Source organism: Anastrepha ludens, chromosome 2 (assembly GCF_028408465.1).
Source record: "Anastrepha ludens isolate Willacy chromosome 2, idAnaLude1.1, whole genome shotgun sequence".
Classification (NCBI taxonomy): domain Eukaryota; kingdom Metazoa; phylum Arthropoda; class Insecta; order Diptera; family Tephritidae; genus Anastrepha; species Anastrepha ludens.
Window position 1 is genome coordinate 80831507 of NC_071498.1, and position 288358 is coordinate 81119864.

The following is a 288358-nucleotide window of genomic DNA, read 5'->3' on the forward strand; positions in this document are numbered from 1 at the left end:
GCGTTGTCATCAACGGTTTCTTTAAAGGAGTAGCTAATCTCTGTGTCACATTCGGAGACAACAGTCTACAGCTCGTCGATGTAATTTTTCCACCTGTCTAGGATGTGGTTATTATCGGTGAAGGCTCGGCTGAAATTCGCTCGTTTCATCATCATCTTTTTCAAACAGAAAAGATACGCCTTGACCATCCAGTGATCACTATCTACTTCTACTCTACGGCAAGTATATACATCCTTGATAATTAATTAGAAACACACAAAAAAAAAAAAAGTTTAATGAAAATAAAAACAAAGACATGATTTCGACTCATCGCTTAGCTTCAGAAAATTTGTTTCCACCATGGGAATTTGAATCAATATATGATAGATATAAAGTGACACCCCACTCTAACTCTCTTGTGACATCGTACTTCTTAAATGTATTCACTCTGCAAATATTTTCCATTTGTTTTTGTGTTAAATTTATCCTCTTCTCTCGACGCTAAATGTAAATGAAATACGTGGCGCATAATTAATCATCAATTTTGTTTTTGAGTAGATACCTTTTTTTTTGTTGAATAACTTGAATGAAAAAGTAATTTTTGAGTGATTGAAATTTTTATTTTGACCTTTACGCGCTCAATTGCTTGTCTGGATGCTACAGCTGTCTAGTTCAAAAGTGTGAAATATGTTTGACTCATGACGACAAATTGCAAAAATAATAAATCTTCCTATAGGGTGCAGAAATATACGTATAGAAATGCATACACCAAGCAGACGCAAGCTACTAACTAGCGTCGTCACATCCACTCTGCTATACGCAGCTCCAGTATGGGCGAAATCCTTGAAAGTTAAAGCATATACTTTAGAAGACCGTACGATACCTTGTATGTTACAGACTTCGCATGCTGAGGGTGATAAGTGCCTACAAAAGAACCTCGGATGAAGCTGCAATGGTGATCGCATACATGACGTCGATCGATATATTGGAAGAAGAACGAGCGAGAGTGAAGTGCAAAAGGAGCAGTGTCACAATAACATATCAGCGATTGTCGAAAAAGAAAGATTGTTTTACTTAATGACAGAGGCGTTGAGAAAAAGAAGGTAGACCTATACGCTAATCCCAAACATTGAAAGATGGTTAAATCGCAGTTATGGTTAGCTTAATTTCCAGCTAACACAATTCCTAACGAATTATCGTTGCTACCAGAAGTATCTACATCGCGTGAGTCGCCTTAATGTCCAGTATGCCATGAAGAGGCATGCGTTTGGTATGTACACGATTTGGGGCTAACACACGGGATTTAGCTACACTTTCAGCAGGTCCGATAATACCAGAAAATATAGTCGACATCATGATGGCAAGCAGCAAAATGTAACATGAATTAAAGCACGCAGAATGGGAGTCTTAACACGACGTGTGCCAAGTATGACGGGAGGGGGTGGACAAGCCAAACTGGAGTGGTTTCCTTCGGAAATATACAAAACTGTGGGAGGATGAAAGTATGTAACTTTTGATGGCCTGCATGTAACTGCATGTAACTGGCATGGAGCCTACTGCTCAACCTCCTTCTGACGATTCCCTTAACGGTATTACCGGACGGATCCCAGTATATAGGCAGTAGAAGGTTTGGTTCGGGTTCAAGTCCAAACTGAGCGGGTAAAAGCTTTCAATGCTTCCTCCTCGAACAAAAAAAACCAGCAATAGATAAGCTGGAGTTGGCAGCGCAAAGAGAGGTGAGAACAAAAATGAGCGAAAAGTCGATCGTGCAGGCACTTTTAACTTTCCATGCTTATCCCTAAACAATGTCTCTTAGACCCAGTCAATGGTTGTGCTGCAAATATGTGTATGCCCTTGTACGTGGATGCATACGAGCGGAAGATTATACCGTTTAAAAATCTATTTGAGGAATCAGGGAGGCGTTATTTTATATTTTTTTACCCACGTTGAAAATGTGTAAAATTATATATATTTGTTTCTTAAATCAATTTTGCTTTCGAATAATTCTTTTACTAAATAAAAACATAAAAATTGGTTTTGAGTGATAGAAATATTTATTTTGACCTTTACGCGCTCCCTTCCTTGTCTGTTTGTGTACTATACTGTGGGCAAAAAGTAAGGTGAATTTATTTGTCAAGCTTCGTGGGATTACAATTTCGCTCTAGTTATTTTTTTCATAAGTTGGCACCACTGTTAATAACATCTGGGCGAACTTTCATGTGAATGTCATTATCAGTAATATATTTACGCTTGTGTTTACCAAACGACCAAGAGTGCATTTTTCGATTTTTACAATGTCTGATTTGATTGAGCAGAGAAGTGCCATCAAATTTTGTTTGCGGAATGAAATTTCGGCTGCGGAAACGTTTAGCATGTTGCAGAAGGCATTTGGTGATTCGACCATGTCGCAGAAAAATGTTTATAAGTGGTACAAAGACTTCAGAGAGGGTCGAGAACGTGTTGATGACTTGGAGCGCTCCGGACGACCATCGACGTCAACAGATGACCAACACGTCAATAAAGTGAAGGAGTTAGTGCTCAAAAATCGTCGGTTGACTGTTAAAGACCTTACTGATATGATCGGAATATCAGAAGGATCTGTGAAAACCATTTTGAAAGACCATTTGGGCCTACGAAAAGTCAAATCTCGTTTGGTACCGAAAACTCTCAATTTCTTGGAAAAAAGTCGTCGCGTTGATGTGTGTGAAACAATGCTTTCAGACTATCAGGACCAGCTCAAATGCGTCATTACGGGAGATGAGACTTGGATTTATGCTTACGATCCTGAAACAACCCACCAATCAAGCGAATATCGTGCCAGACCGAAAAGAGCACGACAAAGTCGTTCAAAAATAAAGACCATGATGACAGTTTTTTTCGATTTTCGTGGTGTGGTGCACTATGAATTCCTTCAACCTGGCCAAACTGTTAATAAGGAATATTATTTGAGCGTTATGCGTCGTTTACGTGAAGCAATTCGACTAAAAAGACCAGAATTATGGGCCAACAACTCTTGGTTTTTGCATCAAGATAATGCACCGTCTCATACTGCACTCGTTCTTCGTGACCATTTCGCCAAAGATTCCACGCATATCGTTCCGCAACCACCGTATTCGCCTGATTTGGCTCCGTGTGACTTCTGGCTATTCCCAAAACTCAAGAGACCACTCCGGGGAACGCGTTTCGAGTCGATTGAGGAGATAAAAGCTGAATCGAAGAAGGTGCTGATGACTATACCGGAAATGGAATATTTGGCATGTTTTGGGGATTGGAAAAATCGTTGGCATAAGTGTATTTCATTGAGAGGAGATTATTTTGAAGGGGATGAAATTGATTTATAAGAATAAATAAAGATTTTTCATTTTACAACCAAATTCACCTTACTTTTTGCCCACAAGTGTCAAATATGATATTTTATAAATAAATAAATAAATACCGTGTTCTCTTTTAAACCGACACCTACGGAGCTGAAAAAAGTGCCCGCTTATGGAAAGGTTGCCCGCTCAAGAAAAAAATGTTCTTAAGGATTTGTTGTATGGAGAAAAGTGTCCACTGGGAGGTCTCCGCTTAAAAGAGGTGCCCGTTAGGAGAGAGTACACTGTAAATTACAAACCTTCCGACAGAGCGATTATTCTGCTTATTTAAACCTTTTTGGCATTTCGCTCAACCTTTTTTTTTTAAATAGAGAATTGTTGTACAAAAACTGCAAAACTGCTTGGGAAGTTTCCTCTAGTCAAATGAAAGATCGTGCTTTAGTTTTTTAACATTTATTTCTTTTGAATATCCACAATAATATTCACATGTTGAATTTACTCCCTTTTAAGTATTTTGGTACTATTTTTTACTTAATAGATTTTTTGTTTTAATTTCTTGTACCTCTTGTACGCATGAATGCCAATCATACAATCATTTATATATATTTAACTTTTATTACTTCTCTTGATTTGCTTTTTAAAATTGTTACCGTTTTTTATCATATAATATTTATTTAATATTTAGTACTTTTATATCAATTACTGTTCCTGTTGATGTTTTAATATTACTTACGGTTGTCTGCAAAACAGTTATGCATGCACTTGTATGTATGTATATTTATTAGTAATTTTTGTATATTTGCTTTAAATATATAATATTTAATTTATGTGGTTTTTATTCAATATTTTTGTGTTACTTTTACAAAAGTTTAGTTCACATATTGTTTTTGCTTAAGTGATGTTTTTGCTTCCTTTTTGCATTTTGCTTTTTCCGTTTAACCAATTAATTTAATTTTTAATAGGATAATAATATGTTTTAATATGCTTTATTTAGTATTTTCCTCCACAAATAGTAGATTTTGTTGCTGTGTGTGATTCTGTTTTGTATTAGCTGCTTTATGATTTAGTACATCAATTATTTTTTTTTTTTACCTATACGAATTTTCGGTACATCTGTATCTTAACATGAAGCGCAATATGTGAGTATGAATGTGTGAGTGTATTAGTGTAATTACAACTTCCCAAAATAAATTTACCAGCCACTGTATTTAATGGAATTTAAGCTTTACGTTGGAAGAATTTTAATTCTCCTTACAAAAAGTAAACGGCGAATTGTTTGAGACGAAATTGTTTGAACGACGGATGACTGCTTTTGATCTGATAGCACTTAAAACTAAATTTGAGAAGCTTGTAAAAAATCAGGGGGAATATGTAATATATTTGATAAAAGAAAGTTATTTGTACGTTTTTGAAATTGGAAAATTACAAAGAATATAATTCTCACTAATACAAATTTTAATAAGATATTATTTTAGAGCATTTAAATTGCACTCAATAAGATTGAGAGTAAGTTTTTGAATATGCTCTGGAAGTAGATATATAAAAATAGTTAAGCAGAGCAAAATATAATAAAGGGGCTTTCAAAAGTAGATGTCAGTAGTCAATAATACCTAGACGGTACTTTTTCCATGTCATTTTTGGCCTTGCATGCCTTCAAATTCCAATTAACACACAAGAATTGAAGCCAATGCAGAAGTTTCGTGAATTGGTTCTTGGAACACGCAAAATCACTTTTAGTGATGAAGCTCAATTTCGCACTGGATGGATTTGTCAACAAACAAAGTTGCCGTATGTGGGGAGAAGAAAACCCCTCGCATAATTTCAGAAGAATTATTATATCTACCAACATGTACTGATAGGTGTGGTTTTTGGGCTGGTGGAATAATTGGCCCGCTTTTCTTCTATGACGTCAATCAAAGAGCTAATACATACAGTCAATGGACATCACTTTAGACAACTGATGGAAGATTTTTTTGTGGCCTGAGCTTGAAGGAAAAGGATAGTCAACAGTCATGGGAATATATTGTATTATTGCGATCTAAGTTTCCCGTGTGTGATCTAACTCCACGACACTTCTTTTTGTGGGTTGTTTTGAAAAGGGAAGTCCATGGGAATAAGCCAATAATGATTCCGGAGCTGAAACACAACAATCGGATCGAGATTGCTGAATTCAATGCGATAATGTGTGAGTGAGTCCTTGGAAATTTAAATTCTCGCACAGTCCGTAGACGTGCTCACGTTGAACATTTAAAATATGTCATTTCACTTAAAAAAAAAAAAACAATTTTTTGGCGCTTGAGCAGCAGAAGTGGATAATGCATTTTGCACAAAGGCACTGAGTTTGGAAAGTTTTGCAGTATTTGCACCATATTTTGCCTCCTTCTTGGACAACCATTTAGGAAAATGGCTCACACCATTAAAGCGAACATCGTCAACTGGCTTCTCCATCGCTTAATTCGGCTAATTTAAGACGTTTCACTCTCTCAGCCATTTTGCATCGATGAAAAATATAAAACAACCAGATAACCCAGTGTGAAACAGCGCCCGCAGAAAAGAACCTCCAGCAGCGCTTTAAGCTACTTTATGGGCTTATCGCTTTAAAAACTTCCACTTCTACCAATTTTATCGAAAACAGTTCATAAGTTTATTAAAAATATTTAAAGCCTGATGGAACTTTATCGCCATTTCCCAATCTATTTAGTATACAAAATGATTCCTTCTAAAGTATTTGTTGAAACAAAAATTGTCTAAGTAATTTTATAGCCCTTTGAGGGCTCATAAGGCCCTTTTTTAATGTTAAGTAATTTTTAAGGTATTGACTAGTTTTAGGCGGCTGGTGCTAAAACTTTTAAAGGTTATTGAAAAACTTGACCAGTTTGATCTCAGTTCATGTGTAGGAATGTGAGATAGAATATTATATTTTAAACGGTTTGCTTTCTGGTAATTGGTGAAACTAGCAAATGCATATCATCATTATCACGTTCCACGTCTGTCTCGCATCAGCGGCTGCCTACAAGTAGCTGTTCCCGCCTGCTTTGAGATGGCAATCCCATCGCGAGGATAGGAACCGCGGGCCAATAACCTACTGTCGAAATTGACTTATTACAGAAACCAAAGGTATTTACTATATTTCATACCTAGCAACATAAAGTACGCGTTGTTTTAAGTTATTTTTATTTTTTAATATTGAGAATTCACATGCAAATTTAGTAATGTAAATGCAATTTTAAATTGGCCATTCGATTCCCAATTAAAAATAACAGTCCAACCAAATTCCCACGGGTTAAAAACACAGTTGCTGTAAAATTCTTGAGGACGTACAATTGCACATACTTTAACTCGTACTTATAAATATTGTTTTCTACGCGTTTGGTTGTAAGATCTGACAACAATAAAGTATTTCAAGCATTTCATATATTTTTATTCATTTTGAATCTCTGAGGCACTAAAAATTGTGGCCGAATCCGGGGTGCTACAAAACGTGTTATTGAACTAGCGCATGTCTTTGTATTTGTATCATACAATGAATGGGTGCTTAAGCTTGAGATCCACGAAAAAGCCATCGAATAAGATCCGGTCTGGTATTTTATGTTCGTAAATATGTATCTGCTGTGCAGTTCTGTATTTCTCCTCTACTATAAATGTTCGCAAAATGCACCACACCCACTAGGCAACATGCATACACTAGGCAACAAGGACACACCAAAGTTCATATGGATGTGCTTACGTATTTTGTTCAACCCCAAATAGGAACAACAGCAACCGTAATAAAATCCATATACATATGTATATATATGCATGTATGTACACATACATATGTATGTATGCAAAAAAGACCATCATCATCGTTGACTTTCATTCTTATCAAAATGCAATGACTAGCAAGGACATGGATTTTATGGTAATTTATAATTCTCATTTCTTCGCATTCAACAAGCGTTTCACCGTCTAAGTCTTATTCTTCGAATTCACTTCCGCTCCATCTTGTATGTGTATGTAGGTATGCGTGTGTGTACTCGTGATATAAATGTATTCCGTTTTATCTTTTGATTGTAAATAAAATTTGCGTAACGCAACTCTGGTTTTCTGTGACATTTGTGTGACACTTGACATTTGTATGACATCTGCTATAGATATGTATGTATGTATGCGTGTATGGAAGTATATATTTACATGCATATATGAATATATCTTTTATTTATGCACGCGTGGATATGCTTAGGTTTCATATGGATATTTGCATTTTTGGTACAACATCGACATTGATGACAAAAATATATGCACATATACACACCGCACGGGCTCGAATTTTAATTACTCATCATCAGACATAACGCGTGACATACTACACCTCATACTCGCACTAACCAAATTGCCACGTAGCGGTCGCGGGCTCACCGGGCCTTATGAGATATTTCGTTTTCTTACTTTGCATTTACAAACAAATAAATAAGCGCATACGTGTGATACAAATATACTTTTTAAATTTTTGAACTTTAAATTTGTTGCATTCATGTATATGTACGTATGTTTGTACGTGCATACGAGCAAATGGATATGTGTAAATACATAAATATACATAAGTATGTACATGAAAATATTCTTGTATGGTATGTTAAAGGTGCGCTTACATACTTACATATATTGAGTTTTTGTATATTATGAGTTCATTTGGAGTTTTGTGAATCCACCACATTTGCATTAACACAGTAAATTACAACATTTATGATATGTTTTGCGTATTGCTATGACACTTATGCTCTTCTCATTAAACGCGTTAGACGTGTAAATGTTTATGATTTCGATTATGAGATTTCAGGCCATATATATTTGAATTATTCTTCTTCATTCCTTACAAAAATCAAATTCTGATATATGTATGTATGTATTTATATATATGTGTATAATAATAAAAGGCAACTGAGCGTTTTTTTCGTTCGGTGTAATAGTTCGGGAAACGAGCGATGAGAGAATGATTAATACCAAGTTTTAAAGTAAAAGAGAATTTTTGGCTACTATGGGTGCGCAAATCTTGGGAGAAACTTTAAAGATTTCTGAGGGCCCTCAACTTTGCAGAAAGCAGCTGAGGTGGTGAAAAACAAAGTCTGGCGTCAAATGCATTTGAGCAAACGGCCACCCAGGTTGGCTACATAAAATATTATTCATGGATTTGTGCTTTAGGACATATTTGTACATACTAGGTATTTGTGCATATGCCTTTAAGTTGAGCTTTAGAATTCAATCGATCTGCATGACATTTCTACTAAAGGATATTTCAAGAATCTCAGGAATCTCGCTCCTTTAACAAGCAGCTATAAGGAAAATCATTTATTTATCAAAATCAATTATTTCTTTTGAAATAATCCTTATTAGTGATTAGCTCCTGTTTTCTGCCACTGTTCTCGTATGATGTCTTGTTGTTTTTTCCATTTTTTGCAGTAAAATTTTGATCTCGATGCCTGAGTTTTCATTAATTTGCTGTAGGGAGAGTTTAACGAAAGAGCGAAGTCTTGCTCTAAGTAGAACTGATCATTCGCATAAATTGTGTAAAAATCTTTCTTTCACCCCCTCGGCCTGACAGCTTCTGCAGATGGGATCGAAAGGAAGGCTAAGGCTGGCTGCATGATCCCCCACCTTCCAGTGACTTGTAAGGGTTGCAGTGATACGTGAGATACTTGAGCGAGAGCGTACGATGGCCATGTTTTTCTTGTTGTTTCGGTGTCATAGTCGGCCATCAGTAGAAACATAAGACTTGATTTTCAACGGCAGGTGACTTTCATGAAGAAAATATAATACTTTACTGTATGATTTTCAATCGCAGGAAAAAGGCCATTTTAGTGATCGGTAATAAAAAATAAGCGTCACACTAAAGCTACACTTGTATTCATCAGGACCATCCAGGTATACGGGCTGCAGATGCAAGCGAAGTAAGAAGTTGAAAGCTCGGTAGTTATCAAGGAAAAGATATGAAGCTACGATTTTCCCAAATTCTTGCAAAAAGATAGTTTTTATGTTTTCTATTACATGTAGATATGTATGTATGCACATATCTAATGCACATCGTATCAACACATATATATACGTATATATATATATAATTGGCGCGTACACCCTGTTTGGGTGTTTGGCCGAGCTCCTCCTCCTATTTGTGGTGTGCGTCTTGCTGTTGTTCCACAAATGGAGGGACCTACAGTTTCAAGCCGACTCTGAACGGCAGATATTTTTTATGAGGAGCTTTTTCATGGCAGAAATACACTCGGAGGTTTGCCATTGTCTGCCGAGGGGCGACCGCTATTAGAAAAATGTTTTTATTAATTTTGCTTTCACCGAGACTCGAGCCAACGTTCTCTCTGTGAATTCCGAATGGTAATCACGCACCAACCCATTCGGCTACGGCGGCCGCACAGCACATACATATACATAATTGCTGAAATTGAGCCTCATTTGTAAATACTTTTTGCGCTTTCTTTACCTTTACACTTTCTAATACGAGTATCCAGTCCTTGCGCAAAGAGACTGAGATTTGTGAATGTCAGCGCACCCATAAAGCTGCCGCTGAACTCAATGAATGCATGCAAATTTCGTTTAGCAAATAACGGAATATAAAATAAGAAATATAATCTGCAATGTATATAGTGTAGGTATATGTTTGTATGCAAATTGATGTGAAAAACAAATGAACCAGTAAATTTGCCGGGTATTGAAATGGCTTTAGGAAAATGTACTCCGTTGCATTTTCATTTCGTAGTCTTGTTTCACTAAAACTTTGCATGTAACTATTGTACATATGTATGTATGTGAGTGCATGTTTATTTTAATTAATGGTAATTGTATGTATATTTTAGTTAAATAAAAAAATTATGTCATTATTGATAATTTTGTGTGACAAATACATTATACGTATGTATGGATGTCTGTATGTACGTACTTTTATTTACCATTTGTGTAATAATAAAAATTTAAATAACGCTGATATATATATATATATATATATATTATATATATACTTATATACACATATGTATATATATACTCATTTAATATCATAATACGCCTAAAATTATGTGTTTAAGTTTATCTCTGCACTACTACCATACAAGTAGTTTCAGTTGCTATGTATGTATGTATATTATTATTTATTCATTTTTTTTCTCATTTGTTATATCTAAATTGTAAATGTATAATTAATGCAAATAATCTCTATATCTTTTTGTTTTGGTTCATTTTTGTTTTTTGCTTTTGTTTTGTTTCTGTTGTTTAGTTAATAATAGACAGCGTAGCATAGGAAGACGTCAATACCTGCATAAGACATTTTAGCCATTTTTTTTCTTAGTTTTTTTTAACATATTCATATTTTTTCTATTTTTTTGTTTTCATATACATACATAAATTTTCGTAAAAACCCGACCTTGTTTTTTGTTCTTTATACTTTATACTTGTGTTTCATTTATTTTTGGTTTAAATTTTACGCTTTTTGAGTAAATTTTCCAGTTGGGCATTTGCGGATTTTTGAATAGGTATTTGAATTATGTTTCTTATGGTTGCGGTTGGCTCTTTTCTATTGAAAATAATTTTATTTTATTGTGTGAAACTCAAGTTATTTACGAGTATATTTGTGACATATATTTTCTATGTACCCACGTATGTTTGTATTTAAGTATTTTAGTGATTAAATTTCATTTTAGTACTTTGAATTATTGGGGACATTATTTAACAACCATTTTAGTGTTCACTTGTTTTGTATGGAAAAGAAATCAATACTTCAGTGTATTTGCAGTTCGCAGTTATGAGTTTATTTTAGTTACCTTAACGTTTTTGCTTTGGCTTTTATTTTAATTTTTAAATTTCTGTTTTTGTTATGGTTTCTATTTATTTATTTATTTTTTGTGTTTTGTTTTTTTGTTTTTTTTTTTTGAGTAGAAATTTCTTCGCAGGCTCACACAATTACTTACATGCACAAGAGTTTATGTTTTTATTTTTTAGAAAGAAACTTACCAATACGAAACACCTAAATATAGTCATCTGTTAGGAAATCCTTTAATTTTTTGCACGTACTCTCGGCATACGATATTTTTTGGTTAATTTTTAAATATCAATTTGCAATGGTTATTTTTTTATAGGTAGGTATAATTGCATTTATTTTCTAAATACTTTTTGTAGACACTTAAAGCGTTGAGACGATTTGGTTGCCCGCAATTTGATACGTACACGTGCATGTATGTATGTATGTATATGAGTTACTCTTACTAAATCTTTTACACTATAAATGTATATATGTATGTATATGGCTGTTTTGTGTGTGTGTGCATGTATACACATACACGTACATATGTATGTATGAAAATTGGGTTTTCATTTATGTATGTGGTATTTTGATCTCACTGACACTTGCCACACATAACAGCATTAATTTCTACATTGACTACACAAATTCTATCTTTTGCCAATACCTAACTATAAATAATAACAATAATAGACTGGCGCATATATCCTTGAGAGAGGATCGGGCAACATTACTCCGGCTCGTGGTGCACTTTCCACACAGTTTTTGCCGCTGCACAAGGAGGCCGCCACTTATCTAACTATACGAGCACAAATACTCAGCTATTGCATAATTTTCTACCCAAAACTAATTTAATAGGTTTCCTTTTTTGCTTTTTTATATAATTTTTTTTTTTTTTAAATACATGCACATTATTCAAATGAAGTAGTAAGCATCTAAAGTTAGAATGCAATGTCGCCATAAAAAAATATGTACTTTCAATAATAAATTTGCTCTCTAAACCAGACTTGATAAGACATACGAATATGTGCTAGCGTCCCTAATTAATTGGTAATAACATATACATATACAATAATAACACTCACACCTACATATATAATATAATATCCGCAGTTACTAAAATTGTAAATACAAATGTAGCTCGCAATTCTTATCAACATTTGTATATTTTAGTTTTTCGTATTTAGGTTTCAGTTTTTCGTAATTTTTGCTTTTGTAAATGGGGTCTTGAATTAATTTGGTCTTTATTTTGTTCTCAACATTGATTGTATTTTTAAGCTTCTTGGGTTTTGTTTTTTGGATTCTTTGTATTACATTAATTTTTATGTATTGTATTTTTCGGTTACTACACTAACGAAATTTTTGCATTGGACGCATCGAAAAACATATACATATATTTTTTATTTAGGTATTTTGTTGTTGCCTGCTTGTTTTTAGGGCTTTTACTCAAATGTGCTGCTGAGTTTGTAAATAGTTTTGTAGTAACACACACATCGAAAAATATGGAAATTGTACAATAAACCACTTCGTTTGCTGCGATCGACTAACGCATTGGGATATTTCCCCTAAATGCCTATTATGTATATTTGTATATATAAGTAATTTTTATACAATTTTGAAAATTCTTTTGACTTCTCTAATGAAATCCTATGCGTAGAACTCATCAATCAGCTTATACGCTGCGCTAATGACTTATTTTTCCAAAGCCTCAATTACTACATTTTTCGAACAGAGAGATTGCGGAATTTGCCTCTTCAATGGTTATTCCACAGATACTACGCATATTTTCCAATAATGCAAATATTTGAAGTCTGTCAATAAAGGAATTAACTATCTAAGTACTGATTGTAATTATCGGATGGGCTTTTAGAAAAATTAAAAACGGAGTTTTCGCAAATAGACATGTAAAAATGCATATTACTGGGTATCGAACGCAACTCACACATATAAACGGTTATATTGATATTGTTTTCTAACTGCGATTGTCTCTGAATGTTAGTTGCTGGATGATAATGGAAGAATTTCTCAATTGTGCATACATATTTCAAATTCAAGCTAAACTACACCACTCAATGCAAAATTGGCGATAAGGGCAGACGAGGGCGTTAGCTCTCGCTCACCAAGTGTTGGCGATGTACGAGCCATAAAAAGCCCGATAGCCCAGTCAATGACCGTCCTAAGCATTGACAGCCTCCACATATCACACAAGGGTCACGAATTCTCTATGAGAAAAGTGGCTTCGTCCAATTGCTGAGTGTCCAAGGAAGATAAAAAGGTCACTGCAGTGTAGAAGATGAAACCAACGGCTCATGGCCAAAAAAAATATTCAGCACGTAACGTCTACTGCAGCTCGTATGATAGCACGCAGATATGTAGTTGGTGTGCGATTCATACTTGGAAGGGAAGGAAACTGAGACATTATTTTCAGACTGACTCTGGTGAATAAATGAATAGGCGCAATAGGCAATAAATCCATATTAAACAAACGGGAAGTTCGGAAAGCTTTGAGTTGATTTAACTTACGTTTCATAGCAAGGCAGATCACTGCCTGGGTGCAGCTGCAGCAAGACACGTGCATTAGGCAGAGCCCAGAATTGGCTCAAAAGGTAGATCCCAGAATTGGCAAACTTAAAGGAAACTTGATTTTGATTGCTGCTGAAACAAACAACTGCTCACCATCCGCCGCACATACGCGCAGGATTTTATAGCAAATCGAAAACAGATCTTTACGCAAGCAATTTGAAAAACGGCTTGAAACATTCGCGCTTATCGCTTTAACATTCCTTTGTGTTTAAAACTTGTTGTGGTTTCTACAGCTTTAGATATACGCAATTTAATTTCTTTTAATTGCATTGTCTTTGCTCCAAATTCAAAAATGCAAGTATACGAAGCATGAAAGGAAGTTTTGTTTGGAACTCTTTTTTAAAACCTGTGAACAAAGGTACCCAAATATTTCAATATGCCGCAAATTTTCGCTACTTTCTTTCTCTTAAAATTTTGCAGCTGCTCAAAAAAATTTTTGCCGCTCTTTGCCAATCTACAAAATTATTTTCACCCAACTCTTCGTACAATAACTTTTGGCCTCATACTGAAGTAAATAATTTCAATCACCTCTAAATTATCTAAATATTTATTCTTTTTCAAAAGAAAATCAAATTAGAATTACCTTGAAAATCTTCACGAAGCGCTTTAGAAAATGAATTCTGCATTTTGACTGCTTACAGTGTGTGCGACATTTTGCAACTAGGAGCTGGAAACTTTTCAAAGCGAATTCTCTTTTTATACATGTGTATGTATGTATGTATATATATATTTTATATGCTCTTCTTCTATGTAAAAATTTGAAAATATTCTGCGGTGGAAATTTACCACCAGTTTTATATTTTTTAGAGCTGCTTCTTTTAAAAAATTATTATCCTTTGACTACCCTTTTTATAACTTTTTTACGACTTTAAAAATCTCCACATCCTTTCGTTTTCAAATGCATCTTTCAAGTACAGATCTCCAGATTTCGTATGGCAACCTGTTTTTTTATTTAAATTTTCCACTTAACTATTCTCCATGTTCATCAGTTTGTTTCGGTTAATTTTATTTCTGTTTTTGTAATATATATACATATATATGTATTTATAGAAAAGAAAAATTATTGTTTTATTTCGTCTTTTATTGCGAGCAAATAAGCAAAGCTTCTCAAAATTTTCCACATATAGGAATCTTTGTAGATGCTAACATCTACACGCACGCCTACAAGTACACCTATACACTTAAATGCAAACACAAACATTTACGCTTACACAGGAGAGTCGCTGGGCCCATTCCGCCAGTTGGGCGTTTCGTCTCATTTCTTTTGTGCAATTAAATTTAGTCTATTCGTCCTGTACTTGATGCGCTGGGCATATGTATGTATGTGTCTTGTTTCGCTTTTAAAGTTCACAAAGTTTTTCAGTTAAAATTCTCTGTTTGGTTTTTCTTTTTCTCCTTTCCCATGCATTTAGTTGTCTTTTGTTGATTTTCCCTTTTAGCTTCTGTTGTTTTTTTTTTTTTGATTTTTTTTTTTAATTTATATATTTTTATATTTATTAAATTTCTGCTGCTTCTTCTTCAGTTTTAATTTCTACTTTTTACATACAGTCATTTCTTCATTGTTTGCTTTCAGGCTATCCGGCACCGCCCTTGTGCCCTTTGTTTGACAACAACAAATGTGCAAGTACACGTAAATAAGTATTTTACCTTTCCTTACTAACTTTCTACAATTCGTCGTTTCAATTTTATATTTAGTTCCCTTTACATATTCCCTTTTTTTATTACTAAGTATGTACTTTGTGCCTTGTTTGTTTTTGTTTCTGTTTTATGTTATATATGAAGAAAGAGAGAGGGATATTTTTCTAAAGGTACATATCAGCTGGGTTTAACTGTAGTTTTTACTACAGCGAACCAAGATTTTTGTTTCTACTTTCGGTTGGTCGTTCGGTGGGCCGAGACGGGGTTGCATCGAAAACCGAAGCCGGTGGCACCTACCGTCAGGCAGCCGGTGCGTAGTGGTGAGCTTTCTATTTTATCATTCAGTAGCACAACATCTGCAACACAGCTACCTGCACTGCTAGTATGGCCCATGTGTATGTGGCTGCAATTGTGAGGCTAATGGTTGGTCTATCAGCTGCCGCCGCTTCGCCGGAATGTGAGGCGCCATTACCAAGCGCTGCCATTCCTATGCTTGGGGCTGTAGTTGTTGTTGATGAAGTTTCCACTCGTATGAGTTCAACTGTATCCAGCAACCGTTCGTGGATCCATTTGTGTGTAAGTGAAACGGTTTAAAGGCACCACAGGCAGAAGACGCAAGGAGAAACGCGGCACATGGAATAATAAGAAAAAGAAAAAATTAATTTAGAGTTAAATTTCTACAGCATAAAAAGTCAGCAATGGTAGCGCTGAAATGGGTTGCCAAAGTATTAGATTGACATTTAGAGTGAAGGCAAATTGATGAAATTAATTGAGCACAGCGAATAGCTAACAAGCATCAGGTCAAACGTGTACATATGTACGTACATACATACATACATACATGCATTTCTGCTGATGCTAGGCATTAAGAATAACGATTTAAAATGCGACCTACACGGCCATACTGTCATACGTTTCAGCGAAATGCTATTGAGCTGCATTATTGTTGTTATTTTAAGAATACCATTTACTCGTAAACCGACTGAAATAAGTAACTGAACTGCCGCAGTTAAAAAAAGGTCGAATAGCTTGTGGTCGAAAACCAATTAAATGTATTTTCAAGAGTAGCAGGATCTAACAAGCAAAGCAGAAAAAGTAGTGAATAGGACAAAATTAAAAAAAAAAGTATCTACTAATGAGTGCAAGCACGGCCGCCGTAGCAGAATTGTTTCGCGCCGGTTCGAAACCCACCATGGGCATGAAACATTAAAATGATAGAAAAGGTTGTTTACGACAGCGGTCGCCTTGGCATTCAATAACAAGCCTCCGAGCGTATTTCTGGTAAGATAAAAAAACCATCTGTCCTTCGCAGGCAGTATAAAACTGTAGGTCCCCCATTTGTAGGACAACATCAAGACGCGCACCATAAATTTTGGGAGGAGCTAGGCCAAATACCCCAAAAAAGATCGGCGCGCCAATTATAAATGAAGAGAGTTTGTAAGTTATCAAAAGATTCGATATTCTTGAAGAGAAACATTTTACTAAATTAAGTAATATACAATAATATTATGTAACACCATGTAGCCGTTGTGGTCTATTGCTGGGCTTAACAGTCGTTAGTATGAAGCTTATAAAACAAAGATATCAAAGGTTGAAAATTGTTAGATAATTTCTCCAAAACTTATGCATATCTCGGCAAGCATAGGATGTACAAGAAGCTACTGTGCTTAACCGGTAAAGTGGGGGGCGCCTGAATGCAAAATGCACTCTACAGTAGCCGAAAGGTTGCGACAGCATGCGAGTCTACACATACTACACTACCTCATATGAAATCGAGGGGAAAATCCGCTTTTACAGTAAGTATGGATATGTTTTGTTTTTGAACTTGATTTTTCATTTTATCAGAAATAATAATTACGTAAATTTTAAGAAATTAAAAAAAGAAGCAACCACAAAATACACTGTTTACATTTTCAGTTTTTTGCAACGATCTTTTTTCGACATATCTGAAGTTACTTTATCAAATATGTACACACTAAAGTATTATTAGTGTTTCATTTTGTTTTTGTTGGTAATGAAATAATTAACACTTGAAATTCAAAAATATATTTAAAACATATTTACTTATTATTTATTAAATAGTAGGAGGCTTCTCAAACAATATTGATGGAATGTTTTCGAGTTAAGTCATTGCAACATAATGAATATCTAAATCCCTTTACTAATTGCAGGATCCTGAAACTGCAAGAAAGAGATCCCGAAAATCGCGGAATCATAAAAATTAATAAAATTGCCAACCCGAATACATACGCCAGAACGTGCACGTCATAGTGTTAGAATGGGATATATGTATATATATATATAAATGGCGCGTACACCCTTTTTGAGTATTTGGCCGAGCTCCTCCTCCTATTGGTGGTGTGCGTCTTGATGTTGTTCCACAAATGGAGGGACCTACAGTTTCAAGCCGACTCCGAATGGCAGATATTTTTATGAGGAGCTTTTTCATGGCAGAAATACACTCGGAGGTTTGCCATTGCCTGCCGAGGGGCGACCCCTATTAGAAAAAAACTTTTTATTCATTTTGTTGTTTCACCGAGATTCGAACCTACGTTCTCTTCAAATTCATAATGGTAGTCACGCCTTCATCCGTCCTCATTGCCTTCTAAATTGCATAGTTTGACTTAGTCATTTTAAATTTTTTATTCACAAATAAATAACATTTCACAGACTAAATGCATTTCTTCAACAAAAATCAAGCGGAAAATTAAAGAAAAACAATGTTGCAAGTAAATAATATTTAAATATAATAACAAAATATCTTTTTAAGTTTTGTATCTCTTTTATTAGTTCCTTGCTGTCTTGGCGTCAACACAATTTAATATTATTTACGAAACAAGTGTATTGAAATCAACATTTACTCCGTTTCACCTTGCTTTTTGAAGACTTTATTTGAATGTAGAGTTTGGACGTGGGAAATGAATTGAGCCCATGCCAGAGAGAAAATGTTTCACCACAAAACCAACATTGTAAGCAAAATTGTTTTTTATCGCCGTCAGAAGCCTGAATAAATCCGAAAATTTCATCTGGAGTAATAAAATCACGTTTCACATTTCTTAATCATACAGACTTCATGCTATCTAAAGCGTACTCCAATCTTTATGAGAAGGAAAAGTTTGTCTTACCTACGGACAGAATTGAACGAGCACAAAATGTTTTTTAAAGTATGCCCTCTCTTCACTGAATTCATCGGACCCTGTTCGTTCATATAAATCCCGCCAACTTCTAATAAGTCTTAAATAACTAGAAAGCAGAAGAACGATTTTGTCGCTGTTTTTTTGGTTGTTCAACATTATCGAGGGTGAAATTGACTGTTGTGATGAAACAATGAGCAGCGCAGCGAATAAAGATCCAGCGACTGCGTTGGCTGAGTCATGCCATCCGAATGGATACAAACGCTCCGGCTTTGAAAGTATTCGATGCGGTACCAACTGGTGATTCCCACAAATGTGAGCTATGGATTGCAACGAAGTAACATACGGCACGTAATTCCCCAATTTGGTTTTTTTTTTGCAAGCTCGTCGCGTGAGATACAAAACAGCGCGACAGGTACACTTTGTGCTGCTGCACAAAACATACGGATTTCGCGGCATTGGTTTTTTAATTAATTTTTTGTACTATGCACAAAATATTTATTTTCCAATTTCCACAACTGAAAAGTAATTTCATTCGGCTTAAAACTAATGACACTTAGTGCAAACTTTCAAACAATACATTCAAACGAATTGTCAAATAAGCACGCATACGCTTTTTGTTTTGTCTATGATACTTTGCTCAGTGTATACACTGTGACTTCGTCTTTGATGTTCCGCCATGAGCTATAGCTATTGCGCTTCGGATATAAACGTCTTAAGGGTAAAATATTTTAGAAGCAAAAACTAAGAAGCTGGCTTAACAAAATTAAACAATTCACTTAGTCGCATAATCTTCGTTTCCAATTAAAGTCAGTAAAATAATTCAGTAGATTTAATAAATTCTATCACAGAAGGTGCTTATAATTATCATCGAATCGAATATATTAAATACTATAGACAAATCATATTTTATTCAAGTCCTCCAATAATATTGTCTATCGTTTTAAAAAGAATTTTATTTCCGCTTGCCCTCACTACCCAAATAACTGGATACACTACGCCTAAAAATAGGCTAATCAAAATTTTACTTAAATTTCATACTCAACCGCACCGGATATAAGCTAACGAATTTCCGTCTAGCTATCACTCATCATTTGATTGATGACATGGATTCAATTTTAAATAATTTAAAAAGTAATGGAAAAAAGTGTCTTGTTTCTGAATTCCTAACCCAAATCCACTCATACAACTCGTTCGGTTGGTGTGCATTTACTCGAAAATAATTTCATTCCGAATTTTGTTAGCTACGAGAAATTTCTGTGGACAGTCATTCAGCTCCTTTGCGCAAATGAATCCCAAAACAAATATGTCAACAAAACGAACAAGGATTAAGCGAAAACAAAGTCAACAGCTTTCCCATTTCATACTGGACGATGTGTCTGAAAAACCATTGGCAGTTGCCGGCTAAACCATGGCTTTGTGGCAAAGGCCAGTCGAGAGAAATATTTCAAAACCAATTCAATCAAATAACTGGCAAAAGATTTTCAATGTTTTGATTTATTTCTCACGTGCATACAAATTTGACGGATTAGAAACAAAAGTGAAACTTTTATCAAATAATCTGTGCTGGCAGCGATGATTGGGTGACGATGCAGGGCACAACACCTTTTGGTGTTTATAGCTGCGACAGTTCAGTAAAAGCTGAATGAACTTCAAACATCATTTTGCTTTTATGCCCCACATTGCACAATTAATTATTTATGAGTTGAGAAATTAAACTCTGTTCGACTTTTATTGCGTGAATGGAATCTTGAATGAAGCGCAAACTTTTACACATTTAAAGTGCCAAAACAAAAACAAAAACTAAACAAAAAACAAAAAAACATATAACAGTAATAAGAACAGAAAAACCAATAACAGTTTCCACTGAACTTTTGGGTTTTTGCTCTCTTGCTGACCTCTGTAGTTTACGCAAATTTGTTTTGCATACATTTTCTGTAAAGCTAAGGTGTGGAATTTTGGCTTGGCAGAAAACGCGTTAGCGCGTAGGTATGTTATAATAAATTGCTGGTATAATAATTTACTACAATACATAATAGTGTAAATACGCAAACACGAGGACGTTTCTGAAGCCGCCACTCATTTCTCTGTCCGCCCATCTCGTCAAACAATTACAAACGCACGAACATATTGGCGACTTAGCCAGCCCAGTTGTTGCTGATTATAAGTACAAATAGGTTAAACCACGTTGCGTCTGTACTATTTGGCAACGCACCTGTAGGATAACTGTTTAGCAATATCTCATGAGGCGGAGGTGTGCATTAGTCTTCCACAAGAAATACACAAATTTTTTCTCACAATTTACGACAGTTTGACGCCGCCCCAGTGCCGGTACTCCAACTCCCCAAATAACACTCATAAAAGGCGAACGTTTAAGTAGAACTTAATGACTTCCTTCGAAGGTTTGGAACCAACGCCAATGCATGCCTACACATATACAGTCGGTCTAATAGAAGCGTGACTGCCATAACCTAGAAACTATTTCAACAATTCGATTGCATTATATGGGCTCATAATATTTCTTATACGCAAGAGATTCAATCAAATGTATAGTCATCACCAATGGTTATAATGGTTGCACATATTCGAGTCATACTTTGCGTTAATTCCTGCGAAAGTTGAGGACGTAATCGGCTCCAAGCCAGCCGAATTTGCTTTGAAAACTGTCCATGTCATGACGATCATCAATTCATATTCGCTTTTCTTTGAGTTTTTGCTTAACTATTGTCCCAAAATGTTCAATAGAGTTGGCACCAGGCCAATCCAACATTTCAAACCCATTTACTGTTTCCACTCTACACACTTTCAGCTTCGTCCCAATGTTGGCTAGTTCTTCCAAATATCGTCGCAGTTGATAACAGTGATGGTTTTTAGTAAATTTTATTAATCAACCCAGCATTCAAATTGGTGGTAAACACAAATAAATGACCAAATCTTTTTCTCGGAGAAAACATGAATCTTTACTGGATGATTACCAGTTCATTGAGTTGTATGCAACTATTTGCCCAAGAGTAGGATTCATCGGTGAATATTAAGTTTGCCTAATTCCGTTGTGAATTTGTCTTAGCCCATGCAAGTATTTTTTCCAATGTGCAATAGTGAGAGCAGCGGTTTTTTCAAACTGCTCCGGAATTCGAGGTCTTCTGCACATCAATGTCCTCGAATCGTGTGTATGGATATATTAACACCACTTTTCCTTACACTGATTCAGCTTCACCCAACCATAAGTTTGGCTTTACGGCTGATCTTGCTTTCTAGAGGTATTTTTTTGGGCCTCGTCCGAAGAAGTTGTTAACGTTTTTGCTTCGGCATACCGTTGAACTCATTTATTTCTGAACGCTGCTTCAAATAGTTTTTCATGCGAGGAACTCATTTTGTACAAACAAAGTACGCTTTCTAAATTTCTCCAAAACCAACAAATTGTTCAACGCACATTATGAAAAGCATACACCTACTTAGCAGCAATTAAATTTTTTTTTTGCCGGACACGCTTCTATTAGACAGACTGTACTGGTTTGAAATATGCCTTAAACAACGCCAATATAGCAAGCCAAAGGTTATAAGTTTTCGGGAGAGCAACCAAAAAAAGAAGTACCAAGCAAGTCAAGAAAAAGACTTTCACATACATACATACATATGCACATTAGGATGATCCTCTTTTCGCGAGCACTTAGATTTATTCGACTTGCTTACTATTTTGCAGTGTAGCAAAAACCTTCACGTTTTGCCATACTTTTGTTAATGACAGCTCATACACCCGTAGCTACATTGACTGATTAAGAGTATAGTGAAGGGAAAAAATCTAAGATTTTTCTTTAGAAAATTATTGGTAATCAGGTTTTAAGTGAAAATACGATGAATTATTTTTTTTATTTGGTTTAAAATGAAAACAGGTGGTCAAATGTATTTATTTATTGAATTTTTGTTAAAGTATATGCATATACATTCTTTGGAATACGATCAATATTTTGGCAACCTTGACTACGCCGATAAAATCGCTCTATTATCACGGCCTAGCGGATCAAACTTAATGACTTAAGCTTTCAAGCTAAAAATCTAGTACTACGAACCACTGCACAGTGGTCCCGCCGCGTAGGAAGAGCGGTCATAAGAACTTTTGGCGTGATAAATGGCTTTTTAGTACGTTTTCAAGTTGAGAAATGTTTTTATTTGTTACAAAAACATTAAGACATATAAAAAGTAATGTATATATAATAAGAATATATATAAGATATAATAATAATATAATAATATATAATAAAGTAATATATAATTTTATAAAAAGTCAAAGGAAAATTAGGTACACATATTTTTTATATAAATTTTTTTTGTTTCGTTTAAAGTTTTGCATAAATCTTAAATTATAAACAATAATAGAAAAAAACATTAAATTCCGAAAGGATGAGCATAAAGTATACTTTGATGCCAGTTAACTTATTCTTATTTATGAAAACAATAAAATATTCACTTCCAAAAAAGTTAATGTACTTAGAAATACAAAACTTTTAACTCAATAAATCTAACACTTCTCTTGACATCATAGATTCCTTTTTACATGGTAATTTTCGTAGACTAGATATAAATGGATCGGAATTAAGAAGAAGCCTGTGCAAAAGATCCGTGTTAGTTACAGTTCTTGAGTGCTTTCTGGTATTGTCACGTCTGAATTGTTTCACTAATTTATTACATGATTCAGCTGCCTCCTCTGATAATTCTCCAATTGATAATAAACAATAATCGATCACCTCCGACCCATGAATGAGCACTTTATGAACTGATGCAGGTAAATTATACCATGAATATTTACTAACTAGAATTTTAGCAGTGTCTAGTGCGTATATTTTGAATTTATTCGAATTAATTTTAAAACCAGATGAAAGACATTGTAGGAGATAGCTACATCTGTCTATAACGTGTTTTCATATTCCTGTGATTTCGGATGTGATTTGAATGAAGGAAACATTTTCGTGCTGTATTTCCATCATTAGAGGTGCCACTTCCTCCACTTCGCTGTTTGTCAACTATCAAGCCTAATTGTTCTCTAAACTCCCTCTGAACAAATTCCTTTCTCTTAGCTAAAAGTGCTTTTTGCTCAGATGAACATGCTTGCCACCTTTTAAATTCGATTCTATAAGAAACATGAATAAAGTATTCAAAAAATCTAATCCAAGAATGCAGGGGTAATAAACCAAATTCAAATCTACTGGAGTTTACTTGTTTGTTTCCACACTTTTCTAAGTCATTCATTTCTTTAGGTGTCGCACCACAAATATAAGATTTACTCGTAGATGAGTCACATAGGTACAGATTAGACCCTATATCAAGCGCAATCGCAGGCCATCGCAGCTGGGAATTATTTTTCTTAAAGAGGACATACGTAAGAATATTTTAATGTATGTTTCATTTGTGCGGATTTGTGCGAACTTAGTTAAAACTTTACAAACTTCTTATAAAAAAAATAAACGGCAAATTTTAAAGTACGTATTTCGTACGGTCTGAAAACCTTTTAGATAATAATTAAAAAAGATAACAAAACGTTTAACATGTCGTACATACCTTCAACTTGAATTTCCATTGCACAACAGGTCATAAACACAGTAATGCTTAGAAAACTAACACTTCCCAGAACTGCGTAAGTACAGAGCGGAGACCACGCTAACTCTCACTTTTCAAATTCTCTTACTTTGGAGGCACAATTATAAGTGAATTGTTTGTGCAGTTGAAATTTCTTTTGTACTCTAAGTTACTATGACTAATGAACTAACATTTAGCTAAATATTGTTGCATAATTTTAACATTACTATTTTCATTCAATGTCCTATGACGGAACCACAGTGCACTGTCAAGAAACCCAAAACTATGGAAATCAGCATCATGGCCAGAACACGTTCACTCTTTTTGGAGATTCCATCGATAACGTCAAAAGCCGCACCTATCTCGGAAACCAAATCACACTGGACGGTGGAACAATAGATGATATTGATACCACAACAAAAAAAGCAAAAGCTCCATTCTGCTGTATGGCGAAACATGGTTATTGTCTATATCTGCGACTCAAAAGTTGCAAGCATTTGTAAACCGGTGTCCTAAAACCAGTTTTATAGGCTGAAATAGACACTGAAATGCGAGAATGCAAATGGAAGTGGATTGGCCATACACTGCGCAAATCAGCGACCGGCATACAGGTAAGTGCAATGGAACACACAAGGGTAACGCCGCAGGGGACGCTCTAAAGTATTTTGGCGATGTAGCCTTAATGAGGAGCACTCAGCTCCTCTCTCGACGTATCTCTTATGTGGACCCAAATTAAGGCAAAAGCGAGAAGCAGTCAACGGTTGTTTCGCCACTATGCGCGCAAAGCAGACGCTCTAGCAACTAACAATAATAATATGAATACACAAATACATATATGGTTGCTTTTAGCACATGTAAACGGCAGACTTTAATAAATATGCCTTAATTATGCCTAATTTTAGCTAATTTCCGGACAAAAAATAAATCTGAAGAGGCTTTATTTTGCATTGTAAGCCACTTTCTTCAGCTTTTTTTTAATATTTACCGTTAGTAGACTTGGTAGAGTAGGTATATAAAATGAAAAAAATTGTATCTTCGTGAATGGCGATTTTGGCTGTGAAGGTTAAGGGCTACTCATAAATAGGAATCAACTAATACGAGTATACACCTATTATCCAAGTATTTTTTAGATTACAGTCAATTGCTTTTAAGAGTGGGTCTATGTTGTAATTCCTTTATTTTTTAAATTATTATTAAGATCCTTGGGTGAAAAACTTAAATACCATCACTTTGAGCTAAAGAATCGGGCAATTGATGGACAATAACAATACAGTGAACCATCCTCGACATAACGAAGTGTAGTGCGTTGAGTGCGCCGTGCCAGTCATGTTTTAAATTATTGTCAACGTAAGGTATCCAGTGAAGCTTAAGTCGATTTACCTACGCTACAGAAATGCACTCAAAAAGCTTCAAAAATTGTTTGCGGCGAGGCATTCTACACCGCATTGTATATTTGGGAATTTGACATCTGTAAAACTTCTATTGATCGTTTTGCTCAAAATGGATAAAATAACATAATACTTTGCACAAATTGAAAACTTTTAACTTCTTTTGAAAACTGTTTTTTAACTGTTTAAAAACTCATCACATTCTTCTTTGTATCGAGTTTTTGATATGCTTTAAATACCACCTTAATCAAAAAGTTCCCGGAATAACCGCTATGTGACGCTCTAGGTCAACTGATCTGAGATCTCTTTTGTTTTTGTTTAGGCTGCCATATCTATGATTTACATTGCTACCAAAAATGTATCGCCATTGCTTCACATTTATTAAAGTTACACCGTCAGTTTTAAAAATGAATTTCAATTTGAAATAACGAGTTTGTAATAAATTTTGCGTTAAAAATAGATTCAATGGTGCAAAAACCTTAGTAATGTTGGAAAACTGTTTCGGCAATGACAGTATAAAGAAAGCCGACGTTTACGAGTGGCATGAACGCTTCTGAAGGTGTGGTGAGTTCATCGAGGTTGACGTCAGCATCGAAAACCCATGTTAAGATCAATAAAGTGAAAGAGAAATTGTTACATAAGCGCAAATTAACCATCAAAGAGCTAGCAAAGGACTTAAGCATTGTTTGTGGATCTTTTCAGGACATTGTAGTTAAAGATTTAGGTTTGCGTCGTGTTGCTGCAAGTTTAGTTCCCAAGAGCGCAAATATCACGCCAAATCCATGATTTTCAAGACTGAATCCAAACTTCAGTCCTCAAACGCATAATTACTGGAGACGAGACATGGGCTTATGAGTACGACATGCAATCCAAGCATCAGGCACTAGTCAAGTAACTGGAGAACTCCGAATGAACCAAAGCCAAAAAAAACAAAGTTATTTTCAGTAAAAAAAAAACGATGCTCACGGTTTTTATGGATTAAGGCGGTATTGTACACCACGATTTTTTGCCGAAAGGTCATACAGTTTATAAGGATTGTTATTTGGACATTATGAGACGTTTACTCGTATGAGAATCCGTTCGCCTAAAATGAAAGGATTTGTAGGAAAAAAATTCATCGATACAATCCAACCGCCATCGAATTCAACTGATAAAGGGTGTTTTTTTTAGAGGTTAGGTTTTCAAGTTGGCACTACTTTTTTCGTAGATGGTCTTTTTGACAGCTGTCACTTGATTTATGCTCAGTTTGGTTTGCCATTTCATAATGAATAGTCTTACACCTGAACATCGTTTGCAAATCGTGCAAATTTGGGCCCAAAACGAGATGGCCACCGATCCCGATTTTCACAAGAAAATTTTGTTCAGCGATGAAGCTCACTTTTGGTTGAATGGGTATATCAATAAGCAAAATTGTCGCATCTGGAGTGAACATAATCCACAAGCCATTGCTGAGACGCCGTTACATCCTCAAAAAGTCACTGTTTGGTGTGCTCTATGGGCAGAGGGAATCATTGGTTCATATTTCTTTAAAAATGAAGCCGGCCATAATGTTACAGTCAATGGAGAGCGCTATAGAGCCATGATTAATGACTTTTTCGTGCCTGAATTGGATGATGTTGATGTGGACGACCTTTGGTTCCAACAAGACGGCGCTACATGCCATACAGCCAACGCAACAATCGATTTATTGAAGGAAACTTTTGGTGAGCGCATTATCTCGTGCCGTGGACCTGTGGCGTGGCCTCCAAGATCGTGCGATATAACACCGCTGGACTATTTCTTGTGGGGCTATGTGAGACGATTGACGTCTTGGAAGAGAATATTCGGCGCGTTATTGCTGACATACGGCCCCAATTGCTGCAAAAAGTGGTCGAAAATTGGGCCTCTCGGCTGGAATTTATTCGAGCCAGCCGCGGCGGCCACTTGTCCGAAATCATTTTTAAAACATAATGGCAAACCCTTATCTTTACAATAAAGCTAAATTCTTGGCCATAACATTAAATTATATACGTTTTACAATATTTCATCTTGAAAACCTAACCTCTAAAAAAACACCCTTTATTACTCCCTGTGACTTCTTCTTGTTTGATTGAGTTACAAAATCACTATGGGAAATGCGTGCGAAGAAAGTAATGGAAAAATCGAATACGGTTCTGATGGCTGAACCGAAAATAGAGTTTGAGAAATTTTTCCAAAGCTGGATGAAACGCTGGCAGAAGTGCGTTGCAGTTGATGGATAATACTTTGAAGGCGATAATATCGCTTTTGAGGAATAAACTTGTACTTTTTGAATTTTTTGAATATATTCCTTGAACTAAAGGGTGATTTTTACCCATTATCTTTTTAAACAGTTGGTTTAAACAGCTGACGCACGTTTCGTGTTTTGTTTCAATGTCAAACATCTTCAGTTTGGTTTATAATTTAACCATGAATCGTCTTACAAACGAACAACGCTTGCAAATCATTGAATTTTATTATAAAAATGCGTGTTCTGTTAAGAAAGTTTAAAGTCGAAAAATTGTGTTCAGCGACGAAGCTCATTTTTGGATCAATGGGTATGTAAATAAGCAGAATTGTCGATATGGGAGTGAAGATCAGCCAGAAGAATTGCAAGAGCTACCAATGTGTCCAGAAAAGGTCACAGTTTAGTGCGGTTTATGGGCTGGAGGTATCATTGGACCGTACTTCTTCAAAGATGCTGAATGAATGGTGAGCGCTACCGTGAAATGATATCAAACTTTTTTTTACCCATTGCAAGAGCTTGACTTGCATGATATGTGGTTTCAGAAAGACGGTGCTACATGCCACACAGCACGCGTAACACTGGACTTGTTGAGAAGCGAGTTTGGTGAACAATTTATTTCACTTCGGGACCTGTCAATTGACCAGCCAGATCATGCGATATAACGCCTTTAGATTATTTTTTGTGGGGCTATGTTAAAGCTCATGTCTATTCAGACAAGCCTGCTTCAATTAACGCATTGGAAGGCAATATTAAAGCATTTATATGTGAGACACCGGCCGAAACATTGGGAAGAGTATGCCAAAATTGGACTAAGCGGATGGACCATTTGAAGCGCAGTCGCGGTCAACATTTGCATGAAATAATCTTCAAACATAAAATTATATGGACTGTACTATCGATTTAAATAAAAATTGCTTGCATTTTTCTGAATTTTACATGTGTTTTTTTGAAAAACTTTCCTATAGCTCTTAAAAAATCACCCGTTATTTGATCAAATTAGTGTAACAAACGTATAGATATGACGAATCATTTGTCCAGCCGCTTTAACTTCGTTATACCGAGGTTTCACTGTTTTTATATATGGGTGTTTTCAATGTGGAAACTTGCAAGTGACCGGTGTTAAATTCGCAGCCAATGTTAGCAATGCTCCTTTTTGTGAACAATTTGTTTGAGTTCCTTAGAGCTTAACTTAATTTGAATCACTTCATGGACAGCAAACCTCTTCAGCACATTAGGTAACCTAATGTGGCCTATATGACGTTTGGGGCATTACACACACATTCACAATTTTTAGAAAATTTAAATGAATAATGCAATCAGCTCAATGGAAACGCTGACCCTTAAGCCGTTGGGTTCGCCCTACTTTACGCCTACATAAATCACGTCAAATTCCAATGAAGCTCATTCAAAATCTAATAAGTATGCATGTATTTCATAATAAAGTTCGCATGCATAGATGTAGTTGTGTATATACATACACACGCCCATAAATGCAAATGTATGTGAGTGAAAGTGAGCTGCCCGATTACAGGCTCGAATAGCATTCACCACTACCCTACAGTATAGTTAAACAGAACCACAAATTTACATGGACTATGCATAAATATTTCAACGGTAAAATTGCCACTTTCGCTTTAACAGCTTACAGCACAAAAAAAATGGAAAATCACCAATCCCAGCGAATACGAGTACAGTAGGCATGCAAAGAGCCGGTCACATAATTGTTCACATGTAGGTATGTACTACAAATACATACATACATTGTTATATATTTTGTCCTTCTGACATCTCTGTGCATTACTTACGGTCGGACGGCAGTGAAGTGCGAGTTTGAGGCATCTGCCAGTAATGTAACAAAAAGCACGGCTAGGTTTTATTGGGACAACCTGTACTCACCTTTCACCGAGTAGGTCTTGTAATCAGCAAACATCTCCCCTTGACCTATTGCTGATGGTATTGTGGACAAGCACGTCAGTTCCATACGGCCATTGTTGTTGTGCGCCTCCTCCAAGTCAATATTAAGCTGGCTAAGTGAGAACATACCCCGCTCCTTTGTAGCCGCCGTTACAGCAGCTGCTGCTGCTGCAACACCAATGCCGCCGCCGGGATGTGATATTGGTCGTCCATAGCCGGCAGCCAGTTGACTCATCGGTCCGGCGTTTGGTGGTATGCCGAGCTCGTTATTTAGGTTAGGCGGCTGAGGCCCGAATCCGCCGCTGTTGAGGGTGCTGCGTATTATGCCGAGGGCATTCTCGTTGATGTGCCGGCGATATTTCTGCTTTGATGAGTTTCTGTGAAAGCAAATAATGCGAAATGAATGCAAAATCAGTTTGCTAGAGTACGAACTTGCAATAATAATGAAAATATGGGAAGTGTGGTGAGTTGGTTATATTATATTAAGTTTTTCATCATTTATTCTCAAATTCGATAAGTGCATCAAAATGAGATTTTAATTCATGTATTTTCTTAAACTAAGCTTTTAACTACAAAAACAATGAAATTTCATGTTGAATGGAATATTTTAATTTAATATTTTAATTGAATAATTAAAGGAATTAAACAAATAAAGTTTTAGTAAATTGGCTTAATCACGTCAATCACGAGCTTGAGTTGAAAATGGATTTGGGGGTTAAGATATCCAGAAATAGCAGACAAATCATCTAATCTTTTAATTTGGTTTGGAATTTTTGAAGTTATTAATGAAAGTAACTGTATGAACCTACAACAACAAAAAATCAGAGAATGCAGAAAACTCGATGTATAGGTACCACAAGAATTGACGCAAATGAACTATTTGAGCTCAAACGATCGCCAAGTCTGAATTGAACATCAGAAAGATTTGCTGTGTGTTTGGTAGGAATCGAAAGGAACCGTATACCTTGGGCCTGCCTCTATGGGGCAAACATTCAATTCGGATATTTATTGCCTACAGCTAAGAAGAATGAAGCAGGCTAGAATTGGCAAGTAGGGAGGGCGTTGAGTACCATCTAAAAACCGAAGGCTTTGCACCCCGACGCCAGTTACACCGTGAGTTTAGATGTAAGGGTCTGGGAAATCCAGATCAGGCGTTTATCACCTCTCCAAGCATTTACAAAATATCGTGGTACATAACTGACCTCAAGATAGGCTTGAGAAAAGGATCAGATCGAGCTTTTCACCGATAGAAGTGAGGTCTTCTTTCACCGTGGCATGCTGAAGTTGACTTCAAAATGGACTGAATGAATCTAATTCATAGGATATACAAATTTTGTTTATAAATGGTTGTATGTAACAACTTACAGAAATCAGGATTTACATTTAGCATTTATGTACCGAAATGCTCAAAATAATGGGAGCAGTTGATTCGATTTGTAGAACAACATCAAGACGCCCGCTACAAATCGAACCGAGGAGGCGCTAGGCAAAACAGCCAAAAAGGGTGTGAGCGTCAATTATATATGCATAATTGATTTCGATACGTCCGTCTGACCGTCAATGCGAATGATAACGAAAACATTTATTTTTTCAATGAAATTTGGTTCTCTTTGCCCGAGGCAGCTTATGGACTTTAATCGACTTTAATTGGACTAAATCGTTCAATAACCATTCCTTCCTCTCATATAACTTTGATTAAAAAAAAGGCAAAAATGTGATATCGAAGCAAAATTACTCAAATTGGTGCCAATTGATACCTTGTATATACGCAAAAAATAAATAGTATTAGTAGTAGTAGAAATATATTTATTTGTTCTATACATTAAATATATTTAGAAATGTTGGAAATTCTTATAAAAATAGAAATAAATAAAATCATAGACATTTAACATTTGATATTGTATGTCTGCAAAGCACTTCAATTTTAAACTGAGTGAATTCATTCAGAATCAATTCATTCAATTGCAAATGCATTTATAAAGACCAAATAATGATTTCCTCACTTATTTCTTATATTTAGCACCTGCGGTAGATCCAAAACTTTCTCACCAAAACACTTTACCAATTATTTGAATAAATAGGACACCCAGCGGTAAAATGGAACGTATCTTCATCAAACATTTAAATTGGAAACAGTACTCGTACAAATTGAAGAAGAACAGAACGAGAAGAAGGGCTCTCGCATTAAGTTTTAGTAAGTCGCCGCCTCTAGCTCCAAAAATCGAGCTCACAGTATACGCCGAGAGCTCAGTTTAACCAAGATATTTATATTCATTGACGACTTCAATGGGAACACTACCGTAAAACCAATGACAGCCAGCGGGAATTCTTGAACATTCTCTGAAAACCATAATCTCAGGTTTAATCAGGTTTACGTTTAGTAGTTGGTACAATAAGCGTAAAGATCAGGAGTCAATTTTTGAAAATCTATCGCAGAAGCTGCAAGCAAAGCGATGTCGTCAAAAATATCGTAAAACTAAATAGCACGCAAGTAAAATTTTGGAAAATGTACGGTGCCGCACCCATTTTTGGTTAAAAGCGTATATCTTGAAAAAGACTTAGTAATGTAATTAATTTTGAAATGCGATTTTCCTGTTCAGCTATGCGCGGACATGTGTACCATAAATGGCGCGTCCACACGATACACAGGGCTGAGGCTGTATTACAGCTCCATGCATATGCAGATATCTACACATGTATAGCGGTACTTGCGGTCATGTATTCCATTTTGGCGAGTACACATGCACCCACATACATATGCTCAAATGTTGTTTGTGAATGCAGTCGGTTTTCTTCAAACGACATCCACACATCAATCATAAAACACAAATATTTGCGATGTTATTATTTATTCGCTCGTTTTTATGGTTGTTGACACTAATGCAGCGTATTGCATTTGTTGGTGGGTGTGAATTTGCACCCAATCGAATTCGTGATTTCTAATACGATTCTAAAATGGAAAATCTTTCAAAATTATGGCGTTGCGAAATAAACTGTTAAGAGGGACATAAAAATGCCATAACATGTCAACGTTAGCACTCGGAGAACGACAAATATACTTATAATATAAGTATGTACTCATATGTATATAAACAAGTCGTCATTTGGTTTTTTATTGAGTTTTTCAGTAATACCGATCACAATAAGGCCTGTTAGGCAGCTTCTGATGCATGTCTTAGCATATCAGCATCGCCTGGCAAGTAAAGGTTTACGTACATATGCCCATGAGCGTGTATATGGTACATATGTATGCACTACACTTTTATATGCTGAAAAATGTGAATACATTACAAAATGCTTACTGAATGGTTACAAGGTGCTTGAATGATATTTATTGGATAAATGAGAGAGGCGTCCGAATTTGCGAATGTTGATGTAACAGGTGGCGCTAAAGTAATCCTCCTATCAGAAAATGCTATAAATTTTGCGATTGGCCCCTAATGTCAGTTCTGCTTTGACATTTGTGTAGTATACACATGCGAAATACACGTTAATAAACAATGTTACGCTACACTGCTCCACAGCGCGCAATATTGCTGACTATTTATTTGACCAATAATCGGTCGGTGACTTCGGTACAACGTGAATTTCGTCGCAGATTTCCTCGCCGTCCAACGCCTACTGGTGAAACACTGCGACGCTTAGCCGCTCGCTCGAAGAGACTGGCACAACACGAGATGCTGCCAGGCCTGGCAGACCCCGGAGTAGCCGTTCTTCAGAGAATATTGCTGCTGTAGCCGAGGACATCATGGAAGCGCCGTCGACATCGACCAGACGACGTGCCACGCAAATGGGTATCAGTCGACGGTCTTTACAGCGAATTTTGGTACAAGATTTCAAGATGTTTCCGTACAAAGTCCAGACGGTGCATCAGCTGTTAGCTGTTGACTGCCAATCGCGTCTAACATACGCTCAAGCCATCCTTAATCACCACCAAGAGGAAGATGATTTTTCATCAAAAATAATCATGAGTGATGAGGCCCATTTCCATCTTAGCGGGTACGCAAATAAGCAAAATTTACGCTTCTGGGGCACTGAAAATCCGCGTGTAACCCACGAAGAGCCATTACACCCGCTCAAAGTCACTGTATGGTGTGCTGTTTTCGCTGGAGGAGTCATCGGGGCAAACGGTTACTGTGAATGGTGAGCGCTACAGAGCAATGATCAACGAGTTCTTTTTGCCGCAACTTGATGAATTGGGATTGGAAAACATGTGGTTCCAACAGGACGGTGCAACGACACACACTGCACGTGCCACAACCGATATGCTGGAGGATGCATTTCCCGGGCGCCTAATCTCCCGTTTTGGCGATTTGCACTGGCCAGCAAGATCGCCTGAAGTGACCGCTCCAGACTTCTTTTTGTGGGACTTTTTGAAGTCACCGGTTTATGTCAACAAGCCTCAGACTCTTGCAGCTCTTAAAGACAATATCCGTCAAGAATGTGAGGACCTATCGCCGGAAGTTTTTGCCAAAGTAATGGAAAATGCCATAAAAAGGGCTCAAATGGCAATCAACTGTGGCGGCGGCCATTTACATGACATCATATTCTCGACTTGATGTAAAAAAAATTAAAAGACCAAATAAAAATAATCCACAAGAAGAATCAAAGATTTTAATTTGGTTTTTAAATTACAGCCAAAAAACATCGCAAGGTTACTTTTGCGCCACCTATGAAATATCAAGCGAAGAAGCAAAGTGCGAAAAGAGTGAGGTAGCAAACTGGGAGTGCTTATGCACGCACGGATTCATTCAAATACGGAATGTCTACCGAAAGCTACAATAGGGCGAACTGTGCGATAGCAAAGAGATCAACATCAATGCAGCGAGATAATGCGATGAGAGAGAATACATACATACTAGGCCGGGTCGATTTGTGGGGAGGCAAAAAAATCGCCCATTGCTCTGTGAAAATCATATTCTAGGGATCAAAATAAGAAACTTTGCCGAAGGAACCATACCTCTAAAACGAGTTCTGATGTCCCCCAATTTGGGTCGGACAGTTTTGTCCTTGTAAATTGCAAGTTTTGAAGCAATTTTTCTCGACATTTTGGTTTTTTGGATTATTACGCTCTTGAAATAAAAGAGCTTGCATTTATTTTTGCCGAAAATGCATACTTGCGCTGTTCCTTAATATCAGGTCAAGTGAGGAATGAACAGCTTTGCAACTCATTTTGCGAAAACTTCTAGAAAGGTGGGCCTTGTTTGGCATCGACTGGCATCTACTGAAACTAATCATATCATCAATCTATACGTCAAAACGCCACATCAAAAACTGTACCACCTGAAATTCTGAAAGTAATTTCGGCTGCCACATCACCTTGTATTCTACCCGCTCATTTCACATGTATTCTTACGCTCGTCGAATCAGTCGTTGTTTATACCGCAACAAAGTAACTTTAGTATGATGTTATATTATATCACCAACAAAATTTCAATTTTGTCATAAACAAATCGCCGTCACATCTGATGTGACGTCAGCAAATCAGCTGATTCCTTAAAATTCGCTGAGAACCGGTTAACGGTCCGATGCTGGTCACGCCTCTACATGTTGTGCAACGTGCTACCGCACCTTTTTTTGAAGTTCCCTTGATCCGATTTTACTCAAACTTATATGTATGTATGTATTTGTACATACATATATTGATCTAAAGCTATCCTCTTTTACTAATGTAGAAATATTAATCCCGATATATCGGAGGTGTATATATTGGCACAATGGCATGACACCCCTTACCAGATTACAATTTTTTCGTCGCTTTTCTCTGAAACCACTTCTGTTATGTTGCGGAAATTCTAAGCGAAAAAGATGGGAGGTATTGGTAGGTATCATTTCCTAATTGATTTTCTCTGTATTGTTTAACGTTGGAACGATTTTGTAAAATTTTGTTTAATAAGAAATAGAAATCGTTTAATTGTTTAAATATTGTAGAAATCGGTTAAGAGCGGACAATAAAATTTCTAAGAATCCTGCTATGCCACGGGTGTAAAAATGTATCCCAAATATGTGTCCTATGAAATAGTTTATAATCCGGTTGCGGTGAAGTTTTAAACGTCATACTACTTCTTGAGAAAGTAGGCTCGAATTGATTGCCTTAGTACCGTAACCATTTCTTTGTTAACTGTGCAAAGATTTCGCATTTGAAATGGGCAAGAAAATTCCCAGGGCGTTTAAAAAGGCTTTATGCAAATGTTCTTTTTGACTTCCCAAGTAATTTCTTAAATATTTACATACATTAAGGCACACAACCGAAAGCAAAACGAAAGCTTTTCACAAGAAGAAGTTCTCAAGAATTTGTACGTTTGCGCAGCACTTTGTTTTTGCATTTGCGTAAAATGTACTTATACGTTCATACAGATGCACTGGCTGACATTCTCGTACTAACTAATGTGTGCATACAAACAAATACTTTCCTGTGAATTCATCCGTGTACGCAAAAAACTACGCCTGCTTACAGCACTTCGAGTGTCATGAGTACTTTTACGCAAACATCGAACAATAGCAATAAAAAACATTATGCACTTAACGATCATCTTGGTTGTCAGTCAGGCAGTCATCAGCATCGTCATTTTAAGACAAAGCTGCAAGCAGTACAAAAACAAGAAAAAACAACACTTCAACAAAAACAACAAGGGTGAATTCGACTAGACCAACAATAGCGTTATAATCCAGATCAGTCTGCTTTCATGTTTTCCTTTCAGTCTGTTTTGCTTCTTTGCTCTGAGTTTTTGTTGTAATGTTTATGTACATAGATAAGTTGATTCTCTAACAATATGCAAACTGAACAAAAACAACTACTACATAAAATAGTTCGCAGTTGAACAACCCCTGTAGTCAACCGTACAAGTTCTGGTCACAGGTGAATTACTAGTTGCCCATCGTCTGTCTTTTCAATGTTAGAAACTAGTATTTTTAACAAAGCGATGTCCTATAAAATGCGCTTCAACACTAACTAATCGGCCTCTACGTCAGCATATAGCAGTTAACGAACCAGTAAACCATTGAAGCTGTCCTACACCACTTAATGAATTACATCATGCGTTAGTTCATAATGGATAAATAAATGTAGTGGAATTTGCAGTGAAAATAACCATTGATTGTAGCAACAAATAAAAATTGGCAAAACGAATTAAAAATTATTTTATTATGCATCAAAAGATTACAGGTCAGGTTGAAACCCATTATTGAATTAAAAGATCTAATACCTTCTCACCAATTTGGTTTCCGAAGTAAACACTCCACGTTGGAACAAGTCCATAGAATAATATCAGAAATCGAAAAAGCATTAGAGGAAAAGAAGGTATGTTCAGCAGTTTTCCTCGACGTCGCACAGGCGTTCGATAAAGTATGGCATGAAGGCTTGATTTACAAATTAAAGACTTGCCTCCCATACCAATATTGTAGTCTGCTGGAGTCATATATTACTTCAAGATATTTAAGAATTAAACAGGGAAAGGAATATTCTGAACTGGTTGAAATAAAAGCCGGCGTACCACAAGGTAGCATCCTGGGTCCAATCCTGTATATTCTTTATACCCGAGATTTACCACTAATGGCAAATTGTTTAACTGCCACCTTCGCTGACGACACTGCAATTTTATGTGTTGAAAAGACAGAAGAAAAAGCTGCAAGGAACCTTCAAACTGCAATCGACTCTATGGTATCATGGACGAGAAAATGGGGAATCAAACTCAATAACAGTAAATCCATTCACGTGAATTTTACAAATAAAATTACAAAATACCAACCAATAATGATTTCTAATGAAAAAGTCCCATTCGCTAATACTGCAAAATACCTAGGTATTACCCTAGATGCGAAGTTGCGATGGAAAGAGCATATAAAAATAAAACGAAATGAGCTTAACATCAGGCTAAACAAAATGAACTGGCTAATTGGATGGAAATCGCATTTATCCATATATAACAAATTATTGCTCTATAAACAAACATTAAAACCATTATGGGCCTATGGTGCACAGCTTTGGGATTGCGCCAGTGAAGAAAATATCAATGTAATACAACGCTTTCAAAACAAAGTGCTGAGAATCATCGTTAAAACACCCTGGTACGTCAGAAATGCTGATATTCATCGGGACCTTAAAGTTAACACTGTAACTGAAGAAATTAAGAAAATAGCAGAAGCGCACCAAATTCGACTTCAAGGGCATGTAAACGAAGAAGCTAGGAGCATCCTTAGTAACCCGTGCCCAGTTCGAAGATTAAAGAGGAAAAAACCACATGAACTTGCTGGCTATTAACAGAAAATAAGAAATATTGTTTGCAATTTCTTTTTATCAATTGTAATTTATTTTCGAATCAAACTGCTCGTTAGTTTCTGAACCAGTTGTAGTGTAATTAAACATTGTAATTTACTTATATTATGTTTGAAATAAACAAAAAAAAAAAAAAAAAAAAAAAAAAAAAAAAGATTACACACATTTTTTTTCTTGTCTCCAAATTTGTTGCTCGACTTAGTAATTTAATTTAAAAATTTTCTGTTCTGAAACTAAATGAAACCAAGTTATAAGTATAAATTCTGAAATATTGATATTGAAAAATATAACACAACAGGCAACAAACATAATAGCAGAATATTTGTTTTGCTAACATCTCTAATTGGTTATTTCTGCAACTGGTATACTTTTTAGTCACTCTTGAACTAGTACGACTTCTTCCCATTCATGAACTGTGTTCTCGGCTGCGTAGTTTGTCTTTTCACTGCAGGAGCTACACTAAGAACAGTGAGTAAAGGAACATTACTGCAAACACAAGGAATGCTCTGGGCTATTGAGCTACTCTTGTTGCAGCACGCACAAGGCCACCTTGGTTAGCATAACTATCAACCAAGAGCATGCAAACAGCTAAGAAGGGCAACGTTGCTGCTACTTCAGCCCAACTAAAAGAGAAACTCTTTAAGTTGAAAAATAATAAAGTTTTTGTTGCACTACCGGTTTGAGGAGAACACAGACGCTGCCATGCAAATCAGGCGGAAATGTTGCGACTTCCTTGTGGGAAGCGTTGTGAACGGAAGAGGTAAAAGCGTAGGGGGAACAACAACCACAGCTGCACTGCTGGCATTAGACTTCAAAAGGAAGCTGCAAAGTGCTGGAGGCTGCATTCATGTCCTCACACAAACACAAGCAATTCAAATTCCCATTTTGTGTGCACGAGTATGTATGTATGTGAAGCGAAGATGATTAGCCTAGCCTTGACAGCGGTAAAACTTTACATGCGCCAACTTAAACGCAACCAATCTTCGAAGAAACAACCAACAGCTGAAATGACAGCCTACATCCTGACAATTGATTTTTCCGATTGCCTCCGTTTAAAATAAAAAAATGAATATTTTTTAAATTGAATTGTGCGGCAGGAAACATGCTCAGGAACTGTATTAAGAAGGAAATTGCAATAGAAGTAAAAAAGATGGCGTGTTCAACATAAGACCAACGAAATTTTATTTAAGACTAAAAAGATAATAATATTCTGACATGCCTCTAGGCGTAAAAGATAATCAAGAGTAAGAATTTCTAACAGAGTCGAGGGGAGTAATACTTACCACAGACAAACAAAAGCAAACGACAAATAGTGTTTTGTTTTCTTGGAGAAAAATTACATCTAATTTTATGGCGACAATACGAAATTGTTGCCTATCATTTCCGCAATAATATAATACATAAGTAATATGAGCTGCTTTCGACTCACCAGCCTCCTGGCGAGTAAAACGAACAAAAAAATTGGCTTGAAACCCACGTTCATGATATGATTTGGCAGCACTGCATTATTTTTGTTCGCAAAGAAAAACATTTTTTTTTTCAAAATTTGATAGTTTAACTATTCAAAAATATCTCCCTAAAAGGATTTTTCAAAATTCGAATTATTTTCGAAGCTACAACTATTTTAGTGACGCGACAGCTTGACTGGTTTGAGCGGACGCCGAACTTCAAAAGTGTTTTTCTCGAAACTAGTTCGTTCGATACGGTCGGCACGATATCTCAAGTTCTAATCAACCGATTTGCTTGAAATTTGTCATGAATATTTCTTAAATATATCTCTATCGTATGAAGCTCGAAAAACTGGAAATTTCAATTTTTTAATATGTGTAAACAATTCGAGAAAGCTTAAAAATAAGAGAAAAATTGACCTCAATTTTTTGAGTAGCCGCCATTTTATGGAAAAAATTTTTTTTTCCGTTTTTTCTGGTTCATACGACAATGACATTCATATTAATTAAGAATTTGAATTTTTGTTTTTCAGATGACCACAAGGGTAGAAATCGTGACGACGGGGACACTGCCTTTTTTTCCCCCCTTCCACTTCAAGGACGCATAACTCCATGAAAATTCATTTTTTTTTTTTCAAATTCATTTTGTGTGCTTCTAATATATGAATAAATAAATGATAAAAAAATTTATCGTAAAAATATCAATAGCTTTTTTTTTATTCATCGTCAAAAAATGCTCGAAATTCGGGCCTCTAGACTAGAATACCCCCTTAAAGAAATTTGTTGTGATCAAAGAAATGCAAAGGTGACGAAATACATCTAAATTTAAGGTGTTTTTAAGGAGCTTGAGATCTTAAAATGATCATACAAAACAGAAATTTTGTTGGAATGAATTTTTTATTGTAATTTGGTAGATAGTTTCATGGCATTTATTTTTTGAAAATTATATTCGGCCTATCTCTATCGTGGCCCCAAGTTAAATGGTCCATTCGATTAGTCCAATTTTTGACCTCGTTTCACAATAAATCTGAATAATAAATTTAGATAACTCTAATTAGCTAATATGCAACGCAAACGATAGTCATTTGGCTTTAATTCTTGCATGAACTGTATTTCATAGGTGCGTAAGTCAAGATCTTTCCAATTAATTTCGATTAAAGTTGGCAAATAACACAACAATAAACAATTTTTTTACCTTTCACTTGGAGTGTTTTAGAAAAAGAATTTGCAGAAGATTTTAGGCCTCTGCTAGCTACGGCGAGTATCGGAGGCTATAAAACAATGAGCTGTAAAAGCTTTACGGTAACATACATATAGCGGAGCGAATTAAGATCCAGCGGCTCCGCTGGCTGGGTCATGTCTTCCGAATGGATACAAACACTCCGGCTCTGAAAGTTGTTCGATGTGGTACCAGCTGGTGGTTGCATAGGAAGAGGATGGCCTCTTTTGGGCTAGAAAGATGTGTTCAACCAGCGTCGATTAGCACGCTTCATTAAACTCGGCCAAAATATGTTATAGGATTGGGGGCATTTTGTGTATATTCAGTCGTGAAAATTCCTATACAAAATGTGGAAAAGAGCCGTTGATTTTTTTTGAGGATTCTGATATTGATATATTCCAATAGAAAAAAGCAATCTATAATACAGTTAGCCACGTTAAAAGCAAAAGAGAAAGATCCCACAGGTTTTCTAGGTTGCAGTTACTTGAGATTAACTAAAAGTATATATACGATTATGATTACTGTATGGCGGCATAGGCTCCGAAAATTTTAAGGCACGTAGTTTTAAGCTCAGTGATGACTTTTTGAATACTTTTATGAGTATTAAAAGATGAATTCGAAGAGAAAATAACACTGAAATTTTGTTCCCATCAACATTTTAAATTAGATACTGAATTAGAAATATTTTAGTTCTTCAGTAAGGCGTTGTGTACTTTCGCATAAGTTGCTTTAGAACACTTTTAAAGATTTAATGAAAAATTAAATTTAATGCACGAAAGATTTAACTAGTTGGTTAATTTCATCTTGAAGTCTAGCCACGTCACTAGTCTGCTGTATAACCGAAAACATTTTGAAGTTTGTAAAAGAAAAGGAAGTACTAAATCAAACGCAAAGCAGAGGGCCTAAAGTACTCCCTTAAGGGACCGCAGAAGAGGGGTAAATTTTTTCATTGTATAAGTATATTAAATAAAACTAGCAAATATCGTAAAAAAAAAATAAATTGAAATAAAATTTCGAAACCATAGAATATCGAAAGGCACTCTTAACACTAAACCTACCGATATTTTATGTATTCCTATTCCTACCAAAGTGGGTAAAACGACCCGTCTTAAAAATATTATATACATTATTAAGATCACATATGTATATTTCTCGGGAAAACAATTAGCAAGAGAAGAGTAAATCTTGAAAATACGTTCGATGTAATTATTTTTTAATAAAAGTCGTGAAGGTAAACGACGATTTAATAATGTTATTTCTAAGAACATCTGACAAAAAGTTTAAAATGGGTCATTTGACCCGTCCATGGTAGGTTTAGTGGTAACAAACAATTTCTCATAAATCAAACTACTCTGTGCAGAGTATTTTTGCGTCCACCACCACTCATTGTTGAAGGTCTTCGAACGCTCTTATTTTATTGCAAAATATTTTGTTTTACTTCAATTTTGACTTCTTGAAAGTTTTCGACCCTCTTTTCGGTCTCTAACTTTCTTCGAGATATCACAAGTTTTTCCTAATCTTTATAGAGATTTGACTTTAAAGCTAGTGCTCCAAAATTTATTGCCGCAGCAACAAACATTGACAACAAATATTTTTATTAACATCGTACCAATATTTCAATTTCCAATAGGTTATTTTCAAAGTCACTGTCTGATTCTGTAAATTTTTTTTGCGGCGTACTTCATGTAAAATTTCGTATTGCATGATGACTCTACGTGCGTCGGCATTGACTCTACCTAAACATTTGATTTTGGGTCCCTGTCTGTCTCTAAAATAGATGCCATAAATGGAAGTCACTACTGTTCTAAGGATCTTAATGAAAAGTGATAATAACGGTTTTCGATCCTATTTTCTTAAACAATGTAAATTGTATTGGTTCACTTGAATAGAGGCACTAACCAAATAAGAAATAATAGTAACAAATATAGGATTTTTTTTCATTTATTATTTAAACTGAATAGTTTATGCTGTCACCTTCTTTATAATTACTTCATAAATACGTTAATGAATGGATTTTAACAAATTCTCCAGAAAACCTATCGGAATTTAAAACCAGACCGTTTTAATTACGCATTCCCATAAGTCTTATGAGCGAACCATACCCACAGATTTTCAATAATGTTGATATTTGGGGAATAAGGGGGCCATGCTAAAGTTTCAACGTTTTGGGATGCAATCCAAGTTTTGCCCACACTTAAGGGGGAGCCTGGTTCATAAGGTCAAACAAATGAATTTTTTTTTCGTTTTAAGCGATTCCTATTATATATTGGAGGTTGAATTAGTTTTAAAGGTGGCACACAGATGGCGCTATTTATCACTTTATCGCGTTGGCAATACTGAATATATATTCATGACAAAGCCTCATCCCTAGGCTTTGTTTATCAGTATCTGTCATTTCGCTGAAGTATAAACAACGCAGTGTTTTCGTGCTCCGAGTATGTCAACTTTCGTGCCGTCGAAACGCAATTTGCGGGAAGCTTTGCTTTTCTGCTTCAATTTGAAAAAAATACAGCCCAAGCCCGTGAATTGCTGCAGGAGGCCTACCCAGACCATACTCCGTCGATTTCAACATGTGAGTACTGGTTTCGACGATTCAAAAGTGGTGATTTTCACACCGAAGACAAGGAGCGTCTTGGCCAGCCCAAAAAGTTCGAGGACGCGGAATTGGGGGAATTGGTAAACGAGGACTCGTGCCAAACCCAAGAAGAGCTTGCTGAATCATTGGGCGTTGATAAATCAACCGTTTGCAAGCGTCTAAAAGCGATGGGAATGATCCAAAAGCAAGGACATTGGGTCCCGTACGAGTTGAAGCTGCGCGACGTCGAACGGCGACTTTTTACGTGCGAATTGCTGATCGAGCAACAAAATCGGAAGGGTTTTTTGCATCGGGTGGTGACTGGCGACGAAAAATGGATCCACTACGATAACCCAAAACGCAAAAAATCATGGGGTTTGCCCGGCCAAGCATCAACGTCGACGGCCAAGCAGAATATTCACGGCAAGAAAATCATGCTCTGCATTTGGTGGGATCAGGTCGGCGTCGTATATTTTGAGCTGCTCCAACCGGGCGAAACAATCACGGGGGATCGTTACCGACTGCAATTGATGCGTTTAAGCCGGGCATTGAAAGAAAAACGGCCGGAAACGGTAAAAAGGCACGACAAGGTTATTTTGCAACATGACAACGCTCGGCCGCATGTTGCTCAACCTGTCAAAAAATACCTTGGAACGCTTGGCTGGGAAGTGTTACCCCACCCGCCGTATAGTCCAGACATAGCTCCCTCCGATTATCATTTGTTCCGGCATATGAGTCTCGATTTGGCGGACCAGCGGTTCTCCTCGTACGAGGCTACCAAAATATGGGTTGAGTCATGGATAGCCAAGCAGCGGCCAGAATTTTGGAGAAACGGCATCCGGAAATTGCCCGAAAGATGGGCGAAAGTTGTAGCTAGCGATGGCCAATACTTCGAATAAAATATTTTGTACCGTTTTTTCACAATAAAGCCCCAAATCTTCGAAAAAAACCTTTAAAACTAATTCAACCTCCATAATATTTCAGAATATTCACACAAAGTTACAGAGCCTAATTCTCAATATCTCCGTAGATACAAAGCCAAAGATAGGCGAGCGTTAGGTAGTTACGCTGTGACCGGACAGCTATAGTACAAACTTTATCTTCTTTTCTCGACTTTTCATTTTTATGATTTCTTTGAATTGGCGTACATGAATGAAAAAAAAACTATTGAGCCTTTTGAAATGAATCATAGCTTGTTCCCTTCAGTATTAAATTCTCATCTATTTGAGCTAACAAAATAGATACAAAAATTTTTTTCAAGATTTTTATACCAAGTTGAAGTGAATTTTTTTTTTATAGAAATGCATTTTTCCTTTAAAACCTCCAAAAAGTTGAAATTTTGTTGATTGTTTGCGAAATTTGTTCAAAAGTGTTTTGTTTGTAATTTTTCTGCTTTTTGGAATGCCCTTCGCACAGTGGATTTGTTGACTGCAACATTTCCCATTTCTTTCGCTGTTGGAGGGGCGTAATTTAATGCAATCCTAAGGATTTTATGGGTTTCCTTCGGCATTAAAGCCATCGCAGTTCTGCCCTTGTAGTTCTTACCATGGAAGGCACTTTGTTTCTAAAGAACCCAAACGCTTGATCATTGACCAATCTTTTTGGCAATTTGATTGATTTCGGTTTGTCCTTTTTCGCGATATAGTAGGAATGTCTACTTTACCATTTTATTAGAATTAAGAAGCTTTCGACCAAACACAATGAATTCTTTAAAAAAAACGATCCATTTTCACAGCTTTAATGCGCAAATAATGTAGGCAAACTGTGTGTCTCTATTCAAGTGAACGAATAAATCAATCACAATATTACAAATGCTGAAGTTTGACTGCTCTCAAATACCGTTAAATGGAATAATATTTCGATGCATGTTTATTTTCGAGCAAAGTACAATCATCTCTTTAATCATCAGAAAATTTTAAGAAAAATTTTAGTTATTTACAACATAGATGTGACGAACATTTAATAGGTTGGCGATTGGATTTGCTGCAGGTTGCCGCAGCGGGGCATTGGGTATGGGCAATTAGGTACTATATTCCTTGCGACTTACTGAGAAAGACGTAGACTCCACCTCATGCTTCCTAAAGGTAATAGTGGCGTATCCCAAACAACAGTTGTTAAGATACATATATACAATACATATCCAAGTATACATGTATAGGTACATAAACAAATTTCTGAACATTAAGCGTTTCTGCTAAGTTTGCTTAAGGGGCATCGAGTAGCATACATACGAGGGGTGCGTTTTATATTTCGGGATTAGAGAACAAAAACAAATTTTAATCATCGAAAATCACTTTATTGTTTTTCGAAATATTCTCCATGAAGATCTATACACTTTTGCATGTGTTTGAACCAATTGTCGAAGCACTTTTGCCACTCTGAATGAGGTACCTCCAAAACATGCATTCTGAATACCGCAACCGCTTCTTCAGGTGTCGAAAAACGTTGACCTCTCAGTTTGTTTTTTACGTACGGGAATAAATACAAGTCATTTGGTGCCAAGTCAGGACTATACGGTGGAAGGCCCATTAATTCGATGTTTTGGGTGCTCAAAAATGCAGTTGTTTGAGCCGATGTGTGAGAGCTCGCATTGTCCTGGTGAAGAGTGATCCGTCTTTGGCGATTGGTTTTCCTAATTTCTTGGAAAACAACTGGCAAACAAATGGTTGTGTACCACTCAGAATTTACTGTTCTGCGTTGTTCTAGTGGTACGGTTGCGACATGTCCAGTTTTGACGAAAAAACAGACGACCATTTGCTTGGAAGTGCTTCGTGCGCGAACAACTTTTGTTGGATTTGGCTCATCTTGAAACACCCATACAGTCGACTGCTGTTTACTTTCGGGCTCATACGCGTAAATCCGCGATCGTATTTTTTGAGCATTTCCTTCGACCAATCGACACGAGCCTTTTTTTGAGCGATTGACAAATTGTGTGGGATCCAACGCGAACAAATTTTTTTGACAGTCAAATGTTTATGCAATATTGAATGTATGCTGGTCCCACTAATGCCTAAGATTGTCTCAATCTCACGATAGGTCACATGACGATCTTGCTATATCAGTTCGCGCACCGCATCAATGGTTTTGGAATAACAACTGATTTTTTACGACCGTCACGAAATTCGTCTTGGAGTGAACTACGACCACGATTGAATTCACCATACCATCGATAACTCCTGGTCCTTGATGGAGCTTCATCACCAAAAAATGAATTAAGTTAATCCATGCAATGTTGCTGAGTTAATCCTCGTCGAAAGTTGTAAAAAATAATCGCACGAAAATGTTCACGATTTAATTCCATTTTTGGACCGAGATGAATCTTTTAAGTTACTGTAAACAACACAAATAGCGCTGGTATTTCAAAACGTTCTGAGTACGTAAAAGCCAAAAAATGTCAAACTTTGCGATACAGCTGTCAGTTGCCAGATTGCAACACCAGGGTTTCGTAATCCCGAAATATAAAAGGCACCCCTCGTATAAATATGTATGTACATGTATACCTGTTTACCTAAAAACATAAACAAATCATTTTTCAAGTGTTGGGCCAAGCTTTCCCTTCAGTTCATAGCGTGTTTTTTGATGTTCTACAAATAGAGGGTACAAAAATATGATGCCATCTCCGAGCTGAAGATGGATTTTGTGAGTAATTGTTTCATGTTAGGAATCCACTAGGGGGTTTATCATTGTGCGCTATTAAGAAGAACTTATTTAGTCATTTAACTTCTCGTGCCCAGAGGGAGACTCAATTCGCGCACTTACTCGGCCACGGCACCTGCGTATACTTGTGTATACATATGTATGTATGTATGTATCTATGTATGCGTTGTTGGACACGAGCAAGTACATTATTTGCACTGACCTTCCTATATACTTAATTGCTTATTTACCATTTAGAGTACATATTTACACATTATTATGTACCCACCGATAGTTTTTCACTGTCTGATTTGTTTCCTTTAACTGCCATTCGCTTTCATGAACACTTTCTGTGGAACATTTTTTAATTCACTCTCCCAGTCATCCTAATGAACCAATTAAGATAATTTTTTTCTGTCTCATAAGCGCTAAACAAAAGGTAAACAATTCATTACACTAAACAAACACGGTACACGTATCACTTTGTGGTTCCGTCGTGCCGAGTCTCTTGTTTATAAATGTTGCTGTGCAAAAAAAGACTCAGGCGTTAGTTGGCGGTGCAGGCCTGCAACAAGGACCATATACACCACAAGTACAAACATACATACCTATGTATGTATTTGAAGAAAGGCGAATATTGGTATATCATTGGGCTGGTATGTTGAAACAAATATGTACCTACATACATAAACACATGCAAACATACACACATACATACATATGAACCCATACCTGCTTGATTCTTGAAGCTTTCAATGTTGTTATTGCCATTAATTTTCCTCGACATATTATGGCGCACCTTAAATGAGAAAATACCCACCTACTTACACAAATACAAACAAAAGCCACCATTCATTAGGAACGGACGCATTGCGCCATGAAACGCACCCGTTGCCAACTGGCGCCATCGCACGATACATTGCACACCGGCTAGACTACAAGTAGTTTGAAAACGAGGCAAACACAGGTGTAGATAATTTTGAATTTCACATTGCTAGGTTATTTCAGTGCTACAACTCTCCTCGCTGGCCAGTCGCCAATGCTTAAAGGCTACCGACATAGTTTTAACCAGCTGACAAATGTAAGGTCAAAGTGCATATCTATACATGTACATATGTATGTGTAATAAGTAAATTTGTATACCGTATGGTTTAGTGGTATTGATATCAGCACCGAAGCGTAAAAGCACCAGTTGCAGGCAGTCAACTCCGACGACTTGCAAAAGTGCCGAGACCTTGAACGCACAAGGTGACGAAGTGACGAAATGTCTGCCATCGGAATGGAAAACTGCGCCGTTTGCATTTTAAGGTCGAACTTGCTTCTGCCCATATCAGGTTGCATGCTAGTGCGTCATTTGCTTGGATACATTTCCGGTAGCATAAAATTAAGTGTTTATGAAACGACTTTTCGTGGTTTCAAGCTAGAACTCAAAACCAAACTTGCACAGCTTTTTACTCAGCTATACGAGTTGTGAGTCCAAACTACGCGTAGGAAGTAAGATAGGGAGACTCAGCTATAAGTTTACAATTTACTTGTGAAATAAATTTGATTGGAGGGTAGATAAAGAATAATTCTTTCAAATTATTTTAAAAAATATTTTCTTAATTGGTCTTGCATACCGACTTATTTATAATATTTATGTAACTGCAAAATATACATACATGTGTGATTGTGTTAATATTTACATGTGTACGTGCCTTGCAAAATATTGTGCGACTAATCCCTAAAATGAGTATTCAGGGATTAGTCAACACGGGGTACCATTGGGTATTAATTCCGCGATTTCGAGCCACTTTTACGCAGTTTGAAAGAAAACATAAATAACTACTTCACTTGCCCATGACTACAATCGCGAAAAGTGAAATTTTCAAGTCAAATATGTATAATGCTACCTGTATATTTGAATTTATTTGAATTAAATAAACTTAAGTATTCGAATTTAAAAAGCATTAGAAGGGAAAAAATTGCGTACAATTTCCATCACCGGCCTTAACAACCGCGCTGTTATTTTCCAAACTAGACAAAGAAGCAAAGCGAATGGGCCTGGTGGTGAACGAGGACAAAACGAAATACCTCCTGTTGTCAAGCAAACAGTCGGCGTACCCGCATATCGGCACCCACGTCATTGTTGACAGTTATGATTCCGGGGTTGTAAGAGACTTCGTTTATCTAGGAACCACCACTAACAGCGATGAAATTACCAGCCTCGAACCCCAACTGAGGATCTCTCTTGCCAACAAGTGTCACTTTGGGTTAAGTAGTCAAATGACTAGTAAAGTCCTCTCTCGACTAGCAAACAAAACTAACACCCTATAAGGCTCTTATCATGCTCGCCTTAACGTATGGCGCAGAAGTTTGGACGATGACAATATCTGATGAGACGTCACTTGGAGTGTTTAAGAAAAGGATTCTGCGGAAGATTTTTTAACTTTTGATGAACAATGAGCTGTATGAGCTTTACGACGACATAGACATAGCGCAGCGAATAAAGATCCAGCGGCTACGCTGGCTGGGTCATGTCGTCCGAATGGATACAAAAACTCCGGCTCTAAAAGCCTTCGTTAGAGTACCAGCTTGTAGTAGCAGAGGAAAAGGAAGGCCTCCTCTGCGCTAGAAAGATCAGGTGGAGAAGTACTTGGATTCACTTGGTGTGTTCAACTCACACCGATTAGCACGAGCTCGGTTTAATTCGGCAAAAATCACGTAAACGGTTATCGCACCAAACAAGAAAAAAGGAAGGGAAAAATTAATAACTAAAATTTGTTTGCATGAGCCAAGACTTAAACTCCAGATCTCAAGTGTACATCAACCCTATAACCTATAGGCTATTGCGCTGCCTACAAATGTAAAATTTAATTTTCGAGACCGGTTAGTCTCACTTTGTGCCCGTTCGGACACAAAAGGGTTCAGTTCATTCTTTATAAAGAGATTAAAAGTGACTATAATCGCATTTTCCTTTACGATTGGTAACGAACTCGTCCGTCGTAGCTGAATGAGTTGGTGCGTGAGTATCATTCGGTAGAGCCCAAGAAGCACCGGAATGATAGAAACGGTTTTTTTCTAATAGCGGTCGCCCTCTGCAAGCAATGGCTAACCTCTTAGTGTGTTTCTGTCATGAAAACGCTGAGTGTGGCATTAAATGGTAAGTCCCCCCATTTTTGGAAAAACAGACGCACATCACAAATAGGAGGAAAAAATCCTCTATTTCTAAATTATCCGGGAGAAGATTTAAAAAAAAATTTTAACTTCGGAACAGCTGAATTATGCATTTTTGACAGTTACAGGTTGTATGAATTGGGTAAAAGTTTAAATTATTCTATATAAAGTTGACAAAAAAATGAGATAAAATAAATAAAATTATTAAACATTGCATAATATAGATTTCCGAAAAGTAGCAGACGAAGAAACTGCTGAGTTGGAGCATTAGACATAGGCACCAGAAGCTTCAAGGCATATAAAACCATCTTGAATTGTCGCAACCATCGAAGTACGAAAAACTATTATAGTTTCCATGAATTTTCCCACTTTAGAGGTTTGAGAAGTACTATAGACTTAATAAAACTATTTCGATATTTGCTCGAGCAGCCAAATAAAAAGCAATTGCACGTTTCGCTCATTATAAAACTTAGAGAAACGTGCGCTTTTTTGCGCTCCGCTCAGTACGGAGATCGGAAAAGATGGGGACATTTATTTGAACTTTTATTGACGATAGAAGGAAAGAGAATAGAGTAAAACATTTTGGGGAGTTTCTATTCAGAATCGAGCTTGCCAAGCTGTTTTTTTTTCTTTATAAAAAGTTGATGAACGAAATAAACTGTGATTCTTGTTTTGCCGTTTATGGCATTTTCTAAAGCAAGCTTAGGCAGTCAGCTTAAAGCCTCGTCTCTAAAATTGACTTCTGAGTGCTAATTTAAAGCGCAATATAAAACTGCTCTGCATGTTTTTTTTAATAATAAAAAATATCCACTACAGCACCACAGAAAATATCCTTTACATGCAAATGGTTTTCTTGTAAATTGTTCGTTGCTCTGCTGGCAAATTTTTTAATACTATAAATTAGCCCCGGCATAAAAATATGCATCCGGATATCTTCAAAATGCATTTCAATATTTTGTTTATTGAATGTGGAACGTTAAAATATACTAAAAAAGTAAAAATATTCTTTTTTTTACACGTCTCCTACCTGCATTTTTGATGTAGTCGAGGGTTTCTTAGAAAATAGCGAGCCAAAAAGATGAAACCATTGTAGACCAAATGCTTGTAAACTACGAAAGCATCGGAGCCACAATGTCTTTGAAAATTAAAAAACTAAAATGTTACCATATTTTCAAACTCTAACAAACGTTTTAGAACGCTTCGGTGACGAACATGGTGAGCGATTCCAACAAAATATTTCCAATGTGGAAAAGCGATTTGATGTACTTAGGTATCGATTTGAAATGCTCGGATAATTTTGCTGATCGTTACTGCGCGAATTAACATTTATAGGTTGTCAAAAAAGTCTTGCGGTATTTTTATTGAATTTTCAATTGTTCATAAAATTGGTTATAATAATGCGATTTAAGTCAAATATGCGCCGTTTTGTTCGATGACGAGTTCCCAACGAGATGCCAACTTCATAATGCCCCTCTTATAGAAGCTCGCTAACCCTATTGTCAAAAAACTCGGAGAGCCAATTTTCACAGGACTCTCTTGAGGACAACTTCCGACTACCAAGCTCGTTCGCCATGGACAGAAATAGGTGGTAATCACTTGGTGCGAGATCCGGACTATACGGTGGATGCAAAAGAACCTCCCATCCGAGCTCCCGGAGCTTCTGGCGCGACACTCCAGGCTTGGCCACCGTCTGGGCAGCTTCACCGCTTTTCGACCACGACCGTTTGCGCTTCACGTTGTCGTAAGTGACCTACTTTTCATCGCCAGTCACCATCCGCTTCAAAAACGGGTCGATTTTGTTGCGATTCAGAAGCGATTCGCATGCATCCACACGGGCAAAAATGTTTTTTTGCGTCAAGTCGTGTGGCACCCATACATCGAGCTTCTTTTTGAATCCAAGCTTCTTCAAATGGTTTATAATGGTTTGATGACTCATGCCCAGCTCTTGGCCGATGCTACGGCTGCTACTATGCCGGTCTCTTTCGATCAATTCAGCGATTTTATCGCAATTTTTGACGACAGGCCTTCCGGACCGTGGCGCATCTTCGATCACCTCTGCATCAGAACGAAAACGTAGAAACCATCGTTGTGCGGTGGAAATGGAAACTGTATCGGGTCCATAAACTGCACAAATTTCAATGGCAGCCTGAGATGCATTTTTGCCTTTATCGTAGTAGTACTGTAAAATATGCCGTATTTTCTCTTTATTTTGCTCCATGTTTGCGGCGCTATAACTCACGAACGACTAAAAGCAAACAACAATTAATCAAACACATGTTAGCACGTGAAAAGAGCTTTCCAAAAAGCTCTAGCGTGAACCGATGCGACGAATACAACTAGAACTACGCGCTTGCAAAGACAAGCTCGCGGAAATACCGCAAGACTTTTTTGACAACCTTTATTTATAGAAGAGATGGACTGAATTAGCGTTTTTAATTTTGTGTTTGTTATTCGTTGGATGGTTTTGAAATAAATATGCATGTTTCTTTAAGTTACGCTTTTTGTAAATTTTGGTGTTCATATTTTTTAGTCTTTGTACCAACAAAATTGTCGCAAGCCATCTTTTTTTAACTAGCGAAACTGAAAACTAGGTTATTTTCGCAATTCCATATTAAACCAAAGAAGAATAGGTCTCTCAGTGCAGTAAATGAAAGTGATTCAAGGAAAACAGTAAATATGAGAATTTTTTTTATTAAATCGATGCCAGCAGCAAATGCAACTAGCCATGGAAATTTCAAATGTATCAAAAAGGGGTTAAACATATTCTATATAAAGCAAATGTAAGATATCTTTAGTTATTTTTGTTTGTTTGTAAAGATCTTCGAATTTAATAAAAAATGTACTCTTTTATCCATATCATTCATCGCGTAGGACAACTTTTTAAGAATGAATTTTATATGGTGAGACTCACATTTTAGATATAAGTTTTAAAATAAATAAATAGTTCTTATTTAGGTTGCAAAGTTTTTGAATTTCAGTGATGAAACCTCAGTAATGCTCTCAAAACAAAAAAAGGCCAGAAAATGGTTCCCAAAAGAAAAAAAATAATCTGACCAACTTTGGAAAAACAATATGATTTTTACCACATAAAGGTAATAGCTTAATAAACAGTCCATGTCATTTTTAGTGTGTAAAAATCGAGAACTCCAGTGTCATTGCTACGTAAATAACTGGAACCCAATTAACAGAAGGAAACGGATAGACATCGGAGGGTTATTGTAATAAACTACAGCGCGTTGAATAACTATAGCGCTAGGACTTATTTAAAGGTTTTGAGAATTTATTTGTTTTTTATTCAATTTTCATAATTTCCATATTTTTTATAGAGACGTTATAATATTGCAACTAGTATGTAAACAATAAAACTAACAAGCAATTTGAACTTAATTTTTTTACATTGTAAAACGAAGCATATATACGAAAGACATATGACTAAAAACCAAATTTATGTCACTCGTTTTGCATGAGGTTTGCAACTGTTATGCGCTTTAGTCGTCTCTGCGTAGTACTCAGCTGAAGTAAGACGGATGCAGCCACATTGGCATGGTTTTGTAGCGTTGGCAAATTGTTTCGTCACCCCAGTGACAGTTAACATGCCAAGATCGCGGTGAAAATCATTGTTTCGTATGTAATATGGCGCATTTACTATGTTTCGTAGAACCCTTTGCAGGCCAAGAACAGAAGTAATGTACTTTTTGATTGCACATCCCCAGAATTAGATGCCATAGGTTCAGACAGGCTTTTAAATTTGTTGAAGGTTGATAATTTAGAGCACCGTAAATTCAATTAGGTAATGCAGCTTTTTGAGTTTCAAATCTGTTTTAGAAATTCTGAATAAAAAATGTGAAATTTATATTTTTTTGCAAAGCTTCAAACTTGTTTTTATATGGTTTTTGCAACAGAATGAACTATTTTCATATTTTTTTATTAAGATTAAATAAAATACAAATAAATTGCCAAATTTTTCCTAGTGCTATAGTTATTTAATGCACTGTATATTTGATAAAAAAGTGCTTATTTGTTAACAACTCTACTTCAATTTATTAATACCTAGCCTACGAGTTTTTTCCAAGATTAACCTTTACCTTCTTCATTAGCTCGAGCGTTCGAAACTTCGTAGAAAAACAAAACTGCTGGGCGTTTTCCACTCATTTTTTCGTTACTCAATACTCGATTGTTGCCCTGCTATAATGTCAGCCCTTCATTAGTTCCATAGTCTGTGATTAACCGCTGTAAGTTTTTGACCAAAATGGTTAATAGTCAACTGGAAACGAATTCTAGCATTAATTGCTCGTGGCGAACTATTTGAATACCGATTGAGGTTAAAGGAGGGGTGAAAGTTTAGGTATAATTTTTCTTTTTATGAAACGATTATACATATATACACCAAGCTGTTGAGCGTTAAACAGATGTGCATTTTTACCTACCCAACACACATTCACTAATAGATGTGATTCAAAAGTTTCACATACAAAGCTTCTGATTAGCCCCAAAATGAACTCACTCCGATAGGAGTTAGCTTGACATTATCCTTTGCCACAATCCGCGGCTTTCACAGTTTCCATAGGTTTCTTGTGTTAAGTTTAGTGCGTGCTTTTGTGGTACTGGCTGCCGTTTAATTACAAGCGCCTGCTTTGTGGCCGCCATCCAGTTGATAGCTAACTACCCAAAGCAACTCACAAAGCGATTGCAGGCAAACCAAGTATAATCAAAATGTACGCGCACAAAAGCGTGTATGCATGCCTGCATGTTCGTACATAACTTTGCCTAAGCATGTGGGAAGACTGGCAATATCATATGAATACTAAACAGCTTTTTAGGGAACGGAGGGACATTTTTAAAAGAGTAATAATTGGGTGTCGTAAATGAATACAAAGCGAAATTTCTTCCATTTGCGAGAGTGTACCGGCGAACACGTTCAACATGTGCGCCATACTATTTGCGTGTACATACATACAGTCCGCGACAAAAATATAGAATATTCAGGCTTTTTGTTGCAAGGCAACTAGGATAAAAACTACCATAAATTATATAAAATAAATGGATGTTCTAGTCGTGCGTGGATATGTTCTGCTTATAAAAAACCTCTGCCATATGTCGAGATTTAAATGAATACTTTATTATACTGCCTATGAATCTGTTTAAACTTTTCTAGTACATTTCATTTCAACAATTAATACTGCGCCATAGTAAATCACACGAATGCCGACATTCTTTTTATATGGAAAATACGCGAAATACCGTCAGGGGGAAAAAAATTATCAAAACTAGTCAAAATAACGATGAGCTGTATGAGCTTTACGACGGCATAGACATAGCGCAGCGAATAAAGATCCAGCGGCTTCGTTGGCTGGGTCATGTCGTCCGAATGGATACAAACGCTCCGGCTTTGAAAGTATTCGATGCGGTACCAGCTGGTGGTAGCAGAGGAAGAGGAAGGCCTCCTCTGCGTTGGAAAGATCAGGTGGAGAAGTACTTGGCTTCACTTGGTGGGTCCAATTGGCGCCGGTTAGCACGAGAAAGAAACGACTGGCGCGCTTTGTTAATCTCGGCCAAAATCGCGTAAGCGGTTATCGCGCCAATTAAGAAGAAGAAGTCACAATATCAGATTGTTTTTTAAGTGTACGCAGCGGCGGCCGCCTTAGCTGAATCGGTTGGTGCGTGACTATCATCCGGATGAGCGCAGGTTTGAATCTCCGTGCATGAAATACCAAATGGTAGAAAAAGTTTTTTTGTAATAGCGGCCGCCCTTCGGCAGTAAATGCCAAACTTCCGAGTGCATTTCGGCCTTAAAAAAGCTTCTCATAAAAAATTCATCTGCTATTCGGAGTCGGCTTAAAACTGTAGGCCCCTCCTTTTGTGGGACAACATGAAGACGCACGCCACAAATCGGAGGAGGTGCTCGGCCGAACAAACAAAAAGGGTGTAAGCGCCAATTATATACGTATATATAATTAGCTGCATGCAACAGAACATATCTACATACGCACAATAGACTGATTCGAGAAAAAGTTGTTGTTCCGTTCTTGTATTTAAAGCTTATGTTGAGAGGACTTCAACATTTAAAAACCGTCGAAATAATGTTTTCACTTGCTTACGTCATATTCTATTTTCAAAAATATTACATCATTATTCCAGTCTTGAGGAGTTATGTATTTGTTCCTATGTCCTTTCGAGCTCCGAAGTCATTTTCACATAGTTGAGTCAGTTACCCAGAGTTGTACCCACCTAAGATATCCTTTTTGTTTCATCAGCTTTAAATTCATTAAAAGTTTGCTTTTAAGCTGTTTTGCCAAATTCATAAAAAAAAGTTGTAATCCTTAAACTTTTACAATATTAAATATTATCATTTAAGCAGCATTTAATAACATGCAGTTTTCCATACATGCTCAATTTTTTTTATGTTCGGAAATTAAAAAACTATGTGGAAAAATATTACGTTGGTGATTTTATACTATAAGCACTTGCTCTTCTTTTAAAAAATTTCTTACCAGTCTCAAATACATGCAAGGTGACACAAAATTAGTCATCTAATTTGGTTTTTGAATAATTTCTTTACTAAACAAAAAAAATAGCGTTTTAGTGAAGGAAATCTTTATTTGGACTTTTACGCGCTCCATTGCTTGTCTGCCTGGTTCACAAGTGTTAAATATGATTGATGTCCGACGGCATTTGCAAATATTATAAATCTTCCGATGCATCGCGAATGTGTGATTAATTTTTTCATGTGCTTATTTAAACATAGCAAGAGAATGTTTTTCGTTAAAAGTGACAAAATCGCGGCGTAATCAACTTAATTACTGATTCTTCCGTTAGCCTGACTGTGCGGAGTAAATATAAAATTACCGAATCTCCTTCTGTGCAGAGAGTGAACTTGGAGAGTATCAATTTTCAGAAAACGAAATTATAAATATTTCAGGTAAACATCCCGAAGTGGAAAATTAGGTTGTTTATTACAGCTACATATGTAATTTTTGCTGACTTTCTTTGACGTTCTCAAACCACTGATTTGTATGTGTTGTGAGTGAGTCTACCCGTGCTGTCGGTATTGATAAAAAGCGCCTGGGTCACATTTTTGGGAAAGTTAGAAAGACGCGAGCATTTTAATTACCATTACTCGTACTCGCGCCAATATTTAAGTTAGTCATTTCTCACTGCTTAACCCGCGCGTTGTTGAATGAATTCTAGAAGTAGGCAACACTTATCTTTACTTATGTTGTAGTTCTCACGAAGTTAAATGATATTATATTAATAATATATTAATAAGTGGGTAAGTGTTAACCTCAATTGTTGAAAGTTGTGATAAAACAACCTGTAAGTTCGTAAAAAAATATTTACGTTATTGTAAACCATTTCCAATTGAATCAATCATTACTTTCGAAGATAAACTAACTTTTGAGGTCTTTTCGCCAAAATGATACTCCAGAAAAGTTCAAATGACTTTTCCATTATTATTAAGAATAATAGGCCGAATAGGTTCTTAAACCTTTTCCACATGAACTAATAAAACGTAGGTGGAAATAGATTTACTTAATTATCATTACGAATACACATATTAAAGGAGAAATAATGAAATAGTAATATATTTTGGTTTTTTTTTACGAAACCATTTATAAAAAGTAGATGCAAAATATATAAAATAGTTGAAAAGCGGAAAAAATGTTATCCCTCGAGAAAAATGAGTATTTCGACTCAATGAAAATATTTTTCGAAATGTCATAGAATTATAGACAATTTTTGATAGTTTTATTATTGCTAAATATATTGATTAAAATAGTGTCAATTATTTTATTTTATAAAAAAATACTGTTTTAGCAAAATTGGAAATAGAAAAACAGTTTGAACGCATTTTTGAATGAAAATCAAGAACTTGAGACTGATATTACAAAACGGATATCTTATGGGACTACAATTCTGGGTAACTGACACAACTATGTGAAATGACTTCGGAGCTCAAAAGGACAGGATCTAGAACTCTCCAACATTAGAATAATGGTATAATATTTTTGAAAATAGAAAACCAATAAATAACCAAGCTATAATAAAAACCATTTCGGCGGTTTTAAAAGAACCAAAAAGATTTTTTTAAATGCCGAAATCCTCTCAATATAAACTTTAATTACAGGAGTGAAGTTTTGCAAAGTTTATTTGTTTTGTACGGCGACCCACCAGGTCTAATATTCGCATTTCAACTTTTAGAGTAAAATTTATAGTTTTTTATTACCAGAGGTATGCTCTCATAAAAAATTTAACTTCCATAGTCACATAGTCCACATTATATAAAATTTTCAGTTTTTTGCTTTATAAGTAAAATTTTGCTTTATAAGTAAAAATAAAAATCAGGTGCCAATCATTACTCTTAAGAGAAAAAATATACAATAAATCACATGATAGCCATTATTCCTGAGCGAAAAACATATAATTAAAATAATCATTTTGCTGCACGAGAAAACTAAAAACCAAATCAGAATCCGTCCCTCGATCAAAAATATATTATAAAAAAGACTAAATCGTTATCCAAGAAAAATAAAAATCAAATATAATAAATAATTTTAATAAAAGAAATAGTCAGTAAATATAGTAGTTGTACTTAAAAAATAAAAATCAGATAATGATAATTCAATGCTTTAAGGTATAATGATTACAATCCCTAATACCTATTTATATATGAAACAGGTTATCGGAAGATTTCATATAATCAGTTTTTGCATTAATTAATTCGTAGCAGCAATCTCTACGAAACATTGCTCTGCTCTATTGCTCTGAACTTGATCAGATGAGTAGTGGAGCAGGTAGCTCAGAGCAATAGTCACTCAAATTTTAAGTGCTCTCTGTAGCTGGAGTACTAGATTACGAGATAAAGATCTTGGAATCGACCGGAGCGCTGCTTGAGAAATTATTCATGTGTACTCTAACTACCGATACTCCTTTCGCTTCTGTTGCTGTGCTACTATTCCCATGGGGGGCGTCCATAAATTACGTGAGGTGTTTTTTTTCATTTTCTGAACCTCCCTCCCCCCCTGGTGAGATGTCGTGAGATTTTATTCAACCCCCTCCCCCATCCCCCAATCTCACGTGAGATTTTTCAAAATGTGGGTTTCTTATGTAAACGCGTTGGATTGTTATTGTAAAAAGAAAAAAAAATTGCTTCGTGCTTTTATTTACGACTAGTTAAGACTAGTAATCAATATTGCTGAGAGTTATAAGTGTAATAAAAATTTAACAATAGAAGACTTAAATCGTAACTACTGCGATTAAGAAAAGAATATCTACTCTAATTCAGTCCATGGAGAATCATGCGCGGTTTCAAGAGAGACTATTGGGACCAACATGTCCATATGATTTTCAGTAAAATCATGTGCTCCTTCAACTTCGTTCTAATCTAGCCACTCTAAGCCGTTGACGCTTGCGCACAGTAACTCATTAGCTCGTCTTGTGACAATCCGTGAGGGTCGCACTTTGCGGAACATACGCGCTTGCTTAGCTGGTGCAATGTGAGCTGCTCGCCTGTGCTCTGCAGCTCTTGTGATAGATGCGAAGTAAATACCGCATGTACTGCAGCATATTTTCTCTAAATCATCACGTATACTTGGGCAATAGAGATCAATAGGCGTGCTGATGAAGGCATTCAGCGGTTCAATCGGTACGCGTATTAGAAATGGAGCAAATGATTTTCCGTCATGTTCTTTAAAGTCCGGAATTGTCAAACGTCAACCTGAGTGATAGGGCGTTCGGCTCATAGTGGCGCGAAAACAACCGACGGGCTACACTGTACCGCAAATTCAGATTAAATTGAGCTATTTGGTATAAAACAAATATGGTGGTTTGACAGTAGTAATGTATAACGTCGAAGTATGAATGAAATTATTTTCTTTTGAACGAATTAGTGAATGATCTTAATCATACTACGATTACGCTTGAGATTAAATCTTAAGAATGTACAATTTTTTTGTTTCAATCAGAAAAAAATTGCGTGATATTTGCCGAGACCCCCCTCTCTCCAACGTAAGATTAGATGAGATTTGAGAATGTCGTCCATGTCATCCTCTTCAATTTTTGGAAACAACTCGTTGAGCACGTCACGGTAACGCTCGCCATTTGCTGTAACCGCGGAAGAAGAAGAAGACTCACCACTTTGGAAATAGGTTTTCAATATTTCCCAATTTTGTTTTAAGCGTATAGCGTCCCATTTCGTAAATGTCAAACCTTTAAGTAAATTATGAACACATTTGACATGTAATTCTCATTCTCAAAAAAAATAGGTGGTTCTAAAAGCAAACGCTATATGGCCCACCCTGTATTTGAGCACTGTTCGTTTTTGCTTTTTAGATGCATTTTTATGCGTTTTTGCGGTGCCATATTGAAAATATTTCGAACAAATTATGTTGTGCGGGTTTGGAAGTGTGGATGAATACAACTTAAAATTATGTTTCTTATAGTTCCTGAACCCTCCAAAGTTTCATGTTAAAAAAAATAAAAATGCCATACTAACCTATTGATATCTGGACTATTTTTTATGGATCTATTTTTTTTATATGCGTCTATAATTCTGAATACAGATAAACAAAGAACTATTCCTTCTTCACAGTTTTATGGAAATCTTTTCTATTCCAATTTTGAGTATGGTTTAATGCCAGAATCTATGTATTAAATATTGAGCAGAAACAGTGTTTAGATGCTGAATATTTCAAGGAATATATAAAGTAATTAATATACTACATATATACTTCAAACAAAGGCTCTCTTTTAAAATATGAAACTACAGACAGACAACAGGAATCTAAATGTTTACTTTTACGGTTTACCTCGCCGATCATTCAGTGGTATTGAAACCTTTTCAATTTTTATGTACATATTTGGGGCATATAAAATCTAAGCATTTCTTTAGGGTTTTCAAGTGAGTCACTAGCTAGCCTAAATTTTCAAGAGTTTCAAAATTTTTTTGTCGTCGCATTATTATATATACTCGGAGGTTTGCTGCCGTGGGGCGACCGCTATTAGGAAAAACTTTTTGGTCTTTCACCGAAATTCGAACCTACGTTCTCTCTGAATTCCGAATGGTAGTCACGCACCAGCCCATTCGGCTACGGCGGCCGCTTATTACGCGCATTAAATTACAAATGCCGATGAGAAGGATGATCAAATTGGAGGAATTTTTTCCAACAGGGTAAATACATAATTTTCTTGAGTATTCATTGACATTTCATCATGGAAGGACTTATGCCTCAACATCGTTTACAAATCGTACAGTTGTATTACAAAAATCGACACTCTGTGAAAAGTGATCATTGCGCGCTTAGGTCAACTTATGGTGTATAGCGATGAGGCCAATTTTTGACTTAATGGCTACTTCAATAAGCAAAATACCTGTGTTTGGGCTGAAGAGCAATCCCAAGCCATTCAAGAACAGGCGTTACATCCATTGAAAACAACAACAACATTTAAAACGAATTATCTTTAAGAAATAAATATTGCCCAATCAATTTGATTTTTTTTTTTTTTGCAGGGGATGAGACTTAAAATGCCTCACGCATCATCCTACGAAATTAGTTAGCAAATGATAAGGGTTCAAGAGGCAGGATCCTTGGCAATAAAATTGTATATCATTTCCGTGGACCCTTGAAAGGTGCTATGTCTGTGTCTACGAACATCAAATCTTCGTTTATAATATTTGCGAGTATTTATGCCTTCGTAATAAAAAGTACTAAACGCAACTGATGGTAATTTTTTGGAGACAATTGGAATAGCATAGACTAAATAGCACCAGAATCATACCTTGGATTACCTACAAATCGCATGGTGCAAGTATACGGAATTAGGGGCATTCTCTACCACAGATTACTATGCAATAGGGTGCCGCAGACTTCAGAATAACTGCGTATAGATAACAATTACTTAAAGTTCGTCCGCAAGCTTCGACCCATCTATCGAACGATTGCGGGATAACCAAACATGTAAAGCTTTTTGAATTTTTCTGTTTCAGATAACTTTTACGTGATGAATGGTGCTAACCATTTGACATGCAAAGACCAACAGAAATGTCTGTTAAATGAGTGAAAATAAACGCATTGAAATCAAGAAACCGTACCCTAAAAATCTAATCATTCATTCTCTTACAAAACCCATATAAACAAAACAAAAAAATTCAATAATTTTTTTTTTATTTCAAACTTCTTAATCAGAATCTTCAGGAAATTCCGATTTTGCGATTGTATATCCCATTAATTGATGGATTTGGATGTTTCCTTCCGAATAAAAAATTCAGTTTTTATTATATGGAGAAAATGCTTTAGTTACTTAACGCAAACAACAACTTAAAGACTCAGCATGCGTTAAGCCAACAGTAATTATAATATTTTATAAATTTGTATGTATTTCTTACTTATTTTCTCAATCTGTGAACCCAACCAAATGCCCCTTAAAATTCTAAAAATGTTTTAAGAAACTTATACAAGGAAAAGTGAAATTTACACGGACGTTGCTAAATTTTTGAAATCACGGCGCTTTTATTCATTTAACCTAACTTTTTAACAAAATTCCTACCTCACCATTATTTTTGCCAACAATTTGTGTGAATACGTCTACTGTGAGTCGATGCATTCATAATGTTTGTATGCAAATATGTATGTTCTGGTACTTTCCTTCCTATTAGCTTTATTTGCTGTAAATAAATACTTCACGAGAATTTCGGGTAAAAGTGTCAACTTGAATGTGTGCTGTTGTGTTCATATACGAACCGAGGTTGATACTGTATGGAAAGAAGGGTTTTAAAGTGTGTGTAGCTGTAGCTGTTAAATAGTTTGTTTTAATACATACATATGTATGTGTGTATGTAAGTGAAGAAAAATTATAGGGATATCTATCCCCGCAAGAAAATCAGCTTGATCTGAACTGACCCCTTTTATTTATATGTATAAAAATAAAACGAGATGAACAGAAATAAAGTTTTCAATTTATTGAGAACTAATGCAAAACAACAAAAATCCATAGGAGTATTATTTATGGTACACGTTTTCATTCTTGTGGCTGTCCAGTTTGGTCTCGTAGTACCCCAACCAGCCAAACTAATTTTGGAAAACCTTGTTGACAGTTTCTGGTTCTGCCTTAAGACTGTCTATAATTTTCTTTTTCTTAACTCTGGATTTCTGCATAACATCGAACTTTCAGGAAACTTCACAAAAATTCATCACTAATGATTAACTCAACGCTATTCATAAGTTGGGCAATTATTTTGCTTCCACGGAAGTATGACCGTTAAGATTTCGAATTCGTTAAAAAAATATTTTTCTAAATCATCCTGCCCAAGAGAATCATGAACTAATGAAAAACCTTTTTTTTGGTAGTTTCGAATAAATGGATTTTCCTGCTGGGGAATGAGTCACTGCACTAAATTCTGTGTGCGTGAACTCGAGTGGCTGATATTGAGACGCAATGGCGCGTATGAAAGTGTAATGTGCGGATTAATTGTACATTTGCTGCCTTTCATTAAAGTTTATTTTTATATCTGACTTATGTTTTTATTTTGCGCTTCATAGCTTTGCCGTAATTAAGCTAATGTTCTATTTTACAATTTGCTTTAAGATTTTATAAAATTTAGCTCTTCTCATAACATAAAATGTTTTTATGTGTATGCGTGCACCCCAAAACTATACTTAATTAAAAGCAAACGTTAATGTGTGGCTAAATAGGGGTAGTAGCACATTCGTTGGTGTTACATACATACACACACATTTGTTCAGTCAGCATAGTAGATAGATAGAAAATTAAAATGTACAACAAAACGTGCTTTTTTGATTAATGCATCGATCCACGTACATACATACATATAAGTACTCATATGCCTATGTATGTACAGACGCGCAACTAGGATTTTTTCAGGCGGATTAGGTCGTGGTTTTGTGAAATAACATAAAACAAGTAAATACTTAGAAGTTTCATGCAAACTTTGTTTATAAAAAGTGGGAAAATTAATAATAAAAAGAAAAAATAATAATAATAATATACAAAAAAAAATATATATTTTTCAATAAAAATAAATTAAATCCAAATTACATTGAAACAAATAGAGATATTTAGTGGCATGAAAGTAAAAAAATATAAAATTTGATTTCGACTATTTACATTTTTCTAAAATTCTTTCCACCGTGATAATTTGAGCCTCTACAGATATAAATAAGTGTTACCCCACTCAACCGGTCTTCCGAGGTCATACTTTCAGCCTCTCACTTGATAAGAGCTAAATATGTATATTTTGTCTGTTTTTGTGTCAAATTCCTTTTCAGCCTTTCTTCGGACTTCATATTGCAAAATATCATCAATAAGTTATCACTACAAAAAAATTATCAAATTTTTATTTTAAGCATTATCGTCAAGCCTCGAAGTATTATAGGGAAAATCTGTATGAAAACCCATGATTCAATAATAAAAGGTTTGCTCAGTAAGCAGCTTTCTCATTCCCTCTTGACAAATCGGCTCCCTTAGCAAGACACTGGGTTGCTAGCTCTAGAAATGTTGACTATAATTGGAGGAAAAGTAAAATTTGTAGAAAAAACATTTCATTTTCAAAATGGACTGCTTACGAGCAACAACTCGCTCAAGTGTTTTCATCGGTGTATTCAGGACTATGGTAGTATGACATGGAATACATATCGCTTAAGTCAGGACATGATAGAGTATTTGACGCAATCCGAGATCGAGATGGAGAATTTACAAAGCTTTATTTCTTATGATGTGATGATTGAAACGGAACTCATGTTTTGCAAAGAGCTGACGTTTGCTAAAGAGTTACAGCAGGGAGAATTATTGGATAGTCCCGACGCCATCGATTGCATTGCAGACCTCATTATAAAACAGTTGGCAGAACTTGTTTCCAATGAGCCCACCTTTCTATGGATGGATGAAGTGTTCAGAGGAGGCTTAGAAAAGCACAGTACCAGTATGAAAGAGCTTCTAATAAAAAACCATCTACCGGAATCGGTTTAAAACTGTAGGGCCTTCCAATTCTGGAACGCGTGCTACAAATAGGAGGAGGATCACGGCGAAACACCTAACAGAATTGTACGTGCCAATTATTTATTTATTTTTAACAAAATAGTTTCATATTGGCGAAACTTCGCGATTGGTTTTAAATTTAAAAATTAATTCACAAAATAAAATCTTGAGTTATGTGAAATAATTTATTGTTTTAATATTAGACTTGGCAATTTCCGCTAATCACTTCTAGTTATACCATTATTTACATTCAAATATTAGTTTTAAAGGTTTTTTCGAAGATTTGGGGCTTTATTGTGAAAAAACGGTACAAAATATTTTATTTGAAGCATTGGCCATCGCTAGCTACAACTTTCGCCCATTTTTCGGGCAATTTCCGGATGCCGTTTCTCCAAAATTCTGGCCGCTGCTTGGCTATCCATGACTCAACCCATATTTTGGTAGCCTCGTACGAGGAGAACTGCTGGTCCGCCAAATCGAGACTCATATGCCGGAACAAATGATAATCGGAGGGAGCTATGTCTGGACTATACGGCGGGTGGGGTAACACTTCCCAGCCAAGCGTTCCAAGGTATTTTTTGACAGGTTGAGCAACATGCGGCCGAGCGTTGTCATGTTGCAAAATAACCTTGTCGTGCCTTTTTCCCGTTTCCGGCCGTTTTTCTTTCAATGCCCGGCTTAAACGCATCAATTGCAGTCGGTAACGATCCCCCGTGATTGTTTCGCCCGGTTGGAGCAGCTCAAAATATACGACGCCGACCTGATCCCACCAAATGCAGAGCATGATTTTCTTGCCGTGAATATTCTGCTTGGCCGTCGACGTTGATGCGTGGCCGGGCAAACCCCATGATTTTTTGCGTTTTGGGTTATCGTAGTGGATCCATTTTTCGTCGCCAGTCACCACCCGATGCAAAAAACCCTTCCGATTTTGTCGCTCGATCAGCAATTCGCACGTAAAAAATCGCCGTTCGACGACGCGCAGCTTCAACTCGTACGGGACCCAATGTCCTTGCTTTTGGATCATTCCCATCGCTTTTAGACGCTTGCAAACGGTTGATTTATCAACGCCTAATGATTCAGCAAGCTCTTCTTGGGTTTGGCACGAGTCCTCGTTTACCAATTCCCCCAATTTCGCGTCCTCGAACTTTTTGGGCTGGCCAAGACGCTCCTTGTCTTCGGTGTGAAAATCACCACTTTTGAATCGTCGAAACCAGTACTCACATGTTGAAATCGACGGAGTATGGTCTGGGTAGGCCTCCTGCAGCAATTCACGGGCTTGGGCTGTATTTTTTTTCAAATTGAAGCAGAAAAGCAAAGCTTCCCGCAAATTGCGTTTCGACGGCACGAAAGTTGACATACTCGGAGCACGAAAACACTGCGTTGTTTATACTTCAGCGAAATGACAGATACTGATAAACAAAGCCTAGAGATGAGGCTTTGTCATGAATATATATTCAGTATTGCCAACGCGATAAAGTGATAAATAGCGCCATCTGTGTGTCACCTTTAAAACTAATTCAACCTTCAATAATTTCTCTTGTCCAATTGATTTTAGATGAATATCCAAGGACTTGTGATGATCACCGCGAGGGACTTCTAGAGAAACGGGCTCCCCACAAACAGCGATAACTTTTACAATTATTAATTTTTTTTGAAATTTTGCTAAAGTCAAGTCGAAACATGATGTATTAATGCTAAGTTTTTATTTTTGTAAAATAAAGCAATTGACTAGCAAAAAAAAAAAAAATGATTGAAAATCACCATTTTTTCGAGCCTCTTACTACCTCTAACCTCTTAATAATAATAGGCATCTTCTATTCGCTACTTAAGGACACTGGCTAACGCTTGGCGAAAAGCAGAGGCCCATATTTAACACATTGACTGCCACGTCGGCCATATATGTGTGACACTGTACTATGCGGTTTACGCCACGTCGGACACATATGTCCGACACGACTATTATTCTCTCTCGCCATGTCACACAGCAACGATTCACGATAAATATGAGTTTATTGCAATAATAAAATATATGGCTTCCCATGAAATTTCTGTTATAGTGGTTTCGGCGCAGCTCAAAAAACAATTGGAAAAATTGGTTTTGAAAAAAAAAATTTAATTCATTTTATTGCAGTAGCAAAAAAATTTTTACATATTATTTCTACAAAGTAGTTATACAAATGAACCCATTAAACTTGTTTGTGGTGATTCCCAAAACATTCTAAACACATGAATGGCTCTTGGGGACAATCCGGGCAATACGTGTATACTCTTTTAGCCTTCTTTCTGGCGATCTCCCTTCCTTCCATTTGTTTTATTCTGGAATAACATAAAGTACATGTTCGACGTAATTTTGTATTACTTGCACTTAGTTTTATATTTAAAATATGAATATTGCCTGATTTTGGCTTCATATGTTTTGCTGGCTTCTGCAAATTCAGAAGTGATGAAGTAATTTGTTCTCTAAACCATCGTATTTGTGCATTATTTTTTTTTCGTAGCTTTCTTGTACACTACAAAAGCATTTACTACTGATAGTCAACGGATTCAAACATCAAAATACATTGTCGTCATATAACGTTGTTTGGTGTTTGTTTGCAAAAACAACATACTCCCAATTCTTTTGTTTTTGCAAAACGAAGTAGAGCTTGTATGACGACGATGTATTTTGATGTTTAGCCAATGTTTTTGTCGTGCGTATATGTCCGCGATGGCCCTGAGTAAAAAAAGTCGGTAGGCGCCACGTCGAACATATGTGTGTGATATACTAATTAGTTAAAAACTGCCTGTTTCTAAGCAGAAAATATTACCAGCACTACGCTAAATTCCAATTTTGACGTCTCTGATGAGATTTAAAAAAAAATGCTGTGGCCCCAGAGCATCTTATTTGCTGAAAGTGCCTTGGCAGTCAATATGTTAATAGATACTAATCATGTATTTAAACCAAATTTGGACGAAATTAATACAGCTGAAAGAAAATAAAATAGCCGTTTAGTTTTTTTTTATGGATTGGTTGCAACTTTAAAGTTTAACTATTGTAGTTTTCGGGATAACGCATTTGGTGTAAATTTCTTCCCTTTTTTCCTTCTAGTTGTTACCAAATTTGGTTATATTTTCTGTAATTATTATAATAATTTGTCTTCTAAATACTTTATAATCAACGTTGTTTGCTCTTTCATTGCCGATTGAAAATGGATTAGTTCAGTTGCCAAATAAATATGCAGCAACAAGCGTGTTACTATTTCATTCGCAAGTCTAAAGCTAGAACTCCAGACCAAAGCTCATAGCGATTCTTATAGCTGAATAAAGCGCTGAGAACTACAGCGCCCGCAACGGTTGTTATGGAGTTTTAGCTTATAACACGTTCACAAATAAGTAGATGATCTACTTTTTCGAGGTTAACTCAGAATCTGTAATCAGAAAGCGCGATGTCCCATACAAAATTTCTCTCCCAAAATCTGAGATTATAAAATAATCCCTGATAATAACGATACTTATTGACATACAACCCTGTGTTTTCTGTGTTATCGATAATTACGAATGTAAGGAGAAACATCAAAATAAAAACTAAATAAAATGGATGCCGGCAAAGCAAATAGAGCTGTAAACATAATTCTAAAAAAATTTTTGTTAAATATTATATTATTAATTAGGGAGTCATTTTACAGAAAAAAGCGTGTGTCCATAAACGTTTTATCCTCTCATACGGATTTCCTCCAATTGTTTATTATTAGCAGCCAATCGCGCAATTAAATTAGCTATTCCTTCTACTTGTATTTTCTTAATATCATTAATAATAATTAAAGAAACCAAAAACACCGAAATATTCAGACAAAATAATTTCTATGAAGAAAAACCTCTCAAGCAGTATTGACAGCTGATTGTAGATTTTGCAGGTAATCTGCCATATGTGAACGGGTAGATTAATTTGGTGGATTTATAGGTGATATGTGCGTATGCGAACGTATTATTAGGGGCTTGGCATATTATCTATGCATGTATGCATGTATGTATGTTTGTAAGTGTATATGAATTTAGTATATATGTAGCTCTCGACACAAAGTTAACGTTTTTTATAATTTAAGTCCCGTACATATTTTCTGCACGTGCGTACGATCAAAGAAAACAACAATACTTGTACTTCAACGAATGTAGCCAGCAATCAAGGCGATAATCACTAAATATGACAGCCGAATTTAAATCTATACAAAATCTAATCAGCCCAATATTTATTGAGTATTTACTATTATTAAACTTAATCTTACGGAAAATGCATGGAAGTACGATAGTCACGTATAAGTTGTGAGTCGACTTCTCTCAGTGATCAGTTGAACATGAAGGGGCTATTAGTGCTCTGCGGCTTTTTAGGTAAGTATAAGTGGTACATTTGAAGTTATTAGAAAACTTCCCGGATTCTCAATGAAAGATTAATCCATTTCTAAACGTTTGAAAAAACTATTACCGATTTTAGTCGAGGACGTTGAAACTCCTAAACTTTCAGTCAGTTAAAAAAAGTGATGTGAAAAAAGTGTAGCTGTTTCTGTGAAAGAGACAACTTTACGAGTTTATGGAACCTTCAAAGGTAGGAAGTGACTGTGCACCAGCGATAAACGGTTCCCTAGACCGAGCTAGTTTACTGAGGCGGCAGTCCTTGGTCGGAAAAAAACCGAGTTATTCCTGTAACGTATAACCGGCGGCCATGGGAACTACTGTGCACCAGTAGTCGCATCTGCTCAATAATGGTCTCATTCGATCACTCAATCGTTGTGGTTGCAATTAATGGTATCTGGTTTCCTGTGATGGTAATCACCAGATACGAGTTTCTTCCTTATCTCTCTTGCAAGTTTAACTCGCTGATTGAACTATTTTATGAATTCGTATGCAGTATATGTAGAGTGATGTGCGATCAAATAGAGACCCCCTCAACCAAAGTTTTCAAATCAACAGGTTTTCCAAAATAAGAGTGATGATACACTTTGTTTATTTATTTTTATGCAGTGCTAACATGTTGAAATAATTTAGCGAAACCAATGCAGTGGTTCATGTCAAAGAAATAATATAAAAACTTAATTTCTAAATAATATAAAAACTAAAATTACTAAAATAGAACCGAACGTCAGAAACGATAAAGTCCTGAGTTCTTAACAATAATGGGTCCATTCCATTATTCAAAGCAAAGGCTCGTTAGACCCCAAAACGACGGCCGACTACTTTTTGAGGAAGATATTCAAACCGGAGATTTCGTAAATCTCTAATCCCGTCAACAAGCACACCACAAACTGGAGCAGAATCTCGTCCTAAACTCCTGACAAGGATATGTTGTGTACAACACAGGTAGATTGCAAGTGGAATTTTGGCAGTTCGCTCCTTAATTTGTTTTGAGAGTTGAGTTGCGGTCTTTTATTATAACATAATTTTATTTATTTTTTCTTTTTTAGTAGTATTTTTTTCCTTTTTTTTGTAGTTTTTAATAGTATGTTTTAAATTCTTCTTGAAAAAAGTTCATAATGCGAAGAATATTTCTTTATACGTGCGTAGGTGTATGCATGGTACACATTTTTTAATACCAATTGATTTTCTATTTCAAAGCTACAACATGCGCGCTTCCTTTACGTCAAAACGCTCTGGATACAGTCGATGCTGAAGTCACAGATAATGTTCGTTTCTACCTTTACACTGCTTCAAATCCGGAAGAACCGCAAGAGCTACGCATTGACGATAAGGACTCGGTACAAAAATCACTATTCGACAAAGGCCGTCATACAAAGTAAGCATTCCGTTGCTTTTATAAAATAGCTGATATTGTCATAAAGCATATCCATCTTTCAGAATCTTGATTCATGGCTGGGGTGGCTCACATACGACTTCACCAAATGGCGTGCTGCATCGAGCATATTTCACGCAACAGGATTACAATATAATTTCAGTTGATTGGTATCCCTATGCCAAATTGAATTACATATCTGCCCGTGCGAAGGCGCCCATTGTAGGCGAAAATATTGCCGAGTTATTGGATTTCCTACATGAACAATTCAACTTAAACTATGACAAAGTGGTGGTGATCGGCCACAGTTTGGGTGCACACATTGGAGGCCTTTGCGGCAAGAGCGTAAAGCGTGGGAAGATTGCTGGGATTGTAGGCTTGGACCCGGCTTCTCCGCTTTACAGCTATAATAATCCTGAAAGTCGTCTCTCCAGTGATGATGCCAAGTTTGTGATAAGCATACATACAAACAGCAATTTTAAAGGATTCTCAGAACCCATTGGCGCAGCGGCATTCTATCCGAATTGGGGTCGCCTACAACCAGGTTGTGGTTTAGATTTAGATGGCGTGTGCTCGCATGCACGCTGCATATCTTTGTATGCGGAAGCTTTACGCGGATACGGATTTGTGCCAATGTACCAATGTGCCGATTATGATGATATTTCATCGAAAAGTGGTTGCACCCAAATTGTAACTCAAGTGAAACTGGGTGATCCACTGCAGATTGATCAAAGAGCTGGTATATTTTATTTCACAACAAACTCAGAATCGCCATTCGGAGTATTGGGTGATAGAAGCGGTAATAATGAAAGTATTGAATATGTTGTTAACGTTCCTGAAGTATAATCTAATAAATGTTTTACTGGTAAAGTCTCTCTTAAGTATGTTTTAGTTAAAATAATTTCATATTTGCCGTCAACTAATGCGGAAGCATAAATGTTTACCTTTTATCGCCTAGGCAGGCGGTGGCGTTAATCTGACTTAATTTAGAATTATCTCAGGCAACTGAGACAACTATCTTAGTGCAACTGATGCGGATTGACAACTAGACTTATGATGCTCACACCCACCAACGGAAACGTACGCCCGTATCAGCTGACACTATGAAAACAATGCCCGTGTACATCAATTCTCACCAACGTCCCGTTCCGTAGTTTCGTAGATCGTTGTTTCATCGTGTCAGTTGATACGGGCGTACGTTTACGTTGGTAAGTGTGAGCACCCTTAGCGGATAGCGGAATTTCAGCATTGCCGAGAAATAACAGTTAAATCTATTTTGAATGAAAAATCATTAAACTTTCAAAGAGATCAAGAAACTGGCATTACATCCAGGTTTGCACTAACACTTTCGAAATTACATCAATTGTTTTGATATTTCAGAGCAGTTTGAAAATTAGATTTCGGTGATGCCGGTTTTCGGAATATCCATATATGCATATAGATACTCATGGCGTAAAGACAGCGATAGTTTAGCATATAAGAGATGCATGGGACGAAGGAAAATTACACCCATATTAAATATTATGCTTCGTTTTACACAGATTTTCTACCGTTTATCCACTGGAAATAGGCACTTCAGCTGTCTTATATTTTTTTTTTAATTTAATTTTTTTTAATGTACCACGATTAAGGCAGCTGCCTGATTCATTTTATGTTATTTTATAGAAAATCGGTTTAACTTCGTACCATATTTTCGGTCTAGATGACACGAATGATATTTAGAATAATTTAAAGCTTCTCAAAACATATGTATTTATATGTATATTACGAAAACAAGTGATTGAAGATTTTCTAATGCAAATCATAAAAGAAATAGTCATAAGTATGTCTGAATACTTATTTTATTTTAATAGTGCCCTTAATAGTAAGCTGTACTCGCACATTGTGATGAACTTATTCTAGCATAAAAATTTTAATTGAAATTATACCAAAACATATACAAACACATACATGTGTACATATGTACATACAGAGATATTCTAGCGAATCCTCAATAAATCTAATTAGTGACAGAATCCATTGTTGAGCCGGTCCCACTCAGCACACCAGTAACACCCAATAGTGTCTCTCCAATAGAGTTAACTGGATTGACATCTGTCCCAAGACCTACCCCAATAGCACCTGCAAGACCCATGCTGGTACTAGTGCCAACACCATCTGTAACTACAGGTGCAGGAATTGCGCTGCTAGTGTCCACAATACTCGGACTCAATGCTGCAACGTGGGTCCGCATATGCGCATTCAAGCCTCCCGATTGTGCAAACGTTTTGCCGCACACTTTACATTCGTGTTTACGATCTTTAGAATGTAATTTTTTATGCACGCGAAGATACTTCTTTCTTTGAAACGTTGAACCGCACATGTCGCATGCAAATGGCCGATCAGTGCTATGTGTTACCGCATGCACATTTAGATTTAGAAAATAATGGAAATTAAATGCAACGTTGGATTCAAGGGGAATTTTTTGTTTTATTCACTACAGCCTAGGTGGTTGGTGAATCGAAAGCAGCTATTGTTTGGAGCATAATTTTTTTATGAGAAGTGTTATCCTTTTGGGGGTTCGAACCCAAGCACCCCTTTTTGATTGTATATATGCTTATGTATATAAGTACGCAAATAAAGTTCTTTCCCGAAACTATGCATTGATTTGTAAGTATACGTTAATTAAGTATGATAGGTATGTAGATCTTCCCGGACTTTTTGTGTTCAGGGGGTAACACCGGACTATTCGTTTGTCTGCTACACGAATCAAGTGTTTAAATTATTTCTACATTTATCTGGTAGATCGGATGTTTTTCTGCTTACCCTTTCTTTGCCTTTCCTATTTTTGACATATTTGTTGCTCTGAGGAAACAGATCCCAAATTTCTTCAGCTCAATAAAAGTTGAAGGAGATTGTATCAAAAGTATCGAAGGTACTCAAAACAGAAAGTACGTACTTTTCTCAGACATTATGTTCGATTAATGGCAGAATAGTTGACATATTGGTATGCATATTTTCTGTTGGTTACTTTATGGTTATGGTCAGTTAAACGAATTATTTGTCTTCTAACAGGTACCAAGTCTACATATACGCACATAAAACACAGGAAACGACTCCTAAGTGAGTATAAGGTGAAAAACAAAAGTAAGTCCTTTGAATTTCCAGAAAAATGCCAGTTGAACTGAATTTTCAGAATTAGAGCTTTGATTGATCAAGTGAATGAATCAATCCCGTACGAAAGTTTCCAAATTATAGCTTTTGTAAGGACACATTGAAGCACCGTTAATGATTTTAGATTAAGATTTTACATAAAAAAATAAACATGACTTGTGCAAAAAGCATCTCATAAAAATCATCCGCCGTTCGTAGGCAGCATAAAACTGTAGGCCCCTCTATTTGTAGAAAAACATCAATATGCAAAAGAATAAATAGGGTGTACATATGTATGTATATGAAAACAATAACATTAACAATGAAAACAATAACATTAACCACAACAAAAACAAACAATCAAGAAGAAGCTAAGGAGCGAAGAGCTAAGGCAAACCCCTACAATCAAAAGGTGTTTAAAAACTCATACCTCTCCCCAAGGGTGAATTGAGAATGCTCACGGGCATTCCCATGGGCCACTGCAGACTCCAATGTATCTTCGCTAAAGCGCGGAAATGGTTGAGACATCTCGTCCAACTGCAGCCAGAGATACGCTCAATCCAACACAGTTATCCTGAGTTTAATAAGGGAATTGGGTCTGGATGAGGTACTGTGATAAGGTGGAAGCGCAAGCTTCGAAGTAATCTAATACGAAAAGAACCTTTTGCTTTGGCGCCGCCGCATCATATATGTAAATTGTATTGTATTTTTTTCTTCTTTACAAAACGTTAAAATTTTTCCCGAGATTTATACTTTCTGGGTTGTACCACATTCATAATTATTTTGTGTACCACTACTGCGATCGTTATTTGAATTAATGTAATTCTTTTGCTTTGTTTTATATTTTCTTGATGCAGTGGATAGAAGAAGAAATGCTATAGTTCGCATGTTAAACACAAAATGTTGTGGAAATTAAACTTAATATATTAAATTTATGCATTAGTAACAAATGATATTTAGTTTCTTGTTTTTTCTTTTTTGTATTTAAATGGTTACCCTACTCATGCCCAATAAACAGGAGAAGCGTAAGCCGCATAATGTGCAGGTCCTTTTGATAAGACAGGACTTTGTTAAACAACGTAATCTTAAAATCTTCAGTACCGGTATCGTTTTTGCTATGGTAAAAAGAAAGTCCCTTGTACATATCAACAAGGCCTTATTCGCAAGTCGTCGTAAAAGACAGTTCCGCCAGACTGGCGACAAGATATCATTAAGAGGTAATGTATTTTCAACAGTTACGCTATGTATATAAACACATACAACATCTAAATTTCAGAACATGAGCCATTCCTTTTTTTTGAAAAAAAAAAAAAAAAATAAATAAATAAGGGTCCGCCATATAACTTTACTGAATTAAAAATGCTATAAAAAAGAAACTACTCAATATTTTTCCAAACTGTTTTTTTTTTTACAATCCTTCCGGTTAATGATGGAACACAACTTCATTCATGTGGCTGCCTCGGCTAGCCATGCACCATCCCATACGATCGGTCCAATTTTTCAACACATTTTCGATTGTATGCGGCTGTATTTCAGCTATGACATCGCAAATGTTGGTCTTCAGTGAACTTCAGTGACGGTGTACTGATGTTCCTGGTGATTCACAAACACTTTCGGCCACAGCAGCAATATTTTTGGGTGTACGCACGGTTTTTGGTCGGTCTCGCGTTGGTTTGTCAATAAGCAACCCAGTTTCTCTTACTTTTTTCGCAAAGTAACGTACATACGCTTCATTCGGTGCTTTTCTTCTTCCCATTGCCGTACGTAATTTTTGTACACATTCTGCAACATTACCATGATTTTCAAAGTAATGTCGCAATATTTCCCAGCATTCTTTGAGCGTATACACAACCATTTTCGTTCAGCGGAAGAATAAAACTAATTTTCTGTAAAATCACATGACAGCTAAGTGTTACCATTCTTCAAATAATACCTAGTTCAAATCCGTGACGATAGATGGCGGGCCCTGTATATGGGTCACTACTTATATATAGATCACTAAGGGAGAAATAACTTCGAAAAGCTTAACTTGCTCCAACTAATCGGTACACCCATCAGAGAAATGTGCCGATTGCAAAAGGTCAAAAGGGATGGAGTGAGAAATAAAATTTCGGCAAACGTATCGAATTGGTTAATTCAATTCATATTTCCTTTACATGGCTTTAAAAAAGTGTTTGTACTCGAGAGGGAATATTAAGTTTAACTTTTGTCAAAAGCAATTCACTATAAGCCAGCAGCTTAATCAAAAATTTTATGCCCAGCATTTTTCTGCGACAAGCTAGCGTGGGAGGATTGGTTAGCTCTAAGCGACTAGTAGAAAGGAGATCATAAAGCGAATCCGGCACGTTGCAAAGCTTTCTAAACTTATTCGTGCTAAAGAGTAGTCAAGGTAAAGTAGTAAAAGGTATTTCTGTCATCACGTAGGCTCTATATTTGCCTACTAACTTTCTTATTATGCCAACATTTTAAGTTTCCATTGAATAACTTCCTTGAAAACCAAATTTAATAAAGAAAGTAAATTAAATTATTGATGCCTAGGGTTTCTAAAATTTAACAGCAGGTAAATGTATTAGTTTGTAGACCAAATTTGTATTTTGTATTTTTTAAAGTGAATGCAAATATATTTACATATATGTATGTATGTATGCATATGGTAATTGCTCACACAGGTGATAACCACAGTACAGCGTAAACCATAGCAAATTAATTTCAAATTTGCATAACAAAAATAAATGAGAAAAGGCTTATTGACATTACTGACTCTATTTCAGATTAAAATCTATACTAATTTAAGCAAACAAACCGCAAAGCAGCGAAATATTTGTGTTTGTTATTTATTGTACGCATATTCACTACAAAAAATATACGGCAGTTAATTGAAAAAATAATGCAAATCAGCGTTTTTGTTAATGGAACACATAAAATGAATAAAAGTCAAAATAACAAAGGCGTGGTCATTTAAATATCTATCAAAATGACGAACGGTATTAGAAAAAACACATTTGACGTTTTTATTAATTCATGTTTCTTGCTAAAATTTATAAATACATACATTATTTAAACACATCGCGAAAAATAAATGACAGCAAATTCTTCGCTTTCGAAATTCGTTGAAAAGCAGTTTGTATTGATCTACAAAGCAATTCTGGCCTTACTGCCATATTCAATATTCAACAATCTTTTATAAGTGTACGTAGCTTCAGAATCAATCTTAACCCCGCGTTCGTCGCTACTGGGTAAAAAATACCACAGAGGTAATAAAACCACTTCTAACTTCTTTTCTACAAAATATCGTGACCTGCCGCTTCAAGTAACTTTCTGCATAGAAGCAAAGGACGAGCTCCCTACGTAAAATAAATATTTAATTAATATTATGTGGTAATTTTTACCCGGTTGAGACCGTTTGTGTTTGTATTTGCCTAGCGACAAGCCCCGGGTTAAAGCTTGAATTAAAATATTTAATTCTATTTGTCCTCGTTGACTTCCAAAACTACCTATTTTATTAAACAATATAATTGGGAAAAAGCAGAACTAAGTCAGCAATCGCACATATTTATAAAAATGGAGCATGCCTCAAGGATGCGCCTGTCAGAAAGCCGTGAAGTTAGTTTAGAAAATAAACAAATTAAAAGAAATGGAAGAACAAGCGGAAGTAAGTGGAAAGCCAAGATATGTAGATAGAAAACTGATTTATAGAGGAAGTGTACAAATTTGTCAACAATTCGAAGAACAAAGTCGTGGTTTTCTGAAGATGCCATTTACTGTATTCCCTACATCGTGGCTTGGCACCAGATTTTGCGAAAATATTAAGTCAAGACATCGCTGCTGATTTTACAGGTCTAAAGAAACACTGACAAGAGCCCCTGCAAAATTTTGATACCACTTTCCATCATACTTAGCCCGCAAAAAAAAAACTAAAAAGTACAGTCATGGGTCAACAAATAGCTGTCCAAACAATAGCTGCATTCTTTTTAATACGAGTTGCAAAAAAACTCCCGAAATCAGTTATATTTTTTATTCACTTGCAGTTTTTGTCTCGTTTTATTTGTTCCTAGCAGTTGGACGTTGCGTTTTATCCATTCTATGTAAGGTGATAGCAGTTGTGCAAAACCCAAATTTCTATGTTTTGTTTCACATATTTTCCATTTGCGAATTGGTTGGTTTGAGTGTCAAGATGTAAACAAATAAGTGAAACAACAACAAAAGGCAGTTAACTCTACGTAAAAATATCAAATCGCAAGAAAAAAACTAATATCAGCCATTCTATTGCAATCACCTAGTATGGATGTGTTTCAGTTTTATGTGCACCTTAACGCTAAACGTAGCATTAAGTTAGCGTTCACTGAAAATGGCTATTAAAATTCATACAAATTACATTGCCGTGAAATATGCGTGAAATTTCATATGCATCTCACGGCAAAGTACAATAGTATTCAGTTTACGCCGTGAAAATACCGCGCAACATGACAGCAAGATTTTTTCACACCTATTTAAAACGCAAAATTGAAAAACAGATAGTTCGTTTGCGAGTGAAGTGCCTAAGACCGAATACTCAAAATAGGGAAATGCGAACACCCCACATGCATATACGGCGATGCTGCCAAAGACGACGCTGAACACACTTTCTTCCAATGCATCAAAAAATTTGCCGGTTGTAAAAGCGGGACTTGGACGCAGGCACACAAGCACATAGGTGAGTGAGATGAAACGGCACACTAAAGTAATGCGAAAACGGCGCCAAAGTGAGTGACGGTTCCAAACGAGGGGGTGTGTTTTAGTCTGCGGACATACCATTCCTGCGACGGCAGCTTTGATGATGCCTTAAGCATTTTAAACCTCCTCATTTTCATTACTTCGTAGACTCAAAACCAGAGCCTTGAAATGTAAATCCCTTAGTTAAGTTATAAATAAATTTTACGACCACGCACTTTTATATTTAGTCAAAGAAGAAAAAAGAATCTCTTTCAAAACGCCAAGTATAGAATTTTATTAGGTTAATCATTATATGTTCGCCTTTGCTGTTTACAGCCCCTTCGCAACTCTCGACCAATTTGTTGATTCCGTTCCGCCAAAAATCGACTGGTCTGGTGTCAAAGAAGTTATTGAGTCAGTTTTTAAGGACCTCTTTGTTATCGAAAGTAACCCCCTTCATATGGTTTGACAGGGAGCGGAAAAGATGATAATCGGTCGATGGAAGGTCCGGAGAATACGGCGGATACTGAAGGACCTACCATTCGAGCTCTTGGAGTGTGGCTTTGACAACTTGTGCAACATGAGGCGTGGCGTTGTCGGGAAGGAGTATGGTTTGACCATCTTGATGAGGTCTTTTCAGTCGAGTAGCCTCATCCTGATTATGCCACCGTGTTTCAGACAGAACTTTTAGCGATCAGAGAAGCATGCAAAGTCTTTTCCACTATTTATGTGAATGTCCGGGACTAGCCAGGGCACGACTCCGATCCTTCGGTAAGCCTTTCCTACAGCAAATTAAGAAGATCTCAGACATCGAGATAAAGGATTTGCTGCTATACTTGGACCTCACTAAATGGATCTGACTTGGAAACAAAAAAACAACGTAAAACGGCGCTGGTCACTAATTAGGAGCATTTCAGTTCAGAAATGTTCAACCACCTCAACAACAACGACAAAAACAGCCTCATTCACTTGGTGGAGCTGGGCAATGTAGAACTCCTTGTTGACCGTGACATTCTTTTCGAATATTTCCCAGTGCACCATGCCCTCCCAGATCCATCATACACATATCATGATCTTCTTTGGATGAAGATCCGGCCTGATTCTCGGCTTTGTCGTATCTTTTGGAGCCACTCACTCGTTTGAAGGTGGCTTTCTTTTTTTTTTGTTAGTGACGTGAGGCACCCAGGCCCCCAATTTTTCGGTAAGTCCCATTGAATGAAAGTGATTGAGAATCGTTTTATGATCGCAGTTCATTTTTTTCGCCCATTCACGACTGGTTTGGCGACCGTTCTCCTTTAAAAGTGATTTGAGACGTTCTTCATTGTATTCAGAAGGTCTTCTGCTGTGGAACGTATCGTCGACATTGGAACTTTACAAACCATTTCCCTGCTGTAGACTCACCTATGACACCTTTTTATATGCGTCGTAAATGTCCCGGCCTGCTTGGCATCTTTTTGACCTCGATGAAAAGCAAAGAAGATCAGGTGTCGAAATTGGTGATTTTTGCCTCCTGGGTATTCCATTTCTAAAACTCAAAACTTAAAAAAATTAAATAACTAAAAACTAGAATTAACAGAGTTTTGTAGAGCAGAGAGAGAGTTCTATCGAATGAATACTTACCCTTTGCCAAAAAGCAAACAAATCGTTGTAAAATAAAAGGAAATATAAAAACATTATGCACTTATTCCGCAATTAATTGGCATGCAAAAAGGTGTTAAAATATCGAAACTCTCAGTGAATATAATGATTGATTTGCTTAAAAGTAGCTCGTAAAATGTACGAGGTTTAACTTTCTAGGGTTAAGAAGTACGAGGCCAAAAGAGCAGTTGAATGGGGCAGTCTATACGTTATTCATATATAAAGAGATGGAAAGAACTTTAGATGAATTTGCTGAAAATAAGAGACGATCTTTTTTTTCATTCCACTAAATGTTTAATTGTTTCAATGTGATTTGGTTTTAATTTAATTTCATTAAACACATTTTATTTTCGTTTTATTATAATTTTTTTAGAACATTGAAATAATTCACATGGGATCAAAAAGTGGATTCATAAGAATCGTTTGAAATTCGTTTCGCCACTCACTGTAGGAATGGTTGGCAGTTTTCATTTCAACACAGAAAGAAACCAATTGCCATGTATGGCGCCAATCCTTTTCGGTTTTATGGCTAATTCTAATCAAATTAAGTACTTTAGTAAATAGATTATAATATATAAGTAATTACCGCTACCATTGATTGTTCAATTTTACTTGAGAGGGTAAGCTTTAATGTTCCTCAAAGAAAGCATTGAAATGTTTGCTCGTTCTATGGGGAAAGCTTCAAAACTGAATTTGTAAGTAACGCACTTCGCGAATTTAACGCATTGCCAAATTCACATCAGCTGGATTTTTCTTTATTTAAACCGGATTTTAGTAATTCAACTTTAAATAAAATTGTTTCTACACCTACTATGTTTTTTAGTCTGTAAGGTACATCGTACTGCAGGTTTAATATAAATAAATACATAAATAATAAATCAACTTTGACGAACCAGATGGTCTTAATAAGGCGCAGCCTCGGTTGCCCATATACCGAAATTGTTTATTCGCATCAAGTGCCAAAAAATGTACAAGCTAATAAAGCGAAAATATTGATTTTGTGTGATTTTCCCCATTATTTGAAAAAAAAAAAGTTGTAAACCTTTTTAAGCAGCCCGTCATTACCCCCTTGAATATTTCGAATTTTGTTTTAACACCCCGTATATATCTCTTGAATTTTAATGGACCTCAAAACCGATATTCGGACTTTTCTTGCTCTTTAAACTAAATTTATAGTATATGCACTTTGCCGGCATTTACCACATTTTGCCAATCTCAATTTAAAGTGGATTTATTTGCCCATATGGCACGTAGATACAGAGAAATTATACAAATTATGTTTTCTTTATTTTACACTCCAGGGTAAATTTTTGTTGCATATTATGCATAGATTAGATTAATTCACATTGCACAGCTGCGAGACATATTGACCTTATAGCTTGCGTTCACTGACAATCGAAAAGCCGCATGCATTAATTTTTAATCATCTAACTAATTCGCAAAATTTAATGAATTCATAATTACGCCCGGCACATCGTTTCGCCTTATCTATGTGGATACATCGCAAAATTATCTGCACTAAGTGAATATGCAAATACCATCGTCCCGATTGCGCGATTTGAACTTGAATATTGTATGAGTTTGATTGCTTTTAGATATTTATTCGGTAGCTGGGTTAAACTGTTGAATTTCAATTTTGATGCGAGTATAAAAATACCTGTGAGATTTGTATCTGGCATCACAAACCATATACTCCTCTCGAGTTGAGCATCTAAGACTTGGAATAGCAAAATACGAAAATGCGTACTTTTATTGTGAGTAACATCTGACTTTCCCTAAAATTTTTGCAGCAAACTTTTTTTTACAAATATTAACATTTTTATAGGTGTTAGCTTTGTTTGCTGTGGTGCGTGCTGATGTTGGTGGCTACAACTATGGACCCGCCGTAGGCTCTTTCCCGAGCGCAGGTGGCTCACTTGGTGGACACGGTGGTTCCGTTGGTGGTGATGCCAACTTGGGGGGACCGATTGGTGGCGGTAATATTGGCAGTTTGGGAGGTCCCCTCAGTGGTGGTGGTATTGGTGACTTTGGCAGTCCGGTCAGCGGACCAGCTGTTGTAGGTCATGGCGCACACGCTCCTGCTCAACCTGTACTACAGAAGGAATTCTTTACATACACCGCTCCCGAAGCCGACTTCGATGATGGCAAATCTCTTGGTAACTTGGCTTCCGGTTTGAAGAAGAATTTGCGCGTCATCTTCATCAAGGGACCCGAAAACAATGGTCTCTCTGATGCAGCCCTCCAATTAGCTAAGAATTTCGGGGAAGAAAGAACCGCCATCTACGTTTTGCAGAAGCAGAACGATGTCTCTGGCTTGGCTCAACAATTGCAAAACCTCAACAGACAGAACGCCAACAAACCCGAGGTGCACTTCGTGAAGTACCGTACTCCCGAAGACGCTGCCCATGCACAACATGCCATCCAACAACAATACAACGATCTGGGTGGCAACTCCGTGTCCCATGACGGTGGTGTGGCACCAGTCTTGAACTACGCTTCCCAAGCACCAGCTGCTCCTGCCGCGCCTTCGAACCAGTACATCCCACCTGCTGAACCTTCCAAGACCTACATTCCTCCCGCCAGTCAACCACAAACACCAAACGCTGCTTACTTGCCAATCCTCAAGTTGTAAAGTGAAAACTGGATAAGGTAGCAACAAAATGGAGCTGCAAAGACTATTCGATTTAAGTTAGACAAATTTCATCTTCCCTCATTGTATAATATTAATGATTGAACTACAACTAGTTTGATTTTGCATAGAATACATGCATATGTATGTTTATAGCTAAATAGTTAATAAAAAAATTAATGAAATTTTTACGACATTCGCTTTTTTGTTTCGTTGTCGTGTTGTCGTGACTATTCAAGCAGTCGCAACCCTGACCTTCGTTATCTGACGTTAATAGAGCGCAGAAGACAAATTGTTTAACCGCGAATGGCTGTCCGAGTTTCTCACCATGTCATGCTTTTCGTTATTTTTATTCGTTCCAAGACTAATTTGCATACAGAAAGTCATTCAAGAGCATACGGGAAGAAACAACAACGAAAGGTGAACGTCGTAAAATTAATATTTACTTTGGTAACTAAAAAGGCGGAGAAGGCATGGCTCGGCAAAGAAGAGGATGTAAAGTAGAATGCAAAAGTAAGTTGACATTATTTGACCTCATTTACCAGGATAGTTTGAGAATGATGCAGCCTGAAAAGGGTTGAAGTACCTGACTATTGTATGTAAATAATGCAGCCATTAATTGGTGGCACACGAATATTCTATTTTCAAATACCCTACATACCTCTAAAAGAGCATAAGTCCATCAAATCCACCATGCCCCTATTGGATATCGATAAACAGCGTTTTAACAGACGAACCTATTTTGATTGAGCTGAAATATGTACGAGTATATGGTTTCTGCGTTCAGAATGGCCGAGAGTTACCATGTCTGTAGCCACTACGGGTATGTACGATATGAGTGTCTTATTGTGCAATGAAAATTGGTATACAAAGTTTTAAATTATAAATATTTGTGAAAAGCTTTGCTACTTAGCTTTAGTAGTACCAAATACACACGGAAGCACACCTGCGTGCACAATAAATGCAGCGCGGCATAATGTAAAGTCTTAACCATTGGCTTATTTCTTATTTAATTTTCTTATATTTCTATAAAGATATAGTTTATACTAGTAGTACAACAAAACCAGGATCATTAAAGCTTATACGGGAAATATCAACATAACTAAGAGGGCCAATAGGGGAACTCCACAGGGAGGTTGGTTATGTGTGAGAAGTAAAATCTTGATTTAACTTAATAGAGGTGGGGTAAAAGTGGTGGCGTCCACCGTAGCCGAATGGTTCGGTGCATGACTACCATTCGGAGCACGTTGGTTCGAATCTCAGTGAAACACCAAAATGTAGAAAAAGTTTTTTTTCGCCCCTCGGCGAGAATGGCACTACTATGAAAAAGCTCCTCATAAAAAATCTCTGCTGTTCTACGTCGGCTTTAAACTGTAAGTTTCTCCATTTATGTAAAAATGTCAAGACGCACACCATAAGTTGAAGAAGAAGCTCGGTCAAACAAACAAAAAGGGGGTAAGCGCCAATTATATATGTGATGGCGTATGCTGATGATATCGTGGTAATGGCATCAGGACTGTGTCCTAACACGATCATTTGGATCATTCAGAGGGCACTAGGTCAGCTCAACTGATAGACCACAGGCTGTGGCTCAAGTTTAAACCCACGTAAAACAGAGTTCATGTTTTTTGCCACTAGATACAAGGTACTCAATTTTACCCTAGTACTTATACCTAGATTGACAAACTCTCTCAAATTCACCCAGCGCGAAACTGAACGTTAAAGAACGGCCAACAACAAAACCCAAAACAAAACTTAAGGTTGTAAAATTTCACTACCTTTTTCACAATTTTTAGAAAAACCGCTCTGCTTTTATATATTTTTTTACGATCTTGGTATTTTGTGCAGCTTATTAAATCTTAATATTACAATGTGCAAGTTTAAAGTTGCTGAAAAATCCCGTTTACTTTTATAATTTTTTTCCTTGAGGCATTTGCGCATTTTTTTACTGGTGGTATTATTCATTTTCCTCATACAAAAAATATGCAGCATCCGTTATATGGAAGCAAAGGCATAACAACGTCAACAAAAACAAATTATCAAAAAACAACTCGAATTGCGTAGTGGAATTCACTAACTCTAACACTCTTAATGATATTCGCATTGCTATCTTTCCTTAACCACAATTTTACCATTTTGCTATTAGGTTGCCCATTTCATAGCAAAATCGGTAAGACAAAATCAGCTGTTTTGATTAACAAGTCGATTAACGTACATAAATTAGACGGCTACAACTTTCGGGCAATTAACTCAAAGAAGAAAATTAAAATTAATGGTTTTAATTAAAACGATGAAATTACGTTTATTAAACAGTCACAGGGCGGATATGGCTTTTGAATATTTGGTTTATTTTGGCTCGACTGCAGGGGAGCTTAAGAAACTATTTGGACTAACTCCAAAATTGGCTGAAAACCTAATTTCTTGGCAGTCAACTTAGAGGTTCTAGAATAAAAGCGATTTCGACTGAAAGTTCTAAATTCGGCCTTTATATTACTAGGTTCTGGCTGAATTGGAATTTTTTGCTACTGGATTTTATCAACGACCTGTAAATTAGTGATGGGGAATTTCCTTGAGTCGTTCGTTAGCCGTAGCATACATTGTGTTACCGATGTAATCAACCTATCTATGTTTTGCGCAAATTTGAGTTTTCCTATGGCCCTAGTGGAGCGGCATGTGGCAAAAGAAATTTTGGCTTAAGCAGGTTAACCGTTTATGGGAGGCACCATTGGGGCTATCACTTTTACACATATGGCGATTTTCAACCACCGTGGTTACCATTCACTGAATGTATTCCACTTTGCCGAAATATAATTGAAGAACACATTCAAGGTTGAATTGAACTGCTTGACTAATATGCATATTTAAGTCGAGAGAGATGTCACTCTCTGTTAATTTGAATAAATGCAAGAGGACAGCTGCTCAGTCTTAGTTAGCATAAGTTTGTGAATGGTACAATTGTTAGTGCAAACGGTAAATATTGTAGAGAGAAATACAAGTTGTCGAATCGATTTAAATTAGTGGCTTGCACTGCGCTCCCTTAAACTGGCTAATATTAGACGAAAACTGAATGGGGTACAAAACTGCATACCCAATAATTTTCTAAAAATTCTGCTTAATTAGTCTAAATTTTGATAGACATTTACTGATATTTTTAAATTTTGTACAAAGCTTGAAACTTTGAGTTATATGGAATTTCTTGTAGTTCAAATATATTAAAAATAAATAAATAAATAAAAAATAAACAGGTAGTCATTATACATAGTGAACTCTTATGTTCGTACATTAAGTGGCGACGATGTTCCAAGGTTGAATAAAGCAATGATCACAAATTAATTTTGTCTCGCACAGTCGTTTAAGTGGAAAATGCACTTAACTGGAATAGGTTTGTTCTTATAGTTATTTTTAGGTGGACACCGAGTAACTGAAAAGATCAGATAACGGAAAATCAAAATATGTATTTAATTAATTTCAATTCTGTCCAACAAAAGCAATCCGTTACGTTGTTTGATAACCATTGTGACACTGAGGAAAACTGCACGATCGCAGAACTAGCGAGACTTGACTCCTATTTGGCTGATGAGACATAGACAATAATATAATATTCTTACAGAGTTGTAAGCTACTTATTTTTGAGGAAGTTGTAAGAGCAGCGAATTATAGATGGCGTAAGAAACCCACTTGAAAAATCGCCCGACAATTGTGGTCGCCTCTCAATGCTAAATGCATAGAATCTCTGCTAAGCCAAAATAAACACAGTCTTAACACACTAATTTCCATTATAACGGGGCATTGCCTAATAGGCAGACACGCTCAGGGGATGGGCGTGACTGATATGACTGACATTACTTCTGCAGAAGCTGTCTAGATGAAAAAGAGGGATGGAAGATCTAGAACCTCCTGTGCCGTTGCCCTGCTCTATCCAGACGTAGATTTTCCATTTTAGGTAGACAATTTTTTAATGAATTAGAATTAGTACTGTTAAACCAAGGTTCTTCTAAAAATATTGAAAAGTTCACACCGATAGGATAAGTTCCTTACGTGGCATCACAATGGGCTAAAAGTCTGAGTGTCTCCGATAATAGCCAACCGCTTCATCCTAACCTAATAGAAACAATGTAAGTTGACATTAACCTTTTTAAATTCTAATACTCGTAACCCAAAACAGTTGCATTAAATTTGTAGTATGCGACCCGCGAAAAAATTATAGCGCATCACAAATGTTGACTGTTCATTATTTTTTTATTGTCTATCAAAATTAAGCTGTAACTAACTAGCATTCAAAAAATAAAGAATAAAAATAGTCAAGACCGGTAAAAATGTTGATGCGCTCACACTAATTAGTATTATGCCGAAGCACACTTTTTCGCTTTAACAACATCTACGAAGTTTTTGGCTTCATACAACAATCTCATCTAACCCTTCAGGGAAAATCACTAGCACAGTAGTGGTGCGCTTTTGTGAATTAGAACAAAGACTATTTTGCATTTAATTGCACCCGCCATCCCTTTTCCGATTGTTCTGAACTAACTATTTAGTTTTAAATTCGCAATATGATACCTCCTACGATCTGTGGATTACATATCGTTCATTTGCTGCAAAAGTATAACAATCTGACAAACCAAAATATCGAGAAAAGCGGCTTCAGGGTTTCCAATTCACTATGCCTCCCTAAAGGGGGGAGCCTGGTTTATGAGGTCTAAAAATTGCATCTCTTTGGGATTTTTTTTTTTAGGAAAAAATTAATTTAGCACTGCAAAGTATTTCTATCTATTAATGAACATTTAAAAGGTATAAAAAATTTTTGTACTGGTTAAAATAATTTGAAAAAATGTTTAACATAGAAATTAGTAGAGCGCTGCAACGCTGGGGTTTCCAACTGGCGTACAAGATACAGCTCGTAATTATTATCTTAAGCAAAAAATTCAAATGGATTTCTAATTATCATGATTTTTTATTCTAGATGAACTAAGAAAACTGAGAGAAATTCCAAAATTTCAACTTTTTGGAGGTTTTAAAGAAAAAAATGCCTTTCTATAAAAAAAAAATTCACTGCAACTTGTTATAAAAATCTTGAAAAAAATTGTTGTATCTATTTTGTTAGTTCAAATAGATGAGAATTTAATACTGAAGGGAACAAGCTATGATTCATTTCAAATAGTTCATTAGTTGTTTTTTTTTCATTCATGTACGCCAATTCAAAGAAATCATAAAAATGAAAAGTCGAGCAAATAAGATAAAGGTTGACTATAGCTGTCCGGTCACAGCGTAACTACCTAACGCTCGCCTACTTTTGGCATGGTATCTACGGAAATATTGAGAATTAGGCTCTGTAACTTTGTGTGAATATTCTGCAATATAGGAATCGCTTAAAATGAAAAAAAAAACTTGAATTTTTTGACCTTATAAACCGGGCTCCCCCTAAACAAAAGTAAAGACACATTTTCATTTAATGAGTCATGCATTTATTCCGCAGCTTAATTTGACATCAAATGTGACGTAACAATTTACCTTTTTTAATTTGTAAAAACCGCAATCCTGCATAAGAGGTCGAATGTTTGCATATACATACGTACGTACATATATGTTAGTATGTATACATAATGCCAAATAGCTGTATGGGACACTGAACAAAAAATTTTGTTTTTGTAATAAAATAATAAGAGGTTAAATAGTTTTACCTTCCGGCATTTCGGCATAAGAAAAGAGAACAAAAACTTAAAGGATTTATTTCGGTCTTTTATTGTAAAAATTGAATAATTTTCAAGGACATAAAAGGAAACAGATATATGGGACAAAGCTAATATTAAATTAAATCTTAAGAAAACAATAAAAAACAATATTTAATAGCTTGTTCTCGGCTACTAGTCGTCGTGGAATCGAATTTAGGAGTGACTGTAAGACACTTGGCCGCCGTAGCCGAATGGGTTGGTGCGTGATTACCATTCGGAATTCACAGAGAGGTCGTTGGTTCGAATCTCGGTGAAAGCAAAATTAATAAAAACATTTTTCTAATAGCGGTCGCCCCTCGTCAGGCAATGGCAAACCTCCGAGTGTATTTCTGCCATGAAAAGGCTCCTCATAAAAATATCTGCCGTTCGGAGTCGGCTTGAAATTGTAGGTCCCTCCATTTGTGGAAAAACATCAAGACGCACACCACAAATAGGAGGAGGAGCTCGGCCAAACACACAAAAAGGGTGTACGCGCCAATTATATATGTATATATATATATATGTAAGACACTAAGGTCGAATTTTGCTCATTCCTATTGAATAGTTGTTTGCGGCAAGTGTTAAACTTGCGTCTGCCTTTATAAACTTGCTCGCAAGGAATGTTCCAGAGGTTCTCCATTGGATTTAGGTCTGCACTAGTCTGCGAAAACCCCATTTGTACGCTTAGCGCTGTGATTGGGCCATTGTCCTGATGATACGTTCAAAACACACTGTGAAATTCTTCGACAAAATTCAATAAAGCATTATCCAAGACATCTACTTCATTTTTGGCGTTCATCGTGTGAGAAATAAAACAAATTGGTGTCTTCCCACGGTAGCTAAAAGCGCTTCAGAAGATTCGGGGGTACAAAGGTGACGTGTTTATCGTAGCTCTTTAATAGCTCTCCAATACTTCTGATACCCATCAGGCGCATCGAAACTACATTTTTTTCATCGCTAAAAATGATGACCTGCTATTCATCATCCCAAAACTTATGATCCTAAGCGAATTCGAGTCTAGCTGATTTTTGGTGTGGTGTAAACGTCGGCTTAGCCAGTTTATTATGATATTTTAAATTCGAATCTTCACTCAAAATTTACTGTATTTTTCTCTTAATCGCATTAAGAGCAAATTCACATTTTATTTGGTTAGAGATGATGTTTTTATTGGCAGCCTGTCTCTCTTACACCTGCCGTCAATCTTAGACTTCGAACAAGTTCTTTTAATTTTTCCATATTAATAAATTTGAGATGGTATTTTTAATTCGATTTAAATTTTTTTTTTTTTTTAATTCGATTTCGAAATAGTAGATGAGATAGCAAAAAGTGCTGTGAGACTACCATTTGAACAAGAGAACGACATACCAAAACCGCTAAACACAATATACAACGAAATGGACGACCACATGAAAAGGCAAGGGGAAGCTAAGTGGACAAATCTGACCACATGCAAAACAGCAAAAGTTATGTGTAGAACTAACGACAATAAACTGACTCAATTCGAACTTATGTTCTCGCGAAAGGACTGCAGAACTATCATAGGTATGCTAACAGGTCATAATATATTGGCTGCACATGCGTACAAGATAGGGTTTGCTAACACGGACAAATGCAGGAAATACAGAGAGGATGCTGAGGGAACTTTTAGGACACCTTCTGTGCTTTTGTCCGGCATTATTAAAAACGTGACTAAGATGCTTGGGAGCCCCACTGTTTGAGGGACTGGAGGACGTCTCAAAAGCGGAGCTCCCGGCTCTACTTAGATTCGCCAAAAGCGCTGATATCCTACATGATGTCTACTTTAGGCATTCATAGAGGTGGGTCTCCAGCTGGTATCGCTAGGGACCAAAAGGTCTATGCGTGGCTTATTGCCAACCAAGCTAACCTAACCTAACCTTTAATTCGATTTTCTTTAAACGCAATTTTGAGAACTTAGACTCCCAATTCACTATAGTAAGCTAGAATACTAGATAGCTGCGTTCATCTTGGCATAGTGTAATAAAAAGTTATTTTCCTCGCGTGAAAATTATTTATTTGCTTTTGGAAACTACTCAACTTACCTTGAGGTACAATTGCCACAATAAGAAATAAAATCTTAACGGAAGCACTTGTCCCTTATAACAATTTGCTTCAAACAAGTGCCAAAATAATATAAAACTATTGCTGGTTCTTGCACACATTTAAATACATTATAAAGTAACTCAAGAAAATATTACAGATTTATTTTAGAAGAAAAATTATGAAGTTGGTTTATTCCATATCGCTATTTCGTTTAGTGTACTTACTGGCTAGTATGGATAACTATTGAGAGTTGTGATTGCTGGCAACATTTGTACGTACGTAAATAGCGAAGTTTATCGCAAATGAGGAAATCGTAGTATTTCTACCCAGATTTTTTTTGTGTTTTTTAATATAAAGGGTTTCCTCGCAGAATATGCGCTCACATGTGTACATACATACCTATTTATACACCAAATAGACGTACAAACAAATATTCATTGGATTAAAAAGTTATACTGCCAAAGATAGGTGCGCAGGATTAATACATATGCCAGTTTGTTGTCGTTCGTCAACTGATAACTTTTTGGGGTGTTTATTTATAAACAACATTACTATTCACAACTAATCCACTTATGCCTGCAGTTGTTATTGTCACATAACACACGGGACGATTTAAGGTGGGTGTGTGAAAAGCTATTAATTTATAAAAGTGTCAATTAATGGCAGTAGTTTCGAACTGCAAATCGAGGTGTGTGTGATCTAGACACGGCGAAAATTTGTGAATTTACGAGCGGCTATAAATTAGCATTTTGATGTGTGTACGATTTCCAAACGCAAATACATACAAACATGTATGTAAATTTATATTCATATGCAAATGTATATTAGGGATGTCAATACTAGCGGTAATTTGTTGATTCCAGGATTTCGGAATATATTGAAAGTAATGTAATTTAGTTACTTAAATTATGTAAAAATTTATTAATCTTTTGAAATATTGTAAACTTTGCAGACAATATCAGCTAAATGTATTTCGATCGTATTTAAATATACATACATACATATTTGTATCTTCAATGCATAAAAGCAAAGGTAATTTTGAAGGAATTATTTATACTAATATAAATTAAATGTAAATGCGTAATGTAAGTATCTAACATCTACATATACCGATTTTTGGAAAATTCTGTTTGTTTTCGTGCAAATTGTAAAAAATTTATTTGGGTTGGCGCACTAAGAAATTAGTAAGAATTGCAAGATTCTTCAATTTTGTGTTCGCAAACTATTTTTGATAATTTTATGTTTAAGGTCGCCCTGGTGTTTGTTTTCCGGACATTTGGGTTTCGATAACTATTACTGAAAAAGTACGTAATCACAACTATTCACAGCATAACTCTCTATTTAGTAGTCACATTGTGTCTTTATATGTTGATATCGAGAGTCCAATTTATGTAAGCGGCGAATGCCCTACAAATAATAGGACTATGAATAAGTTCGTGCGGTTTTTTTCGAAATTTGAAACTTTATTGACGTAAAATGGTTACAAATTTAATATTCAAAATATTGTCCATCGCTTACTACTACTTTTTCCCATCTTTCTGGCAATTCACGGATTCCCTTTGTGAAAAATTCGGTCGGTTTTGCCGCAATCCACGAATCGATCCATTTTTTGACTTCATCGTAATTACGGAAGTGCTGGTCAGCCAGGCCATGTTGCATCGATCGGAAGAGATAGTAATCGGATGGCGCAAGGTCTGGACTATACGGCGGGTGGGGTAGGACATCCCATTTGAGCGTTTCTAAGTATGTTTTGACCACTTGTGCAACATGTGGCCGAGCATTGTCATGTTGCAAAATAACTTTGTCGTGTCTATCGGCGTATTGCGGCCGTTTTTCTCGCAGTGCTCGGCTCAAACGCATCAATTGTCGTCGGTAGACATCCCCCGTAATCGTTTCATTCGGTTTCAGTAGCTCATAATACACAACACCCAGCTGGTCCCACCAGATACACAGCATAACCTTCAGGCCATGAATATTCTGCGCCGACGTCGATGTTGAAGCATGGCCAGGGTATCCATACGTTGCCCGACGTTTTGGATTGTCGTAATGGACCCATTTTTCATCGCCAGTCACAATTCGATGCAAAAAACCCTTTCTTTTGTGCCGTTGAAGCAGTTGTTCGCATGCCATAAAACGGCGTTCAACGTCTCTTGGCTTCAATTCATACGGCACCCAATGGCCTACCTTTCGGATCATTCCCATGGCTTTTAAACGTTTGGAAATGGTTGATTGATCAACTCCCAAAGTTTTTGCAACCTCTTCTTGCGTTTGAGCCGGATCTTGATCGAGCAATTCCTCCAATTCGGTATCCATGAACTTTGGCGGCGCACCCTCGCGTTCTTCGTCTTCCAAGCCAAAATCACCACTTTTAAAGCGTGCAAACCACTTCTGGCACGTTCGCTCAGATAGAGCATGCTCACCATAAACTTCCACCAAGATACGATGACTTTCGGCTGCTTTTTTCTTCATATTAAAATAATGAAGAAGAATTCCCCGCAAAAACACATTATTTGGCACGAAATTCGACATTTTCAAGTGTGGTAAAAATATTGTTGTTTACGCTTCAAATAAAAAACTTATACTGACGTTTGTGCCTTACGACAGTAGCTCTCCAATGAATGTTTGGAAATGTGGATCGATGGAATAATAATCAAGTTACGCCATCTGTTGTAAAACCGCACGAACTTATAAATAGACCTATTATATATTTAGAAATATAAAAAAATTCTCTATTTTACTTTTTTTATTTGTTCTACTCCTCTCGAACACTTTAGTTTGGAAACAAATTAATAAGCCAGCAAACAGACATCCAGGAATCCCGAGATTCACCATATTTGCATATATTCGGGACTTATATAATATATACGTATATATAAATACACTTAAGTACTTATGTATACTTGTACTGTAGTGCATCAAAATTTGTTTGCTTATAAACGCAGGATACCAGAAAAGTCCTCCTAGATACTTAAAGGCAGTATCATTGAAGCTATTTCTGATTAATTTGGATAAAATTTAAACGCTTTCGAGATATTCGTTTTTAAAGATTATATTTCAAAATATTTTTTTTTTTTTGCTTGAACGCTCATTTTTTTGAATGTTAGTTTAACGATACGAGTTTTTGTTTTTAGTTAAAAGGTATGTTCATTAATATTTTTTTATTGTAATACTATCTAATATTTAATTAATAAAACTCATCAATAAAACTTTAATCAAGCCCTCACAGTTACCAATGGCTGTCTGATGAAATTTTGAATTTTCGAATTTTTACTAAGTGTTTTCTATTACTGAAAAATAAATATGGCGGCAATTCCTTGTGCGTTCGAATGTGGGCCTAACTTTTAGTCGCTAACAACACAACCCAGTATATGTTATTATGAGTTGAATAATAATAATTCTAAATAAAAAAAAAGAAATAATAAAAATTTAAAAAATTTTTTCTCTGTATATTAATAGTTTATTACAAAGGGCAAGTTTTCCTATTATTTTTGGAACACGATTTCATTCATGTCGCGGGTTCAGCTGGGTGCGCAGTACAATATCCTGTTAACAAAGTTTTCCCATCTTGGTGATGATTCCTAGCTCTGTGTTTGCTTCAAGGCTTGAATCGTTAACGTTTCGGAACCCCACAAAAAAAGTATAGGAGCTCCGAGGTAGTAGATGCTTTATAATATGACTACCGAACTTGCCACGCAAAAGATGGGAACCAAGACATCAAAGGTCGCCCTAGCTCATGTCTTAAATTTCTCGCTGCCCAAATTTTAGCATGCTTCTGTAGCGCTCACCCTTGACCCACCGAAATACCGTTTCCAGCAGTACTTTTTAAAAAAGATGGGCCAATTATACCATCGCTTCAAAATCTGCACCAAATGGTCACTCTCTGTGTCTACATTGGCTTCTCGACGGATTTTTTAATCCCCAAATGCGGCAAACTTGCTTGTTAACGTAGCTGCCGAGATGAAAATGCGCTTCGTCAGAAAATATGATTTTTCGAGCAATCCTTTTCCATTTCGAGCTACTCTAAGTCCCAAACTGCGGAGCAGTAATAAAGCAGACAATCATGTGCCTCAACTGCACAAACTTTCGTATAGCGGGTGCGGTGTGGGTCTAATTTCGGTCAAAGCTTCTTTGGCCACTGTTTGGTCTACACAAGATTGACTTTGTAGACAAGTTTGCAATATTTCTCAATGTTGTTCAAGCGTAAGGCGATCCATTTCGTTTCGCGGAAATATGGTACTGACTTTCTGTTAAGATTTCCAGCGGGAAAGTATAATTTAATGCAAACCGCTGTATATACAACCCTTATATATAGACATATGTATGTATGTAATTAGCGCTTACATTCTTTGTTGGATGTTGGTCGAGTGTCTTGATATCGCTCCACAAATGGAGTGACCTAACTACAGTTTTATGTCGCCTCCGAATGGTAGATGATTTTTTGATGTGAAACTTTTTAGTGGCAGAAACACGCTCGGAGCTGACCGCTATTACAAAACCCTTTTTTATGATTTTGATTTTCATACACACAGTGGGTTCTTATTACGTAATAAACACACAATTTTGTATACCCATATGCAGTAGATATTTATCTGTAAGTATATTTATGCGTATTACAGATAAGCCTTAAATAAATAAACCTCTAAAATATCCAGACTAATACACATTCGCACATACTCGTACATGCACATTTAGAACATTTTGTAAAGACAAAGCAACAGAGGCAGCAGCTTGAACGTGTCGGCCCCATTCACCACGTGTAACCAACCGTGATAAAAAGTGGAAGCTGCGTGCACCGAAAGTCAATACACAAAGGAAAGTGCAGCTCAACTGCTTGTTTTTCCTTTGTTTTTATTTTAAAGCGGTCAAAAAGTACTTTACACGTTGCTGCACAATTTATGATTGTGCTACATGTAAGCGCTTCCTGTTGCAATTTTATCGTACACGTTTCGTGCGGTGTAGATGCGAGAGGGCTGGTAATTCTTGCTCGATGGCTTGTTTTTGATTTTCGGTTTGCTATTTTAGTCCTTAACAAGTAGTAAGTGCTAAGAGGCAACATAAAGGTCATAAAGGCGGTCACGTATATACATTTGTATGTATGCATTCAAATGACTGATAACCCAATACACACTTCAATGAACCTAAGAAGGCTGCAGGCATTTGAAACATTAGAGGTATTCTCGTTACGTTGCATGGATAGCATACATACATACATACACTACGTTAAATAACTGTAGGCAGGGGAGTTATTGACAAGTTTTGAAAACTTATTTGTTTCTCATTTTGTTTTAATAATTTTATATGAAAATATAGCTAATTCTCTTACAAAAGTCATATAAATGCAAGTTTCAATGTATGCGGAAAATGGAAAAAAATTTAACAAATTTTCATCTTAATTTTTTTATCACAATTTTCCGAGTATGCAGTTTTATAGCTCGTTGGAGTTACTCCTATAAACTGCAATTTGAAGTCAATCACAAATCGCGTTGATTATTGATAATTTTATTGCTGGCGGTCAAACGCATTTTCTCCTTATAACAAACTCTCGAAATGCGGCTCCTAAACGCAGTTAACTTCTCGATGAATACATTACTAAATATTAGCGTAACTTTTCAAGGAAAGAGGGGCAAATATTTCTTAAAGCACCAAATATATTTTTTAATGTCAATTACGGCTCTACTGCTTAACCCGCGCCTATACCATTTCAGAGCTTTCATCCTTGAGGTATGCACCTGATACATTTGTGGATACCGAACTCATATTTTCTATCGGCCGCAGTAACTGAATACTACCATTCGGAAGCTCCTCATAATATATCTGCCGTTAGGAATCGGTTTAAAACTGTAGGATCCTTCATTTGTGAAACAATATCAAGACACACGCCACAAACAGGAGGAGGAGCTCGGCCAAACATCCGAAAATGGTGTAAGCGCAAGTTATATATATAATTTTTTCTTTTGTCAACATTTTCTTCTTCTTCTTCTGTTTATTAGCTACTATTTTATTTGCACATACGGATATGTATGCGTGCATGTACGCATATTAAAATTATATTAAATGTTTTATGTTTTTATTTAATTAAATAAAAAATTTTCCTTTTATATTGAAAAACAAAATGTTTTTTAAATAATTATTTTATTGGCATTTTTTGTAGCATATTAAAAACACATTTTAAGTTTTAAAATTCTGTTAAATTAATTACAATTTTTAGTGCATATTTTGCCTTGTCCTTTTTGTTAGTGGGCCTATGCTCCAACTAAGAACTCTAAGAATTGTTGTTGATGATGATTTGCTAGAAATACAGTTCTCGCTTATGTGCAAATTTTAGTTTTAAAGGGTTGCTATTCATGCCTGCTTGCATTCAGGCCTAGATGGAGAATACCCCTAATGTCTCCGTTGTGGCACTCTTGAGGGCGAAGGTAATATTAATTCAGCAGTTAATATATGTAGTCGGTATGTATTGGTAGAACACACACATTACATAATTACATTACAAATGCTCAATTGGTTGGTAAAGGTTATTTCTCTGTATTAATAAAGTGTTTTTCAGTAAGAGCGCTTCAACTTTTTTTTTGAACAAAACACAAACGGTTTGACTTCTTTAACTATTTTTTTTTATTATCGAGTTTGAATATATACATTTAAGTATGAAATTCGATTTCTTTTGCATGACCACCGCGTGCACGTTTTACGAAGTCCAATCGTTGAACCCAATTTTCGACCACTCTTTTGCATAAATCGGCCGAAATTCCAGCAATTTCGCGTTCAATATTGGCTCTGAGCTCACAAATCGTCGCCGGCTTGTTACTGTAGACCAATGACTTCACATAACCCCAAAGAAAATAGTCTAGAGGCGTCATATCACACGAGCGCGGCGGCCATTCGACCGGTCCATTTCACGAAATAATGCGCTCATCGAACTTACTTTTCACCAAATCAATTGTAGCGTGTGCTGTGTGGCTTGTGGCCCCGTCCTGTTGAAACCACATGTCGTCTAAGTCCATACCATTCAATTGCGGCCAAAAATAATCGTTTATCATGTCGCGGTATCGATTTCCATTCACAGTAACGTGGCGATCGTTCTCGTCAACGAAAAAATATGGGCCAATTACGCCGCCGGCATGTAAACCGCACCAAACAGTGATTTTTTCGGGATGCAACGGTGCCTCATGAATCACAATCACGTGTGGATTGCTTTCTGCCCAGTAACGCATATTTTGCTTGTTGACAAAGCCATTGAGCGAAAAATGAGCTTCATCACTAAAGATGATTTTTCGACTTTAAACTTTCTTAACAGAACACGCATTTTTATAATAAAATTCAATGATTTGCAAGCGTTGCTCAAGTGTGTAGCATTCCATAATGAAATGTATACTAATGAAGTTTACAAATGACAAGCGAAAAATAAAAAATATTACGTCGTTCGCCCTTCCTATCGGAAAAAAGTTGAAGCGCACCTATTGAAAAACCCCTTATAAAAAAAACTTGAGATGACTGGAACTATCTAATCTCATCCGACCCATTGCAGGATGTTTTTAGTTTTTTTGGACTTTTTTTGGTAGTAGTTGTCTAAAAGAGAGATTTTTTTTTGGTGTGGTTGAATAGTTTTGTGCGTGACTTCCATTCATTGGGTCGCCAGTTCGCTGCTCACTGTAGTCATATGCACATACATAGGTTATCAAATGCAGAAAATATTGTCGCTTCAAGTGGTGTCCTTTCTGCGGTAACAAAAAAAAGGTTTTTGACAAACACCAGATGCCATTCGGAGGCAGATCAAAACCTAAAAAATCAATGGTTTTTAATTTTTGCCGCTTTTAATTTCTTATTTACTTTCGATAGTTGAGCAAATCGACTTAATCGAAATAGACATTTTCAGAGGATATGGACGCTATCCTCGAGAAATTCCAACTACAGTTTCAAAACGCTCTAATGGCTTTGGGTAAAAACACGAATCAAAATGAGAAGTGATTAAAAAATACTGTGCACAAGTAATTCTACTTACAAGGTCTCACCGAATGCAAAAAAAAAATCTTTGAAAAATCAGTGCAATTAAATACAGTCGATAACTGATTTAGACAAACACAATACGTGAGCTCAGTGCCAATAATGTTGGATTAGGTTAGACAAGTTGCTTGGCGAAGACAAGAAACTTGGTGGCCCTGGGGCCCTGCATTTGATTTCCATGCCGTAACTAAGTTGCTGAAACGACTTAGATCTTTTTTAGAAGATAACTAGTCCCTACAGTGAGACATTTTGCAAATTTCCCAGGTCTTCAAAGAAATAATCGCCAAGTGCAGAATATTCACATAGGAGGTATTGTACTCAATTCCTTCGTCAGCCTACAATGTTAAAATAAATTTAAATTAGTCAATATAAGAGTCAAGCGCTTACTTGAAGACTGTACGCGAATATATTCTGCACTTCAAAAATTACTTTTTCACATTTATGGGAATGTCTACTTCAGGGCTGTGGCATAATAGTTTCTCGAAAAAGTTGATAGTGCCAGAAATTATTATACGAAATCCTTAAAAGATCACTTTCAACAAAAGGTAAAAATTAAAAATAAAACTCGCATACTCTAGAATGCTGGGTAAATCGCACGCAGCTGGACAACACAAGCTTTGGAAAAAACGTACACCTTCATCCGTTCATGTTTTCCTGCAAATTTCACAGCGTGTCTTAGTATTTTTAATTGTTCATGCACAAATAAATAACATTTCACGGATTTCACAAGTAAGTAATTAGTATCTTGAAGGCAATGCCTCAATTGCCTCCTAACTTCATGTACATGCCTCCAATGCAGCAACACATAAAGCATTCAACGAATATAGGCAATATTGTGAAATATAAGCCAGCCGAATGCCAGAAAATGAACAGATAATGCTGCCTCATTACTTCACCTTTGCTTTGTCGCCCTGGCTTGATTCCATATTTACACATTTAACAAGGACATAATAATATATCTTTGAACTTTTGACAAGTGTGAACTTATAAGACTTTAAGCGGCTTTGCTTTGAGTTCAAAAAATTGTGATTTATCATAGAAAAATTTAGTGTATTAGTGATTTTTCATTGAGATGCTTACTTAAGCTCCAGCTATAAACGATAAATTGATTGAATATTTCGAGGAAAGCAGTCATAATAGTGCCCGCCAGAAAATCAGTGCTGAATATACTTAAGTGACTTATCAAAAGTATGTTTTATGTTAAATATAGCTGTAAAATCATTGATTCCTGTCCTGATTCTGAAAGGTAATAACGATCGATAGTTTAGATAACGAGGCAAGAAATTTTCGAAATGGATTATAAAAATGTGAGCTCATTTGAAATGCTTCTATAGACTAGTATTATTAACACCGATTTTCTATTGCTCTAAAGAACCTTCGTACATTCCTTCGACCTCTTCTGGAGTGCTGCTATAACCAGCTAAGAAATTTTAGCCGAGTTAATCTTACCAGAAGTACTGCTGGATGCAATATAACTGGATTATGTTTGTGAGCGCCTCACAGTTTCTCTAACAATTTAATAATTTGCAAAGGTACATAAATCCTAGGCACAAATTTACTCGCGCCCACTCACTCCAAGAGAGTTAAAGGGACTCTTCTATACGCTTTTGTTGCTACTGCAATAAGTTGTTATACAATCATGAATTGAAAAGTAAAACTCAACTGTTATATTCAATTCAAATTGTATACTTTTCACAAAGAATAAAAGTCTGACAATGTTTGACTCATGGGGTTAAGCAACCAATAATAAAACAGAAACAACAAAACGAAAAAATACCAAGCACTTCCTACCAGAGAGACTTGTTCAACAATTGAGCTGCAGTTTTTGTAACTACGACTTTTTTGCAAGGCAACTTTCAAGAATGGCCGACAAGCGCTTAAACAAAAACAATCACACGTAAGGTGAACCGACCTCACCTTTTCATTCAATGTTGCCTAACCGTCTGAGCCTTAGCACATTGCCCAAGGAAACAGAATTTACGACCAACAACAAGAACGGTTGTAGGGTAGCAATTGTATTCAGTACTCTTTTTGGTTGGCTTTACACCTAGGTGGTCAGCTATTCACGCCTTTGTAGCAAGGGTGGTGCGCAACAGGAAGCTCACAACTGTTCAAGTTCATGCTTGGCCAAGGCGGCAACGATTTGTAAGTAATTGTTGCCGAACATTTTTCTTTTGCTGAATTATAAGAAAACTAAATTTTTCACTTTAATCAACAAGTAGAGGTGCGAAATTGCTACCTTTTTCTTAATTTACCTTTAATACAGAAAAATTTAAGTAGAATTTTTATCGGCACCACCAAATCATTTATAAACTCTCTCTGCACTAAATAAGGGACATCATTTCAAGACACCCTAAGATTATACTTTTTAATGGAATAATTTCCAAAAATGGTCAGTAGGTGGTGTTGCTGTCACTTTAGATGAGGTAACATAGTATAAATAGACATTCAAGTCAGATTTTGAAATTTTCCCATCGGAAGAGTGTTCGAAAGGGTAATCGCATTTTTTGTTGATTTATCGTATGTTTTTACCTCGGACATCAAAAACCAAGTGAGAGAAAAAGCTTTTTCCAACAGCGACCGAACTTCGGCAAGCAATGGCAAAACTCGGAATGTATTACTGAGTGTAAATATCATATCTTTTTACACCAATTCACGTTGAACAATTTCTACCACAACGTAGATTGTTGGACACAAGTGGCATTGAAATAATATTTTTGTTTGTCAATTAGGGTATGTGTATTAACTGGTCATTGCTTAATAGGCAGCCACGCTAGAAGGTTAGGACTCCCGTACTTCGATTTCTGTAGAAGCTGTCTTAATACAGAAGAAGAGGAAACAGTCAGACACCTTTTATGTGAGTGTGAAAGCCTAGCTATGAGAAGGCTGCGCACTCTTGATACAGCATTTCTAACCGATGTAGCGGACATAGCCCATCTAAAACTAACGAAGCTCTGCTCGTTTATTAAAGCTACCGAATGGTTTGAAAAGGAACACGTAGAGTAAGGATAAGCTCCAGTGGTATCACAATGGACCTGCGAAAGGTCTAAGTGTGTCTTTATGACAAACACCCCACCTGCCTAGGATATGTGTCAATTAGGGTATGAGAGCAGTCATTTTTCTGGGGCTTGAAGAAGCTATAAACGTCAATAGTTAAGGAATTGAGCGATTATGACTACGACAAAGCCTTTTGCTGAGGTGACCGGCAAAGAGGATGATGATTTGCAGCTATCAAAGGATATCCCTGGAAGGATAACCGTTTTCGTAAATATTCGAATACTAATGAAATTAATAGGATCTGAATGGGAAGAAGGCTTTGAGGAACTCTTACGTACGAGAAATAGATATTTAACACTCACATCCGTAATCCGAAAATGGTGTACAATTCTTCTTCCCACTTGTCCAAAAATTCATGTTTTTCACATCAAAAAAAAATGTATGTAGTGTCGATCAACTAGAAAATATTTTTCCCATAGAGATTATCGGAAATTGTTAGTTAAACTACGTTAAATAACTGAAGCACAAATTTCTTATGACGAGTATTGATCATTTACTTATTCGTTGTTTTATTTGAATAATTTTTCTATGGAAATATTGTTAATTTTCTTACAAAAAACCATCCAAATCCAATTTTAAAACTGTATGCAAATTTAAAAGAAATTCAACAAATGTTCATCAAAATATTACACTTCCTCATCAGAATTTCGAGTATGCAGTTTAATAACCCATTAAATTTTCTTACAAAAAGTGCAAGTTCACAGTTGTAAGCAACCGGAGAAAAATAAAACAATCTTCCATTTCTTCTGTGCAAACCGCTGTTCGAGAGTATGGAACAACTGTCTGGCTTAGGTGTTAACAACCTAATAAGGTTCTTAAACCGCACAGACTGGATATAGTCATGCCGTAAATAACTGGTAACGAGGATGGGGCAACAAAATGGTGCGGAAGCTCTAGTAGGATCCTGGATAAATCACTACTTCAACCAACCAACCATTCACAGAGAGAACGTCGGTTCGAGTCTCGGTGAAACACCAAAATAAGAAAAAGATTTTTCTAATAGCGGTCGCCCCTCGGCAGGCAATGACAAACCTCCGAGTGTATTTCTGCCATGAAAAAGCTGCCGTTCGCAGTCGGCTTGAAACTGTAGGTCTCTCCATTTGTGGAACAACATCAAAACGCACACCACAAATAGGAGGAAGAGCTCGGCCAAACGCCCAAAAAGGATGTACGCGGCAATTATATATATACATATATAGGCGAGAATGTATTCTGGGGGGTTTTTGTCTTATCTGCATATAGTAAGCTGCCACAATGAAGGTCCTGAAATAAATATGGTGGCTAAGCGCATATTGAAAAAACCACTTCCAGGTGATTATAGCTTTAGAACTATATACTTCAAACGATAAGATGTTCCAAATCAGACCCCTAAGTGGCATGTTAATTAAAAATGTTTGCCCGTAGTGTATTTCGTCATAATATTTCAATGAAGGAGTCAATAATAAAGTATTGTGGTTACCATACAGGTAAGCAGATTATCAAAGGTAAGTCTCTTAATCGCAGCAGGTGCAAGTCCAATCAATAACGAGCATGAACTATATACATAGTTAAGCTACTCAAGCAATTAAGCTATGCGCTGTGATATACTCCAAACTAAAAAACTGTATGTTTTACCAAATACGGTTTTCAAATTTATCAATCAATTTACTAAAAGGAAGTACACCTTCAAAAGTTAACTTTTAAGAATTTTTCATTCCATTCTACTTTCATCGTATCGTTGTAACGCACTTGAGGCCTCCACAAATAAAGTTGGGTTTGAAAAAAGCAACAGCGGAGTTTATTTGGACTTAAATCGGTTAAACTTATGCGCAAAAATTATGTGCATATTTACTTTGTAGTCATATAATACAAACCTACTGCAAGTATTTTGGTTTCGACACGCAATAACCGTAGAAACGAAAACTTCTCACTAACAAAATTACTTATATTATAATCACTTCATTTAGTTCAATATTGCGCTTTAAGATAACCCATTCCAGAACTTTTATTTATTATTTATAAGTGTGCATTTTGTTGTGTGTGTATTTGTTATTGCTACCAAATTAATTAACCGGAATTGCGTGCCGATGGCAAACCTATTAATTTTACAACAAAAGAACAGCAATTGCTTGATAAGCATAACGTACATATGTCGAACCGGAATCCAAACTACACGTGGATGTCCTCTGGCCGAGGGTCACTTTATTTGGTGCCCGGTTAATCGCATAGCTTTTAATTGCTCCATTTCATTACGCTTTTCTGCTTCGGTTGTAACTAAGTTAAAGCGTTTCATTGGCGTTACTTCATCAGATTGGCAAATCGACGTTATGGAAACGATTCGAAATGCGAAGGTCGAGTCCATTCCTAATGCATGTGTTCATCGATTTATGTATGTGCGTCTAGAAGTACATTTATGTGGGCAGCAGTGTTAACTATGTAAGTAAGTCACGTACTATTTGCGTGCCAAAATGTATATGTGCGAATTACTATATATGAATTTGCCTACTTTTGAGGGTCACCAATAGTAGCCACAGGTCTCACCAACAATTCACTTCATTTTGAGTTCTCGGTTGTGGAACAACAAACAGACAATAAACTGCTTGACTAGAGTTACCAAATGCCTTTTGCCAAAAATCAGGCGGTTGGAATTGTGCGAGGTGGTAGATAGAAAATTTGTGTGTGCTCTCCGCTGCATTGAAATATCATCACCTTTGACCTTCATGCTTCACCATACTATTGATTTATAAAAATTTCTATCTAATATATGTTTTTGTAAAAGGGGACTCTAACGAAACCTGTTCGAACTATTACAGCTTAAAGTGTTTGACTACAGAATTGAATAACAAAATATTAAGAGCACAAATAATTTCTTTTAAATAACAATAAAATTGTTAAATAAACAAGAAGGAACGCAGTGTTAGCAACGGAGAATTTCAGCTGCACAAAAATTTATTGAAGATTAAGGGAGAAATTTAAGATGTGATCACAATTGACATTTTCTTAAAAATAAGATTCAATGGTTAACTATATTAAGAGGCGCGTGCAGCTCTTCAAGTGGGTAAGTATCTACTTCGTGGTACAAATGGAAAATTTGGTTAATAAAAATGTCGAAGGAACGGCAATCGATGCGGATATGTTCCAGTATAAATAATCGGAAGGAGCAAAGTGATTAATTTAACCATTAAGGTTATAAAAAATAACACTTTTATAGTATTGCTTTTTTATCACTAAATATACGAAATTAAATACACCGAGGACTCAAACTTCATTTTTTCTTTACAGATTGTGTTATATTTGAACCGTATTTGAAGAAAAACTCGCAAAATATAGTATGATTTTTTAAGCGCTATAGGAAAGTTTTTCAAAAAAACACAAGTAAAATTGAGAAAAATGCATGAAATTTTTATTTAAATCGATAGTACAGTCCATATAATTGAATGTTTAAAGATTATTTCATGCAAATGTTGACCGCGACTGCGCTTCAAATGGTCCATCCGCTTGGCCCAATTTTGGCATACTCTTTCCAATTTTTTGGCCGGTATCTCACATATAAATGCTTTACTGTTGTCTTCCAATGCGTTAATTGAAGCAGACTTGTCTGAATAGACATGAGCTTTAACATAGCCCTAGAAAAAATAATCTTAAGGCGTTATATCGCACGATCTGGGTGGCCAATTGAAAGGTCCCGAACGTGAAATAAAATGTTCACCGGATTCGCCTCTCAACAAGTCCATTGTTACGCGTGCTGTGTGGCATGTGGCACCGCCTTTCTGAAACCACATGTCACGCAAGTCAAGCTCTTGCATTTTGGGCAAAAAAACAAAAAAAAAGTTGGATATCATTTCACGGTAGCGCTCTCCATTCACAGTTACGTTACGATTCGCAGCATCTTTGAAGAAGTACGGTCCAATGATACCTCCAGCCCATAAACCGCACCAAACTGTGATCTTTTCTGGATACATCCCGATTTGGAAACAGAGTCCAAAGCCTCTGTTAAGTATTTGAATGGATAAGACTCTGAGACTGCCCCTACACATAAAAAGGTAGAGGAGCTAGCGGGAGCTCAGCTCTTTTGCAGATGTTTTTTGTTTTTATCATCATATCAGGCCGTGGCCGACGGGATTGGTGCGTAACTACCATTTGGTATAGCCCGGATTTGAAACTCCACACATGAAACACGAAATCATAGAAAACATTTTTTCTAATAGCGATCGCCCCTCAATGTATGGGGCGCAACGTAAGCCTCCTAGTGTATGCCTGTCATATAAATGTTGCCCATAAAAAACCATCTGATGTTTTTATATATGTATGTATGGGTATAGCCAAAACTGTGTATGATATGAATGCTCCATTCAGGGGGGTGCTATCTCAATTCAACGCTGATTCTTATGTCTTAGAATTTGATTTATCTCCATTTAAACTAATTATTGCATTTAAGAATCTACTAGTAAGACCCTTGTTGTAATATTAATGTAAGAATACTTTTTGAAGAGAGTTGCCACCTATTAATAAAGATAAATTAAATTATATTAATGAGCTCGGTGAAATATTAGAATACAAGTGTCAAATGAAAAAGGGCTTAAGGGAGTTTGATTTCTAAAATATTTTTGAAGAGGATTGCCACCTGTTTGAAAAATTATGTTCAAGTCAAAATAATAAAATAAATGAAACGTAACAGTATGGATGTCAGCGGAAGGAAGTCTTGATTCCGACTATATTTTTGAATAGGGTGGACAATTGTTTAAAAATTAAATTTAATAAATTATAATAAATAATTAGAATAATTCAGTGTGGGTGTGAAATGAAAGAAATTTAATAAAGCCTATTTTAGAAAATGATTTTGGAGGTATTTGCCACCTGTTTGAAAATGTTGAAAATGTTGGTAATTTAATTTAATGAATAAGCTAACTGAAATATTACTATAGGTGTCCAGCAAAAGAAGAACAAAATGTCTTTATTCTCAATACATTTTGAATAGGGTTGTCACCTATTAAAAACCAAATTCAATAAAATGAACGTCCAAATAATGAATAGTATTTGAACGTCCCCGAAATTACTGAAAGCTGGGTTTTTTATGTGTTTTTCGTTGATGTTTTATTTATTACACTAGTCGGTGTTTTGATTTTAAAAAAATTTTTAATATACTGAGAAAAAGAAAATCTAATTAGTGGAAAAAAGCGGAAAGAGTGGGACATTTGAAGATAGTTAGAAGTAAAGGTTTTTGGTGATTGACCTTAACTTGCAGTAACCAATACCTAGGATATTTTAGCATGTCGCCTTAATTTAATAGATTTCACTTTAGAAAACAAACTCAATGCAGAAAGCAAATTCCTTTATTAAGCAGATAAGAAGAGAATTACGCATGTACGAGTAAAACATACTCATTTATTTTAAACCCTTTGGAGAGGAGAAAATGTGCTGGCCTTGCGTATTCCAATTATACCTCCCAAATGAGAAGGCTAAAAATGTGGTATATCTGCTGGGTATAAAAAATTCAAAACCTCCCAATTATTCCATTCTTTTGTGCCGCTTGATTGTAATTATTATTTTATTGTATTTTTCTGGCGTGAAATGCAAGCGCTCTCGTAACCCTGCATCGCCATTTGTTGGCATTCAGTTTGTACCACTTTTTTGAGTGGGACCAGTGTAAAGTAAAATCATGTAATTTAAAATTGAATCAGCTGTTGGGCCACCCTATAACTCTTTGACCCTATAACCCTATAACTTTGGCCGCATTTTACACGGAATAAAAAAAATGTGAAACAAAAAGTTCCAGTTGATTGGCCAAGAACCTCAGTGCAAGTTCGTTAAAATATCACCACTGTAAGCTAAGCATTGAAGAAAATCGAAATTGCGCGCAACGGGAACAGATTGAGTTATCGAGATATCGTCACCTTGTGTCAGAAGCATGAATGTGCTCATTTCTCAATTTTGTGTTAATGGCTAGACTTGATTTGGGTGTCGTATGTTATACAAAAACCTAAAATACCATATATATATTAATTTCCTATGGTTCCTACTGTTTAATTTTGACACATTCCTGCCTCTTGCATAAATGGGAAGATATTTTAACAACTTTTATTTATTTCTTTGGTATACTACTGATAGCACGAATAATAATGAAATGAGGTTTTAATAAGGCCGTGTAGGCCAATTTAACTTGCAAAGATAACATTAGGTACTTAATCGGGGAGAAATACCACCAATGTTACTATAGGAATATCATCGAATACTTTATCAAGGAAATCGGCATATGGACGTACATATGTGCATTTGGAAATTTTCTTTATTAAATATGGCCCGCAATTCCAATTAAAAATATGTATTTAATGACACACAGACTTAATTGCCTTACTAATTAGGAAAGTGTGTAGTATCTTTTACAAGTATATTAGGGATGCCAATCCCGTGATCCACATGATATTTTCTCCAGCAATATCGAGATTTTCGGGATTTGTGATTAGTTGCGAAGCAAATGAAATGGAGGCTGAAACATTCCCTTTTATAGCAAAAAAGCAACATTGAAAAGCGCTTGGCGCTTACAATGCTTTTGTGTTAGAAATCAGCTGGGTTTCAGTGGTAATTGTTCACCTCTTCAAATAACTAAAAAATTGATATTCATGTTGTCCCAAATAATTTTGTATTAATGCTAGAAAGATAACCCACTTCGCGGAAGTGGGTGCGCCCGATGAACATGTTGCTGTCAATTTTTCATAACGGTTCCTGTGACGTATGGAAAACACAAAACTTTATAAAGCGATTGTGATTTATTAAAACTATTCCAAAGCTATGAAGTTACTAAACTATTTGCATACGTACAAGGTGGCGCCAAATTGATAATTGGATTTTGTTTTTGAATAACTTTTTTACTAAATAAAAAAAAGTTTTGGGAGATGGAAATCTTTGTCCTTTACGTGCTCCATTGTTTGTATGTTTGTATACTGCAGCTGTCTGGTTCATCGTCATCAACATTAGCTTCACGTCCTTTGGCAGACTACAGCTTCCGCAGCTACATTCCTCCATTTAACTCAAAGCTGTCTAGTTCACAAGTGTCAAATATGATTGATTTAAGACGCTATTTGCAAGAATTATAAATCTTCCTATAGGGTGATTGATTTGCGCAGCTTGTATTTAATATTAATTTATAATAGATGAGTTAGAAAGTCCAGAGATTCTAAAGCGTTTGGTTAGATTTCTAGATTTAAAATAATACGAGTGTACGCACATCTACTTCAGGTATGTACGAGGGGTGCCTTTTATATGTCGGGATTAGAGAACAAAAACAAATTTTAATCATCGAAAATCACTTTATTGTTTTTCAAAATATTCTCCATGAAGATCTATACACTTTTGCATGTGTTTGAACCAATTGTCGAAGCACTTTTGCCACTCTGAATGAGGTACCTCCAAAACATGCATTCTGAATGCCACAACCGCTTCTTCAGGTGTCGAAAAACGTTGACCTCTCAGTTTGTTTTTTACGTACGGGAATAAAAAGAAGTCATTCGGTGCCAAGTCAGGACTATACCACCAAACGCGTAATGTTGCAAAGTTTTGGTGGGCTTATGTTTCACTCTTTCACTAAGGCAGCACAATCCGAGCGTTTTTCCGGAAAACTTCAATGCACCAAAATAGTCGCAAACAACGTTCATTTGCCCAATGCAAACGCTAGTATGCAAGCAGTAATCAGTGTTGCAATCATATCGAAACGCTGCTCGATTTAAATGAGCACTTGATAATTCTCTTCTTGTGCGTCGAAAATGATCTACTTGTTGATTCTGTTATTCGCTCGACGATTTCGCATTGCCAGCCGAGCCGTTTTACGGGCTGCCTCGCTTTGCTCTTGTGATTGAGAAACACGAAGTCGGCGCTCTTCACGGGCAATTCCTTGTGCTTCTTCAGTCGTTTCATTCGCAATATTTCGTATCCTTCTTGCATTATGGCTTTGTCGGGAAAGATTCGATCGTCTTGGTCGTGGTATTGGTAATGATAATTCAAAAAGAATACAAATTACTGTGATTATATATTTCTGATAAATTTTATATTATCAAATTATCTACTTAACCATAGACAAAATTACGTTTAACTGTCATTTGCGTTTTGTTATTCCATATCAGATTCGTTTTTGTTATACCACATTTTATAGTGACTTCACGGAAACGCGTTCAAATGGGAAAAGTATCCTATGTCCGTCTCCTGGTTCTAAGCTACCTCTCCACCAATTTTCAGCCAAATCGGTTCAGCCGTTCTCGAGTTATAAATAGTGTAACTAATATGACTTTCTTTTATATATATAGATATGCAGGATATTCAATCAAATGTATAGTCACCACCATTGGTTATAATGGCTTCATATCTTTGAGTCATACTTGGTTTTAATTTTAGCGCACATTGTGGAAGTAATCGGCTCCAAATCAGCAGAATTCGCCTTGATAAGTATTTCACCGTCCATATTTGTTTTTTTTTTTTGAGTTTCTGCTTAACTATTGCCCAAACATTTTCAAAGGCAAGTTAAAGGCAAATCCAACATATCAATACCAGTTTGCTATTTCCACTCCATACACCTTCAGCTTGGATGGGTGTATACCATTACCCATTTATTTATGAACGTCTTCGACTTTTTCAAATATTTTGCTCCAGATACACGTAACGTTTTTGGACCTATAGGGTGTCTATATAAGAAATCAAGTCGTCTTTCACGTGAGGAACTCAGTTTCTAAAAACAAGGTTAGAAGCGTACCTCACTCAAACTTACAAATTGAACCAACGCTTATTGGGAAAAGGACACTCTTACCGTATTGAGGAGCATTTCAAGTTTTTTTATAACGGAATGTTAAGTTTTAATTTTACCGTTTTTGTTAAACAGACTGTATGTATATAATAAAATAATGCATTTAAGTTCAGACCATATTACATAAGTTTTGTACAGCACAAAACGGAGTAAGAAGACTCCTCCTCCATTTTTAAGCTTTTTTTGCATCAAAATGTGTTACTTTATCAGATACGTACCCCTTTAAGTATTATTAAATGCTTAATAATTTTACTTTTGCCTTTTGTTTTGTTGCAAATGAAATAGTTTCCATTTAAAAAAAGTCTTATATATTTAAAGCCATATATTTATTATTTATTATGTGGTAATAAATCCCGGGACTAGTCCCGGAATATTGGGATTGTAATAGTGACAATTTCGGAAAATAACGGTATCATAAAAATCGAAAAAATGTACGTCCCGAATACTTAAGGGTACCCGGTGGTCTAGAGCACGAAAATTTCACCAATTTTCATGATTTTTGCCATTAAAAATTTAAAACACGATGTTCAACTTTTCGTTTCCAACGTACTAATACGTTTATTGAGCGTACAAAAAAAATTTTTTTTTGCTTTTGAAACAATATTTATTATTATAAAAATGCCGCTGAAGATGACCCTCTCGAAAAATCGAACCCGGACGGCGTAGATGATTTCGAGACTTCTACTCATCTGAAACACAAAATTCAAGAAGATTCTTAATCAAAAAGAGTGCAGTTATGGTCGAAACTAGCACAAATCGAAAAAATTAAAAATTGACAAAATGGCGCACTTTTGAAAGAAAGTTCGTAAAATCGGGTTTTTTTCACTAGTTTTTTAGTTTAAAAAATAGGAAATTATTTAAATAAAATTATGACTCTAGTTCCGACGATAGCGATACATGTTGTGAACAACATATCCAAATTTCAAGTGATTCGGTTGAATATTTTTTTTAGTTTTCATCCCACCCGTGCCGAAAAAAAAGTCGTTTCGAAATAAATGAGTTTAAAGTTTGAGGTACAGGAGCGCGCGGACCGCTCTTTACCTAGTTAATGAGCTGTAGAAGTTATAATATTGGGAATTTCCACATCAAAGTTTCATAGTATATTCTTAAGATACTATACTTTCGAAATATCGAAAAAACAAAAAATCGATTTTTTGAAAATTCTAGACCACCGGGTACCCTTAAGCCATATAATGCCGCCCTTCTACATTTTTTTTAAATTCACAGTTGCGATATGATTATATTTAGTTAAAAGTGTATACCACTGTGAAAACCAAAGCACTTATCGAAATCAAGAAATTAGTTAGCAAGCTCCTCGTGAGCATGTTCACCATTTTGAAGAAGTCCTCAGCCAAAGCGAACCTGATTCCCATACGGGAAGTAAACAAATGTGCGCAACTGTATACATGTGCAGATGTTTGTACTCGTAAGTACACTTGGATGAAAGTACAGCTGTATACTATATGCTTGTGTACCATCGAATAGGTGCTAAGAGCTGTAGAGGAGTGGTGGAGGACGAAGATAAGTTAGTCGATGCGCATACTTCTAGATATTGGAAAAGTTTCTCGTGGATTTTTAATATCACAGGTAGGTATAAATAATTTATGGCATTAATTTACGTCTCCCCATCCAAGCGTGCGAAGAAACGATGGCCGAAGCCCGATAACCAAAATAACCTACATACATATGTAGATATGTATGTAGTGGTTGCGTGAAATTGAGGGTAGTAGAAAAAAGGTGTTTTTGTTGGTACAGTGGTTAATGAATAATAATACTACTATAGAAGCATACCGTCATTCAATAAATGTGAATAAAATAATTTCCATCTATTGGACACGCGAAGGCTAAAGACAAGCACGGCACAAAATAACCTGTCACTTCTGAATAAGAAAGAACGTTTTTGACACACTTAGACAAACCAGTACAAAGTCTTAGGATAAATGTAATTTAAATATTTTGGTGACATGTTATTGGCAAATGTAGATAGGCAAAAACAGCCGCTAATTCAAAATGGTAAAATTAAAATTGCATGCCTCTATACTTTCCATAGTCTTCTTCTGTGTAAGAGACTAATTCAATTTAACTTTATAGTAGATAAATTTATGGCGTGCACCTTTATTAACAGAAGAAATTGGCATACCAATACAAAGGCTTGCAATTTAGCTGTATAATTGTGCCCGTTCATTCGTTCATAAGGTCCGCCGTGAATTGGAATCATCAGGCAGCGCAATAAACTGGTACTGTCCGACGTGCAGAATTTATTCAACAAGTGCAAGCGATAATTGAGAAGGTCCTTTAAAAATTTGAAGGTCTTATCTATCAAGTTGTCCTTGAAGATCTCCGGTATAAATCTTACGTTATGCGCAGAAGACAGTTCGAAGCAAGCGCGAGGACAGAGAGTTATCTGAAAAACGTCTTCTAAACAAAGTAAATTCCCTGCTGTGGCTTAGAAGTTTAGGGTTTTTTTTTCAGAGGGGAAACAATTTTGACCAAAATCAAAGGACCAATCGCAGAAATGGCATATGTCTATGTTCCAATTCTGCAGAGATTCCACTTGCTATGCACTAGAAGTGGTTATGGTTTTAGGTGTTGTGAGCAACAAAGGGCATGTCATGTCATCACACTTTTTACTCTAGGATTTCCAGTAATCTCTGGTATACACATAACACCGAACTTATGGCCGCCTAGCTCTCCAGACCTTAATCCCCTGAACTACTACGTATGAGTCGTAGTTGATCGCGAAACCAATAAGCATCCTCATAACACCACATCTTCTCTGAAGGCTGTAATTATAAGTTATACCGTTATGGTCAATAAGAATAAGGAGCAGTTCAGGCATGCAATCGTTTCCGGGCCCTGATCGAGGAGGTTATTGCAACTAATGGAGAGTTTATTGTAAGATGTTATAGATTTTATAGTAACTTATTGAACAACCTGGAGTAATAAATTAATAATTTGTAACAAATTCGTGAAACTGCATTAAATTTTGTTCAAAATAAAAGCTGATTAGTTTTACTCTGAAGTTGTACTCAAAATAAATTCAAATAAATTTTTTCAAATTGTTTCACAAGGAACAGAATCTTAATCACTATACAAATGAATATGGCATACGGCCTTGGCATTTCTTTCAATTAGGAGCAGTTTGCAGCTCTAATCTGGTAGGCGACACAGACTGGTATCGCTCTCGTAGGAAGGCGACCTTAGAAGGTTTGTGAGCAATGAATTGTGTCGGAAATATATAATTCCTTTTAGCGAAATCGGGCAGAAAACTTAATTTCTATTACTTTTGGTTCGTGTGAACCCAAGATCATATAAGCTGTGCATGCGAAAATAAAATAATTTGCAGTGCATAATAACCCGAATACCTCTTTCGGTAGCTCCATCCTTAACTTTCGTGGTAATTTTCGAAACCTAGGAATGAAAAAATCCGAATTATAATGACAAGAGAGTCATTTGTCCTACATAAACACTCCAGCAAATGAGCTCCTCCAACTCTAACCAAAAATAAAGATATTTTATCGATAGACCAATTAAAAAAGGAGCAGAACCATCTGCATTACCCAGACGTAGCTAAACGTAGCTGGAATATTTTGATGTGAAACTAGAGATCTTTGAAAACGTTTTGGTACTAATATCATGATAATTTATTTCAAATATAATTAAAAGCTTTGATAAATCAGAAAAACCCGTTTTTTATATTAGTGCCGTTTATGAAATTTTAGTTCTAAACTAATTTTATGATATTAAAAAAAAAATCGAACACTTGGAAAATACATACATACATACCTTCAGTTTTCAGCCCCATATTAAACACTTCTGACGGGCAGTTATTTGCTAAAAATCTTCTGCATATTTCACTTAAAGTAATGCACACTTGTACCAATAATATGAATATATCTGAAGTGCTCACTTGCGATAGACGGAACGAAACTTTACTGTTTCCTTTTAATTACTTTTTTTGCTTGTCCCCCATTTAGAATGGCTGATAATGAGACGAGATATGTTGTAAAAATTAGGAATAAATATTTTGCACGAATGGCCTACGACGCTGTGGGTTAATAATATTTACCCACGTTGTGCTGAGGTAAGAAACTGTTTCATTCCCAAAAAAGGAAGAGCCACGTACCCAAACCGAAGCATTTCAGACACACTAAGTTGTACGTAATAAGAAATCCCTATTTTTCAAAAAATACACTCTGGCTGTTTTGCTCGATTCGAATTGTTAACCTGAGGTTTATCAATCTAGTGGGAAGCAATCTTCATACTAACATTTTTTACATATCTGGATAGAAAGCCAAACTGGGTGTCCACTGTCGCAGAAAAAGTGCACAAAGCAAGGGCAACGGTCAGCTGGAAAAATTTGAGTTTGTGTTACTAAACTTTCTTTTACTAGAAATGCATTCAGCAAGCGGTATTTTCGGCGGTGCACATTCCAAATATTATATATAGTAGTTATATAGTCTTCCCAACTATTGCAGCGTCTGTAGGCGTAAATGACGGCAGAGTGATGTAATACCAGGGGATAAAGTATACATTTCCTCTGAGAACTAGACAGCATAACGAGGTCTGGAGTCATTTCGGAAAAGACTTTATGGTTTTCAAAACATTCCGACATGCTGAACCTATATGATTGTAATATTAGCATCATACTATGTGTTATCCCACCCGACTAGAAATTTTGGTAAGGCGGTGATTAGGCGCAAATAAGGCAGACCGCATTCCAAATTTGCGCCTCATAAGGCAGCTAAACTAGGCCCAAGTCCCGAAAGGTATCGCCACACATCTGCCTCATTAGGCGCAGGTTCGAAAAACCGAACTTCGGTAATACTCCGGATGCCCTTCTACAAATCAGTTAGGGATTGCAATTTATGCCTAAGTGAGACGCTGCCACAGATTTTCGTGACCACAACCAAATTTGGTATTGTTCTGGCATGCCAATCTTTGCCTTGCCTAACGTGGGCCTGGTAAGGTAATATTGAGGCGTGCCTCAGTAAGGCCTGCTTAATTCGGGCTTAACTGATTCTTCGGCATGCCTCACTGTAATTCTAGTCGGGCAGGCCACTGTCTGATAGACTGGCAAGTAAATATTTGGCAGGCATCACAATAAGAGAACCAATAGCTCGTAACCGATAAGAACCGATAAGAAACTAAGTTCAACTAAAGTTAATAAAAAAGAAAAACAAATAAATTACGTTTTATTTTTGATTATTTCTGATTACAATGACTTGTTATTGCTGCAGTGTGTACATACATCATGTTTGCGGCAAAAAAAGCATAATATTGCGCATGTGTTCATACTCGTATATATGTAAGTACATATGTACGCTCTTATGAGCGCATTTGTTCCAGGTGAAAACTTATGAAAGTTCCCTCAATATTGCAAAGTTGTAGCTGAACACATTAAAATTGATGTGTAAGCGAAGTGTTCATACATACACGCACATACTTTTCGTTCATAAATTTACAAATACAGACAGTCAAAGGGTAAGGTGGAAGACATAGGGCGCCATGGAGTCACATAACAAGATTGTGTGTGAAACAGGAAAGTCCTTAATTTTCCACATCAGTAGCGAAACCTCTCTGAAAGGAATTTTGACTTCGCGCTTTAGAAGTTACGTCTTTAATTTCCGCGCTCATAAAAAAAATCGATACGTAAATTTGCTGCAACCGTGCAATTTCGACTGCCGTTGCGAACAAATTTGAATTGAAGCTAATTAATTTGTACAAATGCGTGGGTTGTGGGTTGGTTTGCCTTTCACGCAGCAACAAAGCGACGGCGCAATCGGAAAGAGATTAGTTTGTAATATTATTCTATATATGTACTGATTAATGGATTCAGGGGGAGAGATTATATATATTCTTTAATAAACACTTCATGATAATATGTACGTCCAATCAAGAAACATACATGTATAGAACTGTATTATATACATTCTATAATTAAACGGCGGCCGCCATATTCGAATGAGTTGGTGCGTGACCACTATTCGGAGGACGTAGGTTCGAATCTTCGTGAAACACCAAAGTTAAGTTTTTTCTAATAGCGGTCGCCCCTAGGCAGGCAATGGCTAGCCTCCGAGTGTATTTCTGTCATGAAAAATCTTCTCATAAATCAAAATAAAAAATATCTGCCATTCGGAGTCGGCTTTAAACTATAGGTCCCTCCACTTGTGGAACAACATAAAGACGCATGCCACGAACAGGAGTAGGAGCTCGGCCAACACCCAAAAAGTGTGTACGCGCCCATTATATGTATATGTATATATCTGTATGTATATAATAATTATTATTATTAAGTGAGAAATAAAAACACAGCAATTATTTTACACTATTTTGAAGAAAGCACTAGCTACAAAAGCTTTCGATTTTACCAGCACATTTTCGAACAGCTTGGGCAAATGAGCAACGATACCACCACACCTGTGCGATGCTCATTACAAGAAAACTTTTGAACGTGAGCTTGAGTATATCGAGCTTTTTCGAGTAATTCGAGCGACACTTTTGATTATTTTGACTTTTTTGTCGGCATTTTTTTTTAGTTTTATAAACTTTTTAAAAAACTTTTTTTTTTAGTTTTATAAAATTGGAAAAACTAAAAACCAAATAAAATTGAGAAGTACTATTTAGCTACTTAAATTCTTCAACAGCTCGATAATTTTGAACAAAAAACTAAGCAATAAACGAGTTTCGAGGTATTCGCATTACTCTATACTCGGGTATCTGGAGCTCTACTAGCTACTTAGTCCTTTAGCTTGTAATAAATAGTATTTGTATATCGACATTTCTGTTCAGTAAGGTTTGTCAAGTTTTCGTGAGTCGCTTAACGTTAGAACAACGCTTCCGAAATGCGGAAATTTACTTTGAAAAAAATAAATCTGTTCACTAAGTTCATAGAGCGTAGTGTTAAAGAAGACGCCTACCATGCGAGCATATGCCGGATATCATATTCAAAAACGAAATACCATAAAATTATCTACCTGATTATAATAAAAAAATGTATTCTAAAAATATTTATGTTTTACATTACCATTTTAAGGTATCAAGCTCTTAAAAAACAACCGTTGTTATGAAAATACGGAGGCGCCCGTAGCCAAATTGATTTGTGCGTAACTACCGTGCAGTAAAGCTCGGATTCGAAGCCCCCAACGTAAAAACCAACTGATACAAAAAGTGTTTTCTAATAGAGGTTTTCTCTCAGGAGACAATGGCAAGCTTTCGCGTGTATTTCTGCTGTGAAAAATCTCCTCATAAAAACCATTTTGCCGTTCGGAATCAACATAAAACTACAGGTCCCTACATATGTAGAAAACGGCAAGACGTACACCACAATACCATACACCATATTTAAACCTTATTTATGCAATAATTACTTGAGACTTAAGTCCTATGTATATAGCCAGTATATAATTTTACACAACATTTGTTTTGATTTTTTGTTAATTTAATTATAGTACGGATTTTCTACTCCAACAAATTTGCGAAAAAGTTAAATTCAGATAGAGTTCTATTTATCGGAACATTATGGAAGAGTAACATTTTTTCGCTGAAGAAGAAAAAAGTAACCCATCTTGTCAAAAACCAGACTATTAATGAACGAAACTGGCCTGAGAACTCTCTTATCTGTTAACTATAATAAACTTGTTGCTTGGAAGAATGATTCGTGGGATGTGATCGGGTCAGAAAAGTTAAGACAACGCAGAGCAAAACGGGGAAAGATCTTCTGGGCTCTTTCCTATCAGTTAATGTATGTGCATCAAAAAATTAAAATGAGAAGAGGGGTGTCTAACAAACGAGTTGGTAATAATAATAGTAGTGAAACTAAGTCTATTATCAAAATACTAGTTTTTAACTTATTTAACCTCAGTAAGACCTGAATTGAAAATCTTTCAATATGTTGTCTTATTACAATGTTTACTGTTAAGAGATAGTTGATTCCTAACACACCAATTATAAAACATTGTAAGCTCTAATTGGAACATCGATAAGTTATAGAAACATCTTATTCCAGAATCTATTTTAAGGTCATATGAATTTATATGCATACTTTTATATTCCTCATATAACGGAATAAAAATATTCTTCTTTAGTTCGGCGAAACTATCAGTTACTAAAAAGTTTCTTTTAATTACAATCTGCAGAGATAGAGTATACGTAACCCCTTTGTAGAAAAGTAAGTTCTTGGTGTATTTTTCAAATTCGTAATGAAGAATTTAGTTGATCAAAGAGTCTATGTGAAATTTTTTGTTTCTAACAAAATACAGAGCTATGGCAGCCTTTTTCATCCTTGTGCTCATCCATCCGTCACTATGACAAATGAAAGCATCAGAACAAATAAAAAACTGTACTCAACTGTACTTCTCGTGCCTTGTTGGGAGGAGTGAGGTACGTTATGTACATTTTCTGGAGGATGTGATAAGGTGCAAAAGCTGTAACGCATTCGAAATAGTGTAAATCAAAAATCATAGTTTTATAAATCATAGATTTTATAGATTTATTCTTTGATTGCCGTAGAATGGCACAATTCGAATATCTTCCGGCTGAAAGCCTTGGAATTATGAAGAAAAATCTCATGGTTTCTTCACCGTAGCAATATACCAGCTCCCTCTTATAATTTTTCACACAACTCAAGACCACATCACGGAATGAGCATAGAGACGATTGGGGCGATAAAGGAGAGTTCGCAGAAGGAGCTGAAGGCGATTCTTAAATAGGTATGTTCAAAGGCTATAGAAAATTGGTTATTCCTTTAATAATAGCAACTAGTTCTGTAAATTTATTTATAACTCAGCCGGTGTTGATTTTGAATAAAATACAAGTTTTTGAAGAAATTATTGTCATTTCTCTTTATTATGATAATATTGGTGTGGCTCAATTACGTAGGGAACACAATATCGGCACACCTCCATCCGATGGTCCAAATTTTCGATGACGCTGAGGCTTAATTGAGGTTATATGCCATTAATGTGCCGAATTATCTCATCCTTTAGCTTTTGAATTGTTGCTGGCTTATTGACGTACACCTTTTCTTTCAAGTAACCCCAAAGAAAGAAGTCCAATGGTGTCATTGACGTTTAGGTGTGGTTCACATTCAACATCGGCCCTTGAAATTTAACCACCCTTTATATTCATAGTCATTCATCTGAGAGGACGAAGTTTGAAGTTTGGTTTTTGCCTTATGCTTGTTTTTCTAAATAATTTTTTTGGAAATGAGTGACTTACTATTCTTACTGAAGCATGTTGCGGCTCAATTATTAGGGAAATCCGGCGCTTTCAGAGCGACGCCAGAGATTGAATGAGTCGGGTAAAGAATTGAGATGGCACCTGGTTATTTGAGCATAAGCCCGAAACCGGTAAACAAAGTCAGCAGTATGCAAAAAAGGGTATCATTCATCGTGAATATGTTTCTGCCAATTTCGATGTTGCCATCCTAGAGTGGCTGTGTGCACTCATTTTCCGTGCTTGGCCAAAACTCGTCATTGAAATCTTGTAATATGTATGTATACGCGGTGACTCATTCCTCGTTCATTGGACAAGAGTTCTAGCGAAAACGAGCAAGTTTGAAGAGACTCAAAAATCATCTTGATTTTTGGAAATTTTTTTGTTTTTGTGTTGGTCTTGTGCACTTTCCCCATATAAAAAATTGGAGCATTCGTTATATGGAAGAAGATGCATAACACCGTCGACAAAAAAATTATCAAATTATCAGCTACTTTAAAATGGCAGAATATCACACCAAAATTGAATGGGCTACCAAACGACATACCCAGCATTTTTCTAAAAGTATTGATTTTGAATTGTTATTGATTGCTTTTTTTTTAATTTTGTTATAAGTTTGAAACTTTGATTTCGTTGGTTTTTGTTAAAGAATAAACTCTTTTCTTATAAAAAAATGAAGAATATTAAATAAAAATAAATAAATTCTCAAAACTTTGCAATACATTCCGTTTCGATCATAGTGATATTAGACTTCATCTCTCGTTTAAAAATCTGCTTATAAGTTGTCGATGCGCTGTTGCACAGGTTGGTTCGTTTAGTGTTTTTTGTAAATCATCTGTTCTTTGACAGTGACAGCTCCTTTCCGAAAGTCAGTATCGTATGTCCGCGAAACGAAACATTGTGATAAGAAACATTGCAAACTTAATTCCAATTACAATGTTCTCTAGCCCAAATAGTGTGTTTATTGAAAATAAGTCAAAATCAGCTTTTGGAGCTACCGTTAAATACCGAAAAAAATAAATTGCTGTTCATTTTTTTTAATTTTTATAAATAAACCACCCTGTATACTAGTTTATGCATGTATGTCTTTCAATCAAGTGTAAATCGAAATTCAATAATGATGTTATTTACTTATTTTTTACATGAAATATAAATATAAATGATTACATCACGCAATTATGGCAACCAACAGTAGAGGCTATTAGCCTCTAATTAATTAATAATTGATAAAAATAAGTAAATGTGGTGTGTAATGCGATAATTATATAAAATGAATAGCTCTATCATTTCAGTACTCTAATTACAGCTTCAGCGACATTGGCATAAAGTAATTGATAAAATTTCCACTACTAGCCATTAACAAGTAGAAATATGAATGTTTCACTCAATGATTATTCATCCGAAAGTTTATTTGGCCATACAAAGAGGTTACACGAGTGTTCAGGCAATGAATGACAGGCTACGTTCATACTGGCTAATGAATTGGCCAGTCATGCACACTTTATGGCTACTCACTCACCTGCGCTTCTTCATTTCCATATGCTTCTTTATTTCTCTTTGCTTATTATTGTAATTTCGCTGATGTATCTCATGGCTATCATAAACTTCATGCATATTGGCCAAGGAGCTGAAGGGATTATTGTAGATGTTCGCAGAATGGTGATGGCCGTCATGGTGATATGCGCTATGCGAAGTGAAATCATCTGAAGTTCAGGAAAGGAGAAAATAATTATAAGAGAAAAAAACTAGAAAACTAGCGTAATTAAATATGAGCTCATGCTCAGTTAATATAATATAATTAATAAAGTTTCTTATGTATATTAAGCGATGTATGAATGCAATTTGATGTTTCATTTTCACACTGGTCTTCGAACTCGTGCCTAACAAATGGGAGTCACGTACGAATATAAACGGATACTGTGCTCCGTATACATTTATCAAAAGAAATTACCCAATCTAGCGCACTTAAGTGACAGTTATGTGTTGGTCGCAGTTTCGTTGCCCAGCGTGAGTTTGAAATCGAATGTTAAGCCTTTAGGTGTATTTTTGTCACAAAACAAACTTCCTATAAAAACCAACTCTGTAAAAACTTCAGCGCTCGCTCTTTTAAGGATATAACCAAGGTAACTTACACAATTTAGAGGAGAAAATCGACCGAAACACTTAATTAAAGATACTCGTATACAGCTATGGTCAAACGTTTAGCGCACTTAAAAAGAGCTTAATATAATGCTCGATTAAATGATATGAAACCAAATTAAATATTATAAGACAAAATAACTTAAAGTAGACAGTTTTCCCTTGTAAAAATATGATAAAATAGAAGTAATTCTTATTTGGTCATAGTGGGATTTGGACAAAGACTTAGCGCAGTTTCGATTTCTGTAAAAAATATGAAATATTTGTAAGAATTGAGAAAAGATTGTTGACTATTATTATTTACCATATCAATATTTGGGAGAATAGCCGTTATTCTGTATAACTGCTTCACAACTGCGTGGTAAACTCTCTATTAACTTTTGGCACCTGTCCAAAGGAATAGAGTTCCATGCTTCCTGTACACCTTCCCAAAGTTCATCGATATTTTTAAGTTTGTTTTGTCCAACCATCGTCTTCACATCATTCCACAAGTTTTCGATTGGATTTAAATCCGGACTTTGTGCTGGCCAATCGAGCTGGGTAATATTTTCCTGCGAAAGCCAGTTTTTGACCACTCCCGCAGTATGTTTGGGATCGTTGTCGTGCATAAATATCCAATTTACTGGCATAAACTCGAAAGAATATGGCTCCATATTATTTCTAAGTATATTCAGATACATATGCTTATCCATATTTCCTTCTACCAGCGGCCAACCCCGCGCCACGAAAATGACCCCCAAACTTTTAAATTCCCACCGCCATGCTTCACCGTCTTTTTTGTGTACCGTGGATTGGTTTCCTGATTTTTTTCACGATGTACATACGTTTTTCCATCAGGACCGATGCGGTTTATTTAGTTTCATCCGTAAAAAGTACTCGTTTCCAAAACTCCTTTCGAAGAGGTGCCTACGCGCGAATGATAAACGCGCTTTAATATTCTTTTTTGATAGGAGCAGTTTTTTTCTGCTTATGCGACCAAATATTTTATTTTCATTCAGACGCCTTCGCACGAGCTTACTGGACAGAACTAAGCCTAATTTCAGCCGCTATCGTTCGTGAAGACATAAAAGGATCCGATCGACTTTTCCTTACAATTATTTGATCCTCACGGGGGGGACTTTTACGTGGCGGAGCTTTACGAATTTTTTTTGTTTTAATAAATTAGCATCCGACTTGACATCTCTGATGGCATTGTATACCATTTTTCTTGAATAATGCACTATTCTGGAAATCTTCACTTGATTGGTCCCCATTTGGTAAAGGCTCCATATTATTTTTCTTTGTTCAACTGAACAATACTTTCCTCTAGCCATTTTAGCAAAAATTTAAATAAAAAGTTATTTGCCGAACCGATCGCATGTTAGAGGAAACCACGTGTAAGTGCGCTAAATAGTTGTCCAACGTAATTGAGACAGAACTCAAGAAAAAATAAGCAATAACAAATAACGGTTATTTTTCGGGCATTTGAAGAGACCCATAAAAAACTCTTATCATGCTGAAAACAAAATTAGGCAAATTTGCACTCTCTTAGAAGTAACTGCATTATTTATCAGTATAATATAAAGTGCGCTAAATGTCTGACCATAGCTGTGTGTCCATATGCGTCGACTGCATGCTTGCGTGTAGTGCATATGTATTGTGCATTAGGATGGGTCAATGTGCATGGAACTTATTTTTCGACATTACCCCCAGCTGATTCAAATTTTATTTAAAATTACACGGTGCTACAGTATATCAGAACTTTTGAAGTGATATGATGAGCACTGTATGTAGATCTAGCCGAGAACGATGCGGAACCGTATTCAAAAAATTTTTAACACCCTCAAATTTTTTATTTATCGTTAAAAACCGATTTTGGGTGTTTTCCGATACTTAAAAATTTGTAAAACCAAAAAATCAGTAAACTGAAATTTTTGTTCACTATTTTCATATTTGCAAATTTAATGCGGTTCTCCGTTATTATTCGCAAAATACGTGTATAATTAAGCATATTTACTCATACCTGTGTCCATTCCGAATCTAGCAAGCATTATTTCATCAAAATTGATAAGAAATTTTCCAAGTGAAGAACGTTTTTGTAGAAATAAAATAAAAACAGAACATTCTCGAGTTGAACAGAGACCGTAGAAGAATATTATAACGACAAACAAAAAAAAAAAAAATAACGCAAAAAGTAACGCAATTTTCTGACTTACCCGGAAGTTGTATTACCTAACTAAACCTCACCTAACCTAACGTTATCGAAATCAATGCAACCGTACACAATGTGAGATAATCGAACCCATTGTGCTGCTTTTCTGCATTGCAAAAGGAAGTCATTTTGATTAGTTTGCAATGCCAACCTATCCAAACTCCGCGTAACCTTGAATAACTTATCCTAATCTCACTTAACTAAATATAACCCTACGTGACACAATTGGACCGATTGCATTGCACTTCTATGTGTACTCGATTAAAAACATTTACAAATAAACGTAACGTATCTTTCCCTAGTACAAGACAAAATAACATTACCTTACAGGATAGTCACGATAGTCTTCATTTGGTACTATTGTAAATGACTTTCACTTAAAGTTGTTCCAATTGGAATATAAGGTCTATCTACACTATCTGCATTTGAATTTCCGTCACTGGATTCAGATAAATCTTCTGTCTTCTTTGTTGAAATTTGCTCGTCTTGGATTTTTCGTAAGACTGGCTTGGAGATAGTTATAACATCCGCATACTTTGTTGTTAGTCTAACAAAATGTTAGTTAACAAAAGTAGCAACCTTTTCGCTTGTGGATCTTCTGATAATGCCAAACCATCGGAATCGTTATCGGTAAAAGACGCGTGCCGCGTTTTTCATATTTCCATCTTTTAATTGTAGTAGTGCACATTGAACAAACATATTCAGGTTCAAACCACTGACTTTCAATGTATGTGCGTTCAAAAAGAAGGTTATATCCTTCAACCACGGTCTTACTTTTTGCGAACTCCAAACGATGCTTTTTGATGATTACGCTTATCACACATTCTGATTTATGTTTACTTAATACACTTAGGTAAGGTAAGGTTAGGTTAGGTTAGATGCACTTATGCTAAGTTTTAAGAGGTCTTGATCATTCAAGAGTGATGATTTTTCACACTCATTAAATTGTACATGCTTTCCAGCAAATTGCAAACGGTTCTGCTGTGTCACGCAAGCTTCGGTTGGTCAGTTTGGATTAGGTATGCTTGGATTATAATGACTTTTGATATCGCACCCTAAATACAAAAGGGTCACAACTCAAAATGTACTTCTGCTCAAATATGAACGAGACGTTATCAATAAAACGGTCCGCGGATGACATATGGCAAAAATAAATTTTTTGTTTTTTGGTAGAACTGTTATAAGCTTACATGGCAAATTTCAGCGTGATATGTCACATAGTTTGTTTTCTGTGCTACTGTAAACAAGTCAAGCTCGAGTGTGGAAAATTTTGAGTTGTGCCCCTTTTGTATTTAGGGTGCGATATGTTAAGACTTTGATATGTAAACTTATTGCTGTCTTTCAAAATTAGCCACAATGAACAGTAAAGTATTATATTATCGGTCATGCGGTATTCTCTCGCAGTCTCGGTTCAGCTGGCTTTTTAAAAATGTGGAAAAAAACTTAAAAAAAAAAAAATCGTAACTTTTACAGTTTTCAATGTATGAAGCTGAAAAATAGCTTATTTCGAGCAAATTTTATTGGAGTTTAAAAATATGTATATATTTGTGGTGCCCGTTGAAGAATAGTGGCCAAAAAATTGCACCACATTGAAAAAAATGTGGAAAAATTACAGAAATCAGAGCTTTTTATTGAAAATTTCTTTTGAACGTCAATCGTTCAATCTAAGAATTATGTATCATACATTCATAATGCACATACACTTCTCTTCCCAAGACCATATTGAAATAAAAGATCGGTTGAAAAATGGGTTAGTTATGTATTTTTGCTTCATCAAAAACACCATAAATCGGTTTTTTAACAATAAATAAAAAATTTGAGGGTGTTTTGAATTTTCTAAACACAGTTTTGTGTTGTACTGGTCTTGACCTAAAACGTGCACTATATCACTTTAAGAGTTCTTTCGATTTCTATTATTATCTATTAGAGCTAAGCTCTAAAGTCGATTTCCAGCCTCCCAAATTTTAAGAGAAGCGACACTTGCGCTTCCATAATTAAGTCACTTCATTTTTTTTTGTAAATATTCGCAATATTTTTCATGCTAGACTTCTTTCGCTATTTGTTTTTTTTTTTAAGACAAAAAGTTCATAAATGGAAGTCCCAAACTTTGTAAAAAATTTAACAAATTTTAAAAACTTAACGGAAAATATTTACAATTTTTAATGACATTTGTTGCAAAACTTCTGGATATGCAATTTAATAGACCCTTTAACTGTTTTTGTCCCTTTATGATTTTTGACAATTTTTTACATACGATGCTGAAAATTTTCTTCCATATAAATCACATGTCGGAAGACTTTTACTAGAAGAAAATGCTCAACATAGTTTACAAAAAAATGTATTTGTATTTGTTTAATGCTTGATATGGCTTTTTGGTTTAAAGGATCGCAAGATGGCTTCACAAAGTAAATTATTTGTAGTTTTTTAACATTGTAATTGAAAGATGGATGGAAATAATAGACTGGATTTCATTTTTTTTATTGTAAATCGAACTCAAAATGGAGAAAACCAAAACAAAAAAAATATCTTTAACATTTAGCTAATATACATTTTGCGTTTATTTAAAATAAAAATAGATATAAAAATAAATTATTGGTAACGAAAATACCGAAATTATAAGTTTGTATTAAAAAACTAACATTCATAATACTTAAATAAAAATTTATCTCCATATAAACTTCGCCTTAATAAAAGATACATTTTTTTGAAATTTAAATGAAATGACTTTAGAGCTGTGCTGTAGTGGACTTTTTTGCTTATAATTTTACGTAAAATTCGAATCTGCTTGGAACAATATTAAAAAAAAGTTGATCCGCACTAATGTATATGTATATATGTATTAAGCCGGGTCGATTTGTGGGGAGGCAAAAAAATCGCCCATTGCTCTGTGAAAATCATATTCTAGGGATCAAAATAAGAAACTTTGCCGAAGGAACCATACCTCTAAAACGAATTCTGATGACCCCCAGTTTGGGTCGAACTTTTTAGTTTCTTTTCTATAACTCACTTAAATTAATTTTTTCATTTACATATGTTCTGACTAAATAAATTTCTTAAAAGAAAAAATAGATATTATTATAAATAAATAAAAATAAAGAAAAAGCATAGCCATTTAGCTGATTTTTTCATGTAAAGGCCAAAAATGGTGATATTTTGAAATTGGGGAACATCAGAATTCGTTTTAGAGGTATGGTTCCTTCGGCAAAGTTTCTTATTTTGATCCCTAGAATACGATTTTCACAGAGCAATGAGCGATTTTTAAATCGACCCGCCCTATTATGTATCTATATTTTTTATTATATATATAAGATATACGTGTACTCCCATAAGACTGAAATACGGGTTGTTACTGCATTAATATCATTGCTTCTGCAATGAATATATTTGCTGTTTCTTCCCAAGCCTCTTTTACCGATTATACCATGACGTGTCAAGCATTCTAAGGATGTAGTAAATTCGGTCACTCTCAGTAGAACAACAAGAAACTGAATCACTATCACGATGAAATATTTTCTTTGCACGGCATTTCATGTTCTGTAAATTGTGCAAAAGCAAGTTTTTTTGTTTCCGTAATAATATAACTAATAATGCAATGTTCTTGACAATTATTGCGCAAGTGGAATATTTTCCAAGCGCCAAATACAGGCACACCATCTTTCGAATTTTTCATCTACATGTGTGGTGGTGGCATATTTCATTCCGCCGGTGTCGGATATCGTAGCAAGGGTGACGTTTACAGAAGAGGCAGCATTAAAAGTAGGCCGGCTACCCGCATCTGCAGTTGTGCACCTCCTATGGCGAAGATGAATTATTCTCCTATCTCGTATTTACCATAGAATAATAAAAATTGTTCCTTTTATCATATTTCACTAAATGGTTGCTTGAAATGCACCAAATTTGCGCATGATACATTAGATTTGAAATTAATGCGGATAAAAAGGAACGTAAAATTCATAGAAGGACAAAGTTTACAGCAATTTAAGAATGCTCACAAAGTGAATGGGGTTTTTTCTTATTGGCTAGACGAATACTTAAAAATGCAGAGTCCCTCCTGATTATCGATAAACAAACGCATTCGCAGAGAATAACAGTTTGGCCTTTCTCTAAGTAATTGAAAAACTTTATTATCACAGCACGAAAATTTTAATATACAATTTTACAAATGTTCGCACTATTTATAAGGCACCCAAGGTGTAACCAATTAAAAAGGTCATAAATTTAGTTCGGAAAATTACTTTTATTCAATTCAAAGTAAAAACTGTGAAAAAATAATACAAAATTAAGAATCAATTTACTTTTGCTCGATATGACCACCTTTTGCCTTGACTATGGCCGAATCGCAAGCGGCCTGAATGTGACTTGCAGGTATTTTGGCCCACCCGCGGACAATGGCTTTTTTCAGCGCCTCGAGACTGGTGAATCTTTTAGTTCGAACTGTGCTCTCCAAAATGGCCCAAAGAGAATAATCCATCGGATTCACGTCTTGGGAATTTGACAGCCAGTGTGTCGACGTTATGAAGTTCGGAACGCTTTTTTAGCCATTCTTGGTTCACTCGAGCTTTGTGAGACGGTGCCGAGTCCTGTTGACACGTCCATGGTGTGCTATCGAAATGTTTGTCTGCCCACGGCTTCAAAGCAACCTCCAAAATACTTTCCCGATAATATTTTGCATTTACCTTGATGCCAGACTCGATGAAAATGATTGTAGAGCGCTCATCTGCCGTTACAGCGCCCCAAACTATTACCTGTTCTCGTATGAACGATCCGTCAAATAAACCCTTTCGCTTTGGAAGTTTACGAATTGCTCAATTTTAAAAATTTTCTTATCAGAAAACACAATGTTCGGAAATTGACCACTTTCGGCCAAGCGAAGCAACTCCTTTGCTCTCTCAAGTCTGACTTGTTGCTGCTTTGGTGTGATATCATGCTCCTTTTGGATCTTGTAAGGCTTAGAGATCATTTTTCAGTATGCGCGGGATGCTACGGTCAGATATTTTCAGTTTTTTCGCCATTTGATTGGCACTTTGTCGGGGATTTCCCTCAAGTCGCTTCTTCACTTTTTGAATCATTTCACGTGCCGTTGCAGTCTTTTGATGACCACCTCCAGACGTTTCGCGATGCTACCAGTATCATTATAAGGAGTAAAGGTGCGATAAACAAAAACTGTATTCACTTTAAGGTGCCCGAGCTCACGAACAATCGGTGGTTGTGATTTTCCAGCCAAATAAAATGCAATCACACTATTACACTCTTTTCGCAGACGTTTCGCTTAAAAACGCTATATTTTCGGAGTATTCGAACTCAAGAACTTACCTCGCAAACGAACTGCAAGTTTTCGCTAAATTTTAAATGGCAGGTACATTTTAAATAGGAGTAAAAAATTTTGCTGGCATTATACATACGAAATTTCACTTTGCACTGAAATGAAATTTGTATGGATTTTGACAGCCATTTCATGTCAAAAGCGAACTTAGTGGAGGGCTTCAGGTTTGGAATGAAGCCGAATCTTATCACCGAGATTGTAATTTCAAAACGGCATGTCGCGAGACAGTGAAATAATGTACGCATAGAGCCGTTTTTCGGCGCCGTGATAACGAAGTTGGAAAAAACCATTAGTCTACTTTTCTCATTTTTCTTTCAACTAAAATTTCTCACACAAAGGCCCTTGTTTTATTGAGTATGAGCCTATGTGAGTGTTTAAACTTAGTATAGCTAGAAAGCAAATTCAAATTTCAGGCGAATATTTCAGTGCAGCATCTTTTGCGCTTTCCAGTTAATTTAAGTTATGTTAAACTTAGTTTCAAAACTCACTACTATTTGAAAAATAGCCGCAATTCCCTAATTTAATGACTAGATTTGACACTATGGTATACTGCAAGGGAATTCGTACAATGGCCTGTCCGTTCGCGTAATCCTACATGACTAAGCCTGAATGTTTCTTGATACTCCTTGTTGTTCGTTACAAAGAAAGCTAGGCATGATACAACTGAATTGCTTCGACAAGTACGCGGAGAGTTAAAAGGCCTTGACATTTTTTTTTTATTATTTATACTGATGGATAACGCTCTACAGTATTTTGTCGTACTCATCAAAAGTTAATGGAAGGTAACCGCAATACTTATGAATATTAAACAAGAAAACATCTCAACCTTTAATCTTTATGACTTCCTTGACACCTTATTCGCAAGCAAGCAGTGATATCCTTGCAACGAACTTTTTTGAGTTTTTCCACTTAGCTGTAAAACAGCTTAATTGTGGATTTTTTGTTTCAAATAAACTGCCATAACTTACTCATGTCCTTCTTAAATGGTACGAGACAGAAAAATTATATGAATAGGAAGTATTGTTTGCATTCATTTTTTTTTTCTTGGACCATATCTTAATTAGGAACGGAGTTCTTGGACTCTCAAGTGATATAGTTTTAAATAAAAAAATATACAATATATTAAAATGCAAATATAATGCGCGTATGTGTCACATTTGTTTACGTTCTTCAAGCGTAGTTTTCAAAACTACAAAAAACATAAACAAACTTCAACGCATTCGTACAAAGAAAATACAAACATAAAAACTTAGCAAATTACATGATAAAAAAGAATTCGAGCATTTATAATTTAGGCAAACAATATTTAAGAAAAAACAATATAATCAATACTTAGTCGACAAGCCTATATTTTTTCTCACAGCATTCAGTCTTCTTGGCATGGATTCGACCAGCTTCTTGCTTGTTAAATGATCTTATTTCTTCCACTTTTCTTTAATGGCATCTTCTAGGTCTTTCTTGTTTCCAATAACATGCTTTTTCAGTTGGTTTGCCAAATGAGCCCACAGACGCTCAATTACATTGATGTCTGGAGATTGTGGAAGTGTTTCAAGTACTTTAGGGCAGTTGAATGATACATAAGCCCTAATCGGGCATCGAGTGCCTATGCTAGGGATCGTTGTCTTTATAGTACAGAATATTGCCCTTAATTCCCAACGGTTCAGCACTTCGGACCAAATTTGTTTTCATAATTGTTAGGTATTGTTTGTGGTCCATATTGCCGTTAATGAAGCACAAATTTCCAGTATCAGCAACGGGCATACAACCCCACCTCCATGTTTAACTGTCGGACGTAAGTGTTTAACCGCCGTTAGCCATTGTTTGACCTTTGTTGTTGCCTCGCTGCAGATGCTCTGAATCTGAGGGATTGTTTTGGCGACTATGGTCAACACAATGTCGTCTTTGCACTTCCTCGGCATTGGGAGTTGCAGTATCCCTTCATATAGTACATTCCATAAGATCGGGCCCAGTACAGACCCCTGCAATACTCCGCCCGTCACTGCATATCTCTTAGGACCCTCATCTGTATTGCACAGAAGTACTCTTTCCAACAGATAACTGTTCATAACCCGTACTAAGTATGCTGGCGTTTTTTTTTCTACAAGAGCCTTTATAATATGGGGCCAGTATGCCGAGTTGAAGGCGTTCTTGACATCCAGAGTGACAACTTCACAGTATTCTTTATCACCATGCATCCACCTGTCACCCTCAATAGCCTTGCTTGCAATGTTTGTCACCCTCCTGGCGGCATCGATGGTTGAACGACCTTTTCGGAAACCAAACTGACGTTCGGATAGTTCAGCCGACACTTTCTCCAGATGCTGTTCCAGGCGCGTGCAGATTAGTTTCTCCAAGATTTTACCCATAGTATCTATCATGCAGAGTGGCCGATAAGAATTTGGGTCACCCGTTGGCTTATTTGGTTTCTGGACTAGGACTAGTTTTTGCTTTTTCCATACTTTCGGAAACAAACCTTCATTTATACACTTGGTGAAGTGTTCTGCAAAAGGCTTGTCATGTATGTATGTATGTATGTAAGTACATTCGTGCGCAATGTTGATATATATGTACATCCATGTGTGGATATGTTTCTTAGAGTGCATCACTCTGCGTACAAAAAAAATCGGTTCTGCTTTTCCATCGGAATCGTACAATTTATTATAATTTAATACTTCCACCATAGTGTTTCGGAAAAATGTAAATATTTACGTGAGCTCAACTTCTTTGAGAGTATCACCAAAGAATTTTGCTATTTACACAATTGACTTCACGCACTGCAACCAAACTAAAATCTGACGCTACAAACCTGAATTATTTCGTTCTAGAGATCGTGATTGTAAAAAACATCGATACTATCGATATTCGATTGTTTTCTAGCTCTAATGCCGACTGATGTCATAAATTGAGTGTGACCAGAAAGACACAATGGAAATGTAGGCCTATGCCTTCAGACCTAGTTAAAATCAGTAATTTTTCAAACCCACCTGGTCGTCCACCGCTCCAACGCAAACTCTTGTCGTATCGATCGATCAAATGTGGTACTTGATATTGGGGTTGATACTGATTGTGAAGTTGTTGTTGATAGTACTGCTGCTGCAGTAATTGCTGCTGTATTTGATGCTGTTGTTGCGCTCGGCGATGGCTTTTATTGGTCATCGAGTAGGCGTGATGTGTACGCACATATTTATCATCAACCTGAAATTTGTATTATTATTTTTATTTATATTTTTACAACGTTAAACTTAAGTAGCAATTGGAACTTCAATTATTAAATATAAAGTAAAATGAGGTACACTGGGGAAAAAGGTCGTTCAGTACGTTCAGCAATATTGTGCAAAGTAATGAACCAAAACAGAAGGTTTGAAGACCCGGGTGTTTTCCTGTAAAAACAAAGGTACCGATCTGGTGACTGACATCCAGAGCGAGCTTAAATTATGAAGGGACAACTTCTCGCACTTGACAGCTGCGCATGAGACAGATAATATGATACCCCACTCGTTGACGACGGAACTGTCATTCCGCTACCCGACCATAGCGAGGTGAGAATAGTGATAACACGGCTAAAGAGCCGCGAGAACCGAACTACCGGCTGAGCTAGTCAAACATCTATATTTTGAACTTTTTTGATGCGTGCAGCTTGCAGAGAAATTCTAAAATCTGTGCCAATTACTGCGGGATTAGTCTTTTAAATATCGAATATAAGGTTTTAGACAATATTTTATAAGAGTGTACAATTATTGGCGTATGTCGATGCTATTTATATCGCTCACACTATGATACCCATAATAATAGACCAGACTAGACTGACCACCTCGCGCTTGTATGACGTAAAAACCACAACTATCCAATAACAGTATGTAACTGGAAAAAAATGTGTCTTTATATATATATGTAAATATATAATTGGCGCGTACACCTTTTTGGAGCGAACACCGAACGGCAGATATTTTTATGAGGAGCTTTTCCACGTCAAAAATACACTCGGAGGTTTGCTATGGCCTGCCGAGCAGCGACCGGTTTAGAAAAAAAACTTTTTCTTCATTTTGGTGTTTCGCCGAGATTTGAACCTGCGTTCTCTCTCAATTCCAAATGGTAGTCACGCACCAATCCACCGCCGTAGCTGTGTCTTTACTTTTATTTACTAATAAATTTCCACCAAAGACACATCCAGGATTTGCAGGTTTTGGGTTTGAGAGAATTATGAGCTGTTGGCACTGTGTGCTTGATGAAAATTGTGTTCAAACTGTAATATGTTTGTTTCATTCTTCTGTATGTATTTACTCGTATATCTAATTTTAGACGCCGGCAGCTAATTAAGTTGTCTCGATATTTACAAGTTGCAAAACATTGCCATCGATAAGAATACAATAACAAAAGAGAAAAAATCATGTAAATGAATACTTTGGGCACCATTTAATATTAAAATGCATGCAAACCCAACACAAACACACTGTGAAATATGGGTTGGGGTTTTAATATTTGTATGGGAGTTGACAAGTGTTTTGGCAGATGATTGCGCTTAAACAGTCCAGCGGTAGAAAACCCAAAAATAAGTGGCGGTGGAAACGTTTTAGTAGAGAAGGAAAAGCATATTGAGAGAAAATGCGCAGGACCGTTAAAAAAACAAGTTATAATAATCATCTCAAATTTTTATTAATAAAGTGAAGTTTATATGAAACCAATGCAATTATTTAGCTCCCTTAAACTTGCTCCAAAACTCAAGAGCGAATAAAAATGCATACTCGAAATTTGCTTAAATGGTCAGATCAAGGAGCTCAATGAAAGTTTGTTAAATCTTTCTAAATTTTGAATACAATATAATTTATACTTTTTTCACGAAAAATGAAGAATATTAAAAACAAAGCTACTACTAGCCGCATGCCAGACATTATTTAAAAAATAAAAACTAAAGGCCCAATAACAGCTCTAAAGCAGCATATAGGGCTGCGAATAAAGTTTTGTAGGTTAAGCCTTACGAATGGATGCAAGCGCTCCAACCCTGACCCTGGGGAACCAGCAAGTGGTAGCAGAAAAAGAGCATGTTCCATTGTGCTTTTGGAGGGACCAAGAGTAAAATTATTATCTGTGTGCTGGAGGGAGAGATGACTGGCGCGCTTTGCTGAGCTCGGCAGCTACTGTGCCAATTAAGGGACTGACAACTAAACGCCATTCTGCATATTTCATGCATATTTTTGTGTTTTAACTGAAAAGTATTTTGCTTTAGACATAATACCAGTAAGCAGATACAATAAATTATTGATAAAATGAATTATAGACCATTCCAAACTACTTTTATTATGCACTTCCTTAATTTCCCATATCATGGATTACTTTATTGAGAATCTCTTAACATCCAATATAAAACTGCCAACTTACCTTCTTGCCATTTATGAGCCACGTGATGTGCGGTGCGGGGAAAGCACGGGTCGTATTGCACAAAGCAAATAATTTTTCGCCGATGATAAATGGCATTCGCTTCCGGAATTTTATTATGGGCGGTCCAGTTTGCGGCACTAAAATTTTGACATTGGACCGCAATTATTATGAATCAAGCTCGTTAATATTTGTATTTGTGTATGTGTGCATGCATGTGTGTTTGTGTTTTTACAATATCTCAACTTACAAAATACTGACAACAATTCATCTACAGACGCCTTGGTGTAAATGGGTGCGTCCGTTGAAACCTCGCAGAAGAATTGTCCCGACAAATCAAAGTCAACATTTTTCAATGTCACCTGCGTCTCGTTGGAATTCTCCCACTGTTAAATATTCAAATGAAATGATTTCAATTAATGTAAGCTCCGAAGAGTTTAAATAAGTGTGTATGTTTGTATGTCACTATCTCGTTAATTTTAATAATATAGTAGTGTAATTTACTTTTAATAATGTGGTGGAAGAATAAAAAATTAACACTGGGGAATACGTAAGCAAATTTGTATTTTGAGGTCAATTAACATATGTAATATTTAATAAAAACACTACTTCTTTCTTTTCGATGGGGAAGAGTGCTCAGAACACAAGCAATCGTTGATTATTTGAATCAAAATATCATTTCCGAAGCTAAAATATGGTGTCAGAACCGATCTACCTGATTGATATAAAAATGTAGACAAAACAAACTCTAAATCTGAACAATCCAATCGGGCTGAGGAGCGACCCAACTTTTGTCTTCTCTTTCCATATTTAGTATTTTATTTTATTCAAATTTAAGTTATGAGGTAAAACTTTTACCATATTTTCTTCCTTCTAATTAATTACACGTTTTTGTATTATAATGGTCGAATATTTAAATAAAAGAGTATTTGGAATAAAAGTAACACGAAAAATAGTATACCAATTTTTGGTTTTGCTGAAAATGGGGTTATATAGAGAAGAAATAAAAGTGCAGAAAAAATAGAGAGTGTAAAATTTACTGCGACTTCCATGCAGGAGTTAAAGAGTCAAACATATATTTAAATATATATTTAAGTCAAAGGTGAATTAAGATGAAGTCCATCAAAAAGTATGATAATACAAAATCAACAATTTAAATGGTATATAAAGGGTTTTTCAATAAGGGCGGGTAGATGTAGAAATGGAATAAAATGGCGTTTGCTGTGTGGCACGTAGCGCCGTTCTGCTGGAACCACATGTCGTCTAGGTCCATATGGTTCAATATGGGCCATAAGAAATTGGAAGGGCCACCACGTCTACCGAAAAATGGGCGCAATGTGCGCAACGTTTGCGTTAATGAACACTCATTTTGATAATAAAGTTTTATCATTTGAACGCGCTGTTCAATCGTGTAACTTGCCATGATGATTTGGCATAAACAACTGAATAATAAACAAAAGATTTGACAGATGTCACCAAAACAAAATGGCTGCAACAGGGCGCCAAAATCGATCCGCGCCAATTGAAAAACCCTTTATTAGAATTTTCAATCAATAATAATTCAAGTGCTAAAAAATATAACTTTTATGAGAAGCTTTTTTAAGAAAAGCATTCGTAGATGTATCCATGCCTGCCATGAGCACTCTTTTCTATCAATTGGTGTTTTAAGCCTGGAGTTTTGAGCCTGAGCACTACTGAATGGTAGTCACACACAAACCTATTCGACTGCGGCAGCCGCGAAAGGAACCTTAATCTGGAATTTATTTTTACCAGAAACGGTCAGTTGGGTGCGCTTAATAAAAATACAATAAAATTATCCAATTCATTTTCCTCGCGCATATATATGTATAATACATATATATATATATATATATATAATTGGCGCGCACACCCGTTTTAGGGTGTTTGGCCGAGCTCCTCCTCCTATTTGTGGTGTGCGTCTTGATGTTGTTCCACAAATGAAGGGACCTACAGTTTCAAGCCGACTCCGAACGGCAGATATTTTTATGAAGAGCTTTTTCATGGAAGAAATACACTCGGAGATTTGCCATTGCCTGACGAGGGGCGACCGCTATTCGAAAAATGGTTTTATTAATTTTGGTTTCACCGAGATTCGAACCAACGTTCTATCTGTGAATTCCGAATGGTAATCACGTACCAACCCATTCAGCTATGGTTGCCGCCGTATATTAAATCTTATTTTATGATTTTCTTAGCCCCAAAGTCCAAAAATAGGAAATTTTCCATTCAGCGCACTCTAGCAGTTTTTGGCGAAACAAATTTCTGGTTAAAATTCCTCGATTCCGAAAATCGCCAAAATTACGTTTTGGTGGTGAAAATATTTGCAGCAACTTCAAACTGAAAAAAATTCATTCATCCATTCTTCAAAATAAAAAAACTGATTATGTTCTCCAGTAGGTGAATGTCTTGTGAAGAAAGAGCATTCAAATATACGGACAAAAATCAATCATCAGTGATAGTTTTTATTTCATAGACCACATCACCCTATAATTTCGTCCATGTACTTCACTTTTTATTTAACACGTTCCTTGTCCCAATACAAAAATGCAAAATTGACCGACAAGTCCAATATTTCACAACGTAAACATGTCATATAATCGGTTCTCGTCAATATTACGTTGCTGGCACTTTGTTGATAATGAAGCTCCGAGGGATCAAAACGAACGTCTATACAAAATAAAACCACTTTTGGACCTTGTTATCAATAACTGGAAGAGCTTACTAACACCTGGTGAATGTATCGTCATCGACGAGTCGATGATGCCGTTTAGAGGCAGGATATCATTCCGTCAATACAACCCATCAAAAGTTCATAAATACGGCTTGAAAATCTATAAGCTGTGCACAAAAGAGGGTTTTGTCTGGAATTATGATATTTACATAGGGCTTGACCCCGAGATTGCTGATTTGGATAAGCCTGGGAGTGTCGTAATAAGAAATAATTAAAAATAATTTGTGATTTTTTTTTTCGTACCAGCACGTCCAGTGCAGAAACTGTACAGTTCCGTTACGTCCAGTCGAATAATTTGCTTTAGAAGTTTCATATACCCCCTGACGCACATATGTCTCAGGAACATATCAGTGCTTATCAGGCGCACGTTTCCTGAACCATATGTGGCTCAGCGGACAGGGAACGTGTTAAGATATGAAATTTGCACTTTTGCCCAAGGGGGCTCTTGCGTAGGCAACCATATAACCTAACCTAACCCAGGACCAGTTTTTTCGGTGCTAAAGGTGCCGTATAATGATTTTAATTCATCGATGCATTCTTGTCTTGTTAATCCACATTCACGATTTCGTTCTAAGAGCGTATATGGTAGAATATGTCAAAGTTTTCAATAGTTTCCAACTCAAGGCGAGAAATGTAAATAGCAGCCCTCGTATAATATCGTTCGCGTATCGCTCATGCAAGTTCGTGTCAGTAGCAGTCAGTGCTTTCCAGCTTAGTATAATTCCTGGCCACCAAATGTGGCATTACAGGTACAATTACCGAACGACTATATTCAAATTTGTAAATACTACTATGGTCAATAGCCGCACTATACGCTGCCGTTTCATTGACCGTTGCGACTTCATAGTTTTAATTAAGCTAATCAAATATTTAATATCCGCGTTTATAAGTTCATAGACGTATACATGCCTCATGATACTCGTATACGAGTATGAATCAAATATTGCGCTTGAGTTTCATGTGCTTGCCCTATTCTCTACAACTCCCAGCAGACTTGTCCAAAGAAAAGCTTATAAACCGTCCCATATGGTCCTCTGAACGCAATAAATAAATACAAGCACAAGAACAAAGTTTAATACACATACGCGTACACACCTCCCACTTCTCACAGCAACATGCCCGATTCGCACTTTTCTATTGAGTGATTATCAAACTTTAATACAACTTTGTATCACTTCCTCTGTACACTTTACGGAATTGCTTTCGGTTCCCCATAGCCATTTTCTCCATTTCATACTATCTTAACTGATGTATTTGTACATACATATATAAATGTAATTAATACAAATACAAGGTTGCGCAAAATTAATCATAATTTGTTTTGCTAAATAACTGTTTTACTAAATACCAAAAAAAAATATATATATATTTTGGGCGATGGGAGTTTTTAGTTGTACCATAATGAGCACCATTGCTCGTCTGTTTGTATACAGCAGCTGTCTAGTTTACAAGTATCAAATATGATTGACGTACGACACCATTTGCAAAAATTGTACATTTTCCGACAGGATGGCTAATTTTGCGCCACCTTGCGTAGTATGAATATAATTTTGTATTCATAAGCATTTACGGAAAATATTTTTTTTTTCTATTTCAACCAGAAAATCAACCTTAAACACTTCGCAAAACAATTTTAACTATGCTCACATCTTTGTGATATTTGTAAAATTATAAGTAAATAAAAGTAATTATTAATATTTGAATAATTTCATGAATACTGATTCCTCTTGATTTTAATATTTTTCATTATGATTCCAGAATAATATGCACTTGCGAATGTCGACTGGCAGTAGAAATACGACTATTGGGCGGTTATCGATTATCTTTTGCTATTGGGAACGTCGATCGCTCGGAGATCAGCGACTGGGAACAGTTTTCATGCACAAAGGTTACTAGTAAAATAATGGGGAAAAAGTAAGATATTTGCATTTAAAATTATAGAAAATTAAAAAAAAAAAACCAGTCTAACGGTTAGACGCGATAGAAGTGAAATCTTCCGTAAAACAAACTGAGAGAGAATGAAACGAAAGCAGCATTAGGAGCGGGATAATTATAGATTCATTATAATATTGCTATAAAGTTCATATTTTATTTTCTTCATTTTATTATTATTCATCCTCAATGTTTTCAATTTCAACAAATGATACGAGTGGCTTATGATAGCTAAAATATGATACAAATGCTTTGGTTTCGATGTTGTCAACATATCTTTGAAATACCGCGTCAATTGTTGTGTTTGATCGTTTTGTCGATTTAATGCGATTGTTACACATTTTTAAATTGAATGTTGTATTGAGGAAGTCAATTGAAGGAGCCGCTGTGTCCAATGCAAAATTTACGTTAAAATCGCCACTTAAAATCATTGGAACTTTATCGTAATCTTTTCTAAGTATCCGCGATATTTCTGGTGTATACTTTATTTTTTCCTGGTGTATACTTTATTTTTTCTGTCGATATTCACGACACTTTTCTGCATTATTTTTCGGCATAATTGCGGTAAATATTTAAAAATGAAAATATTTACGAATATAAAAATACGGACGCAATACAGCACACGTGGTTGCTATTACAAGCGTCGTAACGCGTATATTACACAGACGTACTAACATACACTCAAACATTCGTAGGACGCATGGTCTAAGGAAGTATTAGGTAGTGTAGTATAGGTATACATAATGCCTTCTCGCTCACCGTGGCTCCGTAATACGCAGGCGCGCACACATACGTACGAGCATACATACAAACATACATACGTATGACGCTTGAACTAAACACCAAAGCAAGTAATAGGCAGTGTAGTATACATACTACAATACTCACTATACTAGCGTGGCTCAGCAGTACGCAGCTACACACATATACGTATATCAACATATAACGCTTCGTAGTGTCGCTTTTTCGTTTCATCGAGTCTCAAATCATTCCCAACGATTCTAAAGAAGTTTTCACTTCAAAAATTAAATTAAATGTGTACTACAGAACTAAAGAGGTGAGCAATAAAAAAAACTTCCGCGCCTGGTATTCCAATTTTCCAAATTTAATTTTTGCTTTTCTCTTCTCTCCTTCAGCCTATTTAAAGGTTGTCCTGTCTTAACAAACGTGCTCTTCTAAAACTTTAAACACCACAATTAACACCAAGGAAACGGTAGATGAGCCAAATGCGATATTGCTCTGGTTTTCTGCACCTATTTCGTATGATCCTTGAGCACAGAGTCTTAGAGCCACTGATAATTTTAGAGTTGTAGGAATTAATGTATTCCGTACACTTGCGTGCAATTTGCTATCCAAAATTGTATGGAAGTACGTAAACGCAGATTTTCGCAAACGAAATTTCTAAAGCAACTTTTGAAAATTACACACATCTGTTTCTCCAGGTCCAGAGAATGGGATGCATCTCTTAACTTCCTCCTGAATTGCACCAACTCTATCAACTACCACTTTCATCTTCACTCTCATCACCAAACCACAGCTCAATCTATAATATCTAATCTAATAAAAAGTAAATCAAAAATCAGTAAAATGAATAAAAATTAAAAAAATCGACTCAATCGACACTAGTCAATATTATTCTTCTGCCTGTTGGCCCAAGACTCGTCTGATTTTTTTTACTTTACTTTTGACTGCCACCTAATTTAAATTTTTCTCAACATAAACAGAAAGTCTTATATAATCTAGACTGTATGACCATTGAGTAACTGGCTCTGGTAACGAATATTTTGAAATTCTACCCTAAATGGCGGTGTTGTGCACTCAATTAGCAATGCGATATTGAGACCAGTTTTGAACTACTGCCTTCGGTTTTTTTTTTCTTCATTTAATTTTCATTCAACGTTTATAAAAATATACATAGCTCATTCTACAACAAATGTCATATAAATAAAATTTTGAAATTTTGTACAACATTCCTGAAAACCCGACAATGTTCCATCAAAAATTAAAAAAAAAGAACAAAAATCGGACGCGCAGTTTTATACTCCTTTAAAGTATGTTGCCTTTGAACAGGGGCGCCTTTGCAATTGCACTTAGTTCGGTACTTTTATCGAGAAGTTCAGTAGTTTTGAGCATAAACTTACATATGACGTTTTTACCCTCGGGTTTTATTTGTTCCCTTCTCTGCAAATTGAAAAATTCATCTCGCCCAAAAGATCACATTAACTTGTGAAAATTTTCATGCGCTGATTTATTATCGATTATCGGCGACAGGAGTGCATTATCAACTTACTTCTCAGCAGTACACTTAGCCCCTGTGGACCGATGGCATTACGAGTTTCAATGCTTCGGTCGATCCTTGCAGGATGAATTTCGTGAAGTCCTGAAAGAAAGTTGTTCCGCCTGAAACAATTGATGCTGAGCGTTAATTGATATGACAAGATCGTCATGTGGCACATCGCGGGATAGATACATCCTTGGACATTAGTGAGACCAGCGTACATTCAATATTGCATGAAGATTTGTTCTCTTGGATAGCGCATAGTATGACAATTGCCAAAAAAAGATCGCATGTGGATTGGTGCAAAGAAATGTTGAATAATTTTAGACGGGGCTGTTCAAATCAGGTATGTGTGCAATCTTCGTATAATAAAGTGCGGTCGATGAGTAAGTGATAAGATAGAGTTACAATCTCGAACAAATATTATTTTGTATAGGGGGTACTGGGAGGGTACACATCGTCCTCTCGAATAATAAAGGCGATCAAAGATGGTTTTGCTATAATATAAAGAGTAAACGGCGCAGAGTGCTCCGGATTTATATAAACAGTGGTCCAAAATGGGCAAATGGATAAATTTGGCTACAATTTGTTTGCAGTGGGCTGGACTACGCTCTCCTCTCTTTGATTTTTGATCACTATTATCCTTAACGGTATTTTCCATATAAAAAATTTCGTGCATGCGTTTTATGGAACGAACGTGCAGCTCGGTCGGTGAAAGCCAAACTATTTGCAGTTGTGTAAGCTGTTTCTTCAATGATCCTTGCTAAATTGAATGTGTCCAAAAAGCTGTATTGAGTACGCGCTACGTTCATTGAGCTTTGTAAACCAATTCTTACCTATCAATATTGATTGCTTTTGATTCATCTAAATTCTTTGTAAGAGGATCGATCACTCCTCTCGCTTTCATTTGTTTATAACATCATCAAAGGCTGTATTGACTACTCATTTCGTTTGGAAATAATTAATTGTAATATACCACAGTGTAATCTTCGTAGCTCTTTACCTTTCTAAGGTGATAAATATAAAACAAAATTTTCGCGTAATACTCCTCTTTAAATGAATATAATTCAACCTCGGATATTTTTAATTGTTTTATATTCTATATAATATTTTAGGTATTTAAATCTTGTCCGATAGTTATTTTACATATCGTTGGAATTAGTCTGTAAGAAGTTTGTGCTCACAGACTAAATAAATAAATAAACTAAATAATTGCCATTTTGACTGATCATTTTTTTTTTTTTTGGTAAAGCGATTATTCCATTAGTGCTTCTAGATATTCTCAGTTTCTTCTGGCTTTGCGGGTCTATTTTGAATTTAACTTCACACGATTAAAAGAGTTATGCAGATACAGAAAAAATTAATTAATATACTCGTATGTACTTAGGGGGCGAAACCAGAACTATTAGTAAAGGCATCAAATTTATCAAAGTTGTAAAATGTCTGCCGTTGCCAGGAAATATCACGACTACGCTACTGTTTCACAATTCTGAGCGATGTAATTGAATTGCTTAATTCAATCTCATAATGTGCTATTCGTCTACATTCCCACCAGACACACCTCATTTGCTTACTTCGGGTCAATGTCGACTTTGCTACCAGTTGGGTACTTCCGCATGCTTCGTCCACAATTTCTCTCCTACATTATTGTGGTATGTGAGACATTTGTTTACCACATTTTTTAGCGATTATTCGCTTTTAAAGATTCTCGGGATATTTGGCACTTTTGAAATATTGTGACTAATTCTACACCTATGTCCGCTTTCCACAATTCTTTCCATGATTTCATTGACTCTTTACATGACTGGTTGGAATTTGCGTAACAGAAGAAAATTAAATTGTTAGGAAAATATTATAAATCTTCACATCTTATGTTCAAACCCAACAAATTTTCATATAATTTTTTTCGAGAATGAAGCCATATATCGTGAATTTATTATGGAACTGATAGACTAGCAAATATACACCTGTGTTCACAATAATAGCAGCGCGGCATATTGCAAAGTTTGAACTATTTATTTATTTTACAACACAAACCAAATAACTTAAAGTTTAAAACTTTGTTCAAAATTAGAAAAAATCAACTAGCTTTTCAGATCATTTCAAATCTTTTTATCAAAATTGATAGAAAAGTTTCGGGTACGTAGTTTTGTAGCCCATTAAATTTTGTTGTAATAAAGAGTAAGTTTCAAAAGGCCCAAAGATCGCTTTCATTTCGGAAAACTTTTTTGGCTGGCGGTCTTGTGGATTTTGTTCATATAAAAAATGGCAAGTATTCATTATGTGAGTATTAAAGAAATGCATAACACCCTTATCATATACGTTACCAAAAATCAATACGAATTTAAGAAACTTGAAACTTTCGCACTAATATACCAAAATTCACGAGGTACAAAATTGCAAGCCCAGAATTTTACTAAATATTCTGAGTAAAAAGTTAGACTTTTAATAAAAATCTGTTGATTTGTTTTTTTAATAATAAATAAATACACATATAAGTATATGAATTAAAAAAAATAAAAGAAATTAAACTAAAAATAAATAAATAGCCAACATTTTGCGTCAAATTTGTCGCGTTACTATTTTTGTGCACTTAGGTGTATGTATTTTCTACAAATGATTGAAATTGGTGGCACTTTCTTTACATTTTTTGTTCTTTTAGAAATACTTTTACGAGTATAAAACTATTCAGGGGAAGAATAGGCTGTTCAAGAATATGGTAACCACAAATATTGAGGAAACGAATCCACTTCTCAGCAACAAAGTGAACCAAAATTAACTTAATTTACATACGAAATGTGAAACCACACAAAGTTAGTATTTTATATTCTTCTCATATTCAAATTGTTCGGTTTTGTATAGTGGCCGATGGAAACTTGAAAATTGGGTGCTAGGTAGCTGGAAAATCAGCATATTTCTTAACGGTATAAATATGAATATTATTTAATTTGTTTGATAATTGGAATTAAGAAGTTGTATTTTATTACTTAAGCCTTATACTTTTGGACACTGTACCAGACAGTTTCTTTGAATCTGGGGTCAGTAAAATTCTAATTTTGTAAACGTATGACAGTCCTTTGTAAGAGTATTCAGTTCATTAAGTGTTTAGTTCAAAGGTCTCCGGAATTCCAAGTTTCGTGATGTACGAGTAAGGCGTGTTGTTCAGTGTGATTGTCAACAAAAGAAAAGCAGCTGAAAGCAACTTCCGAGTTTCTTTACTTTGGTTCTTTCTTAGTTGCATGCACTTGTAGAAGCTTGCACAAGTGTGTCAGAAGTATTATTAACAGGGAGTCGAATTTTGAATCCTGTAACTTTCTGTATTTTTATTTATTTATTTAATAATTTTGCACACAGCTTTATGTTTTCTTCAACGCCTTTAACACTTTAACTTCAACTTCAAGAAATATATGAATTGTTGTACCTACATGGGAATTGTGCTGCCAATGATACTACATCTACAAACTTATTTCGGCTATAGCGCCTTCACTTCTGCTCGCTATTTTTGGGCTCTGTTCGCTTGACGAAAAATTTGCATATGAAAGCAACAAAAAAAGTTTTCGAGCAAGATTCGCCGCTAGCCAGGTTATGCCTCGTAAAACTGGTGTAACTCACTACTTTCTAAGCTGTCAAATCTTGATTGTGATATGAGATACCTTTCTTTAGGTCGCGTTCATACAGAGATTTAGTTGTTTCAACTTTGCGAATTCTCTCTTGGCGTTCCTCGTCATTTTCATATACCTTCCAATTGTAAGTTAAAGCTACAAATGTTTCCCCTGAACGCGTACGAACGCGGTTTTATAAATACACGTGAAGTGCTTCCACACACATATAAAAATTGGCCGCTCTTTTCCAGCGCTACCAATATACATATGTATATTTACTCGTATTTATATCAGTTGTTTCATCTATTAGCCACTTGCTAACGCTTGGCAAATCGAAGGCACCTTATGTTTCGCTATGTAATGGTATAATAACTTGCCCAAATGCTTTACCTGGTTGAACAATGTGCGATTTCCATGCACCTCGCTACAAACAGAACGGATGTTTAACGGGATAATTAAAACCTTGTCCCAACTATGTCAATCTAAATATAAAGATTTTGGAATGACGTTGTTTGTCAACTATTCGGCGGATATTCGAGCGGGTTTGTACATACAAATGTTTGGCGCCCCCACCCTTGTATGTACAATAATTCAAAGCGCGGACATAATGGTACAACATAACAAAGCAAATGCGTAGGGATTTGTTAGCAATTACCGAAACATCTTCAACTAATCCAGGGCTTTAATACTAGAAAGAGTAGGGTGCGTTTAATTGGGTAGCAGGTTGTTTCTGTAAATAAAGTAAGATGTACCTACTAAAAATGAAATGCGAGTGCATGTGTTGGTAGGTGGCTATAAAATTGTATGTATAAACTATTACGCAAATATATATGTATGTATATAAGTAAAAACTCGAGTGCCGAATAAACAGGAATTTAAAAGGAAATGTATACTCACATCGATTTCACCGCCTCCAATGGACGTATTCCGGAATGGCGGATTCCGTCCGTTTATGAATTCAAAGAATTTACCCTTGTCAACTTTGAGCCACGTCACCTGCAATTGATGGAAAAAATGTCAAAATTTAATACAAGTCAGCTCAAATCTTATAGCTGAGCAGTGACGCAAAGTTTTTTGTTTAGATACAATCACTAAAACGGGGAAAGAGTGAGCGATCTTTCTGCATACACATTAATTTGTGTGTACATACATACACATATAGACAACTTAAATATAGCATATCCTGTTTCATTTTCTTTGTTAAGTTTTTGATTGAAAGGAGATTGAGTAAAATGTCAAAGTTTCTATGCACAGCTTTACAATTTCGAATTGACGAGATTGATAAGTTCGACAGTGGCAATATGAGAATTGAATTAGCAAATAGCCAGCGGTGGTGATGGCATATATTATATGTACATACAATAAAATAGGTTAGACAATTGAATATAAAAATAAGTGAACCACTTTCGGAATTATCTCACGCCTGAACAATCCATTAATATAGGAACTAGAAGTACTTCTCAACATAAAAATGGAATGAAAATTATTGATTCGTTTTCTAAAAGAGCAAATAAATATGTGTATTATTCTTTTATTTCTTATTAATAACACTTCCCGTTGCTTTAATTACATAAATTTCATACAAAATACTCCGTGATTGCGAGTACAGCAGACTCAGCATATCTTCAATGCGATTTTTATAACATTTTTGCTGATGTAAAAGAAAAAGTTAAATTTTAATATAAGCGAATGGTTTTTGTGTTGCTTATTTTAAATCTCCATGCATAGAAGAAGCCTGCTGTGTATCAGATAGCTCTAGATTATCCTATCAAATTGAAATTATCGACCTTGGTAGGGTAATTGACTCTATATTCCCTTCACAAAGGCACCATTGCAAAGTAATATTCTGTACTTGCTTTTATTCGACGTTCCAGTCCAGCCTTTACAGATCTGTATATTCTAAGGACAGTATGTATATGGTATATCTCTCGAATGCGTTCTAAGCTAGAATATGCTGTTATTTCACTTTAGTAGATTTGAACGTGTCCAGAAAGATTTTGCCCGCTATGCTTCGAGTTCTTTGGGTTTTACTGATCTAATTTCATCCCATAAAATCGAGGATTATTTTCTCATTCACTTTTACTTTGATGAGTGGAGCAATTGAGTCTCTATCTTTACCAGAAAAACTTTGTTTCAATGTTGTTCAGTGAAGCTCAAGGAATTGTGATATTTTATGGTTGGGCTTTGCTTGATTTCTACAGGGTAGTGCATAATCAATCCCCCTATCGGAAGGTTTACAATTTTTGCAAATGGCGTCATATTTGATACGTGAAAACTAAAGAGCTGCAGTATACAAACGGACAAACAATGAAGCGCTCAAAGGCCTAAATCAAGATTTCCATTACTCAAAATAATTCTTTGTTTACTTGGTGAAAAAGTTATTCAAAAACCAAAATGATTATTAATTTTGGGCCTCCTTTTAGTAATATTAGAGAATTCAATTCGCTTTAAAATCTAATTCGCCTTAATTTTTATTCCAGAAGTATTTTTTTTAAAATGTTACTAAATGATTTATTGAACTAATTTCTATTTCTCTAATTTTCTTTCTTTGTAAGCTGTAAGCTACATCATTTAAATTAAAAAAAAGGAATAGAAACAATAAAAATTAAAAATAAGTTCGAAACAATATTCTCAAGTTATGCTCCTTTAGCTTAGCTGTGGCCCTATAGCCAACACTTGCAAAACTAATTGGGTTTGAGATAAAGCGTTTTTCAGTAAGAGCGCTTCAACTTTTTTTTTTGAATAAAACACAAACGGTTTGACTTTTTTAACTAATTTTTTTTTATTATACATTTAAGTATGAAATTCGATTTCTTTTGCATGACCACCGCGTGCACGTTTTACGAAGTCCAATCGTTGAACCCAATTTTCGACCACTCTTTTGCATAAATCGGCCGAAATTCCAGCAATTTCGCGTTCAATATTGGCTCTGAGCTCACAAATCGTCGCCGGCTTGTTGCTGTAGACCAATGACTTCACATAACCCCAAAGAAAATAGTCTAGAGGCGTCAAATCACACGAGCGCGGCGTCCATTCGACCGGTCTATTTCTGGAAATAATGCGCTCATCGAACTTACTCTTCAACAAATCAATTGTAGCGTGTGCTGTGTGGCTTGTGGCCCCGTCCTGTTGAAATCACATGTCGTCTAAGTCCATACCATTCAATTGCGGCCAAAAATAATCGTTTATCATGTCGCGGTATCGATTTCCATTCACAGTTCACAGTTCGTTCTCGTCAACGAAAAAATATGGGCCAATTACGCCGCCGGCATGTAAACCGCACCAAACAGTAATTTTTTCGGGATGCAACGGTGCCTCATGAATCACGTGTGGATTGCTTTCTGCCCAGTAACGCATATTTTGCTTGTTGACAAAGCCATTGAGCCAAAAGTGAGCTTCATCACTGAAGATGATTTTTCGACTTTAAACTTTCTTAACAGAACACGTTATAATAAAATTCAATGATTTGCAAGCGTTGCTCAAGTGTGTAGCGTTCCATGATGAAATGTATACTAATGAAGTTTACAAATGACAAGCGAAAAATAAAAAATATTGCGTCGTTCGCCCTCCCTTTCGGAAAGAAGTTGAAGCGCACCTATTGAAAAACGCCTTATTAGATTAGAGTAGAATAATACATTTTTAATAGATTTTCTCTTTTTACTCTATTACAATGTTAATACTATATACAGTTTTATCGTTCAAAGGACCGGTGACACTGATTAGAGTGGTCAAAACTTTCATTTACTTTGCTGCATAGATCCACTTGGGCCACTTTTTTCATTTTCATTTCGTTATTTAATCATGCTGCTGGCTGTAGATAAGAGTATAGTCTTTTAAGCTTATCGGATTTTATACAATAGTATGTATATTATACATTATATAGGGCGGGTCGATTTAAAAATCGCTCATTGCTCTGAGAAAATCGTATTCTAGGGATCAAGATAAGAAACTAAGGAATCATACCTCTAAAACGAATTCTGATGTCCCCCAATTTGGGGGATGCCCAATTTTTGGCCTTTACATGAAAAAATCAGCTAAATGGCTAAGTTTTTTCTTTATTTTTATTTATTTATAATAACATCTATTTTTTCTCTTAAAAAATTTAATTAGGTAGAACATATGTGAATGAAAAAATTAATTTAAGTGAGTTATAGAAAAGAAACTAAAAAGTTCGACCCAAATTGGGGGACATCAGAATTCGTTTTAGGGGTATGGTTCCTTCGGCAAAGTTTCTTATTTTGATCCCTAGAATATGATTTTAACAGAGCAATGGGCGATTTTTTTGCCTCCCCTCAAAAGACACTAAAAGTTCGACCCAAATTAGGGGACATCAGAATTCGTTTTAGAGGTATGGTTCCTTCGGTAAAGTTTCTAATTTTGATCCCTAGAATATGATTTTCACAGAGCAATGGGCGATTTTTTTGCCTCCCCACAAATCGTCCCGGCCTAATATATATATAATATATGTATAATGATTCACAATAATTAACATTTATAAAATTATAATTTATAAAAGGCAAGTGTTACTTAAGCATTACAAATAAATATACTCAGTACCTTGAAAAGCAAGAAGTAGAAAATTAGAACTAAAAGTTTAGATATTTAAGTATTTAAACACATCTAATTTAAAGAGACCTTCCTTCTGAATGGATTTAATAGAAATCGGCAAAGAATTCCATATTTTAGCAACTCTAACAAAGCACATTCCAGAGGTTACAAAATAAAATTGTGTTAACTGCGGTTTGATTTACAGGTTCTAACTGACTGCGCAAATTTAAATATTTTAAAAAAGTATTTCGAGTTTTTTTCATGAATCAATTTATGCAAAAATAAAAGGTTACGTCACTCTTAGAAGACAGACAGGCTGAAGTTTAGTATTTAACAGGTATATTGGGAAATATGATCAAATTTTCTATTGGAAAATAATGAAATTGTAAGTAGTTGGCAACCCGAATTCCTACTTAGTTCCTTTCTTACTTCATTTCTTTTTACTTGCATAGATTTAAGTTTAGTGTGTAATAAAACGTTGAAAGGAACATACCGTTTTTTCCTTCAATCTGGTTTTTTGTCCTACAAAGGTTATGGGCCCAGATGAGGCTCAAGTGCTTTTTTACACACAAGAAGAAATCGCAGCTTAGGTGCAGTGATACAAAAATCAGTGATTGAAACGAGATCCCAGGTATAGTGGTCTCAGGAACAACGGCTTCATTTTGACTGAAGTATACGGCAGTAAAAGGCAGTTAATCACCATGAGTGCGCCACAGCAAATTGAGAAATTGGATGATGGAAACTACGACTTTTGGTCCCTTCAAATGAAAAGTCTTCTCGTGAATGCAGATCTTTGGGAGATCGCCAGCGGAAGCCTTGTGAAAAGTGACGACAAGAAGTTTAACACTAAAGACGAAAAGGCATTGGCACTTATAATATTGAATGTTAAATCGTCACAGGTATGTCATATTAAACATGTAGAGACTTCAAAAGAAGCATGGGATAAATTGAAAAGTGTTCACCAGCCGCGTGGTCCGGCAAGAAAAGTTACTCTATATAAATCCCTAATCAACTTGAGTATGTCTGAGAGTGACACAGTGGCACACCACATAAGGAAATTTTGTGAAATTGTTGATAAACTCTCCGAAATTGGCGTAACAATAAACGATGATTTGCTTGTTCTAATTTTTCTAACAAGTTGGTAGAAGTGACAGAGCGTGTGCAACTTGCTGATGGCAACCACATGAATTCTTCTGGAAAAGGAGAAGTTTGCGTTACAACTCCAACATGTATGATCCGTCTTAAGAACGTACTGTTTGTGCCAAATCTAAAATGTCATTTTATATCGGTAAATAAAGCTGTAAGCGAAGGTATGACAGTTCGGTTCAACAGTGTATGTGCGAAAATAGAAGACCAAAACAGGAGGACAATTTTAATTGCACAGAAAATTGAAAATTTATTCGTTTTTAAAGAAAATTTAAAGCAGTTGTGTTTTGCTGCATCAGTGGACAAGGCCAGCATATGGCATCGCAGATTTGGTCACCTCAATTACGACGATCTGCACGAATTAGTCAATAAGAACTTGGTGCAAAATATTGACATCACCGATGTGCCAAGAAACGTAAGCTGCGAAGTGTGCGTAAAGAGCAAAATGTACGTCAAGCCATTTCCAAAATTGGCTCAATATCGGTCCCAAAATATACTAGAACTCATCCACACCGATGTATGTGGACCTTTCGCAAAATCCTCGTCAAGCCATTTCCAAAATTGGCTCAATAACGGTCCCAAAATATACTAGAACTCATCCACACCGATGTATGTGGACCTTTCGCAAAATCCTCGATTGGCGGCAGCAAATATTTTGTGACTTTTGTGGATGATTACTCCAGAAGATCTTTCGTGTACTTTATACGCACGAAGGATGAGGTCTTCGAGAAGTTTCGAGATTTTAAGAATATGGTTGAAAAACAAAGTGGATTAAGAATTAAAGCAGTGCGCAGCGACAACGGCCGTGAATACATAAACAATGATTTCGACAGATTTTTCAAGGAAAATGGCATCAAACGTGAACTTTCGGTTGTCTACACACCGCAACAAAACGGCGTGGCCGAACGCCTAAATCGAACTTTAACCGAGATGGCTAGGAGTATGCTTGTAGAGTCCGGTTTAAGTGAATATTTGTGGGCTGAAGCCATTTGTACAGCTTCTTATATACGCAACCGATGTCCCACAAAGGCGCTGAATGATACGACACCCTACGAGATGTGGACAAGGAAGAAGCCGATGGTGAAGCACCTCCGTGTTTTTGGTGCTTTCGCTATAGCGCTAAACAAAACGCAGTCAAATAAGTTGCAGCCGAAAGGCGAAGAGTGTTATATGGTGGGCTATTCGTTATGCTCGAAAGCCTATCGCCTCTACGATCCAAAACGTCATAAAATAATTGAAAGAAGAGATGTATACTTCGACGAAGGTAAGTCAAAATCAACGCGGGAACACGGCACAACGCAGGAAGATTTACAGTTGCTGGAAGATGAAACCATGAAAAATAGTGATGTTTCAAGAAGTTGCGACGAAATTCTTAACGATAAAGTACCAGTAAACAACGGCGAAGAAGACAACGATGAAGACCATGACCATAGAATCATCGATAGCGCTCAAAAGCGGCCAGGAAGGCCGAAAATCATTCGATCTGGGAACCCAGGGCGGCCCAGGAAACAACGTAATTTATTAAATGCGATGACCAGCGACCCCGAAATAAGAGTACCAGAAAAGTTCGACGACGTCCAAAATAATGAGTACGCACGAGAATGGCGTGCGGCAATGCAGAGGGAGTATGACTCTTTAATCAACAACAACACTTGGACGCTTGTGAACTTACCAGAGGGGCAGAAACCAATCAGAAGTAAATGGGTTTTTAGTTTAAAGACGAATAAAGATGGCAACATCGAAAGGTTCAAAGCAAGACTAGTAGCTAAAAGCTGTAGTCAGGAATATGGCGTGAATTATTTCGAAACATTTTCTCCAGTCGTCAGGTATGCCACGATCCGCATGCTACTGGCGTTAGCAGCGCAATATGGACTCTACTTACATCAACTCGACGTCACTACCGCTTACTTAAACAGTGAGCTGAAAGAAGAGTGCTACATGCGGCAACCCGATGGCTTTATAAGCAGCAATCACCCCGGAGGCGTTTTAAAATTGAACAAGGCAATCTATGGCCTTAAGCAGTCCGGCAAGGAGTGGAATTCTACCTTGGATTCCATTTTAAGGAAAATGGGTTTCGTTTCCTGCAAGAATGAACCATGCCTGTACCAAAGGCGAAACTCAGGCAAGTTGGCATTAATTGCTATTTACGTTGATGATCTCATTCTAGGATGCTCATCACAAAACGATCTGACTTCAATCAAACGTGAGCTAGCTAATGCGTTTGATATTGTCGACAAGGGGCCCATAAGTCATTTTCTGGGTATGGAGGTGGAACGTGATGGCGATACTGGCGTTATTACTGTTGGTCACAGGCAATACATCCTCAATCTGTTGAAGAAATGCGGAATGACAGACTGCAGGCCGGCATCAACTCCCCTCGATGCTGGGTACCAAATCAAACGTAGCGATGATACTGAGAAGCAGATCGATCCGACGTCCTATCAGTCTCTCATTGGCGCGTTAATGTACTTAGCTGTAACAACTCGGCCTGATATTTCACATTCGGTGAGCAAGTTGGCGCAATGTAACATCAATCCGAAAGCTGAACACGAAGTAGGAGCAAAGCATGTCCTACGTTACTTGGCCAAGACCATTGACTACAAGCTTCGGTACTATGCTGACAACTCTGAAGTCTGTGGATATGTGGACGCAGACTGGGGTGGCGACCTCAATGACCGAAAATCATACTCCGGTTATTTGTTTATGATGGCAGGCGCTACAATTTCATGGGAATCAAAGAAGCAAACGATTGTAGCTTTAAGTACTACGGAAGCAGAGCACGTCGCACTTTCAACGGCGGCGAAAGAAGCAATTTACTTAAAATATTTACTTATAGAATTAGGGTTTTATTCGAAAGATAAACCACTATTGTTACGAGGCGACAACATAAGCGCGCAACATCTAGCAAAGAATCATTTGTATCACGCCCGTACCAAACATATTGACATTAAATTTCATCATGTTAGAGAATCAATTGAAAGTGGTGATATTGTACTAAAATATATTTCAACTAACTCTAATCTAGCAGATGTATTAACTAAAAATTTGACTAAAGCAAAACATTCAGAACTTGTTAAACTTATGGGATTGTATTGAAAAACATTAATTTTAGAATTGAAAGAATTTAAGATTTTTTGCTTTATTGAACGAATGTATTGAACAAATGTAATAATTTTGAATTATATATTCGGGTTGAGAGGGAGTATTGGAAAATAATGAAATTGTAAGTAGTTGGCAACCCGAATTCCTACTTAGTTCCTTTCTTACTTCATTTCTTTTTACTTGTATAGATTTAAGTTTAGTGTGTAATAAAACGTTGAAAGGAACATACCATTTTTTCCTTCAATCTGGTTTTTTGTCCTACATTTTCAAACAATTATTTAGTGCCACTTGCAGGTTTTGCTCACATGGGCTGTATAGTTGGCCATAAACCATAAGAAAAATTAGTGGCACTATAAAATTTCTCACCAAACGTAGTGTTATGTGTTGAGTATAAAGTTCGCCATAATTAAATAAATTTTACCTAAGGTCGGATTTACATAATATGAGTTTATTTCATAACTGGTCCCAATTCGATCCATGTACTATTTTCTATTGTTAATGTTGCAATGCCTTCTTCGGTATTTAAATGGGGCGAGATTCATATACCCTTGGTTTTCGTTGCATTCAAATTCAATTTATTTAGCTTTGCCTGGACGATATAGAATGAGTATCTTCATTAACACTAGCCATTAAGTCTTCAGAAAGATCAATTGGGAGAGAGATATAATTTCGGGCATCATCCGCATAGAAATGGACGGACGCAATATAGAAAAATAATTAACGCAGTAAAAAGTTAAAGAGGAGGCTTTCCATTTCAATTCAACCGGGCTATTTGGGTCATGTTCTTCGATTTCGATGTAACTCAAATATGTTGCTCTCTGGTCAAAATAATGAGACACGTATTTTTTTGTTCGCCCGAAAAAATTTTTTTTCAAGATTTATCGGCAATTTTGTTTTTGGGCTCAAAATCGATTTTTTCTAATTATTTAAGAAACTTTTTTTTAAATGCTCATAACGTAGTCAAAAATGAACCGATTTTAATGATTCTGGGTTCAAAATGCTCGTCATTACTCGCACGAGCGGCTTCATGTAGAAACAATTGCAAAAACGTAGTTGAAAATTTTGAAATGATCAAAAGCCAAACACGGAGAAAGAAGGAATAAGGAGACTTGGATTGGAGGATGATGAACAAATGTTGACAATTGTTGAAATTCACCAGGTGAGTAATACTAGTATATCAGCAGGTGTAGCAAAAAAGTCAGAATCTAGATATTGGAATCTTAGCCCGATGCGAGCAAGGTAGTTGAGAAAAAGGGGCTAAAAAGATTCCACCTCATTCTGCAGACAGCTTCTGCAGAAAGGACTTGAGGTAATCCATTTGCGTACCTAACGGACAATGCCAATAAAGGCACCCACCAAATTTAAGAGCTGCGACTTTGTTAGCCTCAGAAGTTCCCTTGAGCGCCCTCGATCTGTCCGTGGCAGCAAGGATCTCGGGATTTGGCACGTTTGCGAATCTTTCTAGGAGCAGGCCACAGAACCCCAATCCAAGCACTTCTCGATGAAACCGTCTCGGAGGTCCCCTGGCTAGCCGGCTCATCAGCCCAGCAGTTTCCTGCTTTGCCACTGTGACCAGGGATTCTAGTGAGCCTGATATCGAAGTATTTGGATACAGTCGAGAGGGTTGTCAGGCAATTCCCGCATGCCATCCTAATTGCCGCCTGGCTGCTGGAGTAGATTACAGTAATAGCAGAGGTAAGCAACCACTGCTTCCTTAATTGCGTCAACCTCCGCTTGGAAAACACTACGGTGGGCCGATAGCCTAAATTTGAGCTTGATGAGAGAGCTCCTTAAAGAATATCATATCACCCCATGAGCTCTTAGGGAAAAGATAAAAAAACATCTTTCACCATAAAATACTACTACACAAGGTCTATCAAGCGAGAATTATTTTATTAAACAAATTTTTTTGACAGGGTTGAAAAATTAGTTATTGATGTAAACAGTTTAAATAGCAAAGTAATTAAATGCTTTTAAGACATTCAAATGATTGGTTGTTGTTGTTGTTGTTGTTGTTGTAGCAGCATAAACATTCCCCATACAAATATGGTAACGTAGAACCGACTGTCGTGGGAACGTCAAATGATTGGTTTTCGGGTTTGGCAAAAAATTTTAAAATTTTCGCATCAATTAAAAATAAATTAACAAAATCTCAGACTGCACCACCTTTAAAACCGTTGCTAGTAAATCGTTAGTAATTGCGGCTATTGAAATGAATTGCTTGTTATGGCTTTGAAAGTATCATCCTCCACTTGGGCAAGCACTTACACCCTGAGTGCCATTGGTGTAGCACTGACACTGACACTGACAATTGCAAAACAGCCAAGAGTTTCCTGAAAAGACCTAATAGTGTGGTAGGAAAATTCCTTATTAGATAGAGAAGAAGTGAAAGGCGAACCCCGGAAGAACTAATTGTGGCATGCAATGCATATGGATGTTACATTCTTAACATAACCATCATCGACTATCAACACTGCTACATCTGTAGTACAGAACATTTTCTCCAACGGTGAATTATATATTTTTGAATGGGATGTATTAGGAATGGATCAATTACAGTCTCGTTTCCATATCGAAGTAATAGGTTTCAAACAATATTACCTGAGTGCTTGAAAAATTCCGGCCATCCACAATAAACATAAATTCCTAGCAATTTCTAATTTGGGAAATTTTATAAATTATTTCTATCAATTTTTTTATTGAACAAAAAATTAAAAAATGAACAAACAAAATGCACTTATTACCTTAATTTATTGAAATCAGTCAGATGACTCAAGAATTGTGTGCATTTTTGGAAAACCATGCCGAAATTACCTTTATTTCCGACCCTAACATTAAAGTTAGTCACAAGGAAATTTATTTCCAAAACCTAATCCGAATCAAAATAGATAACAAAGTTTCATTTACATGTATTGTAAAATAAAATGATAGCTGCCTAGAACATTGAGTGCAGATCGATAATAGCAATTATCTGCAAGGCACTGTACTCGTATTATAAAAATTATAAAACTATCTTTTGCGAGGTCTCAACCCGCCTCTATTAATCCAATAAATATCAAAATAACAATTAACTTTTCATTTCCCTCTACCATAAATTTGATAACTTAACGCATACGTAGGTACAAATATGCGTATGTAGTCATGTGCACACATATGAGTACATTTACAAGCTGGCTAACATGTGTGGGTGCAAATGTGTTGAATCGGAGTCAATCGGAGCGTAAAATAGTAGTTAATTTTCCACACAATTGCGCTGCATTTAAAGCAATCAACAAATTCAAAGCTCTAAAATGCAATATGAGAGAGAAGAAGTAAAAAGTTATTAACTGGTGCATTAAAAAGTATGGCCACAACTGCGGCTAGGGTTGACAGGAATTCTGCCTGCCATGGGTACGAAGTTTCAGTTGTTGGTAAAATCATGAATGAGTAAATAATAAATTATGAATGGTTTAACATGAGCTTTTGCAGGAGCATCAATGTGAGTGCAACTCTGTAAGTATATGGAGGGATTTATGTACATATATGTATACGGTAGCGCTGAAGTGTTAAACTAAAGCTTTTTTTTCTATTTGGAAAAATTGCTCCAGCCAAAGCTAAAAAAGGAAAATAAAAACACGTGTGACGGTTTTTATGCAATCGGTCGTAAGCTTTATGGTTATTTCACGTTATATGGAGCGGTGATAGTTAAGTGGTGAGTTGACTTTTTATACGGGTAAGTGGATTTGTTTCACTTTTGATTTAAAAAATTTAATAAGATAACTGGTATAATCAGGAAAAGTAATTGAAATATATTTATATATGTATGTATATATGAATATTTCTTTATATTCCAACAGAGGAGGAGTTTAGTCAAGCAATATAAAAAATTCGAGTACCAAGCTGATTTATACAGGGTGGCTGATGAAAGCCGCTACCAAAAAAAAATTGAATAACTTTTTTTCTTTTTAAGTTATCTGTTCCATTTTTGTTTTAATTTGCAGATTGATCTTTAAAATTTATTAAAATGGATAACTGGGACACGCAACAAAGAATTTGGTTAGTCCGCCGCTATCACGCACTGGAGTCCGTAGTTTTGGTACAGAGAGAGTACAGGCGGATGTTTGGCGGCGATCCCCCGAGCAGATGGACCATAATGAGACTGGTGAATAATTTTGCTGAGCAAGGAACAGTCGCAAGAAGGCCTTATCATCGAAACCCACCAGTTCGGACGGAGGAAACGATCGCTGCTGTAGCTGCAGCTATACAAAGCAATCCAAGGGTTTCAACAAGAAGCTTACACAAGAAGCTTACAAGAAGCACAACTTGGTGTCAGCCGACAGTCTTTGCCAACAATAATGCACAAAGATTTAGACTTATTTCCCTACAAAATTCAAATGGTTAACAAACTGAATGCAGCAGACTTGCCGATTCGCTTGGAATTTTGCCAGAAGATCCTGCAAATGGTGGAAGAAGACCAAAACATGTTAAACTGCCTTTTCATGTCTGATGAGGCCCATTTCGATTTAAACGGCAATGTGAACAAACAAAATTGTCGAATATGGAGTACTTCTAACCCACAGATACTCCACGAGACGGAATTGCATCCTCTTCGCGTGACAGTGTGGTGTGCGGTTTCTTCACGCTGTATTGTCGGGCCTTATTTTTTTGAAGAAAATGGTCACACCGTTACGGTTACTGGAGACCGTTATTTGAAAATGCTGAACGAATTTTTCTATCCAGAACTACGCCGAAAGAGAATTCCTTTCAACTCTGTGTGGTTTCAACAAGATGGGGCAACGTCTCACATAGCCCAGACTGTTATGACAGAGTTGCGACGAAAATTTCCCAATAAACTGATTTCAAGAAACTCCGAATTTCGTTGGCCCCCAGGTTGCCTGACCTTACTGCACCTGACTTTTTCTTGTGGGGTTTATGTAAACAAGAAGTTTATAAAACAAAGCCAACAAATTTGGATGAACTAAAATAATCCATTCGGGCAACAATTGCGGCTATTCCTGTCGCAACTCTCAAAGCAGCAATGAACAACTTTTTACTAAGATGCCGCACTTGTGTCAACGAGCATGGGGGGCATTTAAATTCAATTATTTTTAAAACTAGTTAAGCTACATTTAATAAAATTTAATGACCTTCAACTTGAAAAAAAATAAATTAATTCCATACACTAAAACAAAGTTATTTGGGTTTCTTAATTCATCAGCCACCCTGTATATCCAAATATTTAATAATAATTGCAGTGGAATTTCTCATGACCAGAAAATCAGCGACGCAGTATTTTTGTTCGTTTAAGGGAGGGAGCAAAAACGTATGTCTAAATTGATCAGGAATTGCCCTTTATTTAATATGTTGTACACATTTATGAATATTTAATATGCAAATTACATATGCTGATATACATACCTACATATTATTATTGCTATTTGTACATATGTATACACGTAAATAAAATGCAATACTAATTTGGTTGAAAAAAAGTATACGAGTTGATTGCTCTAACATTGATTGCTTTAATTTTAAATGTTCATTTAAAAATGACTCTCGTTATTTTTCATGTGTTGAAAAGCTACAAAAACATATTGGCAAACTGGCAGCTTTAAAGTCACACCGGACGACATTTATTTATTTCTTCATTAGATTATTTTCCTAAATCACTTTGTATGCCCATAATATCGCTTCGTTTTTCAAATTAAACTTCTATTTTACACTTTACTGAAATTTGATTATTTTGGAGAAAACCCTCGTAATCATTCACCAAATTGAATCCTTTCTTAAAGCATAGATTGACAGTGGAATATTATTTTGGGGACTAAAATTGGGAACACACAATTCAGTTTTCGAAAATTCTGCTTCACGGAAGCAATTTTCAAGTGTTCTAATAGATTTTGACTGTTTTGAGGGTGAGTTTGAAGTATCAATTTTAAGTAGCAAAAAAAAATTTTTATTAGTGCATTTATTTTCAAACACACAACCTCAAAGTTATTTTACACTGAGCTTAAGAATGTTTGTCATTCCTGGAAATGTATCACGGATGAACTGACTAGAAGGGGAACTGATCTTAAATCAGTTAATTCTGCCCAATTTGTGCGCATCCCTTTATCCTCACGCAAGCTCTGGATCAGCTCGGTCTACTACGCGCCAGCCAATAGCAGAATCCTACTTGTGAGATAACGGGTAAATTTTAGCCTAAAAGGAATGAGCACAGAAGTAATCCTAATTAATTTAGACTGCCTTTCCATTAGTAGGATAGTTGGTAACACCATCGGGAATCACTAAACGATAACACACAGAAAACGTATGGGGTTTCCCTCAGGGACGGGGGTGGTGGAGAGCGCTATCCCGCTCTTACCAGAATGCAATATCGCTTTCTAAACTTTTACTTCTTGTGTGTCTAGCATACTGAATATCGGCGGCCATCCACAGTGTCTTATCGTTTGTCCAAGAAACGAAGTTGTTTCAACACATTGGAAATTAGAAGGAACGTGAGTCCAAAGAAATGTATCACAATGGGCCTCCTTAGTAAGCCTCCATGCCTAAATGGGTCTCTTCTACACCCTTATGGAGGATGGCAACCATCGTAATCTAGCCTAAAAGCAATTCGCCTCAAGTCAAAATAATGCAGCAATCACTTGTGGCAAAATTAAACTTAAATCTTGCACTTCTAATCACAGCGAAAATGATGCACACGCACGTACTTTTAGTTGCGACAAAGCGGTACCAAATTCTTAAACCAGCCACAAGTGATATTAGTGCCTAAGAATAAAACATATTTCCTGTCATATATATATTTAACGCTAAAAAGTCGTAGGCGGTGCAGTGCGATGGGCCCGTCAAATATCTGTTGAAGTAAGTGAAATGCAAGATGGCACAAAATTAATCATCCAATTTTGTGTTTTAATAACTTTCATAAGCTTTTCTGTTTGTATACTGCAGCTGTCTAGTTCACAAGTGTCAAAAATAATTGACGTACGACACCATTTGAAAAAATTATGATTGAAGTTTGTAAGAGGCCATACACATTACTTTGATTACATATAACTTCTGGAACACCATAATTTTTGCTGGCGATAGCAAGTTTAACCTTTTCAGATCAGACGGCGTTTTTGGAGAAAACCGAATGCAGAGCTGCAACTAAAAAATTTGGGCATGCCGCCCGGAGGAACCGGAACTTTAACTTTAAGGGGTTAGGTGGGTTTGAAAATTTCAAAAAATCGATTTTTTTTGTATCATTAAATAGTACAGTATGTTTAAAATACTCTCCTAAAGTTTTAAGTCGATACGAGTAAAATTCTAAGAGATAGACACTTCAGAAGCTCCGCCCATTAGGCCACGTCAGTTGAGCGCTTCGCAGGTATACGTATTTTTCTCAAAGCTCCATTTTTTAAGTCGGTGGACACGATATCTCGAAAATTTATAAAGCGTTTTAGTTCAAATTTTGTACAAATCTTTAAAATAACATTATCTAGTTATTGAACAAAGGATTTTTTTTTAATTCCAACTATTTTTTTGAGCCAATGTAAGTCGAAAATTTCACTAAAAAATGTGTTTTTTGGTTCAAAGCCTGTCAAAAATTCAAATTTAAATTTTTTTTGTTTCCTTCGTACAACAACGAGATTTATCCATGGACTTACAAAATCCATTTGGCCTTTTGATTTTATATGAACCAATAATGAGTTATGCTGTCCACGGCAAGAGGATTTATTTTTTTGAGACGTAAAGGAAGATGAGGTACCAACGGCTGAGTTTTCGACATTTTTAAATAAAAATTTCACAAAATACTGTTTATATATGTATCTTAGATATAGTGAATTGTTTAAATAAAATATATGATTTTATATACTAAAAAAAAATAGTCAACATCTTCTTTTCTTTTCAACCTCTGAAACCCACCTAACCCCTTAAAGTAGTATGGGTAGTCCGTTATTTACCAATTTGATTATTTTTCTCGCGACGCCCCCTAAACTTTTAGTTTTCCGTCTAAGAAAAATTATCAGATCAAATCAGCTCTTAATATTCAGAATAAACCTTGCCCCAAACACGATATATTTCCCCTTTACATAACATGGGATTTTGCTACTTTTTGGAATAAACTTTTTTTTTCTAGTATACTAATTTCCAGTTATGAAAAACACATATTCTGATGGCAATTTTAACTCTCTACAAAAAAGATCTCATATAATTTGTCGATAAATTGACTCCTTTAAAAGTTAGAAAGTTTGAAAGTTCGTGGAGACGGGTTCAAAGATACTCCTATCTGATATGGGACCCTGCAAAATCATTAGTAGTAGCAACTTCAATCTACTTTATTAATAAATACGTGGTAGTACTCGTATATACTTGTAACACTATAGAATTTTGTAGTACGACCTCATTTTGGCTGTGTGTTGTATTTTTAGTTTCTGTTGGGCTTTCGTACTAAATGAATATTAAAAATGATTTTTTTCTTTATATTTTAATAAAAACATGTTGTATTACCCACTGGCGCATCAGTTTTGCCAAATCAATTTTTTTTTTTATTTTCCGTTAATCTCATTATTGTATTTGAAACTTTGATTGCATCAATTTGGCTGTGAGCACTGTAGAATAAGTAGATAGTTAATGTAAAGAGTGTAGCAGAGTGACTTAGTGGGAAAGTAGAACATTAGAGATGTAGGGTGTTGACATTATGAAGGTATACACACCGGCAGAACAGAGAATCGGAATTAGCAATTACATAACAATTAATGGGTGAGCGGCTGCCCCTAAAGCGCAGCGTATTTCTGATTATTTTAATTTTTTATGGCAGGGTGTTGGGAAAACTGAATAGCAAGCCCGAAAAACTAACATCCGGTTACCAGGCAACTATAACTCATGATAAATAAGTGCGGGAATCGAGACGATTTAGTAAAATGAAGTCGCTCTATGAGGTTTTTGGACTCATGTGAACTATTTACTTTGTGAAGAAGTGTCGAGAATCTTAACCTGAATAGGCTATCAAATCTTATTCACAATGTTTTTCGGAAAAAAAGATAAGTGGCGTTTTTTAAAATAAACATAACTCGCAATATTATTGTGAAAGATATTAAGGGGTTATACGCAGTTATGAAGCAAATAAAAGACGGGTTGTCAAGGATTTATCCTGAAGAAACTTCAGAATATTTTCATTTGAAAATTTTTGGCGGTTATAAAAGCATCCTTCAAGAACGTAACAAAATTTTTTATTTATGAAAATGTTGATTATAGAGCGCGCTGCAGGCGACTTCTGGAACCTCCTGTAAAAAAAGACGATTTACGGTGTACATCGTAACTCAGGATTGGATTATCTGAAATCAAAAAACCAAACAAATTTTGTTAATATATTAGATTATCTAGTAATTAATCGTTCGGCTAATCAAAATAGTGAATTTTCACAAAATGGCAGCTTTTAAAAGAAATGATTTCGATTTTTACGTAAAAATTTGTCCGTAAATTTATTATAAAATGGAAAATAAGTATCAGATTTACAAAAGGAACGATTAATTACTAGAAAATGTATCTTTAAAGATTGAGTTAAAACGGTTGACCGATCAAACAAGCCGTTTTCGAGATATCGTGTACACCGACTTGAAAAATGCCGTTTTGAAAAAAACACGTTTAAAGTTTCAATACCTACCTTAAAACGTGCCGAGGCATCTCTACATATTTAGGTATAACTCCGAAAGTATTGCTTAGATCTACTTCAAATTTCGTGCGTATACTTTTGAATATATGTACATTACAAAAATGCAATAAAAAATCGATCGATTTTTTTGAAAGTCATAACTGCGTATAACCCCTTAAGTTTACTACGATACAGACTATCATAGTTGACATGCATGGCAGCCCTGTAAGCCGAATCTTATCGTCATTAAACTTTAGAGCAAGTCATGTCTTAATTTATTTTTAACGAAATCATAATCGAAAATTAAGCAGGCAAAATTTACCCCTAAAAGTTATTCTGAATAAATCTCCCTCCGGAAATCTTCTGTAAGCAAAATTCCTCTGTTTACATTGGGGGGAAGTCCCCTAAATTGGTAGCACTGGCTCTGCATGCTATCATCGAAATACTCCCCAATCAATGCAAAAAATTTGGCCACTGTTAGCTCTGGAATATGAACAGTTTACCTTTGCAATATCTCAACGTTATAAAAAAAAAAACAAAAAAGATTTAATTGTGTGCGTATTGACCACCTTTTTTTTATAGCATTACTAACGTACGAAATTGCAAGCATGAGATATTTCACAAAAAAATTTTGAAATGTTGGTTGTGGTCGAAATAAATATTAAACAGTTTTTAGTAGGCCACTAAATATGTACACTTACAAACATATGTACATATTCAATCAGTACGTTTGTAAGTCAGCTTTGTGCAAAAACAAATATTTTGTTATAATGTTTTTACGGCGGCTTGCATTCAGAAACAAGATTCCTTTCAATTTTTTTCTTGATTGACAAAAACACTATTACATATACCTGTGGACGCTCTAATAAAAAAATATTTGTGAAAAAATGCTGGAAAATGGTCGATGCAGAAATAACTATTGCGCTTGTAATGCAATTAATTCTTTAAACGCTGGTATTACACACATACTTATATTTACGTAACGCGCGAATTGCTCTCACTAATAACGATTTTTCAAAAACACAATTTTAAATGTTTCGAAATTAGGATAAGTTTGACGAAAATTTGCATGCGAAAGTAACAACAAAGTTATGGAGCAGGATTCGACGCTAGCGAGTCTAATATGTATAACTCACTATTTTCAATGCTGACAACTCTCTTCCAGGAGAATTTCGGTAGACCGCGTTGATACAAGGAGACTTTTGTTGCTTTAACTTTTCGAATTCTTTTCTGGCATTGCTCGTCGTATTCATATGTCTTGAAACTGTTAGTTCATTATAGACAACATTGAGAGGAACGAGAACACAAACGGTGTTGCCAAAGCACGAGCATCACAAGTGACGAGTTGAAGCAAGTTGCCTATATGAATGCGGTTTTACTAATATTCATTAAGTGCTGCCAAACAATTGTAATTTTCGGCAGCTTATTTCCAGTGGCGCCAACCATATACATAAATACTAATTTATGTCAGTTACTCCATCTATTCGCCACTCACTAAGGTTTGGCGATTCGAAAGCACCTAAGGCAAAGAGTGAGCGTCCACTAAATTTTGACTATTCTGTTTAGCGTAGCAAAATCCATAGAATGCTGAATACGAAGCTGATATCAAATATATTCTTATATATATATACCAGTTGGCGGCACTAGTACTAAATCAATATTTTTTTCGAAAGTTGGCAACCTTTTTAGGCTTACTGTCAAAATCATATGTTAATCCGACCATTTGTTTACAAGTTACAGTGCTTTAAGTGACGCTACTTTTGAGTTTTTAAAAAAAATGAATTAAAAGCAATTCCGTGTGCTGATTTATCATTGTTTTTTAATGAAAAAAAAAAATACTGTTCAATGCCAGGAATAGCTTGAAAAACATTATTCGGACTCTGCTCCATCAAAAAGAAGCATTTGTTATTGGTATGCCGAATTTCAACGTGGTCGAACAGACACCGATGACATTCCATCTACTGGAAGGCCAAATGACGCTGTTATTCCGGAAAACGTTGAAAAAACACTGAAAATCATTATGTCCGACCGTAAAGTGAAAGTGAGGGAGATTTCTGACATTCTAAAGATATCAGCAGGCAGTGTACACACCATAATACACGAACATTTGGGTATGAAAAAGGTGTTTTCCAAATGGGTGCCGCCGGAGCAAAAACAACAACGAATCGATGATTCAAAGAGCTGTTTGGACATGTTTACGCGCAATAAGTCGGAGTTTTTGCGTCGGTACATCACAATGGATGAAACACCACAAACATCACAATGGATCCACCATTTCACTCCAGAGTCAAAACGGCAGTCTGCTGAGTGGCATACAGCCGGCGAAAGCCGCCCAAAGCGAGACGCAGCAGTCGGCTGGCAAGATTATGGCGTCTGTTTGCCATTGCCTGCCGAGGGGCGACCGCTAATAGAAATATAAATCAAATTTTTTTCTTAATTTTGGTGTTTCACCGAGATTCGAACCAACGTTCTCTCTGTGAATTCCGAATGGTAATCACGCACCAACCCATTCGGCTACGGCGGCCGCTTTATACATGTCTGAAAGTCTCCAAATGTGATCAGATTGTCGGTAAATATTATTTTGACCAATTAAATATGAGAAACGTTTATTGTGTGCATTTGAAAACTGTTTGAACTTAATTTGTTTACATTAGGCGGATCGTAAATTCGTCGTACCAGAGACATTTCAAGTTAAAATGACTTGTTTAGTTTTGAAAACTTTAACCTTAGATTTTCTTTCGCCAGTTTGGGTGAAATGGCTAGCCAAATACTAGAAGAGTTTCATATCCGCCGCTTTGCTTTTGGGGTTCCACAAGAATAGTAATGCAACAGTTGCTACCAAAACTATTTGCGATATTTACCCAAGTGTCTTATAAATGCCGAAGGTGGCTTTCTCAGTTCAGATTCGGTAATATCGATTTGATCCACTCAAACAAGTGAAAACAGAGCTAACTGTTATATTATATATTATTTAATATATTATATATACAATACTTATATATTAGGGTGTAAATTTTGTGTGTTTGGCCGAGCTCCTCCTTCTACTTGTGGCGTGCGTCTTGAATATGTTCCACAAATGACTAGACCTACAGTTTTAAGCCGATTCCGAACGGCAAATGATATTTTATGGCAGAAATATTGAAACCTACGCACTTCTAAATGGCACTCAAGCACCAACCCACCATATAGACTACGTAATGCCGAATCGTTCCAAGTAATTTTTCACATTTATCATACCCTTACTCTTTCAAGTTGTCAAAAAATATAAGCGCATTGAGCGTAGACGGAAGGTATTAATTAACTTTACATTACGGCTACTTAACTTTTCAGAGCCATTACTCTTCATACAATTCTCGATATCAGCTTTAGATTTTTAACATCACTCACAGTAGAATACCTCTTTTGTCATGTTCTTCTGTCATATACAATTGAACATATTAAATTATGCTATAATTGCTCCCTTTGCGCAAACGTTGAGTTAACTCAATAAAGTCAATCTTATATAATGTCTCATTTACCGGAGCGGTATTGAAAAACTTAGTGATTAGTACAAACTCACAGACTCTCTTTGTAAGTGCATAGCTAGTAAGAATAAAATTGTAATTCATAATTAAAACAAAAAATTAAATACAGACCCCCCTTGAAAGAGATTGAAACTTTCTGCTATGACTTTCTATACATACATATCAACCGTTTGTAGTAAATGGTTTTCCAATAAGAGGTGTTAAGAACAATGGTTTCGTTGTTTGTGTGGCACGTAGCGCCTTCTTGTTGAAAGTAAACGTTGTCCAGATCAATATCATCCAATTCCGGCCATAAAAAAGAGTTAATCATCTCTCGATAGCGCAATCTATTCACACAGTCACACGTTAAGGATAGAGTGGCTTTTCAACAATAACTCTTGGATTTTCTGAGCCCCAGATAAGACAATTTTGCTTGTTGACAAAGCCACCGAGGTGAAAATGGGCCTTATGACTCAAGATAATTCTTCGAAGGAACTCCGAACTCAAAGACACGACGTTGTTGATGATCGGCCGGCTTGAGTTCTTGTGTTAACTCGACTTTATAAGCCTTAAGACCCAACTCTTTATGCACAATACGGTGTAATGACGTTTGTGGAATGCCTAATTCCAAAGAACGACGAGGAATGGACAAACCTGGGTTTTCTTCCACACTTTCGGCTACAACAGCAATATGTTCAGCTGTTCTTAAGGGGTTAGGCCACTCTAGGATTTGCAAAATCTCGAAATTTTTTTTTTTGCTTAAAAGATGCTTTAAACTCTTTAGAATATAAAACAAAAAGTCCTATGCGTGAAAAAAATGTTTATCTCTAATATTTCGCACTTTTGCGCGAGCGCCTCTGACGTCTCTGACACGACTATTCAAATTTAAACCGTGTTTATCTCAAAACGTGATTTTTCAAAACTGCACGCAGCATAACACAAACAATTTTTAATATTTTCACTTGTAATTGTACAAGGATCTTTAGAACATTATTCCGCACTGAAATACGTACGGATTTTTTTATTAATTAATTAGAAAAATTTTTATAAACAATTAACGGTTCCATTTTAGATGAAAAATTCTACTTTTGACTTCAAACATCTGCAAAATACACAAATTTCAATATTTCTAAAATCCCGTACGTATTTCTGCAGCTATACTCACGTCGATTGAGAAGAATTTTTTTAATTTGGTTTAGGTGGACATTTACGTCAGTTGTACTGCGTGCCGTGAAGTGCCTTTTTCGCAGGGCGCGTTCAGAGATTCACTCCAAAGGCGCCATTTTGTAATATTTTTCAATAAAAATATTTGTAATTACACTTAAATACATGCTTAATAATATACTTAAAAAGTTTTTTCCTAGCACCTTTCTTTCAATGTAAAAAAAAATCCTTAAAAAACTGCTTTTTTTACAGCAGCTAGAGTGGCGTAACCCTTTAAGCGACGTGCACGGGTTGTATTCTTCACATCACTAACTTGTCCCAACACCTCGAATTTTTTCACCAATTTCTGTATTGCCTTCCGACAAGGAGCTTCAGTATGACCCAAATTGTTCGAGTTTTACGAACCGTCTCTGCCAAATTTTCACCATTTTTATAGCGAATTTTAATAATTTCAATGAGTTGTTTAAGCGTGTGTCGTTCCATTTTTTAATGGCGGAGCTTCTACTGGTCAAATATCAAAAAATTACAGCTAGCGGGCTATTCAAAATAACACCTGTTATTGGAAAACCCTTTATTTATTTCGCTTTTGAGTACAATGTATTAATGGAAAAGCGAAAACAAGTTTTCCATTAAAGGCTTAAAGAAAGTCAATACAGATAACAGAGCATTCTTAAATTTAAGAATGAGTATTTTATTTATTTATTTATCATATATTATTAACTAGCAATATAACTATAAATAGTAATATTACAATTAAAAGGCACCACCGACAAGTGCTATCGGCCTAATATTTATTTATTTTATATTTCTCTCACAGTCTCAAACAAGCAGACAACGAAGAATTAGAACCTGCTTGAGAAGTGTCCAGTACTGTACCTTAATTAAAGCGTCTCAAAATAGGCAGCTTAATTTTGAGTCGACACGTACGAACATACATATACATACAAACATATGTATAGTTACAACGACGTCGCCTTTTGCACGTTATGAATTTCAATTAAACAGCACGTGCCGAAACAGACGGCTCACTTGACTATTCCTGTTGCATCGAAAAGCAAATTGCCATTCGCCTATAAAAGCTTCATGTGCCGAATATTGGGTGGTGCTGTAAGATGATTTTGGAGTGCATACGTCAACTGTGCGCAACTATTTTCACATCGCAGTGAATGCTAACTCAGAACTTCATGGCCCATTAATGTTTTATTAGAGAGTATTAAATATATGAAGTATAGTTTTAATAAGTTCATGTATACGAGTATGTATACGAATATTTTTATTACATAAGCCGCAAGGGATGGCCGTAGATGGTAATTCGGGCTTTATTATTTGTGGATGACAAATAAAGCCCTTAACGCATACAAACACACTAGCTATGGGGCGCATAAAGGTCAAAATAAAGATTTCCATCACTCAAAATAATGTTTTTATTTAGTACTGAAAGTCAAAATTGATGATTAATTTTGGGTCATTTTGTTTAAACTCATTAAAAGGCAAATGTAGCTGGGAACTTTGTTTAGAAAAGAATTCTTCAGACATGTGGTATAATTGGCGTCTAGATTCTTTGATGGTTATTTGGTTGACCTCCTCCTTCAATTTGTGTTGCGCGTCTTACGTTTTTCCACAATTGTGCAGACCTACAATTTTATGCCGCCTCCGAAGGGTTTTTAAGAGGAGCTTTTTCATAGCAGTAATATATTCAGAGGTTTGCCATTGTCGGTCAAGAGAAGACCGCTATTATACAAAAGTTTTTCTATTATCCATCATTCGTTGTTAAATCGCCGGGGTGTCGAGCCCGTGCACCACCGAATAATAGTCACTCGCCAACCCATTCGGCTACGGCGGTCGCCCATAAGCTTCATGTTAATATATTTTATAGCGTTGTTCATAGCATAAGATTTAAAAATGTCAACATTAAATTTCCTGGAAGTGTTAACGATCCGACAATACTTATGGTAGCTGTCGTTTTCACAACTACATACATATACTCGTATACCAAGTAATTCGACCACTCACGACAATAGTAAACTAAGATATGCAGCATATCCTTTGCCAGTGTTGCCAACGCCAATAAATCTGAGTCGCTAGGGCCAATATCAAAAGTCGCGGGGGCGGATCCTATATTTCATTCTGAGAGGTGCACAAGAGGCCAACTGCGGACTTAAAATTCTTAGATGAATAATAATTAAACCAGTAATACCAACTCTACTGAAATTTGCGATCAACGGAAGTTAGTTTCAATCTCCTGAAATACTGGTTTTTTTATTATGATTCGATAATTCTACTAAATTTTCTAACGCTTTGTTAATTTGTGTCTGAAAAACATTCGTATCTTTAAAATATCATTGGAAAGCATGAGTGATTCAAGCAATGTTGAAAAAGTTATTTACGAAATTGATCCAGTACTGGATTCAAATGGAAATTTGAAAATTTATAAAATTAATAATATTAACTATTACGCTTTTATAATAAAACCAGGCAAATCCTATAACAATTTACTATATTATTATTAATTAAAGTCTTGAAATGGATTTATAAAATATATTTAAGCATAGTAAAGAAAAAGTGGCATAAAAAAGCTACGCTTTAAGGGGGAACACCACTGTGACAGCCACAGAAATAAGTGATTTTTATTAGGGGGAAAATAAAGGAATTTGTGGATCGGATTTTTTTATTTTATTAAGTGTCCATTAAAGACTGTCATCCTAAATTTTTATGGAAAAATATTAATTTATAAAAAAGTTATAAACAATCTCGTCGAGTATTTCCTCCTCCATGGTCGTATCGATTACTCAAAAACGGATATTGTATAAATGTAGTTATCGTTTTACGTACGGAATTTCGAAAATTTTCATATGAAAAAAATGACGACGGATTGCGTTATTTTATCTATAGTCAGTAAATTGTTACTCTAGAGTATGGAAGGTAAAGGGCATTCAGTAATCAAGTTGACGGAAAAGTATCTATTGCCTAAAACGGTTTTGATTTGCTCTCCAAAAGTCGCCAGATAAGTCGCTAAATAATTTTTGTCGTCAAAGCTTTTTTTTCGTCGCCAAGACTCAAGCAAAAGTCGTCAATTCTAGCGACAAAGTCGCTAAATTGGCAACACTGTCCTTTGCTTCCGTAGCTACTAAAATCTGCCAGTAATATGGCAGGGTGCTTGATAAATCATTTAACTCTAAATTGTTTTTGCGTGGACGTACATTCAGACGCTGTATCTGAAAGCGGACGGATATTTTACTCGTATTTTGAAAATACCAATCATTTTATTAAACGATCTAATAAAATTTATAAAATGTGAAAAACGTCTGGAAAAATCATTTATTTTTGCTTGAAAATATAGTAAGGTCGCATTAGTATCATAGAAACTATGTAAGCACATACATACACCTGTGTTCCCAAGCAGCGCGACATATTGTTAAGTTTTAACTATTTATTTATTTTTTATTTCTTTATAAATGTAGAGTCTCAGAACAAAATTTAACTGCAAGTTTCAAACTTTGTATAAAATTTCAAAGAATTCAGAAAATTTCTTCAATATTTGAAACAGAATTTTTAGAAAAATTTCGAGTATGCAGTTTTACAGCCCATTGAATTTTGCTACAATAACGTGCAAGTTTCAAGTGGTTAAAAATCCCGTTCTTTTTTGACAATTTTTTTTTTTTTTGCTGACGGTGTTGAGAGCTTTCCTCCATATAATAAAACAAATGTCGAGCATTCGATATATGCAACAAATGCATTGTTGGAATACCCTTATTCTAATAATCACATTATGCAACACTATTTAAGTATCTCTTATATAAGCATATTTGGTCACACTGAAAATTGATCTCTCACTTCCTGTGTGATTCCTTATATTCGTAGACGTGGTATCGGTGTTGCTTAAAATAATCTATAAAATAAAAGACAATCATCAAAGTAAATATAAATAAAATACTAGTGATATTTATTTAATCGTAGAAGCTAGTTTTTCAGCATGCATAATTCTTCAAATCGCAAAATTGGAGCACAAAAATCGAAAAAATGTACAACTCTACTTTTTATTAAATGCTTACAGAAAAATTGAAAAAGTACAGAATGCTTTTACGAAATTTTCAAATCGTAAAACAAACTGCTCAAATCGGCTTCCTAATTATTTGAGTAGCCGGAAATTTCTGAGACAGTAAGAATTTAGGGGAAAGCAGGATTTATATTTCTACCATATACAAGTATGTCTAAAATATAATCAATTCGAAAATACGATAGATAGATAAATTATCTGATTTATTAGTTTTTATATACATAACCGGGAAGTAAGAGAAACTCGGTTATTTTCAGCAGCTTTACAGAAAATCAACTATGCTCTGTCTAAAAATATCACAGTCAACGAAGGCACGTTTTCTCCCTTCAGAAGCGTTGTCAGAGAATTCTTCATCATCATCATTCTTTCGACTCCGTTGCGGAGTATAGCGCCAAAGTAAAATTTTTCCATTTTGTGCGATTCCCGGTTATATTTTTCACTTGCTGCCAGGTCAACTTTTTGTTCACGGCTTTGTATTCCTCTTCAATGCAGCGTCGCCAAGAGCTCCTAGGTCTTCCTCTTCTGCGCTGTCCTTTGAGGTTCCAATCCAACGCTTGTCTGCTGATTTCAGTGCCGCCTTTCCGTAGGGTATAGCCAATCCCATTAATGTTTTATTAGAGAGTATTAAATATATGAAGTATAGTTTTAATAAGTTCATGTATACGAGTATGTATACGAGTATTTTTAATACATAAGCCGCAAGGGATGGCCGTAGATGGTAATTCGGGCTTTATTATTTGTGGATGACAAATAAAGCCCTTAACGCATACAAACACACTAGCTATGGGGCGCATAAAGGTCAAAATAAAGATTTCCATCACTCAAAATAATGTTTTTATTTAGTACTGAAAGTCAAAATTGATGATTAATTTTGGGTCATTTTGTTTAAACTCATTAAAAGGCAAATGTAGCTGGGAACTTTGTTTAGAAAAGAATTCTTCAGACATGTGGTATAATTGGCGTCTAGATTCTTTGATGGTTATTTGGTTGACCTCCTCCTTCAATTTGTGTTGCGCGTCTTACGTTTTTCCACAATTGTGCAGACCTACAATTTTATGCCGCCTCCGAAGGGTTTTTAAGAGGAGCTTTTTCATAGCAGTAATATATTCAGAGGTTTGCCATTGTCGGTCAAGAGAAGACCGCTATTATACAAAAGTTTTTCTATTATCCATCATTCGTTGATAAATCTCCGGGGTGTCGAACCCGTGCACCACCGAATAATAGTCACTCGCCAACCCATTCGGCTACGGCGGTCGCCCATAAGCTTCATGTTAATATATTTTATAGCGTTGTTCATAGCATAAGATTTAAAAATGTCAACATTAAATTTCCTGGAAGTGTTAACGATCCGACAATACTTAAGGTAGCTGTCGTTTTCACAACTACATACATATACTGGTATACCAAGTAATTCGACCACTCACGACAATAGTAAACTAAGATATGCAGCATATCCTTTGCCAGTGTTGCCAACGCCAATAAATCTGAGTCGCTAGGGCCAAAATCAAAAGTCGCTAACTCCATCAGGGGCGGATCCTATATTTCATTCTGAGAGGTGCACAAGAGGCCAACTGCGGACTTAAAATTCTTAGATGAATAATAATTAAACCAGTAATACCAACTCTACTGAAATTTGCGATCAACGGAAGTTAGTTTCAATCTCCTGAAATACTGGTTTTTTTATTATGATTCGATAATTCTACTAAATTTTTTAACGATTTGTTAATTTGTGTCTGAAAAACATTTGTGTCTTTAAAATATCATTGGAAAGCATGAATGATTCAAGCAATGTTGAAAAAGTTATTTACGAAATTGATCCAGTACTGGATTCAAATGGAAATTTGAAAATTTATAAAATTAATAATATTAACTATTACGCTTTTATAATAAAACCAGGAAAATCCTATAACAATTTACTATATTATTATTAATTAAAGTCTTGAAATGGATTTATAAAATATATTTAAGCATAGTAAAGAAAAAGTGGCATAAAAAAGCTACGCTTTAAGGGGGAACACCACTGTGCCAGCCACAGAAATAAGTGATTTTTATTAGGGGGAAAATAAAGGAATTTGTGGATCGGATTTTTTTATTTTATTAAGTGTCCATTAAAGACTGTCATCCTAAATTTTTATGGAAAAATATTAATTTATAAAAAAGTTATAAACAATCTCGTCGAGTATTTCCTCCTCCATGGTCGTATCGATTACTCAAAAACAGATATTGTATAAATGTAGTTATCGTTTTACGTACGGAATTTCGAAAATTTTCATATGAAAAAAATGGCGACGGATTGCGTTATTTTATCTATAGTCAGTAAATTGTTACTCTACGTTCGCTTATTTCAGTTGCAATTGGTTTTTGACGGCAGCGTCGATGCAATTCGGTGTTAGATATCCAGTGGTCTGGCCACCAGATACGTAGAATGCGTCTCAAGCAGCGGTTCACGAACACTTGAAGCTTCTGTAGAATTTCTGCAGACAGAGAATTGGTTGCCCTATAAATTATCTGACTACTTAAAAACTTCTATTCTTCTTTTTAATTGGCTCGATAACCGCTTACGCGATTTTGGGCGAGTTTAATAATGCGCGCCAGTCGTTTCTTTCTCATGTTAACCGGCCAGTTGGATACACCAAGTGAAGCCAAGTCCTTCTCCACCTGATATTTCCAACGCATAGGAGGCCTTCCTCTTCTTCTGTTACCACCAGCTGGTACCGCATCGAATACTTTCCATTCGGACGACATAACCCAGCCAACGTAACTGCTGGATATTTATTCGCTACGCTATGTCTATGTTAAACACTTTTTTTTTTTTGTTTTCATATAAATATATATATATATAATTGGCGCGTACACCCTCTCTGGGTGTTTGGCCGAGCTCCTCCTCCTATTTGTGGTGTGCGTCTTGAGGTTGTTCCCCAAATGGAGGGGCCTACAGTTTCAAGCTGACTCCGAACGGCAGATATTTTTATGAGGAGCTTTTTCATGGCAGAAATACACTCGGAGGTTCGCCATTGCCTGTCGAGGGGCGACCGTTATTAGAAAAAACTTTTTCTTAATTTTGGTGTTTCACCGAGATTTGAACCAACGTTCACTCTGTGAACTCCGAATGGTAGTCACGCACCAACCCTTAATATTAAGAAATGCGTGTACCAAACAAAGGTAGATAGATACATAGTCGCAGTATTTTGCGCTGTTTTCAAAGTAGGCAGAAAGCATGGCTTTTCACAGGGTCGAGCACAACTTTTAGCAGCTTGTACACCGTAGAAGGGCAACATTTTATCGTAGAACCAAAAACACCATATGATTTACTCTGTAGACGAATAGAATCAAATAAATAAATAAAGGGTCTTTCAAAAGTGGCGCCTAGATGTCAGTAGTGAATAATACTTAGACAGTACCTTTTTATGTCATATTTGACATTTGTCAAGTAGGCAAATTCACAATTTTACACGATAGAGCAACGCGCCAGAATTTTCGAAACTTATTATGAAAATGGTCGATCATTAAGAACAACATATCGTAATTCGTAATTTTTTTTGGTGGAAATAATCGTTTGAGTGAGTCTAGAATTTAAAGAAAATACAAAATAAATGAAAAAATTTTAACCAACAGGATCTGTTGAGGATAGCAAGCTCCGGTCGTTGGTTGAGAATGTTGCTACTGTAGAACAAAGTATTGCTGCACACCCGACAACATTAATATCTCGACGTTCTCAACAATTAGGCGTTCAGGAATCAACTCCACGCTTCTGGGGAGAATCAAACCCTCGCATAATTTCAGAGAAATCATTACATCCACTAAAATGCACTGTTTGATGTCGTTTTCGGGCTGGTGGAATAATTGGACCGTTTTTGTTCGAAGATGAAAACGAAAGATCTGTTACTGTTAACGAGCAGTGAGTGGCCTGAGCTTGAAGGAATAGATATAGATGATCTTAATTTTCAACAGCATAGTCTCACGACATGGGAAAACATTGCATTATTGCGAACTAAGTTTCCCGGTCGATCCATTTCACGTAATTACCACCTAGATCAAGCGATGGAACTTCATTAGACTAGTTTTTGTGGTGTTCTTTGAAAAGTAAAATGTATGTGAATAAGCCAATAATGATTCCAGAGCTGAAGCACGACATGTGGATCGAGATTGCTGAACTCAAAGCGATGATAAAGGGTGTTTTTTTTAGAGGTTAGGTTTTCAAGATGAAATAAAACGTATATAATTTAATGTTATGGCCAAGAATTTAGCTTTATTATAAAGATAAGGGTTTGCCATTATGTTTTAAAAATGATTTCGGGCAAGTGACCGCCGCGGCTGGCTCGAATAAATTCCAGCCGAGAGGCCCAATTTTCGACCACTTTTTGCAGCAATTGGGGCCGTATGTCAGCAATAACGCGCCGAATATTCTCTTCCAAGACGTCAAAAGACGTCAATCGTCTCGGGCTTATCTGCGTAGACAAGCGACTTCATATAGCCCCACAAGAAATAGTCCACGGTGTTATATCGCACGATCTTGGAGGCCACGCCACAGGTCCACGGCGCGAGATAATGCGCTCACCAAAAGTTTCCTTCAATGAATCGATTGTTGCGTTGGCTGTATGGCATGTAGCGCCGTCTTGTTGGAACCAAAGGTCGTCCACATCAACATCGTCCAATTCAGGCACGAAAAAGTCATTAATCATGGCTCTATAGCGCTCTCCATTGACTGTAACATTATGGACGGCTTTATTTTTAAAGAAATATGGACCAATGATTCCCTCTGCCCATAGAGCACAGCAAACAGTGACTTTTTGAGGATGTAACGGCGTCTCAGCAATGGCTTGTGGATTATGTTCACTCCAAATGCGACAATTTTGCTTACTATACCCATATACATACCCATTCAACCAAAAGTGAGCTTCATCGCTGAACAAAATTTTCTTGTGAAAATCGGGATCGGTGGCCATCTCGTTTTGGGCCCATTCACCGAACGTGCGACGCGCTTGATGGTCGTTCGGTTTCAATTCTTGCACGAGTTGGATTTTGTAAGCCCGCAAACCAAGATCCTTCCGCAAAATCTTCCATAAAGTAGATGGGCACATCTCCAATTGCTGCGCGCGATGGCGGATGGACTCATTCGGGTCTTCTTCGATACACTGCTCCACAGCAGCAATAGCGTCTTCGGTGCGCACTGTACGACGTCTCTGAGAATGCGTATTATTCACTAGAGGAAACGTGGTGCGAAACCGATCCATGGTTAATCGAATTAGTGACTCTGATGGACGATTATGACGACCGAATCTAAATTTTTACATGTTTTATTTTGAAACAACATCCGGATGCGTTCAGATTTAAAATGTCCACCATTTAAAATTGTATATGAATTATAACGGGAAGCTTTGTACTTTCCGTGGCTATTTGGTCACTGCCTCACTACAACATCGCCCTTTTTGTAATCATTTTCAATTCCACTTAAGGGTTTTCTAAAAAACAAAATTAATTTTTAGTTTACCGAACAACGCCGTTTCAAGAAAAGTGTGTACGAGGTGCCTTTTATATTTCGGAATTTGGCCACCCTGGTGTTGCAATCTGGCAACTGGCAGCTGTATCGCAAAGTTTGACATTTTTTGGCTTTTACGTACTCAGAATGTTTTGAAATACCAGCGCTATTTGTGTTGTTTACAGTAGCTTAAAAGATTCATCTCGGTCCAAAAATGGAATTAAATCGTAAACATTTTCGTGCGATTATTTTTTACAACTTTCGACGTGCATTAACTCAGCAACATTGCATGGATGAACTTAATTAATTTTTGGCGATAAAGCTCCATCAAGGACCAGTGTTTCTCGATGGTATGGTAAATTCAATCGTGGTAGTAGTTCACTCCAAGACGAATTTCGTGAAGGTCGTCCAAAATCAGTTGTGGTTCCGAAAACCATTGATGCTGTGCGCGAACTAATATTGCAAGATCATCATGTGACCTATCGTGAGATTGAGACAATCTTAGGCATTAGTGGGACCAGCATACATTCAATATTGCATAAACATTTGACTGTCAAAAAAATTTGTTCGCGTTGGATCCCACACAATTTGTCAATCGCTCAAAAACAGGCTCGTGTTGATTGGTCGAAGGAAATGCTCAAAAAATACGATCGCGGGGCTTCGAAACACGTCTATGACATCGTGACAGGTGATGAATCATAGATTTACGCGTATGAGCCTGAAAGTAAACAGCGGTCGACTGTATGTGTTTCAAGATGAGCCAAATCCAACAAAAGTTGTTCGCGCACGAAGCACTTCCAAGCAAATGGTCGCCTGTTTTTTCGGAAAAACTGGACATGTCGCAACCGTACCACTAGAACAACGCACAACAGTAAATTCTGAGTGGTACACAACCATTTGTTTGCCAGTTCTCTTCCAAGAAATTAGGAAAACCAATCGCCAAAGACGGATCACTCTTTACCAGGACAATGCGAGCTCTCACACGTCGGCTCAAACAACTGCATTTTTGAGCACCCAAAACATCGAATTAATGGGTCATCCGCCGTAAAGTCCTGACTTGGCACCAAATGACTTCGTTTTATTCCCGTGCGGTTGCGGCATTCAGAATGCATGTTGTGGAGATACCTCATTCAGAGTGGCAAAAGTGCTTCGACAATTGGTTGAAACGCATGCAAAAGTGTATAGATCTTCATGGAGCATATTTTGAAAAACAATAAAGTGATTTTCGATGATTAAAATTTGTTTTTGTTCTCTAATCCCGACATATAAAAGGCACCCCTAGTATCAAATGCGTAGGGGTTAAATATCCCGCCACTACTGAATTTGTGCGTTATCTTATTGTTGTAACTTGAATTTATGTTATGAAACTAGTTATGAAAAAAGGAACAGAAAATTAACTGTAGTATTAGCATATTAGAATGCAAATAAGTTGGGTTAGAATGAAAAAATTTACAATTTATATTCAAATTCAATAGACATATACACCCATATATACATGACATAATAAATAAGTGTGCGTACAACCACACGTACATATGTACATTATTTTATATTCGCATGATGACGCCCGCTCAGCCAGAGAAATTCCCCTCAGAGACAATAGTGGCGTATGCATACATACATACGAGTACATGCCCACATATAAAGCAATCCACAATTGTTTTTTTTTAACCACATGCGTATGGGGCTTCAAAATTCCGTTCAGGGAACAGATTTATGTTTGCCTCCAGCACAAATATTATATAAGACCAATACACACCTACCTACGAACTAATGTAGATATGGATTCAGTCAACTGCACTAATATAAAAGTTCATTTGCATGCAAACTGCAAAAAATAAAGAAATAAGTCCTTTGACGAAACACTGAGCATGACTGGAAATTTCATCAGTGTACGCATTTTTATTAAATTTTCCACTTTTATTTCTTTATTTTTAGTTTTCCAAATCTCTCGCTATTTGATGAACTCAGATTTGGTATTAGGAATCGGTGGTCCGCCATCACCATTTTCGGCATTCACGTGTGTATTGCGGTCCTGGTAGCAGTGAATGCGAGTATACTCGTATTCACACACGCGCCCACGGAAAGCACAAAGTCACGTTGCATATAATTCAATAAAAACTCGACATGTCCGTCCAGGAGTTAGAAAAGCTAATGCTTCAACACAAAATATGTTTTTATACGCGTGTGTCCGTATAACACACACACACATACCTATATACATATATGAAAATAAAAATCTCCATAGCCAGGAGGGCGGCGCGAAAAATTTATTTATTTCATTTGATGCTGCAAACTTCAACTGCCTACAGTGATTTATTCATCGATCTTTGGGAGGTGATGCTGTATGCACAAATTCGATCTGGCTTCATTGCATCACTCGTCCACTAAATTTTATTTATTTAAAAATAATTTATTCTGACTATGTTTTTCTTTTACATACCCACATACATACGTACATATTTATTTTAGCATATTTTCACTATTGGCACTATTTGCATTTTCACAATTTTTCCCTCTGACTGAATTGTTCGGCAAATTAAATTTGGTGAGATGCTCTAGGTTTTTTGTGTTTTTTTTTTTTTGCTATTTATACCGAATATCCTGGGAAATTTTGCGTTGCGGTTTAGATGTCGTTGCAGCTTCCGGGTGATGTGTTTTAACTTAACAACCAAAATTATCAGTTTAGTAGATTTCAACAAAGAATGGTAAAAACAATATTTCCTTTGTTAGAAAATAAAATTGTTTAAGGTGGTTCCCTTTTCTAGCATTAAAATGTGCGTAATGTATTTTAAACGCTGAATATCTTGAATTTTATCGCTTCACGATACGTGAGTTTCGATATGTTTTTCGAATCATGAAAAAGTCTCGGAAACTGTAATTTCGAGCTGAACAACTACTTTAGCAACTATTACAAGCTAATAGAGTAAACAAAAATACCGCTGAGTGAATTTCGTCGAACAGAACGTTACTATCAGATGTCATTCATCGAAACTATCTACCAAAAAAAAAAAAAAACAAACTGTTTAATCCCCAATTTTTTTCGAATAACCGCGCATTAGTCTGTGAGACCGGCTACCAAAATTCGTGTCTTTGATTTTTTTTTTTGTATACAGAAAAAGTCAGATCTGTAATGCAAATGTAAAAGGCTTAGTATTAATGTCGTTATATCTATGTGTCCTACCGACATGTACACGAAATTTAGAGTGAAAAAAAGTGTAAGTAAGATGATTTTTTCCAAAAAGAATTATTAGGCTGGGAAATAAGTGTATAGCGTTTTTATATTTTCTTTTATTTTACATCGATCTGACTCATTCGATAGAACTCTTTCTGAACTACAAACCCATGTTAATTGTTTTTTAGAGTTATTCAATTTTTTATTAGTTTTGAGACTTAGAAATGGACACCCTGAAAGCTGCCGAGGCATTCCGTGTCATTTACGACGGGTAAAGAGAAGGTGTCATGAACGAGTCTACAGCACAGAAATGGTTTACAAAGTTCAAAAATGGCGAACGCGTCCCGCAGCGGAAGGCCTTCTGAATTTGGTGAAGAACGTCTCAAATCACTTTTGAAGAACGGTCGTCAAACTAGTCCTGATTTGGCGTAAAAAATTAACTGCAATCATAAAACTATTCTCAATCACCTTCATTCAATGTGATTTACAGAAAAATTGGGACTCTGGGTGCCAATGAAAAAAAACAAAGAAAGTCAAAGTTGGTGGGGCTGGAAAGGCATGGTGAACTGGGAAATGATGGAAAAGAATGCCACGGTCGACAAGGAGTTCTACATTACAAAGCTACACCGCGTGAATGAGGCTATTCGACTGAAAATATGCTCAAACCATACTCCTTCCCGACAACGCCAGGCCCCATGTTGCACAAGTTGTCAATGCCGCACTCCAAGAGCTCGAATGGGAGGTCCTTCAGCATCCACCGTATTCTCCGGACCTTACATCCACCGATTACCATCTCTTCCGCTCCCTGTCAAACCGTATGAAGGGCGTTGCTTTCGATAGCAAAGAGGTCCTTAAAAACTGGCTCAACAACTTCTTTGACACCAGACCAGGCGCTTTTTGGCAGAAGGGCAACAACAAATTGATCGAGAGATGGGAAGAGGTTGTAAACAGTAAATGCGAATATATAATTTATTAAATTATTGATGTAATTATTATTTTTTGTTTAAATAAAAGTCTTCGGTAAAACGCTACGAACTCATTTTATTCCTCAACCTAATAAAATGAATTTATGAATAAATGAATGATAAAATCTCTCCAAGAAGTGGTTTCTTACTTACTTACTGCGAGGCCTAGTGCTGTCACTCCCCATTTATGGCTCGAACCAAATGCATCCAAAAACCAAAAAAATTTAAATTCGGTATTGTGATTTTTTTTAATAAAAACGTACACTATATCGTCCAAATTAAGAGTTACAAGTATCCTTTAACATTTTGTGCTATATGTATTTGTAAACACCTGCTTTGTCTACCTTTCTCTTCTACCAATAAAACTGCGGCAGAAATGGCATCCACTTTAATTTTAAATATCGTTTTTTTTTCAATTACCCCCCTTAAAATAATGCTTTCTATGTTAATAATTATCAACGACGTAAACAAAGATAATCTGGTCAGTAGCACTGAACTTAGCATTTGAACTTAGTGGTTGGCAACACTGACTACGAAAACTTCGGAATTACTAATTGCGGTTTCCCCGAATACGTTACGGAAGTTCCGTTCACAACGAGAGTTCGTTAGTAATGCAAATTAGGGTTGTGCCACAGCCAACATTAATTGGTATGTGAAACCGGTGCGGGTGTAGGTATATATTTTTATGTAAGCCATATTCTGAAGATTTCAAATAATGCTGTATTATTATTTATTGTTATTGAGTTAATACCTTAGCCGATAACTGGAAATCATTTGTAGGTTAGATTTTAATTTCTTGCGTTTCATATGCTTAGTTTCTGCGGATGACTTGGAAATTTACTAGTTAGTGAATTCTGCAGATCACATGTTGAATCTTCAAGCTGAGATTGAAAATCTTTATTCGTGGTGCGCTAGATCTCATCTTTGCTTAAATATTAAAAAATGGTTTCATGTCAGCTACTCAAAACCACGTTTTATTTTTGAAAGCTCCTATAGTATTGCTAGCCATTTCCTATTGATCAAAAGACCGCGGGGTTATTTTGCGATTCATGGTTTCATTCGGCGGAATAGCTCGTGTTCTCGGAGCCATACACATCAAAATTGCTTTACATCTCTTTCATACGTTCTCGCCTTGAGTATGCCACTATTATTTGGTGTCCTTATCATCTATTCCACCGCCGTAGCCGAAAGGGTTTGTGCGTGACTACCATTCGGAATTCACAAAGAGAACGTAGGTTCGAATCTCGGTGAAACACCAAAATTAAGAAAAACATTTTTCTAATAGCGGTCGCCCCTCGGCAGGCAATGGCAAACCTCCGAGTGTATTTCTGCCATGAAAAAGCTCCTCATAAAAATATCTGCCGTTCGGAGTCGGCTTGAAACTGTAGGTCCCTCCATTTGTGGAACAACATCAAGACGCACACCACAAATAGGAGGAGGAGCTCGGCCAAACACCTAACAGAAGTGTACGCGCCAATTATTTTTTTTTTTTTATGTATTTCGATCTCCTGAGCACGAAAATGAAGTCCATTTTCATTTTCCTCGCTTCGATTTTCCGCAAAATGCGGAAAACTAGCGTTACCATATGGTAATCGTGGGACCTCTAGAAAGACAAAATGGTTTTCGAATGTCGTTTTATTTTTAATTTTTCAAAAAATAACTGTTTTCAAACATTTTTATTTAAAAAATAAGTAAAATCAATGAATTCAATGAAAAAAAAAAACATTTTTGAACTGAAATTTATATGGGTTTTGTGTGGTACTGAGCAAAACATTGTACGCAAAGTTCGGAGTGAGGAATAATATCACACTACAAATAGGACGAGGAGCTCGGCCAAACACCCAAAACGGGTGTACGCGCCAATTATATGTATATATATATATCATCCATTCTCAATCAACAGGATTGAGAGAATTCAAACGATTTTTCTTAAGTATGCTCGGAGGTATTTACGATTTACTGATCCTCTTCCATGATATAATGTTCGTTTACTTCTTTTAGTTATCAAACCTCTAGAAAGTGGAAAATCTGTTCTCTTCTTAACTTTTGTCAATGGCATTATAAAGGGAGATATTGAATGTGCTGCCCTTCTGGAAAAAATAAACTTTAATGTTCTAAGAAAAGAACTTCAAAATTCCTACCCCTTTTATGGAAGTCATAAGAAAACAAATTATGCCTGAATCGCGCCAATTGATCGCGCTTTTAACGAATCCAAGCAGATCTTACGTATTTTTAATGTATTTGAGATGTCACAGATTGCTAATATTTCGTAAGTTATACTTATTTCCATTAATCGTATGTAAGATTTTTATCTGACAATATAAAATTTATGCGAAAATGTGCGAAGTAACATATCCATAAACACTTAATCAGACATTTATGCTTTCCAATCGTTGTTCAGACGGCAACGAAGTAGCATGAGAAATGAAGGGTGATTTTTTAGCTATTATCTTTTTAAACAGTTGGTTTAAACAGCTGACGCACGTTTCGTATTTTGCTTCACTGTCAAACACCTTCAGTTTGGTCTATAATTTAACCATGAATCGTCTTACAAACGAACAACGCTTGCAAATCATTAAATTTTATTATAAAAATGCGTTTTCTGTTAAGAAAGTTTATCGCGCGCTTCTTCCATTTTATGGTCAGTTTAATCGACCCACTGAAGCGGCTATTCGAGCTATTGTGACTAAACTTAGAACCAAATTTACATTATTGGACATCAAACCACCAACACGCTTACGTAGAGTGCGAACTGAAGAAAATATCGCAGCTATATCGGCCAGTGTTAGTGATGACCGTCGCCCTTCGCAGCAATTGGGCCTCTGTTACTCAACAACGTGGAAAATTTTGCGAAAGGATTTAGGTGCGAAGCCTTTCAAAATACAGCTGGTGCAAGAATTGAAGCCGAACGACCTACCGCAACGCTGAATTTTTGGTGAATGGGTTCTTGGAAAGTTGGCCGAAGATCCACTTTTTTATCGAAAAATTTTGTTCAGCGACGAAGCTCATTTTTGGACCAATGGGTACGTAAATAAGCAGAATTATCGATTTGGAGTGAAGATCAACCAGAAGAATTGCAAGAGCTACCAATGTATCCAGGAAAGGTCACAGTTTGGTGCGATTTATAGGCTGGAGGTATCATTCGACCGTACTCCTTCAAAGATGCTACGAATCGTAACGTAACTATGAATGGTGAGCGCTACCGTGAAATGATATCCAATCTTTTTTTGCCCAATGATGCAAGGGCAAGACGGTGCCACATGCCACCCAGCACGCGTAACAATGGGCTTGTTAAGAGGCGAGTGCGGTAAACATTTTATTTCACGTTCGGGACCTGTCAATTGGTCACCCAGATCGTGCGATATAACGCCTTTAGATTATTTTTTGTGGGGCTACGTTAAAGCTCATGTCCCTGTCAGACAAACCTGCTTCAATTAATGCGTTGCAAGACAACATTAAAACATATATATGTGAGATACCGACCGAAACATTGGAAAGAGTATGCCAAATGGACCATTTGAAGCGCAGTCGTGGTCAACATTTGCATGAAATAATCTTCAAACATTAAATTATATGGACTGTACTATCGATTTAAATAAAAATTGCATGCATTTTTCTGAATTTTACGTGTGTTTTTTTTTGAAAAACTTTCCTATAGCTCTTAAAAAGTCTCCCTTTAGTTGCGTTGATTTTTCTTATATCGCTAATACATCCTCAGTTGTGCCGTAAACAAACCACCGTCACATCCGCTGTTAGTCCGCTTTGAGTCTGCTTACCTACATTTTTGCATATTCATTTGTACCTTAATGCAATATATATTTGCATCCTAAGCAACATATTTAGTTCTGAAATACATTTATGAAATAATTTGCCATTAAAATCGATTATGCAAGCCCACAGTTTGTGTTAATTGCCGCTAATCCAGTTGACTACTACTACGTGGCATAATCTATCAATGCAGCAATGGTAAAAACATAAATTATAAATATTTAATTTACCATGCAACTGAAATTTCGAGTAAATTTGCACATTTACAAATTAATTTAGAATTAGCATCCACTTACTAATCACTTCAACGCAAACTGATAACTGAAAGTCATTTACGAGTGCATATTTATGCACGCACAACCTCAATTACCCAGGTATTCCATAATCGCTTTGTGGGACTAACGGGAATTTATTAAATTAAAATACATGCATACATACATATGTAAACGTTAAAAAATATGGTAGCTGTTCATATAATAGAAGGTAGATAAAATTATTTCATTCATGAATAATCCATTTTCAATGCTCTTGAATGGCTAAGGCCTAAGGTTTAGTAGAGGCAGATTTTATTTGAATGCATGATTGCATAGCATAAACGAATATGGAAAATCTACAACAATCCCTCCATTTGCGAACCACCGCGGGCATAAAGAAAGAGTCTAATAAACAAAAAAAATGTATAGATATGATTTCAAAAAATGGCAAGAATATCTTCTTTCTTGGTGCATACAAAATTCATGGCAATGTCTATCAAGAGTATCCCATTAGGTGAAAATATGTCTTCACTTTTACTTACTATAGGGAGGCATAGTAAATTAAAAATTTTGAAACCTTCTTTCTCATCATTCTGGTGTTATCACAACAAATGAGTGAAAAACGATAAGTTCAACTTTTTCATTTTTACTTCACATACATGCGTGCATACATTTCTACATACTACTATACACTTGTATTCACTTTAGGTTGTTGGTAAGTTTTGACATTATTTCAAAGCGTTTTCATTTCCTTCGAATGTATTTGGTGGCCAAATGGCTTTTGGTGACGAGCTTGCATTGTCGGTGATAAATTGTGTTGATTTATTTATTTATTATTTGTACTAAATATTATTATGAAAACTTTTTTACTATACTTACTTTCTACTTTAGCACTTTTACTTAAGTTTCAAAATCTCTAATAAATGAAGTTTATTAAAGGATATAAATAAGTGGCGCTTACAGCCTTTTCTAGTGTTTTGGCAGCGCTCCTCCTTGTCGTGTGCGAATTGATGCTTTCCCCACAAATGGAGGAGCCTTCAGTTTTATGCCGCCTACGATCGGTAGATGGTTTTTATCGCAGATGACAGAAATACACTCGGAGGATTGCCCTCTCCTGCCGAGGGGCGGCTGTTAAACGTTAAAGCGTTTAAAAAATTTATTTTGGAAATAAAAATCATGTCCTGTTCAAAATTCGTGGGGAATTTTTTTTGTCATATTTAAAAAACATTATTTTTAATAAACATTTTAATAAAATAATTTTGGGGAGAAAAATTATAATTTTTTGTTAAAAATTTTTGAGGGAAAGTTTTAGCTGAGTATAATTTAAAAAAAAAATATTCCCCTTTTTTTGAAGCTGAAGCTTGAAGCCCAAACTATTTGCTTGTAACTTTTCAAACAAGGAATCAAACAAGGACGCAACCATGTAATAGTTTTGCCTTTCTCACTGAATCAATTGATTTATTAAATTTTGTACAGTTTCCGTAGCCCTGTGGCAAAAATCAAAATTCAACATTTTTTTTGTCCTTAATATACTTATGAAGACGAATTTGGTAGTTTAGAAAACTTCATTTATCTGTTATCAAGAGACGGCCCTAATTTTTGTAAAAAAATAGTAATACGCAGGGAAAACGTCCTGCAATATTTTAGTCAAAGCATCGTCAGTTTTGGCCTTGTACGGAAAAAATTTACAAAATTACAACTTATGAATTATTAAGATATATTTTCCACTTTCCATTTACAATTTATTAGAACAACTTCAAAATATATTGACTTGTAAAACAAGTTTTAGTTCTGTAGCTTAGACTCGCTGTATTGCAAATACAAATTTATTTTGTTGAAAATAAAAATTATACTAAAGTTTAAGGGGTAACACCACTGTACACGCGTAAAATAAACACGATTTTTAAAGAATTTTTTTATATAGAAGAAAAAGGAAAACAATCACTCTTTTTGGGGAAGTTATTACTTATATACTAAAATACAAAACTACAGAGTTTGATCGAAAAATTTTACAAAATGGCGGCATTGGAGACATTTTTGTAATACGGTTTCTCTTGAAGGAGCTGAGGGTGCAGCACAGAGGGTGCAAATTTTAATCTGGAACAAAGAAATATTTTTTTTCTTAATCTAGATAAGAATAACTAGAGAAACACGTAGGGGATTTAAAAAATATTTATTTTTGTGGAATTAGCAAGCATTTGAAGGAAAAAACTCTATTTTGGACTAAAAAAACGGCACTTAAATAATTATAACAATCGTTTAAATTAATCTATCGAAAAACCCCTACGCTCTTCTCTTAAGAAGGTTATTATACAGACGTAGTGAAAACCCTGATTAAAAATATTTAAAATTGTTTGAGTTATACTGCGTGCCAATTTCAGAAAACGTGTTTTGAGAAAAACGCGCTTAAAGTTTGGAAATTTGGCGAAGTTGTTAGGTAGCAGTCACTAACGCTTGGTTGAAAGCTTAAAATATTTATGAAATAAACTTCGGTAACGTATAAAACTTTTTGTTCTGTATTTTAAAAGGTTCAAAGAATTTTTTAAGCTTATAAAAAAAAATCAATTTTTTCAAATTTCTACTGTGGTGTTACCCCTTAAGGGAGTGAATCTAAAAATCATGTAAAGTCATGGTTTTTTTTTTGTATTCCACAAATAAAAAGTAAGGTATTTGTGTGTTGCTCTGGACTTATCTACTGCGTAATATTGATTTTAAAAACTTCGCTTTGACGCTCAGACTGATTACTCGTTCGAGTGAGGTTAGAATATGAAGCCTGCTTTTCGAATTACTTAAAAGTTAGTACGACTATTGTGACCATAGATGTGTTCGCCGCAATAACTTTAGCAGTATTGTGACCCTATTACTTTTTTGATGGCCTGTTGCTTAGTAGCTGATAAGCTGCCGCATATTTCAGAAGTTATTTCGCGGCGAACGAGTTGTTTAAAAATATGAGCCAAATGACGTAGTTTCATCTAAATTTAATTTTGAGTCAAAAAGAAAATAACTATACTTCTAAGTATTATTTACTAAATAAAAATTACGTTTCTTTTCTATTTCATGAAAACTTTCATGTTGCGCTTGATTCGTTACTGACAGAACTTTGTGACAGAACGTGATGCCATCTTATAAAACTAACACTACCCCAATTATTACAGAAGTTGTATTCTCGTGGATTGATTTTTAACCAGGAAATATTCTCCAATTCTAAGCTCCCGAGGAGAACATTTTGCCACAAAATTGAGGGAGTGGGAAATTTGAATTTCGAAACATCTTAATTCTGCATTTTTGACAGTTCCCCAGTTTTGTGAGTTGGATAAAGTAAATAAAATTATTAAACAATGCATGTTATAGTTTCCGGAAAGTAACAGACAAACTACTGAGTTGGAGTGACAGACACAGGCACACAAAGCTTTAAGAAAACATATTCGCGATAAAGAAAATCCACTTTAATTGACGTAATCTTCAAGGAAACTAAAAATATGTTTTATTAAAGTTCCCCTACATTTTTCATTATTAAGGGCTGATAAGTACTATAGACTAAATAAAGATCTTTTCCAATATTTGTCAAAGGGGCTTCAAAAATATATGCAGCCAAATAAAAAAGCAATTGGGTGTTTCGCTATTGCGCTGGCTGGGACACGTCGAGCGTATGGATGCAGAAGCTCCTGCAAGGAAGGTGTTCGGATGGCAAGTTAGAGGACAACGACGTGGACTATGCCTCCGATGGAAGGATCAAGTTGAGGGAACCCTATTATCGCTTGGTGTTACAAATTGGAGAAGGCGCGCGCAAAGCAATGACGCCTGGCGGGACCTGTTACAGTCGGCCTTAATCCGGTAACGGGTTGTGATCCTTGATCAGGACATATAAGTAAGTAAGTAAGTAAGTGAAGTTTTGCGCTTATTTGCTGAAGGTGTGAGGCAAATGGAGATCGGAAAAATGGTAACATTAATTTGGGTCAATCCACTCTCAATAAAGCTAAACATCATTTGGTTGAGATTTTTAAAAACATTTTTGTCCAAAGTGCATGAATGTTGTATGCAAGATAAAAGCATTCATTTTAAAACATTATCAATCCTAAGCGATTAGTAGTGTCTGTCACCCTCTTTAGCGATAGCGTAGAAGAAATTCTTGGCCTCACTCCTATAGTTAACGACGACCCAAAGTAAAAGAAACTGAATAGAAAGTGCCCTATATAACTACAGGATGGGCCATAAAGCGTTTGCTTTTTGAATCACCTATTTTTTTGAGAATGGTAACACAAATGACATGTCAAATGTGTTCATAATTTACTTAAAGGTTTGACATTTACGAAATGAGACGCTATACGCTTGAACAAAATTGGGAAATATTGAAAACCTATTGTGAGTCTTCTTCTTCTTCTGCAGCTACAGTAAATGGCGAGCGTTACCGTGACATGCTCAACGAGTTTTTGTTTCCAAAAATTGAAGAGGATGACATGGACGACATTTGGTTTCAACAGGACGGTGCAACTTGTCACACTGCCAAAGTTACACTCGAACTTTTGGCTACCGTTTTTGAAAACCGAATAATCAGCCGAAATTCCGATATCAATTGGCCGTCTCGGAGCTGTGATTTAAGCCCGTTGGACTATTTTTTGTGGGGAGCCGTTAAGGACAAATGCTATGCGAACCATCCAGAGACGATTGATGCTTTAAAACACGAAATCGAAGTTGCCATTCATGAAATTGGAGCCCAAACTATCAAAAATGTGCTAAAAAATTGGGTTGAGCGAATGGCGTACTGTAAAGTCAGTCCTCGCAATCATTTGAGCGATATTATTTTTCATTTATAAATTACAATGTTCAATATTGAAAACAAAAAAAAGAAGTTTGAGAAAATATTGATTATTTTTTTTTTATAGCCAATTCAAAAAGCAAATTTTACATGGCCCACCCTATAGTTCCAAAAAAGGTATGCAACTAAAATTATTCGTTTTTATTATTGCCCTCTTTACTAAAATAAATAAAATTATTCCAGAATATAATAGTAAATATTATTATTAAAACACTCAAATCCCTATGCACAAAAATTAAGCATATTTTTGGTTGCTTAGTCTCCTGCTAACCTTCTCATTGCTGCCTTTAAAAAATTCTCTCGTGATTCCCGGATTTCCTCGTTTTATGTTTACAAGTAACTCTAGTTGGCTCTTCTTTGTGGTTTTTGACCTAAAAACATATTTTTTACATTTTTTTCCACTGAAAAGTTTAAACGCTTACATTTTTGTGTATTGCTTCCTCATACTTTGGTGGCGGAAAATTCATTTGAAAGTGCCACCACATTCTCCCTTTATTTCGTATTTGTGATATCTCCTTTTCTCCCAAAACACAATCTACCTTTCTCAAAGTGCATTTTGATAAGAGAAAAGGGAAAGTGGAAAAATTCCCCAGGAAATTGTATTCTTTATAAGGGGAAAGGAAATAGAGAAAAATCTCTAGGGGAGTTTTTAATCATAATTAGGCTGATTAATTAAAAAAAAATATTTTTGTCTGCAACCACCTAAATTATAGCACTTTTTCATAAATACAAGTATTATTTGATTAATACAACACGGGTTCGTAATTACTGAAAGAGGGATAGAGAGCATACTAACTCGCATTTAGTACCATTTCCGAACTATCAGAAATGGTTGCAGTAGGAGATAAATGGCTTACTATACATGTGCCTTTGATTTCCTTTCAGGGTATGAAAAGTAGTCGGTTTTTCTCGCATTTACATATGTATGTACCCCAAAATATACTAGTCCTGCGTTAATAACCACCCTGTTTTTTGTCTGCAAAGTACTTGAAGCGTAAAGTAGGTGCATTCGGTTGTGTGCGAATTTAATTGTTGGTTTTAAATGTTTTGGCTAGTTGGTTTGTTTGTTTTTTTCTATAGTATGGATGTTTGTGTTTTTACGTTTAATTTGCCCATTTTTGAATTTTGTATAAAACCACTGTTGTAATTTCTGCTTGCCTGTAACAGCCGCCATGGTTGAATGGATTGGTGTGTGACTACCGTTCGGAGGTGCACGAGGACGAAGCCCAGAGCATGAAACACCTCTTTACAGAAAAAATTTTTCCAATAGCGCATATGCAATAGGCAAAGGCAAGCTTCGATTGCATTTCTGCCATAAAAAACTGCTCATAAAAACCCGTTAAACTGTTCAGAGATGACGTTATACTACAGGGCTTACCATTTGCAGAGTAACACTAATATGTGCAGATATCATAAATTAGAGAAGAAATTCGGCCAAACACCCCGCTCAGAAGAAATGTAGGTATGACTCTCGTGTGGCAGCCAGTAAAAGTGCTCATGGTGGGCATTTAAATGATGTGATTTTTCACATATAATTTTTAAGAGTGCTATTTGAAATAAAAATAAAAAACAGTTAAGCCTGAAATAATCAAAATTTTAAATGCTTCATTTCAAAACATGATCTAGGCTCTTTTGAAAAACCCCTTATGCATATGTATGTATGAATATGTGTGTGCAAATGTGCCTATTGTAGATCCTAAGCAATTTAAATAGCGTTGTGTTTATATTATATAATAAACCAAATAAATGAATAGAATGAATTCAAAACGGAACCAACGGGCAAAACATTTGCTCCAAAACATTTACTTACACAACAGCGAATCACATTATGCCCAACCTTTCCAAACTGGCCGCACTGGTAATTATATGGGCTAGTGGTGGCGTGGTGTAATGTCATTTGTGCCTGTGTCCCGTAATTAGTTTACATACATATATATGTATATATATATAATTTATTTATGCACGGCATCGTGTTTGTATTTATCCATTCTTGTTTGTGTGTGCATTAAGGTGCGCCGTCTTTGAGGAGGTAAATCGTTTTTGTCTATGTTTAAAAATTAAACCTTAATTTAAAATTTATATAAATGTAACGCAGAAGTGGCCTAAAATTAAATCAGAATGTTTATCTAAGGGAACGCTCTTTCCAAATCATATACGAAATACTAGCCCACTTTGCTTGACTTCACAAATATTTTTGAGTCGAGTTTTCATCTAATTTGTTTATTTAATTAATTAGACTGCGTTTAAACAGACTAATTCGCTGAGACCATAAAGCTTTAAACTGCGTTGTTGAGTTTGGTGTTCACACACATACAATTCAGTTTACGTATTTAATTAGTATTTGATAGCGTACTGTTTGAGGATCAGAGTTCGAAAACCAATGACATGAAAAGTATGGTTTTGTTTCGTTTTACCCATTACGGGGAGGCAAACACCAAGAGACGCAAATGAAACCCACAGCAAAAAGTGCGCAGCTACCAATACCACATTGATCAAAAAGTTCCCGGAACAACCGCCAGGTGACGTTCTTAGTCAACTTATTTGAGTTCTGTTCTTTTTGTTGGGTTAACACTCATACTTGATACTTAGATACTCTAAAGAAAACAATCGTTTACGAGCGGCATGAAGGCTTCAGAAGAGATCGTGAGTTCACAAATTAACCATAAGAGAGCTAGCAGAGGACTTGAGCATATCTTATGGATCCTTTCAGGACATTGCAGTTAATGATTTTGCCTTGCGCCAAGTTGGTCCCAAAGAACCTGAATTTCCGAATGAAGCTTCGAATGAACTAAAACCCATAAAACCTAGTCATTTTCAGTCGCGAAAACCGTGCTCACGTTTTTTATGGATTCCACCAAATTTGTTTCAGAACGTCAGACATTTAAAAAGGCCTATTATTTGGACATTATGAAACGTTTCCTTGAAGCAATTCTCCAAAAAATACAGTATTTGTGGGAATACAACTCGTGGGTTTTGCACCATTTTTTCTTTTTTTTTTTGTTTAGTCACGCAGAACTTAAAACATAATTATTTAGCTTGACACGAACAATTCAAAATAGTCGTCAATATCATAGTTACCTGCCAGTAGATGCTAGGCCATTAGCCTGGAGAATTTTTTCAGAAGATAATATTCCTGCTACTTTTGTTTTTGAACACATTTTTTACTAAATAAGAAAAAATTATTTTGAGTGATGGAAATATTTATTTATTTATTTATTTATTAGAAATATAATTATAAATAACTATATTACATTACGAAAGGCACTAGTAGCTAGGACTATCGGCCTAAAATAATACTAATAGATTTTTTACTTATTTAAAAAAAAAAATATTAGAATAAAAATTATTATGTGTAGGGAATTAATAAACAAAATTATAAAAGATAAACTAGTCCAATTTGATATATTATATAAAATTATAAATATTAGACATATTTTCTTGAGAAATCTCTTTCAGTAAGTCGGAAGGTTTCCTGCCGTTAAAGATATTGTTTCTGCCATTGTTATACTTGGTGCAGTACTCAATTATAAGAATAATGGAAAGTGGACAGTTACATGCTGAGCAAATCGGGGCAGGCATTCCTTTTAGAAGGTGTTGGTGAGTAATATTTGTGTGTCCTAGCCGGAGTCGGGTAAAGATGTTTGTCTGCTGCGGTGTTGCTCCTGTTGGAATAATTGCTTTTAGTCGTTCTGGATTTATGGATTTGTAGCTGTGTTGGTATGTAAACCATTTCTCCCTTACGGTTGAGTGATAGATACTATCGATTATCCTGAGAATGTCGGATTTAACGAAGGTTTCGAAACAGAATGTAGGGATATTGCTGACATTTTTCGCTGCTTTATCAGCGTTTTCGTTGCCAAGAATTCCGCTGTGTCCAGGGCTACACATAACTTCTATTTTTTTCGAATATTGTCAATTAAAGGTTCTCTGCTGTTTGCGCTCGACAGAGCTGCGATGGCAGATTTACTGTCTGTACAGATTATATATTTTCCTTTAGTTGAGGAGGCGTAGACAATGGCGAAGTTTATAGCAATTGCCTCGGTAGTAAATATCGAGTTATGTGGGAATAGAAGACCAGTCCTAAGTATGCTTCCCTTATCAGATACCACAGCAAATGCAGTTGAGACGGTTTCTTTAGAGCCGTCAGTGTAAATAAATTTCCAGCCTTTTGCATCCCAATAGTTCTTGATTTGAAAGAATAGCATTTGATAAACAAGTTTAGAGGTGTTTTGTTTTGAATACATCAGTAGGCTGGTGATGAAAATGGATGGAGGAAGTTCCCAGGGTGGGAATCTCGATTGAAAAGTTAACATGGGATTTATGGAAACGTCGAATTTCGCAGTTTCTTCCACCGCTCTGTATATAGGTGATTCACGCTTCAATTTTGTGGTTCTTCTGATGACATTTTTCAAGTCATTGTTTACAATTGGGTTACTGGAACAATATATCCTTGGAATTAAACGAAGTGTATTATACCTTACTCTATCACTCATTTCGGGAAGCTCAGCTTCGGCTAAAATATTTTTGACGGGGAGGTTGGAAAAGCTCGAAGACTTTTACGAACGGCTGAATGGTAGATTGCTGATTTGTTCGCGAGGGTGCTTTTGAACACTGCCCATATATTGGTAGACCGTAATCAATGCAAGATATTATTAATGATTTTGTTAGATTTATTAGAGAATTTTGGGTAACATTACTATATTTTCAAGCAAAGTATTTAATGAGATTTAATCTATTATTAAGTTTAAATTTAAGGTATTTACAATGTTGCTTAAAGCTAAGATTTTTATCAAAAATTATGCCTAATATTTTCAGGTTAGTAACATATTCAGGAAATATTTATTTTGCCCTTTACGCGCTCCATTGTGTGTCTGTAGGTTTGAGGTGTTTGTACGATTGAGGAACGACGCCATTTACAAAAATTATAAATCTTCCGATAGATGGATGCGCTTTATGTGTGCTTTAAGAATCCGAAATTTTTTTAGTTTTTTTTTTCAAAACGAGCGAAACTGTTTTGGATTACAGGAAATACAATTTTTAATTAAAAGAAACTGTTCTCAATAAAATTTCTCTTTTGCGAATTTCATTAAATTTTGAATACTCTTTATTAAGACGAAATTTCATCAAAAGGCTCTATTTACATTCTAGAGGTATTAAAAACAAGGATCAAAATCACTAATTTTTTTATAACTTTCGCAATTGTTAATTGTTAATGAACTTTTTGAAATATTTTGGGAAGATTTTTTAGGTCAAAACGTACTTTAAAGTAGACCCTTATATATCACTTTATGTCGGGAAAAAAGAGATCCATTTAACGAACCCTTACAATCGAGTTTTGATTGGAGCCTGAATTTGTTCATAAAAACAGAAGGGGTTCTTGCTAATTCCTCATAGTTTAAGGAGCGACATCTATTGTTTTTTGCAATATTAGAATAAAAGGCAACTCAAAGGTCATTGTGGGGGCTGGAAAACAAAATTAAAATAAGTTTTGTTACAATCAATAACATTCGCTTTGTTATAGAAATGGTTTAAATTTACCCACCATTAATTTTGTCCCTCATCGTTGTTTTGTTTTTGCTCTATTTGATTCTAATGCCATTTAATTTTGATGATATTGCGATTTAACCATTGTACAGTAAATTGAGTGACAGTTAATGCTTAAAATGCCGAAATGTTCTTAATTGCCAATTAGGGGTCTGAACTACATAGATAAGTAAAAAACAAAAAATAAATAAATATTACTTCAATCAAGCACTATCATTGTGATATAAGTGGTATAGTGAGTAAAAATGCCTAAGTGGTTGTGATTGTTGTAAAGGAAAGTGGTGTGGTTATTCTGTTAACCCCAAAAACATTTACGCTGACCCACATGTCAAAGAGCGAAACGACCATTACAGAACTTCCGTCAACTAAGCGCGGTTGAGCTCCAACTTTAACTGGAGCAATAGAAAATTATTTAGTACGATATTTACTGAGAATGAAGTTAGCAGAACATGCTGCAGCACAGTATCTGGCAATTTTTCGTACGGCTTCTTTATAGGCTCCGCCGTATTTTTTTTAATACCCCCAAACTTTGTGGCATTTGTTGCAGATGAATAGATGTAAATCATATACATACTTCCAAAATGTTATCAACTGGGTTTGATTAAAACCAAGCGAAACTCAAATGGGCATACCACAATACAATCACTTATTTTAGAGCTCACCAGTCACTGTAATGACAGCTCCTTTCTTATTTCGAGAGACATAAGGACCGAACAGATTTTTTTTTAAAAAAAATTTCTGCAATTTGGAGGCATTGCTCTGGCGTTACACGATTCCTGATGACTTGACAAACCTCACTGAATACATAGGTAGTAATAAAACTCCGAAACATAGAATGGGAGCGCAAAGGCGAAGCAAAGCGAATACGTTCGATATAGAACACCCGTCGCCCAAAGAAAACATTTTAAAACAGATGTCCTGCAGAGGTGACTGTATGCACGAACAGACGACAAGCTCGAACGCGTGAGGTAAAGCCTCAAGATGAATCCAAACAGACGACAAGTCGATATCGAGTAACAATTTCGCAATTTTCCGATACCATTGGTCACAAAGCAATTGAGGCTATCGATAGCATATAACCTCAATTAAGAGAGGAACCTGGACGGAGGTACCTGGTGTGTCTAAAAGGCATAAACATGGCTTCATTTGGATCAAATATCCCAGGGAGGAATCAGCCGAGAGGGGAGGAATGTTATATTGTTAGTGGGACCATGCATCACATACCACTGGCGACGGCAACTTAGATGATGTTTCTGACATTTTCGATTTTAACCTCCTCTGAGTCGGAGTCTGAGTTAGTGTTTTTTATATGAATAAAAATGTAGGCCCAGTGTGGAATTGTTTTGCTACTTGCTTGCCACCTTGATGCCAGAAATTAAAAGCTTTTACATATATTTAACAGTCATTACACTCTCTAACTCACAATTATTCCAATTCCTACACTTTGCACTTTCCCCTTCCACTCGATTGCCTGTCACTTAACTATTTCAGCCTCCTTGTTGTTGTGAACGGTTGTTTTTGTCGTTCTTTTCCACCAATAGTTTGTTTCACCTGTAATTACCTTCTCGTCCTTTCCCTGCCAATCCTAACACAATAACAATTAATGAGTGATCTGATATTCAGCTAATTACACTCATTAGACACAGATTGCAATCCAAATAAGCCACATGCCCCACCATATAAAATCCGTCCTTCCATATAGTATAACCACCACATTTTTTTGGCGCCAGTGCTTTCGTTAATTGCTTGAAGGCTACGACATTGACGCTACTTTCTGCAGCTCTGTTACGAGCGATGTAACTAAGCAAATGCATTAATCTTAACATAAATGGAAACTCAACAAAAAATTATAATTTTGTGCACCCCTATTTAAATAACCTACTTAATTAGATTATGGAAATGGTCTTGGATTTTTGAAATTAAGTTTTAGATAAACAAACTGTTTTATTCAACACTCCAGGCGACCCGGCACTCTTATTTGGCCAAACTGTTTGAAACCAGAATAACAGAACACATTTATCTCCTCAGAATATCTGACGAGAATAATGAAATTCTGCATAGAGTAGTGTGCTGGATCTCAGTTAAATTCGTCGTACCATGAATACAGCCTTGCAAAAGTGTTCCAATACTTTCTGTTTTACTACATACGTTGACTGCGGGATGTTGTACATAAGTATGCGTTTACACATACTAACTGTTTGAAGGTGTGGTCTAGAAATCCAAAGCTTAATACACATTTTCTATATCCCTATTATATATAATTTATTATTCAAGCAATTGATGTAACTGCACAGTGAAGTTTCATTAAAGTTGTTGTATATGCAAATTAAAATTTACTAACAACAATGAATTGTATTCTCTCAGTGTGAACTAACCTTATTATATGATATATTTGACATAACTTTTGTACATTTGGCAATGCTGAATTATATCTATCAGAAATAAAGTGTCATTAAGTTTATAGCAGTCAATGCGTGTATATCTCAACGGCAGCCGAATTGCGTGAGTATACACATACAGCAAACATAACAACTGGCGACGAGGAAAATTTTAAACTTTTAAATGGCTGAAGAATTTTACAAGAAATTGTTGGAGGAGCAACGTGTCTTCACAATGAACGTTCTAAAGGAGCAGAAGGCGTGGATGGACAACTTTGCGAAAAGGTCTCCAGGTCAAGATAACACTCCCGTTCCAGCATTTGTTCAATTCAACAGTCAACACCAGAAATGGGACTCATACTTGGAGCAACTAAAACAACACTTCTCTGCTTACGCGGTAATTGACGCCAACAAGCAGAAATCATTTTTCTTATCTTGGTTGGGCAGTGACGCATACGAAACCCTCAAAAAGCTTGTCGGCGTTGACGAGTTACAGAAACAAACATTTAATGAGCTTTCTGCAAAACTAACAGAGTTTTATAAGGAAAAGGTTCATGTAGTTGCAGCTCGTTATGAATTTCATAAGGCTGAAATGGGTAATCGTACATATAAAGAATGGATTGCCGAACTACGAAGCATAGCCCGGCAATGTGATTTTGTTTGTAAAAAAGAAAATTGTCTACATGATTTCTCAGACGATATGATTAGGGACAAATTAATTTTGAAGTCACCGCATGATGCAGTTCGTACAGCTGCATTACAAAAACAACAACCAACATTGGCAGAAGTGCAGCTAATCGCTGAGTCATTTGAAACAACAACGAAAACAGTAAGTACAATCAAAGACAGAACGGACACTGCAAATGCAATAGACAGCAACGGAATTTATTCGATGACAACGAAAAACACAGAAAAATCTAGCATGCGTAACAAAAACAAAAAGAACCAAAAATCAAAATACCGTTCATGCACAGGTTGTGGAGTTTCACATAATCGTGATGATTGCAAATTTAGAAGCGCTGTTTGCAGAGGTTGCGGTAAAATAGGCCATATCATAGCTGTGTGTTTATCGAATGAAAAAAAGCAGGAACAAAAGCAGAATAAAGGGAGTAAAAACATCAAAGGTGAGAAAGGTGACAAAATAGATTACATTTCAACGGCATTTTCGGTAGCTAGCGCAGCTAGCAACAAAAGTAAGAAACAGTTTGTTCAAATTGTGGTCAATGGAAAAGAGACTCGGTTTCAAATGGATTCGGGCGCGGAAGTCTCAGTTATAACTCTAGACACTTACGAAATGTTAAATAAACCGCCAGTAAAGCAATGCTCGCGTGTACTATATGGGTACGGTCATACGCAAATAGAAACTTTAGGAGAAATCGCTGCCAAAATACAATACGGGTCAGTAGAAAAAATACTGCCTCTTGTGGTTTCTAACGTGCGTGGTTCAAACAATCTATTGGGCGTAGATTTATTTGAACAATTAGGCTTTAAAATTGTGCAAGTTGATAGCGTGACCGCCAAGTCGAACGCAAAATTACATACAATTTTGTCCACCTTCGCGGACGTGTTTACTCCAGTACTTGGTACAATGAAGTCAGTCAAAGCCTCGATCAGACTTAAGGAGAATGCAGTGCCTAAGTTCATTAAAAGTAGGCCAATTCCTTTTGCTCAGTTACCAAAATTTAAAGATGAAGCACAACGGTTATCACAAGCAGGCATTTGGAAACAGGTAACTTTCAGCGACTGGGCATCCCCCATCGTCCTAGCAACAAAACCGGACGGATCGATACGCATTTGTGGAGATTTTAAAAAAGGTGTTAACCAGCAGATTGATGTAGATCAATACCCTCTACCCACAAGAGAGTGCCTATTGCATACCATTCGATACGGTAAATATTTTTCTAAAATAGATTTGCGTGATGCATACCTACAAATGGAGCTCGATGAAGATTCGAAAAAAGTGCTGGTGGTCAACACACCGCTCGGTTTATTTCAATACCAGCGATTACCGTATGGGGTAGCAAGCGCACCAGCCATGTTTCAGAAACATCTCGAGCAACTATTATGTGGAGTCGACGGATGTGCAAATTATATCGATGACATCATTGTGGCCGGTGCGAGTGAACAAGAACATATCGAACGCTTAGCCAAAGTTCTGCATATACTCCAATCCGCGGGCATAAGATGCAAAAAGGAAAAATGCGAGTTCCTAAAAACAAAATTAACTTACTTGGGGCGTGAAATAAGCGCAGATGGCATTCTGCCCGACGAATCTGGTATTCAAGCAGTGAAGAACTTACGACGACCCAAAACCTTGAAGGAACTTGAGGCATTTATGGGTAAAATAAACTATTACCACAATTTTATTCCGAATTACTCTCAACTCGCAGCACCCATGAACAAATTGAGGCGAAAGGGGGCGTCATTTCAGTGGAAGTTCGAACAAGAAAACGCGTTTAATTTGCTAAAGGAGCACATCATTAAAGCTACGATGTTGGCTCATTTTCGAGAAGACTTACCTATAGTCGTGGCCACTGATGCATCATCGTATGGGGTGGGAGCCGTGCTTTCACACATCAATCCAGACGGGACTGAGCAGCCGATCGCCTTTGCCTCCAAAACACTCAACCGACATCAAGAAAACTACAGCCAAATTGAAAAGGAGGGCTTGGCGATAATATTCGGAGTCAAAAAATTTCATCAGTTTCTATACGGGCAGAAGTTTACGCTGATCACGGATCACAAACCATTAGTCAGCATATTTAGTCCCGATAAAAACCTCCCAACAATGACGGCTCAACGTATCCAGCGATGGGCTATTACGCTCATGGGGTACCAATTTCAAATAAAATATCGCAAAACAACAAATCACGCAAACGCTGACGCATTATCGAGATTACCATCGGGTCCAGATGAAGACTTCGACAATGGTGAAATTAACCAAGTTGTCGCTATACAAACTCCAATTGATATTGAGGTCATACGAAAAAGCACCAACAGCGACAAAATACTACGAAGAGTTAAAGAATATATTCAGAAAGGATGGCCGCATAAGTTGTGTCCAAACGACCAGGATCTCCGGCCATATTTCAATCGTAAGTTGTCCTTGATTACTCAAAATGACTTGATTTTATTACAGAGTGATGTCACACGGGTTACTATTCCATACTCATTACGTGATCAAGTTTTGCGTCGGCTTCATGATGGACATTGGGGTGTGGTAAAAATGAAACAACTAGCACGACAACATTGTTGGTGGGATGGCATCGATAATGATATAGCGAGAATAGCAGCTGGATGCGAAAACTGCAAACTAGCGGGTCCAAGTGATCGGCGGGAATATTCAAGCTGGCCTGAACCACAAGCACCTTGGCAGAGGGTTCACATTGATTTTGCTGGTCCGGTATTTGGTTCTATGTGGCTTCTGTGCATAGACGCGTTCTCGCAATTTCCATTTGTTTACAAACTAGCAAATACAACGACGGAATCAACGATTTTCGCATTAACTACCCTTTTTGCTAGTGAAGGTTTGCCAGAAACTATAGTAAGTGACAATGGCCCACAACTTACGGCCGATGCGTTCAAAACATTCTGTCACCAAAATGCTATTAAGCACATCACGATTGCACCGTTTCATCCACCTTCTAATGGACTGGCTGAAAGATTTGTGCGTACTTTTAAAACAGCCGTAAAAAAGAACATAGATGACGGCTTGCATGTAAATGAATTGGTTCTAAAATTTCTTTCATCCTATCGCACTATGCCAAACGCAAAAGGCATATCACCAGCACATCTTTTACATGGTCGTCCTGCACGTACTCTCTTTTCGCAAATGTTTTCAGTGGAAAATGACAAAAATGACTTTAAACAAACTTCAACCAAATTTTCATCTAACGAAAGTGTCTATATTCGCAACTATGGCCGCGGAGAAAAATGGTTAAAAGGGGTCGTGGACAGACATCTTGGAAAAGTCATGTACGTAGTAAGAACTAGTATGGGCTACTTTAAACGACATCAAAATCAAATGAAATCTCGCCATCTTAACGACGCCAAACCAGTTGAAGACAGCAGAGGAGGACCTAATTCAGTTACCAATATATTGCTACCTGATACTATGCTGGACACTGCTAATGAGCAGTCTCAGGAACAACCAAGAAGTCCACTAGAAGTGCGTCGAAGTGGCCGTATTCGTAGATCGGTACACCGCTACCAAGCTGAAGATTTTCGTAATTAAAGCGGAGGATGATGTTGTATATGCAAATTAAAATTTACTAACAACAATGAATTGTATTCTCTCAGTGTGAACTAACCTTATTATATGATATATTTGACATAACTTTTGTACATTTGGCAATGCTGAATTATATCTATCAGAAATAAAGTGTCATTAAGTTTATAGCAGTCAATGCGTGTATATCTCAACGGCAGCCGAATTGCGTGAGTATACACATACAGCAAACATAACAAAAGTCAATTAAATGACTATACCAAAAGATAAATAAACGAAAATGACTACATTTGCAAGGTTCCATACATTTTGCGGAATTGGGTTATATCAATTCTATGCCGGACTTCCACGAAACTCGCTATGGTCACGAAACACCGAAATGGTAGAAAAAGTTGTTTTTAATGGCGTTCACTCCTTGGCAGACAATAGAAAACCTCCGAGTGCATCTCTGTCATGATAGCTAAGCTGCCGTCCGAACAACATCAAATGAATTAAGTGTCAAATATTTTATTTTTATTTTTTATAAAAACATATACAACAAAAACTATATAATATATTAATATATAATATATATAAGTTAAATTTTCAAATTTTGTGTAAAATTTTACCAAATTCAAAAATTTTCATGAAAATTTTAAACCTGTGAATCGAAGTCTTTGGGAAAATCTCGAGTATGAAGATTTATAGGCCACTGAATTTTTTGTAATGTGGCCTCGGGCAATTATTTTTTACGACGGTCTTATGCATTTTCTCCATACAAAATTAAATTTCGATCATTCGTTATATGAAGGAAATGCATAGCACCGTCAACAAAATAAAAATTATCAAAAATCAAAGGCAATTTGTAGTCACTTGAAACTTGCATTTCGTAATAATAAAATTGTAAGCGCTATAAAACTGCATGCCCTGACTCTTGTGAAAAGGTTTAGATGTTGGTGAAACTTTGCTGACTTTTTTTAATTTTTTTAGAAAATTTTTAACTTGAAAATATATAGTTTTTGCTGTAGTATAGTATATATAAACTAAAAAAAATAAAATAAAAAAATAAGTATATAATATATAGCATATATGTATAGTCCATTGTACTGCACCAGGGTTGCCTTTTTAATTTTCTTAAAATCCACCCGACGTCCGAAGAAATCTGAGTAGATCTTGCCGTACCACGGGGTCAAGGGGGTCGCTTCTTAACCCATCAGCGTACGTCGGGCAGTCGCACAAAAACTGGCCCGTCGTCTCATCCTCCTCTCCACATGCTAGGCAGAGTGCACCGTCTAGGCAGAATGCCTACCTATTCCATGTGCTTCACACATAGAAAGTGGCCCGTCGTCAGTCCAACAAGCTGCCTACAGTCCGTTCTGCTTAAGGGGGTATTCTAGTCTAGAGGCCCGAATTTCGAGCATTTTTTGACGATGAATAAAAAAAAAGCTATTAATATTTTTACGATACATTTTTTTATCATTTATTTATTCATATATTACGAGCACACAAAATAAATTTGAAAAAAAAAAATGAATTTTCATGGAGTTATGCGTCCTTGAAGTGGAAGGGGGGAAAAAAAGGCAGTGTCCCCGTCGTCACGATTTCTACCCTTGTGGTCATCTGAAAAAAAAAAATACAAATTCTTAATTAATATGAATGTCATTATCGTATGAACCAGAAAAAACGGAAAAAAAAAATTTTTCCATAAAATGGCGGCTACTCAAAAAATTGAGGTCGATTTTTCTCTTATTTTTAAGCTTTCTCGAATTGTTTACACATATTAAAAAATTGAAATTTCCAGTTTTTCGAGCTTCATACGATAGAGATATATTTAAGGAAAATTCGTGACAAATTTCAAGCAAATCGGTTGATTAGAACTTGAGATATCGTGCCGACCGTATCGAAAGAAGTAGTTTCGAGAAAAACACGTTTAAAGTTCGCCGACCGCTCAAACCAGTCCAGCTGTCGCGTCACTAAAATAGTTGTAGCTTCGAGAATAATTCGAATTTTGAAAAATCCTTTTAGGGAGATATTTTTGAATAGTTAAACTATCAAATTTTGAAAAAAAAAATTTTTCGATTTTTTCAAATATCTAGACTAGAATACCCCCTTAATGACAGGAGGATCTACGACAGTTAGTCGGACATGACAGGTAACATCAGTTTCGTTCATCTGCAGCCTCCCTCACGTGTCCCGGGTGCCATATTAATCCATCAGAATATTATGTCTACCGACACAGTTCAACCTGGATTTACAGGACTCAACTACCCATAAGCGCAGCTTTGCTGTCGCTGTAGACACGTACGAATCTGCCTCTCTACCTGTTTTCCACAACAAAGTTCATTGCTTCTTGAACAAAATTCTTCTTCGGTTACCACCTCTTACGAGTTCTTTCAGATACAACCGACAGCAACAGCATGATACCGATTATATCGATACTCCAAAATTTATATGTGTGGTATATTTGGGGCTAAAATATATGCAATAGAAAGGTCTCAACACTTAAATAGCAGACGCAATTGCCAAAATTTCCAATCTGATAGCTAAGCTGCCCTCAAACCCAACCATAACCTTAACGCACTTGGCATGCTTAACCAAGTTTCGAGTCTCTGAATACCAGGTCATTATTTGCATTGAAGAAAATGAAATTGTTGAAAAACTCTGAAAGAAAGAAGTAACAACTCCCCTTATAGGTGGTCCAGAGCGCTTCTGAGGCGTGGGCATGTGGGCACTGAAGAAGAAGCTAATAAGGAACCATACTAACACTATTTAATTAGATTTCAAATACTCCAGAGACTTGCATGGCCATATCTAAACACAGCTTTGGAATTATCACGAGAATTGTGGCAGCACAATTCAGGCTGAACAATCCACTGACAAACTGAGAACTAATTGGTGTGAAACCTGTAGATCTTGCACCTCAGGAATTATGATTAAAAGGTATTCCCTAAATCCTTAATATTTAAGCAACGTATCAGTACTCCGCCCGACCAACTTAAATGAAAATTAGCAAGATAAACCTTAGTTTAAAATTGTACATTAAAAAATAGAAATTACCAAAAATGTTCAGCTCAATTTAATTTAACGATTTACAAAACATAGTATTAAGAATCACACTTGGATTATTTAATTGCATAATCCTATACAGAGCTATATTTTTTTATCAAAAACTAAACTCATTTTTCGAGTGTATTTTATTGTTATTATTGAAAGCAGATTTTAAAACCTTTAAGGGGTTAGGGGTAGTCAGAGGCCCGAAAAAATGATGATTTTCACGAATTTTTGTTTGCTACTTAATTAATTTATTTAACAAAAATAAAAACATAGCATAAAAACATCATGTTTTAACTTGACTTCACCAAAATTTCAAAAAAAAAAAAATTAATAATTGCAAAAGTTATCGCTGTTTGTGTGAAGCCCGTTTCTCCAGAAGTCCCTTGCGGTGAACATCACAAGTCCTTGCAGATTCATCTAAACCCAATCGGACAAGAAAAATTAGTTTTATTAATAGATAATCTTGTGCCTGATCGAAGCTTTTTTTTTTTCAAAATGAACAAAATGGCGGCCTCAGAAAATTTTTTCCAGATTTTAGAAACAAAAAACCAACAGTTAATTGTTAAAAAAAAATCGAAATTTTTGAAAAAAAAAAAATCCTTCGATCAGGCACAAGTTTTTTATGTTTTTCAAAAGCTGTATAAATTTTATTGAAATCTACGTAGCGGTTTTTAAGTTACAGTGTTCACCAGTTTGAAAAACATAGTTTTGAGGAAAACGCATTTAAAGTTTTGCTATCGGCTCCGGAGCGGCCGAGCGCCCTTTGTTAATTGTTGAATAACTTGAAAAGTATTTGTCGGATTCACTTCAAATTTTTACACAATATTTTTAAAACATTATACTTTAAGAAAATGCAAAAAAAAAAAATCGATTTTTTGAAAATTCTGACTACCCCTAACCCCTTAAGTAATGATTAAATATCATTTGTTTATAAAACTCATCATGGTTATGGTCTCTGTAAAATACGTCACCGCTTTAATCTAAAATATTTATATTTTTAACATTTTTTATAGAATGTATTGAACAAACAAATAATCAATGGGGTGCGTAAAGGTCCAAACAACTCAAAATAATTTTTTTTATACAGTAAAAAAGTTAAGCAAAATCAAAATTAATGCTTAATTTTGGGCCACCTTGTATATTATTATAACTGGCACACGTGGCCTGTGATTTTCTTTCTTTCTTTTTGCAAATCAGTGTGTTAATGTGTTGAGAGGGCTAAAATGGTACGTAACCACTTTCCAAAACTATGGAGTCTATGCAATTTTTGTTTGTTTTTGTTTTTCTCTTTTGTTCGTGCCAATAATAACTTACTGAAGTGAAATTAATAGCCGCAGTTACGGCCACGAAAGGCGTATGCAGCGAGCATGGAATGCAGATTACGGATGACATTGACCGCGTCTGAGTAAAACTGTCTTTAAAATAGCGACTTTTTGTGCGTGAGTCAGGTCCTCATTGTGCTTGAATTGGTTTCCAAGAGAACTTTAAATAATGGTATGGTAGCTTAGCATTTTTTTTCGCCCTTTCCGTTTCTTGTTTGCATCAATTTGTAGCATAAAAAAAAAGTTGTCTGATCATTTTCATGCAAACTAACGCCTTGACCTCAAAAACTATTTGAAGCTAAAAAAAGAGAAAGTTATGGAGAAAACTAAGGAGAAATATGCCAAGTGCGTAATAAGACTACTCCAGCACTTTGCTGAAGTATTCTAAAGTGATTTCAATCTCAATCGGTATTCTAAAGTGGTTTCAATCTCAGATGCTTTTCCACCTTTTCCCACAAAGTGGATTTGAATTCAGATGCGAAAAAGTTAAGCTAAAGGAAGCAAAGGAAGAGACTTTGATAGAATGAGTGAGATGGTGTAATTACAAACCAAATATAACCTACTACATACACGTAAAAATAACGCATGCAAGTAAACAAGAATTAAATACAGACGTACATATGAATATTTGATTGAATTTGGCTATAAATAAAAGACGTATATTTTTAAATGGGTTTTTTTATTGGAAAGAGTAAACCTTGCCCCCGAACATGAATCACAATTACATCCATTTTCAGCTATTATAACTTGAATTCCATTTTTGGAGTCTTGAATCATTTCTGGATTATTAGCATAACATTTCTCCGAACGCAAATCGCAGCTTTTTTGAACAAATTATAATAAATTTGCATGTTTAGGCACGACTGTCGTTCTGAAATCTTAGCATTTAGCTTTGATCCAATCAATAATTCAACAAGTCATCAAGTCAAATATGCGGATGGTATTGAATACCAGTACAGAACAGAGCGTTCCCAAAATCTTTCAAGTAATAACGAACGTGGCTATGCACATTATGAAAGATTTACCTTACAGACTAGCAACAAAGTATACTTAAATACAATAATAAACGTATTAAATAATTGAGTTCAAAATTTGTGTAGAAGCATATCTCGATGGGGTAAAATCAAGCAACTGTGACTTAGAAAACAAGTTCAGTTCTCGGAGAGCGCGAGCAACAGCTGCATTCCTTGTATAAATAGTTTTGTAGTTTTCCACGTAAAAAGTGACTTCATTATGAACTATTTAAAGCTTATCCTCTCATGTAAAACTGGAAAATCAGTGATGCCAATAATTACTTTTTAGATAAATGACAAGGTAGGGAAAAATCTTCTCTTTTCCAAAGACCTCAAACTAATTGACAAAAGCCGAGAATCGTCCGATGAAATAAGAATCTCAAGCCATAGCGAACGCAATGCATATTTCAGAAACTCTTTTTGAAGTAGTTCAAGGCTATTAACTGAAAATTTAATAGCCTATGGTCTTCAAATTATAGTTGCGTATTCCAAATGCGAACGGACGAGAACTGTGTATACTCGTATGAGGTTAAATGCGTACGGATCGCAGAATTCTGAGGTATTATTGGTAATATGACTCACAGTGCGGCCGATTCCCAAAAAGCTGGCCAAAAGTCGAAAAAAAAAGTTTCTAGATAGAGTTTTTTTGTCTTTGAGTTGGCCACAGTAAAAACCTATTAAAGGTTACTCAAAAAAGTAATGGTTACAGAATAAAACAAGATTCAGCTGCTACCACTTGCTACCTTGCGACCCCGAAATCATATAAATTTACATGCATCTTGATTATGTTCTAGAATATACGCTATTTCACGTGAGGGGGTGGCCAATAGGGGTGGAAGGGGGTGGATTTTCAAAATTTTAAGATCAAATTCGTAATCAGCGACCCCGACAACCCCCGAGTAAGAAATTTTGAATCAATTACTTAATTTTTTGAGTTTTGGCCAGCTTTTCGGGACTGTGCATCGTGTTCATAGAATTCTGACACCTAGAAAACGTTATGTGAAAGCATCTTTTTATGTTTAAGGTAAAGTCATCTATCTAACAGGTAAGTCCCAAATCAGTTTAGGGTTGAGGAATAAAATCCCAGGCAGGCTTGTTCACAAGAATCGACACAGCTATAAAAAACACTCATCGGCTGAGCACCATCCTTTAACATGAGAGAGAATAGTACGCTGCCAGAATGAAAACTAAAATTTTGACTAGGGCTCGACACGGTTGTGGTAGATGCGTTTAGTGCGGCATATCTCACGATGTTGGCATTGTATCGAATCATAAAACATAAGTAGAATGGTTTAAAGAAGTTCCTTATTCGTCTCGTCAATTACGAAGAAATATTTGTAAGCAACTACACCAGGTTCTTCAATAAGTTTTGCGGTTAGATAAGAGGGAAAGTTGTTACTAGTCTAAATTTTTTTGTTATGTTTGTACACTTTTTGTTCATATGAAATATGTAAAGTTTCATTTTAATCTGTAAATTTATTCTTTGTTTACACGCCATTTAGTATCGGCGTGTCACAGTATTTTCTACAATGGAAAGAATCAAGTATCGTGCAGTGTTGAATTTCAACTTTTGGAAGGTTTAAAAGCAAAGGAAATTTATTAACGAATGTTGAAAGTGTATAAGGATGCAGAATTTAAATGTGGTCACACAAGCCTTGAAGACGATCCACCATAAATCGTAGAAAAAATACGAATCTCGATTGGTGAATCGCCGAGTGACTGAAAGAGATTTGATCCTAGGCATGTCATTGCACAGTGTAAGCAATAATTTGACTGAAGTGTTGGGTTTCAGAAAGCTGTGTGCACAATGAGTGCCGCATTCGCTAACTATGAAACAAAAACACATTCCAATACGACTTTCTCAGCAAAATTTCGCGCATAAACGAGTTTGTGTCCAGAAATCGGCTACGAAGGTGTTAGCATCAGTTTTTTGGGATGCGAAAGGTATTTTCTTTGTGGACTTCTTGTAAACTGGTAAAACCATAATACTGTGGGCAAAAAGTAAAGTGAATTTGGTTGTAAAATGAAAAATCTTTATTTATTCTTGTAAATCAATTTCATCCCCTTCAAAATCGTCCCCTCGCGATGAAATACACTTATGCCAACAATTTTTCCAATCCCCGAAACATGCCAAATAGTCCATTTCCAGTATAGCCATCAGCACCTTCTTCGTTTCAGCTTTTATCTCCTCAATCGACTCGAAACGCGTTCCCCGGAGTGGTCTCTTGAGTTTTGGGAATAGCCAGAAGTCACATGGAGCCAAATCAGGCGAATACGGTGGTTGCGGAACGATATACGTGGAATTTTTGGTGAAATGGTCACGAAGAACGAGTGCAGTGTGAAACGGTGCATTATCGTGATGCAAAAACCAAGAGTTGTTGGCCCATAATTCTGGTCTTTTTAGACGAATTGCTTCACGTAAACAAAGCATAACGCTCAAATAATATTCCTTATTAACAGTTTGGCCAGGTGGAGGGAATTCATAGTGCACCACACCACGAAAATCGAAAAAACCGTCATCATGACGTTTATTTTTGAACGACTTTGACGTGCTCTTTTCGGTCTGGCCTCGCCTTTAGCACGATATTCGCTTGATTGGTCGGTTGTTTCAGGGTCGTAAGCATAAATCCAAGTCTCATCTCCCGTAATGATGCATTTGAGCTTGTCCTGATAGTCTGAAAGCATTGTTTCACACACATCAACGCGACGACTTTTTTCTAAGAGAGAGTTTTCGGTACCAAACGAGATTTGACTTTTCGTAGGCCCAAATGGTCTTTCAAAATGGTTTTCACAGATCCTTCTGATATACGAGTACCGATCATATCAGTAAGGTCTTTAACAGTCAACCGACGATTTTTGAGCACTAACTCCTTCACTTTATTGACGTGTTGGTCATCTGTTGACGTCGATGGTCGTCCGGAGCGCTCCAAGTCATCAACACGTTCTCGACCCTCTCTGAAGTCTTTGTACCACTTATAAACATTTTTCTGCGACATGGTCGAATCACCAAATGCCTTCTGCAACATGCTAAACGTTTCCGCAGCCGAAATTTCATTCCGCAAACAAAATTTGATGGCACTTCTCTGCTCAATCAAATCAGACATTGTAAAAATCGAAAAATGCACTCTTGGTCGTTTGGTAAACACAAGCGTAAATATATTACTGATAATGACATTCATATGAAAGTTGGCCCAGATGTTATTAACAATGCTGCCAACTCATGAAAAAAATAACTAGAGCGAAATTTTAATCCCACGAAGTTTGACAAATAAATTCACCTTACTTTTTGCCCACAGTAAATGCTGAATATTAAAAAAATTTATTTTCCATCAGGACTATGGACCGTGTCCCAAGAGCATTTTGGCAATGGCTAAAATCCATGAATTAAAATTCGATTTGTTGGAGCATCCACTGTATTCAGCAGATTCGACCCTTTGCTTCTTCCATCTGTTTTGGAAATCTAACCTGTTTCTAAGACCTAAAAAATGCATGTGTGGACAGCGTTCATCAAATGATGAGGTAAAAACAGATATGGAAGCGTATTTTGCAGCCCTTCCAGATTCTCACTTCAGGGATGAAATTCATGAACTGAAAACTCGTTGCGAAAAGTGTATTGATGTTTGGGGAGACTATACTGAATAATAAAGTGTGATTCAAACCATAAAATTGTGTATTTTTATCGAACCGCAAAACCTAGTATATTTAACTTTTCAAAATAAAAATAAAAATAACTACCATTTTCTACTGTCGCACAACTAATACACAAACTGAACCCACAGTGTATAGAGTGAGTATACAAAACAAAAATGTATTCATACAAACATAAATATTTCACAATTCGTTTAAATGCATTGTTTGAAAACTTTTATTAAGTGTCATTAGTTTTAACCCGAATGAAATTACTATTCAGTTTGTGCAATATAAAAAAACTAAATTAGAAAACAAATGCCGTGAACTTCGTGTGCTTTGTGCAATAGCACTAAATGTGCTGACTCGATGTTTTGTATGCCACACGACGAATTTGCAAAAAAACAGTGGGGAATTGCGTGCCGTACTTCATTGCTCACATTTGTAGGAATCATTTCAGTCCAATCGACTTTTCTGCTTTAGGCTGCAAACACAGTGCACGCTGAGACGAAGATGAAGACGAAGCTGAAGAGAAATTGCTCGCGTTGCGAGTAAGCAAATAGGTTGCACAGTGCAAGACGAATTGGTTGCGCTTTTGTTATGTTAGTCGCAATGGATTCCTCATCAGATGATGACCTGCTTATTGAGCAAAGCTTATATTTTAAATTAAAACGTATAAAAGTAAATAAAAAATTACACCCTATAAATTTGGGAAGAGAAGCATTTGGTGAATTTCATCATTTGTATGATGAGCTGCGCCACGATGAAAAGAAATTTGTGGAATATACCAGAATGACAATTAGCACATTTGATTATATTCTAATTAAAATTGAGGCACTTATTATTAAAAATTGGACTAATTTTAATAAAACGCCAATTATATGTGCTGAAAGGCTAATTGTGACGTTAAGGTAAAAAATAATTTAAAATATATTTAGTTTTACGCCTTTTATTGATTATTACTTCTCATTTAATTACTTGTTTATCGACTGTCTTAACTTAATTAACGTGCCAAAGCATAGACAGAACAAACAAACAAAAATCACGGTAACTATGTTAGCAAGCGATTCGTCTTCAAATTCAGTACAGCAGCGTTTGAAGCTGATTGCTTGCGTTTCGTCTTCATCTTCGTCTTCGTCTCAGCGTGCACTGTGTTTGCAACCTTAGGCGTGCAGCGAAAGCGATTGAGTTCAGACGTAGTACCAACACAGTTTTTTCCTCAAGCGAACTCAAAAGCTGAAAATCAGTAAGAGGCGTAATAGAAAATTGAGCGGAGTTTAGTTAAGTTAACATTGATATTGTCACATATTTTCAATCTTGAAAACTCAGTATTGGCCGATCCCAGCATTGCATATTTCATGGGTATTCATTTGCTATTTAAAAAATACCCAGGGCGTACGAAAGCATTTAGAACTTTTAAATAACTGTAAACGAAAATGTATGCCAAATCCAATCGATTTTAGGACTCAAGATGCAATTTGTGGATTTGTTCAGGTTTCTAATGACGATAAAAAACAATTTTCCTTGCGATATGTGTTTTGTGGTGAAATATTTTTTCTCTGGTATGGCCAAGTTACTTCGAATTCGATACATTTGTGAAAATGGTCACTTAACCATGCAACTTTGTCCGAGTTATTATGGCTCGCAGACTAGATGGACAATGGAAGCGACCGCTTTTCTACGGGCTTGACGCTAAAATAACAGTTAATATCCTAACGAGATCATTTTGAAACTTCACGAAATAAATTTCACAGTTGTTGCCATTGCTTCTGGCATGCGACCCTCCAATCAAGCTCTTTGGCGAGAATTTGCCATTTCTATTTATAGGTCTACATATTTGTTTCGACGTGTCAATATTTAATTATATGTATGTATGCCCATATTTTTAACTTTTTTTGTACATATACAAATATAGGCAAGACTAGGTTCAGCATTGCTAGATTGTAGATGTAGAAAAAATGTTTGTATGCACAAACGTTCCTCATGCATTGAAGTTGATAAGAAACCACTTCATAGACTTTGGTTTAGCACATGAAAACGAAATGATTACGGTACAACCTCTAAAAGAGCTTTTAAACCATATATCAAAATCTGCCTTATCGATTGTATTTATGCCATCGCTAAAGCATTTGAGAGTCGCAGGAGGTCTACGAAATTTAAAGGGGGAAAAATCGGGTTCCAGACCAAGAGGTCTCTCTATTTTCAGATCGTGTTAACGAAAAACTAAACTCAATTGGAACATTCTAGAATGAACTAGACAAAAACATGAACTGAAAATTCAGGACAAGATGGGCGAGTCTGCCCACTTGGAGGAGTGCAAAGATGATGTGTAAGCCAGATGATCACAGTCGTGCTCTCTTTATACTATCACTAACACGAAGAGATGGTAGAATTATAACAGGCGTGCTGATGAGACATAGCCCAGCAGCAGCGTCTGCTTATAAGAAAGGAATCTCTCACCGCGAGGAATGCGCGAAATGTAGGGAGCAGGCTTACGGAAAACTGTTAAGCATCTTCCTTGTGGATGTTCTGATTTATTCAAAACAGGCTTAAAATATTTGGAGGCACTACAGTTGGACGGATTGGAAGACATCTCAGCAGAGGGTTGGAAATGTGTCCTTCAAAACGCATAACTAATAAACTCCATTTGGTATCGCTATGGACCGAATCGGTCTATGGGTGAGTGCATATACATACATAAATCACTTCAAATAAAAATTGTCAAATAAGCAAATTGGCTATTTGAGCACTTCTTTTGAAGTAAAAAATAAAAAGATTTTCTCTATGGGTGCTTTGTGGCCATGTATCATATCATAGAATTGTTCCATGCCAAAATATGTTATATCTATCATATAGATTTTTAATAAAATAGTTCCTCGAAAGTGGACTAGGATAAGAAGGTTGTTGATATTTTAAAACGATCTTCCAGAAGCCTTTTTCTACCTGTTCGAGCATTAACGGATTTTCCAATTTCTTCCGACAGGGCACAAGAGGATTTTTTACGATACTTGAGAGACTCGCGTATACGTTTTTGGCCCTCCCGTTTACTAGTGAAGAGTATTTGCAAATTGACTGCCAAATTTGAAATGCCAAAATATTTTAAGAAACCTTTAAAAATGCCACTTTTTAAACTTTACACATTAAGTGTGCCATGACTTTTCCCATGGTGCAATTTATTGTTGTAATCAATGGTTAAACACACTAGTGACACATTTGCAATAAGCAGCGGTCACTTTGGTAGTCACATTTGAAATTACTTGAACTTTAGTGGGGTGCCTAAGGAGTGGGATTTGGCCAAGGTTGTACATATGCTGTACAAACTCGAAAATTCAATAGATTTTGCTTACTGATTTCTGGTTCTTAAAAGTCTGTAAAATAAAAAAATCAACGCTTGAATCGCCTCATCCGTGCGCATATTGGCAATGGTACGAAAAAAAATTACGAACAATTATTATCGTATTTTAAGCCTCACTGCGATTTAGATAGTATTTTTGATTCATACATTCTGATTTATAAAAATTACTTGAATCGAGCAAAACCTAACATGTAAATACTTTATTTCTCCATTCACGCGACATAGCGATGAAAAAATAATTACATAATAATAATAATTATTATTATAATTTATTTTAGAAAGCTTATTTATAAACCATTCATTCCAAAGTTTTAAAATGTTCTCGTTTGACAGAAGAAGCTTTCTAGCATATTCTGGAGGAACTAAATTTGAAATAGTCAGATGCCAAAGGAGTGCATCCATTAGCAACCGCTCTATCGGCTTTGGCAGCGAGTACTCAGCAGGAACTGGAAACCTCCTTCGGCATTGCCTGTAAAATAACACCGACCGCTCTGCAACTTCTTTTGCTTCAGTTCAGTTCAGTTTATTATAATTGGTCCTAATAGTGAAATTTATTTAAAATTTTCCTTTATTTCTTCACATTAATTAATTTAATTTATTTACTTTTTCTTATTTTCCATTTATTTGCGCTTCCTTTACTTCCTTTCATTGCACTTAATTCCATTACATTCCTCTCCGTTAAGTTTCATTTGTTTATATTTAATTATTTCATTTTGTTTCTTTAAACCATACTCGATGACATTCACTTTGTGGCTGTCTTAGCTCATCCCCACGTGACCAAAAAACTTGGGTAATAAGAAAAAAGTGTTGCTTCTGTTTCTTGCCGATAAGGGAAGCGTAGAAGAAAAAAAAATAGTTGTTTGTTTACCTTATAAAGGATTTCCGGTTGCACATTGTGTCTACATTTAAAAGTGGCGCTGGAGCCGCGTTCCACGTACCGCGGTACCACCAATTGCACGTCCAGCTCAGATTGTCCATCTGCAATGGAAAAGAAGAGAAAATCAACATAAGAAACTGTAAGATAAATAAAGTTGTTTGCACTTAATGTAAAAATATTTCGCTCAACTAAGTTTTTCCCCAACGTGGCGTTACGTTCACACCAGATAATAAATACCAGCTATATGTAAATGACGACAGTAAAAGGAAATCCGTTAGAGTGAAAGACTAAAAAATGTGGGTAATTTAGAAACACAACTCGTTCACTCATGCTAAAAATACATACAGTCCGCGAAAAAAATATAGCACCTCAATATTTTGATAATATATACATATATATTTTGTTTTAATCTTCACTATTTTTCTATAAATGTATAGCTGATTGTCTAACAAAACTCATTTTTCAAACTTTATACAACAGGTGAAAAAATTAGGCAAGTTTTCATAAGAATTTCAATATTTTTAATCAGAATTTAAAATAATTTGGTATATTTGATTTTTGATAATTTTTTTCCTTCACAAACCCATGAAATTTTTCCCATGTGGGGTAAATTCTTTAATATCAAAAATCAACGAGAATTTCGAGCCATTTGCGAGTTGTACTTTATTAAGCTAAAATTTAGTGTGCTATAAATCATACCAATTTTTACTATTTGATATATGTAGTAAATATTACAATCATTCTATTGGCAACTACCTATGTACAGAGGGTTATGGAAGTGAAGCAAAATGCATCCCACACTTTTAACTCTAATTTGAATTACTCTATTTGTATCTTAATTTTTGTTATAATTCTGTTCTGAGGTAGTTGACTATGACTGATCCTTCGATTTGCTATTACTTCATTATAGGTCCCTTTGTCATTAAAATTTATTTTCTACTTTTTAGTTCGATTAGCAATAAAAGCGTGTTTTTTAGTTTTTTTTAAACTATTTTTTATTTTCTACTTTTTAGTTCGATTAGCAATAAAAGCGTGTTTTTTAGTTTTTTTTTAACTTAACTTAACTTTTTTAACTTTTTATTCTTAATTTCTCCCGATCTGAAGCATTCAAAAGGAATGTAATGATGCAATTTTGTTTTAAGTCTAATTATTGTAACAGTCTAACAAATGTAAAAAAAAAAATTATTTTCAGTAGTTACTTTAAAAGTTATTCACGAAAAACCAAAAAAATGCATTGACAGAAGTGTACATACGTTATATTAGGACACTTATTTTGCTCTTCTTTTCTGCGAATACTTAACTGTAAAGTACCGTTTATTTTATTTTGTGGTTCTACTTTGCATTCTTCTTAAAATTTATGGCATTTTGTCTTTTGAAAAAGTGTACGATCGGAATAAAGTCGCTCCGCAAAGAAATTTCTACTGATTTGAGAAAATTAGTTGTTGAGTACAGAAGTAATAAGACATCCTTTGGTTAAATAGCTGATTTATTGCATTTAAGCAAGTCTACGGTACAAACTATTTGTAAAAACTTTGAAACAACCAATTCTCTGGAGATTAAGCCGCGTAGTGGCCGGCCCAAGAAGCTCAACCGGAGAGATGTATTCTTTATTCGCAAAGCAGTGAATCAGAATCCGAAAATACATGCCACTGATTTGGCCCAGGAGGTAGCCAAGAGGTATCAAATTGTTGTCCACCCACGTACAATAAGCAGGACCCTTAATAATGAAGGTAACAACTGCAGAACTCCTCGCAAGAAGCCCCTTATAAGCAAGAAAAACTGAAAGATTCGTATGGAGTTTGCAAAAAAGCACCTTATAAGGGAATAGAATTTTGGAAACTTGTTTTATTCACTGATGAGTCCAAATACAACATATTTGGATACGACGGCAAAGCCAAAGTTTGGAGAAAACCAAACACTGCCATGGATCCTAGGAATCTGATTCCGACTGTAAAGCTTGGTGGTGGCAGTGTCATGGTTTGGGGAGCAGTTGCAGCCACAGGAACTGGAAACCTCGTTTTCATTGAAGGAAATAAGGATCGCTTCTAATACAAGCACATTTTGGAACAAAACCTGATGCCATCCTGTGGACAAACGAGGCCTAGACTCGAGCTGGATCTTCCAGCAAGACAATGACCTGAAGCATTATGCGCAAATCGTCAAGGACTAGCTGTGCTGTATTAGATTTTATAATAAGTAATAAGAGGACAAAACGTTCATGGGCACACGCTTTTTTCTGTAAAATGAATCCCTATTTAATAATATTTGACAAAAATTTTATTAGAATTATGTTTACAGATCTGTTTTCTTTCCCGGCATCCATTTCATTTAGTTTTTATTTTGATGTTTCTCCTTACATTCGTAATAATAATTATCGATAACACAGTAAACACAGGGTTGTATGCCAAAAAATATCGTTATTATCTAGGATTACACTGTGGAACAAATTCAGGTTAGCAAAAATTAGGTCCATTCTGAGAGTGGCGGGTGAAAATAGAGGCGAAATTAGAAGACCCGTTTCGCGCCGTTTTTTTATGTTAGTTCGGATTTTTTTTTAATCGGCCTTCGAAGTTCGAAATCGGAGCAAAATTGTTTATATGGTTTTTTGGCTATAACTCGTCGACTAATTGATATTTTTTCAATCTGTAAAAGCCAAATTATTGCTAGAGACCTGTGCAACAATTACAATTTTTGAAAAAATTGATTTCGAAAATTTTTGTGGTACTTATGAAACAATATACTGAAAATCGGCATTTGACTGCAAACTTCGAAGGCCGATTAAAAAAAAATTCGAACTAACATAAAAAAGCGGCGCGATACGATAAGTTCTTAATACGGATAAAAATTGAAGTAGAAATTCATATGAGGGTTTCCTTTTATATTCTGCACTTTGCGATAAGATGTAATTCGATACATTTAGCGAAAAGTACTTATAATGTTTTCACTTACGAGCTTTATTTATTCTTTTTTCAGTTAATTTCAGTTATTCTTATAAATTCTTATAAAAGAAGTCCCGCATTTAGTGATAAGAAAAAGTAGAAATTAGTGCGGTGCCACGTCTAGATAATTGAAGTATATATCAAAGCCACCAAGAAACGAGACAGAAAAAAATAAAAATTCGGCATACGAGTATTTCACCACAAGTGATTTTGACCCACTAAACCGAATGAATGAATAATAATTATAAGAACCTTGTATATAGACCATGTTAGGCTTTAAAAAGAAAGATGAGTTTTGCCAAAAGGTCAGACTCTGTCAAAAAATAAAGAAGATGCCACTAAAATAATCATATCCATCTACATCCGTAAAAGAACTAGCCAAATCAAGAACTAGCCAAATCAACTAAATATTAAAGAATTTTCTTTGGATACTTTTTTAAGCAAAGTTTTGAAATGTTTAATTTTTTTTTAATTATATTGCATTAAACTGTGTACACTTATGTTAAGCTATATATGAATATAATATTGCCGCCTACAGTTTTTATTAAAATACGTTTGAATGTTTCTAAGGTTTTAAAATAAACAAAAAATACTGTCCTTATTTTCATAAGGCATAGCTAGTGACATTTTAAAAATTATTCAAAGTTCTTTTGGACTTCAAAGTAAACTCTCAAGAGACTATTATTTCCAAAAAAGCTATTATTATAGAGTCTTACCCGAAATTACACAGCGTTATATCGCTGAGATTACAGCTCTTGGTCACGAAAACCCGAGACATTCAACAGCATTGAACTGGCTGGGATTGTAATGTACACTGGGTGATGTACTTATACTTTTCCGCCTCATGTTCAACATTTTTATCTCAAAGCACCACTAACCACCAGAAAAAGTGCCACTTATCTCTCATTGATGGCTTATTGGAGGGTTAATAAATCTCTCCGATATTCGTCGCCCCTAACAACATGCTCAAAAAGCAGTTTGTGCTCGAAAGCGGAGTCCCATCCTAAATACAGGCAGGCCGTGGACGATATTCATTGAGAGAACATTACCATCTTCACCACCTCCCGCCCTTTGAATGCTGCTATCGAAGTCTTAGAGCGGGAAAAATTGCAGCTGCTTCGTAAGACACGCACAATTTCATTCTGGCCAAACTCCTACTTATCCAGAATTGACTCCAACGCACATACGTTAGTTCAGCCTATGAAGGAGCCTCGCCTTACACTTACTATCCGCACACATACCCGCTTAGGCTCACTTATCTAACATCATTCACGCTTTGGTCAGAACTCGTAGAAACGACCTTTTTTGCTAGCAATAACTACTTAAATGGTACATGAAGACAACTTATAGTTAAACTGCTCTGAACACGATTTAGCAAGCTGTTACAACAACAAGTGTTTGTTATGTTCATTCTCATCTCCTCTCCTAGCTTGACTACCTTGAAGTATTACATCAAGGGAAGGTGATTAACCACAGCTGTTGTGTGTCAGACTTTTGAGACATTTCATATTTGTGTTTGAGTGCTGCATATGTTGCACGATTGTTTCCGAAAAATGAATGTGTTTCTCTTCCCGATCAGCCTGAAATTTCGGGAGGTTGCTGCAAAAGTATTATACTCTCTAGGCGTAAAAAATTATGAAAATCGAATGTAACACAACCAAACTGTCAAATGCCGAGTGAGCCGAAACACCTCCTAGTGCAAGGCTGCTTTGGCTACAAGTGATATCTCCATAACTTTTTAGTAAAATACCTAGAACTCACTTCTCTTTACTCCGATCAGCGTGATATTTCGGGAGGTTGCTGCAAAAGTATCATGCTTTCTAAGCACGCAAAATTATGAAAATCGGAAACATTCGTGCAACATTGTGCCCAAAGGCTTTATGAAGTTTTTGGAAGCGCGAGCATACGAATGTTCCGCAATCGTAGTAGAGATTGTCGTCAATATGTTTTGAAGCAATCGTGTCCAGCAACTGGGACAGGTTTCGTTGTGGATGCATTTGCGTGCCCAGCGCCGTTTTGCTGAGATATCCAACTTTGCCATTCACAAATGCAGTTTTCTCTTAGTGTCTCACGAGCTTTTTTGCTATGTGAACAGCTCCCTTTGCAAGAATATCTAAAGTTTGCATGCCGGATATTACTTGTGTTGCATCGCACAATTTTAAGTACACTGCATACGTGTGCTGCGCTCAGCCGATAGACAGACTGTAAGCCCCAAAAGTGCAACTATTGACTTCTTAAATGTTTTTAACTTTAGATCAGAGCGAGTAGCTTGCGCAAAAATTATTTATGAAATTAAAAATAATCAGACTTGTGTAATGATTACCAATGTTTAACAGACTTTCGCTTAAACTCATTCCCGCCTGTAAGTATGCCTTTTCGCTTCTCATTTCACTTGCCGAGCAGATCGCGCCTTCTCTCAAAGATCTTATGAAATGCTGAATTTAAGCGTACACGACTGTATGAGCCATAAGATTAAATAAAGTTGCCTAAAGGTGTTTACGTGTACCAAAACGAATACGCTAACAAACCTTAAGAGCTATAAAGCTGAAATAGATAATCCCCGGTTCCCCCACTCTCCCTGAGCTAAGCATCGATTTTATAAAATTAATTGAGATAAATGTATGATCCAAAGATCCAGTGTTCGTGAGATTTCAATTAAAATTCATATTGGCATGTGAAAAATCACACAATTAACTTGTTTTATGATTTGCGCTGAACCGTTATATTCAAAATTCTATCCATCTTATTTTGTATGTGTAAGTGTGCACACACATAGGTGTATATTTTGTGTATGGCTTTGATTTATTGACATTTAGTCTAGTAATACTTTCTAAGTACACAACTTAATCCCTGCAAAGACGTTGACACACTTGATCACTTCAAATAGACGCGTATGTATGTGCGTTGTTGCTGATACCAGCTAATACCATAATAGAAACAACAAACACGGAGTGCGGTAGGAATTTTCAAAAATATTTGCGGTGAAACTGTAAAAAGACACAGTCTACATAAATACATACATACATACCTAAGCGTATGTACCCGGCCTTGAAATTGGTTTGACTTTAATAATTGGGATGGAGAACCAACCACCAGCTGTTGCCCTTAAATTACCGTTTTGCTGCTTTGCTCAACAAAGTAGTAACCTATTGTCCCTTTCCCCCTCCTTCACTATGTGCTCTCTTTCTTGTAAATTATAGCAATTCCTTTCTTAGAAGGCCTGGCAATGTATTCATATTTAGAGGAAAGCTCCATCTCACACACTGATTCTATGTATTTACCTGTAAATTCTTTTTGTGCGTATGTGTGTATTAGGGCGGGTCGATTTAAAAATCGCTCATTGCTCTGTGAAAATCGTATTGTAGGGATCAAAATAAGAAACTTTGCCGAAGGAACTATACTTGATGTCCCCGAATTCTAATGTCCCCCAATTTGGGTCGAATTTTGGGTAGGGGCAAATTTTGAAAAATCCCATTTTGACCCATTTAGAATGCTCCAATCGAGTCCAAATGTATGACCGACCCCCACTAACTTTGGACGGCCGATCCACCCATGCCAGTGGCACACTCCTTGGAACTCCCCTGGGGGGTTCCCCATACAGTCATTTCAAAATATCACCATTTTTGGCCTTTACATGAAAAAATCAGCTAAATAGCTACGTTTTTTCTTTATTTTTATTTATTTATAATAATATTTATTGTATAATAATATCTATTTTTTCTCTTAAGAAATTTATTTAGTCAGAACATATGTAAATGAAAAAATTAATTTAAGTGAGTTATAGAAAAGAAACTAAAAAGTTCGACTCAAATTGGGGGACATCAGAATTCGTTTTAGAGGTATGGTTCCTTCGGCAAAGTTTCTTATTTTGATCCCTAGAATATGATTTTCACAGAGCAATGGGCGATTTTTTTCTTCCCCACAAATCGACCCGGCCTAGTGTGTATGTATATTTTACTTTTATTTGTTTGCGAGACATGTTGGATGTAAATCAGATTTAGTGTTAACAGGAAGCGCATCGAGATATCTCTTACTTTGCCAAGAATACTACATAAATAATAAATGCATTTGCTTCGCTGCTGGGTAGAAATACAGGTACTCACAACTACCCACCCACTTGTCAAATAGTACCCTTGTAAGTTGTACGTAATCACCGAAGGCAGTACTTGTCTAAGCTCAATTTCCTTCAAGTATTGGTAAGTGGCAATGTGTATTAACTTGCATATGTGTCGGTATCAGAGTATGTGGTTAACTTGAGACTTTAAAATAACACACATACATACATGTCAAGCAGAGAAACTGTATGGCATGTGTCAAATAGCTAAATGTATTTTACACTTAGGGTGGAGCACTCTCAGTCAATTGTGCTAAGCCTACACCTGGGTCGAAACAAAGTGGCTAACTGTTACTTCTTATCCTCAAAGGATACACATACACATGTACAGAGATATATGGCGTCGTTCAAAAGCACAACTTTTTTTTTTTTTTGTAAAGAGGACTTACATACATACCTATGTATGGGGACCAAGTCAAAATCAGCATATGTTGGCAAGAGGGATCCTTTGTTCTTTCTTTCTTTGTTGGTACCAGCCATTTATTGTGTATTTACTATCCCAGTCAAGTAGTTCCCTTCTCCCTTCCCTATATTTATGTTTTATTCTACTCATTAATATTTTAAGCAAATTCTGTATTTCTGCTACTCTATTCGTCTCGTTGTTAATTCTTCTAATTATTAATTAGTAAATATACAATACGGCCGCCGTAGCCGAATGGGTTGGTGCGTGACTACCATTCGGAATTCACAGACAGAACGTCGGTTCGAATCTCGGTGAAAACACCAAAATTAAGAAAAACATTTTTCTAATAGCGGTCGCCCCTCGGCAGGCAATGGCAAACCTCTGATTGTATTTCTGCCATGAAAAAGCTCCTCATAAAAATATCTGCCGTTCGGAGTCGGCTTGAAACTGTAGGTGCCTCCATTTGTGAAACAACATCAAGACGCACACCACAAATAAGGAGGAGCTCGGCCAAACACCCAAAAAGGGTGTACGCGCCAATTATACATACATATACATGCATAAATATACAATAAACCAGATATATCATTACAAACATGCACGCTACCTAGTTTTGAGAAATTTGTATGACAAACAGAAGAAGGCGTAACGAGCCCACCTGCAGTACCGCTCGACAAATGTGGGCGTTGGACCTACAAACTCATACCATATGTTGATAAGTGGTTAAGGAAAACATATGGCTATCAGCAAACATGTCTGTTTTCGGGAATGCATGCAGATGTTATACTTTCTTGGTCCCAGGGTAGTATTTAGCCGAGGTGGGAGGATTGTTAAAGAATTAGTAGGAGCATGCCCACATACCATTGGAGTGACGGTATCTTTGAGATGTTTCTCACATTTTCATTGAAACGTCCTCCAAAAAAACACAAAATTGCTGACTCTCAATGCTAAACGCACAGAATCTCTGCTGAGCCAAAATAAGCATAATAACAGGTCAATCCATAGGAACGTGCGTTTTTTAAAGGTGGTTTTAAAATTAATACAAAATATGTTTAAAGTATTTATTAAACAATAATATATTTTCCTTCATTATTTACGAAAAATTGTTTGTCCTTGGAGCCAAAATACGCTTCGATATCCCTTTTTATAGCTTCTTTTAAGAAGTAGTTCTTGTTACACATATGGGATTGAAGTCCACGGAAAAGGTGATAATCACAAGGTGCAATATCCGGAGAGTATGGCGGATGCGGTATTAGCTCCCATTCGAGCTCGTTCTGCTTGCCTAATGTTTGCCTTGCGGTATGAGGTCTTGCGTTGTCGTGGTGAAACAAAACTTAGCGTCTATTCACTAAAGATGGTCAATTTTTGTTAAGTGTCTCATTCAGGTTTGATAGCTGATGGGAATAATAATCAGCAGTTATCGTCTGGTTTGGTTCCAGAAGATCATAATAAACAATACCGGTCATATCCCACCAAATAGACAGGAGAATCTTCTTGGGGTGAAGGCCATCTCTAAGGGTCGGTTCTGGTGTTTCATCTCTATATAACCATTGACGTTTGCGAACAGGATTATTGTAAAGGACCCATCATCACCAGTAACGATACGGTTCAAAAAACTTTCATTTTCAAGCCGTTGCAGCAGCTGAGAACATACATTCACTCTTTGCTGAAGGTTGGCGACGGAAAGTCTATGCGGAACCCATTTTTCCAGCTTTCAAACCTTTCCAACTGAACCAGGTGCTTGTGAACTGTTCCATGCGATGAATTTAACCTCTGAGCTATCATATTGACTGTCAAATTTGGCTCAGCCTCCACGATCGCAAGCAAGGCGTCGGAGCTAAAGACTTTTATAAAAAAAAATACAAAATATGCCTCTTATACGCGTTCGAAGATTCCATTTTATTTTTTAACAACACGTGCTTCTATCCGCGATTAAAATCACTTGTTGAATGCACAATATATAAAAGAAAATATAAATAGTTCCGTTATATTCCGCGATTAATTTTTTGTATTCAAAAATCGTACAAAAGTGAAATTATGGGTAAAATACACGAACTTATGGACTAACCTGATATTTCGTTTGAAATGAGACGCGCGCAGTTGCTAGGCACGTAGACACATGACAGTGCAGAAACTGTCTAGATGAAGCAGAAAAAGTGACGATTTGGGTCTTTGTGTGCCACTGTTCGGCTCTATTCAGACAAAGATTCATCACTTTACGTGAATAATTCTTTAATGAGTTGAAAGATCTCATCACAAGTTCCCCAGTAGCATCACCATGAGTCTTGAGCCTGAGTGTGTCCCATAGGAAACAACCGCTAAGACCTAACCTAACCTACAACTCTTCATTTCAAAAAAAATTATTGTAAAAGTTTTCTAACGCCTATTTTTTAAAGAGATCCTAATACTTTCGTGTTTGCCAAAAAAAATTTATAATATTAAGGAATAAATTAAAAATAATTGATAACCTTAATCTATGGAAAAAGGACCTTTATGTATGTTTGTATGTGTAGTAAAAATGGCAATGCTCAAACACTCCACCACTTAAATAAGTATCCCTCGAAAATTCGTAGCGGTGGCTTAAAAATTAAAAGCGGTAAAGAGGATACAAGCATTACACGCTTGATCGCTTCTGCGCTTTTGTCATGTTGCCCTTTTTCTTGCTATTTTTCATGCACCTTCATTCATTTTTCTCTATTTACTATTCTCAACCTAACAATAACTTTGCTTCTCATTCAATTTCCCTTTGCGGCTTTTCCGAGCTCACAAATGGCACTGTCTAACTGGATGAGAAGCTGCACAACAACAATGCAAGCTGCGTTAAGCTTCACCTTCCACCCTCTGGTAGGTGACAGGAGGGTCTGGTTTACAAAATTACATTCGCGCGAAAAAATCGATTTTCAATTTATGAGCGGATTTATTGGTTTATTAAAAGCCATTATAAGATGGTTTTATGGCCATTGGGGTAAAGTTACACACAGTCCCACGCCGCGATTCAGGTATGCAAACAATGCAAATGAATTACCTGAATTCCACTATTTACTATACATATATCATGTGTTCTTATACATTTATATACATATGTATATATATGTATACGAGTATAGCTCTCGCATGGATCAAACACATCACAATCCGAATCGCCTAACAATTTGCGATTTTTCGGACAAACATATTGTACAAACTGTTACCCGCTTATTAACCATTTAATTACGAGCCATACGGTTGATGCTGTTGTATGTTTGTAAGTACCACATATGGCCGTTGTGGTTGATGTTTTAGGCCTTACTTCCACTTGCTGAAGCTGAATATTAAATGCGCCAGCCATTTTGTAGCGTTGAGGAAACGCCACCGTCGATAAAAGGACTTGATCTGGTCGTTATTTCCAAGTAAATATCAGCCTTTACAGTCGTAAATCTTCTTAATCCCATCCAAATAAGCATTAAGCTTACAATGCACAACAACAACAGCAACAGAGTATCGAAATAACAAATAGCATTCGAATGGCATATCGCAAAACGGGCATAATAAATTTGCCTGCTATAAATTGGCCACAAGCGCCACAAAACGAGGAAGCCAACAAAGTAAAAGGAAAGCCGCTTCTCGTACAAAATATTATAAGCGGCAACGAAATCCTAAGCAATCACTGGACCAGAAAGAAAAACGATACGCATAACAAGTGTTGACGCAACGAATGACAAAACAAACTGTGGGGCAAAATCTACCAATTTTGGTGCGTTTCCATCGCTACGGCATAAGTATACTCGGTTTTTTTTGCGAATTGTGGTAAGCCAGTGAAAATAAAGCTAACTGACTGCTCAACCGACCGTTAATTATTTCAAAATACTGTGTGGATCCCCAAGGCGGCCAATGCACACAGATTTTGACAGCCGATAACGTATTGGGCCGCTCAAATTGCTTCAACAGTTTCAATTCGCTCCAACGCTTACAGATGGTCATCAAAGCTTGTTGATTTTTATTTTTGGTTGCAAAGTGTTGCAAAGCAAAAGGGTTCAATCGTTTAGAAAAACAAACTTCAACAAGGACAGAGAACAAGAAAAATCAAACTGAAAAGGAAAGAGATTTACATTATTTGGCCCAGTGGCTAAAATGCACGAGTTAAACCAAGGCGAATTCATAAAAAGTGACTTCCATAGAGCAGCTGATTTGGTTTGCTTCATCCGATGTGGTATCACTTGAAAATTTAATTGCAATAAGTTTTTGTACACCACTCTGTAGGGCATACTCGATTTGATTTGTCTAATCACACGCCGAATATTGGCTTCAGAAGTTATAAATTGTTGTTTGCTATTCAGTATAGTTTAAAATTACCAGTTTAAATCAAATGGCCGATTGATAAGAAAAAATACTAAGGTCATCAAAAGATTATGCGCATTATGTATGTATTAGGCCGGGTCGATTTGTAGGGAGGCAAAAAAATCGCCCATTGCTCTGTGAAAATCATATTCTAGGGATCAAAATAAGAAACTTTGCCGAAGGAACCATACCTCTAAAACGAATTCTGATGTCCCCCAATTTGGGTCGAACTTTTCAGTTTCTTTTCTCATGTAAAGGCCAAAAATGGTGATATTTTGAAATTATTGTATGGGGAACCCCCCAGGGGAGTTCCAGAGGGTGTACCACTGGCATTGGTGGATCGGCCGTCCAAAGTTAGTGGGGGTCGGTCATATATTTGAAGTCGATTGGAGCACTCTAAATGGGTCAAAGTGGGATTTTTCGTTCGACCCAAATTGGGGGACATCAGAATTCGTTTTAGAGGTATGGTTCCTTCGGCAAAGTTTCTTATTTTGATCCCTAGAATACGATTTTCACAGAGCAATGAGCGATTTTTAAATCGACCCGCTTTAGTATGTATGTATATATAAATGCACTGTTTTACTAAATACTTCGCAAATCATTTGCCTATAACGGTCACCATCGATGGTAACGTTGCCACCCACCTCGATTATGAAAAAGTATGCTTCGGGATGGAGCATGACAGATGATGAGTGCCGTGAATTTGTTATATGAAAAGCAAAACTCACTTTTACAAGCTAATTTTTTTAGATAAGATTAACTATTAATTATATTTATGATTAAACTGCTCAATGGCTCGATTTCCAGCCAATTTTTTTTTCATAAGTAAGTCTAATATTCCTTTTCGAGCATCAAAACACTAAAGGCTTAGTTTTTTTTTAAGCCATGTAAAACAAATTACGAACTTAATGAACCGTTTCGACTTTTATGCCAATATTATAAATCTCATTCCAAAAATTTTGATATATGAGACCTGCTTTTACCGGAAGAATATTATTTTGCGAAAATGAATATAAAAGAGCTCCCCTTTGTGCTACGGTCAGAGGCGACAAATCAATAAAATATAAATTACCGGAGATGGATCTGGAAGATGAAAAAGATACCATTAAAAAAATGTTTATTATCTCGAAAAACAAAAACAATAGATGCTAATTCTTTTAATGTTTAATAAACCATTTAAAATCTTCTTAATTTTTTAAGATTGAAATCATGAGAGAGATTGTTACGATTCTCATTCTTATACGAATCTTAAAAAATGTTTTTCTATACAAAACATAATTCCTAAAATGGTGTCTTATTGAGTAAAAATTTTGTGGTGTAAGAGCAATAAGTACATTTTAGAATTAATCAAGTCCAACTGTACATTAAAGTTTCAACGTAAAATTTAAGCAGCGTCTACCTGGATAGCTACAATTTCGTTTTCGAATCAGGTTTTTTACTGATTTAAAAAAAATAATTTTGAGTGATGGAAACCTTTATTTGACCATTACAGCTGTCTACTTCACAAGTGTCAATGAATAACGTACGACGCCATTTGCAAAAACTATAAATTTTCCGATAGGGTGATTCATTTTGTGCCACCTTGTGTAAAAAATTCGAGAAAGCAAAAGACTAATAACAGGCTGTTACAACGAAAAAACTAACTGAAGCTTTGAATAATTTGAATAAAACCCTACAGATCAGCTGGACTACTGATGATGGCTACAATTTTGGCTCAGTCCGTAATAAATGTGCATGCTTGTTATCAAGCAGCGATGAGTAATTGCAAAATTATATTTTTCCTCAACTCGATTTGAGTTTTTAGGTGTTTTGAAACATGGATTTTATTATTAATTCTTTTGGGAAAATATTTGCAGTTTATTTATCTTACACGGTTTTTTAAAGTGGAGAAACACATCCTAAAATTTGCTATATGTCGCATATATTTTTTTCATCGTTTATTATCACGCATTTCTAAGGAACGTATCTACCGTGTAAAAACAGAGTTGGATGTAACAAAATTTAGAGACTTGTAAAATTGCATACCTAAACAATGTGTAGTATTTCTGATTAAGAAATTTCATTCAATTGCTTTAAATTTTTGAATTAAAAAAAATGCAATTTTAATTTACACTTTTTGTATAATAAGAATTATACTGGGTGAACGATATGAAGTGTTACCTATTCAAAACACCATCACTTTTTTGTGTGAAATTAGTTTTTATTCATTTCAAAGACAAAATTGTTCAAAATGATTACAATTTTAACATACATTCACTTTAGCTCGATACGACTACCTTTTGCCTTGACTATAGCCTTCAAACGGCCAAAAAATTAGTTGCATGCTGCACGAAAGTGATCTTGAGGTATTTTGACCCATTCTCGTATAATCGCTTTTTTCAGCGAATCGATACTGGGATATTTTTTAGTCCTCACCTTGCTTTCCAAACCGGACCAGATGGAATAGTCCATCGGATTTGCGTCAGGCGAATTCGAAAGCCATTGTGTGATTGAAATGAAATGTGGAACATGATTTTTTAACCATTCTTGGTTCACACGAGCTTTATGAGACGGTGCGAGCCCTGTTGGAACGTCCATGGTCTACGACCGAAATGTTTGTGTGTAAAGCTCTAAAGCAGCTTCTAAAAAATTTTCCCGATAATAAGTCGCATTCACTTTGTGACCAGGCTCGATAAAAACGATTGGAGAGCATCCATCAGCGGTCACTGCGGCCCAAACCATTACTTGCGATGGGAAATTGCTTCGAGTGGCCATACGTAGGCTCAAATTCTCGTATGAGCGTTCGGTCAAGTAAACACGATCGTTTCGAGTGTTTATGAACTGCTCAATTGGGAAATATTTTTCATCAGAAAACACAATGTTAGGAAATTCACCACGTTCGTGCAAGCGCAACAACTCCTTTGCTCTTTCGCACCGAACGTTTTTTCGCTCGGGTGAAAGATCGTGTGCCTTTTGGAACTTGTAAGCCTTGACCTTGAAGCTCATTTTTCAATATGCGTCGAATGCTGTCTTTCGATATTTTCAGTTCTTTGGCCCTTTTTCTTCCACTTCGTCGTGGATTTCGTTCAAGTCGAGCCTTCACTTTCCGAACCATTTCTGGCGTTGGTGCGGTTTTTCTCGGTCCACCTCCATAGCGTTTTGCAATGCTACCAGTATCGTTGTAACGTTTTATAGTTCGATACACAAACATTTTATTCACTTTGAGGTGGCTGAGCTCACGAACATCGGCTGGTTGGGATTTTCCAGCCAAATATAACGCAATCACACTATTACGTTTGAATTCCATCACAGAAAAAAAAATTCAACAAAACTGAGACGCAAATGCTTTTGATGGCTTATAAACAATATATTGAACTGCCAATTTTTGACGTTGACGTCATGAGCTGTTTTACAGATACAAGCAGTGTGAAGTTGGTAACACTTCATATCGTTCACGCTGTATTTCTTTTGTCCCAATAATGTTTGGCTGAATTAATTAGAATAAGCGAGCTAGTCATTTTCGTGGAATTAAAGAAAATTTTATAATGTATAAAAATATCCCGGAAACAGAGCTTTTCAAAAAACTTTAAAGTTATATCGCTATACTTTGTTTTTTTAATGGCATACTGGAAAATTGTACAATTTAGTTAGGTTAGGCTTGTACCTCACCTATATAGAAATGTTTTAAAATTTTCTTGGGAAAATTCTCCCGATTTTTTCTCCAAAAAGTTTGCAAAAACTCCGATATTTCCATTTAGTTTTGAGAAAAATTTACTCAAATTAATTACAAGCAATGATACGTCATGGTGCCACACCCACGATTTTGAACACATATGGCATTTGATGTGAGATTCTTTGACATGTTAGATGACTGAAGTAGGTCAATAGCGGAAATTTTCAAAAGTTAAAAAATAAGATCTATAATATTTGTTGAAAAAGCTGCTCATAAGTGGTATAGAGAATTTCTTACACTTTATGGAAATTGAGCGTTGCGACGCCAAGGATAAATTAGCCAGGGAAATATGTTACGTGAGGTGTCCATCAATTAGTTATTGACTAGCGTACGATCGAGCAAATATATATTTGTACATATGCATGAACATGAAAGACTAATTAATTTATTTGTTGACTAAAATATGGTCTACTTAACGATAAACAATTTCTATAGCAACAACTAATGCGCTGAGTAAACACGAAAGCTCACAAATAAACTTTGGCGTTTTACACGGAGGACTTAATATCATAAACATATAAGCTAACTGGCTTCTCTAATTACATCCGCATATATTTATGTATGTATATATATATATACACTTATATATGTGTCAATGAAGCTAGCCTTCAATTTATTCAATTCATTTGGATTCGATGTTCCTAGTGCTGCCGGAAAGAAGTTTTCCGATGGGATTCCTTTAGAGAATCGACTTGAAAGAAGCAACAGCACCATTCGGTTCAATATATACCACATACATTTTGAGGAGTGGCTTATGATTACATACCAAACTAACTTTATGCATGCCTTCTTAGTGTGCGATTGGTAAGCACACCTGCTCTCGCTGAACACAGTAACATGAAACATACTACATACATACATATCTACATTAGGATGGGCTGAAAAAACTAAAAACCAAAAATTATTTTTTCTTCATGCCAGCTCAATTTTTTTCTTCGGCAAAAAAGGTCATTTATGAGGAAAAAACAAAAGCAGAGATTAAATTATATGGATCCGTAATTTTTTTATAGCAAATTTGAATAAAAATGCATTTTTTGCTATGCAAATTTAAAGCGCTGGCGGTACAGGTGAATACTAGGTTGCTTAATAAGTTTTGCGATTTAATAAGAAAAACAATTTCAAGGTCCCAAATAAACTTTATTATTCAGTATAGTCACCCCAAGCATCAATACACTTGTTCCAACGAGATTCCAATTTATGAATTCCATCCCTGAAGTAAGAATCTGGAACGGCTGCAAAACTCGCTTCCACAGCTGTTATGACCTCATCATTTGATGAAAAACGGTTTCCACTCCTGAAATTTTTTAGGTCTGGAAACTGAGAGAAGTTGCTTGGAGCGAAATCTACTGAATACGGTGGATGCTACAACAATTCGAACTTTAATTCATGGATTTTAGTCATTGTCATAAAAGCTCTTGCGTTACGGTGCATTCTCCTAATGAAAAATATTTTTTTTCTTTTGCAAGCTGGGTCTTTTTGACGAGTTTTTTCTTTAGCTGATCCAAAAGTTTACAATAATATTCAGAATTTATGGTTTTACTAGTTTTCAGGTATTCCACAAACAAAATTCCTTTCATATCCCAAACAACTCATGCTAATACCTTCGTGGCCGATTTCTGGACACGAACTCGTTTCGGAGCCGAAGAACCAGGCAGACAAGTTTAAATGAAACTTCACTCACGTTAATTTTAGAAGAGTTTACCAACACAAAAAAAAAAAAAAATTTAAGTTAGCAGCGCCATCTCTTAACACCGATAACAATGTCAGCCTTGAAATCCAACGTAGAATCTCTCTTGCCAACAAGTGCTACTTTGGACTAAGTAGGCAACTGAGCAGTAAAGTCCTCCCAAAACTAACACTCTACAAGACTCTCATCATGCCCGTCCTAACGTATGGCGCAGAAGCGGGGACGATGACAACATCCGATGGAGTGTTCGAGAGAAAGATTCTGCGTAAGATTTTTGGACCTTTGCACGTTGGCAACGGCGAATATCGCAGACGATGGAACGATAAGCTGTATGAGCTTTACGACGACATAGACATAGCGCAGCGAATAAAGATCCAGCGGCTACTTTGGCTGGGTCATGTCGTCCGAATGGATACAAACGCTCCGGCTCTGAAAGTATTCGATGCGATACCAGCTGGTGGTAGTAGAGGAAGAGGAAGGCCTCCTCTGCGTTGAAAAGATCAGGTGGAGAAGGACTTGGCTTCACTTGGTGTGTCCAATTGGCGCCGGTTAGCACGAGAAAGAAGCAACTGGAAACGATTGTTAAACTCGGCCAAAATCGAGGTAAGCGGTTATCGCGCCAATTAAGAAGAAGAAGAAGCGCCATCTCTTATCGAACCGGAAAACTTATTGAACCACCTAGTATAAAAGATCGTAATAATATATATAAAAGAACACCCGAAACCGGTTTTACTTTACTTACTTACAATATGGCATATTTCGTTTCGTTTTATTTGTGTATGCATCAGCTGAAGGTTTCGTTAAATTCAAGGCGAAACCATTTAAGGTGAAAGGAGTAGTACAAAACCAAAATTAAAAATTTGTTGCTCGAATTTTGTTTTTTCAATTCGTTGGTTTATGTATCAAAACTGGTCACTTTGCCACTGAAACCACCAAATCGCAAGAAACAAACAAGTCAGTCATTCTACCCTATTATCTAATATGGATGTGCCTCGGTTTCATGCATTGTACAGATCCCTAAGTAAAACCACTTTCAGCTGGTCGTCAAAAAATGCCCACAGCTGAAATCAGCTGATTCCAATGTATTTTTATCGATATTCTATTGTTTTTAATCTTACCGTAAACATTTTATTTTGGCATACTAGCCCCGCCAATATGCCCAAGCCAGGCCCGACGAGAGGTGGGGGGATCGGGTACTTTTTCCCCCGGGCCCGGAGTTTTCAGAGGGGCCCGGACTCGAGATTATACGTATTTATATGAATTAGACATCATTGGAAAGGGCCCGCATTTGCAATTTTCCCCCGGGGCCCGGATATGCTCTCTACGGCCCTGGCCCAAGCAAAAAGATCAAGTACTCCCACAATTACACAACATAGGGGCATGTCAATTTCACACCTAGAGTGCCTGCCAAAAAATAGGAAGAAAATAAGTGTTTTTCCTTCTATTTCTGTGAAATGGTTTTGTGTGTATACCCAATAGTTTGATGTTAGCAGGAATTTCCAAGGGCCCATTCACAGCTGTATTCTTTTTTATTTTACAACACTACTACTCAAGTCACAAATATGTAGTTATGCGCTTTCAACTCAAATCAGTTATATCAGCTCAAATTGGATATTTGGTGTTGTCCCTTTCCACGTAATTCGCAAATTTCCGAGTGTTATTTTACAGGTCGATACAAAAAGAATGTAGCACTGGTGACTCATTACATTAGGACCATCCTAATGTCCTACTACAACATAGGGGCATGTACATATGTGCATAAGAAGTGGGTCCGGCAGAGCACTTGGATTTGACCCAATAATCACTGATTACAGATTCAATATTAAGGCAGACGGTCAATTAGTCGCTTGGTTAGTTGGCCAAATTGTTGACCGGCGCACCTATAAACCGATACAAACAAATCATTGGCATGGCGAACACAAATTTGTGATAATTGGCGCAAAATTTGCACTTTAATCGGAATTACTTAAGGGGCTGCGCGGGCAGAGAAGTGAACTGTGCTATAAATTGGTGTATACATTAAAATATACATCCATGTCTACAATAATACTTCATTGTGTGTCTGTATGCGAGCTTACAAGTGCGAGCACATTGCTATTGTGTTCCATTATGAATATTATTCGTGCGCGTGGTGGAGAAGGACTGGTATGATTTACATATTTGGCAAGTTGGTTTCAGTACACGTGTACACTCAAAAGAACAATACCTACATACATGCATGCATGTGTAAAGTACAAGTGGATGTGTGAGTGTTTGTTCGAATTCATTGTGCATGTAATTTGCTGTAGTAACTTTGCCTGGCAACTGTTGACTGATACATTTCGCATTTACACACACACACATGTGCATTTACAAGCAAACACATACATAAATTATATAGAACAAAAATAAAGTTACCTCAGCTCAGAGAGTAAGCTAACTGCTTCCAGAAAGAATATTGCAATATCCAGAAATTCTTGGAGGATTTAAAATATTTAAAAAGAAAGAAGGAGTGATATAAGATTTCATTTCAAACAATTCTATCCTTATGTGAAATATGCAATTGGAAAAATCCAATACTAAAAATAGTAACAATTGGCCTAGGTTTCAGGTTGATATTTAAACTCATCTAGTTTTGCAAAATGAATAGAGTCGAAATTCCTATAAAGCCATGGATGCTACGGATACTAGGGATGTAATTTCTTTCGATTTTTACAATCCCGGCAGTTCTCGGATTTCGTTACTGTAAACCCGGGATCCCGACGTTAGTTCCGAGAGTTAGGTTTTTATTATTTTGGAAAAACTTGACTTTTAGCCTTTCAAATAATAATAAAAATTGTTTAATGATAAATACCTAAAAAAATACGAAAAACTAAAAAATCTAAAGAATTTTAAAAGTAAAAATTAAACTATCTAATTTTCAAACTTATAGAGATATATACAGCCGTTGAAAAATACTTAAGTACGATAGCTAGTCCCCTCAATTCGAGACTTTCAATAAAATCACTGAGGTTTTGCCGCTAGGTTTTATTTTATAAATTTAAAATGTTTTCAACCTGTATCAGTCTTTTCTTTCTAGGAAAAACAAAAACTTTTTTACTTCATGTACAATTAATACAACTCGAAAATCCTTTTAGAAAAATACTAAAGAATACTAAAGAAAAGTATACATTAATATCACAGGTCAACAACGTTTTGTTCTAGGAAAGTGTAGGGTCATTTTCGAAGTAATTTTTGGCGTAGAATCCCAATCCGGGGTTTAAATCGCTCTATCACGTCAGGATTTTGAGATATCCTAACCTAAAAGTGCAAAAAACGCTGTTTTTGCCCATTTTTGAGGTTATGTAGCTACGCAGATTTTGCTCTTCATAAAAAAGTAAACATAGTGTTTTAAAGTATAAGTCCTCCTCTTTTAAATGCCGTTGAGTTTGCTTAAATATCTTTATTTTTCACTGAGATATCGCATTTTGAAGTTTCCATGTTTGTGAATTTTTCGATATTCGAAAATCCATTGAGATAACATGAGACGTGATACGGTCGATTACATAGTCGCACAAAAATTACTTCGGAAATGACACTACACTTTTATAGAACATTCCGAACCCATGTTTTTGCAGACCTGTGTATTTTATTGAAAATCCTTTTTACTTTACTATTTCTACACAGCGCCTTTGCACTGATATTGTTAAATCTTTACAACGTTCAATAGGAATGGATTCCCTGCTGCTCTAGCGTTTTCAAATAGCTCACCAAAATTTGTGATAAGCTGCGTACTGAGTGGTTTTTGTACGTCATTCCAAAGATGTTCTACTAAGTCGGTATTCGAAGAAACTCAATCCAGAACAGTGATCAAATTGTCTTCGAAAAACTTTGTTGGCACAAGAGATGTGTGCTCCGGATCATTGTCATGTTGAAATTCACAAACCACAGTTAAATTATCTTCCGCATGAGGCAGTATTACATTTTGAGGTACATGAACGTTCTTGACCGTATCCGTATTACACTGAATTGGCCCGACCCTGTTCCACGAATGCTGCACGTCTTGGCCGCCACACGCACTACCTACTACTACTATACTCGTATTTATTTTCGTTTCTTAGCAGAATAAAATGTAACGCCTCTGATTTTGAGTGCAGGACATGTGCTCTCGAGCAAACTCAATTCGGCGTTGGTGTGGCGATGCTGTTACCAATGCTTCTTCTGTGCCTGTTCTTTTTGTTATTTGCACCGTTACGCACCATGGTACACATCGTTCTTGAGCATTTTTCAACGGCCGTATGTATTCTAGGAACAGCACTTTAAGCACTTAAGTAAGGCTCTCTTGCGAAACTATATTCATAAATTTGAGGTTGATGTTAAAGCTAACCCGAAGACTTCCTGGCGTTACGTCAAGTCGAAAAACTACTATTCCCTCCGAAATATTCTGCAAAGGGGCTCTGCTTACTCTACTCGTTAATCGGTTGATCTGTTTGTGAACTTTTTTAGTTCTAATTTTTCCTACTGTGAATTTCGGTTCTTTGCCTTATTTCTTCGAGAAATGTCGAGTCCTCGCATACTCTTTTTTATTGATTTTTAATCACATTTTAATCTCTATATATTCAAGGCTAGCAATAAAAAATGATGTTGCTTATTACAATCATATTTCAAACTATTTATGGCATCAAAGTTGCTTGAATTTATTATTACACAAAAGTTGTTTTTTGCTGCAAGGCGTTACATATCGAATAGCTTGTAAAGTTGCATGGCAGGTAGGTCAACCGTTACTACTTCTACGGCATTCAAAGAATGTCTGCTTTCAATGACAGGCTCCAAGTCGATATTGTATATGTGGACTTTTCGAAGATACTTTGGTAGATAAGGTCTACCACTCGATTTTAATCTCCAAATTGCATAGTTTCAGGCTTCTTCACTCCTTTTATGCAGTAATTATAATTGCTAATGCTCCTTCTAATTTTAGCAGTATTTTAAATCCATTACTTTTTCATCATCTTTATTATTGAATGCCTGAGCGTTTTAAATTTTCGAAATTTCGTGCGACGATTTGAAATTTACTAAACCAATTTGAAATCTTTCCGATTCGTATACTAAGTTCTTAGAGATAAAAATCGTCTTCACCTAAATTTTAGGATATAGTTTTAGGTATCCTACCGACCTTATCTACGCAGTTATTTGCTCTATTTATGTAAAGGGTCTTTCAAAAGTAGCACATAGATGTTTGTCGCGAATGATTCCTAAAATTTCAGAGAACTGGTTCTGTCGAAAATAGAAAAAGGACTGGCAGAACAAACGCTTGACATTCTGTTGAGAAAATTGCTACTGTAGCGCAAAGTGTTGCTTGGAAGTCGCTGATCAATCTCGACGATCTCAAAAGTTAGGCATCCAAGAATGGACTGTTCGGCGAATTTTACCTGTAGATGTGCTCATGGTGGTCATTTAAATTATGTATTTTTTATATATAATTGTTAAGAGCCGTATTTTGAGCAAAAATAGTAAAACCGGAAATATTATAAGATTTTATGGTAGGTATATGTTCCATTTTAAAACAACATCTAACGACATGTTATAATAATTGGCGGTTACATTTGTTTTGGGTGTTTGGCCGAATTCCTTCTCCTATTTGTGGTGTACGTCTTGATGTCTTCCACCGCAGATGGTTTTTTCGTTTCCGAATGGCAGATAGTTTTTTTTATGAGGAATTTTTTCATGGCAGCAATACATTCGGATGTTTGTCATTGTCTATCGCAGAGCGACAGCTGTTAGAAAAAACGTTTCCTGGCAATATCGAGTCACCCACCAACCCATTCGGCTACGGCAGTCAACCATTCCTTTTGTGGTCAAGTGGTAAATTACTAATTTCATAACTTAATAACTAAGAAAAGAAAAAAGTGCGTTGTAATTTGATAACTCCATAATCCGCTTATTCAATTGCTGCTGAAAACTAACGTTGGAGATTTGAGGAGGCTTCCCAAGTTGACATCAAACAGTTAGTTGGGTATAACCTTAAAATTGTGTCTATAATTCCTTTGCTATTCCACCCGACTTAAAATTCACTAAAAGCATGCACCGTATATTCGGTATAAGGTGCGGTTTCGCCTAAAATTTACTTATATACTATATACCTCCCTTTACATGTTTTTTCCGTGTGCTTCTTCTGGACTGTCTGTAAGTGATTTTGGTCGCACTCAACAAAGTCAATTATTATATTCTCATTTTGCCAATTCTCATTTCGAATGGAGTGAAGGAAACACTTTCTAATTTTTGTGGATTAAATTTAAAACTACACTAATACATTTGTATTATTTATATAATACAGACCACACATACTTAGGCATGTATTTAAGTTGAAAATCATTATCAAACTTTTCTCAAATTAAGTGGTTTCATTCTTTCTATTGTCCAATTAAAATTAGGGTGTGGGAAATGCAAATTAATTGGTCATAGACGTCAAAAATGTAAAAAGAGGAGGAAGTGAAAATGGGAAAAGTAAATATAAAAAAATTGAAAAATATTGTTGCTAAGTACTTTTGTGTGCGTTTGTGGTACTCCGAATAGTTTTAGAAACTTTTTATTACTTGAATTTTTTTTTTAATTTCTGCTTGGCTATTTCAACTGAAAAGTTTGAAAACGCGTTGAATAAATTTCAATTTTTAATAAATATAAATGCGCTTTAATAGAAATACTTAACTTTTATTCAAACACAAGTGGCAACCGTTAGAACCAAATAACTGCCAAATAAGGTATAGTGCGCACGTATCTATGTATTCACAATTGTGTGCAGGGGTTTTCTTTATTTTTTCATTTATATGAACAAAGCCTTTATTATCATTGAGCACAGCAATTTTGGCCTTGTTGGCTTGACTCTATTATTTCTGGTAATCCCAGTGGGTGTTTTGTATGCGCGCGTTGACGAACCGAATAGCTTGAAACGGATATGCATGGGTATGTAAGCATGCAAATAAATGTACGTATGCGTATATATGCCCATGCGTATTTATGTATGTTATGGGTCTTAATTAAGAGTTGTATAATACGTTGTTCATATAACGATCCAGATACCTAGCAGTTTGGTACTTGTGTTGTAACTGTCCTAAGGCAGTTTGGTATTGAGCAAATTGGGGCAATAACCTCTCAAGAAAATGTGTTCTAAAAATAATTTACTCACTTTTATCAATTATCAGTAATTTACTCAGTTTTTTATCGTTTCAGTATACACTAGTAATGTTGAAAATTAATAAAATTAGAGGGTAGCAATGCTCAACAAAAATTTTAATTTTTGGCAGTCAGTTTGTTTGCGAAGGAAATTTTCTCGCATAAACTTACAGGATATTTTTTTTATACATATTCCCTTTATTAAGTACAAGCTGTTATACATATATTAACAATATGCAATCTTAGAACAATTGGGATCTATGTTCTTTTGCCAATGTAAGAAGAACCTGTTTTTTTGTTTGTTTGTTTGTTTGTTTTTTGTAATTACGCCGTAAATCTTATAAAGGGTTTTTCAATTGGTGCGGGTCGATTTTGGCGCCCTGTGGCTGCCATTTTGTTTTGGTGACATCTATCAAATCTTTTGTTTATTATTCAGTTGTTTATGCCAAATCATCATGGCAAGTTACACGATTGAACAACACGTTCAAATGATAAAACTTTATTATCAAAATGAGTGTTCATTAACGCAAACGTTGCGCGCATTGCGCCCATTTTTCGGTAGACGTGGTGGCCCTTCAAAGTCGACTCTTCAACGTTTGGTGGCCAAATTTGAGACGACCGGGTCAGTAAACAATCAGCCAACACCCGTACGTTCAAGGAACGCAAGATCAGCCGAGAACATTGCCGCGGTCCGTGAAAGTGTACAACAGAACCCGAGGCAGTCTATTCCTCGCCGTGCACAAGAACTTGGCCTTTCGCAGACTTCAACTTGGCGAATTTTGCGTCGGGACTTGGGCCTACACCCGTACAAGATCCAACTGACCCAGGAGCTCAAAGTTGATGACCATAGACAACGCCGTTTGTTCGCTGACTGGGCTTCGAATCGTTTGGAAGAGAATCCCAGTTTAGAAATGAATGGTTGTGTTAACAAACAAAATTGCCGTATATGGGACGACACCAATCCACACGAGGTTCACCAGGTGGTAATGCATCCTCAAAAGTTACCGTTTGGTGTGGATTTCGGGCCGGCGGCGTCATTGGTCCGTACTTATTTGAAAACGACGTTGATGAGGCGGTCACCGTCAACAGCTAGCGCTACACAACGATGATAACCAATTTCTTATGGCCCATATTGAACCATATGGACCTAGACGACATGTGGCTCCAGCAGGACGGCGCTACGTGCCACACAGCAAACGCCACGAATGACATTCTGCATGAACGATTTGAGGGTAAGGTTATCTCTCGCAGGGGTGATGTGAATTGGCCACCAAGGTCATGCGATTTGACCCCGCTAGACTTTTTCCTGTGGGGTTTCTTGAAGTCTCAGGTCTATGCAAATAAACCACAATCGGCCGATGCTCTAAAGGTGAACATAACACAGGCCATCGCTCAAATTCAGCCGGATCTATGCGGAATAGTCATTGAAAATTAGACCACTCGGATCCGTTCCACCGTAAGAAGCCGAGGCGGACATTTGAATGATGTCATATTCCACACTTAATGACATACATGCGCCTTTCAAATAAAAAAATAATTTTGTCAATAACTCACACACAGCTTGTTTTATTCCATTTCAACATCTACCCGCCCTTATTGAAAACCCCTTTAGTTAAATCAGTCGGTGTGAGCCGCTATACTCTTCGTTGGATATTTTCTGCCGGTACTATTTTACGCAATTGTTCGTTTTGGTGGACTGATAGTAATATAGGTGTATGTTATATATTTAGTACTACATTATGTGTTTGTTTCTTGGATTGCGTCTACATTTAAGTCACGATGTATGGCTTCATTGGAAATAAACTAACCAGCATTTGTTATATTTCGTAATACTTTGGTTTGTGTTCGCTGTATGAGCTGAAGATTTGTGTGTTTAGCCGTTCGCCATATTTCTATTCCGTATTTCCAGATAGGAGTAATAATTGTTTTGTATATAAGTACTTTATAATAAGTTCTCGGTTTTCAAGCTCTTTTGATTAGCCAATTTAAGTGCCGGGACTTATTCTTAATTTGATTTCCTTTGTAAATGATGTGCTGTTTCCATGTTAGTTTTTGTCAATAGTTATTCCAAGATATTTTGTTCCTGTGCATATTTTTATTTTATTGTTTTTTTAAAGTAAGATTATATTTATATTTATTTTATATTATATGTATTATATGTAGGGTATTCTAAAAGAAACTTAGTCTCATCTAATCCAATTCCTTTGCGCTTAAGACTATTGATGCATTAGAATGAATTTCAGTTTCCTAAAGTATCACAAACAGTCTCAAAGTTACAATCATGATTCGTATACAACTATGACATTTCATCCTTTCTAACTTTATTTTAACATCACAGGGAATATAGAAAATATTATATTAAATTGTATCCATCCATTCCAAAAAACTTTTATGACGGAAAATCGCTACAATTAATAAAAAAAAAATTGCTTTGGCTTTTCCATTTGAGTACCAAAAATAATAAATACTTTTGAAGTAGTAAATAATTCATGTAAGGATGTTTTCTCCAAACGAATCCGGATGTGAAATACCATATACAGGTATCCCTCGTATAACGCGATAGTAATGTTCCAGAAGAATTGCGCGTTATGTAATTCCGCGTTATCTAAAACATAGTTTTCATATAAATTTGGGGTTATGTTCCAATAGGTTTTTTTTTTAATAAAATACATACAAAATAACAGATGCACATATATTTCAACTCAATACTGAAGTTCAGACTTTCTTATACAATTAAAAACACAAGATATGAATAATAATACATATGTGCATACATATTTCAAAATTCAAAAAACAAAATTTAAATAATTATGTGCACATTAAAAAATTTAAAAACAAACTAAAACAAATTAAAGGTTTATTAAAAACTTTATTGTTATTCTTCAAACGATCTTCAAAGATCTTTGCACGTGGGCGTTTTGGGTGAGCAATAGCTTCATCAGAAGATATTTCTTCAACATAGTTTTCGCTATTGGATAAGAAACAAGTTGTGGGACCTTGTGGTTCTTCTACTGGTTTTATAATTGCAAAATCTGTTATAAGTTTTTGGTGGGTGGTTTTTTTAAGCTCCTTTTCAATTTCGTAATAAGGTGCTAGATTAATATCTATCTCCCTTATTATTTTCTGGATCTCTCCAGCAAAGGATCATTAGTTGTAAAGAAAGATTTCATTTTCTCAACCAAACTTAAACCCTCTCGTATGCCCTTCAGAGTGAAAATGGGAATTGATTCACAGATATCTTCTACCGAAGTGACGTCATCTTGTGCGAGATTTGAGACGGATGGAGATTCAGTTGTTAATTGAATTAGGTCTGTTTCGGTGAGGTCTGTACCTTCATTCATAATTTCATAAATGTCATCTTCGTTCATATCGTCAAAGCCTTCTCCACTGAAACGTTGACCTATCGTTAATATACGGCTCACTTCCACATGTAATGGTGTCACAGCATTATTTTTTGCAACAATTTCCGGCCATATATTTTTCCATGAGCCATTTAGCGTGGACTGCTTTAATTCTTTAAGAGATTTTTAAGAATATGTGGTACGCAAATTAGTGTTACCAGATTTTATAATTATGTATTTTCCCCTTCGCGTTATATAAGCCTAAATTTCGCGTTGTACTGAAACCTAATTTTTCCAAATCGCGTTATATCGAAACCGCGTTGTATAAGACCGCGTTATACAACGGATACCTGTACTTGCAAATCGAACAAAACATACGCCACTAAGACCGTCTATTTTGAATATAGCGCCAAATTTTTCTATCGTTCGAGCATTGTCGTATTCGTGCCTCATTGGCTACAGGGAAAATTGTGAAAATCCACTAGATGACTAATAACAATTTGGAATAACTGGATATCAATTTGATATTAACTTCCTCTAATTTTGTCAAATACATAGCGTCGAAATTCCTATAGTAGAAAATCGGTATGAAACACAGTGCACGAGCCATGGATGCTAGGGATACTAGAGATGCCACTTTCTCAATTCTGATGGTCCTAACATTTTCGGGATCTCGTTATTGCAAACCCAGGATCCTTGCTTTAGTTGCAAGATTTAGATATTCATTAGTTTGGAAAAACTTAACTCGACAAAAGGGCGTCTATGCAGTTTGAAAAAGTGAGAATTATTTGATTAGTAACAAAAGAAAGGTAAAATTAATGGGTTAAATAATACTTTCTGATAAAGTCGTCAAATGGTCGATGCAAAAAAGACTGAAAAAGTGAATAAATTTAAAACTATGTGGGTGAAAGAAGTTCATATACATTTTAATACCGTCCAAAAAAGAAAATAAGAAATCAGGTAAGCTACCCTTTTTCAACGAGGAATACATATCCATGTATTACTCTCTACATTAAACATACACGTATCCATGTTTGCTACAAAGGTAAAGTCAATGAAAGATTGTAGGCGAATAATCTCAAAATATTCGGAATATATATAATATATGTATTCGGAATGTACATATTTTCGATACTGGATATTGAAAAATCCCTAAAAGATACCTACAAAGTTCTTTAAAAACTGGGGAGGCATCTCCATTCATGCATTTTCGGGGTCCTTCCAAAGACGCGGCTACACGTTGTTAAAAAAAAGAATGTAAAAATTTAGATTATTTCAGGTTTAACTATTTTTATTCAAAATGCGGCTCTTAAGAATTATATGCGAAAAATAACATAATTTAAATGCCCACCATGAGCACGTCAGGTACAACCCGCACTACGGGCACTATAGTTAAAACCTGCCAAATAATCAATTCATGAATGTCTAATTGTTAAGAACGTCGAGATTTCGAAGTTGAAGGCAGTTCAGCAATACTTTGCGCTACAGCAGCAATATTTTTTCCAGTTTTTGGTCTGCCAGACCTTTTTCTATCCTAGAAAGAACCAGTGGTGAAATTTTTTCACCAACTTTCTGATTGGCGGCACATTTGGACGATTTTTACACCAAAAAAATTACGAGATTCACGATATGTTGTTCTTAAAGTTCGATTGTTTTCATAATAAGTTTCAATCATATCTTATAAAATTGTACATCTGTTTACTTGATAAATGTCAAAGATGACGTATAAAAGGAACAGTTTAGGAATGCGTCACTTTGGACTTTCCGTCGACTCTTAAGCACAAATCAAGTGCAATTTTTTTAGATGTTTTTTGTTTTGTTGTTAAATGACGTATCACATGAATGAAAAATCTGCGTATTAATTTGTAAATACATACGTACATTTGTATCTAAGCTATCTCCCGCTGATTGCTAAATCCAAATATATTGCGAAGATGTTTGCTCATGCTTCTCGTCAGCAAAATTCCTGCTTTATGCAGATGACGTTAAGATTTATTCGGCGATCACTAGCCCTCTCGATTCGGAATTGGTGCTAATTGATTTAGATCATTTCAGTAACTGGTGTATCAATAATAAAATAAATTAGTGTTTCCAGCGTGCCACTGTTATTGACACCTTTTATCAAATATCTAGCATGCCCCTGTCATGTGTAAGGGAAATTAAAGACTAGGATGTAATATTTGATTCGACGCTTACTTTTTTATTATTACCACATCTTACGCCATACTTGCTTTTATTACGCGTCATAGCTCCTATTTCTCCGACCCTTATACGCTAAAGCTTTTGTGCGGTCCTTCATTTGGTATCCGTATTATACGTGCCATGCTGCTAGAATTGAACGAATCCAGAAAGTATTCTTACATTTCGCGTTGTGCAATTTACGCTTTTCGGATTCTACCCCTACCTATGAAGCGCGATGCCATAACCTATAATCATTGCACAACAGGAGAATAATCTGATGATTTGATCAGTGGTGCTGTCGACTATCTGGTGCTTCTTGACAGGAGTTTCTTTAATATTCTGGCCAGAGCTCTGCGTAGTTCAGAGTTCTTGTACAGGGTTGGCCATATAGCGTTTTCTTTTTGAATCACCTATTTTTTTAGAATGGTAACACAAATGACATGTCAAATGTGTTCATAATTTACTTAAAGGTTTGACATTTACGAAATGGGACGCTATACGCTTGAACAAAATTGGGAAATATTGAAAACCTATTTCCTATTTCTTTTCTGATGAAGCTAATTTTCACATCGGTGGCTACGTCAATAAGCTAAATTGTCGGATTTGGGGCTCAGGAAATCCACACGTTATTGTAGAGAAGCAAATGCATCCACAACGAGTCATTGTTTGGTGCGGTTTTTGGTCTGGCGCCATCATCGGGCCATTTTTTTTTTTTCGAAAATGAGCGAGGAGCCGCGGTTACAGTAAATGGCGAGCGTTACCGTGACATGCTCAACGAGTTGTTTGCAAAAATTGAAGAGGATGACATGGACGACATTTGGTTTCAACAGGAGGGTGCAACTTGTCACACTGCCAAAGTTACACCCGAACTTTTGGCTACCGTTTTTGAAAACCGAATAATCAGCCGAAATTCCGATATCGATTGGCCGCCTCGGAGCTGTGACTTAAGCCCGTTGGACTATTTTTTGTGGGGAGCCGTTAAGAACAAATGCTATGCGAACCATTCAGAGACGATTGATGCTTTAAAACACAAAATCGAAGTTGCCATTCATGAAATTGGAGCCCCAACAATCGAAAATGTGTTTGAAAATTGGGTTGATCGAATGGCCTACTGTAAAGCCAGTCGTGGCAGTCATTTGAACGATATTATTTTTCATTCATAAATGTCAATGTTCAATCTTCAAAATAAAAGAAAAAGTTTCAAAAAATATTGACTAGTTTTTTTTTATAGCCGATTCATAAAGCAAATTTTACATGGCCCACCCTATATGTTGGTCATCGAAGTTCTTTTATGTTGGTCTTTCTTTATGCTCGAAGTACTCCCATTAATAAAGCCTTATTTAAGTTTAAAAAATCCCTAAATTCGTTGAGATCAATTTTTCATTTTCAAAAATATGTCTACTTAGTCTATAAGAATCTATTACATATATTAATAGGCTTAATAAAAAAAAAATAAATATGGAAGTATTTAATAAACGGGTATTTCATACCCCAATGTCGATACGCAGAATTGGCTTAGCTTTCACCATGACTTATTTGCTAGAATTAAATATCCAGTCAAATCTAGGCGTGCCGGTTGTGATCGAGTATCACCTCAAACGTTAATAACGGCACTGATTTTTGGAGAAATTATATTGCTGGCATATTTATTTGTCAGAATAGAAAATTATAAATAAATTCTACACGCATAGAACTTCTGGTAAAAAACTGAATTGTCCAATCTCCGGCTGTGTCAATTTTCAGGATTTGCTTTATTTTGTAGGTCTCCAGCAGTACTTGACACGATATTTATACTTTTGCCTTGCACACCTACTAAGTAGTGCTGCAATGCTAAAACTATGCTAGCCACAAAACATTATTTTATCTGGTCTAGAAAAAATCGATTTTTTTGTTCAACCGAATCGTCTGAAATTTGAATATGTTGTTCAAAACATCCATGACTATCGCCCGTACTAGAATCATATTATTATATCAATTATTTCGTATTTTTTAATTAAAAAAATTGAAAATAACCCGAGTTTTAGAGTGTCAAATTCAAAACCGCCCATTTTTTTTAAATTCTATTGCTGGAAATAACAGTCATAGTGATTAATAATTTTTTTTGGTTTTTGTGTTTCAGATAAATAGAATACCCAAAATGGACAACAGCGTTCAGGTCCAATTTTTGGGGAGAGTCAAAATTATTAAAATAATTTTTTCCCCCATTTTTGTATATAAAAAAGCTAAAAAATTTAAATATCGTTTTTCACTTTTTTTTGTAAAAAGAGTTCCAAAAAATACTCTAAATCTTCGAGCTCTAGACCACCGGAGCCTCTTAAACGAGACTTTGTTTGTAATTATAAATTTTGTTTGTACCAAGTTCTAACCCTTCTCTGATCAAAACCGAAACACTTTACGTGGATTATTTCCCACACAATCCGCGAATAGGAGAGAGATAAAATTGTCACGCTCAGTTTCGCTATAAACCTTTTCGTTGGTTGTACAATTATTGAGAATTGGATTTTGATTGCCATCAACCAACCATATGACCGTGTATTTAAGTCGAATCGACTTGGGAGCGCGAAGGCAATCGCTTATGCACATTTGCCATGCTTCCATGCGTGGAATACTCGTGCATACAATTGAGCTACGCCATTGTTGTAGACGTTTTAGCGCGAACTTCACATTCTGGTTGTTTTTTGTTGTTGCGAATAATGGAAGTTTATGTGGCGTGTTATTTAAATCGAGCTGAAAATAAGTTTTGAAAAATTCTTCGTCAGCAACTTGTGAGCCTGCCAACTTCTAAAGCTGTTAAATGCTAGTCAAATTGAATGCTTAGCTGTTGCTATAAATTATGCAGTGAATCCCCTCTGTGGCGTCTATTTTATTTTTGTTGGTCGTGGCACAGTTTACACTTCCAAGAGCGTTAATTTGAATTAACCCCCCCTTAAAGAGATCACAATTGTGTTACTGAGGTGAAAGGGAAGCGTTAGCATTAGCAACTAGCAAAGCGTGGGATTCCGCTCTTTTTGTATCAAATTGATGCTTGAATTACTTTGTTGCGATTAACGCATAACGCCACTCGTTAATTTTGCACATGCATAAGTGAACTTACGTACGCATGTATGTATGTGTTTTTATAGGTATAATTACATGTGCCCCATAGCACAAATAGAAGTGTAAATACATTCAAACTGAAATATGTGTATAGTACGTACGAGTATGCATGGGTAACACATCATCTGCACTCATAAGTCACCTTGCTAAGTATCAAGACGTAATCGTAAAACCTTACATAAATAATATTAATTTAATTTTACGCATGAAATATTTCACTCACACGACATAAAACTCACTTATGCTAAATAAATAATTTCCATCATTATCACCGCTTCGTTTGTTAGCCTGCCGAGATGCCATCCGCAAGCAGCTATCCGCGTGGCGGCTGTAGGGCCCGGTTATAGAGAAATGCCAACTCATCTGTCGAAAATTAACTGCAGACATTAAGTATATTACGGAAGCTCTTACGTTCCTCACACATAACACAAGCGTGTGCTTCATATAAAAACATGCACACTTGTATATGTGTGTGTATGCTCTGCATACATTTGATAGAGTCATATTACCTTCCCAGCTTTTTCCAATTTTGACTTTTACTAAATTAATGGAGCTGCGCGTATATAAATGTGAAAAACTGAAACGATATTAAATAACAGGACTGTGTTTAAGGGGGGGCCTTGCATAGCGCAAATAATTCTCGAAAATTCACAAGATACAAGAACCTGCTGAAGAGGGGAGCCTGTTTTATAAGGTCAAAAAAAAAATTTTTTTTTTCGTTTTAAGCGATTCCTAATATATTTCAGAATATTCACACAAAGTTACAGAGCCTAATTCTCAATATTTCCGTAGATACAAAGCCAAAGGTAGGCGAGGGTTAGGTAGTTACGTTGTGGCCGGACAGCTATAGTACAAACTTTATCTTCTTTTCTCGACTTTTCATTTTTATGATTTCTTTGAATTGGCGTACATGAATGAAAAAAAATTAATGAACCTTTTGAAATGAATCATAGCTTGTTCCCTTCAGTATTAAATTCTCTTCTATTTGAACTAACAAAATATTGGGAGGTTGAGTTAGTTTTAAAGGTGACACACAGATGGCGCTATTTATCACTTTATCGCGTTGGCAATACTGAATATATATTCATGACAAAGCCTCATCCCTAGGCTTTGTTTATCAGTATTTGTCATTTCGCTGAAGTATAAACAACGCAGTGTTTTCGTGCTCCGAGTATGTCAACTTTCGTGCCGTCGAAACGCAATTTGCGGGAAGCTTTGCTTTTCTGCTTCAATTTGAAAAAAAAAATACAGCCCAAGCCCGTGAATTGCTGCAGGAGGCCTACCCAGACCATACTCCGTCGATTTCAACATGTGAGTACTGGTTTCGACGATTCAAAAGTGGTGATTTTCACACCGAAGACAAGGAGCGTCTTAGCCAGCCCAAAAAGTTCGAGGACGCGGAATTGGGGGAATTGGTAAACGAGGACTCGTGCCAAACCCAAGAAGAGCTTGCTGAATCATTGGGCGTTGATAAATCAACCGTTTGCAAGCGTCTAAAAGCGATGGGAATGATCCAAAAGCAAGGACATTGGGTCCCGTACGAGTCAAAGCTGCGCGACGTCGAACGGCGATTTTTTACGTGCGAATTGCTGATCGAGCGACAAAATCGGAAGGGTTTTTTGCATCGGGGGGTGACTGGCGGCGAAAAATGGATCCACTACGATAACCCAAAACGCAAAAAATCATGGGGTTTGCCCGGCCACGCATCAACGTCGACGGCCAAGCAGAATATTCACGGCAAGAAAATCATGCTCTGCATTTGGTGGGATCAGGTCGGCGTCGTATATTTTGAGCTGCTCCAACCGGGCGAAACAATCACGGGATCGTTACCGACTGCAATTGATGCGTTTAAGCCGGGCATTGAAAGAAAAACGGCCGGAAACGGTAAAAAGGCACGACAAAGTTATTTTGCAACATGACAACGCTCGGCCGCATGTTGCTCAACCTGTCAAAAAATACCTTGGAACGCTTGGCTGGGAAGAGTTACCCCACCCGCCGTATAGTCCAGACATAGCTCCCTCCGATTATCATTTGTTCCGTCATATGAGTCTCGATTTGGCGGACCAGCAGTTCTCCTCGTACGAGGCTACTAAAATATGGGTTGAGTCATGGATAGCCAAGCAGCGGCCAGAATTTTGGAGAAACGGCATCCGGAAATTGCCCGAAAGATGGGCGAAAGTTGTAGCTAGCGATGGCCAATACTTCAAATAAAATATTTTGTATCGTTTTTTCACAATAAAGCCCCAAATCTTCGAAAAAAACCTTTAAAACTAATTCAACCTCCCAATAGATAAAACAAAATTTTTCAAGATTTCAAGTTGAAGTGAATTTTTTTTTTTTAGAAAGGCATTTTTTTCTTTAAAACCTCCAAAAAGTTGAAATTTTGGAATTTCTCTCAGTTTTCTTAGTTCATCTAGAATAAAAAATCGTGATAATTAGAAATCCATTTGAATTTTTCGCTTTAGATAATAATTACGAGCTGCATCTTGTACGCCAGTTGGAAACTCCAGCGTTGCAGCGCTCTACTAATTTCTATGTTAAACATTTTTTATACTTTTTAAATGTTCATTAAAATATATTGTAGAAAAAACTGTACAGTGCTAAATTAATTTTTTCCTTAAAAAAAAAAATCGCAAAGAGATGCAATTTTTAGACCTCATAAACCAGACTCCCCCCTTAAGGCCATTATTCGTCAGGGATATTCGAAAAGGGATTAAACAAAAGGTAATAAATAACTATAGCACCGGAACTTATTGGCAAGTTTTGACAATTCATTTGCTGCTTCTTTAATTTTAATTTGTTATACAAAATTGTATGAAACTCAGTAAACAATATTTAACACAATAGTATATATAAGCCTAAAGCACAAATTTTTATGAATAGTTTCCCAACATTTTTCCAACCAAAGTAAAGCGTTTTTCAGTAAGAGCGCTTCAACTTTTTTTTTGAATAAAACACACGGTTTGACTTTTTTAACTAATTTTTTTTTTTATTATCGAGTTTGAACATATACATTTAAATATGAAATTCGATTTCTTTTGCATGACCACCGCGTGCACGTTTTACGAAGTCCAATCGTTGAACCCAATATTCGACCACTCTTTTGCATAAATCGGCCGAAATTCCAGCAATTTCGCGTTCAATATTGGCTCTGAGCTCACAAATCGACGCCGGCTTGTTACTGTAGACCAATGACTTCACATAACCCCAAAGAAAATAGTCTAGAGGCGTCAAATCGCACGAGCGCGGCGGCCATTCGACGGGTCCAGTTCTGGAAATAATGCGCTCATCGAACTTACTCTTCAACAAATCAATTGTAGCGTGTGCTGTGTGGCTTGTGGCCCCGTCCTGTTCAAACGACATGTCGTCTAAGTCCATACCATTCAATTGCGGCCAAAAATAATCGTTTATCATGTCGCGGTATCGATTTCCATTCACAGTAACGTGGCGATCGTTCTCGTCAACGAAAAAATATGGGCCAATTACGCCGCCGGCATGTAAACCGCACCAAACAGTGATTTTTTCGGGATGCAACGGTGCCTCATGAATCACAATCACGTGTGGATTGCTTTCTGCCCAGTAACGCATATTTTGCTTGTTGACAAAGCCATTGAGCCAAAAGTGAGCTTCATCACTGAAGATGATTTTTTGGAAAAAATGCTCTTAAAGTAGCAGCAACAGAACGATTATTTCATAAAAAATTTGCACGATTTGCAATTGTTGCTCAAGTGTGTAGCGTTCCATGATGAAATGTATACTAATGAAGTTTACAAATGACAAGCGAAAAATAAAAAATATAGCGTCGTTCGCCCTCCCTATCGGAAAAAAGTTGAAGCGCACCTATTGAAAAACGCCTTATAACTTGTCCGCTAAAGACAAAGACAGAATAAATGGTTCAGCGGATCTTGACGTTTATTATAGGGCTAACACGGTGTTTTTTCTCGAAGATGTTGCCACCCATTTTGATGCGACTTGGATGGCTAGCAGCTTGAAATGCGAATATTTACATGACAATGCTTCACTCAGAACTTTCTTTATGGAAAAAGAAATGGGGCGAAGTAGAACCTGCAAATCATCTGAATAAGTGGATAAGATGCACTCCCTTATATTTTCTCCTTACTAAAACTGTTTGGGACGATGGCTTTATTGTGCCACAGAATTATTATTTTTACTTTTAAACGCTTCAGCACTTTTTTGCGTAGCTCGACTGCAGAAGAAAAACTAAATGGCTTACTGTGTCGATTTAAACTAGACACCGAAAAAGTGATTAATGAATTTGCGACAAAATCTCTAGCCCCCCTATTAGTCGTGTTTTAGTTAAAGGTCAAATACAATTAAGTTTTTATTCGCTCTTTAGAAATTTTATAGTTTACCTCATTTTATAAAATTTGTTATGTACATTAAATTACTTGTTGTTCTTTGTTTTGTTTTTAGCTACAGAAGCTGTTTCTTGCGAAATACTAATAAAATTTGTAAAAAATGATTGACTGCTTGCAACCCAACTCTGCCTTGACTACGACCCTGTTCAACAGTGAAGAGGGTGGTAGCCTAACTAGTCGGTCGACTGGTTGTCCGAGTGCTTGGCGGAAGGTATTCAGCCAAATTAATTAAAGGAATCAGCTGTGTGAACAACAACTAGTTAGGTAGACAAGCAGCCAACCTACCGCGCTTTCCATCAGTTTCACTGACGGCTGGCCAACAACGACAAGAATTCACATATGCAAAAAATTTCATATGAAATATAATGTACGAGCTCGCATGGCAGTGGGAAGATGTGCCTGTGTGTTTGTCAATATGAGTATAACAAATTCTCATATTAAATGTACGTTTGTTGGAAACCGGTAGTTAATGGGACACAAAAGTTCATTAATTTTCATGAAGTTTTAATATAACCGAAACCATATATATACATACATACATAAGTATGCATGTTTAAGTGTTCATTTGCATAATCGTGATGTGGGTGCGTACATTCATATTGTATTATATAAAATTACATATTATACATATACACATATTTACTACATGCACATACATGTATGTGTGCGCGTAAAGTAATTTCGCTTGATTCTGGTGACTTTCGGCCCTTTATAAATTAACAACAATGGTTGAATGAAAATGAACATGAAAAGTTGAACGAGAAGTAAAAAGGTGTAACAAATCATCGCAACTTTATATAGCGTAAAGCGCAACAAACTCGCTAAGAGGGTGCAACGGGACGTGATGTTTGAGGGTAGTTTGGTCCACCTTTCAAGAATTAGCTAATCTAATATGCATTTGAATAACTGCACTAAATGTCGGTACAATTTACGGACATCCATATATGTATGTATGTATGTGGAATTGTACACAAAGAATAATTAAAAATAATTTATAATTCAAAGGCTCATTTGTGAATTGTGGTCCAACATTACGAGAGTTTATGGTATAAAATAAAGGCTGAATTGCTCAGTAACAAATTCACAAGCAAATAATTTTGAAAGCCGAGTACTTGCACGCGCTTTATTTGGTGCTCATAACCTGAAAATGGCTTTGAATGTCACACAAGCCCCTCGCACATGGCCAGCCAATAGCCCCGAACTTCTGTCATCAATCACACGCGCTGAGTGCCATCACTCCCCCTTTGCTTTGACATACCTACATAGGTAAGCTGCCTAAAACCATCGATATACTCAAACAGTTTGACGTCTTCAAATTTGTTTTTATTGGGAGTAGATGGCGATTACTCGTCTCTTTTTTGAAATTCCGTTAGGCGATGATTTTTACATTTCATTCGCAGCTGGTCAATTTATGGCGGCACTTGGGATGGCGACAACACAATCAGCCAAATATATTTCAGAATATGCGAAAAGTAAGGAATAATAAACATGAAGAATACAATTTGCATAAATATCAACTAAGTATCGTTTCACTGCAAACTCATACTCGTACATACTTGTCTGCATAACTACGTAGGCGTTTATATGCTTCCCCTAAAAAAGTTTGTGCGAAAATCTTCAATATACAGTATTAAAGAGATATTAATACGGTGGTGATAAATTTAGGGATCTGTCCACTTAAACGGGATAAGATCGTATAACGAGTTTTTAAAATATTTTTATTAGGGCGCCATTATTTTGCCTGTTCGGTACTGATTTTTCTATCAGTTTTAAACCCACTTGCAGAATTAATGCTTTAAGTGGCGCGGGAGGGTCCCTTGGCAGATGGGTGAAACAAAATTGTGTACATTTGAAGTATGTATTTGGAAAAATTAGATTATGATGGGATTTGGCTGATAATCAAAATAAAAATGTGGCCAATCTGCAAAAAATGGCATTGGGTTAAGATATTATTTGTTTGTCGTTAATATCTGCTAAAGGAGCTGAAGCACAACACAATTCAAATATGCGCTGATACGAGGGGTACCTTGTATATGTCGGGATTTGGCAACCCTGGTGTTGCAATCTGGCAACTGACAGCTGTATCGCAAAGTTTGACATTTTTTGGCTTTTACGTACTCAGAACGTTTTGAAATACCAGCGCTATTTGTGTTGTTTACAGTAACTTAAAAGATTCATTTCGGTCCAAAAATGGAATTAAATCGAGAACATTTTCGTGCGATTATTTTTTACAACTTTCAACGTGGATTAACTCAGCAACATTGCATGGATGAACTTAATTCATTTTTTGGCGATGAAGTTCCATCAAGGACCAGTGTTTATCGATGGTATGGTGAATTCAATCGTAGTCGTAGTTCACTCCAAGACGAATTTCGTGAAGGTCGTCCAAAATCAGTTGTTGTTCAAAAAACCATTGATGCTGTGCGCGAACTGATATTGAAAGATCGTCATGTGACCTATCGTGAGATTGCGACAATCTTAGGCATTAGTGGGACCAGCATATATCCAATATTGCATAAACATTTGACTGTCAAAAAAATTTGTTCGCGTTGGATCCCACACAATTTGTCAATCGCTCAAAAAAGGCTCGTGTCGATTGGTCGAAGGAAATGCTCAAAAAATACGATCGCGTGGCTTCGAAACACGTCTATGACATCGTGACAGGTGATGAATCATGGATTTACGCGGATGAGCCCGAAAGTAAACATCAGTCGACTGTATGGGTGTTTCAAGATGAGTCAAATCCAAAAAAAGTTGTTCGCGCACGAAGCACTTCCAAGCAAATGGTCGCCTGTTTTTTCGGAAAAACTGGACATGTCGCAACCGTACCACTAGAACAACGCAGAACAGTAATTTCTGAGTGGTACACAACCATTTGTTTGCCAGTTGTCTTCCAAGAAATTAGGAAAACCAATCGCCAAAGACGGATCACTCTTCACCAGGACAATGCGAGCTCTCCCACATCGGCTCAAACAACTGCATTTTTGAGCACCCAAAACATCGAATTAATGGGTCATCCGCCGTGTAGTCCTGACTTGGCACCGAATGACTTCTTTTTATTCCCGTATGTAAAAATCAAACTGAGAGGTCAACGTTTTTCGACACCTGAAGAAGCGGTTGCGGCATTCAGAATGCATGTTTTGGAGGTACCTCATTCAGAGTGGCAAAAGTGCTTCGACAATTGGTTCAAACGCATGCAAAAGTGTATAGATCTTCATGGAGAATATTTTGAAAAACAATAAAGTGATTCTCGATGATTAAAATTTGTTTTTGTTCTCTAATCCCGACATATAAAAGGAACCCCTCGTACGCTACCCTTTTCACTCATTCAACCTTTGCATGCATAACCTTAACAGGGAATCAGCCCTAGTTAATGTGTGCACAAGTAACAATGGTCTGGTCTGGTCTTGAATCCAAATAAGTCGCAATGTGTTGCTATCTTTAAAAAAGCTTTTGACATGTATGATATAATTTTATTAAAGAGATCGGCGATGCCGTACGTCGATGTAGCTAAGAACTTAGTTGTACTATTCAGTAGAACTCAAACATGAGATAATCATATATAAATCATATATATAGTACAATTGGGAATACGGAATGCTGAGGTCTTTATGGCGGGTCCCAAACCCAGCGCACAACCAGCTATCCTCGGATACTTCGCCTTCTCACGTTAGCTAACTCCCGAACGGGTGTTCGGAAACTACTCAGAGGATACTTGGGCTAATAGCGGAAGTTGTGAGCTGCTTGAACCATATGCAAAATAGTAGTCCTGGCCACTCCCAAGTTAATGGCGATCAGTAACTTTCCCCACTTGCATGGACTTCTACATATAGAAAGCATCCGCATCTCAAAAATTGGCTTCAAATGACTTAATCGTCACGATTACAATAGCTTTTGCACTTGAAAGTCAATTATATAATATCTGAATGTCAGTCTTTCGTCTATTCTGTACGCCTATGGAAAAATATACCTCTTAAGCTCAGGGCTACTAAAGATACATTAAAATTTAAAATAGCATTACTTGGATACTATTCACAATAAAAGATTTTATGGTTTTATTTAATTTCACTTTCTTTTCCATCAAATCTTACCCTTCCTAAATAATGTAATATAATTTACGTTTAATTTAATAAATTTTAGATATTAAGTTCAAATTGTATAAATTTTTAATATTTTATAGATTTTATTGTAGTACCATTAGTATCTAACTCGAAATGTAAGCTTTTGTTGTGGTGTTAGACTAAATAAATAAATAAGTATTGGGGAAGCTGTGACCTACCATAACCCTCCGTTGTCGACTTTGGACATGAATTTAACATACTTCTGTTATACCTAATAACTGGAGCTTCCAGGTAGCTTCCTAAAATTTTATTCTCTATCGCTTTATAGATATAATCTTTAAAAAAGGATCCTCGAATAGGACGAGAAAAGGCCAGATTGGGGTACCCAACCGAAAGTTATAAAAGAGGTACCCGAAGGAGGGTTAATAGTAAGCTCCTTTCTTGATAAAATGATACGCAGAATGTAACTTAAAAGTCTATGAAAACAACAAATACAATATAGATATATGCATTATTTAGTTACACATATTTATTAAGATGACGAAAACAAAACAAAGCTTAAAAACCTTTTTATTTTATATATACATATTTAAATTATATATTTTAATAAATTTTTTTTATTTTTTTGTTTCTATTTTTGTTTTTTTGTTCAAACATCCCATTCTTTGGAAGGCACTTGCACAATTTGGCGACAACTTTGCTGCAAGTCAAAAGTTTACACTGTTTTAATAACTTCTTATACCATTGTACTCTAAATTAAAATAGAACTAATAGGTATAGGAGTAAATATTATAACAATAAATATGCTAATTTACTTATTTTAAATATGGCATTGGAAATTTAAACTTTCAATAATATTTAAGCCAGAAGTAATTGAATCATCCTTAATGGTCTTTACAATAAAATCTGATCTGTATGTAATTTAAATGAGAAGGAAATCACCTAACTATTTCATGGACGATGCTAAATACAATATAAGACAATGCGAGTACTGCTGTATTTTCTTTGGAAAGACCGGCCTTAGTAATACTGAAATAGTTCATGTTCTAACTGGTGTAAATGATTTTCAATGGGAAAAATTAATCAATTATATTACTGGTACTTGGTAAGAAGGCGGTCGCCGTAGCCGAATGGGTTGGTGCTTGATTACCATTCGGAATTCACAGAGAGAACGTTGGTTCGAATCTCGGTGAAAGCAAAATTAATAAAAACATTTTTCTAATAGCAGTCGGCCCTCGGCAGGCAATGGCAAACCTCCGAGTGTATTTCTGCCATGAAAAAGCTCCTCATAAAAATATCTGCCGTTCGGAGTCGGCTTGAAACTGTAGGTCCCTCCATTTGTGGAACAACATCAAGACGCACACCACAAATAGGAGGAGGAGCTCGGCCAAACACCTAACAGAAGTGTGCGCGCCAATTATTTATTTTTTTTACTTCGGATGAAGGCAGTAATGATCTGGGGCCGCAACGGCCTTCCTTCTTTGGAAAACTGAACGGTGAAACCTAAAACCGTGGCAGGCCTCTACCCGTAGCCATTGGGTTGGCGGAGTAGGTGCAGTTGAGACGACTCCCGTCTTTGTGTCCAGTCTGGCTCTGAACGCATGCCCCATAAGGACATGTGTCAACCCTCGCATAACCTCCCTGCTACGGCACAGACAACCATGGGGTCCCTTAAGGACGACTACACACTACAGGTTTGGATAGCGGCTTCTAGTGGAGACCGGCTTAACAAACAATGAATAACAAAAAACACAACAACAGCAAACAACAACACAACAAACAAAACAATAACCCTGCAGAAAGCTTCAGGTGGTAGTGGGAATTCGGAACCGAATCCCAAAATCACCTCAGGACAGGACGAGCGAAATCGCCTCCTCGAAAATTTTTGCCCCGGGGGGCAGACTCTAGTGAGGGTAATGCGACGGAATCGACGCGCAAGGCAGCAACCAAGGGAGACAATGGATCACAATCAGACTCGGGAGTAAAACGGCAACGCTCCCAAGAGGGGGATGTCTCCCAAGAAAAGAGGCCCAAGATTGGTAGTGGCCCGCCCAAATCGTTTAGCGAAGACGCTAAACAAGCGGTCTCCATCATTTTCGTAGTGATGGACAGCGGTGGGGAAGAGGGCACAATCTCCAGAGAGGAATAGAAGAGTAGTGAGAGAAAACCCTTTTATCGCAAAGGACGAATCCGCTTATCTTCGCCCAAGTGTGTTCATTCCTTGGGCAACCATTCCAACCTATTACCGGTGCTTTAAAGTACAGACAATTTGTTATAGATTAACAGTTTTGTAAATAAATATCTAACTAATTTTTCCAGCAGACGGATTTTAAAGTGAACATCTTGAATCTATCTATCTAGTAAGACCATTGGTGAAAGCTTGAACTTTCCATGGAATATAATCAAATTCATTAATTTAGCTAATTTTATTGATATTTTGAATTAAGAAAATTGCATGTAGGTGTACATAGATACAAAATAATGAAGACTTATCTGGTAGTTTTTTTCTAAGGCATTTTAAAACTCTCTTCTAATTGAAAAACCAATCATTCACAAATACGAAAGGAGTATTTGTTTAATACTCAAGCTGATCGCTGTATTTTGAAAAAGTTGTTGAAATGTCGATTTCATTATTATAAAACATTCAAAATGTATTATTACAATCATTATTGCAACATTTGAAGGTAAGAACATCGATTTTTCAAATGCGTCACACTGGTAGTTCATTCTAAAATATAAAAGCCACATATGAAATACAAGAATATGTAATTTGAAAATATTGACGGATATGTCAAAAAGCACAAAAAATAAGGAAAATAGAATGTGAAGGCTGGCAAACAGACAAAAAGTAACAGCAGCCAAGCAAGCAGATGCGACGACAATGAGCCATAAAAAATTGCAAACAAAACATCAAAATAAACAAAAACATAAACTATTTTAATATGCACACGCAACAAAAAGGGAAAACATGAGCAATACACTTACTAATACACTCGCATATGTAGCTACATCAAACATAAAGGACAATACCCAACTACATACATACATATGTATATATGTATGTAATTTGTAAGTTGACAAGTTTTGCCAACGCTAACCGCTTGCAAGCCAGATTCATTGGATATAAAAAATCATAAAAATGGAAAAAATTGTAATGTGAACAATAAAAGTAAAATGCAGAGAAATGGAAAAGTTACAAAAAATATGAGCAAAAGGTTGCACAAATATATGCATGTATGTAAATGAGGGCAGCCCACGCACCCAACAGGCGTCAAATCCCTAGCAAATACGAAAAGCAGCGGGAAAGGACGTTAGGGAAGCGATTACGAAAACCGCAATCTTACATGTTCACACAAAACCTGGCGCCCATTGTGAGTACTGTATGTATGCATGTATGTATGGGCAAATATGCAGCACATACACAGATATGAGTAGTTACACCAATTGGACTTTAGTACCAACACGCACGCCAATACATGTACATACATGTGTACCCACCTGCCCTGCAAGAAACTACTTAGGCTGTGATTACGTAGCCCTTAGAGTGCTCGGCCTATTGTTGAAATACAAATGTATGGATGCATATATGTGAAAGCATATGAGTTATATGTATCATTTGTACGCATTTTGTTTCGGTTTTTACAATTTTTCCGAGGACCAGTAGAAAATTGACTTTCCCATTAGGTGACCAAGGATCCCTAATTATTATTTTGCTCTCACTATTTATTGTCTTTGAACAAATTAAGCAGACGATCAAATGGTGATATTATTTTTCGATAACGTAACTTATTGACACAATTTCTTTTGATTATATAATTGATTTAGGATAATCGTAAATAATAAGTATATGGGCAATAATAGGCTATGTGGATTCTTGCAGGGATGTACTTTCGCCGAGGGATCGAGGAGCGTACGAACATGACGTCCTTACTGCTTTACAGGCATTAGCATCTGTTCCACGAAGAGCCGATCATATGAATGTACAGAACAAGTCGTTTATTTGGGATTTTGTAACCCTTACGTAGCAAAATCTTAATTTTTTGAAAGACCTTTTTGAAACGATGCAATGGCACCTTGCTCCTTATTATTTTTTCTGGCCAATGACATAACTCATCTTGCCGAACTTTCCACTTTCCAGCACCTATTTTCCACTATCTGGCTTTGAGAATTTCGATAATGTTAAATCCAGCAAATGAAAAAATATCCGAATATGCCACTGCTTAGATTGTCATTTTATTTTGTTTTAACTCTTTCGATCATCATACCTTAAAAAAACACTACGCTTCGAATATGCCAGTTATATTCCTCAATCACGATGGGTGATGAAATTGTGCGATTGTTATACTCTCATTTGTCTTATCTGAACAAAGTTTTATGCTAATGTGAGCTCTTTGTGGTCGCACCTCGAATTTACCTACTTATATTTCATTGAGGTCACCCTCCTGCTCGATAGATATCACACGAGACTCTTTTTTGTCCACCCGTAACTTGCAACTGGATATACGATTTCTTCTATTTTTTCTCAAACTTAATAGCTCGCGTTTTTTTTCAAATATTCAATCAACGGCTACAAAATTAGTATTTATAGAAGAAAATGAGATTGTTTTCATTGAGTCACACTTCTTTAAAGTCGACTACTTCATTAACAGCGACAATATTTTTAAAATTTTTGGGCAATGTCACTTATGTCAGACATCCCATCATATACGCGGTTTATCGGGAAAGTACTGCTTCAAATGACAATTGATAATTGTGCATAGGTTCTTCAAGTGGCAACCAGAGTTCACTTTTTCCTCATCTGAAAACTCCATTCCATTTCCACTTTCCCAAGCAAAATTCTGTGAAATTCGTTCAATTTCAAAGTCTGTTATGGGCATTATTTTCAACTGCAAATTTACAAAACACATCACGCACATAAAGAGCTCCTTTTTCGATCGAAAAATATCTCAAATGTTTAGAATAAGTTAATAAGCGATTTGATTTTCAGGGAAAAGTGTCGTTTTTTCGTTACAAAGATGAAGTTAGGTTAGGTTAGGTTTGGCAGCCGCATCGCACATAGAGACAACGATGCTACTTAGACCACGAAATGGGTCCGTTGTGAGCCGCGGAGGCTGGGCTACATTTCCCTCTCCATATTTTAACATCCTGAGCTTTTGACAAAGCGTGAAAGGTTGTTGACACCTAAAGTGTATAGATTATCTATATTCGTTAAAAAGTAGGATTTTAAAAATCGGTTCCTGCTTCTGGCTAGAGCTGGGCATGTGCAAAAAAGGTGTTGAATTGTTTCCAATTCCTCCTCATTTCTGCAGCTACGACAGAAATCATGCGTGTAAACGCCTAATCTCCTTGCATGATTTCCTATGAGACAATGCCTTGTGAGGGCCCCTACTAAGATCCTGATTTGAAGTCTACTCAGTTTTATAACACTCTTGGACAGACGTAAGTTTAGCCTTGGGCATGTTTGCCTAGCAATTTCACAGGCGCTAATACATCTTTGATTTGCAGAATTGATTAGTGCGTCCTTAATGAGAAGCTTACAAGTTGCGAGAGGTATCTCCATAAATTTACTTATGTCTGGCATACAGGTACCTTCACTTGCAAGTTGGTCTGCCCTACAGTTCCCTGGTATATCTCTGTGGGCTGGGACCCAGCATAAGATTATACGATATTGCTTGGCCATCTCATTTGGAGATTGGCGACAACGTGAGACACTACTTGATGTTGTTTGGAATGCATCCAGGGCTCGTAGGGCAGCTTGGCTGTCTGATAGAATGCTGATATCCGTTGACGATATTCTGTTTATCTTTAACCATTTTAAGGCTTCATGAATAGCATTTATTTCCGCTTGAAAAACGCTACAGTGATCCGGTAGTTTAAAGGATTCACTAATAGAAAGCTCTTCGCAAAATAACCCTGATCCTACACCGGTGTCCATTTTGGATCCGTCCGTGTAGATCTTAACGGGTGTGTTGGGTGTTGGATCTTCTTCAAGCCATTCCAGTCTAGAAGGGATTTTCATTAGGAAATTTCTTTCGAAGCAAATAATGGGAGGGTGATAATCACAGTCACTGGGTATATCTGTGTTGGAGTCTAAAATGGTTGAATGTCCATGTGTGACAGTTCTCCATTGTGAGCTCGCTTTGAGCCTTAAAGCGGAGCAGGCCGCTGAGTATTTGCAGAAGAGATCTAGGGGTGGCAGATGTAGCATGATGTCCAAAGCCATGGATGGCGTGGTTTTCATCAAGATGAAGTTGGTTAGATTTTTTATGAAATTAAGTCTCGAAATGGTGGTAATTGAATTAAAAGAAAGGAACTCAAATTCACGTCAAAATTACCGGATTTGAAGTTGCAGTGAACACAAAATTGAAGTCTGTCAAAATTACTATAAAAAATAGTGGCCCAATACAACTGAAATCTCTTAGTATTCGCGGTAACAATATATGGTACTTCATACGTCCCGATGGTCTACCTTTCGAAACACTGCTGATTGATGATGCGCCATAATCTAAATCAAAGAAAAACGATATCAAGTCACGGGGGTAAGCGTGGCAAAGGACGTGGTGCACTTGGTCGCGTCGGTCCAAAAGGTCTAGACGCTAGTAGACAATAAAATTTTACAAAATTTTACTGAAATAAAAATACAAGTCTTAAAACAAGGAAAATCGTTTGTTTTTATTTAACCATATTAACTTTCGATGTTATGGGGTTGTATTATTCCAGTTAAGCTCAACTTTTGAACGGACCATTTCTCTCAATTGTAGAATACACGAGGTGTGTTCAAAAAGTATCGCGAATTTTGTGTTTTTTCAACAATTATTTATTTATTCATTAATATCTACTTTGTCCCCTTCAAAGTAATCCCCATGAGATATTATGCACTTGTGCCAACGTTTGTTCCAATCTTCGAAGCACTTCAGAAAATAATTTTTTTATTTTATCTTGTTCAGCCCATCCTTCGATGCGGTCTTTATCTCAACAATCGTGGCGTAGCGTCGTCCTTTTAAGGGCCTCTTCAGTTTCGAGAACAAGAAAAAGTCTGAAGACTACGGGGGCTGTGGCATCATTAGTGTGTTGTTTTTGGCCAAAAAGTCGCGCACAAGCAACGATGTGTGAGCAGGGGCGTTATCGTGATGCAAGAGCCATTTTTTGTTCTTCCACAAATCCGGGCGTTTCTGTTGGATTGTTTCGCGCAAATTGCGCAATACCTGCAGTAATATTCCTTATTGACCGTTTTACCCTGTGGCAAGAACTCATCATGCACAACGCCCCTGCAATCGAAGAAAACAGTTTTGGTACGAATTTTGAGGCGACCCATCTCGAAGACGAGCCGAAACACGTGCAAGCAAAGCAGCTGTCAACAGTAAACTGGACATTCAAAATGGCCGAACTCGTTGGCATGAGTGAGAGACATGAGTACCAACATATCGCCACAAAAAAATCGAAACTCGAATATACGTAACCTGCGAAAATTTAAAATTCGCGATACTTTTTGAACACACCTCGTACATACCATATGCTCTTGTGCATGCTTACTATCTTTTTTAACAAAAGTCGAGTCTTAAATCTTACTGACCAGTATTAATTAACCAAGTCGGTACTCTTCGCCGTATCAGCAGCTAGTTTTAAATAATTTACCAACTATGTAGTTCAGTTCCTTACAGGGCATTTAAGCACAATAGCAATACTATATATACATATGTATGTATGTACATTTACACAAACATTGTATGGCTTGGAGAATGCAGAGCCCAAAGTCAACGTCAGCCGGGCAATGAAAACAATATGCAAATGCGAGTAAACATCGTAGACGTTCGCTTACATGTAGGTGCATATTAGGGATGGCAATATCAGCGGTAATTGTGATCCCGAGATGTCACGATATTTTTAATATGTATTTATTTGGTGTATAAATATTGACCGCCATAGCCGAGTGAATCAGTGCATGACTAACATTTGGTGGGTGCCGAATTCGAAGCTTGTTATGGACTTGATTGCAGAAAAAGTTGTCTAATAACGGTAGGCAAGGAGGAATCTCCGAGTAAAATCGTGATATAAAGAAGTTTTTCTCAAAAATCGTCTGCCATCCGGAGACGTAAAACGGAACAATATCAAGACGCGCACCTCAAATTGGAGTAGTCAATGGACTCCTATGTAGACATAGATTTTTCTTTGCTGGCCCTTGCCCAAGAACAAAGTTCGTGAGGCACAAGGTGATGGAAATAACATCCACACCGAAATTATTATACATACTATACACCATGTTATGTAGAGATATTTGTTCGAGAGAGAAGAGGATAAATTGGACATTAGTGACCTAGAGCATCCATTCCACCTAAGATGCTCAAAAGACTTATAGTCGGTGAATAATGGTTGTTAAATATACTGAAACTTTGAACCTCCTCATATTGAAAATAATAATCTAACTTCAAGATGCGAAAGCTTAATTACTGCTCTATGACTCCGAATTGTTTTAAACACCTTTGAAAAGTTTTTCTGATGAATTTTTGCGTATCTTTCAGTGTAAGAGTGTATAGTTGTATATATTTCAAAATAACAAGCACAGCTTCGTTATTACTGTTGAAGAGTTGAAAACCTTCTTGGTCATTCTTCTTCTGGCCACCTATAACTATCTTCCCAGAGAAGGGATGTATTGGTATTTTGACGACGATTACAGCATGACTACAATTACAATACTAAGGCCAATGAGGTAGTCATAACCGAATGGTTTGGAGCGTGTCCACCACTCGGTAACGCACGAGTTCGAAACCGCGGGCATGAAACACCAAATGATGGGAAAAGTTTTTTCTAATTGCGGTTGCCTCTCGGTAGACAATGGAATACCTCCGATGTTTTTTTAATAAAAGATCACTTGCCATTCGGAGGCGACTTAAAAACTGTAGGTCCCTCCATTTGTGGAAAAACATCAAGACGAACACGACAAATAGTAAGAGCATAGGGTTTCAGCTAGGCGCAAATTTTATAATGCCAAGAAAGAGGTTTCCAGAAGTAAAGAGAGTTTTACATTTTTGTGGCAATGTGCTCTGAATTGAGACTTCAGACAAATTGTTCAAGGGCTGACCTCTTGCTGGCATATGTACTTAAAAAAAAATTCCAATGGAATATATTTCTGTTGATCTGCCTATAGACAGTGAAGTATGAATGCCCGACAATGTTTACACCCTACAGTCGAGCTTACAAACGGGTGATTTTTTAGCTATTATCTTTTTTAACAGTTGGTTTAAACAGCTGACGCACGTTTCGTGTTTTGTTTCACAGTCAAACATTTTATTATAAAAATGCGTGTTCTCTTAAGAAAGTTTATCGCGTGCTTCTTCTTTAATCGACCCACTGAAGCGGCTATTCGAGCTATTGTGACTAAATTTAGAACCAAATTTACAACCACCAATACGCTTACGTAGAGTGCCAACTGAAGAAAATATCGCAGCTGTATCGGCCAGTGTTAATGATGACCATCAATTATCGATTCGTCGTCGTTCGCTGTAATTGGGCCTCTGTTACTCAACAACGTGGAAAATTTTGCGAAAAGATTTAGGTGTGAAGCCTTTCAAAATACAGCTGGTGCAAGAATTGAAGCCGAACGACCTACCGCAACGCAGTCGCGGTCAACATTTGCATGAAATAATCTTCAACATTAAATTATATGGACTGTACTATTGATTTACGTGTGTTTTTTTGAAAAACTTTCCTATAGCTCTTAAAAAATCACCCTTTATATAATGGCTTTGGTCACGTTCGACAAAAGGTGTCATTACAAGTACGATTTATAGTTTTTCATAGTAACAAAATATTATAATGTAAAAAATGTATAACAAACGTAATGCCTTCAAAGATAATGTCTTCACTTCTTCACAATAAGCTCAGTATCCAGTGTTTAAGGACGGATTTTTTTCGATATGTTAAAATTAAAAATAAAAGAATGTTTGACTTTTGTGTTTAACTTAACTATTTCTAGAATACAAATAAGTTCTGTTTCAAAAGTATTCTGCAATTTTTTTCTTTTGCACGAATGTGTTAAGTAAAGTAAAGGTTTTGAATGCCGATTATTTATTTCAAAATAAAAACAAAAAAGAGTAATAGAAATTATGAAGTTTAGGTGTGCTGATAGTCCTGATGGCAAAGTGAAACAACATTAAAAACTAATTATTTGAATTAATTTTGTTACCAATAATATTTTTAAAACCATGAAACAACTTCACTGAAAAAAATTCAAATATTTCTCTTTCGGCTAGAAGCACTATATGAGATTGCTGTGTCTAGTCTGATAAGCCCGAATAAAACATGACTTTATTACTGGAAGGTCTGCGGTTTCAAACCTTGCCATTTTTTAGCTTTAAGACTGGCTGTCAAGTAGATGCCATTTACACTGAGTTTTCGCAGTATTTTGACAGGGTCTCTTATAAAATTTGCTAAGTAAATTAGCCTATTTCGAATTCCATTCCACCTTCATAACTTGGATACTTTTGCAAGGCCTAATGTGAGTTGTCTTGCAAATAGAAACATTATTCAAAGTCTTTCTTCACTTTAGCTAGAAATAAATTATACCGAACGTCATAGCAGGGACTTCCGGTATTTAAAAACGTCAGGAAACCGGGATTATAAAATCCCGGAATTGGCATTCCTTATACAAATACGCTCACAAAATGGTACGTTTACTCTCAAAATGGGAAAGGGTCATAAAACATGCCGACAGTCAATTTTTGATATCAACATTTATGTAAAAAAATTTGGGAATTCATTGGAATTAATGAGGGAAGCCAAAAATTAGAAATTGATGGGAAACATGCCATTCTCGAATAATATGCTACGTACGTAGTTTCAACTAATTGCCTACACAATTTTAGTTTTGTGAGCTGGCGAATATAGGGGATAAGTTGTATTCCCCCTCTAAACTCATATGAAATTACTATAGATGCTTTCCATTTCAATTCAACCGGGCTATTCGGGTCATGTTCTTCGATTTCGATGTAACTCAAATATGTTGCTCTCTGGTCAAAATAATGAGACACGTATTTTTTTGTTCGCCCGAAAAAATTTTTTTTCAAGAGTTATCGGCAATTTTGTTTTTTGGCTCCAACTCGATTTTTTTTAATTATATAAGAAAAAAATTTTTTTAAATGCCCATAACTTAGTCAAAAAGGAACCGATTTTAATAGTTCTGGGTTCAAAATGATCGTAATTACTTACACGAGCGACTTCATGTAGAAACAATTGCTAAAACGTAGTTCGAAATTTTTTATTTAGCAAAAAAGAAAAAAAATTGAAATTTTTTCGAAATTCAATATTTCAAAAAGTGTATTTTTGTTTTTTTTATAACTTTTTCTAAATCAAGCTGAATGCCCAGTAGCTAAAATTAGTTGTTTTTGAGTAATGAATTTTTGAGTAAAAAACCTGTTTCGCACTTTTTGTTTTTTGCAAAATAAAAAATTTTCAACTACTTTTTTGCAACTGTTTCTACATGAAATCGCTCGTGTAAGTAATGACGATCATTTTGAACCCAGAATTATTAAAATCGGTTCATTTTTGACTAAGTTATGGGCATTTAAAAAAAAATTTTTCTTATAATGGACTATGAATAAGTTCGTGCGGTTTTTTTTCGAAATTTGAAACTTTATTGACGTAAAATGGTTACAAATTTAATATTCAAAATATTGTCCATCGCTTACTACTACTTTTTCCCATCTTTCTGGCAATTCACGGATTCCCTTTGTGAAAAATTCGGTCGGTTTTGCCGCAATCCACGAATCGATCCATTTTTTGACTTCATCGTAATTACGGAAGTGCTGGTCAGCCAGGCCATGTTGCATCGATCGGAAGAGATAGTAATCGGATGGCGCAAGGTCTGGACTATACGGCGGGTGGGGTAGGACATCCCATTTGAGCGTTTCTAAGTATGTTTTGACCACTTGTGCAACATGTGGCCGAGCATTGTCATGTTGCAAAATAACTTTGTCGTGTCTATCGGCGTATTGCGGCCGTTTTTCTCGCAGTGCTCGGCTCAAACGCATCAATTGTCGTCGGTAGACATCCCCCGTAATCGTTTCATTCGGTTTCAGTAGCTCATAATACACAACACCCAGCTGGTCCCACCAGATACACAGCATAACCTTCAGGCCATGAATATTCTGCGCCGACGTCGATGTTGAAGCATGGCCAGGGTATCCATACGTTGCCCGACGTTTTGGATTGTCGTAATGGACCCACTTTTCATCTCCAGTCACAATTCGATGCAAAAAACCCTTTCTTTTGTGCCGTTGAAGCAGTTGTTCGCATGCCATAAAACGGCGTTCAACGTCTCTTGGCTTCAATTCATACGGCACCCAATGGCCTACCTTTCGGATCATTCCCATGGCTTTTAAACGTTTGGAAATGGTTGATTGATCAACTCCCAAAGTTTTTGCAACCTCTTCTTGCGTTTGAGCCGGATCTTGATCGAGCAATTCCTCCAATTCGGTATCCATGAACTTTGGCGGCGCACCCTCGCGTTCTTCGTCTTCCAAGCCAAAATCACCACTTTTAAAGCGTGCAAACCACTTCTGGCACGTTCGCTCAGATAGAGCATGCTCACCATAAACTTCCACCAAGATACGATGACTTTCGGCTGCTTTTTTCTTCATATTAAAATAATGAAGAAGAATTCCCCGCAAAAACACATTATTTGGCACGAAATTCGACATTTTCAAGTGTGGTAAAAATATTGTTGTTTACGCTTCAAATAAAAAACTTATACTGACGTTTGTGCCTTACGACAGTAGCTCTCCAATGAATGTTTGGAAATGTGGATCGATGGAATAATAATCAAGTTACGCCATCTGTTGTAAAACCGCACGAACTTATTCATAGTCCTATAATTAAAAAAAATCGAGTTTGAGCCGAAAAACAAAATTGCCGATAACTCTTGAAAAAAAATTTTTTCGGGCGAACAAAAAAATACGTGTCTCATTATTTTGACCAGAGAGCAACTTATTTGAGTTACATCGAAATCGAAGAACATGACCCGAATAGCCCGGTTGAATTGAAATGGAAAGCATCTATATTGAGTGTAAGAGGAGTTTCAGCATAGACGCATTAAAAATGTTGACAATTTTTTTTAAAGAGATTTTGATTTGTGAGTTTAAGGGAAGCCAATGAAGATTATTTGATTTAATTATGGTTTTAATATCTATTACAATATTAAAAAAAAAAAAAAAAAAAAAGATTCCTTCAAATATTTGAATACAGTGTTTATAATTCTTCTCAAATATTTAAGTTACATTCGAGAATACGAGAGTAATATTTTCTTAATTCGAGCACAACGCCTCAGAGAAGATCATTCAACGCACAATGAGTTTTATTAGTCGATTGGACAAATTAACGATTTTTTTTATTAACATATTATTAGTCAAGGCAGTTAATCTTAGTTGATATTGCCATTGAACAAAAAATAAAAAATCGGTGGGAAGTTAATATTCTAATGTACAAGGACTGCAGACGGAGTAATTTACCGTCGGCCGATGTATGCAATTAAGAAAACAATTTGGTCCATCTTATACAAAGTCTTTTTGTACACGCTTTTCGCATTCTTTAAATTATCTTAGAATATTTTGCCTAATATTTGTTTCATACTAACGAACAGTGTACAAGGCGTGTGCTCATCAAGGCAGCGCAGAGTGACTTGGAAGTGTGGGGCTCTGTCAAACCCATTCGCATTTCTTTGGCTAATAAAAGCTTCGTTTCAAGGGCTTGTATTTCTGGTGCACATTAAAGCAAAGAATTTCTCTAAATTCCTATGTAAATGGTTTATTGTCCTGCTTTATTCAAACGCATATGCTATCCGTTCAGCTGCACACCCCTTACATTTTCCAAACTAATATTACGACGTGTAATCAAAAGGAATGAAATAAATAAATAACCAGGATATTATTTTAAATGAATGGAATGAAAGAAATTTGTATAGATTCAATGATATATAAGTGGAAGTGCATAGGCACGTGTTTTTAACTGTTTGTGCGAGACAGCCGTACAAATATTGTATTGAACAACAGTCAAAGAAAGAGGATATGAAAAGTCTTAAAATTTTCTGTATTTAAATGCCTAATAATTATTTAATGAGGTATTTAAAGGAATTCTTTGTGGAAACGTCATAGGTACATTTGGAAAGCGAACCAAATTCAGTAAATAAGCGAGTTTCTGTGTGTATGTAATTAATAGCATTTGATTAATTATTTATATTATTATTGATTTGGAATAGACAGAGTGAAGTCAAAAATAAACAAGACTGAGCTAAAATAGAAACGACAGGAGCTTTGTTCTGATAACTTCGAGTTTATTTATTCAAAATGATTACTTTCTAATTGTCAAAAGTTACATCCAAGAAAGAAAATTGTATGTTAAATATAATGACGCATGCCCATATATAGAACCTATGAATGCAGGAATTCCCCAAGGCAGTGTATTATCACCCACTCTGTATCTCATCTACACCTTACCGGAACCGTCTTCAGCAAATAGCATGATTGCGACTATTTAGATGACACTGTACTAATGGTATCTCATAGAGACCCGAACATAGTACAAACAATTTTACAAAACGACCTAATCAAAACCCTGGATTGGTTAAAAAAATTGAATATAGAAATTAATGGCAATAAAACAATTCAAGCCAATTTCACGAACAGAAAGGTAACCATAGACACATTAAAGATTGGAAACTCTGACGCGAATACCTATATGAAAGCTAAATACTTACGCATTACAATTGACTCTAAACTAAACTAGAAGGACCATATAACAATAAAAAATAAACGAAATTAAAATTGTCGCTTTGGACAACTGTACTGGCTGCTGGGTCCTAAGTCAAAGCTCTCGCTGCAAAACAAAACATTAATCTACAAAACGACAATTGCACCAATTTTGAAGTATGGTATAGAAATTTGGGGCACAGCTTCTAAATCCAATTTGACAATACTGCAACGTGCCCAGTCGAAGATACTTAGGACAATAACAAATGCACCATGGTACTCGTACGAGGGGTGCCTTTTATATTTCGGAATTAGAGAACAAAAATAAATTTTTATCATAGAAAATCAGTTTATTGTTTTTCAAAATATTCTACATGAAGATCTATACACTTTTGCATGCGTTTGAACCAATTGTCGAAGCACTTTTGCCACTCTGAATGAGGTACCTCCAAAACATGCATTCTGAATGCCGCAACCGCTTCTTCAGGTGTCGAAAAACGTTGACCTCTCAGTTTGTTTTTTACGTACGGGAATAAAAAGAAGTCATTCGGTGCCAAGTCAGGACTATACAGCGGATGACCCATTAATTCGATGTTTTGGGTGCTCAAAAATGCAGTGGTTTGAGCCGATGTGTGATAGCTCGCATTGTCCTGGCGAAGAGTGATCCGTCTTTGGCGATTGGTTTTCCTAATTTCTTGGAAGACAACTGGCAACAAATGGTTGTGTACCACTCAGAATTTACTGTTCTGCGTTGTTCTAGTGGTACGGTTGCGACATGTCCAGTTTTTCTGAAAAAACAGGCGACCATTTGTTTGGAAGTGCTTCGTGTGCGAACAACTTTTTTTGGATTTGGCTCATCTTGAAACACCCATACAGTCGACTGCTGTTTACTTTCGGGCTCATCCGCGTAAATCCATGATTCATCACCTGTCACGATGTCATAGACGTGTTTCGAAGCCACGCGATCGTATTTTTCGAGCATTTGAGCGATTGACAAATTGTGTGGGATCCAACGCGAACAAATTTTTTTTACAGTCAAATGTTTATGCAATATTGAATATATGCTGGAATTAAGTTCATCCATGCAATGTTGCTGAGTTAATCCACGTTGAAAGTTGTAAAAAATAATCGCACGAAAATGTTCACGATTTAATTCCATTTTTGGACCGAGATAAATCTTTTAGGTTACTGTAAACAACACAAATAGCGCTGGTATTTCAAAGCCAAAAAATGTCAAACTTTGCGATACAGCTGTTAGTTGCCAGATTGCAACACCAGGCTTGCCAAATCCCGAAATATAAAAGGCACCCCTCGTATATACCAAACGTTGACATTCACCTCGACTTAAACATCGACACAGTTGACGAAGCAATACAAACTGCGAGCAGAAGGCATATGAGCAGACTTCTGACGCACACAAATCCGACGATGAGGAAGTTTCCTGCTGAAGAAAAATTCAATAAGAAGAGACTTAAACGAAAAACACCAACATACCTGTTGTAATATAATAATAAGAAATATGCTTATGTAATTATCTAAATTAGGGATGGGCAGCAGAGTGGCACGCTCGCAGCAGAGCGTGCTAGCAAAGTGCTAGATGGGGGGGCGACAAACTTACATCAGAAGGGTAAGCAATAGGCGTGTACGTATATTAATCACGTCTGAGCAATGCATATGTGTTTGTAAAAAAGAGAGTGAAGCTTTGCCAATAGCAAAGTTACCAGATAAGGGGACTTCATTCCATGTTAAGGGATTTCGAAGGGTTGATCGTTCATATTAAATAATAAAATGCTTTTGGTTTTTTTTTATTGGAAACGCTTCTTTGAATATTAGCATCATCTTTGCAAATTTCTATTTTATTAACTTTTATAATTTTTGTAATCAAGAAGCATAGGCGATTTTATAATCAAGAAGTTTGAACATTCGCATGTCAAAGTTTCATAGTTGCTAAACTATGTGGAGAAAAATGTGTACTGACAAATCGGTGTATATTTTTCTGAATGAAAAAATTGTCTTCGTTTACATATAAGTATGTATGTATATCGTATGTTTTTATGTTAGTGCATTTTTTTAAAGAATGCTGGTCGCAACAGCGAACAGTAATCTCAACAAGCCATGTTTTATTTAAACAATGCTTGTTATACATTTTATGTTGTTAAAAAGGACAATTTATACATGTTTCCATTAAAAAAATAGAGGTTTTTTTTCAAAAAATATTGAGGAAATTATCATAGCAGAGTGAGTATTCTTGGTGAGTACTTGGTTGCTCTCAAATTCAAATCACACGCATATGGCAATGCGCACAGTATGACAAAGTACACAAAAATGATTAGAGAAATTTGTTTGCATCCGCGCATGGATTTCGCACCATTGGTCATTAACACATTGAAATAAATCTTCACCTTTAGTCGTCCCTTTCATTGGAATAATGTCCAAAAATTCTTCACATATATTTAGGTGGGCATCAACTCCTCGGATAAAAATCGCTAATTGAGCTATGTCGGATATGTCTGTACTTTTGTCAATTGCCAATGAAATCGCTGTGAATGATTTTATACGCTCTGTTAACTGCGATTCTGTAATTTCCGCCATTTCATCTACTCGTCTGCTTATAGTTCTACGAGATAAGGGGACAAAATTCCTACTGCTTTTAATATACAAGACTTCACCAATTCGCCATCCGAAAATGCACGATTCTCACGAACAAGGTTTAACGCGATTTCATAAGTTGCACGCTTTGCATCTACAACGTAATCTTTGCTTTCCTAAGAAATTAAAAAAAAAATTTTATAATTTGAATTTTTCCGATCTTCTGTAATTTGGCACATCGAATCGGGCTCTTCGTTTAGACTTAAGGATTTGTAATTATATACTTTTCCTTTCTTCTCCTACACATTCATCATATTCACTCCTGTGCAGCTCATAATGTCTCTTTATGTTAAAAACCTTACACACCACACGTTTTTCACATACAAGGCACTGTTATTCTCCGTCTACATATTTGCATAAAAAAGTTACACTCCACTTCGGATTAAAATTTAATAATGTTCTTTTATTTGAGGTCATGCTGAACCAAATGTTTTATATTTAATATTTTATTTAAAAGTTAAAACAGAGTAATATATTACACATTAGAAATAAATTTATGTTTTTGTCGGCAGTTGAACACTGTGCACTTTGTTTTGACGTTCGCCGTTTCAAATTTTCAAATAGAATTTTCATCACTTTTACTGCATCCACACCATACAAACACACTTAATATTAGTGGTTTTTTATGCGACAATAATATGTAACTTACGGTCTCAAAAAATATCGTCGAAAAATGAAGAAATCGCGAAAAAACTGATTTTATTTATGAAATGTCAAAACTTATGAGTAAGAGTTGCCGCAGTTGTTAAATGTGAGAATCAATTTTGGAAATTGTTGATTTTATTATTCATGATTTATATACATAAGTATATACTATTGGTTGTTTATTTTTATTTGCAGTTGTGCATATCAGAGTGTATTGGATTTCGATGGGCGAAATTATTACACTTTTTATGAAAAATAAAAAAAAAATGGTATCATATAGTAGCTAAAAATTCTGAAACATTTGACAAACTTCGGTAGCTGAAGAGAGTTTGCAGTTTTATAAAGTAATTTGCTAAAAAATTTGATTTTCTGGATTTCTTAGCTCAATTCAAAAAACATCAATTTAAAAAAATATATCCGATCTCAAAAACCATTTAAGTAATCATAAGATAAGTGTGAATAATTTACAGATTCCTCAGTATATGCAGTGATCAATATTATTGAAGATTTAACTGTCATTGCTTTCCAATATGTAAGATTTTAATTTAATCTCAAATTAAATATTTTCAGAGGTCTTAATCTTCTTTACATCTAGCAATTAAAAAACAGTATTACGCGAACTTTTGAAATGTTTAATTGCTTGTTTATTGTTGTTCATTATCTTAATTCATTATTATAATAGAAAGTGTAATATGTATTAAATTTAGTTATTGAAGAAAAATCTACTAAAAAACCTATTTTTTAGAAATTTGTTGACATGAAGTTAAAAGTTGGTATCCCTGGTAAGAATTCATGAATAATTGCTCTCTCATTCAGGACACAAACACAGACACAACTCCCTCAATTTTTCTGTTTCTTCCCTGTGCTTTGCTATCCCCCTTCACCTAGCACTTTTACGCACGCAGAAGCACACGCTGCTGCACAGTGCAAATGTGCTGAATTTGCCCATCACTAATCTAAATTATTATAGTAAACATTTTACAAATGAATTACATATTCCTAAATGTCTTTAAAACAAGTTAATTATTGTTAATATAGACAGGTGTAATATTTTTTGGAAGCAACAAAAAAAATAATTATTCGAAATAGTCCGCTCTGCCCTCGATACACTGTTTTGAGCGATCTAAATGCTTTTCGAAAGAATGTTTCACGTCATTGACCGGAATGACGGGGAGACATAATTCCATTGACGGTTCGGCCCGTTGGCACGAACTCCTTGTGGACAATTCCCTTGGAATTGTAAAAACAAATGAGGATCGACTTGATTTTCGACTTCCCCAAACGCGATTTCTTGGGTGGTGGCTCATCTGGGGCCTTCCATTCGGCACTTCGACGCTTAGTTTCAGGTTCATGTTGGAAACTCCACGTTTCATCACCAGTTACAAAGTTGTAAAGGAAAATTCTCGTGTTTTCTCACCTCTTTAATGAGGTTTTTCGAATTTTGATTTCTGAATAATTTTTGGTCCTCAGTTAACTTGTGCGGAATGAGACGTGCACAGACCCTTCGTAAGCCCAAATTATCAGTTAAAATACGATCAATCGATGTTTTGGAGATATTCAACTCCGATTGCATGAATTTCAACGATGATCTCGGTTCATTTTTGATTAATTTACGAACAGTTACGATGGAGTTTTCAGTGGCTACTGATTTTGATTTTTCATTGTCATTTATGTTCTCACAACCATCTCTGAAACGTGTAAGCTACTCATGAACTCTGGCACGAGATAGACAATCATCGCCATACACTTTTTTCATCAATTCAAATATTTCGGTAAACGTTTTACCGATTTTAAAACAAAATTTGACATTAGCTCTTTGTTCGAAACTCTTTTTGTATCGATGACACAAACATATTGACACTTTAGACGCAATAACTTCGCTTGCACTGAACCGAATGTCACTAAGCGTTCACTGGAAGTCAGCTAGGGATGTAACTTCCAACGCACTAACTCAATAACAAGATGGCGCCCTCAAAAACATGTTTACGATGCCAGTCTTGTTTATTTTGGACTTCACCTTGTAAAACCAATAGCTATTAATGTTAAATATATACGTATATGTACATTTATATGACCTGAGGAATGATTTTGAACTACCTCTAACTAAAAGTGCGATTTTTTATTATTTACTTATATTTGAAAGTTTTATATGAAAATACTCAAGGCTTGAAGTAAAAAAAAAAACATATTAAAGATGATAATATACAATTCTGAACCAATTATCCTGTCGTCCGAATGGATATAAAAGCTCCAGCGCTAGAAGTATTCCATGCTGATGCTTTGCTGATGGTAGTAGAGGAAGGGGAAAGAAGAAAGAAACAAACGACTGGCGCAACTTACGTGCGTATATATATATGTAAGTGCATACACATGCATAAGTATGTAAGTATGTAAAAACAACTATATTATTGTCATGGGTTGGTGATGTCAGTTACAATGTTAATGTTAAAGCAAATGAGTACCCATATAATTTAAATATGTGCCATAAGTGTAGGTGAACTAAGTTGAACGCTTTAATAGGAATTTAGTATTCCCTTTTAAAATATTGTTGGGTAGCCCAGTTGCATTGCTGTTAGGTGGCGTGACACTCAGAAACAGTAAAATAACACAATGCATTATTTTTTAGGTAATAAACTTTTAGTGTTTATGGTCCGAAATTAGGTCCAAGTCGATATCGGTGAATAAAGACTTGTTTTGTATTACTGCTCGCTGTTCTAATTTTGTTATTTAACTCTAGCTTTGTTAAACTCGGCCAAAATCGCCATTCAAGGAGAAGAATCATCTCGAACATTATATTCGAATAGAATTTATTACTCCTAAAAATTGTTTATCTTTGGAGACTAAAATAATAAGCGTTAATCCGCTGTTAATAATAATGATCTGAAATCGCAATTAATTGTTTTTTTTTGCAGATCTAATGCCGAATGAATTGAAAACCTAATATAGGTAGATTGAATGTCGAATTAACTCAAACTTTCTTCGAATAAGTGCGAAAGCAAGAAATTATTAACCTATTTCCCAAGCATGGATAAAAGAGTGATAGTACATAATTTTTAACTTCTAATGAATTCTCCCTTTTTTAGCACTGACCGAGATGTATGAATTAGTGATATTTCATCAGTCATTAACTGCGAAGGCCATTAAGTTGTTGTTAAGAAGATTATCTATGTTCTTATTAATATTATTGTTATTACCAGTTTACTTGACAAATAAATACATAAAGAAATCTAAACCAGAAGTGCTGCTAGTTGAACGCATACAATTGTATGTACGTTCCGACGCTTCGATCGATCTGAAAACGGGCAGGAATAGGTACGTATACTGGCGCTTTGTTAGAGAAGCAAGTTTTACTGATTTACTGTACTGTTATAAGGATCCCATTATGAAACTTGTGCGGATTACTGAGCATAGTGCCAGCTATTAATAAAAAATAATAAGAACGAAATCTGAAGGGGGTGTTTTGAAAAATGACAATCCAATTTCTTTCCCAAAAAATCTTGAACAAAAAAACCTTTTTTTTTTAAATATATAGTAAAGTTTTATAACAGGTGGCGCTAAAGTAATCCTCCTATCAGAAAATGCTATAAATTTTGCGATTGGCCCCTAATGTCAGTTCTGTTTTGACATTTGTGTAGTAAACACATGCGAAATACACGTTAATAAACAATGTTACGCTACACTGCTCCAGAACGCGGAATATTGCTGACTATTTATTTGAGCAATAATCGGTCGGTGACTTTGGCACAACGTGAATTTCGTGGCAGATTTCCTCGCCGTCCAACGCCTACTGGTGAAACACTGCGACGTTTAGCCGCTCGCGTCGAAGAGAATGGAACAAGACGAGATGCTGCCAGGCGTGGCAGACCCCGGAGTAGCCGTTCTGCAGAGAATATTGCTGCTGTAGCCGAGGATGTCATGGAAGCACCGTCGACATCGACCAGTCGACGTGCCACGCAAATGGGTATCAGTCGACGGTCTTTACAGCGAATTTTGGTACAATATTTGAAGATGTTTCCGTACAAAGTCCAGACGGTGCATCAGCTGTTAGCTGCTGACCGCCAATCGCGTCTAACATACGCTCAAGCCATCCTTAATCATCACCAGGAGGAAGATGATTTTTCATCAGAAATAATCATGAGTGATGAGGCCCATTTCCATCTTAGCGGGTACGTAAATAAGCAAAATTTACGCCTCTGGGGCACTGAAAATCCGCGTGTAACCCACGAAGAGCCATTACACCCGCTCAAAGTCACTGTTTTCGCTGGAGGAGTCATCGGACCTTTTTTGACCGGTTAAAACGGTTTTTAAATTACAGCCAAAAAACATCGCAAGGTTACTTTTGAGCCACCTTGTATAATTAATACTAAAAAATCATAAAAAAGTGTACATAAATGTTAAAATGAACCAAAGATATTTGACTTTAAAAGCTCCATACCAAATTGTTCAACAGTGAATAAATTTAAAAAACATTTTTTCCAAAAGTTTTTTAGTTTAATTCTTTTATTCTCAAGCCTACAAAAATTTGTTTTAGAAAATCAACAACAATGTCTAAACTAAAGAAATCACTTGACATGGAATAGTTTTCAAATCGAGTACAAATTTACTTTCCACTTATTTAGGAATGGTATTGTTTTGCTTCGACGCTGGACGAACTCTACGAGATATACCATTAAATAGTTGAAATATTAAGTTAAGTATTGCAGCTTACTTTAGGTTAGGTTTCGGTTGGGGAGTGGCACCTTAAGGATGTAACAGGGGCCTAATTAGGCCTGGAGGTCATTGTGAAACCATTAGTTTCGACTTAATTTCCCCCAAATGTGATGAAACCACTTTGTCTCTTCTTCTTCTGCTTATTTCACTGTTGTCCAAATTTTAATATGTACATGTACCTATGTATGTATATTATATTTAAAAAATAGTCTGCAATATTAATACGGTAGAGAGCCGCTATAGGCATTTGATTTTTCCTTTGAGAATTAAGAGCTCATAAAAGCTTTGGCGGATTTGGCTTTCAATTGAAACAGGATAAGATTTTATGGATTTAATAAACAATATTAAATTCTTAACCTTTTCGATCTTCGAATAATTCTTCATGCACTATAAATGTTTTTACATTCAAGCTAAATCATATGTTTTTGACGCCCTATGCTCCATTAGAAGTTAAGGGAAAACATATAAGTAAAGGTATGTGTGTTGGAAAATGAACAAGAATGTGCAAAACTATTTTGTTTGTTAAATTTGTTGCCATTTGTTATAGAATTACTATTAATATCTATCACATATGATAATTCAGAGAGACACAAAAACGAAGTGAGATATGAGAGCTTCGTACCCAAAGCAGCTAGCATCGTAAAACTCTTGGAGTGCCTGGTGTGTACGTGCAGAGTCAAGGAGTGTAAGTAGCGCACGTTCCCTTTTCCACCTCATTCTCCTTAGACCATTACGTAGGTAGCAGCTTTAACAAAGAATATTGCTTTATCTTCTAGCCAGCATTTGCCTGCCTACCATATACATATGTATGTACGTAACTAAATTTAAGTCCAAGAATAGGAAAATCTGTAGTACCACAAGCAACAAATAATTGCGTAAATCTTAAGTAAAATCATGCGAATACTTTTGCCTGGGAGCACCTCGATTACGCAGTAAGTAAAGTTTCATTTAAGCTGCTACTGTTGTTGAAATTTATGTTCATCTTCCCAACATTTCTATAGAATAGCATTAAAGCAACAACAAGAAAATAAAAGCAATGCAACAGAAGCAAAACGTGTAATAAACAAAAGCGGATGAGTAAAAGGTTCTAAAAGTACGTGATTAGAGTGCAAGAGATCTATGGTAGTATTAGTAATCAGTGTAAGAAGAGACAACGGAGAACATCTGATAGCACAAACAAAAGTGAAGCGAACCAAACGACTTCACCTAACCGAATTTCGCACTGCCAAAATTAGAACACTCAGAAGTACTTAGATGACACTGAACACAGCCGGGTGGTGGCGAAATTCGCCGACGTCATTTGGCGGCCGCCGTAGCCGAATGGGTTGGTGCGTGATTACTATTCGGAGTTCACAGAGAGGTCGTTGGTTCGACTCTCGTTGAAGGCAAAATTAATAAAAAAACATTTTTCTAATAGCGGCCGCCCCTCGGCAGGCAATGGCAAACCTCCGAGTGTATTTCTGCCATGAAAAAGCTCCTCAAAAAAATATCTGCCGTTCGGAGTCGGCTTGAAACTGTAGGTCCCTCCATTTGTGGAACAACATCAAGACGCACAGCACAAATAGGAGGAGGAGCTGGGCCAAACACCTAACAGAAGTGTACGCGCCAATTATTTATTTTTTTTTATTTCGCTGAGATTGGTTTAATTTGATATCTGCCGCCGGGCGATTATAATTTTAATTTTAACTTTCTGTAGACACAGTCACTCCACAAAATATTTTATAGGATTGTAGTTTATTTCTAATAACTGGAAATATACCGTTAGCTGTATTTTAGCAACGCCGATTTACTCTTCAAATTCATACAGTAAATCCTCAGTAGTGGTGCGTAACGAATTAATGCAGATCTAAAAGAGTGATATGGTGAAATTTGCCCCAGTGTGTTGTAGTTCGCGTACTTTTTTTGCGTGTACAGTCAACGTCGAAAGAAAGCATACACATATGTACATATATTATCATCGTCATCAAATTCAATTATTTCATCATCCAAAACAGGTCAAAAATTGTCGACCTCAATTTCTTTTAGAAGCCGACTTCTTGATCACATTGCCATTATTGTTTAAAAAGAAATCACTCCTAATAGAAATGGCATTAAAAGAGATACAAATTTACCTTTGACAAAACTGGGCTGAATATACTTAGTCTTGCCATAAATCCGGTGACACATTTTACAATGCATAGATAACCGCTTACTCGATTTTGGCCGAGTTTAACAAAGCGCGCCAGTCGTTTCTTTCTCGTGATAACCGGTGCCAATTGGATACACCAACTGAAGCCAAATCCTTCTCCACCTGATCCTTCCAACGCAGAGGAGGCCTTCCTCTTCCTCTGCTACCACCTGCTGGTACCGCATCGAATACTTTCAGAGTCGGAGCGTTTGTATCCATTCGGACGACATGACCCAGCCAACGTAGCCGCTGCATCTTTATTCGCTGCGCTATGACTATGTCGTGGTAAAGCTCATACAGCTCATCGTTCTATCGCCTGTGATACTCGCCGTCGTCAACGTGCAAAGGTTCAAAAATCTTCCGCAGATCTTCTGCAGAATCTTTAAAATGCATACGGCGAGAACAAATTCGCAAAAAAAGCTCCGTTATTTTTTGTTCGTATGCATTGTCTACTCATAAATTATACTCAGTTTCGTGGAAAATTTCGCTTGTTAACAATGGAGTGCCGAGCTAAGGAAAATCGCATTCCAGTGATTGCAGTGCATAAGTATTGTAAAAGCCAGGCAGCTTCTTCGATGACCCGCGGTCAACGACCATGAAACATTCTTTTCACAGATGAACAAATTGTCACTGTTTTAGAATATTTTAATAAGCAAAACGACAAAATCTATGCTAAAACTTCTAAAGACGCAAAATATGTTGTTCTAAGGGTTCAGCGTGGGCACCACCCTGCCTCCGTACTGGTTTGGTGGAGAGTGCCTTCTAAAGGCGTTACATTTATTCATTTCAGCGAAAAAGAGGTGCAGACCGAGGCAAAAATATACCAGCATAATGTCTTAGAAGGCGTGGTAAAGCAGTTGAACAGCAGTCTAAAGAGCATTGGATCTTCCAGCTAGATTCCGCTCCAGCCCATAAATCATAAACCGCCCAGCAGTGGCTAAAAAAAATATTTCGGGGTTCATAGCCGCAGAAGATTGGCCTCCTGGAATCCTTCAAATTCGCCTCTACATTTGAATACATTCGACTTAAGTTTGTGGTCAGAATTAGAGAACACGGCCGTCAAAGACCTCACAGAAATTTGGAGAGTGTAAAACAACCTTTGGTTCGAGCAGCGACGTCGATATCCATGCAAACCGTGCGTGCAGTAATAGCTGAATGACCTAATCGTTTGAAGGCTTTTGTAAAATCATATGGTGACCATTTCGAATAAAAATATAAAAAAGTATTACGATTTCATATCTATAACGGACTTAACTTGTAACAGAACTTATGGCTGGACTTAGTACATTTAGATTAAGGTCAGTTGAATATTTTATACTCCAAGGCTCGAAATAAATGTAAGTAAAGATATGAGTTTCTCTGTAAGGTTCTTGTAATCATAGACTTTAATAAATAAATAAGGATACCCTACTTTTTATTGAACCATAATTGGCTGTTTCCATGACGTACAGAATGCAAAAATGTGGCCCAAGAATGACAGATTATTAGATTTGGACATGAGACAGTTTGGGCAGCTACGTCATAAGAATTCAAACTATAACGAAACAACATTGGAGGAAGTTGTACTAAGGCAATTTCAGTTTTTGCCGTCCTGTCTCGTAAACAAACCGCTGTCATAACCCCTGTTACGTCAGCAAGTCAGCTGAATCCTTCAAATTCGCTGAGAGCTGGTTAACGGTCTGATGCTGGCCACGCCTTTGCAAATCGTATGAACAACGAGTAATTGGTAAAGTGTAAGAATACAAGTGAAATGAGCGGGTACAATTGTGCTGTCGAATCCAATATGCCATTATTCTCAAAATTTTCCTTCGGATGGTCAAACCTTATAATCTATCATCCTTGTGCATTTAGATCTACGGTGTACAGAAGCTAAACGTGACGCCTTCCTTTTTCTTTGACAACTGACACGAGTTGGAATAATAAAGAACAAAGAAACAAAAGAAATAACATTCTTAAGCAACAGATCTAATTATTCTCCAGTAAGCGAAATCGCTTAGCGAAATTTTGAGAGGACGTCGCGACGCTCGGCGAAAAACGTCTTTCGCCCGAATTGTGTTCACTGCATAATGAGAAACAAATAAATTTGGCACAACATTTGAGTAGCAAATACTCGTAACAATGCCCTTCACTTCACTTTTGTGTTGTAAAGCAATTGAGGCGAATGGCAGTGAAAGAACAACCATAAGGAGAAAATGTATGTGCTTATGTAGGTATACATATATTTATTTGTACATATGGAGGATGATGAACATACATAAATATGTTTGTATGTACTTATATTATGTACTTAACTTTGGCAGTGTAAGTTAGTTCGTATCTAGCCACGCAGGTACGTCGAAAATGACACCAGAGCAGCAAATGAGCAACAAGAGGCAACCATCAGGCGAAGTTACGTTGACGAAGGCGAGTTGCGAGAATAGACTCAAAGTCTTTGGGTAATTGGAGCCCAAGCTAATGCACCCGCTGGGTGTCACACTGTTGTTTGAATTATTGATTACAGGAAACTCAAGGAAAAGGTTGGTACCTACAAAAGATGCTTGTAAACAGTTGGTATGCCATTTATGCGAAACTCCATGGACTTTCTCATACCAAACAGCGCTCACACTCAACTACTTGTACTTTATCATATATTGGATTTCCAAAATACAAAAACCGACCATGCCATGGGAATTGGAGATAATGATGGGCTGTGTTGAAAAAATAAAGTACGAAAAAGGATAAATAGAGTATTAGGAATGAGATAAGCGAAAAGTTTAATATAACCCAATAACTTAGTCAATATTTTAATGAAAAAAATATTAAAAGATTGTGGGTGCACTATGTAGGTGGTGTTTTTTAAGACCTTCAGAACTTAAGATGATAACACAAAACGGAAATATTGTTGTTATGTATTTTATTATAAGCTTGTGGATAATTTCATTTTTTTTTTTATATGATAGTTACATGATCCATTTGATCAGTTCAATTTTTGAAAATTTTTACCAAAAAATCTGAATAATAAATCTAAGGGAGCCCAATCAGTAAAAATGTGATGCAGCAAACGATGATCGTTTGGATTAAATTCTTGCACGAACTGTATTTTATGGGTAAGTGAGCGAAGATCTTTACGTTAAATTTGTCACGTAGCTAAAGTACAGAGTCGAACATGTTGCGAACGACGACGAATCGACACTTTGCTCTATGAATGACCTGCCAAACCTTACTGAACAGAAATGTCAACACAATTTACCATTTCGACAGCTGGAAGCCGTAGCTATCTATATCGATAGTTCTCATGCAACTTTAAAAACACCCGATACATTCGTATGCATATTCAAGTGGGCTTGACTTGTACGGTTTTCGATTAGCCGTCACATTGTCATTGACCTTTTCGCCTATGAAGCAGAAAATGTTACCCACTTGAGTTTGTTCACTATTTCTGAGCGTCTGGCCTTTTATCCAAGTTTATTAAAACAAAGCTTTGTTTTCCTTGAATTAGGTCAAATGGAATGGGTGAAAGCATAAAAGCAAATAAAAATAAACCGCATAAAATGGATGGCAAACACGCACAAAAGAACTGTCGAAAAGCATTGATATATATTAGTGGTATTCCCAGGTTGGAGCAAATTCAAATGAGGAAATATATGTAATTTACCAATAATAAGTACTCTTATGCAAACAGGTAATTGGTCACATTCTGAAATTTATTATGTAGGGCAAAACAAATTTATTTCGTTTTCCATATTTCGTTTAACGAGGAGAAAATCAACGATATGCGCACAAACTAAATAGCAAAAATTAATGAAATCAACGTGGAGGCTATTACCATAAATAAGTCCTTGTTTTGGTATTTGTTGGATAGGAGACTGTCGTTCGATTGGTCCGAGATTTGATGCAGAATGTTGGCGTAACCACTCAAATGATGAAGCGGTGAACTGGATAACTTTCGAGTGCATTTCCGCTATTAAAAAACTCTATAACAACCACATGAAACTTGGCCTAATACGAAGACTGCCTTTTATATTGTATTTTATGCCCAATAATGTAATCACCGTAAAATAGTAATGAAAATTTCGTTTATGTGTTCCAAAATATTCGCCTTTTAAGTCAAAACACTTCTGCAATGTCTTAAACTAATTTTCTAAGCACTTTTGCTACTTTGAAATGGATACCTCCAAAACGCGCTGTTTCAGCTTCTTCATTGTTTTTTTTTTTTTTTTGAATCCATTTATTTATTGCAATCTAATTCTAACATTCAGCAATATTTGTACTTAAAACTAAAACATTGTATTAGGCGATTATAGAAAGCACGCAGTGGTGAAACCATTTCTAAGATATTCGCTTATTAGCTTAATAAGTCCATTGTTGGCTTCCTTTTCAGTATGTTAAAGGAGATGGGATTGAGAGTTATTTCTGTGATTAAAGTATTTTTGATATCACGATGCATTTGGGCATTCAAGCCACCAATATCGGTTTCGGATTTTAATTAAAAGTGCTTTGCATTCGGTGAAAATATGCGTTTTCCATGTAAGCTTGCTGTCGAGGTGCATGGCAAGATATTTTGTATCATTATTTTATTACATTATTGAGTTTCATGATGGAAAGAATAATGAGATGGTGCCTATCGTGCTACCGTTATTTTGCTCTCAGCGAATTTGACAACGAGTTACGTGATTTTAGCTCCAGTATGGCCAGATTACCATTTTAGTAACTTGATTTAGCATTTTTTTTTTGTTATGTAGTCTGGAAGTTTTAGTTCTTTCTTCATGACATTGTTCTGGCCTGTTCTAATTAAAATGTAAAATATACATTTTTTAATAATTAGTTAAATAATTCACCCAGTTTTATTTAGCTTTACTTTTTTTAACATCTGGTGGCATTGCCCGCGATTGCAGGTGTTATTGGTGTTCTTCTGCTTTCGGCAGTCAAATCTCTCTCTCGCTACTGCAGTGTTACCTAGCTTTGGATATAAAATCGCACTAAAATGCCCATTTAAAGAAAATAAAACCCCAAATTTTTATTGAGTCACTTAAAAAACCTGGTATGCGTGACAAATTGTCTTTAGAGTGTGCGTTTTTTTCATAAATGTGTTATTCTTATGTACAATTTAATTTATGACTTTTTTTTGTTAAGCGAGACTCTTTTGTTAAGGGAACGATTTATTTACTATATTTGAGGTTATGTAACTAGATAAGGTACTCTTTTTGCAAAAATGTCAGTATGGTTTCTTTAGTATTTTCTGGTATTTTGTTGTTTATTTTTACATTGAATACACCTCTTGATGCCCTATGTCCCACTAAGGATTGATGGCCGGAAGAAACGATTACACCTCTATGGTTTTAATCCGCATTCAGAAAATTCCAACACCTTTTAAAATGTGTAAAAAGGTTTTCAATCATAAGAAGAGTGGAGAGAGGGACATTTAATATTCTTGCATAAGCTTAAAAGGAGCAAACAATTAAATTCACACTTTCAAAATATCAAATTTTATAAGAGTAAAAAAATTTTCATTAGCACTAAAATCTTCTCAGAGTGGCCTTTTTTAACCTTCTTTTGTATAATAATACAGCTTTTTTAACTTAAAGTTTTGGTAGCTTTAAAGAAACAAACACGAAACTTCAAAATTTTTGCATTTTCGGTATAAAAAAGCACTAAATTTATTGCGAAGAGCAAATGGTTGGCAACACTGCACAACTCGGAAAAACGTGACGTCACGCACTCTCTGATGGGCACAATCTTCTTTCTATCATTCTTGATTGAGTTTAACGGGCGGGCAAGTGCTTCTTCATGCAAAGAAAAACGTTGGCATTGATTTTTGATGTGCGGGAATAAAAAGAAATCGTTAGGTGTAAATTTATCAATTCGAACTTTTGAGTGCTCAAAAGCTCTTTTTCGGCAGCTATTCGAACACTAATACTAATACTCGTAACTTAATTAAATTGTAAAAGAACAATTTCTTTCTATAGTCAAGTGGAAGGCTCGGAAATTTTAATCTTACTTTATTCAATCTGTGTAAAGGCACTGGCATATTTTATAAA

General features: G+C 36.1%; 3 protein-coding genes, 1 long non-coding RNA gene and 1 pseudogene across 4 annotated transcripts; 4 read left to right on the forward strand and 1 right to left on the reverse strand.

Annotated features, from left to right (window-relative positions):
• Window positions 1–3783: 3783 nt before the first annotated feature.
• On the reverse strand, window positions 3784–216404 carry LOC128868323 (uncharacterized). Its single transcript, XM_054110332.1, has 9 exons — window positions 216401–216404; window positions 216066–216175; window positions 146005–146103; window positions 134794–134929; window positions 134547–134683; window positions 132155–132365; window positions 121037–121220; window positions 29535–29929; window positions 3784–15838 (listed from the first exon to the last, which is right to left on the reverse strand). Exons 1-9 carry the CDS (start codon window positions 216402–216404, stop codon window positions 15639–15641), a joined length of 1476 nt encoding a protein of 491 aa, XP_053966307.1. The 3' UTR covers window positions 3784–15638.
• On the forward strand, window positions 69130–71459 carry LOC128871953 (pancreatic lipase-related protein 2-like). The gene is made up of 3 exons (XM_054114155.1): window positions 69130–69217; window positions 70439–70616; window positions 70679–71459. The coding sequence occupies exons 1-3, from the start codon at window positions 69184–69186 to the stop codon at window positions 71457–71459; spliced, it is 993 nt and encodes a 330-aa protein (XP_053970130.1). The 5' UTR covers window positions 69130–69183.
• Window positions 81815–82739, forward strand: LOC128871954 (uncharacterized). Its single transcript, XM_054114157.1, has 2 exons — window positions 81815–81829; window positions 81901–82739. Exons 1-2 carry the CDS (start codon window positions 81815–81817, stop codon window positions 82705–82707), a joined length of 822 nt encoding a protein of 273 aa, XP_053970132.1. The 3' UTR covers window positions 82708–82739.
• A 47273-nt stretch (window positions 216405–263677) lies between the features above and the next one.
• Window positions 263678–264042, forward strand: LOC128868387 (probable small nuclear ribonucleoprotein Sm D1; annotated as a pseudogene).
• Window positions 264043–284487: 20445 nt separating this feature from the next.
• On the forward strand, window positions 284488–286358 carry LOC128858277 (uncharacterized). Its single transcript, XR_008453994.1, has 4 exons — window positions 284488–284547; window positions 284642–285427; window positions 285820–286002; window positions 286079–286358. It is a non-coding gene; the product is annotated as an uncharacterized LOC128858277 (long non-coding RNA).
• The last annotated feature ends 2000 nt before the right edge of the window (window positions 286359–288358 follow it).

Coding starts and splice junctions, on each gene's coding strand:
- LOC128871953 (XM_054114155.1), top strand. CDS start 69,184: ATGAAGGGGCTATTAGTGCTCTGCGGCTTTTTAG. Junction 69,218..70,438: donor AGTGCTCTGCGGCTTTTTAG/GTAAGTATAAGT, acceptor TCTATTTCAAAG/CTACAACATGCGCGCTTCCT. Junction 70,617..70,678: donor GACAAAGGCCGTCATACAAA/GTAAGCATTCCG, acceptor TCCATCTTTCAG/AATCTTGATTCATGGCTGGG.
- LOC128868323 (XM_054110332.1), bottom strand. Junction 132,366..134,546: donor GGCTCATAAATGGCAAGAAG/GTAAGTTGGCAG, acceptor TACAAATTTCAG/GTTGATGATAAATATGTGCG. Junction 29,930..121,036: donor ATGGAAATGAAGAAGCGCAG/GTGAGTGAGTAG, acceptor TTGCTTTCACAG/AAACTCATCAAAGCAGAAAT.